General features: G+C 44.9%; 8 protein-coding genes and 1 long non-coding RNA gene across 18 annotated transcripts; 3 read left to right on the top strand and 6 right to left on the bottom strand.

Annotated features, from left to right (window-relative positions):
- Positions 1 to 18,712: 18,712 nt before the first annotated feature.
- LOC119174741 (uncharacterized) lies at positions 18,713 to 39,126 on the bottom strand. Of its 3 annotated transcripts, none has more exons than XM_037425776.2 (4): positions 38,859 to 39,126; positions 36,883 to 37,030; positions 23,705 to 23,838; positions 18,713 to 20,489 (listed from the first exon to the last, which is right to left on the bottom strand). In XM_037425776.2, the coding sequence occupies exons 1-4, from the start codon at positions 38,917 to 38,919 to the stop codon at positions 20,200 to 20,202; spliced, it is 633 nt and encodes a 210-aa protein (XP_037281673.2). In that variant the 5' UTR covers positions 38,920 to 39,126; the 3' UTR covers positions 18,713 to 20,199. The 3 variants fall into 3 exon arrangements, with proteins under 3 accessions (XP_037281673.2, XP_037281672.2, XP_037281674.2); XM_037425775.2 differs by having other exon boundaries at positions 18,713 to 20,492; positions 38,859 to 39,125; XM_037425777.2 differs by lacking the exon at positions 38,859 to 39,126 and adding an exon at positions 38,439 to 38,772 and having other exon boundaries at positions 18,713 to 20,492.
- Positions 39,127 to 52,172: 13,046 nt separating this feature from the next.
- Positions 52,173 to 74,597, bottom strand: LOC119174742 (uncharacterized). 2 transcript variants are annotated; one of them, XM_037425780.2, is made up of 5 exons: positions 74,435 to 74,596; positions 65,511 to 65,636; positions 62,374 to 62,476; positions 60,387 to 60,585; positions 52,173 to 59,040 (listed from the first exon to the last, which is right to left on the bottom strand). In XM_037425780.2, the coding sequence occupies exons 1-5, from the start codon at positions 74,535 to 74,537 to the stop codon at positions 58,948 to 58,950; spliced, it is 624 nt and encodes a 207-aa protein (XP_037281677.2). In that variant the 5' UTR covers positions 74,538 to 74,596; the 3' UTR covers positions 52,173 to 58,947. The 2 variants fall into 2 exon arrangements, with proteins under 2 accessions (XP_037281677.2, XP_037281678.2); XM_037425781.2 differs by lacking the exon at positions 65,511 to 65,636 and having other exon boundaries at positions 74,435 to 74,597.
- Positions 57,019 to 58,809, top strand: LOC142817719 (uncharacterized). The gene has a single exon (XM_075895173.1). The coding sequence runs from the start codon at positions 57,185 to 57,187 to the stop codon at positions 58,760 to 58,762; it is 1,578 nt and encodes a 525-aa protein (XP_075751288.1). The 5' UTR covers positions 57,019 to 57,184; the 3' UTR covers positions 58,763 to 58,809.
- A 9,918-nt stretch (positions 74,598 to 84,515) lies between the features above and the next one.
- On the bottom strand, positions 84,516 to 99,594 carry Mcm10 (minichromosome maintenance 10 homolog). The gene is made up of 17 exons (XM_075895171.1): positions 99,423 to 99,594; positions 98,822 to 99,346; positions 98,670 to 98,757; positions 97,227 to 97,389; positions 95,852 to 96,013; positions 95,413 to 95,543; positions 94,545 to 94,625; positions 93,375 to 93,464; positions 92,089 to 92,274; positions 91,372 to 91,451; positions 90,851 to 91,065; positions 89,834 to 89,960; positions 89,233 to 89,366; positions 88,556 to 88,669; positions 86,388 to 86,536; positions 85,406 to 85,448; positions 84,516 to 85,010 (listed from the first exon to the last, which is right to left on the bottom strand). Exons 1-17 carry the CDS (start codon positions 99,427 to 99,429, stop codon positions 84,936 to 84,938), a joined length of 2,370 nt encoding a protein of 789 aa, XP_075751286.1. The 5' UTR covers positions 99,430 to 99,594; the 3' UTR covers positions 84,516 to 84,935.
- Positions 99,595 to 99,753: 159 nt separating this feature from the next.
- On the top strand, positions 99,754 to 129,346 carry Upf2 (UPF2 regulator of nonsense mediated mRNA decay). 4 transcript variants are annotated; one of them, XM_075895166.1, is made up of 39 exons: positions 99,754 to 100,112; positions 100,450 to 100,618; positions 100,716 to 100,825; positions 101,203 to 101,235; positions 101,305 to 101,389; positions 102,202 to 102,278; positions 102,338 to 102,418; positions 102,814 to 102,843; positions 103,253 to 103,372; positions 103,744 to 103,791; positions 104,787 to 104,999; positions 105,540 to 105,764; positions 106,977 to 107,016; positions 107,110 to 107,174; positions 107,259 to 107,345; positions 107,509 to 107,593; positions 109,595 to 109,717; positions 110,317 to 110,429; positions 110,887 to 110,972; positions 111,502 to 111,610; positions 112,158 to 112,215; positions 112,290 to 112,345; positions 112,577 to 112,693; positions 112,842 to 112,943; positions 113,349 to 113,432; positions 114,078 to 114,209; positions 114,986 to 115,045; positions 115,747 to 115,885; positions 116,346 to 116,497; positions 117,307 to 117,490; positions 118,351 to 118,446; positions 118,580 to 118,689; positions 119,268 to 119,435; positions 119,928 to 120,012; positions 121,296 to 121,381; positions 121,848 to 121,910; positions 123,078 to 123,156; positions 124,031 to 124,142; positions 129,057 to 129,346. In XM_075895166.1, the coding sequence occupies exons 1-39, from the start codon at positions 100,062 to 100,064 to the stop codon at positions 129,064 to 129,066; spliced, it is 3,843 nt and encodes a 1,280-aa protein (XP_075751281.1). In that variant the 5' UTR covers positions 99,754 to 100,061; the 3' UTR covers positions 129,067 to 129,346. The 4 variants fall into 4 exon arrangements, with proteins under 4 accessions (XP_075751281.1, XP_075751282.1, XP_075751280.1 ...); XM_075895167.1 differs by having other exon boundaries at positions 114,066 to 114,209; positions 116,361 to 116,497; XM_075895165.1 differs by having other exon boundaries at positions 114,066 to 114,209.
- Positions 109,619 to 134,877, bottom strand: LOC142817718 (uncharacterized). The gene is made up of 3 exons (XR_012895322.1): positions 134,357 to 134,877; positions 116,326 to 116,520; positions 109,619 to 109,739 (listed from the first exon to the last, which is right to left on the bottom strand). It is a non-coding gene; the product is annotated as an uncharacterized LOC142817718 (long non-coding RNA).
- Positions 134,878 to 135,198: 321 nt separating this feature from the next.
- On the bottom strand, positions 135,199 to 164,979 carry LOC119174745 (uncharacterized). Of its 3 annotated transcripts, none has more exons than XM_075895170.1 (14): positions 164,831 to 164,979; positions 164,505 to 164,573; positions 163,588 to 163,692; positions 161,888 to 162,109; positions 161,117 to 161,512; positions 159,566 to 159,648; positions 158,622 to 158,880; positions 158,057 to 158,113; positions 157,807 to 157,963; positions 152,378 to 152,522; positions 150,589 to 150,713; positions 146,304 to 147,180; positions 141,652 to 141,814; positions 135,199 to 140,846 (listed from the first exon to the last, which is right to left on the bottom strand). In XM_075895170.1, the coding sequence occupies exons 1-14, from the start codon at positions 164,913 to 164,915 to the stop codon at positions 140,584 to 140,586; spliced, it is 3,006 nt and encodes a 1,001-aa protein (XP_075751285.1). In that variant the 5' UTR covers positions 164,916 to 164,979; the 3' UTR covers positions 135,199 to 140,583. The 3 variants fall into 3 exon arrangements, with proteins under 3 accessions (XP_075751285.1, XP_075751284.1, XP_037281682.2); XM_075895169.1 differs by having other exon boundaries at positions 164,505 to 164,576; positions 164,831 to 164,970; XM_037425785.2 differs by lacking the exon at positions 158,057 to 158,113 and having other exon boundaries at positions 164,505 to 164,576; positions 164,831 to 164,970.
- A 351-nt stretch (positions 164,980 to 165,330) lies between these two features.
- LOC119174746 (uncharacterized) lies at positions 165,331 to 201,166 on the top strand. Of its 2 annotated transcripts, none has more exons than XM_075895164.1 (16): positions 165,331 to 165,437; positions 165,793 to 165,998; positions 166,594 to 166,675; positions 169,187 to 169,365; positions 170,290 to 170,384; positions 171,519 to 171,683; positions 172,329 to 172,392; positions 173,318 to 173,453; positions 174,088 to 174,196; positions 178,857 to 179,006; positions 179,327 to 179,600; positions 181,605 to 182,013; positions 192,199 to 192,528; positions 194,327 to 194,864; positions 199,220 to 199,306; positions 199,960 to 201,166. In XM_075895164.1, exons 2-16 carry the CDS (start codon positions 165,854 to 165,856, stop codon positions 200,014 to 200,016), a joined length of 2,820 nt encoding a protein of 939 aa, XP_075751279.1. In that variant the 5' UTR covers positions 165,331 to 165,437; positions 165,793 to 165,853; the 3' UTR covers positions 200,017 to 201,166. The 2 variants fall into 2 exon arrangements, with proteins under 2 accessions (XP_075751279.1, XP_075751278.1); XM_075895163.1 differs by having other exon boundaries at positions 165,429 to 165,565.
- Positions 201,167 to 208,466: 7,300 nt separating this feature from the next.
- On the bottom strand, positions 208,467 to 267,842 carry LOC119174747 (uncharacterized). The gene is made up of 7 exons (XM_037425788.2): positions 267,545 to 267,842; positions 231,768 to 231,815; positions 219,257 to 219,425; positions 216,327 to 216,451; positions 211,326 to 211,592; positions 210,563 to 210,677; positions 208,467 to 209,055 (listed from the first exon to the last, which is right to left on the bottom strand). The coding sequence occupies exons 2-7, from the start codon at positions 231,799 to 231,801 to the stop codon at positions 208,911 to 208,913; spliced, it is 855 nt and encodes a 284-aa protein (XP_037281685.2). The 5' UTR covers positions 231,802 to 231,815; positions 267,545 to 267,842; the 3' UTR covers positions 208,467 to 208,910.
- Positions 267,843 to 288,358: the final 20,516 nt, after the last annotated feature.

The raw sequence follows: 288,358 nt of genomic DNA, 5'->3' as shown, positions 1-288,358 counted from the left end.
TGTTGGGGAAGCCGTCAGTGGCGTGCAGTCGTGAGGACAATTTCGCGCCTGCCAGCTCAGCCTCAATTCTTCTCGACGGGGCATTTGATAATGTTCTCTGTTGAGTTATCAATTGATTGTTCTCGGGTCCATGCATACCCGTTGTTTGCAAACCCTTTCTTTTTTCGCACAATAACGAGAGGGCTCACCCAGTCCGTTGGCTCGCTGACTTTCTGAATGATGTGCTTTTGCTCCATGCGCGTCAACTCCACCCGAAATGGCTGCTGCAACGCCTAGGGAACCTTTCACGCCGGCTGGATGGTGGAGACAGCGTCGTCTTGCGACACTATTTTGCACTCGCGGTTCATCCGGCCAGTTCCCTGTAAAAGCGGTGGAAATTCGTTAAAAGCTTTGTTAACCGTGCATGCTGCTACGGTGCCGACTTCTCCATGGAATAGCTCGAGGCGTTTGCTTGCATTTAATCTTAAGATGGCCTGCTAATCCTTCTTTACCACAAAGAAGTTTGCGCCGTAGCAGCCTGCACTGTTAACGACACCAGTTCTGACACCATGTGCCTGTCATGGCGACTGACTGAGTGAAGGACGCAAGCTTGTGCCGAGAAAAAGAACCCCGCATCACTTTATTGCATCACATCTAAAGCTATACTGGGCGATAAGGTTAGTGTGGAAAGGAAGGGAAGCAAGATAGTAGAAGACAAAAAAGCTGGCACGTTTGTGCTCAAAAGAAAAAATAAGGGCGAGCACAAGCATGATACGTATATAAGCTGAGCGTATTACCCGCTGGGCTAAACTGGTGCCGTCTACGATAGTGCTACGGATAGCGCTACGGGACAAAAATAGTGGGCACTATTGTGGTCCCGGAACACCCTTCTTTTTTAAATCTGTGCGACAGGCGTAGCATCTTATGTGAGCGTCCATAAAAAACCGTGCTTTGAGCCTTTTTGTTTTCTAGAGCCAACGACTCGACAGTTGATTTGCATCTGTGAAGACTACTAGGGATTTTTCATGCTCCTTATACCATTCCGTACTTTTTTGAAATCACCTAAACCATGTTGCCCATTGACTTATTTGGCTAGAAACTGCTTTGCCCCCGACTGTAAGTTCTGAAGGGTGTTTGATACAAAAAAGGCAGCTTCGCCTGAGTGGTTCGTTAATAAACGCTTATAGACAACCTCCCACACAGAATGGTTGGAAAAGGAGCTTTGAACCGTGCAGGAATAAATGTAGACGTGAATAACCCACGGTCATATTTTCATCGAAACAATTAGCCTAACACCCCGCTCACTATTAAGGGAACAGCGAGCAATGGTAATTCACGGCCACAGTCACGATACCCAGTAAACCAGTTCACACCCTTAAAGAAGTTTTGTCACGTCCGTAACTCACACCTAATGGCCAGCATCCCCTCTCCGGAGATGCTGGCCATTATAGCAACATCCAAGAAGTGAAAAAACAGCGGTAAGCGTCATCAGAAAATATAGAAACATCATCATTGTTACATCGTACAAAATGAACATCACAGCTAATGACAGCATAAGCGGAGACGATGATGATGGCCTAAACGAATAACTCACACCCACTCTGGGGGACTGGCAATTACTCAACAAGTTCGCATTGATGGGGTTTATAACAATACTTTCTTGATGACCGGTCTCTTATGCAGCTCTTATGCGAAATACAACGTACCAGAACAGGTATTTTTTTTACGTTGTTTATGGCTCCTTGGCATAGACACGTGGTAGACATGTAACATCTACATGCAGCTCGTAAGCCAAGGCACCGCCAGATCTGTACGAACTCCGAGCGAGTGTTATGTTTTTGAATGCTCCTGTAGAAAAAGGAAAAAAAACATAAATGGTGTATGGTTGTTCTGGAAACTATATGCGACACCTCATTGTTAGCCCTCTCAAAAATAGGCAAAACCCGTATTCGTACGAATTTTATTATGCAATTTGTTGAACCCATCCAGCCAGATATCAATTTGTTGGTTTTCCTTCCTGATTAGTCTTAATATCACAGTCTTTATCATAAACATCTGACCTTCAACGTGTTCGTTGAAGCACTACGCCAATTTGAATAGCTGCCTTTAAACCAAGAATTCGAAGGCTTTTATTCCAGGTGAATAAATTAGTATTGGTTTTTTTTTTTACTTTCAAGTGAACTGATTGTATACGCATGTAGGGCTACACATGTCTAGAAAAGACAACTGAAAAAAACGTGGTTGATTCATCTGTCATATGGATCAATATAACACAAAAGTGAAACGTATCTTCATAGAAGTAATGGTTAGTGTGTGTAGTGGTTCTATTGGCGTTTCGCAGCTATAGCACCGTTTAACGTGGACACAGCCACATTGACGCCGAGTGGCACATCTCCATAGTAACGAAAATACGTCAGCAGAGCCGCGGTGGACCCCGGCATAAAGCACTTTCGTGTTAAAAAAAAAAAAAACTGGCATACCTGGAGCGTTAGAAACTTAAAGGGACACTAAAGTCAACTATTAAGTCAACGTTGATTGTTGAAATGGCGGTCCAGAAACCTCGTAGTGTTACTTTTGTGCCAAGGAAGGGCCTGTTTTGAAATAAAATCACGTTTTAGTGCTCCGCATCAGATTATCGCACTTCGAATTACCCGCCTCAAGAAGCGGACCGACCGGACCGACTTACGTCGCTGTTGCCGTGCACAATGTTGCCCGGCTGTGCTGCGCTAGTAGCAGCAGACCGAAAGCAGCGGGAGCCACAGCAGCAACAACGGCTACTGATCAATTTCCCGCCATTGGCTTCAAGATTGCAGACGTTTTTGTTTCGACTGCGCCCCGCTAGATGACACCACCTGTCCTGTATAACCACGCTAAAATAGAATTTATGAACCACTCGCGACATTCCCTATAGTAACATCCAGCGGTTCTTTTTTCCATGAATCAAACAGCAACGAACAAGCAGCATTTTATTGCGTCTCTTGATGCACGGAAGGTTCTTCATTTAGGGCAGTTAGATCGATTACATTAATTATATGCGGTCCGTCTGATGTCATCGGGATCATTTTGAAAATGTCCAATAGCGGCGCTTGTGTTCTTGTGCATTTACCCTAATTTATCGGTAAGCAGGGCACTGTTGCTGATAATATTGTCATTTTAGATGTCATACATTGAGCTTTCACTCTGACGTAAATTGTTATTTGACTTGAGTGTCCCTTTAACCAGTGTTGCAGTGTTGGTCAAACGAGTGTTGCAACCTGTTGAGCCACAGAAGTCCGGTTTTTTGGTCAAAACAATATAGTGCGAGGAATTTGCAGTAGCAGTGTCGTGAAGGATGTGCCGATTTCTTTTGACCACAACTTCGGTCTTTTGCGCCGCACAGCGAAGGAGGACACCACTGCACTACTCTTTGGCGACTGTTTGATCCTGTGGTGCGCAGACTACTGGTGTACCACAGCACGAGAGTCAAAGAAAGCAGTCAGCATCACTTTGAAATCGCTGCGCACTCGGCGGGTCTTCTTTGATTTTGCTGATGAAAAATGCCTCCACTGTGAGTACTGAGATTTGGTTTCCAGGTGGTACCCGTACATCCAAGACTCGTCACCGATGATTATGGCGTTCATGAAGCCGGGGTCCCTGTTTATGGAATCCAGCACGTCTTGCGAGACTTCACGAAGTTGCCTTTGCTGCGCCGTGAGCAGCTTCGGCACGAATTTCACCACCACTCACTTCGTGGCCAAATCCTTGGTCATAGTGAAGTATGCAAAAAAGTGCTGATGCCCGCCTCTTCCGCTATTTCTCGATTGTCACACGACAGTCACGCGTCGCCACAGCGTTCACTTTGGTAATGACTTGGTCACTTCCGCATGTTGATTGCCGACGGTAGCATGGCTAGCACTCCACCGATGAGCGTCCGTCTTAAAACCAGTTGTACCACTCCTTAATATGTGTGCTGCTCATATCATCGTCACCGAAAGCCGCTCGAATCTTTTGAATGCTTTCCACTTGGCTGTCGCCCAGTTTCTGGCAAAATTTGATGTAGTAACGTGGTAGCGCTGCGCCAGTTGCTCCGTCATTTTCCTTGTAATAAAAAAACTAGTAACCACACTGTGCACTACCTCACTCATACGCTGCGTTCCAGCGACTGACGCTGTCGAACTGGGAAATGAAGTCGCGCATGCGCACAAACGTTCAAGGTAGTGATGCAAGCACGCTTGTTTTTTTAATCCAACAAGTTTTCACAAAAAGAAAAAAATGTCGGATACTTTTTTTTTTCAACAGACCTTGTATTGGCAGCGTTTATTGAAGATTGCAAGTGTATAGGATCGCAACACAATACATTCACGAGACTTGCCCCCCCCCCCCCTTTTTTATGTGACTTGGAGGCGGCCGCCCCTTACCCCCGTATTCACAAACGCTCCTCGACTCGACTTTTACCCTTCACTTGACAGAGTTGAGCACTGCGCCACAGCTCGGCTCAAAATGACGCTGCGCTGCGCAAGAATCGCAGCAGATTATCGCTGATATGGAGTGACTTACCGTGCCTAGAGGGGCGTTCTAGAATACGGGGCTAACCCCCGTATTCTAGAGCCTCCCTTCACTCAACGCTTCGCCTTCGCTTAAGAAAGCCTGTGGGAGCGCCATCTCTAGGCACCGCAGGTCACTGCATATCAGCGATAATCTGCTGCGATTCTTGCGCAGCGCAGCGTCATTTTGAGCCGAGCTGTGGCGCAGAGCTCAACTCTGTCAAGTGAAGGGTGGAAGTCGAGTGGAGGAGCGTTTGTGAATACGGGGGTTAGTCATCTAAGGGGTGCGTGTGAGTTGGGGGGGGGGGGGGCAATGTCAGCCATATATACTAAATGCAATAACATAATATGGCGGGGGATGGCAAAGTCAGCCCCCTACATTGACATCATAGGGAGAAATATCGCGTGCAGCGGCTCTGGAAGACATCATAATTGTCGGAGCAACGACGCTATCCCAAATTAAAGTGTTCAGCGAGTGAGTACGTTATCGCTAGACTTCCTAGGTTTATTCCGAGTTTTTGTGGGCAGTTTCATCGGTGGCCGTGATAAACAGGCGCGTTGAAGTGTGCCTGAGACGAACGAGATAAGCTCCTAGCGTCGCGGCAATGACTGAGATCCCCAGATTAGTCGATTGCTGGGAACTACACGTCAAGTGCCTCATGAATGTTTCATTGTCATATACGGATAGAAGTGCAGATATAACACGCCAGTGTTCATTACTGGAGACTGTCAATAGCTTGGTGCCAAATGCTGATCGTTTTTCATGACTGTCATAACTGAAAGTATATTATACCACTGCTTTCGGTGTTTTTGTTTTGTTTTCTATGGATGAAGCAGAACATTAGAAGCGAAAGTCGTTACCGTAGCCCGATCGCGCGAAGAGATAGTTGGAGGTGCTTTTTCATGGACCGCGCAGAAAACCATAGGAATGACGTATTTACCGGCAATACAGATCGCAGAACTCTGCCATCGGTTCTGTCTGAGCGTAAAATTTGGACCAGGCAGAAAAGTATCTTATTGCTTCAATGAAAGCCACATTATATTAGAATCGATATGTTGGAATATATAGGAAAGGACTCGGGCATCTCAGTTGTCTTTTTAGTGGTGTGTAACTGAACTACCTGGTCGATGAAACAAAAAAAAATAATTATAAAGCACACAAAGCAAACCGTGTAGGGCAGAAAATACGCGAGGAAAAATGCAGCTCGATCACGGAGGTACAAACACGATTTTCTCTAGCTTACGTCACTGCCGCTCAATTAATGCACCCATAAGCTTCTTTCCAAATCTTATCGAAGTAAAAGCTTCCAAAAGCGCATTGAATCAAAATGCTGGAGTCTGTCCCTCAGCCAAACGGCACCTAAATTCCCATTGACAGCGACGCCTCATCATGTGCACGCTTCCACAGAGGCCAGGGGGGTGGGGGGTGGATTTCACTGGGGAGGTGGGGGGGTACCCACGACAAGTGAGTTCGTCCAGGGGGACAGGAAGGCGGGTAAATAATGCGTTTTCTTTCGGCTATGTTTGTCCTTGGGGGAGCACGGGGGGGGGGGGCGATGGAAATTATGGAGGTAGGAAGGCTCCAGCACCCCCGTACTGCCGTTAGTGCCGCCCCAGCGCTGAGGCGAGGAGTAGAAGGAAGGGAGCTTTGGCGGGCGCATAAAGTATTCCTTGAGGGGAGAGGGCACCGTCAATATGTCCACGCAAGTTCTAGTTTGCCTTCAAACGTCGTTTCGGTATAAATCTGATTGATTGATATGCTGGGTTTACCGTCCCAAAACCACCATATGATTACGAGAGACGTCGTAGTGGAGGGCTCCGAATATTTTGACCACCTGGGGCTCTTTAACGTGCACCCAAATCTGAGCACACGGGCCTACAACATTTCCGCCTCCATCTAAAATACAGCCGCCGCAGCCGGGATTCGATCCCGCGACCTGCGGGTCAGCAGCCAAGTACCTTAACCCCAAGACCACCGCGGCGGGGCTCGGTATAAATCTTTGTAATAAAAAAAGGAAAAACGTTACCATACCTTGGTTCATGCTCAGAAGCTGCCGTACCGTCTGGGCTAAACTCCTAGACCACTGGCAAGCCAGAGCTGCTTCATGTCGTCACCGCTATCACCGCATGCCAGGCTAGGCATTGAAAATTTCGTTCCACGTAGCATGATGCGATATACAAGAGTGCGCAGAACGTAGTGATGCAGAACGATCGGTGATAGTATCGACAGGTGAGTCACTTCGAATTATCGATAGTTCTATATATCATCATATATATCCTGTGCCCTGCATATATGTCATATATATCATCTGTTTCTTTTTCAAATAAATGTTAGTTGCGAGCCAGGGCTCGTCTGTGTTCTTTTCTTCCATCCTCGTCCCGTGTGCACTATTCAGCCAAGATGTATCAATAGTTGAGTCTCCATCAAACGCCCCGCCACGGTGGCCTAGTGGACTCGGCTGCTTACCCGCAGGTCGCGGGATTGAATCCCGGCGGTGGCGGCTTCATTTCCGATGGAGGCGGAAATGTTGTAGGCCCGTGTACCCAGATTTGGGTGCACGTAAAGAACCCCAGGCGGTTGAAATTTCCGGAGCCCTCCTCTACGGCGTCTCTCATAATCATATGGTGGCTTTGGGACGTTAAACCCCGCAAATCAATCAATCGAGTCTCTATCGAAGTATCAGTGGTATATATAAGAGCTATCGGCATTACCACCCATAATGCAAAATCAGCTGCAAGAACTCTTGCAGCGTAAACGTGGTTCCCCGAGAGCGTGGTATACGGTGGAGCAGGCTTTTAAAAGGCAAGAAAGTTGACACTGCGTGTATTCCTTCAGGAGAATGATTGGTTGATACACGATTTAAGCAGAACTATTCAGCTGTAGCGGAAAGGAAGCCGTTACATGTGGCGGCACTGCACGGATTCAAATTTATTGCATTTTGTTATCTCAAAACAACAATAGCAAGGTCTTTGTTAATTGCAATGCGAAAGTAGTCCCTTTTGAAATTGAGCTATTCATGGACCCATTCCGGCATCTTTATTGAGGAAATAATTTATTCATTAAGCTCATAAATTAACTGCACATGGCTGATAGTGTGCTATCACAAAGATTTGACAATATTCCCAGCCAACAGCATAACTATTCACAGCACGATCAATAGCATTATGTGTGATAACACTACCAACGGCACTATTACCAATACTATCGATACTAAAACTATCGAGAGTGACACTATCGAGATCAAGTCATGAAATACCTATCAATAGTCCATTCACCGATAGTTTGCACCACTGAAGTTGGCAGGTCTGCTGTCACGGGCCTGTCGTACAGGTACTACAAGGTTCACTCGCGTATTACTTTCGCGCCTCTTGAGTCTTCCCTATAATGGCAACAAAAAAAAACTGACGAAACTATAGCGTCAGTACGCACCTTCATCATTTCACAGCAGATCAGGCGCAGTAATGTCCAGCAGCGAAGACTCCGGAAATAAAGAATGTCCGAGCAGTTCAGTATGAGATATAAAGAGTTTCTCTTTAAAATACACCAGAACCAGAGTCCTTCAGTACATTTACTGGTCATAAAAGCTGCGCCGTAACTGTATGGGAGAGCTTTGTGCGCTGAGAGCGGATGCCGCCGATCGGCGCAGCCGGAAGTATAAGGTTCCTCGATGCGCGCGCATCGAGGAACCCTAGCCGGGGGTAGAGTTACTGTATAAGCTACATTGAGGTTGCTACCTGGGTTGAATATACACACAGTAACTCTAACCGGCAGTAGAGTTACTGTATAAGCTACATTTAGGTTGCTACCTGGGTTGAATATACACACAGCAACTCTAGCCGGCAGTAGAGTTACTGTATAAGCTACATTTAGGTTGCTGCCTGGGTTGAATATACATACAGTAACTCTAGCCGGGGGTAGAGTTACTGTATAAGCTACATTGAGGTTGCTACCTGGGTTGAATATACACACAGTAACTCTAACCGGCACTAGAGTTACTGTATAAGCTACATTTAGGTTGCTACCTGGGTTGAATATACACACAGTAACTCTAGCCGGGGTAGAGTTACTGTATAAGCTACATTTAGGTTGCTACCTGGGTTGAATATACACACAGCAACTCTAGCCGGGGGTAGAGTTACTGTATAAGCTACATTTAGGTTGCTACCTGGGTTGAATATACATACAGTAACTCTAGCCGGGGGTAGAGTTACTGTATAAGCTACATTGAGGTTGCTACCTGGGTTGAATATACACACAGTAACTCTCACCGGCAGTAGAGTTACTGTATAAGCTACATTTAGGTTGCTACCTGGGTTGAATATACACACAGTAACTCTAGCCGGGGTAGAGTTACTGTATAAGCTACATTTAGGTTGCTACCTGGGTTGAATATACACACAGCAACTCTAGCCGGGGGTAGAGTTACTGTATAAGCTACATTGAGGTTGCTACCTGGGTTGAATATACACACAGCAACTCTAGCCGGGGGTAGAGTTACTGTATAAGCTACATTGAGGTTGCTACCTGGGTTGAATATACACACAGTAACTCTAACCGGCAGTAGAGTTACTGTATAAGCTACATTTAGGTTGCTACCTGGGTTGAATATACACACAGCAACTCTAGCCGGCAGTAGAGTTACTGTATAAGCTACATTGAGGTTGCTACCTGGGTTGAATATACACACAGTAACTCTAACCGGCAGTAGAGTTACTGTATAAGCTACATTTAGGTTGCTACCTGGGTTGAATATACACACAGTAACTCTAGCCGGGGTAGAGTTACTGTATAAGCTACATTTAGGTTGCTACCTGGGTTGAATATACACACAGCAACTCTAGCCGGGGGTAGAGTTACTGTATAAGCTACATTTAGGTTGCTACCTGGGTTGAATATACATACAGTAACTCTAGCCGGGGGTAGAGTTACTGTATAAGCTACATTGAGGTTGCTACCTGGGTTGAATATACACACAGTAACTCTCACCGGCAGTAGAGTTACTGTATAAGCTACATTTAGGTTGCTACCTGGGTTGAATATACACACAGTAACTCTAGCCGGGGTAGAGTTACTGTATAAGCTACATTTAGGTTGCTACCTGGGTTGAATATACACACAGCAACTCTAGCCGGGGGTAGAGTTACTGTATAAGCTACATTGAGGTTGCTACCTGGGTTGAATATACACACAGCAACTCTAGCCGGGGGTAGAGTTACTGTATAAGCTACATTGAGGTTGCTACCTGGGTTGAATATACACACAGCAACTCTAGCTGGGGGTAGAGTTACTGTATAAGCTACATTGAGGTTGCTACCTGGGTTGAATATACACACAGCAACTCTAGCCGGGGGTAGAGTTACTGTATAAGCTACATTGAGGTTGCTACCTGGGTTGAATATAGACACAGTAACTCTAGCCGGCAGTAGAGTTACTGTATAAGCTACATTTAGGTTGCTACCTGGGTTGAATATACATACAGTAACTCTAGCCGGGGGTAGAGTTACTGTATAAGCTACATTGAGGTTGCTACCTGGGTTGAATATACACACAGTAACTCTAACCGGCAGTAGAGTTACTGTATAAGCTACATTTAGGTTGCTACCTGGGTTGAATATACACACAGTAACTCTAGTCGGGGTAGAGTTACTGTATAAGCTACATTTAGGTTGCTACCTGGGTTGAATATACACACAGCAACTCTAGCCGGGGGTAGAGTTACTGTATAAGCTACATTGAGGTTGCTACCTAGGTTGAATATACACACAGCAACTCTAGCCGGGGGTAGAGTTACTGTATAAGCTACATTTAGGTTGCTAACTGGGTTGAATATACACACAGTAACTCTAGCTGGGGTAGAGTTACTGTATAAGCTACATTGAGGTTGCTACCTGGGTTGAATATACACACAGCAACTCTAGCCGGGGGTAGAGTTACTGTATAAGCTACATTGAGGTTGCTACCTGGGTTGAATATACACACAGCAACTCTAGCCGGGGGTAGAGTTACTGTATAAGCTACATTGAGGTTGCTACCTGGGTTGAATATACACACAGCAACTCTAGCCGGGGGTAGAGTTACTGTATAAGCTACATTGAGGTTGCTACCTGGGTTGAATATAGACACAGTAACTCTAGCCGGCAGTAGAGTTACTGTATAAGCTACATTTAGGTTGCTACCTGGGTTGAATATACACACAGTAACTCTAACCGGCAGTAGAGTTACTGTATAAGCTACATTTAGGTTGCTACCTGGGTTGAATATACACACAGCAACTCTAGCCGGCAGTAGAGTTACTGTATAAGCTACATTTAGGTTGCTACCTGGGTTGAATATACACACAGCAACTCTAGCCGGGGGTAGAGTTACTGTATAAGCTACATTGAGGTTGCTACCTGGGTTGAATATACACACAGCAACTCTAGCCGGGGGTAGAGTTACTGTATAGGCTACATTGAGGTTGCTACCTGGGTTGAATATACACACAGCAACTCTAGCCGGGGGTAGAGTTACTGTATAAGCTACATTGAGGTTGCTACCAGGGTTGAATATACACACAGCAACTCTAGCCGGGGGTAGAGTTACTGTATAAGCTACATTGAGGTTGCTACCTGGGTTGAATATACACACAGCAACTCTAGCCGGGGGTAGAGTTACTGTATAAGCTACATTGAGGTTGCTACCTGGGTCGAATATACACACAGTAACTCTAGCCGGGGGTAGAGTTACTGTATAAGCTACATTGAGGTAGCTACCTGGGTTGAATATACACACAGTAACTCTAGCCGGGGGTAGAGTTACTGTATAAGCTACATTGAGGTTGCTACCTGGGTTGAATATACACACAGTAACTCTAGCCGGGGTAGAGTTACTGTATAAGCTACATTGAGGTTGCTACCTGGGTTGAATATACCCACAGTGACTCTAGCCGGGGGTAGAGTTACTGTATAAGCTACATTGACGTTGCTACCTAGGTTGAATATACACACAGTAACTCTAGCCGGGGGTAGGTAGCCTACATGAAACGGACGGTTATGTAGACTCCCGCCGGGGGCATCGGGCCGACACCCCGATCAAGCAGATGGCGGCCGCAGATGCACAGCGTGTCGTTACGCGCTTTTCATGGTATGTCTGGTTCTGTGCATGTTGTGCCTGAAGATCATAAACGATGCCGTTTACATGGGTTTCGACCCGGTTGCAAAGGAAATGACGAAAAAGTGTCTATAGTATGATCTAGCTGCCTAGACAACTAACGGCTGGAAAAGTGGAAGCGCGCTAGCAATAAACTCGCGGTTTCGCATTTGATCCCCGGCAAGAGCGTGTGTGCGAAAAGCGCTTCAATGAAAGTGGGACCTTTCGCGTGAACCATAGGCTTATTGGAGGGGTTGTTGTGAAGACGCCGCACGATGTTCCAAAACTTCTGTGAGACGCTGTGCCGAGAATTCCGCACAACCTCCCGACGTATTTGTCTAGTACAAAAACGCCCAGAGCTCACCCGCCTACCAATCGTCGCTGTAAACCGTCTGCTGAACTACAGACTGTTGAGGATGCATCGACACAGTGCATGAGCCCCTTTGACACAGCTGACACATTGGTAATAACGCTGTTAATGAAGGTGAGCATACTGCCACCTCTTCCTCATTGCATACCATAATACAGAAAATCGATTAGTGAAATGCTCACCGTTGTGTTGAAATGCCCAAAAGTGTAGATGTCACATTACAAACAAACGGGGCTACATGCAGCTCCTCCCAGCTTGAAAAATTCAAAGCGCACATCCATTGCTTGGAAGAGACTTGAGCGATACCAATTGAAGCTTGCTATAGGGTGACGGCGCAAGAAAGGATGCACCCAAAAACTGTAAAATAGTTTCGCAAGCTGTAAAAGCGTGAGAAGTTAATTTTGATATAAATGTGTCATCAGCACGAGAAGATATTTTTTTGCGTCACATGTCGACGCCGCCGGTGCGGCATGCAGTCGGTCAATTTTCACGCTTGAGGAGGCATGCAAGACTTTTGATTGATTGATTTGTGGGCTTTAACGTCCCAGAATCACGATATGATTATGAGAGACGCCGTAGAGGAGGGCTCCGGAAATTTCGACTACCTGGGGTTCGGTTCTTTAGCGTGCACCCAAATGTGAGCACACGGGCCTACAACATTTCCGCCTCCATCGAAAAGGCAGCCGGGATTCGATCCCGCGACCTGCGGGTCAGCAGTTGAGTACCTCAGCCACTAGACCACCGCAGCGGGGCCATGCAAGACTTTTGCCTTAACAGTACAAACAATAAAGAAGCACGGAGAAAACATAGCATGAGTAAGCTACACAGCAGAGTAAAGGACTGGGAAACAACATTGCGTGACCAACCAAGCTTTAAACGCGCTCTAACACCTTAGTGATAAATAAATGCAAAACAAGACACGAAAACCACGCAAAAGACGTATGAAGTATTCAGACCACTCATTCATTCAAACTGGCTGTAGGTTCGATAAATACGCGGCTATCTTGAGTTATCATATCTTCGTTTAGAAACACCGAATGTATACGCAGCATGGAAGATTGGATATGCGCTGTCAATAGTTGCAACCACTACACTTCCGCGACGCATTAAGATCTACCAGAGTCATTGAAGAACTCTGGATTGTCCATAAAGTTTTACTAGATGCTTCAGGGAAAAATATAAGCAGCTTCTTTAGCGGAAGCATATTTTATAGTGGAAGCAGCATGGGTTGGTTGCCACCGTATTTATAGCTTCAAGGCCTCATTCGACGCTAAATTTGCCTGCATTAGAGCTTCATTCTGAAGCTCAGGTAACATCATTCTGAAGACGTAATCAATCTTCACGAGTATATTTAATCACGTTTCACGGTTCCGGCACGTGCCGTACAATTATTGCAGTGCCGGGGCCGCTCTACTATTGTTCGATGACCCCGCGCCGGCGCAGGTACCCCTAGCGGTTGCTCCTGTCCCTGTGTCAAGCTTTCGCCGAAGCGGAACTCTGCCAAAACATCTTAGCTGCGTTCACCATACGAGTGATGCTCTCTGGTCAACGGATCGTTCTGTGTGGAAGGCTTGATCAAGAAAAAGGAAATGTCTAAGAAACTGGGTCACGAAAATTAAAGATGTATCAGAACCCCTTACCAACTTTGGCCCTAGAAGTACGTTATCTGATGATCATGCCCGCATGAATCCCGTGTTTAAACTTCAGATTATATATATTCTATGTCGGATTTCATTTTCTTAAAATTAACCTACCAGGGGAGCACTTTCTGCGGTATATCATACATAAATTATTTGTTCCCCACGCGATGTGTCGGAAAGAATGCCTACATGGTGCACATGCTGTTAGTTTACGCATTCAGCGTTTCTATCTACTAATCTAATGTCACTCAGCATTAAAGGAACTTAGCGCTAAAGAGAAACACAATTTTTCTCATATTAGTGCACTACTTTTTTCACAATATCAATAACACCAAGCCTGCTGCGAGAAAATTCGGATGGCAAGAGCAGCTTGAAAGTATCCCGCACCAATCACTGCTCAATTCCTAACCACTAAAAATGAAGTGATGTTATCTGCGGGACAAAAATTTCGACAGGTAAATTCAAAATGATAATGAAAAAAAAATCCTTATTTTTGTATCATTTTCGGCTCATAAGTTTGCTAGGAAAAAAAATAAACGGACACCAGAAAAAAACGATATTTCGGCGTATTAGTACATGTGAAGTAAATTTTCACAGCGCCGAAAACACCGCTCTTACCGCGGGACGACGATTTAAGCGAAAAAACGCGCGTAGAGACACCATTTAGAGATTCCTGCAAAAAACAGTGTGACGTCATAGATCTCGAGGACGTCTACTCGACCCTACGTAGCTTCCGTTCATTAAAAATGAAGTACATTGTAATATGTGGGTACCGTAGACCAAATATACGAAGTTCCGGAAAATTTCATTCAGGCCATGTCGCAAAGGTACAAAACATATATTTTGTGGTGTAACGCATTGAGATAGTGGTGCGAGCCTAATAATGAAACTTCAACATTGGTTTTCTCTGCTAATAATGAACTTATGATAGTGAAAAGTGTGACATCGAAATTCTCAAAGTACAGTTTATCAATCTAAACCATGTCAGTTTCCTGATATTGTTCCTTTGATAAGCCTAGATTAAAGTGACACTATTTAGATTGACGAAATATTCTGAAAACACGTCGTTGATCTTACCGCCATAAGTTCAATATTAAAGGAGGAAATCAAAGTTCATAAATTTCGTGCCATTCATAAATTACGTGCCGTATCTACGTGCACGACGTCACAATTTTCAAAGTGTACTTGTCACATTTTACGGACAATGGCTCAACTAAGTTCAAAGATCTTCAAAGATATGCGAGAAATCCGGCACTTTCAAGGCCTTGAAAACAATCTTTTCAAATCCAAAAGTTTTCTAAAACTTCAAAAACTCGCATGAACCCTGTTTAATGTGCACTGGCATCACATAGCCTTTACGATATCGCTCCACTCGCAATGCGAGCATGGCGGCCCAGACTGAAGCCACGACTTTCTGTTCAGGAACCGAGCCCAGTAACCACTATGCCACCATGGCGGACCAAGTTTAACAGTGTTATGATGGCACATGAGCCCCAATGTAGAAGAAGGTAGCAAATTTGTTTATACATTTTATTCGAGCAAAAAACCATCAACAATTTGACAAATTGACATTATGAACACAATATTTTTTTGAAAAAGTGGAACATACCATGCAGTCACTAAACTGACACTGGTAGGTGTGAACATGGCTGATTAAAATTCTAAACCTGGTCTAGTAGTTTGTGTATAATAAATGGCACACGTATCATTTGTTCATGTGACCTTTTACCTCTCCTGCTTCTGTAACCCGGATGAGAAAACTGAAACCAGATGATTGAGCTGCAGCGTTCAAAAACCGTAAGAAAAAAAGTGTTCACATAACATGATTATAAAGCAGACTTAAAAGAAATGAAAACAGTTTCCTGCAATAGTCAGAAGTGAATGACTAGCAAAGAGCACTGAAGACCTAGTAGGGGAACCAAATAGGTGGGCATTGCGACATATGATGCACAAAAGCATTTAAAAAAGATAAATGCCTATGACAAAGAATTCCATGACTTCCCAGGTTTATTTTGCCCCATAATAAATCACCACTTTCATGTTTATATCTATTCCATAGTGCTATGTAATGAACCACTGACCAATTTGGGGTCTGGGTTAGCTCTTGCCACTCCCCTAAAACTTATTGCATACTATATTGACAACTCCTGGTGTCGTAGGGCAAGTCAAATCTTACAGTGCACGAAATTCCCTGCAGTGCTGGTATTCTGCATTTGTTTAACCAGTATGCCCAACTAAAAATTGGGGAGCAAATCCCAGAACAGAAACATTGCGCATCTTCCAATGTGCGACAATCTGGCCTAGGAAGGAAGCGTCGGATGGTGTATTAACCAATTGCAACAAAAGAACAAAGTTTACTTGCTCTTAGCACAGATCACATCGTAAACATTGACACTCAGCATAAAAGGTAAGTACATCGTAGTACAAAATGAAAGTTCATTGACCTTTGGTGACCTAGCCTCGGAGTATCCTAAATGGCTTGTAAGGAAAAAAAAGAAAAGCCTAAGCTTTTACGTGAGCAAAAAGTAAAACACAAAAGAAGCAGCATGTGTGTTCTATATCAAGTACCGAAAATTCTTCACATTACTAGCACTGCACAAAGGCCCCAAAATAAACGGATCCCATACTTGCGTGCTCTAAGGCCAACGTGACACTGAAGAATTCATGACACCGAAGATTTAAAATGTTTTTCTTGACACTACTACGCAGAAATACGTGCTAACGTAATTGGATGAAAAAAAAAAAAAAACACGACACACAAAGCGGTCATTGCTGCGCATTTGACAACACTAAGACAAGACAAATACGCGACCACTGTATGTTGGCACATATTTTTGCTTCACTTTCTGACATGCCTTAGACTGGCAAGCATCTCAGGTTCTAAAAGTGACAATGAGTACGCACTTAGCCAATTAGCTCGCGATGGAATATGGCCCAAGATACTGCACGATTCGACAACACAAAGTTCCAACACATAAATAGAACAAGTACGAGTATCAAACAACAGAAAATTAGGATTAATACATATACCCAGCCTATAAATGTAGATTAACACCTTTTTAGGAAATCATACACAAGAACCAGATATTTTCGTGTTGTTGCTTCTAATTTGGCACATGCTGTCGTTATCCTCAACACAAGTGCTATTATTACTTTCATGATAAAAGAAAGCGAATTATCACACAAAGTTAACAAATAACCCGCACAGCAACATCAGACATGGTAAAATAAAGAGAATAGCACCATTGTGATATAGGCCTAACTAACAGTCACTTAGGCTTGTGAGAACATAACATAGGAAATCGCACAAAGTACAAACATTTACCACAGTGTTCAGGCATTTGCGAAGAGACATGGTAGGTGCACATTTTAGAGTTTGAAAATGTGTGAACAGATCAGTTATGCCCACAGTATAACTGCATATTTGCAAGTTACAGCTGAAGGACATGCACTTTCTTCAAGGTGTAAAGAAATGGCTCATTTCATTGCATAAACCTGCAATAGTACCTCACAACTAAACTTTCATTGAAAATGGAGCGTTATCACACACTTCACAATTACTTGCTGTACTTGCGTTTGATTGCTCACTGTTAACTTGTGCTATCCAACAGACATGTTGCTACAGCTTCACAAAAACGAGTCAAGAGTTCGTGCCTGGCCTCTCAGTGCTCTCTCTGTCTGTGCAAAAAAAAGTCGCAGTTCTTTTTAATATATATCCGCCATGTCAAATTTACCATATGTTTCCTCTCATCAAGTTCTTAGAGGCAATTTGTTCTTGGGTCAAAGGCAGCTGGCAGCTACAGACAATGTCATGCAATTTCAGTCCCAGTCCTCACTCACTGTATGTTAAGCCTCTGAATTGACAATCACAAACAGAACCTCACTAATGTGAAAGGTTTGTACATAGCCAACACACACTTCACACAGGGTTCAGGAGTGCAGACAGGAACTCTCAGAAGGCGTGTGAATAAGTAGCAACAAAGGTTCACCAGCAAGTCTAACATAAGAACAGCATTCCATCTCCGTCCTGGCTCATTGCATGATGTCACTATTACGAAATGGTTCGCTGCTGCGGTTGCATCACTCTACGTTGTCGACAAAGTTCAACCTGTCCTACAGAGTATTTTACAATGCTCTGGCACAGAAACAAATCACGGAGGTGCAGCCACAGGTATAGAACAGCACAGCACAGAATTCCCACAAAGATTGCATGGTCTGCACTACGTCTAAAGTGCACAGCTCGCGGCTATCTCCAGTGCAGCATTTCGTTGTACGAGGCCATTGTGACTCAGAGACATGAAAGACACTATAAAGTGATGCAGTAGATGCAGGTGGAAGTGCTTAGTCTGTGCTCCCTCAAGATCCCTCTTTTAACGAGACTATGACGCTATTAACGAGACTATGAGATAATACAATAAAGAAACAAAGGTTTAAAATAAATGAAGAAATTTACGGCAATCCTCAACGCCACACACCAATTTCCACTAAGTACTCTGGGTTGCAAATACCGCTGTATTAAGAGTTTCTTTTCAACGGACCTAAAGTGGACAAATGCAGTTCACCGGTGAAAGAATCCATATTGCCTTGAGCTTATGTAGAGAAGAGAGGACAGAACAAAAAAGAAAATACTTATATACAAGTATTTTCTTTTTTGTTCTGTCCTTTCTTCTCTACATAAGCTCAAGGCAATATGGATTCTTTCACCGGTGAACTGCATTTGTCCACTTTAGGTCCATTGAAAAGAAACTCTTAATACAGCGGTATTTGCAACCCAGGTACAGGTGTTGAACATAAACACACAAAAAAGTGTGACACCAGCTACAGCGCTACATACTGTTTGGCAATGAGGTAAGTTTCGCTAAAAGCCTGTGGGAGTTAGTGGAGCACAGGCACTTGTCTGCCCTGCATTATACCAAGACACTTTTTGAACTGCGTACAAATTTGGGTCACAGTTACGGGATGGTACTACAACCTGCTGGTCCCCATTTTCAGGCTGCATGTTCTCTTGTGCTACCAAATTTGTTGTACACATTCACATGCAGCAGGAACACATTCTGCAATGGAAATCCTGGCGATCCGCGCTTTTCAAACAATACATTTACCCGTTTTTACAGTCAAGTCTTTCCAACCTAAGTACAAGAGATTAACACACCCCCAACTAAGGACACAGGCTTGCTAGAGTATTGTGATGAAAGTTTGGCAGCAAACATCTGGAATGCTGAAGGAGCTTCCGCTAAGCAAGAATACTAGTCATCTTCAATACCTTGATGTAACTGAAGTTTGATAGATCGACTTTGTCAAACCACAGGTGCATATCTCGAAAAGTATGGTTGCGAACTCAGTCCAGATACGAGGCCTTGTAAAGTCTAGCCGTCATCTAATAAAGCACTGACAGAAACATCCCCACCTCATCAAAACGGCGTCAGACATGCTACAACTTCATAAACGCTTCTCTACATCTGCTGCTTCCAAGTTTGCAAGAATAAATTGTTGTTTCACCTCCTTGCCTTGTTTCACTGCTCACTGCTGTATTCAAAGTTAGGCAATGAAGAAGGTAAAAAGAAATAATGACTTACTTGACTGTTACAAAGCATAATTAGAAAAAAAACTTAAATATGCGATATGCTGCGGCATGCCTGATGGCCGGCATACTCACTTGAGCTCGCCGAATTCTCAATGAGAATTTCACTGCAGTGTACGTACAAGCAGCAAAGGGAGCTCCATAATGCCACTAGGTTCAAGAAAAGCACTCTATTGAGTCACGGTTCTCAGCCTTCGTTGAAAACATCACAAAATGCCTCAATAATAAAAATATGAATGAAGCTTCACCCCATGGTTTCCATGTGCACACGTTTCCGATGGATCGACTAAAACAAATTTAAAGACTGCGCCATGTTTATCACAGCATCGGCCGAATAACTAAGCAGCACAAAAGTCTGTTAAGACGTCTCGACGTGCTTTTTCCGCACAGCCTGTAGACACTTGCAACTTTGTCCACAGTGTCGTCAGAGATACCTGGCACAGTTACACACGAACAGTTGTATGACATCATCCTGTAGAAAGTACTGCATTTTCAATGCCTTAATTCCATGACAAAGGCGTCCCTGGATATTGTTTCCATGAACACCTGAAAGTGAACGCATGCACATTCACAGAACAAATGATTAAGTTCACGTGCCCCACAAATACAAGTTATAAACTGCAAAAGCTGCTCCCACAATTCTCGCCGGTTTTTTCCCTACATCTCCACGTGCATCAGGACACAGTTACAAAGTACGGTTACAAAGTATGGCAACTTCCGTGTAACTCCCACCACAACTTGTTCAGATACAATCAAACTACCGACACTCGGCAAGCACTGTAATGAAGAAGAAACCATCCGCTTGCACACTTCTGTGTAAACCAAGACCACATGACAAGTGCACAACAATGTCAAAACATATCCCTAAACGTTGTCGCGCTTAACGCAGACCACTTTCCCCAGAACCACCTTTCGACACCAGTCTGTGGCTCGGGGTGTTGCACATCACGCCGCATTGCACATCCACTCTCAGACACTCACTTTGCCGGGTAGCTAGGGTTGTACGGAGGTTGCTGCATCGGTGGTGGCTGCTGCACGGGCATCACATTGTCTGTGTACGGGGGTGGATTTCCGTACGGCGACGCGTAGTACCCAAAATTCGGAGTAGGCATGGTGGGTCCCATGGGTGCCGGCTGCACCGGATAGCCCGCAGGTGGCTGTTGAGGATACGGCTGCTGAGGGTAAGGTTGTTGAACATATGGGGTCACTGTAGGAGGCACCATAGGCTGCGCTGCTGTGGCTGCCGCACCTCCCGTCTGGCCGCCGCCTACTAGACAGAAACAGTACGAAAAAATGTCTAAAAAAACTCGCAAAAGCCACATCCACTGTAGCTCTGTTGGCCAGCATTCCAATTGTATATCAGTGTCTGGACGAGTGATCAAAGACGACTTGTACTTAAGGTGCCAAGGCGTTTGAGCCCTTGAAAAATTTAATAACATTCGGGCTGGAGTGCCCCAAAACCACGATACGATTATGAGGGATGCTGTAGTGAAGGGCTCCTGAAATATTGAACACCTTGTGTTCTTTAACATGCACTGATATCGCACAGTATGCGGGCCTCTAGCATGTCTCCTCGACTGAAACGAGACTACCGTTGCTGGGATCGAACCCCCGACGTAAGGGTCTGCAGCCGAGAGCTGTAACATCTAAAGCCTCATAGCGAACCAGGCATTTGACCAAGTGGGGAAGTATTGTACACAAACATCTGGATGAGCTGGTGCAAGCGAAGTTGACAAAATGGAGCCCCTGACGGCTCAGCATTGACACAGACACCCTATTTGGCAGTTAAACAGAAATTTTGAACATGCAACCAAGATTCTACCATAGCTTCCATGCAATACAAAATGCTAAGAAAAACTGCTGGTTTGTTTCACTGGGCCATATATTGAAGACAGCTCATTACTTTGACCAGCTGTGCAACGGGTGCTTCCTGTGCCACCTCCTGAATGGTAATTCAGCAGTGACATTCAAGTTGTCATTCTGCACCAGCCTTTCACACTGGCTTCTTCTACAGCATTTTTTTTCAGCCTCCATGACACTATTTCCAGGGGATTGTAATTAGTACATAAACCTTTCAGGGTCACCACCATGCAATGCAAAGAAATCCCTAGTGTTGAAAAACATTTATGCTGTGACATTTATACAGTGAGAGGATGCAATTTCCAAATGTGAACAGCTGTAGAACCTCAACTTGGGTGTGCTACTGCTTTCTGAGAGTTCTTTCTCTGGATTGTGCTGCCATTTTTCAGTGTGACGGATACATGTCCAATGCAGTGATGTGCACGTGGCTGAGATGGAGTGGTGAACGAAAATGAAGTCCATAGACCTGCACCAGAAAGGCTAACGCGTGACCAGATTGAACTGCCCAGCCTGGTCAAATGGAGCAGCCCATCTACTCTCAGCACATAAGCATGGGAGAGCTAACAGTGAGCACGGTATCCCACTGTGCCAGTCAGACACCTTCAAACTGACCAGTCCCTGTGCTAGGCAAGTATGTTGGCTGTGACCACTTGTTCCAGCCAATCCTGTTGCGCGCGTGTGCTACTGAATGTGCTGTGCTTATCTCCCTTCCCTCTCTATCTTTCATCTCCCACATCCCCCTCCCATGCGCAGGGTAGCAAACCAGCTGCCTATAGGCTGGTTAACCTCCCTGCCGTTCTTTTCCTCCTATTTTCCTTCTTTCCTCTTCGCACCGGTATGGCCCTGTACCCGGCAACGTACTGAAGACAGCCCTTTTCTTTGGCCAGCTGTGCAACATGAACTTTCAGTGCCACCCCCCTGAGTGGTCCACTCGATTATGTTACAATATGTACAATGCAGTGGTTTTGAAGCCACAAGTACGAGCCATAATCATACCTCCGTCAGTCATTGACTTGTGTGGTATTAAATCAGTGTAAAAGCGTACCCACTCCACACACTTTATTTACTTTATTTGTGTGTACGGCATATGTACCCATTATCACAACTGGTTGTCATCGTCACAATCAACTACAGTTTTCTGTTATTGTAGTGACTAGACTGCTCACTGAATTGGCATTCCAGAAGTACAGTATCGTGGAGTGGCCAAAGGCATTTACTCACGGAATCAACCTGTTCTATCAATGTGTAATTCATTTGCAAAGTAGTGCACCTTTGACAAACAATGTTTACCGGACACGTTCATTTGACCCTAAGACAATGGGACGAGAAGCTTCAAAAAAAGGAATGTCAAGAAGGAATCGCACATCTGTTGCAAGTGACCCAAGCTGACCATCACTGGGCAGACTGATTGCCTAATCATTAACTGAACCATGGTGCATCAAGTGGGACCACTGCCACTTCTTTTGGCAACTGTCCGTACTTTTAAAGGACTCCTGACAGCGGAAGATTTGTTTGCGGCTTTTTTACAGGGATTTGTAGCTTTGCGTATGGTTATGCCGAAATAGAATCGTAAATGCTTTAACGCATCGTATAATTTATGCTAGCATCGCTAATTCGAAACAATTTTACGTAAGTTCGAAATGCCCTCCTAAATACCATAAAAAACTAGCACCCCACGGTGGGGCAGTGCCCGAGACTACGTGCGCTCAAGCTTCAGTGACTCTGACCACGCTGTTTTCAAATAGGGGACCCGCATGTGCTGAAGATTGAAATGAAGTGGCTTCTTTGAGCAAGTCCCCCCTCAGAAAAACGATAAGCACTCCTGAAGTAAGCAGCCAAAACTGTTTTGACCGCAGCCCTAAAACAGAGCGCGAGGGGTGACGAACAATTGTCCTTGCCGGGTGCCAGTCGGAGTATTGTGCGTGTCCCGAAAATGTTTTCAGATGCCAACAATGCTTGCTTGACTTTTGCAACGTCACTTCGGGGCCCGATGTCTAGGTAAAACCACAGAAAATGTTGACTGCACCTGAATACTCGGACGAGCATGCACCCTTAATATAAAACCAAATTAAGATATCTTATAGGTAATGCTCATTACTAATAAATAATTAAATATCTTATAGGCAACACTCATCACTAATAATCAGTCAGACGTGCCCCCCGCATGCAGGACTCTCAAACAACAGAAGCATTTCAAGTTTCCAAACTTGGTATCAGGGGTCCTTTAACCGTTTCTTCATCATCTCCAAATAAGCAATCATTGTGTACCTGCTGTGCCTGCTGTTTTGATACGTATTCAGCGAAGAAAGGAAAGCAGACCCATTCTTCTCCCCGAGATGTTCATTCTTTGTCCCTCGTTTGTACTGCACTTCGTGTTTACCCAATTATTTCAGAAGACTTCCATAATTAACTATGGTTGTTAACCAATGAATGAAATATTTTCATGAACAGAACCTATTTATCATAGGAATTGACAAAAGCACCAATAAAACCTTAGTGTACACTCGAATTCGTAAATAAAAGAAGCAAATGACCTAGCAGGTTTGCAGGTGAAATACAAATGGCATGCTATCAGGATATGAGTCTTTCAGTGCTCCCTTTTGCATTGGTCCAAGAACTTACCAAGGACTTGGCCTCTTCGTTGTCTCCGCTTGGCCAGGAGACAGCAGCTACAGCAGAAGCACAAAACAATGACGACCACCACCAAGGCTACAATGATCACTATGATCACGCCAATGATCACTCCCACAGACTTGCTGTAAAAAAAAAAAGAAGAGTGTGGTTAGTGCCTCAGCAGATAATTGCAGAATTGTATGATAAGAAGCCACTGCATGCAACAAAGTTGTAAGGAGTGTATTGCACAAATATGCAGAGTGACAACAGCCAAGCACATACGAATACAGATATGGACGAAGCGTGCCACGACCTTCTAGTGTTTTAGTTGAATTCCATACTCATTATGCCAAAAGAAGACACAAAAGTATTTGTAATCCAACATATAGTTGATCTGACAGCAAAAGAATTCTCTATATAATGTTTGTTTGGGTTTTATGTCTCAAGACTACAGTATGATACATAAGAATGTCATAGAGAAGTGCTCAAAAATTTTTTAAGATCTGTTGTTCTATAACGTGCCCCTAAATACAAGTACACAGCTTCTAGAATTTTTCTTTCATTGACATGCAGCCACCACCCATGATATTCAATCCCACGGACCTTTGTGTCCATGGCCAGCAAAAGGATTCTCAGCCATTCACTTTTGCAAGCGACCAGCACCCTCAACATTGCTCGAGTTGACAACTACTTGGCAGTAGTACTACCTGCAGTGCCATGAAGATGCACACAGACAAAACTTTCGTGTTTTGCGTTTTACTGTTTCCAAAGGTTGATGCAAGAGATGCTAGCAAAAATTGCTAGCAATGGCACACGTCCGAGTGAAAGGGAAGACAATTCCTGGCCATTATCACTGCAGCACTTGCTTAAGATATTTTTAATGCTATAATGCAGCCTTTACAAAAAGTGACCACTCCAAGACCCCACCAGCACATGTTGACAATGATGATGTGTGGCGTTTTACAACATAAGGGCCATTTGATGGCCAAAGAGCGCCAGGTCATGGGAAGAGAGATGTGGGCAATGATTATGGTAGACGGCTGTATAAGAGCCTTAAACCTACTTGAACTAAGGTGGGCAAAACATACAAGATTACAAACACGTAAGTGACTTGAAGTGTGTGTAGTGAGAATCAATGGTGAGAAGTGAAAATAAAGATATGGCGGAGCTAGATGACATTAGCACATGAGTCTCGTCAAAGCCCCTGAATCCAAGGGCTGCAAGGCAAGTGCATTGTTTGATGTAGCCAACACAACAGCGACCTCTCTTTAGAGATCATGCTACGGAATGCCTGGGTACATTACATGAAAATCATGCAGACCTATTAAAAATGCTAACAATGATTGATGTTTGAAAAGCAGATCCCTACCGATGAACTTTTATAGGTGAAATGGTATTCGCTGTCAGTAGGATAATGCACACCTGTATGCGCAGGAAAGTGCTGTTAAACATGCCTAGTCCTTAGATTAAAATGCGAAGAATGGTTAGCGCTTCATCAAATCTCTCCCACAAAGGTGGATGATCACCGGTACGAGTGTGTACTGGGTGTGTGTCCTGTTCTTAAGACTTGCGTAAGTGTTACTTCTGTGCGACGTGACTTCGATACTGCCAGCTAATGTCAAAGTTGCAGCTTGATAATGTGCAGTTTGTTTTGCATTTGCCTATCCCATGTGCTCTGCCAATGAGCCCTGAGCTTTTGTTTAAGGAAATGTTTTAAGTGCAGGGTTCATGTATTGGCAGAGGAATCGTTGGCAGACGCAGTTACCTGGTCTGCTAAGACGTTTCCTTGTATCTCACGACGCCCTGGCACCCAGCACACAAAGACATGTTTTTTGGGTGTGCAGAGCGTGCATAGGGGGGAGTACAGCGAGACAAGGATAAGGTTCTTCTGTCTTTTGAGTGTTTCGAGAGCTTTCACTACGTTCCGAGAATTTTTGTATTACTGAATTTTGTAATTTAGATGTTTACCGGCCACAAGTACTGCATAAGCTTCTGCTGTGAAAACGCTGATGTTTAAATGCAGAGTACTGACATATGAACAAGATGGACCGACTGCAGCATAGGAGACAGAAGTCATCGAGTTTTTGAGGCATTAGTAAAGAATTCTGGACATCAGTCCGCATCCCACAGCACCTGCGTCAGTAAATAAAGACAAACCTCAAAGACTACATTAAACACTGCATTTATGTTGCATGTGCCTCCTACTCACCACCCACAAAGGTGTTCTTTGTGGGTGGTGAGTACACACATTTCAACTCATATATGACAGTTCAACTCATATATGACAAGGTTTTCTAGGGAGGCTGCTTCCCCCTTCGCCTTCATCCTCTCTGCACTCACTCTTAAATTGCACGATAGACAACTGAGCGTGCTTCTGGTTAACCTCCCTGCCTGTCTACACATTCTCTCTTAAATATAGCAAGAGCTAAAAGAACAAAACAGACAATAGGCCATTCACTTATCACAGTGGGAATATGCAACAAAAGTGAGAAAGGCAGGAGTTACCACTAGCAAAAAACAAATATATATGGAACAGCAGGAAAGGTAAGGGAGGGAGGTGGAACTTAGCATGAGCCAATCATCCTCAACTGAATGAGCATATCCACTTTTGGCATGCATTATGATGGTCTATCTGTAACTGAATGAAATTCACACATCTTAAATCCAAGGCAGTTGATACTCTATATTAACAGAGAAGGTGGTGATACACTTAACCTTTATTACAACAAAGTTGCATCTTACACAAAGATAAGTTTATACCCAAAATTCGTTATAAAGGTGTCTTCTTAACACTATATTACAAAACTACTTTTCATTTACTTTGTTATAACCAATATTCCTTGGTATCCGGTTCGTTATATCAAGGTCTGAGTGTATTGCTATGGGATGAGCTGGGCTGGGATATAAGCCGGGCATGTGGAAGAGGAAGTTGAGGTTGTCTGGTGTGGCCAGAGGACTCCCATCTTTGCCTCACGTCGCTGGACTCCATTTTCATACCGTAAATGAACACTGTCAACTTTATACATCTCAACCATAACAGAATGAATTGTACATTTTTCGATAATTAACCTTAATCAGTGTGTAATTAAGTATGTACAATGTAAAGTCAGCCCGCTATGCCTTTTTATAAAACAATCAACTCTCAGGATTGAAATAAATGGGCAAGTCTTCATTGGTTTAATCTCTTCAGACAAATAAAAAAATTTAAGTGTTTCCGGGAATAGGGCATGTCGAACGGCTTGTCAAACATGATAATGTCTTCAGCAAAGCAACCCCCCATTGGCAATACGCTGCACAACGATGTTAAACAAGCCATATCTTTCTACTCAGGAAATGTACACAAATGTGTTGAAGTAACACCAGTGCATGCGTGACAAGCCCCTACAGCCGATTCGTACTACTGTGAAACTGCCACGGCAAAGGATGCAAGAATAATTCAGCATTTTGCACCCATCGCAAAATTACCAGGTGAATACGTCTTCCACACTTAAAGGTGGCTATATTCTATGAGAGAACTATGTGGGAAGGTAGGACAAGATTAGAAAAAAAAGAACAGACATAAACGTGTAACTGTGCAGTAAATCTCCAGCTGAATTTCGCTGCTTCGTTGTCGCTTTTTCTTGCCGATGTTTCAAGCTTACCATGCAATCCCGGACAAGCGCCTACCTACCTGAGTAAGCATAACCTTCTCCTTTTGGAAACATTGAAATATGCAAAAGGGAAGCCCCGCCTTCCCCATCATTTTTTTTTTTTTTTCAACCTGTTCTCTACACAGATCCTGAAGCAACAATTACCGGAAACCAAAGCTCTGAGAGTCTTTAGATATGTGCATGAATTATTAGTACATTACCAGCATGGTGCTTCGGGACTGCGTTCGGAGTTGTCACGAATTGTCAGATCATTTTAAGAACGTCTTCCCTCCCCGCCTCCCCCTGCAGTCACAACACACGAGTTTTCACCCAAGGATTCCCTCTGGTTCAGTGAAAACAGCAAATGCAGCTGTATTTGATAAAGCATTTCATTCGAAGCACAGGTGTGCACTGTGCGCCAAGAGGCTCCTTCACCGCTATTCTGAATTTTGGTCCACGACAGTGAGGCTCCACCTCCAAATCTTGTCCGTTTATTTCTCACCGCAGACTGGAGGACTTCCTTTGGCTTTTATAATAAGCCTAATTTCAGTGAACCGTATTATTATTAGAGGAAAGTAAAACAGAACGTGACGGGGGAACGCATTGAAAGAGCTTAAAATGTTTTAGTTCAGCTCTGACATAAAGGTTCAAGAGTTCTAACTGTACCACAAAACTTTGGCCACATAACCAGCAATTTACAATGATAAATGAGAAAAGACAGGTTACACTGTATGGGCAAATTACACTTTTGCAAATAATAATAATAATAATAATAATAATAATAATAATAATAATAATAATAATAATAATAATAATAATAATAAAAATAATACAGCAATGAAAGAAAACCACTTTTCAGCAGAAGCAAGTGTAGCCAGCCAAAAATATGCAGCAAAAAGATCAACGGAACACAGTCAGTGACATCATCTTAAAGCTCCTGCACTAGATTTGCCATGATGCAATTGGTTTTAGTGTTTGTTGAAACCTAGTTAATAACCCATGCATTAACAAATATGGAGCACAATGCAACCTAAAAAAGATGCCAAAGAAAAGCCCGAAGTCGGCATGTTCTGAGAATTTTTCACTCCATCCCAATATCACAAGTACACTTTCGCTGAGCTTGTTCTCAGTGCTGTCATCTTATTTTGTGGTGCAGTTTTATAATAACGAGTGCATACCAATTCGATAAAATAGGAAAATTCTGTCCAATTATTCTATTAATCAACTCCTTTGTATAAGAGTCAAAGAATTAAAAAAATACTTTTTTGATATGTTTATTCAATTATTTTCACCATTTCAAAGCATGCTTTTGCCTAAGCAAACGTGATACTTGTGCCACACATGCACAAGAAATTACATTCTGTAGTTAAGGCATTAAGTTTCTGAATGACATTTTCTTTCAGTCCGGCAGCCACACGTCTAAATTTCATAGTACTTTACCTGATCATGTCAATAACAATGTCCTTTGAAATGTGCAATTTCGGTGTAATAATAAAATATGACCATGCATTTCAACAACTCTACTCTGCAGTTACGAATAATAAAAAAGTAAGCATGTTGTGGTGCCATTAGCTTGAGTTTGTTCCCGCCTTTTACAATAATGCGAACGACCACACAACTTCGGCCATTGTAAATTGAATCTGAAGCCTAGAATTGCACATGGTGCCTCTCATGAAAAAGCTGCTGGAATTCTAAAGTGAATTTCGCAATAGTATAACTAAAAAATAACATTCTATGTGTTAACGGCTTTGCATTAAATATTTTTGACCCCATAGATCCTACTTCAGATGGTTTATGAGAACTGCAACAAGCAAGCTTTGGCATTAAGAGTACGCATTTCTCAGTAGAATGGGTTCTAGCAAAAGCATTAGGCGGCAAATGGCATTAAGGCAGCATCAGGCGACAAATGGCATTAAGGCAAATGCCACTTGATTTTCCCATGTGGCACCGCGCAAATGGCATGCATTCTTAAGGCGTAAGGAAGTTAATTTTCTGCGCCCATGTGGCATGGTTATAAACATGACAGATCTTGGCGACAATGTTGCACCGACAATCACTGTTATCGCGAGGCTACTAGAGCAGGTGGGGGTACACCAAATAAAACGCACACATAGCAGCAAGCAATGGCAGTAACAGCAAACACAACAGAAAAGCTTTCATACGACTGCAGCTGGCAAGTCACAAGCCATAGGCTGGCAAGTCACAGCCACAAGCCACAGAGCACCAATGAGCACAACAAAACGGATGGTGGTTATAACCTGATAATCCGTTTGGGGGAGTGAACAGTGTTAAATAACTTGTTTCGGTGTTTGTTTTTGTAGCCTTCCTTGTAACTTGAGCCCCGGAGTGCATCGCAAAGAGAAAAAGAGTAGAGATAACAAAGGAGTTTCAAGTTTCTAAAAAGGGCAACGAAACTCCAGAACAGTAAAATAAAAAGAAAGAGGCAATATATATATTAGGCTAACATGGTTTGTACCTACTGGTACCATTACAATGATTACAAATAGAGAAGACAGAGAAAGCAAAGAGTAATAAAAGACGGAAATTGGTGCTACTGCCAAGTAGATTCAGACTAAAAGCATGCAATTGGGAAAAAATTTGCGACAGGGCGAATGAAGCGGGCGATAAACTAGAAACCGACAGTGTAGCTTGGCAGAGCATTATCCACGAATTTCCACCCTTGAAATGTGTTTATGCATGTCACTGTGAAGTAGCTCAGACGTGTGCACTAATTTTATCACTGCTTCCAACACAATGTGGGTGAGCAGATTTAAAGATGCATACAGCAGGAAAATGTGGAGTGATACTTAAACTATTATATGCTAAATGATCAGGTTCCTTTAAACAATAGTTTGGTGCACCAAGTAACATGTTTGTCGGGCAAAGAAAACTTCTGTCAAAAATAAGGTGTTCATAAGTGTTGGTAAAAGGGGGTATGATATCGCAATAAGATCAAAAGTTAGTTTTAACTGCAAGCTGTTCCATTCAATATTTGCAAGAAAGAGCAATCCTTCACAATTCTGCCTTTCACTATCTTTTAAATATTTTCTTCTCCTAACAGGACGATCTCATATTGAAGACTGATGTTTTACTTCGTTCATGTCTCTTAACATAATGAGACAGTATATATTTCATTCCATAGTAGTAATCCTAAGCCTCCTTCCTTGCCAACATGATCAATAACTGTACAGCTAGCAGGAACTACTGAATGTATTTAGGCTAACACACCTCCAGGAGCTTGTGTTAGTCTAATTGTGGAACTCGTATAATCGAAATAGCACTCTCGACACCACAAGAAATGTGCAATTAAGTACAAGCAGAAGTCCCAGAAGTATGGGCCATGTGAATTTGGTTTCATGTACTGAATTCCTTTCTCGAGTGGTTGGTTATATATAGGATAGACAGGACGGTCCATTAACACTGGAGTGAAGGAACAATGCTTCCTTGAAAAATGCGGCTAAATGTAATCCAGTCATGTTTATTTATTTATTTATTTACAGTACCTTACAGAGCCCTCGAGGGGCATTATGTAAGGGGGGCGGTACAGATAATATGTTAGAAAAAATTATATACATAATATCTACACATACATAGGCAAATAATGAATATATAAGCGCTTTTCATAGACTTTTCTAAGGCTTTTGATCGTGTTCCCCATAACCGGCTAATGTTAAAAATACGTCACCTCAGCCTCGACCAGAAAACGACTGCATGGATACAAGAATTTCTAAACAACAGGTCTCAGTCAGTTAAACTTAACAACTACATATCTCATCCTACCCGAGTAACATCTCGTGTGCCACAAGGCAGTGTGCTGGGTCCTCTTCTCTTTTTAGTATACATTAATGACATTGCATCTAACATAAGTTCATCAATTCGTCTTTTCGCGGACGATTGCGTTGTTTATAGGAAAATAACTTGCACAGATGACGTTGCAGAACTACAAAAGGATCTTACCAGGTTAGAGGAATGGTGCAGCAAATGGCAAATGGAAATTAATGTCGAAAAAACCAAGCACTTAATGTTTACTAATATCACTTCTGCATGCTATAGCTCTTATAAAATAAACAATTCGATAATAGAAAAAGTCACGTCATTTAAGTATCTGGGCGTAATACTCACTTCAGATCTAAGCTGGACTGCTCACATAGAGTATACTACTAATAAGGCTCTCAAGAAACTCGGCCTCCTTAAACGTCGCTTGCATTTCACTAATAAGGACACAAGACTGCGCGCTTTCAATTCATTGATTCGGCCATCCCTAGAATACGCTTCAATCATATGGCATCCTCACCAAATCGGTCTTACTAACATGCTCGAAATGGTACAGAATAAAGCTGCTCGGTTCATCTCATCATCCTACTCGCGTTACATAAGTGTTTCTTTACTAAAATCGGACCTTGGCCTCACCACACTTGCCATGCGCAGGCGACTTACTCGACTATCGTTCTTTCACTCACTTTATCACAGCAACTCATCCTTCGCCCAGTCTCATATCTTTCCAGCCCCTCATACTTCATGCCGCCTTGATCATGCGCACAAGGTGGCCCCCATTTTCGCTAGGACCAAGAAGTTTCAAAATTCGCCATTATCATTATGCATAATCGAGTGGAATTCTCTTCCACCTAACATCGCCGAAATAACAGATCCTTCCATATTTAACTCCATGCTTCAGGGCTATTTGCATAGTGAAAAACATGGCTGACCTGTGTCTGATTGCCCTCGTTTCGTCTGCTGTTTTTGCTCCCGATACTTATTCAGTGTTCTTCGATGTAATTTCTTAAGTGTTTTCATTATTATTGTACTAATGAATATGTACTCGATTAATGTTGGTGAACGTACTTGACTTGATGCTGTGATTCGATTTACACGCTGTTTCCTTTTTATTGTTACTTTTTGGTATTCTGTTTTCCGTTCATGTTGCTTGAAATGTATGTATTCACTTAAATCCCCCCCTATGTAATGCCCAATTGGGCCTTTAGGGTATTGAAATAAATAAATAATAGAAAATGCAATTCAACTTATGAACATGTAAGCAAAATACATACTAGAAAAGTGAGTTACAGTATGTGAAGGTGAAATACAAAAAAAAAAACATCTATGACAGTAACTACAACCTAGCAATAGTGCAAAAACATCGGCAACAGTCCTATAAACACTGGTGATTACCAAGATGCGATAGAGCAGTTTTTGGTTCATAAGTATTTTTTAAGAGTATGATAGAGCTTTGTGTGGTCTTGTTCTGACGCAAGATCATCTGGCAAATCATTCCACAAACGAATAGCTCGTAGAAGAGCCGACTGGTTGAAAGCGTTAGTACTGCCGTACATGCGTGATAAGCTAAAGGTGTTATGTAGTCTGCTCGAAGTTCGATGTGCTAGATTAGGGTGAACAGATGGCATCATGCTGGTGTGGATGAGTTTGTGAAATAGAGATAAAAGTGAGATGTCGCGGCGAATTTTCAGTGGCTCGAGTGCAAGGCTATGCTTAATCTGTGTTACGCTGGACGGGTAGCTGTGATTACGCGCTATGAATCGACTAGCTCTGTTCTGTATACATTCTAACTTATCTATGAGGTATTGTTGATATGGTGACCAAATGGAGGATGCGAACTCCAGTTGAGGACGAATTAGAGCAAGATAAGCCAGTTTGCGCACATCGGAGGGAGCACTGTATAGATTTCGGCACAGAAAACCTAATGATCTTGATGTGTTGGCACAGATAGAAGTGATATGTGTGGACCACGAAAGTGTAGAAGTTAAGTTTATGCCTAGGTATTTGTAATGATCAGGGCGTTCTACAATGCCATTATCAATTATATATTGGCTATTAAAGTTATCACGTTTGCAACTAAAGGTGATTAGTCTGCATTTGGAAACATTAAGTGTCATATGCCATGTTTTGCACCACTCAATTATATGCTCGAGGTCTTTTTGAAGAGTTAGATGATCGCTATTGTTGCGGATGGGACGATAGATAATGCTGTCATCGGCAAATATACGCATACATGAGGATAAGTTGTCAGGCAGGTCGTTAATGTAGATGAGGAAAAGTAAGGGACCAAGAACACTGTCCTGTTGTATACCAGAGGAAACGTAACAGAGTGATGAAGAGTGATTGTTGGCGATAGTGAATTGTTGGCGGTTAGTTAGAAAGTTTCTGAGCCATGTTAGCGTGAGTGAATCAAGTTTTAGTGATGACAGTTTTAATATCAAGCGACAATGAGCAACACGATCGAATGCCTTTGCAAAATCAAGAAATAAACGATCTGTCTGCAGATTACTATTCATGTTAGAATGTAGGTCGGTGGTGAACTCAAAGAGTTGAGTCTCGCAAGAACGACCCTTTGGGAACCCGTGCTGGTTTGAGAAAAAGAAATTGTTAGATTCTAGATGCGCATAAATGTTAGAAGCTATGATATGCTCAAGCATCTTGCAACATATGCACGTCAAGGAAATGGGGCGATAATTTCCGGGTGAACTTTTACTACCATTTTTATGAACTGGCACTACCTTCACTATCTTCCAGTCAGAAGGCAACATTCCTGTAGCGAGCGACTGCCGAAAAATGTGAAACAAGATATTGCCAGACATATAAACAGTGTTCTTTAATATTTTTGAATTGATATCGTCAATACCAGAAGATGATGACATGTTCATATTTTCAATAATGTTAACTATTCCTTCAATTGTGATATCTATAGGTGACATGAATGAGTAATCGCGTTATACAATTTCTGGAAGATGAGTATGCTCGCTAGTAAACACGAATGAAAAGGATGAATTAAAGACATGAGAACAATCAGTGTCGGCAAAAGGAGTGTTATTTGCATCTTGTAATGAAATGAAGTTATCGTCCCGATCAGGACTTATTACTTTCCAGAATTTCGCAGTTGTAATTTCGTGGCAATATTTGTTTAGGCATTCCTCGTATCTATCCCAAGACGTGTGTGAACGCGAATTTTTCGCAGACCGATAAAGCCGCTTCTTTTTGTTTCTAAGTCTGCGCAAATACTTGGTGAACCATGGATTAGTTTTATCATTCGTAATCGTTATCAACGGCACGTGTTTTTCTATTAGCGCTGAAATCGCATTCTTGAAAAGAACCCAGTTTTCCTCAACTGAGCGACTGTAAAAGGAAGGCAGCAGCACATTGTCAAGGAAATACTCAAGTTTCCTGTTAATGGCATCATAATCGGCTTTATTATAATCTCTAATTTTCTTTGATTCGGTTCCTGCAAAAGGTGGCAAGATAGAAAGATCAACTTGCAGCAGTTTGTGGTCACTAAAGCCATTCAAATAGTTTATGTGGTCTATAGTTTCAGGTGCAGTTGTAAGAACGAGGTCAAGTGTATTTGAACCGCGAGTTGAGTGAGTGACAACCTGAGCCAAATGAAAGTCTAAAGTTAAGTTAATGAAATCAATTGAGTACTTGCAAGAAGATGACAGCTGCTCCCAGTCAATAAATGGTAGATTGAAATCAACGAATAAATAAACAATGCGAGCCTCACAGATTTTGATGGCAGAATTAATGCTGCTGCGCAACTCTTCTAAGAAAGAATGATGACAATCGGGAGGACAATAACAGCTGCCGAGCAACATCCTTGTGGAATGAATTGTGCAAACTACCCATATAATTTCAATCTTATAATGGGAAGCGACGACCTAAGACGTGATGGTTTTTCTAACAGCTATAAGAACACCACCACCCCTTCTGTCTGGACGATCGCTTCGATAGACGTTGTATCTGTTAGCATGCGTAAAAATCTCATTGTCATTGATGTCAGCGTTAAGCCATGTCTCAGTGAAGACAAGAATATCAGAAAGGCTATCATCGATATAAGATGACACTATTTCACGTTTGGATAAGATGCTTCTAATATTAGTGAATGATACTGTTAGTGATAGAGGAGTGCAAGGCTTATGCAGCTCCGGCTTCCTAAACGTTTGTACGTTTCCTTCTAGCTATCTGCTTGAGCGTATAACTGACTTAGAGACGGCGTCATAGACGTAAGTAACGTTTTTGATGCGCAGCTTGTCCAGTACAAGCCTAAATGGCTTATTTTGAGTTCTGGCAAATTCTATTAGCTTTCTGCGTGTCTGTCGCGTTGCCAATGAAAAATCTTCGCGTATTGAAAACGTAGTGCCCTTCAGATTTCGGACATGCGACAAGATTTGGTTCTTATCTTTAAAAAAGGTAAGTTTGGCAATGATTGGTCGACACTTTTCTTTATCATGTTTACCCAATCTATGAACCCTTTCAAACTGAGCACCAGTGAGTGCAAGCTGCAATTTTTCAGAACAAAACCTAATAATTTTCTGTTCAGAAGCTGCCCAATCCTCATTAGCATTGTCTTCCAAACCGAAAAAGAGTAGGTTGGATCGACGCATCTTATTTTCCGCTTCATCACATCGTGAAGACATTGATGTAAGCTGATCCGTGAATACTCGCAGTGTGTCTGCAGGTGTAGCCTTAGAACTCATACCTGCTGAAGACTTTGCCTCTTCAAGAGATACCACTTTTGTACTTAGGCGCTTAATCTCATGTACAGTTGACTTCAGCTTTTCAGACATATCGCAAAGAGCTGGTTCTGTACTGTCCTTAGCCGCAATTCCGGTGGCATGAACCTTTTCTAACGCATCGACTTTTAGCCTTTGTTGCTTCATTTCGTCGAGGACTGTGTTATGTTGTGTTACCAAAGCAGCGTATTCATCTTTGAGTTCCCGTACAGTTTCCAGTGCCTGGGCGAATGCGTCAGCCTCCGCCTTCGACATAGGCCCTGGATTTACCTCAATGTCACCCGCAAGCAACAACAAAAGGTCGGACCAAGTACAACATGCAAAAGACAGACAAAATGACAACCGTTTCACTAGATCACTACACTCTGGCGGGCACGACACCGCGAGAAGACATATAATCAAGCTCTCTCAATATCACTCTGAGTTATCTTGGCCCTAACCTCTTTATAACAACCTGCTCGTAAAACTGGTTACACAACACTCCTGCAACTCTCTAAAGCTTAGCAAACGTTATAAGGAAAGCATAGGGGAGATTATTTGTCATTTCAAATTTTCAATTTAAGCACAGCAATTTTAAGATGAGGGAAACTTGTCACTAGTGGGAACAGAGCTCACAAACTTCAAGAGTATCATGCGAAGGTTTGCTGGCCGGTTGCCCGTTTCGAAAGTGTTCATGCAATACACGATGCCATCAGGAAAAAGTAATGTTCTGCACTTGCGACCACGGACAAGAGTGGCACTGGCAAACACTCCAAGACATACAAGAGTATGAGAGGAAGTAGACGACTAACAGACCATACCACAATACACTGGCAGTGCACCACACACATAATGCAGCGACTACAGATTCTTTTATTGCAAATGGCGAGTTGTTCTTTCAACCACATTCATTTCTAGTGACTATGGCCGAGTTTTCTAAAATCAAAAACACGCCTCTATCCCTTTCCTTGGCATCATATTTTTGCATCTATGAATAACAGGGCCATCGAGTTCAGAAAAGAAGAATGGTATGTCTGGTCATGGCCATGAGGATACTTACATGGCATCCGAGTAGTTGCTCAGATCACAGCAGTATCGGAACTTCTTGGTGCCACAACAATATTGCGCAACTGGTCGGTCCACGGGACCCGGGCAAGTGAAGTATTGGGTCCTGCCGAATGTTTCTTTGGTACATGTTGTTGCAAGAGCTAGAACCAATAGAAAGGTAAATGAGTGTGTGAGAATGTCAAAGCACCTTTCTCCTACTGATAACTATTGCTTGAAAAATTCACTTGAATGCCAAGAAATCAGGCTTAACGAAAACTTACTATCTGATGCTAGTGGGTCAATCTTTGAAATGCTTTCACTACACCTCTAAAGAATGCAGCATCTACTTTTAATACACAGAGCACGACCAAAATAATGCTTGCAAGACTTATAGATAGCATGAACCAAGTAAGCATTCACTTGTGTTTCAGCTGACTAGGCACTTCAAAGCAGTGATAAGGGTTAGGTTCTGTGTGTTTCTGGTATAGTATTTGTGCACAAAGATATGTGTGCTTGAGAAGTGGCAGATGTTTAGGCTACAAAAAAGGAATCAATTGTGTTTGGTGGCCTTCTGTTACCTTATCTTGTAAACAGACAGTCCTGATAACTCGGGGCTAACGGTGGCTAAAGGAGGGAGGATACAGGACAAGCGCTAGGTCTAGGACAAACACTGTGTCCTCTTTTTTTTATGTGTCGTCTTTATGCGCTGCATTTTGAACCATGAAGCTAAGCCAACTCACCCTGGAGACACGGCTTTTGACATCCTTACCAGTGTTGTCTTTTGGCAATAAGCATGTGCATATGCTTGCTCCCTAGCTTATGAAACAAAATCCTTCATCCAGGTGCAAGTACAGCGCAAGTACAGCGTGGATCTTTTCTTCTCTTTCTAGGTCACATTTTTTGTGCTGTTCAAGTACCATGCATTTCAGCCAACTCGCCCTGCTCGTCCTCCTAGATTTTGAACAGATATGCAATGATTGGGTGCTGTCTATATTCGAATAGGAAGCAATGTCAAGCAGCTGTAGAAACGCCACTTATTGAATTCCCGGTTTCACTACGGTCTTTCCGCTCATTCTATACGCCCCAGTGCAGAGCACGCATATTACATTTCTAAGTGAACAATGTGCTTCTATCCGTGTACACATGTCTCCGGATACAATGTCGCGCGAAAATTCTAACGATCCGGTTCAAGTGTTTCTGATCAATCCAATATGCGACTGCTCCTCACCACAAAATGCTACGAAGATCTACAACTGTTGCTCGCTCCTACGGAGATAAACATTGGAAATTCAGGTTTACAGCGGCATTTTTATAGTCGAGTCAAACATGAATGACGTTGTCATCTGTAAGAATCTGCGACATAACACCCACATAAACATTCAGAAAAGTAACGTTAACACCGTGGAGCCCCACACACAGTTCAATGTGGAGAAGGCTGAACAGTTTTGGAGGGTGTGCATAGCGACGACCACGCAAACAAACCCCTTCACTGACATTACGACAACCGGAAACAGCCTGCATGATTCATTCCTTCTTGGTATCGACTTTCGCGCAGACAAATACACGTACCGCGATTGATCAACTTTGGGTAGCGTTGCCGAGATGCTACGTCGGACATTTCACACGTTGCCTGAGCTTTCCGATAACACCGTAAAACACTGCAAGGCCTAACGCCAATTCTACGAGGCTCCGATTACGAGCGAGGCGTCTTGAAGGCCGGTTCAACTACGGAAATCTCCAGCGGATCGCACCTTCATTCTGGCTCACTAGGAAACAAATTCGGTCGAGAAAGGTAAGACGGATCAATGGACATTGACCCTCCTCGAAAAACTGCTGCGGGCGTGTATGCTTCAAGCCGCGCATACGTTCAATGCGCGCGAGCGGAGACATTCTCGATTGTTAGTTCTCTAATGGGCACCTCAATGAGCCACGCACGATGGCACAACGTCGAAAACACTTCCAAGACAATGGGGGAAAAGGTCTACGTACCGTAGTCGACGAATGTCGTCAAGAAAACAATGGCCAGGCTCAGAAGAACGTAGACGTTCATTGTCCTGCCCGCGTCTGTGCGAACAGGCACAGGCTTTGAGGAGGCGGATTACACGCCTCGTAAGCAAATGCGCAAACTCGAAAGCGCGCGTAAATGCACACAAGGAACGGACCGCAACAACGCTACTGCTGGCGGAACTTCGCAGCCAGCTTGATCACGGATCTCTCGCGACTCGCGAGTGTTCGCGTTGCAAATGAAAGGGCAAGAGGAATCGCTGACGTCACGTTTCGTCATGGGAAGCGCGTCACACCGGCCGCACGTTTGCGGGCCTGCGTGGAGTCATAGGGGTTCAGCCAGTCTAGGTGGTGTTGGTTCAGCGCGTTCTGCGTTTTGAGCGATTCTCAGTTAAAAAACGCACGCACTACGGAATGTATCTTTTGAAGTTCTATTCTATGCCAGTACTGTACCACCAGAGCCACTCTTGACCATAACCTATGGGAATGCAGAAATTCTGGGGTCGCGGCCTCCAATGAAGACCTTCGGGTGGGCCTGGACAAGCAACTTTGGGCGATCCAGCAGGCCAAGGAAGCTGCCGGGAGACACGGTCTCTCCGTTGGCTCCTAGGTGGGAGCCCAGCAGTGGGAGCCCAGCAATCGGCCGGAAATTAATAAAGTTTACCTCTCTCTCTGAAGTCCAGTTCTCACGTGTGCTGTCGTTTCTTTATTTCTTTACGCTGAGTCGGCCTAATTGGTAGAGTGAAGTGACGTGGTAGAATTGTTTGTACCCGTTAACATAATAACAAGAATAACATAAAATATTGTCGACGCATTGTCTCTTCACAAAGCAATCAACGATTCGGAATGTACTGGCAACTGCGCGATATAATGATAGCAGCCCATAGCTATCAACTGCGCTGATGTTCTTGCAACTGCGTGATATGAGCGGCAGCCAAGTGCTGCTTGTGTATACACACGTATCATTGCTTCCGAAGCAATACTTTTCTCGCCTCGTTGTCTTGCAAACCAGAGCTCCGATTACTGGGTCTGGGAACACAAGCAAAGCCAGAAGAAAGGGAAAGGGAGATTGTTGCGGTTCGCGTGTGGCACATGCATCCATACAAGCACAGCCCCGACGATACATGTCGAACGTAGAAAATTCGCCAGCCCGCCACGCCACTGCACCAGGGAAACACCCTCAGCAATATGTTCGAATACTGTAGTTTGCCCATTCTTTTTCATGTCTGGTTGAAATAAAACGGGGGCGGGGGGGGAGGGGGGGGGGAGATTGATAGATAAGACATATATAAGTGCTTATAAAAGGCGGTACGTTATTTTAACTCTATTAAGAGAAATATTTATACTAAGGTATAATACTTGCAATTTTATATTTTCCGATGATTCCATATCATTAGTGGACATAAGCAACGTGGTTGACTGACCTAGATATTGTAATCCATACATTGAGCATGATTACAGCTAGGGCTATCAGGTTGGCGCCAGTATTCCTCTACATGGTATAAAGTGATCACCTCGATTTGAAGAGAAAAAGAAGGGGGGGGGGGGGTATGCATGCAGGGATCCCATGCGTTGTGTTCAGACTATTTGGAAGACTGCATAATTGACTTAGTGGTACAGCATGATTAAGAATGCACAAGAGCGGACAGAAGAGCACATGCATGGCTGTTGTATCCAAGGCTTCATTACACACACACACACACGTATATATATATATATATATATATATATATATATATATATATATATATATATATATATATATATATATATATATATCACACACACACACGTATATATATATATATATATATATATATATATATACGTGTGTGTGTGTGTGTGTGTGTGAGGGAAATAAGTGTATACTTAAGGGCTCGTTTTTCGTCTTTTACACAATATTAATGAGATCTAACAGACAATAATACCAAGGAAGGTATAGGGGAAGTTATTAGGCCAATTGCGCCCCGCCGCGGTGGTCTAGTGGCTAAGGTACTCGGCTGCTGACCCGCAGGTCGTGGGTTCAAATCCCGGCTGCGGCGGCTGCATTTCCGATGGAGGCGGAAATGTTGTAGGCCCGTGTGCTCAGATTTGGGTGCTCGTTAAAGAACCCCAGGTGGTCAAAATTTCCGGAGCCCTCCACTACGGCATCTCTCATAATCATATGGTGGTTTTGGGACGTTAAACCCCACATATCAATCAGTTAGGCCAATTGTATTGTAAATGAGAAGAAAGAAAAGTGGGTGAAAAGATAACTTGCCGTGGGCAGGATCATATATATATATATATATATATATATATATATATATATATATATATATATATATATAGTTTCAGCAAGGAAGTAACGTTGGCCCCGGTAGAATAAGGGAAAATAGAGTACGACGCACGTTGGTTTTGCACGGTACATTCTGACCGACGTTTCGGCTGGTGGACCAGCCTTTGTCAAAGTAACCCCCTACTTTGACAAAGGCTGGTCCACCAGCCGGAACGTCGGTCAGAATATACCGTGCAAAACCAACGTGCGTCGTACTCTACTTTCCCTATATATATATATATATATATATATATATATATATATATATATATATATATATATAACCAAGCTTTGAAGAAACGATGCGAAAAAATCGGTTTGCAAAAAAATCCAATATGGCAGTTTCAAAATTTTTATCTGTTAATTTATTGGCATTTATCCGCTTAATACAGATGCCCGCGGAACATACAAAAATTTCCGCGTCATCACATGCCCACTTGCGTGCCATGGTTGCAATGCACCGTACCGCGTACGAACGATATGCTTCCATCGCGGCGGTTCGGGGCAGCGGTTATCGTTTTTGTTGCCGCTTGCAAAACGTGCGTCCCCGCACAGCCACCACCACCGCCGCCGCGCTGCCGAGGTGACCCACCCAGATAAACAGTGCGGTGATTTTCGCGCAGCCTCGTTTGAGAGCGCGCTGCAACGGGGCACTTGCTGAAAGTATTGTGACTACAAGTCTAGAAGAAACATCTATTTTCATTATTTATATTCGGTAAAACACCCCTATCCATCAGAACCTTGAAGAAGCGGGGGGAAGGGGCTAGGGCTTGGACACCCTTTTTCACCCCGGCACGTGGCTTGCTCCTGTAACTGAATTGGAATATCTCATCATTTCAATGTAAAATTAGCTTGTCTTGGCGATGCGCTTACGGTAGGGAGACGATGGACAGGAGGAGGAGGAGGAAAGAACTTTATTCAGAGTACGGTGAGTAGATGGGGTGGGCGATTGGCCCCGCCTATGTTACGGCCAGGAGTCCTTGAATCCTGGCGGCTTCCTCGGCCCGCTGGACGGCCCACATTTGGTCTTCGAGGACGGAACTGAGCATTACGGCTTCCCAGCGCGCGCGAAGGCTGTCAGCAGAGGCCGCATACTTGTTATGAGTACTAATCCCTATACATCCCCATAACATATGCTCCAGAGTGGCTCTGGAGCCGCAACGCTTGCACCTGTCCGTTTTGTATATATCAGGATATATAATGTGCGATAGTGCAGGATTCGGATATGTCCTAGTTTGTAACTGCCGCCATTCGACAGGCTGTCTTTTTGTTAATTTCGGGTGAGGGGGCGGGAATATGCCCCTCTGTAATCTATAATGTTTTGTAATTTCATTGTATCTGGTCATTCTGTCTTCCCTCTCCCACTCGTCTGCCACACCGTAATCACGATGGACAGATTACAAATAAAGTTGTGCGAAACTTCTGTCTTGAGATGACATTCAAGTACTGTCACCAACTGGCCCAGCTTTCAGTCCTACTGAAAGACAATCAGAATAATATACGTATGCGAGGTGAGGTGTTGATTTTTACCGCTGTATAGTGTGGAATTGGAAAAGGCTGTTACTTGATGTATTCGCTCTATAGTAGATTGCGAATTCTTCAGTGCTATGTCTTGTTAATCGCGCCGTGATACGAGCATAATTAATATGTTAGTTCTCTGTCTGCATTCAATTGCTTCCAGGTTTTGTACATATGTTCAACAAATAGCATAAAAGAAAAAAAAAAGACGCAAACCAGGCAGTCGAGTGGTTATGACGCTGACCTCCGGCCGGGTCGTGGATGTGCAGGTTCGAATCTCCCCTCACCGGCAATATTTTTGCACCAAGAGTTTCTGTTGTTTTCTTTGTATCTTACTTATATTTCTCTGTACTATAGTTCTCTCACGCATCACAGTTGCTGCATACTCAGAACGCCGGTCTAATCGACGCACGTTTTCTGGGAGCGAAGAGGAAGAAGATGAACAAGACGCAGGGAGCACGTGCCGGTGCATGATGCATGATACAATAGGAGAACAACAACAACAACTGAAAAACATCGAGCATAATAGTACCGTTTAAAAAATAAAATAGCCGTTCCTCTCGGACGTGGTCGGTCTCTGCTTGGCGCTCTTCCCTGCGCGCCTGGCGGATGCCTTGCTCCACAGTAACGCGGCAAGCAAGCGGTACATTTCTTTACACCACCCGCTGTCTCCCATCCGCCCTGTTGTCTATACATGATGTGCCGCTTATGTGCACCATTCAGTGCCTTCGAACGTCTACGGAAGTAGCACCATTCCCGCTGCCGTTCCTTCGTAAACGTAACGAGTTACTGTTACAGTTCCGGTGGCGTTCCACGTTCCACGATAGCACGGTAGTGTTCTTCCATTGATCCCAAAAAGAGCTATAGTTACTGAAACATCGTTCCTTGGAACGGCGTTCTGTACAGCACTGGCGTAAATCGAGTGTCTCAAAATAACGCACGTGGCACTATCAACAGCTGGGGCTTCACCACCGCCCCTTTTGTGGGTGAGCCCCATCAGCAAGAGGACATCATCATCATAACGTATACCCTATTACAATAGCGAGTGAAGAAAGCAAAAGAAGCAAAATGGAGGCCTGGTCGTCACCCCCTCCGTACCAGGCCCCCTGGACGACTCACGTGCGTCAGCCAGCTGGTACCAGCATCTCGCAGGTGTTGCAAACTCTGCAGCAGAACCGGGCGCAGAAGGACCTGAGGGCACTCATCTGCTTCCTGCTCGTCCTGCTCACGGTCGGCTCGGCGGTCGCGCTCGCGCTCACACGAATGGTCCTCGAATACTCGACGTCGCGGTCGCCCCGACAGCCCTCTTCGTCGACGATGAAGACCCGTCACCACCGCCAGCAGCAGGTGCTCGCCGACGTCGTGACTCGAGCGCCGACCGAAGCTGCAGACTCCGGCGACACTGTCGATGGGGCGTCGACGAAGACGCACCTTGGAGCCCTTGACGTAGCGAACGCGACCAACGTGATCGATACCACATCGGGTGGGACGGATCTCAAGTGACCTATGGCGTCAGTCCAACGATACCACATCACGCGACGCGATTACCACCTGCTAGTGGCTGTAAACTGCTCGTGTGTACATCTGTGCTCAATGAACAATTCACCTATGTTCGGCGGAAAATATGCTTAGAGATGCTCTGTGTGTTTCCGCTGCGCCCCGACTTCAGGCACTCCCATGCGCTGTTTTGACAGATCCTGCTCGCCATGTGTCGTGGCAGTTACCGCAAAGCGAAGCATCAATCGTGTTGTCTTTACAATAAATGTAATAAATTGCAGAGCACATCTAAATTCTTTCAGCGTGTTACTGTCATTGGAGTAAACAAGGGAGGGTGGAAGGTAAGCTCCCTTAGAAAAATTTTAATGCATATCTGTTTGACTGCATTTGAAGCTTTTTCACTGCATCTTCTGCAACAAAATTTCGTAACGAAAAAATAAATCGAAGGCAAAGCACTTACGCCGCCCCCAGTATAATGTATGGGAGGGGTGGCTGCGAGTCTGCGGATTCTAGAAGGAAGAGGAGGACGACAATCGTGGGTGCGCTCATGACACGCGGCAGTGGCTGGCTGAAGCTGAAGGTTCATGATCATCATCATCATCAGTCGCTGGCAGTACTGGCAGCGGGCAGTTTCGCCATGCTGGGGCTTAAACCAGGTTCCTGGTCTGGCCCCGCGTCTTCTCTGCGGGGTTCTGGGCCGAGCAGCCTTAAAACCCCCTACAAGTATAAGGGGAAAAAAGGAGTATGACGCACGTTCGTTTAGTGCCGTATATCTCTTAAGGTTGTGGCCACGGTTGCGGCATGAATGACGTCAACGGCTATAGTTCACGAGCCTGACTTTTTGGAAATAATTTTGGTGCAGCTCCGCGTTAGTGGTGCGATGACTAAGGAAATGGCGGAGATTGAGACCTTCACCTCTTCCTCAGCCTCACTGCTTTTCCCAACCCCTTGCTATGCTTACTATTTCTCATGTGTGCGATATGTTGCCACATGCTGTTGACAAAAACGGCCAGCCAAGAGCTGCCCAGTAGTCACGTGACCCGTATACCTTCTTTCTTTACCGCCGTACTTGCGGCACGATGTAGCAATAAAGTGTTTGCTACTCTTCTTTGACGGAACTTTGACGTAACACTATTCATGCATGGCTATTCATGTTTTACTTTTCCTCCTCCTCACCATAACTTCATTTCCTATACTATAGACCTTTTTACTCAAGGCTCCCTGGGCACCGCCATAGTCCTCTCTGGACTGTTCTTAGTGTACGTGACCCTCCAAAAAATGCACTGCCGAAGTTGTGACGTCGGCTATTGTACTCTCGTGCAACAGCCTAAAAGGAGGAAATCTTCCTATCCGTAAAAAAAAAGGCCGTATACCATGCATATTTATGCTATGATCTACCCTCTTACCTCCTCCTCACTTCATTTCCCACGTTCCTCGAGCAATACTGTGTTATACAAGGTTAAATGTTGTGCTGTACCTCTCCACGAGTCCATGGTATACTGGTGTGCTAAAAAAAAGACAGGAACACGTCAAGAACGAACTGGGACGTGTGCAAACTTTCAACTGACTGCAACACCAACGTATGCGGTATTCCAATTGAGGTTGCACGGTGGGCTTGTTGGTTATCCATAGTACCCTGTGTCTATACGCACTCTGGACAGGAGAGAGAAGAAGACACAAGTAGCGCCATGTTTGTGTTATGGGGATCTTCTTCTCTGTACCGTCCTGGACGTACTATATACACCGCATAGTATGTCGTACAATTTTTTTCCTTCCTCACACATATATATGGTATTGTTATAAAACACCGTGTTTCTTGTTCGCCAACCCTTGTTGTCACGTTTAGGTTGTGTGTTGTGTGTCTCTTTCTGGGGGGCGCTGCGAGCGCTCGATGGTGACGGACGCACTCCACATCGCCTCCGTAGATTTTCTGCTATTTCTGCGGACATCCACCTTGGTACCCCTGAAACTTGGATTTATCGTCACCGCCAAGTTCTCCGCTTCGCCTAGACAACACCTTCGTCCAGGTGGGTCCAGTTTTGACAACTTGAGGGACGTCCTTCACTCCCGGCTACAACGCCGCCTCGCTAAGGGCTCTCAGCCCGGCGATGGCGGCCGCTAACGTGGTTACGGGCTATGATCCTACCTCAAGCCAAATGCTGTCCATGGAGATTTCATCCTCCGAAAACACTATGCCATCAGAAGATGAATACCTCGACGACATGGTGAAACTGTGGCAACGCAAGCAAGTGAAATCGAAGTCTGCGTCTCAACAACAACGAGACGCCACGGCGGGCCACCATTCCCCAGCCTTGCAAGGAACGCCGGCGCGCCATCCCTCCGGCGGTGTGCCTACCTCTGCTCCGTCCTCGCAGCCAGCGAAGCAACGCAAGTGGCGTCCGCGTCAAACTCCTCGCCTCTCTCGCGACGACTACATCGTAGTGCTGAAACCTCGCGTTCCCTGCGAGCTACGCACATTTGTCCCGGCCGATCGCGCGGGCGACGCCATCCGCAGCTACCTCGGCGACCGGACTACCACGCAAATTCAAGTGTGGCCAATCTGGGAACAGAACATCTTGGTCTGTAGCACCACCATTTTGCCTATGGCACAGCGACTCTTCGGGGACTTCCAGCTGCAAGTGGGGGATCAGCAGCTGCCCGTTAGAGGCCACGCCAAGGCACCAGGGGATACATGCAAGGGCGTCATCAATGTAAACCCTGCTGAAAGCCCGGAAAAGATAAAGTCTGAACTGTATTGGCCTCAAGGTACTATCCTTGCGGTCCGCAAACTCGGAGATTCCGCGGCGGCGGTGGTGACTTTCGAGGGCACGAAGTTACCCCGCTTCCTCTTCTACCACTGCGTGGCGACGTATATCCGCGCCTATAAGAAAACGGTCCCTGTATGCACCAAGTGCGGTACCATCGGTCATCGACCACCTCAGTGCCCTCACGCCGCTCCAACCCAGTGTGCCAAATGTGGAACCCCCGCACCTGCAGGTCTCAATGCCCACGACTGCCACCCCAAGTGCCTCCTCTGCCACGGCGCCCATGAGACTGGGACCAGTGGCTGCACGGCAAAATACCGAAAATATCGGAAACGCAAGCAGCCCTCAACATCTCCTCGAGGGACCACCTCATGTTCGTCACAGCCAGACAGCAGCACAAACCTGCATCATTCGGCTCCACCACTCCACGCCGACTCTCAAGCATTCCCACCGCTCGAAGCACCAGCGGCGGTACCTCAGGTGAGCAGTTGGGCAGGGAAAGCTGCTTCTAAGCCTCTCTCATCCCCTTCTGTCGATCCTCCTTCTCCCGAACTTGCGGCCCTTCGCCAGCAAGTTGCGGCACTTCAAAAGCAAAATTCTCTTTTAACTAAACAACTCGAACTCTTAAATAAGCGACTTCAACCCCAACAACAGTGTACTGCAAGGCCATCCGGTATTGCCTCATCTGTCCAGGCGGCTACGCCAGCTATGTCCAAGCTTAGTCCTCGCGCTAAGTCCACTCCCATTAAACCGCCGGTTCAAGCAGCCATGTGTACTCCAGCACTCGGAACCGGTGCTACATCTACTCCAGAAGCTCTTGAGGCTCCTGGGGCACCTCAGGTTCTCTTGCCCGCTAACGAAACTCTCCCTAGCGAAGAGCACACCCCGCGCGTAGAGGAACGCCTCACGCGCGTCGAAGCTTCGATTAATCACCTCCTCACCAGCTTCTCGGTCCAACGCATAGTAGTAGAGGTTACCCAGGCTATTCAAGCCTGGGCAATCACCCAGTTTCAACCCAAGGCATCGCGTTCCCGCTCCTGCTCGGTGAGCAGTGAGGGTACAGCTCCACGGCGTCGTCGTAAGGTGGCTACCACCACCCCGCCGTCGGACAATCCGGCCTCCGTGCCCCTCCCTGCCTCTGAGGATTCCGAGCGGGACATGGAGGACCAAATATAAAACCTAGGACAGTCACGATGGCTACCAATCGTACGTCCCGTTCAAACATTGCGTCTAAATTCGAGATCATACAGTGGAACCCTGGAGGCTTCGGGAACAGGCGAAAGCGTTCACATCTTTCCCTTTTCCTCAGCTCACTTGGCTCTCAGCCGGCCGTCTTGGCGCTCCAAGAATCTGGCCCTGCTCCATCCCTTTCTGGATACTGCTCCTATGTAGGCGGCACCACCACATGCCTCCTCGTGCATAAAGCTTACACGGCGATACAGATCGACCTCGATCTGGATCTTCCTTACGACTACTGCATGATATCAGTGCTGTCTCAGCGGAGGGGCCAACCATCAATACATATCTTAAACGTGTACTGTCCCCCTCGCCTTGCGAGGGCTTCGTTTGCGCATCTCTTCCATCGGGCACTGCGTATAGCGGCCCGACAACCACTGGTGATTGTCGGGGACTTTAATGCCCCCAGCCCTCACTGGGGTTACCACTACGAGAAGGCCCGGGGCAGAGAGCTCAAGGAGCTCATTTCCTCGCTGAGCCTGACGCTTCTTACCGATCCGGCACAACCCACACGTTCCGGCAACTCGGTCACGCGAGACACATGCCCCGACCTCTCCCTCACCCGTCACATCCGCGATGCTACATGGGAAAATTTAGGCGAAAACCTAGGCAGCGATCACTTTTTACTCCGCATTTCGTTCACACCGCGGCAGAAAATGCGCCAACACTGGGGCCAAGCCCGTCTCACCGATTGGACTCAGTTCAGAATGCAACCATTCCCCGCCGGCCTCTCCTCGACCGAATATGCAGCGTGGGCATCATACGCTCTTCATATGAAACAAGCGAACACTCGCACCCTTGCAACCTCTAATTTGACTCCTGCAATCGATCCACACCTCCTACATCTTTGGCACGCTCGCCGCGGGCTCATAAGGCGCTGGAAACGCAACAAACTTAATCGGAAACTTCGCGCTCGCATTGAGGCGCTCACTGCAGAGGCGGCCGCATACTCCGCACAACTTTCCGATGCTAACTGGGCAGACACCTGTTCGAAGGCTGCAAAACAGATGAGCTCTAAGAGTGCGTGGCGACTCTTTAGAAGCCTTCTCGATCCCTCCACCACCAGGGGAGAAACGCAACGCCAGCTCCACCGTGTTCTGCATGCATTTCAGGGCACTACGGATGAACTCGCGCGAGAACTTTGTGACCGCTACATCTGCCGCACAATTGATCCCGCAGGCCCAGCATATACGTATTCCGGCGCCCCTAACACCGACCTCGACGCCCCATACACGCTTTCTGATTTACGATTTGCACTCACGAAAATGCGACGGGGCACGGCCCCTGGACGCGACGGAATCACAGTATCGCTCCTGGCAAATCTTCCCGACCAAGCACACCTCTCGCTACTCCAGCTTATAAATTCGATATGGGACGGCTCTCCGCTTCCAACGTAATGGACCACATCGGTCGTGACATTCATTCCCAAATCGGCAAAGTCCGTTAGTATTGAGGCACTGAGACCCATCTCACTTACGTCTTGCGCAGGCAAACTCATGGAAACCATGGTTCGCGAACGCCTTTCAGCCTACTTGGAGGCCAGGAGCACCTTTGCCGACACGATGTTTGGCTTTCGCCCGCATCTGTCGGCGCAGGACGTCCTGCTCCAGCTTCAACACGATATCATAGAGCCGACTACTATGCGCCATAACGATAAAGCCGTGCTCGCTCTCGATCTCCGCGGGGCGTTCGACAACGTCAAACACAGCACTATACTCACTAACCTGTCTACCACAAACTGCGGGCAGAAGACTTTCAACTACATTCGCGCCTTTCTATCACATCGCACCGCCTTCATTCGCCTTAATTCTACCGAACACGGCCCGTACTTATTAGGCACGCGGGGTACACCTCAAGGGGCAGTTCTGTCTCCTCTGCTTTTTAACCTGGCGATGATGAACCTCCCCTCTCTTCTAAGCGAGGTCGAGGGAATATAACACGCATTATATGCGGACGATATCACAATCTGGACCAACACCGGCTCCTTAGCGCAAATCGAAGAACGCCTGCAAAAGGCTGCCCTTCTGGTGGACACCTACGCAGGTTCATGCGGCCTGGAGTGCTCTCCAGCTAAATCGGCTCTTCTTTCAGTCTCTCCGCTACCGCCGCCTCAAATTTTTCTTCCGTCCGGGCCCGTCCCGTCAGTGCAAAATATTCGGGTTCTTGGCCTTCACCTCACATCGTCCTTGGATCCAAAGGGCACAATAGCAGGCCTCAGACGCACTAGCGAACAGGTGAGCCGCATGATACGGCGAGTTTCTAACAAGCGCGGCGGCCTCCGCGGGTCTCAGTCCCTCCGATTGGCCCACGCGTTTGTCACCAGTCGCGTCCTCTACGCCTTGCCTTACCTTCGCCTGCGTCGTCGACACGAGCACCAGCTGGACGTCCTTCTTCGTTCAGTATACAAACGCGCTCTGGACCTACCTATTGCAACTTCCAACAGCCGATTCACGGCTCTGGGGGTACACAACACCTTTGCAGAGATGCGCGAAGCTCATCGCGTTAACCAAATCAATCGACTGTCGCAGACGCCTTCAGGGCGCCGTCTTCTACACAGACTTGGCCTTAACCCGATATCTGACCAAGACCCTCTGCAGCCGGTACCAGAGCTCTGGCGTCAAAAGCTATGGGTGGAACCTCTACCCCGTAATATGAACCCTGACCTCCATCCTGGCCGTAGACTAGCACGCGCCGCGGCCCTTCATACGCGACACTCCGATCGTCCTGGTGTTTTCTACGTGGACGTCTCGGGTCCCTCCTCCTCGGGTCACTTCACGGCTGCCGTGATTACAGAGGGCAAACACGTAGATGGCCTCTCCTTTCGAGCAGACACAGTAACGCACGCTGAAGAGGTTGCCATAGCTTTGGCCGCCTCTCACCCTGCCTCACGCACTATCCTGACGGACTCGCGCTCGGCCTGTTCTCAGTACCTTCAGGGTTCCATTGCTCCGCTGGCGGCTAGCCTACTACAGGCAGCCTCTTGGCGCTTTAACCCTCATCCCATTCGTATAGTGTGGACCCCAGGCCACTCGGGCCTGCCCGGCAACGAGGCGGCAAATGCCGCTGCCCGCGCTTCTCCTATCCGGGCCGTTGCCCCTCCATGTCCCGAGACGGAATCTGGCAATACCAACCTGACGCGCTTTCGCGAAATTTTGGCTTATTACCGGGCTTCGCGCCGCCTCTACCCGGACCCCGCACGCGGTTTGGAGAAAGCGGACGAACGACTGCTACGCCGCCTGCAGACGAACACCTTTATAAGTCCGGCGGTCGCCAGGCACTTTTTGCCGGAAATCAATGGCACCTGCTCGACCTGTCATGTGCTCGCCGACACATATCACGTCGTAGCATCGTGCCCAGTTAATCCCGTCCCTTTCTCATCCCCTTTTCCTATCCCAACTAGAGAGGCTTGGAGGAGCACCTGCTCGGCTGCTCTACCTTGGCTGCACAACGCTCCTTGGTGGAGCGCGCACGGGCAGCTTCCAGCTCCACTGGCGTCCCGGAATAGGGTCTTGCCACTCTAGCACGCCGATGGGCCACGTCGGCACTCTCTAGTAAACTTTTTCTGAAATAAATGTTTTTTACCACCACCACTTTCTACCTCGGTGTGTGTCTTTGACAATACAATCTTTCACAGCATTCAACAGAATGAATTAGCACAGCTGTAAACACGCTTACCCCCGTATTCAGAAACGCTCCTCGACTTGAATTTGACTTGCCACCGCCTTTAATGCCACACAAACGCGTTTCGAACGCGTTGTCTTTAGGTGCCAAGGCAGCACAAACGCCTTTGAAACGCGCTGCTTTGAGGCGGTGGAAAGACAAGTAAAAGAGCGTTTCTGAATGCGGGCATTGTAGCGTTGCATGATTCGTAGTCATGCTAAAATTCGTGGTCAGTGAAGGGATCTCGCTAAACGTGAAAAACCGTTTCTCAAGTACGTTCCGTCAAGAAAGTCTAACACGCCACACTTGTTCATCTATTTATTCTCGTTGCTTGGACGCACGTGTCACTCATTTGCCAGGATCGAGTCATTCGGATTCTCCGTTCGGCGACGATACGGCATGAGATTGCTGTACCCACGTGCTGCTTCTGGACTGATGTCCCAATAGGAGGTGAGAGCCCACACGATATACGCCACAAGGACGAGGCCGACGAAGCTGAGCCAGAGAGCGGAACCAATGATGACGCGCCGTTTGTGTCGTTCCTGCTCTTGCTGCCTGTTTCTGAGCGCGAGGGGCGACGGAGCGTTGAGTGGCGACGTACCATCGTTAGGAGCTGGCTGCTGAACCGCAGCCGCGACGGTGGCTCTGCCGATACCGTGACCGACGTTAGAATGCGTCGGCTCATTGGCACTTTCCCACCGAACCGTCTTCGCGACGTCCTGTTCGATAGCCATTTTGCCTATGGAGGGTTTGGCGGGTCGTTGTTGCCTCAGTGACTGACTTGTTTCACACGAGGGAGCCACAACGCTAATAAATATAGTCAATGCCAAGTCAAGCTCGTTGTGTCGCCTAAATCATCTTGGCTCATACCCACAAGGAGGATTTGCCACACTGTACTTTTTAACTCCATTGCTCCATTGGTAAGTGTAACCTTAAGAGACAAGAAGAGAGCAGAGTGGATTAGGGAACAAACGAGGGTTAAGGATATCATAGTTGAAATAAAGAAGAGGAAATGGACATGGGCCGGGCATGTAGCGCGTAGACAGGATAACCGCTGGTCATTAAGGGTAACTAACTGGATTCCCAGACAAGGCAAGCGGGTTAGGGGGAGACAGGAGGTTAGGTGGGCAGATGAGATTAAGAAGTTTGCGGGTGTAAATTGGCAGCAGCAAGCACAGGACTGGGTTAACTGGTGGAACATGGGAGAGACCTTTATCATGCAGTGGACGTAGTCGGGCTGATGATGATGATGAATTTATAACTCAAATTAAAATACAATGCTTGTTAAAAGAGAGAGAAATCGTATAGCAAGACGTATAATAACGTATACAAAAACAAAAAAAGACGCCAGGCCTACACGGAAGGCGCAGCACAATCACAGCGAAATCCTAGAAGAGAGGGCTTTCAGCGCTTTTTTCTAAACACTCATTGTGTAACTCTTGTAAGCACAATTGTTGGGTACCCACTACGGCATTAATAACAAAACTTTTAGTGTAGTAAGGCGGCATTCGATATGCTACATTTCGTCATTCTCCTGAGAAGCGTGATATCCGCTTAACTATTGCGAGGAATTGTGTGCCAATTTTTTTATCCAGTGGCTGACAAAGATGAGGAATCATGCCAGAAGTGGGTATGTGCCACAGTTAATAGGTGATCAAGAACAAGCTTTTGTAGCGGGTTGGAGCACTAGACGACCCACTCGTTACACTATTCACAGTGTGTGACGCCTGGTTGTTCGTTTGCGGTTCTAACTTACGCTTTGCTACTCATAACAACGCGATTCCTTTCCCAACATCGAGCCTGCCTAGGGAAAGTTTGCCAACGAGTCCCAAGTACAATAATAAAGAAAAAGACAGCGTAGCTCAGTGGTAGAATACTGGGCTGGCACCCAGTGGATCTGGGTTTGAGCCCCACTGTGTCGTTGGTACTATAGCATGGCGATAGTTATAGCGCGAGAACAAAACGACGACACAGAGACAAAGACAAGAGGGACACAGAGACAAGAGGGACACAGGACAAGAGGGACACAGGACAAGAGGGGTCTTTCGTGTCCCTCTTGTCTCTGTGTCGTCGTTTTGTTCTCGCGCTATAACTATCGTCATGCCGTACCAACTAGCCCAAGCTGCCACACTTCTAAGTTGGTACTAGGTTTTTTATGCTAATTTCGCGCGATGTGGTTACGGACACCGGCGGCGGCGGCGGCGGTGGTGGACAACTATACGGTCCTGCATGCGCGAGACTCGAGTTGTGATCTCATAACAGCTTTTGCTGTAAGAAAGTGAAAAGGGCAAGACGATTAGAAAAGTCAGAGTTGAAATATATAAACAAGAACAAGGGGGCCGGAAATGGGGTACGTGCCATTGGATTTGAAGGACAAACAAACAAATTGTATTAATCTGGCGGTCAGCAACGTATCCTTCGGATCGCCTGAATGAATATATGGCACTGCAGCCCGTACCCAACTGACTGGCTCCAAGCGGTAAAAGGGTAGATGTATTAAATGCTAATCCCAACATACCAACCGCCTTTCGAGAATCATTTGGCGGCGTGAGGCAAAACGGCGGCGTGAGAAGGAAGGGACCTATTGTTTTCGGTTCATTGCAAGCTGCACATAATCAGAATCCAGATTTCTGAAGATAATAATTTAACCGGAAAACTCTACAGCGAAAGCTTGTGAGGGTCACCTCAGGTTGACGGGAAAGACATCTTGTGGTGTTCCATGTGAACTGTATAAGTGCCGGTGCTCCTCAAATTGTAAGAGCGTTGTTTCGTTGTTTTTTTAAGGCTAACAGGCGTTTGATTCGTTATGCAGTATTAAGAGAAAACTGTGGAGCTGCTAGTAATACTGGGCCATTTAGAGACGTCGAAGTGAGTGAGTCAGCCACTTCAGTTAGTACAACTCCTTAAGTCAATGTCAAAGCTTGGTTGGTTGGTTGGATCCTCAACACCTTGGCGCAACCCACCTAGGGGGATAGGCCATGAATGAGACGGTGCCTAATGTCAATGCCTAATATCAATGTCATGCCTAATGTCACAGCATGAAAGAACTTTACGCTTACCTTCTTCTTCATCCACCTCACACGGCATGCTTATTGATAAATATGTATCTTGGGGTATGCACCTTTTTTTTATTAGAACACCACAGACATTCCTTCAGTAACCGTCCAACGGTTTCATCAGGCGAGTTTATTGCTTCACAAATCAGCCACCAGATTTATTTTTCCGCAAAGCTCGAGTGGAGTTACGGTAATCAGTCGTATACGTTGTAACTAAAGTCCCTGTATATTTAAAAATCTAGGGACTTTAACTGTAACTGCTCTTTTCTCTCGCCCCGACGAGTGCCCTGGAAGCTAAGCAGAAAGGGATGGCAAGAGGCAACGAATTCACGTCAGGTACGCGGCATGACCTTGAGCACTTTTTTTTTTTTCGAACGTGAGGTTTGCGGTGTGATCGGGAGCGCGCGCAAGGGCACGTGACGGCCTCTCACGGCGGCCACAGTAATTATGAAGCTCACGATGCTCAAATGAGTCAATGACCGTCAATTTGGCTACATGGCGCGGTCATTTGGGCATGTCGCACCATTAGTAGAAAGAAGACGAAGCTATTTCAACCTTACTTTCGACCTTGAAAATAGCTGTAAGTTCGAGGCCACTTGCTGCGCTGTCTTCTGTGTTCTTAGAAGTCTCGACTACGAATCAGCACCGTTTTTTTACCATGCTGAAAAAGTGTTTCAGGGTGACTTCAACGAGCAAAAACAACTTCTCTACCAATTCATTCCTCGTCCCCATATCTCCCTTTCTGAGCAATGTAGGAAACTGATCAAAGCTAAAGTTCACCTCCTCTCCAATCCTCCATTCTCTCTTTCTTAATTAGCAACGAGCACATAGAGTGCTGGTTCCGTCCGGTTATTTGCCTTTGTCCCTGTGTTTGCGCCGTTTTAACACGATAGCGTTAAAGAGCTCGTTTCGCAGAAATTCCGGCGTTTTTGTATAAGTTTCTGCGTCATTGGTTGCGAGCGAAAAATCATTTTTGCGTGACCGAAAAATCGAGAAAGTTGCAAGTAAAATGATAATAAATTCGGGGCAGTAAACCCGAAACGTTTGCATGGCACGCGGATACCACACAGCTACGCCTCTGCTTTAGAATACAGTGAAAATAACTTCATCCGCTTGGAAATGCAGCGAAAGTAACTTCCATTCTTTACCAACACACGCGTGTTGTATATATGCATACTTCACAATACAACATGCAATATTACTGTAATAATGCGTGGTACCAGCGTACATTGCCATAGGGCGTCAGAACACAGGATTATCATAGTGACTGCATAGTTGAAAGCCGAAAAGATTTCATACACTAAGTGTTTGAAGTACGCACTAGGAACAGAATATTGGTATCCCGTTCAACTCTTCAAGGAGACTCCTAAGGGTTCAACAATTTTATACTCTCCATGGTGAACGATATTTCACTGATGATGGTGATGCTCCTGGAATGACTGGCTTCTTATCCTCCAGGCGGGTTGGCAAAGCGTCCGGCGGATAAATTTTTCGAAGGGCTGGAGGTTGATGGGACTTATGAAGATTTATTTTTAATAATTACCAACTTTAGTTTTATCATGTTGCGTAACGTTTCAAAGATCTAAAAATCACCATGCCATATGAAGGCATAATCTAAATATTATTAGCGGTTGATGTATTGAATAAATTGATTTGACTCGCATATGAATTTTCGAACTGCGTATATGCGTATATTTCCGTCCGAGTGCCTCAGTAGAGAAGTCCGGAATAATAATAGTAAAGGCCAATGCTGAGCCTCGGATTTAAAAGTACCTGTTATTATTCATCTATTAACCGTGGCAAAAACAATGCTTGTTTATTTGTTAATTTGTTTCATGATTTATGGCTCCTGACCCCACGGGAACACACCTTCTGGGGGGGGGGGGGGGGGGGGCTGGCCAAGAAAGTTTGTATCGACGTCTTCTTCATTACTATGTGAGTGAGGGTGCGCGCGCGGATCGAGTTTATAAGGACGCGCAAAATGTTCGGAAACTTTGTCGTCGTCATACATAAACTCAAAAGTCGCGCGGTTAAAAGCTCATCGGATCGTCTTCTTTTTCAGCCGTTGCGCGAGTTTCTCTGCCGAACGAGCGTCGAGCGTTCTGATTGGCGGGACCCGGAGGCGAGCACGAGACGCCCGTGCAGCGTGCCAGCGCAGAGCGAGCCAGCGCGTGGCACGAGCAGGGCGAGATTCGGCACCGGTCCCGTCAGATCTTGCCAGTCTAGCCTAGCGGTGACACGTCAACTCGTCGGTCCTGGACCATGGCACTGTTAGGCCTAGTGCTGGTTGGCTTGACCCTCTCCTTGGCTGTTCGGGCCGATCTTCATGAGGACCACTTTCGGCTCGGGGACACCGGTAGCCTACGGCCAGCGCCTTACGACGCTGATCGGCAGCGGGCCCTGCTCGAAGGTCCTTTTCACCGGGCGCCCGTTCAGCAGTTAAGCCTCGCGAGTCCTAACAACGGATCCGGAGCCGCGTTCGATGTTGGCAAGGCCCCCGCCCAACAGAGCCCTGTGGCCTCTCCCAACGCCCCGGTGGCCGCTGCAGCTCCCGCTGCAAACGGCAGCGCAGCCGCAGCTGCCCCTGCTCATAAATCTTTTTTTGAACGCAGCCCCGTGAACCCGGTCTTCGGCCTGGAACAGCAGCCCGACTCGGATGAGGGTTCAAAGCAGCTGCTGGAGCAGGACGTCGGTAAGCTGCAGCGCCGTAAGTTCCGCATGCGCCGCCACAAGGGATTCAAGGTTGGAGCACGCAAGGTACGCAAACTTCTCGAGGACGAGATGGGCCCTGCCGGAGTTGCTCAGGAAGGCTATGTCCAGCAAAGATCCGATCAGGCTGCTCCCGCTAGCCGACTCGAAGCCCTGGCCGGTCTGAAGGTCGAGTACGCGCGGGCTTTCATCGCGGCCGAAGAGCCCGAGGCTGACTCTGGTCCTATGGAACTTCTCTGCACGGTAGGCTACAAGGAGTACGCCAGCATCTCCTGGACCGTCAACGGCCGTCCCCTCGAGAACTTCATCGACCGCTCTACCATGTCCACCGTGAAGAATGACGTTCCCGTGAAGATCTCAAAAATCACCATCACCCAGCTTGAGAGGCTTCCATCCGACAATGGCAAGTTCATTTTCGAGTGCACGGCTCTAGTTGACGCGCAGGTCACCAAGGCAACCATTGCCCTTGGTTCCATCATCGAGGACACATGCACTAGCAACGCTCAGTGCGAGCCACGCGGAGCATCGTGCAGCGAGGGACGCTGCCTCTGCAAGCCTTCCCAGCCCGTCAGCCTCAAGTCCAAGCACCTGACCTGCCGCGCTGCGGCCGGCCTTGGATGGCCCTGCGACTACTCCGAACAATGCGTCTTCGCCCAGCCGAACGCCGTTTGCAATGACCGCCTTGTCTGCGACTGCGCCCTTGGTTTCACCCGGTCCCTGGACGGCAAGACCTGCGACAAGCTGACCACCACTGGAAAAGTCATCGGACAACCCTGCAAGTCCAACACCGAATGCCACGCAGCGGGAGCCGCTTGCCTGAAAGACGTCTGCGCCTGTGCCAACAACACCGTCGAGCGCGGCGGCATGTGCCTACCCGAGGAGCACCTGAAGCAGGCTGGAGTCCAGAGCCCGAATTTCCTGGCTGCCGAAGACGGCATCAAGACCGTTCACAACGACACCCGCGTCACCGTGGCCGCGGCCATGTTCAACGAGGTGACAGACAAGAAAGAGTCCACCATGGCACCCGCTCTGGGCGTGCCCGTCCGTAGCTCGGCTGGAGGCCTGGCTTCACCTGCTGTCCTCGCGGCGGCCCTCTCCTTGGCCGCTCTTCTTTTTGTCCGCCGCCGCTGAGTCTGCGCGCGCTTCAGTGCAGCAAATAAAAAAAAAGTTGCACTTGACCCAGCTTGGTCTACAGTCTCTTGATTTTCTGGCTCGAGCCGTTGGTCGCACGTCTATTGTTGCGTTCCAACGAGTCGCGCCACCTGAGATTAATTTGCCTCCGTGGCAGGACGCCACCGTAAAGTCTTTCGGTAGGCTTAAATAGACGCTCGGCAGGCTGCATTCCGCGCGTGAAAGCGTTGCTGATGTTGCGTAACTTCTTCGTAGGAAGGCGGCAAGGTGACTGCAACCTGCATGAAGAATATCCACAGATTCAGTTTATTCAGCCATCACTCGTCTAGCAGTCGCTACACTTATACAGCTGGCTGGTCTTAATGAGTATTATTTGTTTGTAATAAGCCTAGCTCAAGGCGTTCACGAAGCTCGCAGCACGATACGATTGGCAAACCCGTGCCACGCGCATGCCCATGTTCACGTGCATATGCGCGTCCATGGGAAGCAGATGCGCCTGTGCCTCGTGTGAAGCGTGCGTAACGGACCGCTAAACGTGCTGCTCGCTGCAGGCGCTGGTGTTAGCAGGGTGTCATATGGAGCCGAAGATAAGGCGAAAAAAAAGAAGAAGAAAAAAGAAGAAACACGAATAAGAAAATCTATAAGTTACTATGTTTTCTTGGCCAATCCCCCAGAGTGGGTGTGAGTCATGGTATTCCGGCTACAAACTAACATTAATAAAATAAATTAAAAAATTGCACTATACCAAAAGAGTGGCTACTTGGGCTGGTTGGTATTACATTTCAAAAGAGGATGCTTCACTGAGTATATTGCACTAAAAAGTACATTTCTTTTACAACACTAACAAATTGCCATGAAAATTTTGAGTGCAAGGAAAGAGAAAGAAAAAAAAAACAGCGCATACAAAACAGAGTATTTGTCCGAAGTGCCTTTTTGATTCGTGAGTAGCGCTAGCTTTCTTGCTTGCCTGACTCTTGTGTTCTCGCTCTAGCCCACGGCCATGAAACCGGCAGTTGATATAAAGGGTTTAGCGCCATATTGTTTAAGTGATGTTAGCACGTTGGCTGTACTTGAAAAATGGTAATTCGTTTTTGCTTGGTCGCCTAATGAAAATTGACCCATACCAAGACCCATCTGGCGAGATAACAAAAACAAATTGTCATTTCTACATGATTATCTCTTAAAATCTGTTTTTTTGTTCACCTTCTGTCGTGGCTCACGCCGCTTTCTTTTTTTCCCTTTTTTATTATAGAGGCCAGATCTTCACTTATAAATAGGCTACACTGCATTTTCATTTCTGATTTCATTTCTGATTTCATTTCTGATGTTTATTTTCTTTCTACTGCACAATTATTGACTTATTTGGTCCTTTTAACGTGTGCAATAGGCGCCGCGTAGGGGGGGGGGGTAGATCAGCCTTTCCAGCAGGTTTTTAAATTTGTGTATACATACGCAAGACAAGCAAAACCAACACACAGACGCACATACAGTGGCGCATGTACGCGCATGTACACGCACGCACATACACATGCTCATAAAGGTGTCAGTTGGTTTTAACATGGTTCGAAACTTAACCCGGTCTTGAAAGTAGACCTCGCGCCTATGCTGATTGTAAAATACGTGCCTGATTGTCAGATAAAGGCACCGCATGCCACGAACTAGGCGCCGGGTCTTCCAGCTTGGAGCGGAAACAGGAACTGTTGACGGCGACTTCGTAGGCAGGTGGCTTGTCGCCCTGGTACGTGTCCGACCACAGAGAGAACGCGACGCTAGATGCCGAGCTGTGGTCCTCTACTTCTCGGTTTCGCCGCTCGTCGAGCTTCCTGCGAGTGCGCAAAGACGGAAAAGCGAATATCGGGGCCTGTTCACACTGGCGGATAATTCCGCCGAATCACCGAGCGTTAAGCAGCAGCATGAGTGAAGGAACAATAGAAACGTCGCTTTTTAGAGCTACATCTCTACAGCTCCCGCTGCAAATCCGGAAAACGATCTTGTGCGTGCGTTTAAACTCAGAGCTCAACCAACGTCACTTTGCTACTTTTATAGCAACAAACATGCAAGGCGTTGTTTCGTTACCCTCTCCCGCGCACGTCTCTCCATCTGTCGGCAAGAGCTGCGAGCCTGTGCGCAACCTCAACTCCTGTCGCATGACTCCTCCTCAAGAGAAACACCATGCCGCTGCTTTCCGCCAGAAGGCACTGATGCGCGGAACACCGCCGCGGAATGCTTTGCGTGTTGAAAAAAAAAGCAAAAGAAAAGCAAGCGGCTGGCTGTTTTTGTATCGGAGCGCCTGGACAAAACAAAATGTCGTGGTTGAATGTGGATAAACCAAGCTGGTCGAGACTCGAGCGGTAGCAGCACGCCTGACCACACGTAGTCACGTACCTGTTGCAACGCGTAAGAGCGGGGCGGGGCTTTCTAACATGACCTCGCGCCCTCTCTCCAATCAGGAGTGGGCGCGACGCCACTTCAGACCTTTAGATGTTCAAGGGCCCCTAAACCACCCAGCGGTCGAATTTTAGTTGTGGTGAGGAAGTTGGGCTCGAGTTTACAACGAACACGTAGGCGTGAGAACTTTTCGAAACGGTGCCGTAATAGCGGAGCTACACGCGTTTGATGATCGAAACGCGACGATTGCTTCTTTCCCTCTTTCCTACGCTACCATCTTCCAAAACCGATTGGCCCCTCCTCGCTGAATCAGCAGAGTGCCCCTCCTGATCTCGCGTGGCATACGTCACCGCTGACGTGCTGTTTGAAACGGCGTCTACTTCCAGTGGCCGCGATCCGTCACTCCGACGCCCCAGCTCGCCGTCAACTGAGTTCTGTGCGTCATCTGGGTGCACTGATCGTTGACTAACCGCTGTTGCTGTCGTGCGGCCCGTGCCCCTACGCTAGCGACTTGGCGGTTGCGTTACGGGCCGCACGTGTCGATTCGCAAGCGGCAAAACGACCAAGAACAGCAAGGTGGCCGCGAACAGCTGTTTGCTGAGTGTCGGGAATGGCGGGGACCAGAAAAGAGAAGCTATTGTTTTTTTTTTTTTTCGAAATTGTGGCACGCCCGCTACCTGTAGCGCTGTGGCGTGTGGCATCGTTGATCGCGACGACATTCTGCACGTGATGCGCTTGCTTACTTGAAATGTTTGGGAAAATATCGAAGGGGGTATAGGGGCCCTTTCAGGCCTTTGGGTGCTGCTACCGCTCGCATCGACCAGCTTGGTTTAACCACGTTGAACCATGACATTTTGTTTTGTCCAGGCCCACCAATACGGAAACGGCCAGCCGCTTTCAGTTTTTTTTTAATTTTTTTTTAAATCCAAAGGCCGCGTGCGCGGCTTGGGGATAATTGGTGACACGCAGTTAGTGTGAGCAAGCGAGCGAACGACAAATGGGTGCTTGAAGAAGTGACTGCGTATGAATAAACAGTGGGTGCGCATGGAGGGTTGATCGAGGCATCGGTAAGGGCCGCGCATATTTCGCAGTGAATTTTTACGCGAACGATTTCGCATAATTGTGGCTGCACTGTTCTTGGTTAACCTATAACCGAACTTGATCTAACCTAAATACGGCTCAAGTGGAAGCGTATGATGCTCTTGGCATACAGGTAAACCCACCGTTTCCAGTAGAGGAAGCACAGGGACATGGAAAAGATGAGTATGGACAGCAGGCAGCCGATGCTCATCAGGTACATCTTTGGGAAGCCCCTGAGGCGAGGCTCTGCAAAGTTGCAGGTGCCCATTTAGGCTACGAGCAATTACACGAACCTGGCCGTCGTTCATTGATGAAAAAAAAAACATTTTTTTCTCACTTGACCTTATAAGCAGAAATTTTGAATGCGTAAAAAGAAATTGAAGATTACGAGGGCTTAAGGTTTCTTTCTATTTCTTTTCTTGGCGGCGCACCAGGCGCACCCATTACAACTGATTAGAAAAATGAAGTCAGCGTCTCCGGTGGTTTGTCGCATCCTCTGATCTCAGTTTTTTTATTTGTTGCTTTACCCTTTCTCAGTTTCTTTTTTTTTTTTTGCCTTTCTTCTAGGCTCGAGCTATGAATGTTAACCACTATACATTTTTTTACGCGCTTCTATGTACGGCCATGAAACATACAAAACATGTCTAGGAAAAGGTATACGTTGCAACAGAAAAACAAATTTCCGCGTTTAGACGCACAACAAATACGTAAAAAAGGTTTTCAGAAGGATAAAATACGTCATTTACACTACGTCCTGTATTTTCAGAAAGGTGACATATGACTGGCGCAAGGAAATGTTTCTGGCAGACCAATTTTGCCATGGCCAGAGCACATGCACCAGTGACAAAGCCAGCGGAGTAGTTTGGGGGATTCAAGCCCCTTTCCCAACCCCGCGATATGTTTACATATTTTGTGCGCATATGCTAGCACACATACGCATGAACATACATCGTAAAGGTGGGTCGGAATCTTCACTCCCCACGATGGATGAATGTATGGATTGATAGAACACTTTATTGAGTTCCTGAATGATAACAAGCCCGTTTCATAGGGGGAGCGTCATGAGCGCACCAGCGCCATAGCTACTGTGAGCACATCTCGCTACTTTCATGCTGTATATGAGTTCAAGACAACGTTTAGGGCAATGACGAGTAGATTCACATGATAGATTTTGTCACTTATACACGCTTGAAAGCAGGGCCGTAGCCAGGAATTTCTTTCGTGGAAGGGGGAGGGGGGGACTTGTTGAAGGACTTGAAAAACACCTATCTTTATTATTTTTCCCCGGTAAAACACATAACCCCACCTGTAATCCCCCCCCCCCCCTACTGGTTACCGGGAGGCTTGTAAGAGTGTATCGTTTGCTCCACTGTCACTTTTAGTGTTTTTGTTATTACACGAAAGTGTTTTATGCCAGGGTTCACCAAGACTTCAGTGACGTATTTCCGTCACGTGTATTACGTTGTAAAATTAACGCTATACTAATATGAAAAAAAAAACATTTAAGAAGTTCCTCCGCTGGACCTCCGACTCTTTGGGAATTGACGAGAAATGCCCGCCTGGTGCTCTACGCACTGAGCTATAGAAGCAATTGCAGAAAGTCGTACGAACGCGAGTTTATATCTTTCACGCATTCTCTCTCTCTCTCTCTCTCTCTCTCTCTCTCTATCTCTCTCTCTATGCTCTCTGTTGGTGAAGCGGGGTGGTGCCAACGTCTGCGAGTACTCTGGAGAAGTAATATGGCATGACGTATTTAAAGCATGACGTTATGGTCAAAGCCATGGATATAAAGGTCTTGGTTAAAGCTTCTCGATAGCAGGGAAAGCCCTGACCAAGCGAGCACCGGAGAGTTGCCGACGCACTGTACGTTCTTTGCATTTCGCTTCGTGTTGGCGCACGACGGCTCGTTGTTGAGGTCGTGCAGCTTCCACAGATATGCCCCAAGATGTTTCACCGCGACTACTTCCGAGTGTGTTAGCACCGGATTATTGGTGGAGGGAAACCAGCAGGACGTGGAACGCCGGCACGATGAGGAACGCCGACGCGCGTTCACGTCCAACTCCTCCTAGATTGTCGCGTCTCAAGCTACGAACCTGTGTGCCTCGCGTTGCTAAAGCGCTGGAGTACGTTTCAGAAGCGCACATCGTGCTGTTTCTCTCCATAACCACGGCCGCTGGATAACAAAATTGTTTTTATCCAGCGGCCGTGCCATAACTTACGATCTTTGAAGAGGCGCAAGTGCTAGTAGCCGTGTTTAGAGTGTGCTTGTTGATGTCATCTTTGTGTGCTATTAACGATACGCTGTGTTCACGTGTATGTTATAAACTTCAGTTACCACAACGGCTGAATCATGATCATGGGTGGCAGTCGTCACCCATGGATACGTACCAGGCGTCAACGTGGCTGTGTCCACGTCTACAACAGCGCTATAGCTGCGAAACGCAATAGAAATTGTACAAGCTCTCATATGTGACTACACAATAAGCACTCAAATGGGTCTTCCTAGAACTATACTTCTAGGAAGACCCGTTTCACTTTGGCGTCATACCGGTTCCTGTGATGGATGAATCAGCTATGTATTTAAGGGTGAAGTTCCGTATGGTCTCGGGCAATTGCTCGTAACTCCGGCATACCCTGTAGCGTATTCCTTATCTTACAATAGATGGCGCTGTCCCATAGAGACAGACAGACAGACAGACAGACAGACAGACAGACAGACAGACAGACAGACAGACAGACAGACAGACAGACAGACAGACAGACAGACAGACAGACAGACACGCTTCGCCCCACTCATCATCATTCACTCCGTTCACGGATATGCTGTGTTTTTTTCTAACTATCCCCTCTAAACTTCCTCATTTGAAGGTCTAAGTGGGCGTGTTAGGGTGTAAGTACATGTTTAAAAAAACGCAGCTGCTCCTAACCTTCTCAAGCACGGCTTTCAAGGACGGCCCAAAGCATGACGGATACATCATGCTTTGGAGCACCCATACTCGAGTATTGAAACTAATATAGGTGACTACAGGCAAGTATGCAGACGACACCATGAGACAGAAGGAAGAACTCCCATCTTCTTCTGAATTAGCCCCTTCATACGAAACAATCTTTATCGTGGTTTCTGTTTCACATGCGCATTTAGAATTTAAAGCCCGATCCAATTCGCTCAGCTCCAACTAGTTAGCAAAGGGTGACGTCCTTTTCGCTCTATGTGTATGCGCGTGCGTGAAGCGAACTTTTGATTTGCACTGACTATAGTAAAAATTGCACTTTCTCCCACCTGGAATGCATCTGTCCCCGTATAGAACAAATCCGATCTTGCAGGCGCATATATCGGCCAGACATCCCGAGTTCTCTGTCAAGCAGTTGGAGTCGGTAAGGCACCACTGGCCGAGTTGAGAGTCACCTGTCATGTCGAGACCGAAGCACCACAGAGCTTTACTCACAATCACATTTTGCGCTGATAAAATGAACGCAGCGTTGGCAGCACATTCAAGCATTACACAATTCCTTATGAAGACGAGCAACTTAGGAACTAATCGAGAAAAAAACTTTAAGCGGGAATTCCAGACATAGCTGACTCTTGTAACGTAGTGCAAACCGTCTGAACTATATAGTCATGACAAGACCGTTTTTTTGTTTGTTTTTTTGCAGCCGTGATGACGTGCATTGCCAGAGGTCACATTATCACAAACTTAGAAGTTTCTATTAAGCAGTTTACAACCTCACTCAAGTGCACTCAAACGTCAACGCAACGAATCGGATATAACAAAATATAGATTATAACGAAGTAAATAAAAAGTCTTGCAATATATAGTGTTTGGATTAACCTTTGTAACACATTTTCGTGTGTAACGAACTTATTCTCTTGTAAGATGCAACTTTGTTATAATAAGGTTTAAGTGTATTCACGAAAATACACTTGTTACAAATAAGCTGCACAGATCGTTCGCGCCATTCTCAAACGATGTTTGCGGCTTCATAAAATGCGTTGATGGGCGAGTTACTGCATGTCTAAACATAAAATTCAAGCACAAAAAAAGAAACTTACAAGGCACAGGAAACAAGTAGACAGAATAGAACGCTCACTACTGACTAGTGACCGTCCTATCCTGTCTACTTGTTTCCTGTGCCTAGTCGTTTTTTTTTTTTTTGCGCTCGACTTTTATGTTTGCAGCTTCCTTACAATCAGTTCCTCCGTAAAGCATACTTTAACATCGTTTAAAAACGTCGTTAGGCAAGTAAATAGAAATATGTAATGTATAGTTAGACGATAAACAACCACTGAGTGAACAACTATGGAGCTGTAAATTAATGCGCCAGCTAAAGTGATATAATCACTTCCACTTTATTTCAAACAGCGTACTCCTTGAAAATATGTTCGCAAATGATTATATACGTTACTTTGACGGGAATTCTTTTGTGTGGATGTGATCACATTAACAGGAAATGGCGTTCTTTTTTCTTTTTGTCTATATATAAGCCCTTTCTTGGCTCGTGAAAACGTTTTGTTGTACATATATGGTGTAGTCTTCGTTTTGTTCCATGTATCCATCTTTTTTTAATTTGTTAACTATATTTACAACACCTTTCAAACTAGTATTACAAGTCTTCTGTAAGGTCATTCTTCACGAAGGCCTGTCCGCTCAACCAAACATTTCCAGCGATCTCGACAGCTTAAGCCAACAGACAATAAGCCCCAAGGACGGCATTAGGATGTTCTATTTTGCTGAAATAAGGAGGAGGAGGAAGCAACAAAAGGGAGAAGGCAGGGAGGTTAACCAGAAAGACATCCGGTTGGCTAAAAAAAGAAAGACATGGCTAAAGACATTGTACTATATACACACTAAACGAAAATGTGTGTATATATATATATATATATATATATATATATATATATATATATATATATATATATATATATATATATATATATATATATATATAGTTAATGCCACCGCGCGAGTGGAGTGATGACGCTGCGTTAACGCGATGGCGCCGGTAGCGTATCTTGGAGGTAAGCGAGGTTATCTGGACGCCTGTGAAGGGGTTATCCGACTCTTTGGAATTAGGCAGCGTGCGTGGATGGACGTCCACGCACGATGCCAATCGTCCCCACGGGGGGAGGCCCATGGGAACGATTCCACGGCTCGTTTCCCGCGGGACCCTCGCGTTGAGTCGAACGTCGGCGACGCCACATCCATGGTACATTGAATGTGTTATGCTGTTTTGTGTGCATTATGTTCGTTTTTGTATCTGGATTGTGTACCTAGTTATTTACCGTATTGATATTTATGTATTAGACTCGGCTGGTGAGCTCACCGTGTGCAAAAACAGTTAATGGATATGCACGTGTGGCCGTTTGCCCGACGGCGTGACTGTGTCCACGTGCTCCGAGAGTGTGGCGATTTCGAGACCCGATACATTGAAAAGCATGATCGATTTTTCTTGTAGACGTAAATGACCCCTTCGCAATACCAACAACAACACTTTTGCAGCGAGAACAGGTTTGGTAGACCAGAAAACACACACAGAAAAGAAAAAAAATACACGCGGCATCAAAGTTTCCGCATTATCTTGCCATGACGTCATAAATTTTTATGACATCCGATAGGACCTGATACTTGTTCATGGGTTAAAAAGAATGTTTAAGGGATCCAGAGACTTGAACACCGCAAATTCCAGAAAAGTTCACAGATTAGATGTGTCGAGAGAGAGAGAAAATTTAATGCGGAAAGGCAGGGAGGTTAACCAGAAAACACATCCGGTTTGCTACCCTGCACTGGGGAAGGGGTAAGGGGAGACAAAAAAAAAGGGGGAAAGGGAGGAAGAGAAGCACAAACACACACACACACACTCGCACACAGTAGTGTCACAATCGTTCAACGAGGCGGGTCGCTCGCAGAAACTTCATCAGCGCCTTCGTTGCTTTCTGGCGTGAAGCTCGATCTTTCCGACATTCCAAGATTGACTGCTCAGAAAATGGCTGGTCGTCGAGGCGAGCAAACACTGCTGAGAGGGACTGTCGCTGAGAGCTGTACTGGGGGCACTGACATAAAATATGTTCAATTGTTTCGTCATTGTCGCAATGGTCGCATGTAGCGCTGTCTCTCATTCCGATGCGGCAGGCAAAAGCGTTCGTGAAAGACACCCCAAGCCACATACGGCAGAGAAGGGTCGTCTCGGATCGGGGTAGGCCAGATGGAATAGTAAGTCGTAGGCATGGGTCCAGGCGGTGAAGACGGGTGTGGAGAAAACCGGGCGTATTCCGCATAGACCTTGCAACATCCTGCGCAAGCGTATTAATCTTTGCTGCTGCGTCGCTTCTTGATAGTGGAATAGGTTCCATCACTCCATTTTCGTGAGCATTCTTAGCTGCATTGTCGGCATGTTCGTTACCGATGATGCCGCAATGGCCTGGTAACCACTGAAAAGATATGTCATGTCCTTCGTCTATTAGGTGATGGTACAGTTGTCGTATTTCGAGCGCCAATTGGTCTTGAGGTCCACGACGTAGAGCATTGTGTAGACATTGGAGAGCTGGTTTCGAATCAGTAAAAATGCTCCATTTTTGTGGTGTCTCTTGGTCAATCCTGCGGAGTGCGCTGCGGAGTGCCGCGAGCTCCACGGCTGTCGATGTCGTCTTGTGTGACGTTCTGAACTGGATGGTTTCGGCTCTTGCTGGGAAGATCACAGCTCCTGCAGATCCTCCAACAGTTGTCGAGCCATCCGTGTAAAGTTTGACATGATCTTTGTATTCTTCGTGTAGCATGAGTAGAATCATCTGCTTTAAAGCTGGCGCCGAGAGCTCCGCCTTCTTGCGAATCCCCGGCACTGTCAAGCGCAGTTTTGGTCGGTCCAAGCACCAAGGAGGTGTTAGTATCCGTTCCGGAGGCGTGTAGACTGTTGGAAGGCACTCACGGAAAGTCAATACTCTCTTACAGAAGGAGGCACTCGGTCGATCTTCTGGAAGCGAAGCTAGGTGGTGGGCAGGGGCGCGAGCAAGGTGTCTAATATGAGCTCTAAGCACCTCCAAAGTAATGTGCACTGTGGCCGGATGATCTTTGGCGATTGCGATGGTTTCCGCTGTTGATGTACAGCGTGGTAATCCAAGACAAACTCTGAGTGCCTGGCCCTGGGCGTTTTCTATTGTGCGTATACTGCTTTTGCAAGCGTTCGTCAGAACCGGCAAGCTATACCGCAGGTACCCCAGAAACAGCGTTTTGTACAAATGCAACATCGCGTGCACTGATGTGCCCCACGTTTTGCCTCCGAGGAACTTGAAAAGTTGTGCGATGGCCGTTAGGCGCTTCTTTAGAGTGGCCATATGGGGACTCCAGCAGAGATTTCGATCGATCGTGACCCCCAAAAACCTGTGGGTCCTGGCGTAGCAGACACTGTGTCCATCGATGACGATGGGATATGACGTCATTGCCTTCCGCGTGAACGCGACCAGCGCCGATTTCTCAGGAGAAATCTCGAGGCCTTGTTCTCTAAGGTACGCCGATATTGAATTCGCTGCTTTCTGGAGTCTCGCACGTACCTGAGGACGTGTTACACCTGATGTCCAGGCACAAATATCATCTGCATAGAGAGATATCTGCACGGAATCTGGTATGCGTTCAACGAGACCGATCAGAACCAGGTTGAACAGTGTGGGGCTCAATACACCACCTTGAGGAACACCACGGTGTGTATAATGTTCAGAAGTCGGCCCATCATCAGTTTGCATAAACAATGATCTCATATGTAGGTAGCATTGGATCCAGCGGTACACTCGCCCACCCAAACCAACTGACTCGAGGGCGTCAAGTATGGCTTCGTGAGAAACATTGTCATATGCTCCTTTGACATCTAAAAATAGTGCGACAGATAACCGTCTGCTCATTTTCTGGTGTTGTACGTATGTCACCAGGTCAATGACATTGTCAATGGAGCTCCGAAGATGACGAAAACCGGCCATGGCGTCTGGATATATTCTATGGCGTTCTAGGAACCACTCGAGTCTGGCAAGGATCATTCGCTCCATCAGCTTCCCTACGCAATTAGCCAGCGCTATTGGGCGGTATGATGTCAGCTCTAGAGGCGATTTTCCAGGTTTGAGAAGTGCAACCAACCGGCTTGTTTTCCACTCTCTGGGGACCGTTCCATCTCTCCAAGACTCATTGAATACTTCCAGCAAAGCACTTCGTGCTCGATTACCGAGATTGCATAATAGGCGGTATGATATGCCATCCGGCCCAGGCGATGACGATCGATTGCATGAAGCAAGAGCCACATTCAGTTCTTCCATTGAAAAAGGCAGGTCCAGGTGCGGGTCCAGTGAATGTGGCGTGTAATCAGCAGTAAGGGCTTCTGTGCAATTTGGCGGGCCCGCAATCTTCCTACAAAAGTCTTCTGCTACCTCGATATCCCTTCTATTTTGGAAAAGGGCCAAGGCTTTAAACGGAAAACGTTGTTGGGGAAATATGCGTAGGCCTCGCACGGTTCGCCATATTTGAGAAAGCGGTTTGCGAGGGTCTAGACTCGCGCAAAATTTCGCCCACCGTTGAAACTCCAGTTTGTCTATACGACGCTGGATCTTCTTTTGCATGCGCCTGGCCATCCGTAGATCTTGAATGGATTTTGTGCGTCGATATCTACGCTCCGCACGCCGACGAATCGCACGGAGTCGCTCTAACTCCATATCCGTTTCTGAGGGCCTTGAAGAATATGCCAGCGTGCGCATCGCACTCTGCGCTGCTTGTTTGATCGCTTGCTCAATGCCAGAGGTTAAGCCTTTTTCACAAGCGTGTTCAATGTTGGTTGTGAATGCTGAAAGATCGATCCTCCGTACGGTTTTCGGCGGGTGGTCGCTAGCAAAGCCTTCGATGGTGAGATAACTGGGGATGTGATCGCTACCATGTGTCTCGATGTCTAAAAACCACTTAACGCTTGTGGCGAAGCGACGTGACACGAACGTCAAGTCTAAACAGCTGCTGTACGTTAATCCTCGCAGAAATGTAGGGCTCCCATCATTAAGTAGAGACAGTTCATGAGTCGATACAAATGAAGCCAGCCTCCGGCCCGTGGTATTGACTTTTGAACTTCCCCAGATTGGGTGGTGGGCGTTGAAGTCCCCTATAATTATCCACGGATCCGGGACGCTCGAAAGAATGTCATCCAGTCTTTGGCAATCAAAACGGGCTGAGGGAGATAAGTAGACACCTATTAATGTGAAGGTGAGGGTTTTCTGCTTCACAGTCAGGCAAATATATTGGTTCTCATCATGAGGCGACACAGGTTGAATGATGTAGGTAAGCTCCCGACGAATATACACAATGACCTTGCTGCTTTCGTTTCGGGTTTTGGACGGGATTGATTCGTAGCCGGATAGCCTGATCGGGTTTGATAATTTCGGTTCACATATTACGATGATTGGGAAACGGTTAGCAAACACGTACTGACGAAAATCGGAAATCCGTGATCTAAGTCCTCTTGCGTTCCACTGGATGACTGATGCTTCTCTGACGTCTTTGCGGAACGATTGTTGATCTCCTGCCATGACTCTACGCGAGGGAGGCGAGGACTGGGCTCAGCGCGTCCAACACCTGTAACCCGCTTGGAGCGGTTGGAGTTCCCAGGCTTCTTAGTATGTCTGCCATGACAGCGACGAGGGATCGTAACATCGGGATGATCTGTCGATCGACCCTTGACACATCCTCAACGGAAGTAGACTCGGTGGAAGGTGTAGGGCGGCGAGGCCTCGCAGGAGGCTCCTTTGCCGGCTGCGTACGCGGAAGCGTAGGCCACTCATCCGCAGCTGTGAGCTTCTCCACTTCATTTCGCTTCGTGCTTACTACTTCACTCGTGCTCGGAGGAAATGGGTTATGCGCAACACTCTGTCCTACACGCCTCCGTCGGCGACTACGTCGCCGCCGTACCCTTTCAGCAGCCTCTCTGTGGGTTGAATTGTCCCTAACCATTTGTTTGATAATGGCGATTTCCTTCTTAATCCGAGGGCATTCCTTGGATGCAGCATCATGCGGACCATCACAGTTTCTGCACTTCAGACTTGTTGCCCGACATGCGTCTGCAGTGTGCGGCTCAGCGCATCGGGGGCATACTGTGGTGTTTGTACATACACTCTTGATGTGACCAATTTTCATGCAGTTATGGCACTGGAGTGGTTTAGGGACAAATGGTCGAACAGGATGTCGGAAGTGTCCCACTTTGACATGCGACGGAATGGAATCTCCTTTGAACATTATCTTTACACATCGGGTGTTTCCGAGGCGAAGTACATTCGCGATGAGAACTCCTTCGTTCGCTGGTTTTATGAGAGTTGGGAGGTCCGAATTTGCTATGGCCAAATCAATGTCGTAGATTACTCCCGCCGTGCAGGCACCGTCCATTGGAATAACCGGTCGAACTTTGATGCCTCCCAAATCTGATATTCTGCGAAGCTTGTCTATGGCGCTGGCAGTCATTGTGTCCACAGCTAGAATATTCTTCCGCGTGTTCACCCGGATATCCTTAATGTCGTTTGGTGCTACCCCCTCAAAGTACATAGAGAGAGCTTGCCTGTTTACTGCTCGAAGGCTGATGGTGGAGTCCTCGGGCATGAAGAGGATGGTGTGCGGCCAGCATTCTCCTTTTGACTGAGACGTTAATGTCCCTGCTGGTGAAGACGACTTGATACTTCTTCTTTTGGCCTTCCTGCTTCTCACGGTCTCGAAGTCGTCATCCGACGAGTCGTCGCCAGTGGCCGAGTACAGTTCCGTGTCCTCGCTGGTGCTCGAACAGGTGCTTCGTTTCCGCGACGAGCTTGCCAAAGGTGGTCTATGGTCGGACAGAGCCGCAGAAGGCTCCATGTCCACAGCCATGATGCAGTGACTATCACCGTTGGCCTCACTGGTTCTGGGCCAGGCGCGCTGATTTACCGAGGAGCTCGCCATAGCAGACCTCTGGCTGGGCGGACCAGTGGATGACTCCGCGTCCGTCGCCTTGGGGCAGGGAGCAGCGTCTCCCGTAAAAAGCGAAAAACTTGATAACAATGCTCGGAGCCGAAAGCAGAAGCGTTCTATGAAGAGACCAGATGTGTCGAAAATAACGAAAGAAGAAGTACACTGAAATCCGTTTCGTCACAATAACGGGTTTTAAGGTTATGGGGCCAGATTAGACATAAACTGCGGGACTCCCTTTGAAAATGCATCTGTGATTACGAAAATTACCAAAAAAAGACCTTAAAGTATTATATACGAAAACTGATATAGTTTTTCCGATCAGTGTACATTTAAAAAACAAAAAAAGGGGGTTGAGGGGGAAGTATAAAAAGTGGTCGCAGATGGGATAAATAAACAAATAACACATATTATTCTTAAATAACTTCATATCCACACGCGGCTGTAGCTGCCGTTCAGCACGAGGAAAGCTCGACAACAGCCCAGTAATAATATCTGGAGTTTTGCGTCCCAAAATGACGATATTATTATGAGAGACGCCGTAGTGGAGGGCTCCGGAAATTTGGACCGTCTGGAGTTTCTTAACGTGCGCTGGCATCTACAGTACACGGGCCTCTGCCATTACTCTACACGCAACCCTCCAACAAAATAGCCAGGCTAACGCAGGTGGTTCGCAAAGAAACCCACGGAAGTTCACCTGGTCAGGTAACCTGATGATGAAGCTGCGGCCACTGATCAAGTAAACGTGAAAAAAACACGAGACGTTTCGGAATCCGTACGTGTTCCTTGATCACACTGTGGAGTGATTACTGTTTAGCGAATTCATACGAAACTTTCACAGTGGTTTCGTAGTATTGTGAAAAACATCTTAGTCGAAAACAAGAAGAAGAACTGGCCATGCGCAGAACACGCAGCGCGAAGGCTATAGATAACTGCTGGTCATTAAGAGTTACATACTGGACTCCAAGAGAAGGCATGCACGCGAGGGGGAGATAGGGTGGGCCTGTAAAAAGTTTGCGAGTATAACTTGACTACAGAAATCACAGGACCGGGATGATTGGTGGAACACGGGAGAGCCTTTTTACTCTGCAATCAATTTGATGATGATCAAGGAAGACTTGCGGGTGCCGAAACGTCTGTCGTGTCCCCCCCCCCCCCTCTTTAGCTTAATTCAGTGGCCGCAACTTCTTCATCCAGATGCAAGCTTATTTGAATTCCTTTGCTTATTAACAGTATGCACAAACGTTCACCATATACGTACCTTTCTGAAGGAGGTCGTCCATCGTGAGCGCGTCGATGATCGCTGAAATCTTCGGCAGGAGCGCGTTCGAGTGCGTGGCGATCCGCAAGATGGTCCCGCGCATAGTTATCCTTTCGCCACTCGGACAGTCCGGTGGGATCAAGTGCAAGGCAGAGATGAAAAAAAAAAAAAAAAGCGGGAAGGGCGTTTGCCCCTCTCTCCCGCCGGACCGTCCCGCTATCACAGTGTGCGAACGAACTTTATTGCGGCCCAATAATCAGTGCGCGTTGTCTTGCAGAGATACGCCCGGTTTATAGTTGAGCTGTTGACCGCTGTATGGCTTACACGGCTACAGAGGCACAATATCATCGCATCGAAGGACGTGCTTCAGGCGCACGTGAGCGCGCTCGGCTGCCCCCGTCCGTTATTTGTGAACCGCCACAATCGTGGCGAGGCTTCCGGAGCGGAAGTGCATTATATTTCGCGTATTTACGGCACCTTACCTAGGCGGGGGAAAACGTGAGTGCCGTAAATACTCGCGTACGACGCGCTGGTGTACACACACACGTGGATGCACGCTATACGGTATCTCGGACCCGCGCGCGGTAGCAGTTCATACATGCGATAGGGAAAGTGCGGTGCAGTCGTCTTTATATTGCGACCCTTCTGCTGAACTGCGCGTGCAGCACGTGACCGAGTGAGCTATAAAGCTGCGCGGCTAGACGCAGCTGGAATCACTGGACGCTGTTTATATGCCTGTTTGTACGAGTCGGGCTTGTTTCCTGAGACCACACGTGTACACGGCACCTAATGAATGACAATACGAATGTACCTCTCTTCCAGACAGTTTGCCAGGGAGCTATCGCCATATTTAACAGACCCCCTACTTTCTTGAAATTACGGCCACGCTCTACCGTTCCGAAAAAAAAAAGTTTAGCCGTTTATGAAATACGGCACAGCACAAATAAACTTCAATACCACCGCGATTACGCGGGACTTTGGCAATGCTTCCAACTTCATGGCAATGTCTTCAAAGCGAATTTTTCTCAGACATAATGAACGTATGAACAACGGATTCTTCGGGATCTTTTTTTTCTTTTTTTTTACTGCTGAACTTAAAATCATCCCGTAAGTTTGCTGCTGGTCCGCTGCGTTGTATCAATGGCTATCGTATATGCTCTGCTGCGGACCTGTAAGTCGCGGGTTCGATAAACGTAAATTGCTAGAGACTCGCGTACAAGTGCGACGTACGTCAGTGCACGCTATAGAGAACACCATATGGTCAAAATTTCCGGTGCCCTCCACTACGGCGTCTCTCATAATCATATCGTGGTTTTGGGAAGTAAAACCCCCCCGATATCATTATCAAGTTGGCTACTGACCTATTTTACCCCACTCGTAGGTCACTGGTTTTGCAGCTTTAGCAGAAAAAAAAAGAAGAAAAAAGAGTTTATCGGGCGACTCGGCTTTCGTAGTGAATACGCTGCTTGTACAGCAAAAAAAAAAAAAAACGTTATCAATACTATATTCGAGAGCACAGGAACAGTCATCACGTTGCAAGCTTTTGCAATAGCCACTAGGTAAGCACATTCGGGTACGAGTCGCACCTTTATATTCATTGGGTCGTACGCCCTTGTTACCAAGGGTCTCGCACTTCGAATAGCTGAGCACTACTACGTCCGCGTTGTATCGACAAGGTTCACGCGCGCATCCCAGCCGACTCTTCAGTTGTACGACACGCACTTGATAGCATAAAGTGTGACCGCCGTATTATAGAACGTCCCTTCACTCAACGCTTCAGCTTGACTTGAAAAAGTCGATGGGAGCGCCATCTCTTGGCAGACAAAGCCACTGCATATTAGCTGTAATCTGTAGCGTTTCTTTGAGAAGCGCAGCGTCAATTTCAATCGAGCAGTGGCGCAGTACTCAACTCGATCAAGTGAAGGATGAAATTCGAGTCGAGGAGCGCTTGTGAATACGGGGGTGAGATTCCCCAAGTTCACCGAGTTAAAAACCACGCGGTGTCGCGATATAAATTCGTTTCTCCAGCCGAGTTTCCCGCGAAGCTTTTTACCGTTATCCTCAACATGTTGCTTTTCGTGACAACTATCGCATTTTACGGTCCACGGCCCGCAAACTACGCGGAAGTTTTGAATATTGCGGAGTTTTACGTGCCGAAAAATGACGACTGCGTAAACAACCGAGGGAGGGACGCGCACGTCGTGCAAGTGTCCTCCTCGATTGATGACTATATTTCTTTTTTTTTTTTTTTGAGCGACATAAACACGGACGTGAAGCAACAAACACCACGGGCACAACAACTGGGTCGTCTCGTCTGTACGTATTTATGTTGCGCAAAAAAAAAAAAACAGCCACGAATCAGTACCGACACGCCAAACTTTCAGTACTCTTGTCCTGCTCGATTTATTGATTGATATGTGGGGTTTAACGTCCCAAAACTACCGTATGATTATGAGAGACGCCGTAGTGGAGGGCTCCGGAAATTTCGACCGCCTGGGGTTCTTTAACGTGCACCCAAATCTGAGCACACGGGCCTACAACATTTCCGCCTCCATCGTAAATGCAGCCGCCGCGGCCGGGATTCGATCCCGCGACCTGCGGGTCAGCAGCCGAGTACCTTAGCCACTAGACCACCGCGGCGGGGCAGCCTTGTCCTCTTGGATTTTACAAATTACTTGACAGTTAAATAGAGCCCATTCAACTTCGTTGTAACCCTTGTTAATGCTGTGTACATGTAAAACTGCTTGCACTACAGCTTTACAAGACTGAATTGAAATTTCAACGGTTGTTACAACGGTTTTCAATAGAAGACTCAATAGCACCATGCCGTTACGCAAACTGGGGAGCCATGTTTGTTTTCAATTTTAGTTTAGTGCACGATTTCAATTTTTCCTTACTATAAATGTTAAGGCACCTTTGCACTAAAGGTACCAACCTTGAAAGAAGTGCGGCGATGGGCGGCCTTTCTTGTCTCCTTATTATTTTTCTCATTGGCTTTTTTTTTTGTCTCATTTATTTCTGCTTTCTTCATCCAGAGAATTCTCAGGTTCTTTCTAGGCCATACTTTACTCTCTCCCCTCACTTCCCTTTCCCTCCCCTTTGCTGTAGTATTACATGCAAGGGCATGCTGTGCTCTGACAGCATTCCTGGACAGTCGAGTGATCACGACACTCGCCTTCGCATTAAAGGGCCTCTAAACCAAGCAGAGTTGAAAAGCGAGACAGTAGTCTCTTTGTCACCTTCACTACTCTTTCTATAAGCGCTGTCTCATCCTTACCACTTCTTCAAAAACACGTGAAATGTCAGAAGTAAGCCGAGACTCAGCTCTTTTCGACTACGCACTGCTACCCCCTTCCCCCCCCCCCCCCGGCACAGTCGCATTACACGCTGAAAACAAAGTCAAATGAGTTCATTGCGCGCAATAGACATGCGAGACGCGGCGGACCGGGCGTGCGACTGCGGGGCAAAGTAGCCTAGGAGACAATTCACAGCAGATATATTGACCAATCGAGAGTGCACTTCGGCCTGACGTCACGCGAACGAACGGCTGGCGTTACGAATTGTGACGCAAAGGCGGAAAGACGCTCGTTCTGAGCGTTTGCGGAGGTGGCTTAGGGGCCGTTTAAGAGTTCGCATCCCACTTTGCCAAAAATTTTCTTACTCTCTCTCTCTGTACGCGTTCTCTCGCTCATCATGGTTATTGCATCCTACGCCGGACAAACCAGTGCACGTGTTCGGGGAGCGAAGCAGGTGTAAGGCAGAGGAGAACGAAGAGAGCGCGGACCGGTGCAGAATCACGGTAGTTTCCTGTCGACAAGAAAAAAACTAACAGCTCATTTGAAATAAAAACTGTACCTATAAAAACAAAAAGGTCGCCATGGCAACATTTGAATCTCCCTTTGATTTCTTTCTGGATTCGCGCCACTGTGACACGAATACGAAACACGCCGTAGTGGCCAGAGAACCAGATCTATTTTGACCATCTAAAGTTCTTTATAACGCGTGCCCGGGCGTTTCTTAGTGTTTTTTTTTATTTTCATATCCTCCCTCCTCCCCCGTCGAAATGCGACTACCACAAACCGCAGCGTAATAAGCACTGAAGTGTTTATTACGCTGCGTTAACAATGCGACGCTATGAACGAAAAAGCGTCTGTTTCCTACGCGTCGCTAAAAAAATCAGGGGCTTCAACTAAAACAACCCGGTGCTGCCACCTACCAGTGGCTCTGCGTTCTAAAGAAACTTTCGTTTCTTCACATTACTGCCAGATGGCGCCATATCTCATGCAGTGGCTCCAAACAGAAGACTATCATCTTTTGACGTCATTTGCAGCAAAGCACTGAGATACACGGCCATTTTTTTTTTACAGAGATCGCATACCGAACTGAAAGGCTGCCGGTGCGCAGGAATACTTCGATGAGATATGAAACGAATGTTGCACGTGACGACTACGAATTCCTGCTGTAGAGCTTGGACATGAAGGCACGTGCATAAATAATGATAATAAAAATTCAGACAGCATATCGCACAATGAGTGCAAAGCCTGAATGAAGTGCGGAGTTGGGCAGCCTTGATACGATTTGATTCCTCTATAGTATGGCACATAACCGCTCTGGGGGATTGGCCAAGAAAGCAGTGTAATGTTTTATAAGCACTACAGCAATGCTTATAAAGTTATAGTAAAAGTAATAAAAGCAACATAAAAATTATCTCTTTAATTTCGTCTTTCTTTCCTTCCATTTATTTCTTATACTTTTAGTTTTTTTCTATTTCTGTTTATTTCTCTATCTATTTTTCAGTGTCCAGTACATGGGCACGTACGACCTGGATTGTAGCACTGATGTGTTATTTGGGCAGCTAATTTTTAGAATCAATTCCTATGTTGTAGAGTAACATGAAATGGACCCATGCATAACTAGCTGCCGATAAAAAGCTTGCTCACTTCAGTGTATTCGTTGTTGAAAAAATATATATAATTTCAGGCCGTGAGGAGTATGTAAATCAACCAAATTCCGCTATAACGAAACTGACGGGGACGGGTGGAAAAGTTCGTTGTAGGAAAATTTCATATATAGACCACACAATTTGGTAAGCTCTGATGATTATGAGTAGTCCTTTGTTTGGTCCCAGCAAGCACATGCATTGAACTCCCGCTTACTCAGCTGTGCTTGGGCCGAACAATGAGTGAACGTATTTTACCGAGTATAACACGACCAAAACGTACAGAAAATTTGGAGCTGAAGTCGGGGTGCGGGTTATAGAACAATTTTGGTGGGCAAGTTGGCTTCACGGCATTGCAAAGAAGACGGCCATGCTACGCAGATTGTTTTTTTGTTCCTCCCACGGTTAGCGGTCGGGGGCGCCGGTTTCATGCAGGGGTGGGCGATACAGAAGAAAATACGATACTCAGACGACCCTCAGGGCGTGCCGAGTGCACAGCGCCGCGAACGATCCTTCCAAAGCTTCGATAGAGGCCAACTGATAACTGCAACAGAAACTGACGAAGCTCCGCACTGCCGTGGCCATAAGTGAACGACTGATTGATTGATTTGCGGGGGTTTGACGTCCCGAAACCGCCATATGATCACGAGAGACGCCGTATAGTGGGGGGCTCCGGAAATTCAGACCACCTGGGGTTCTTTAACGTGCGCCCAAATCTGAGCACACGGGCCTACAACATTTCCACCTCCATCAGAAATGCAGCCGCCGCAGCCGGGATTCGACCCGGCGACCTGCGGGTCAGCAGCCGAGTAGCTTAGCCACTAGACCACCGCGGCGGGGCATAAGTGAACGACAGAGCAGCCGTGACGCTTCGTGTCGTTTCATGACTTTATTGCTTTTAATCTACGGCTGCGTTAGCTGCGCACCTTTGGATCGTATTCGCTATCGATGAACAAGATAGCGACCGCAGTTTTCTGCGCAGCGGTTGCGGCAAACAACAGTTCCGTTTTAATCGCGACGGCAAGACATATTGGATTGAATCGGTGCGCGTTGACTGCGCGCCTACCTTCGAGGTCTCCCACGATCGCGTTCGGCAAGACCGCGCTCGGCAAGGTCGCTCTGGCCGACTGGGCTCGCCCTACGTCATCTCCTGCCGCCGACGACCTTCCACCTCCGACGACAGTGCAGCTCTGACTTACTGGACTTGTTCTACGCCATCCACCGACGCCGAAAGGAGCTCTCGCAGGTGCGCCCCGTCCTCGGACTCCAGTGACCGTGCTCCATCTTTCCTATCTCTTCTATCCCCTCGGTTTGTCCTCGCTCGCTGTGGCTTACCACCACACGTCTCTTCTTCTCTTCTCCTTTTTCGGCTTTCCCACATCTTTACTCCTATCCTTTTTATCCCTCCTCACCCCCATCCCTCGTGAGCTACTGTGGCGGTGTCGCTCATTGAAGCAGACAATAACGGGGCTCGCTTTTCTCTTCTTTTCTCTTTTTAATAGCCACTCCGCAGCGGCTGCGGCAGAATACGGTGACGCTGCAGGGACTAGGTGCGCCCCCGCGACGCGTGGTTGTTATTCACGATCGCACGGCTAGTGATGACGATCGGTAATTTCGTCGCGAAGTCAGAAACGTACGACGGGGGTTCTTGAAGTCGATCGCGGCCCGCACGTGCAGCAAGCCCACCAGCAGCGTCACGGTGGATGGGCGAGCTGTCCCTGAGAATGGCGATAAATTTAGCGGGATGTGCGGATGGATGGATGGATATGGCTGTACCCTTTAGATCGAGCGGTGGCTAGCGCCACCAAGCCGTAATACTTAATGAACCAAAAAACTAGATTTATTTTTTTTTCTTTAAAAAGTGAGTTTGAGGATTCGTACTTTGCAGTGAAGGGTTTAATTTTCACTCGTGCCTTGACTTCAGCCACCAATCAGATAACCTCCTTCTAGTTAATTCTACCCGCTTAAAATCTATTTTCCCCTCCCTGTCCCTGAACGCCAGTGCTTTGAAGAACTCTGCGCCACCATCTTGAACTATAGGGTGAATCCCTTTACAGAACATTATCAAGTGCTCGGCAGTTTTTTCTTCCTCTCCGGAGACTCGCACTGCATACCGTGTCTACCCCTTCGTATTTGGCCCGATATGTCTTGGTTCGCAATACTCCCGTCCTGGACTCAAACAGTAGAGACCTACCCCGAGTATTATCATAGAGCCTTTCCTTGGCAATGGCCTGCTTAAAAGTTCGATAGATCTCTAGTGCGGACTTCTTAATCATGCCAATTCTCCACATATGGGTCTCAGCTTCCTTCACCTTCTTCTTAACCGATAATTCTTTTTGGTTTGGCCCCCTGCTGTTTTGGTGGCAGAAAGCTTGTCTCCGATGAAGGCACGGTTGTTGCGATGCGGCCGTGCACTCAGGATGTCACGAGCCACCGTCGAGAAAGGGCCCATTTGGTAGCGGAATTTCGCGGCTATACTAGGCAAGTTCTTTTCTCTTATGGGGTAGCACTCGCAACAACTTCGTTAAAGCGGATATACCCAGGAAAAGTATTCGCTGTCACGAGACTTTTTTTACATTGTTTTCTAAGGGTGGCTGACGGGGAATTGAAAGTTGTTCGTTGTGGCGAAAATTTCGATGTAGTCTTCATTATAGCGGAATTGAAAAGGTTAACTTAAAAACTTCTATTGGTAAATTACCCTTCGTGATTACGAAAACACCACGCCTGCTACGAGGAGACGGTTCAAAATCGAGAAAATGTAAAAAAGAAAAGAAAATGGGGGTAACGCCCCCCCCCCCCCCCCCGCCCTTGATGTTGCTGCACCAGTCATCATGACGTCACACATTTTGATGGCGTCCACTATGTTCTACGTAGTTGCGAATCTGTGAAAATGAAGTACGACGTTTTAGGAAATTTCGTTCAGGCAATGTCGCCGAAATGCGAAAAAAGAAGCGTCCCCCATCGAAGATTTAGGCAGGAAACTTAAAAGTGAAACTCTTGACATAGATTTTTCTCATTTGTTATTAAACTATAGATGTTGAAGTTAACTACACTGTAGTTTTCCTAATATAATTATCAGTTTAAGTTAATTTATTGCTTTACTTTGGCGTCCCTTTTAGTCAACACTGGCCTCCACACACGTTTTGACCGGTACGTAATACGGTTCGAAAGGAATGGGACCACCGACCGCTCTGCAAACCAATGCTATTTTCTTTTTTTACTTCGCGCGTACGGCGCTAATAAGTGTGTCAAAATGTCATTTACGTTTCCTTCATGTCTTGTGCGAAACTAGAATGGTTAGATTGCGCAATCTTGCTCGCAAACGGATCGCGCAACATCTAACGGAAGGCTTCCCGCACTTTGAACGGGGCGCTATCGCGTCAGGGGTCTTATCACGCGGCCTATCGGTTTTGGATACGAGTCGTGACCGAGCTTATTGTAGGCACAGCTAGACCTGATCACGTAGCTCTGACTGCCCGAAGACAACTACTAGAACAATGCGGTTGAACACATACGGACAAGGGACGGTAGATATAGCGCGAGAACAGAAGGACGACAAAGGACTTGTCGTTCTGTTCTCGCGCTGTTTGCCGTCATGTCATACCAACCAGCCCAAACCACCACACTTCTAACGGACAGGGAAGTTACAAAATAAAATTTGTTTTCCGCTATCTCTCTCTTATCTTCGCGGTACACCTTGAGCATTCTCGGGTTGACGTAATAAATGTTAGGCCTGTTAGCGCCGATTCACATGAACAATACGTGGCGTTTTACGTCCTAAAACCACGTACGGTACGATTACGAGGAATGCCGTCGTGAAGGGCTCCGGAGATTTCGGCCACCCGACGTTCTTTAAACGTGCACCGACATAGTCCAGTACGCGGGCCTCTATCGACTGCCTAGGCCGGAATCGAACCCGCAACCTTCGGGTCAGCAGCCGAGCATTGTAACCGCTGCACCACCACGGCGGACATCGATTAAAATTGGATGAGCGACTGGTCGAAAATGCACTACCTGCATTATCGCTACTCCTACCTTGTTTTTGAGGACGTGGTTGATACATAATCTATTTTAGTATACTAGAGTTTCGCTCTAGTATTTATTTATCAAGTGTTGTTTCCCACTTCTGATATGTAACATGCCCCTCCCCTCTGTAATGTGAAAACCCTGAGGGTAAAATAAGTGAATAAATAAATCTGGTTACGATCACGTGTGCTGCCACAAGAAAATTGGGACGGTCACTTTTATGCTCTCTACAATGTAGCAAATCGCACTTGGCCCTAAAGTTATTAATAATAAATTTCACCCAGTTGAGTTCAGTTAGTGAAGTAACCTGGCGCATTAAACAAGTATACCAAAGTACACCACATGACTAAACCATACGCTGATTTCGTTTAGTCACCTTGTCTATTTTTCAACCCTTGGCCTCTTACAAGAAACACCCTGTATAACGTAAAATCTCCGCAAGTGCCCCACCCTCTCCTCTCCCACCATTTTATCAGTTCAATTCACTATTTTGAAAACAGTGAATACATGTATTCGTGATGAGGCATTTCTCATGGTCGTACGTTTCTTTTCATTCACAGTGGCTCGTCTTCGATCATCTCAAATGTACGGGAAGTGTAAGTGAGTATTACAAACATAGCCTGAAGGTAGATAAATGTAGCGTGAAATGAACGTGAGCATTTTAAACCGAAACGTTGCATTCACACTTTGTGCTTAAAATGTTGCTAATTTTCTTTAGTGTGCAACAACTTGTGCAACACATTGTCGGTATCAGCATGACGGGACTGCTTCATCTTGTGTGTAACGGCCTACTTAAATTAAAAGCAGACTTCGACTGTATCACTTAGCTGTTACGTACCTGCGACACAAATGCTGCAGCAAGTAGAATAAAATAAAGAAAAGTTTTTCGAGGTCACCATGTGAGCTAGAGGTCTATTCTTCAAAGGAAATGCAGACCTACTTTCTTTCACATGAGCCATGTTCAACTCATTTGAGCTTGTGAACTTGATCAAAAAACACAGTTATTAGATGAACATACACAGTACACGATGTCGAGTGAAGGCTTATGTCATCTGTTAATTCGTTAATAATGAATGACATAATGCCCATATACACAGAGAGTAATTGCACATAATGTTTATGTATATACAATGTTTATTAATTCTATTATGTTGTACAAGCTGTACAAGGTAAATGGGTAAAACGACTTGGTAAAACTTGCGAAGAAGTCATGCAACCTAAAATTTATATGAGCTATTCCATCAGTCAACACTATTATGATCTGCAGCCTGTCATTAATGCATGAAGTAGCACACAAGATTTCATGATGAGCAGTATATCATACAACAGTGCACGATCATTCTCGAAGACATTCTACGATAGACGTTGTAAAGGACAGGATACAATGGCCGCGAAAACGAAATGTACAAGACATTGTACGACAGACGTTGTAAAGGACGTGATACAATGGCCGCGGAAACAAGATGGCATGTGATGGCGTGAACAAAACTACCGTGTGGATGGCAAAAGAACTTATAATAGAAAAAGTCAACGTGATCACTTGTTCAGGAACTTGATCTCCTCCCCTCGAATCAATAATTTTTCGCTGTCGAGCATGGGGCCAGGCTTTGGCTGAAAAAAAAAAAAAAAAACAAACAAAAAAACAAGTCAGTTGTACACAACTAAATACCTATCATAATTTACCAGCAACGTGTGAAGCTTGCGTAGAGAACAAAAAAATAAAGGTTGTACCAAACAAAGGTGCCAGAGAGAAAACAGTGCACAACATCGCATTGCATAACTATAGATAGTACCAACAAAAACTGTGTTATGCGTTAAACACAGTATAAGTCTTTTTGTAATGCTGCAGCACTCAACAGGAAAACTTCAGTGAGCACGCAATGTTTTCGAATACATTGAAAGACCACGTGCGAATTCTATACGATCACACAATTCATGCTAATTGAGCATTACAATTTTTGAGCAAAGGCACTCCACTGAATAAAGAGAAAAACATGGCACCATACCTTTCCCATGGATGTTCGTTCATAATTGGAGCCATTGCATTTTCTGGAAGAAGGTCAAACAGATGTGATGTTAACATACTCGTAAACACTGTGCTCTCAATATAGGCTGGGGTAGTATGTATACTTAATGCACACGCAGTTTTTGCTAAAATTCTGTTCATCTAAACTTTTCACGAAATAAGATCGGAGTAATAATGTTTCAACATCTTGTTGATGAAATACATCTTGAGCAGCACTGGTTCAATCTGAATACTAGCGAAAAAACTTTTATGCTACTGACCAGAAATCATTGACCAGAAAACATCAGTAGAACAGATGTTTTGAAAAGAGGATTTGTATTTCTTTGGCAATTACAAAGCAATTACATTACACATATGTACCTCTTCACAAAATTCACCCGAAAACCGCAAAGAAGCCACATAATCAGGGTTGGCAGGACGCTTCTGTGTTTACTAAAAATGTGGGCAGCTATAAACGTAAGCGCTATCTGCAATTATACTATCAGAATGGGCAATATTGTTGTACGCAACTTTTATTCACTCAAGACAGCCATTAAAAATGAAGCATTTTACATTTTACCAGTAGGAACGTGCAAATAGCACTCACAAGGGCTAAACTTGATACACTTAAGCAAATGATGAAAGTATTGGTATATTAAATCAATCTATAAACTAATTGGTAAAGCACAATTAATTTGCTGAAAAAATGTATGTCTTTGCATGGACTGTTGACAGCGAGTGCCATTTGCTCTTTTCATGAACCGCACAAAAAGCTGCAGCAACTAAAGTCCTGAAAAAGGTACCACCGCGACCAGCGCTTCCACAGCATGACTTATTCATACTGCTTTGTTGCAGACATGTTCACTCCCAAGTGCCATTTCTTGTTTTAATGATGATCGATCACTTTAAAGTCTTTGTCCTCATGAAAACGTCCCACAGCTGCATGAAGTTATCGTAGATGATTTGAGCACGAGAGTACTTACCTGCAGCTGTGGCCTGGAACTCTGGCAAAGGTGACTGTGCGATGACTGCAGTCCTTGCAGCGGAAGAAACGCTTCATGGCCTTGTGGTGTTTCAGGACGTGGTTTTCCTTCTTGCACAAGTCGGATGCCTGCTGAGCGGTGTAGTTGCACTGCATGATGACAAAGAGAAAAGCAATTATATGCACAGTCTCAGCATATAGTTTTTCAGACTCCCTAAGGACTGCAAGGTTGTTCAAAAAATTGGGCAATTCCTAAAAAACGGATTAACGCCTTTTTTGCTACGCTTATTAAACAGTCAAATCACCACTGCCATATTTGAAATAGCCCTCAAGTCTTGCTAGTACAGTTCTCAGGCATTTTAATGCTCCACAGAGGCTTTTGGGAAACTGTTCGATACCTGCCGGAAGCCCCTCTCAACTATGTGCTAACTGGGAATAACAGATCTGTGTCTCGCAATAATGCACAGCTAGATGCCAAAAAGAAAAGTGTCTGTATGTACATTGCAGGAATGCTGTAGCGATTAAAACTGAATACTAATAGGCATATCTCGCACTTCAAAAGCCATTAAGCCTTCTAGCACTTTGTTCCATAACTCTTCCTGACAAATTTCTCTTGGCGCTTTTTGCATCAGTGCTGGAGGGCCAGATGCCATTAGGATTCATCATAAAACCTTTGGTGTTATCATAACTCTAAACACATCAGCTCAGTGTTCCCAATGCCAACTGACGGCATGAAATGTATTCACCACCACGTGGCTTGATTATCACGCTTGAATTTGTGACTACTTTACGAAGATGTTCTAGATTGCAAAGATATTCCACATTCCGGCCATTCTCATATCTTATCTCTCTATAAAAAACGAACACTTCACTTAAACTGGATGGAAATGCGAGACGGTGATGCTAGACACAAGCACACGTTGCATTATATAATGTGGATGAAGATTGTACTGATATGCAAAGAAATTTAGTGGCAAGTACTACAAATAATACGCCAGTATGAATTTGCTGTTGTAAAGATCACCAATAAAAGTGGCTTGCATACCAGTAGGTTAATGCACTTGGTCATAGAGCTGCTTTTTTTTATTTGATATCGATGAGCAGTCTGAGGTATAAAAGAGACCTGGATAGTTTACACTTGATGAAATGGACACAGTTTCTTAACAATTGTTGTCACTTATTTCTTGCAAGAAGAAGGAATGCATCTACATTTCACAAATGCTAATTTCTGATTAAAGGCCCGACTAGGAGAAGACCAGTGTGAAAATTAAAGCATAATGCAAATGATTGCAGGGATGAAGCAGCCCAGTCAAAGAAGGAAATTATGACACACTAATTATAGAACAATGAGACATGTGTAGGCTTGTGCGAATATTCGAATGCTTTGAAATATTCAAACGAATATGGCAGTATTCGAATTCCCTTCGAATCGAATTCATTGCAAATTTCGAATTATTCGAAACGAACGAATAGAGGCATATTAATCAGTTTGTGACACCCTATAAAGGTGGTTTCACTGCAGTGAAGTACTGCTAAGCCGTGAAAACACGTATCAAGGGGAAACCTGCATTGCCATAAAGTTTTACTTCAAAGTTAACTGAGGATATTACGCTTACATAGAATTATTTTTTAGGTTATGAGCTTGGTATACCGACTTATATACTCCAAGTATAGCAAATTTTAAAAAGTAATATACTTTACAGGCTGTCACTTGCTTTCTACTGAAAGTCAGATGGTGCTACTATTCAAAGCTATTTTCGCTTTTTTTGATGCAAAAAAAAAAGGCATTTGCACAGGCCTTGTTTCAACTTTAAGAAATATTCTGCAAGTTAGTTAATTCATGACAAAAATGCCTATTTTTCTTTGATATGTGGCACATATAGTATTCAAATTTGATTCTAAATTATTTGACTAAAATCACTATTCGGTTCGAATTCACTTTGAACCTGACTATTCGCACAAGCCTTCATATGTGGCAGACAACAAGCTTACCAATGATGGCATGACAAATGTAGTGAGAGCGACAAGGGAATTACAAGCCCGTGGCCAACACCGTAGTGTAGTGTTTGATCACCAACAGCTACAAAAAAACAGCATTACGGAGATCCTTATAACATTAGTTATTCGTAGCTGAAAACGAAGGGATCGGAGAAGTTTACATTGACGCACCTTTCTGCAGGACACCACATTGCACTGTATTTCTGTGACAGACAGCATCTTCTCTTCAAGCTGCTCCTTCTTCTCGAGTACACTGAAGTACTGCTCCTCTTGTTCCTGCTCAATCTGAAAACATATCATGGCAAAAGTTGCGTTTAGGTGAACAACACAGTGGATTTCCTAACAGTCACAGGAGAGCCTTATAGTGTCAGTCGTAAGAGGCTTGCATATAGTAATGAAACTGTGCTGTGCCCAAAAGAACAGCCCTGCCCATGCCTGGAAAGTTTGACAACTTCTTGAACATGGGAACATTTTGTCCCATTCCAATGTCCCCGTGACCGCTTTCGTAAGAAATTTGCCAATGAGACGTCAAATTGTTATACAGTCCTTTTACCATGAATATATGCATATGCATGTGCATGACTAGCAAAATTTTCAGCTGATGCTACTGCGTGATGTTTCCATTCAACAAGGAGCTACAGGAGGAAACAGTAACTGCCTTCTGCGTAAAACTCAATATGATCTGAAAAGCTCCAGACAGAATGAAACCATAAGAATTGTCCAAGCCTACGTCCCATGTCTCGTTCAAATCAGCACGGATCCCACAAAGTAGCTGTAAATTTTAATGCTAAGTGCTACTTATTGAAATTAGACACCCTTCAATAGGCACCGGCATGAGATAGTCTTACGTCATCCACTTGGTGAGCGTGAGATGACTTCTGACGAAGCAGCTTCTTCATTTCTTCTTTCGTCAATGCTGGCCCCAGACGGCTTCTTTTGGCTGCTGGCATTTCTACAGACTCATCACCTCGGGCGTCCTTGCCTGAAAAGGTGTTGGAACAGATGAGCTATCAGGTGAGCTGCCCATAAAGCTATGCTAGACATTCAGGTGACTGGCTTGGCCTAGTGGTGACAGACTGTCACCACTGCTTGACATCCAGCGAAATGTCGACTGCTATCCCCAATGACTTACCAACAAACTGCCTTCTTGAGCAACTGATATACATTTATTAATGCAAGAACAAGCACCAATTTGATCATTATGAAATAGGGCAATCATATTCCTGCATAATGAAAGGCTACTAAACTAGAAATACCATCATAATTGCAACTCACGCGACAACAGCAACAACCACTTCACGGGATGTGAATTACGCACAAAAACACGGAGCAAGGCATGGCTTCACTGTAACAGTAACCCAAAGTTCCTGCTACAAATGAATGATTGCCATGTTGTAGTAGAAATCGTGATTGATCTCATTCTGTCTGCAAAATGAAAGCTGTACTTACTCGATGTGGCGGGTTCTTCAAGCCTCCTTTGTATCTTAGCTTGCACTTCAGAGGATGTGGTGTCCTTCTTCACCGCATTAGGGTCTTGTCGCACAAGAGGAGCACTAAGCTTCTTTGCTGCCCTCAGCTGAAAAGACAATGAAAGAAAGCCAAGTTCTGGTTCAAGGTACTGCATCTGTGTCAATACTTGACTCGCACAGTGCGAGTCATGCACTCAAATTCCTGAATACACCAATTGGTGACGTAAAAGAGATTCGCATATTGAATACTACAGTACTAAGAATTTTTCTTTTTGTAAAGTATAGACATGAGGTATGGCAAATATTTGTTTCATACATCTGATGCAGTACAGTAGGAGGCAAATATATTTTTTCTTGGCAATCACAAACATTCTTGTGTGAACATTTTGCAGATGAAACATTTTCTTGCAGCTTGCTAATATTGGAAAAAGCAGCAATTCTTGAACACGGTAGACATGTTTTATGCATACAAAAATTGATGGATGGGCTGTAGTGATTACCACCAGCATGGGCAAGCCCTCTGCAAGAGGCCTACTTCATGAATAGCTCCTCCGTGCATTTGTGACTATATACCTTATTCGTATGCATGCGATCATTCTATGTACTGTCATCACCTCACACATGGAGCAAAGCGATAAACCAGGCTAACATTTCAGGGTAGGCGATTTTAAATTTCTATCCAGTATCTCCCCTGCCTTGACAAAATTATGTATACATATATACCTATATATATAGTCAAGTAAATCCTCCGTGAGCGGTCACAACGTGGTTTATTTCGACGTTTCGGCCTAGAGTCTGGCCTTCATCAGGATATATATATATATATATATATATATATATATATATATATATATATAGGCTCTGTTCTTTATTTTATAGTTTTAACTCGCATTGACAGGGCAACAGAGATGGTAAGCATTCATTTTCAGTGGTTTAAACTTTAATCAGCATTTGAAGGGACAATGGACTAATACACTACAAGTCCGCAGTAACTCACCTTAGCGATTTCAGAAGGAGTCAATGCAGTTAGCCTCGGCAATGGCATTGAAACAGAGCCAATCGGGCTGCTAGCACTCAAACCCTTCGCTTGTAACGTTGAAGCAGTTCTCTTTGAGTCACGAGATGCACCTACGGGTGACTTCATGCTGCCATTGTGCATCTTGAGAAGGTCCTTTGCCGTGATAGACACCATCTCCTTTTTTGAGGACGCTGCTGCATGTTAGACAAATGATAGGAGTGGCTCAGTTCAGAGGCTTAGTACTAAACATGTCCTACATGCTCTTACATTACCACTATACTTACGCCACTTACAGTACTGAAAGTGTGGCACGTAAAAACTGTTAATAAGGAAGATAGAAAGCTAAACACACCGGAATGCAGGAGTTGCGTATTAATATAATAAACATAGTAAAAAAACTCCAAATGTTTATTTTCACAGTGCTCGCATAGTAAACTCGAAAATACTATAGGCTATGGTGACATGCAATACTAAATGTGGCAAAGAAAAAAAAAAATCACCAGATGTCGAGTTTGTCTCGTGCACCACATGGCGAAGGAAGTTACGAGAGCCAGCGCTGGGAGTGCACAGTGCCTTTCCCCTGAAATGAGACCAACCGAAAAATTCTTATGCAGCCACAAGAGAAATTAAATTACTCCTGCGCAATAAAAGTATGTCAGGTGCAGCAAAGAAAATTTTATTTTCACCCTGAAATGTCAGGACCATACCAGAAAGCTTTAACTCTGCATGTACAGTGGTTGCTCAATATCAGTTGCAACATAGTGGACAAGGCTTAAGAGCACCCAAGCCTACACTACAACACTGGCAAAAGTGAAATCTGTTTAGCAAATAGCGGCAGTTAAACGATGTTTACATCACTGAAGTTGATACCCAGAGTTGGTGGAACTTTGACCAAGGGCAGCATGTGAGCAGAATGCCGATTGCACAGCCAAGAAAGCATCTTAAAGGATCTCTGACAGTTACTAACGTTACATGATGTTGCTTTAGGTACAATGGCCACCGTTGACTCCTGTTAAAAAAGTTGTATTCAAAGCAAGTTCTCTGAGATAATCAAGGAGTTCTCCTGTGGCCTGAAGAATACCGTTGATTCAACCATCTCGTGCACAGAGACGATTTCATTCACTCTAACTAGGGGTAAAAACCCACATCAAGCAAAACAAACAAGAAAAAAATGCAAGTACGCAAAAAAACAAAGATAATTAAGTCGGCACACTTACAGAAAGTCTGACTTGGATGCAACTGTGTTGATGGCCTGGTTCTCCGACGAGGAGAGGTGCCTCAACTTGATGGCTTCTGCTGCGGCATGCCGCGACGACTTCTCGAGCTCCTCCGCTTGTTTGGCAACCTTGAGATTGCTTAGGATGAGTTTGTCTTTCGTTCGAAGCGTCTTTGTTGCCTCTCGCCTGTAAGATGCCACCAAGACGCACTCTATGCAGCAGTCCTCCAAGAAACAATGTTGCACAAACATGAAACATGTAGTTTTAAAGCTTCCATGTATGAGAGCGGAGATCACAAGAGCAAGAGATGTGAAATAAACGTGAGAAGCAGTGTAACCAGGCAGACAGCGTGCTTCTATCAAGAATAATTGGTGATGTGGCCTGCATAAAAAAATAGTTCAAAACAATTTAAAATATTTCCGCCAAAGAATCCCTAAAATTCAACTCATTTGCAATAAAGGCATACTTTGAGTATTGCTGTCCAATGCATTTTATGAAAGGTAAAAAGAAAGTTTTCTGTAATCACATCAAGGAAATCTCCTATAAATTAGAAGTTACTAAATCGATTACAAGACCACCTCATGCTAATCAGTGAGGTAATGTTGAAATAGTAAATTTTATGCATGTGGTGAGCCACCGCATGAAAACATTTTTTTTGTGCGTACATGTTTATATGCCATAATCCTGTTTCAAACCAACTTTGAATAGCAACAACTGAAGCTTCTGATCCCTAGCTGTTTTGTGTCAATTCTGGTTGATTTTAACATCTAAGAGATCTGGCTTTTTAAAAACTAAAATGTAGCTTGTTTGTAAACAAGCGCCGAGTGCTTAGACCTCAAGGAGAGTACCTTGTGCCGCGGAACATTTATTGAAAATGCTTAATTGCGAAGACTTCTGATGCACTGAGTTCATGTCCAATATACAGGGGTCCAACTGAAGTTTCAAGCAAAGGCAAAAACTGAATTCTTTGGTGAGATGCAACGAGAACAAAGCTAACATTATTCAGCATTAAATGGCATGCATATTCCAAGACTCCATGTATGTCTCTGACATGAATACGAGAGAGGTTTATTCATTAAACAAGTGGATAAACAAAAATACAAGTCCACAATTACATAAGTAGACAGCTTCCATAACTCCTGCTAACTCAGCACACTTAAACTGTCAAACTTTTGTGATGGGGTTTTGAGAACACAGTTATTGTATCTCTGGAACACACATGCAGTGATGAATTCTGCAACAACAAATATGGGTGAAAATCTCCGCATTTGCCTCGACAAACTTACGTGGGATTCATGAACATTTGGCCTCCGTAGATGACCTGGCTGTTCTTGAGGACTTTCTGCTTCAGTCCGCTTGGTGCAACTCCAGAATACCTAAGAAACAGATTGGACATAGCAGTCCCTTTTATAGGTGGCTCGCAAGAATGCTACAACCGGTTTGGAGACATAAGGTAACAAATACGTCTCATATGCGATGGACCAATTGATTACATTTAATGAGAACTATAGCTGATCACGAAGCCTCTCAAAAGGCATACATTGCAGTGAGCCTTAATAAATTGAGATAGTGCACACAACCGACACCTATGAACAGAGATATAATTACAAGTTAACTCCCTGATCTACATTTTGCAGCCAAAAAAATAAAGCACTCACGCAAGTTTTTGCAGGTAAAGCTGCAAATGGCTTCTGTTTTGTTTTGTAAACTGCACAAAGTCTGTGCTGTGTCTTATTGAACGTAATCAAAATAACCTAACATCGGTGCAGTATGCTTCACTGTACTAAGATACCCTAATGATCGTTATGCTATGACATTCACTGAATAGTAGGACCAATTTGTGCATTCGAATGTTTTAAACAGATGTTACAATAAGTGAAAACAAAGCTTTTTTGAATACACTTGTTATGCAACAGAGCTATAAACTTTCCGAGCCGGCTCAGAAGGAACCATAAAAAAAAAATATGCATGTTGTTAAAGAGATGGAACAGTGATGTAACACATAAAACAGATGGTCTATAAGTGGTCTTTTAATGTAAAGAGTGCAGATGCCAAAAAAAAAAAAGAACACACTTTAGGATAGAGGAGAAATTGGCAGTGTGGTGAGGTCAGGAAATTTGCACTCAGAAAATGAAGTTGTCAGAAAGAGCATTGGACACAACTTGGAGCAGCCTTTGTCCTGCAGGGCACACAAGTTGGGCTGACAATCATGACACCTATGTCAATACTGAAAAAGTTTTGCGTTTTGACCCGAGGCCAAAATTTTGTTTCACAATAACCAGAAGCACGCTCTTACTACGACATTGGGAAAATTTCCGATGTATATTGTGAGCTTGTATGTGTTGCCCATGAGGGCTAATCTCTATCAGCGAAAGAATTATCAAGCGATCTTGTGAAAACACAGACGAGAACAGAAAAAAGAATATGAGCGTACAAGGATAAAGTTGAACACTTACGATGCCTGGAGGTCAGTTCGCTTGGAACTCATCTTACGGTACTCAGCTCTGATGTGGTACACGCAGTATGGGCAAGTTGACCTGGTGAAAAAAATTTTGTCCATAATGAGGTCATACGAAAATTGACAGAAACTACGCTCGGATACAAAGTTGCTTGCAATTAGCACCCATGCAGAAACTGCACATAACTAGGAATTTCTTATTAGAAAGGAACAAAACACAAACACTTCCGTGACACTAGTCTACTAATCTGTGCTCTTCATTTGAAGTACTGTGGGTGTGATAGGCATAGCATGAACTATAATCAGCCAATGCAACATATATGCTCCTATTTTTTGGCTAACGAGCTTCTCAGGTTATTATCCAATGCAATCATTCCAAGATTTACTAAACTGTGATGCATACCCCAGCACGTCATGAAACTGATATGTGTCATTAAGGTATTAAGGGATAACTGATAAAAAGCATTTTAGGGTGTATGCAACTTCACACATCATTTGTATAACAAATGTTTTTTACGTAGTAGGTGAATGCTGGAAAAGGATGTTACATAGAGAGTACAGTGTGCCTATGATCTCAAGAAACATGATAACACTAGGCAAATCTGGTGCATGATATTGTATATCAAAGAACTGAGGGCCACTGATGCCCACGTGGTTTATCCAAGAAAGCTTCCATACAAGGTCATATTGCTTCACGTTTAGAATCAAGGGACCATTCGTTATAAAGATTTATAACTGAGGCTCATGGCCTATCATTATTCCCTATAATGCTTACCATTGTTTACATTACCCAAGCTCATAAGCAACACCCCAATCCCCTTCCCCACCACATATACTAACTATACCAAGTGAAAATTAATACATACAGGTTGACTACATTTGTGCAGGGTTGATTATCTCTGGTTTTGCCTTTGCATGTTCCAAAATCCTTGGATGTTCCCATCAGCATCACTTTGCCAGGGTGGTCTATACTGAGGCACACTTCTTTTCGACTGCTCTGCGGAATGGATATGAACAAACTGAAGCATTTGTAATGCAAAAGGACGAATGTGCAGGTCACAATCAAGCAGGTTGCCAACTATAAGCGCATAGCAGCATCTTGATAAGTTGTTAATCAATGTCTAGCAATCCAAAAGAATCTACAACCACAGACATCCTGACCTTATTAATTCAGTTCATACACTCCGTCCACGCATGCACTGAATTTAGCCATCGTAGAGAAGTGGAGAAAAGTTATATTTTTTCTTTTGTGTCATTCAAAAGTTTCGTGCAGTTGCATAAGAAAAACTGGGAACAGCTACTTACAAAACTATCCTTATTTGGCATGACTGATGGGTTTAGAAAACCAACTACAGAGCCAATTGATGTCTTCCAGTGTTTCTCATGCACATCGCCAAAGAGGAAAATGCACACAAGGTTTTCACAGTCTTGCAGATCCGTCAACTTCCATATGGAGAATGGCTTTCCCTGCAAGAACAAACCAATTTTGTCACAAAGCATGCAAGACTAAAGTATTTAGCATGGTGAAAGAAAACAGTGTTATCCCGTAGGCAACTTGCACTAGACATGCCAGAATATAAATATTAAATTGATTTGTGGGGTTTAACGTCCCAAAACCACCATTTTGATTATGAGAGACGCCGTAGTGGAGGGCTCCGAAAACTTTAATATATAAATATTAAACACTTTCACTAGTATTATATGGACACGTGTATCTGAACCTAATTACATCCTCTGCTCTTAACTGGATAATGCAGATTTATTTTCTCCAGAATAGGTCTGGCGAGAGAAACAGTTTTGCCTATATTTATTGAGTAGTTAGTTTTATGTTAATACAATGGCTAGATATTAAACAAATTTAAGGACCACGTAGATGACGGATACAAAGCCACAGACCATTCAGGCTAAGAAACCAATACAACATGAGACCTATCCAAAAATATAATGGTATATATTCTAGATGTTTGGCAAGGTATAATCTCATGCGATAAGTTCTGATAAGGAGATGAGCGTGCCATAGTGTCATCACAGACATGCTGAAATATTACGGAGCCCAAACCGAATGGTGGCATCAAAACATACATATAAATAGAACAAATTTGGGATGATGAGTTTTCTATCACGTGAAATAAGCGATAGATGAGCTACACGTTTACAAACAAGGGCGTGAGCACTGTTAGATATTAACAACGGCATGCAAACACAAAATGGGAGACTTGAAAGATGACAGATGCTTCACTTTGCTCGAGTCTTGTTTATGTTGCTGTTATGATTTAATATGTTTTATCAACTCAACAAAAGAATGACTCTCCTAAGCATGATGACACATAGAAGAGTCTACAAGAGCAGCTGGCAATTTGTTCCCAGCACTGAATGGTAGTCTTTGCAGAAAACTGGTTTGAAATTTGACCCCATATCTTAAGTTTATGCACAAAACAGAGTACGGCATGCCCCCAGTGTCCCACACGCTTCAGTGTGGTTCTTGCATATTAGTTTTGTACCCACTAACTCAGTACTAAAGTATTGTGGCCATGTTTATTAAACATTGCCTTGCATCATACCTTTCTGATGTCATTCTCATCAACTTGCCTATGAATTCACAGTAGCACGTTGACAAATTAAACTGAAATGAACTAGCGGCAACAATAAAGGCACATATGCGAGAGTGAGTTACACTGACATTTTTGGATGTCTTTGGTGGTGATTTGTTGACTAGCACACCCATTGTAACCCAGTCGACCTCTATCTTTTTCTGTTGAACAAAACTGGGCACCATGGACATCTTGACCATTTTTCTTCCAGTCATCCGAGCTTCCATGACCGTCGATTCCACCAGAGGTCGTCTGAAAGTGCAACCGTGGTCTCAGCATACATGGCTCAGCAAATAAAACTTGCTTCAGTCCAGACAATTCGACTGAGTTGTCAGATAATATTCAACTATTGTGATGCCTATTTTCAAAGAGAGCTGTAGGGTTGCGTACATAAGCAAAAAATATTTAACATAACGTGGCATTATAGAAGGCATTATAGCAATAAAATTTCAGCTCATTATATAGCTTTGTACAGTCTTAAATCTTCAGGTAGCACATGTAAAATGCTGGAGATTCTGGGAGGGGGGGCTAGCTTGTAAGACAGTTTAAAAAGTGCTGCAATCGTCCTGTATTCTTCTAGTCTGGTGTCCTGTTTCTAGCGCTGTTGAAGTATTTAAAATGTAAAATGTTTCAGTGTAGAGGTGCTAGGATAATTAAACAGACTGGAATATTTAATACACATGTACATTTCAATTTTCTTGTTTCTCAATAAGCCTAATTGCATTTCACTCTCAGGTTGAATGTATAATAATACTAATATTTAACGTTTCAAAAGCACGATATGATTATGAGACACCATAGTGGATGGCTCCAAAAATTTAGACTGTTTTGGTATTCATTAACTGCATTGGCATTGCATAGTACGCGGGCCTCTAGCATTTCGCCTTCACTGAAATGCGCCCGCCCTGGCTGAAATTGAACCCGCGACCTGGTCAGCAGTGGAGCATCATAAACACTGTTCCACTATGACGGACCAGCTTGAATGCGATCATGACATTTTACATGCAATACTTTTTTCGCAAAGGCACTAGACAACACTGACGCATTTTGTCTTTCTGTGCTGTGCGATGAATAAATTAGATTTATAAGAGTATAAGTTCTACACAATACGTGATATGTTACGTTCAGGATTCTTTTTCCTGGTTTCTGTTTGTATATCTTTAATGTATTGCATTGCACTTATTGTATCCCTATTTCATTTCACCTTTCAACCCATTTTTACCTGTCAGCAACACATGCTCTTTCTGCCGGTTCTGGAGCGGTTCGATTTTGGAATAAATCCTAATGCGGGTCTCGCTCTCAGTACTTATACTTCTGGGACCCTCGTCTGCATCGAAAAATGCAAATAAAAGTGTTGCAAGATATGGTTGTATACGGTTGGTTTCGAAGAAACAGGTTGGAGATAGTAGATAAACCATTCGGTGTAAACCGACAGTTCCCAAAGACCATCTCATCACTAAACATCCACCGGTGTTATAAGCTATTGGCTTAGACATCAGTTAATGGAGGTGTTCGCTTAGATATGAACTCACATGATACGTATGCCAGAGTAGGGGTCTCTCACTCCGTTTCCATCAAGGCCATCTGTGAGAAGCGTGCCTTTGCGCTTATTGTCTTTCCCTAGAAATACAAGAATACGAGATGTGGTACAATACAGCTTTATAAATAAACACCGCTGTCTTACACGTGTCAGCAGGTGGCCGTGACGAAAAGCCGGACAATTTTCGTTCTTCGAGGTTTCTCTTGATGCTTTTGCCCATTTTGCTCAGCCCTACCTCGGTCGGGTAACGTTTCTCGTCATCCGACGAGTCGGTGTCGCCGGAATGTACGACACTCTTCTCCAAAGAAGTTTCCCCGTTCCTACCATTATCTTTAGCCGCGCCGAATATATCTTCCTCCACGAGTTTCAGTGGCTTTCGCGTGGGTAATGAGCTGCTTCCGCTACCACTGGGCTTGCTCACAGAATCGTCTTTTGGTTTGGAAGGCTGAGACGATTTCTGGGCTTCGAGCTGCCGACGAAGCATCTCCATCTTTTCTTGCATTTCTCGTAGTTGCTTTTCGATGGCCGCAGTAGAGGATGGTCCATCTTCGCCTTTTCGAGCGGAAGTATCCTGGTCGCTTATCGTCTTTGAGGGACCTTGATCTTCGCCCGCTTCCATAAGCTCTTGTCCGAGAAGTTCATCGAGGGCGTCGATGTCCAACTCGGCATCTGTTGAATCGGAGACAGGATCAGTCAGAGAGTCACAAAAACGCTCGTAAACTCGAGTACTGCTGAATTCACTCACCATCCATTGCGCAGGTAGCTTGCAGTCTACTCAAGTCAAGAGACAAAGCCTGTCATTTACGTTTGCCGCGTTCTCAAAGCCACCTAAGCAACTACGAAACACACCTCCGTCTTTGCGCGCCTTTTTTGCGGATCGTCACGAGCGTCCCCTGTGAGAAAGCGAAAGTTGGTTGTAGTTAAAAGACACTGAAGCATGTCGCTAAATTCAAACATTATGTTACATTAATGTTTATAGTAGCCTGACGGACGTGTAGCTTACAACAAATTATACTCAAGCCTTATCACAGCACAGTTTTTTTTATTATTAGATGTTCAGAACGCACGCCAGGTGGCTTGGTTTCGAAAACATGGTTGTGTGTTGATGTGCGAGCATGATCGTTTCAGAGTGCGATAAAGTGTTCCCCCACGAACTGTGGCCAAATGCGACTTGAAACGTCCGCACAAATACCGGTGTAAAACACCTCGGAATGTGATCTACCGTCGACACATGGTGTAGACCTTAACGCACGCTTATCGTAGGGTTTAGTGAGAACGCGCGCATCGTTTAATTGTGTGCGTCGACGTTCTCCCTCCACGTAGGAGTTTTTGCACGACAAGCGGTAACAACATCCCACGCCGCGACATTTACTTCGCCTTCGGCATGGTCTTCTGCAGCAAACCGAGAGCAGCGCACAGCGGCCGCATCAATTGCGTGAGCACCACATCTTGTAGGATCGTGTTAGCATCTTGTGGCTGAGTTGGCGGAGCAGTGTAAACAGTGCGATCGGTGTGACCTCGTGGCTGTGCGCCTTAACTGATTGTTTTGCACGTTCGGCGCTGCTAACGGATAAACCAACATCCGCTAATGGTGAGTTTAATGTACACGCACTTCCAACAACGTTTTCTTGCTTCCAAGAAAAAGAGGATGCAGTTTTGTTTCTTTTTTCGGCTAGGCTGACCGCAGCGAGGACGATAAAGAAGAAACTCGCCATTTGTACCTGAGCACGCCTCACCTACTTTTTTTTTTCTATTTTTACGCTGGTTTACAGGACTCGGAGAAGAAAACGGAAGTCAAAGGCAAGAGCTGGCGCAGAGAACGGGAGGAGAGAGGTCGGCGAGTGCAAGCCAGGACTTTGCAAGCTGAGAAGAGTGACCAGAAATGTGCTGTTCCGTGCAGTAATAACGTTCCGCCCGGTGACGGCGGCGATTCTAAACGAGGTAGTGTAGACCGCATCGTAGGTTTGCAGGCGCATTGCCGCGTTTGTCTTGCTAGCCCACACGGCCTAACGTGCACATGTTTTGTCTCTGCTCCCAGAAAATGACATCATCTCTGCCAATGACAACTCCGCTGACAAGGTGTCGAAACGGGCCGACAGTCTGCCCCCAGAGGAGCCATCGGAAGAAGTGGCACTCAGTACAGTGGAAGTAAGGATAACGTTTGTTGTGAGACCCGGTTAAATAGTCAGTACAGGCACTTTTCAACAATTTCTTTTTTCTTCTTGTGATTCGATGAATGGGCATCTAAATGGTTGCATATTTGTTTGCGTGTGTATTGGTCTTGCTGTAACACAACTCTAATCAATGAAACACAGCGTTTTGACCTTTATCAGCTATATATCACATCTAATCGTGCAGTGCTGTCTGAGATGTTTTGTCTTAGTGGTTTCCTGCCATCAGAACAAACCACTGTGAAACGGAAGGTCTTGCTGGCTGACATTAAAAGTGTTTTACCACTGCAGGAAAATATGTTCATCTTTCTATATCAATTCTCTGTGCTTTCACCTTCATATCTTGAATTGCAGGACAATGCTGCCACCGTAGAAGAAAGTGAAAAGGTAAGTGAAGTGCATCTGATGTAATCTTTGAGCGGTTTGTGAAAACTTGTCCTTACATGTTACTTCCAGGCTATCCTTGATGCGTATGTGATGGAAATTCAAGAGAGACTCAACTTCAAATCAGAACTCCGGAGCAAGAACTTGGCAGCATCCGGTAAGGGTGTCTGTTTATAACTGAAGCCCCAGTTGTTTTCATCTGGCTTAGTATGACAAAACTTGGAGCAGGACTGGAAATTTGAAGTAGATGCAAGTTTGTGCAGAAAGTATGGCTAGTTGTTCTGTGGCACGAAGTAAAAGCATGAAATTCATGTTGGTGCAAGCCATTTACATTAGAAATAGTGATATCTACATCAGTACAGTGGCAATCACACTGTTAATTGAAGAATTTAGTTCTAGTTTCTGCGTCTTATGTGTATGCCTGTGAGTTGTGAGGGCATACACATTGACCGTACCTGTTGGTCGTCATGGGGGTTATGATGCGTTTTCTGAAATTTTTAATCAATTTCTTACATCATTTTTAGCCTTATTGCATTTTTTCCCTTTTCCTATCCCTACTAGTTTGCACTAAGTGCCATAAATTTTTTAATAAAAAGCAGATACGAAACCTACATCATAAATGTTTTGGTTGTGCAAATACTCAATATTTGACACTCTTGCCACGATAACCAAAATTTTGTACCCTTCTATAGACAAATTTTTCTTGTTCACCACTAATTAATAGCTGAATTGTCCATCATTCATACAGTGAAATTGCATCTTTCATGGCAGCCCAGCTGCTCTGGTGTTGTACTGCTTAGCTCGAAGTCGCGCGTTTGACATTTCTGGTGACCGTGATGGATATCTAAAAAGAAGTATGTGAAAGCACTCGCGTACCATTGTTTGGGGTCACATTAAAGAGCTTTTTGTATGAAATATGGCGCTAGGTTAGGCTTTATGGCTGATAGAATTGGTCTCTTGAAATCGTAGGCAATCGTCCAGAGGAGGCATTCTTCAGCAGGCTAGACTCCAATCTTCGGAAAAACACTGCGTTTGTAAAGAAACTGGTAAGCACTGTTGGTCTGACTTGCTTGAAACTGGTGCTTACGAGGTATCTTTCATGCAGAAAACTATCTCGGAAGCTCAGAGAGACTCTCTCCTGAAGGACATGGCTGGCCTGAATCTGACCAAGTACATCAGTGAAGTGGTATGGCACACCGGCGATGATTTTGTGCACTCTGAAATCAGTTTATACCCTGTAAAGGTTACCTCTGTCACACCCAATAATCGCTGTTTCCTGCATCACTTTTCTTGCTTTAATACCATGCTCCCTTACATTTAGGTCATGATTGGTGTAGATACAATCAGCGTGACTTAGCGATATTGGCAGGAAAGCAGCAAGCACAATGTTTTTAAGAAATGAAATGCAAGCAAGCCAGATGGTTGTGGCAAAAACACTTGCCAGAGTCTATACAACAATATACTTCTTCAAGGGTGCATGATAAAAATACTCCTGAAAGGGTGCAACTATGTTTAGAGTGCTGTTGAGCAACTGACTTGGCAGTGAGATGCGATGCATTACTTGTCGTATGTTTCTTTCAGGCGGCTGCCATAGTGGAGGCCAAACTGAAGGTAGGTTCAAAGCTAAGCGGTACTTGTGTCATTGCCTGCTACACTAATGTCCAATTTGTAGCTGGTGTAACGTGACTCTCATGATGAAAAGTTCGGTTGCTGGCATTAAGATTTTGCGCAGTGGTAATATTTTGCTGTGGTTCCCTTTAAATGAAAGCCACATTTGGATTCAGTAATGGTTAATATAGTTAGCTGATAACAAAAGTTTTCTGTGGTCATACCATTCAAGAAGCATATATTTCTCATTGGAAACTATCAACTTTAGCTATTTTTATGTTTAGCTTATTCATCATTACTTCTGAATTTTCTACAGAAGAATGCTGTACCGCACAGTTGTAGGTTTTTATGGAACACAAAGAATTTTTTTTACTGCTGTTGTATGACTCTCTCCTATATTTTCTTTTTTCAGATGTCCGACATACAAACAGCCATAATTGTGTGCTCATCTCTGCACCAGCGATATGCAGAGTTTTCGACACAGCTGCTCGAGAACTGGCTCAAGGCACTCCCTCTAAAGAAGGATGACAAGGTTGGTGCTAGAATAGCCTGCAGCAAGCTTGTACTCTACCCAAGTTTTTTTGCATCTTGAACACACCTGCTCTCATTAATATCTTACCTCACAAATCCTTTCGTCGGTATGTATCTTACAACTATACTCGTGTATATAAATGCAGTACTTACAGGTGGGGGCTCGCTTCTCATACCTTGTTGTACCATTGCAGTGCCACAACTGCACAGATACTGTGGAAAGTAGGTGTAAAGTGGGTGCACAGCGTAACTGCATTCAGAGTAGTTCAGTCAAAGCTGTTATTATTCGGGACGCAGTGTTTGTTTGGGCTCTATTGTAGCTATGAAATGTTATACCGTGTGTGTTTACTTACCACATGTTATCTGTTTCAGGCTACCAATCTGAGTAAGATCAGAGTGGACTTGAGATTCTTTGCTGAGGTCAGTTTCTCTTTCTTCCCTCCCCCTCCCCCATTTTTTTCGTGATTTTCATTCTTATGCATTCACTTGAGTGCGTCAACTTTATAGGCTGCCACGGTTACTTGGTATGTTGCTTATCGGCTGATACGAAAAACGCACGTTCAAGTCGCTATGTGATGTTAAACCCCATGAACCAACTATCAACTGTGTAAACTTTATTTGGTGAACTGAACAATGAGCTGAGACATTACTCGTGCATAAAATGGCTGAAATTACTGAATTCGAAATTCATTGCATGATTTAATTTCATGACCCATATGCTTAATCACATGAGACACTTCCAATCATGATTAAGCTTCATCTGGATGGAACTTTCTTTACTTTAATTGATTCTCCTCTGCGGCTTTCCCAGAGAAGCCAATCACAACAAAACTCGACCCTCATTGTGCTCAGTTATGACCATATTACAGCTATATAAGTGAATGGTATCTATAAATTAGCTTATATGAATACAGGCTTTTCTTTGGACTAACGTAGCACACAGATTTTGCCTACATGTTCTGGTTGCTTTTATTATTTCAAATCCACGCTTTTCAATGGAGCTGTTCTTTTTCACTACCTGAAAATGGTTTAAAGAAATCTATGCACTTGTACTCTCCCATTACATGCCTGTATGTCATCGGTGAAATGGGATACAGTAGGTTTTTTGTGGCTGACTCTCATGCACTTCAAGATTTGGTCATGTTTAAGCTGATGATCATGTTTACGGTTATGGATTTTTTTATGCAGTTTATATGGATTGTTTACGTAGATGTTTGTGGAAATTCACGAGATCCGCTGATATAGTGTCGTTGGCTGTCCGTACAAGTCACATAACAATTGCACTATATTACCTGTTATTATGTGTTTCTTCTTGACCCTTAATGTGTCAGCTTAGAAAACACATAAGCCGCACTGGTTGTTGCTGAAAGAATGATTGTGTTGATGTGATGGTCTCTTTTCTCTTACACTTGCAGCTGCTTGCCTGCGGAGTGTTTACCCAAAAGGAAGGCCTTCCTGTGCTAAGAAACTTGCTGACATTTCTAACAAGTAGCGACCGTGAGGAGCACAATAATTTAAACATACTGATCAGCTTCTGCAAGCACTGTGGTGAGGACTTCGCTGGATTGGTTCCTCGCAGGATTCGCATCCTTGCTCAGAAGTACATTCGGGACGTCCCAGTGAGCGACGTAAGTGCCTGATAATGTTTTTCTTTGTTGTTCCGTAAAGTTGTGTTCCTGACAGAGCCTCTGGGACGGTTAGTCTCTCTGCACATGTTGATATAGTTGAGCTTAGTAATAGCTTCTGCCGTGCAATTATTCTCTAGTGTTTTACTTGAAACATGTGACACTTTTGGAAACCATTATGCTCCTACTGTGTAGCATAGTATACTCAGTAACTGAAATACGCACCAACACTGCTTTTTAAGATGGTATTGGCAATGTACTTTCAGCAATATTGTACTTTCCGCATAAAAATGAAGGGTAGTTCAGAGTGTTGTAGGTGTGGCTTCTATTTGTTGCATGCTGTCTTTCATTAAACAATAATTTCCCTTTCCGTGTTATCAAAGATACGCAGTTAATTTTTATTGAACTTTCCTTGACTTCATTTTTCTATTAGCTTCATGTGGCATTTTTCTTATTGTATAATTTGATAGTATAATTTGCGTTTGCACATCAGTGTGCTATATCAAATGCATGTGCTGTTACATGGGATGCTTTCGATTGCAGCTTTTGACGCCAGACAAGCAGAAGAGCCTTCTGAGCATCTTACGCGAGTACTACCGGTCACTGTGCCGACACCTGCTGCGTGACCACCAGAATCTTCGGGGCATCGAGGCGCACAATCGGCGTGTGCTCCAAACCAAAGGGGAGCTTAGCGGAGAGCAGAAGGAGAAGTGCGAAGCTGCTCACGTGGCCTTCCAAAAGCTGCTCTCCGGAACTCAGCAGTTCGCAGTATGTCAACACTCTCTGCTCATTCCCATTGTGTGTGCTTCTGGCAAATGATGTGCGAATTTGTTTGGCACAGCCACTCTGCCCTTAGGCTACTGAGCCCGGGCAACGTACGTCTTAAAATAAAAAAAAAAAACACAGAGAGAGAGAGTTTGATGAAATACCGACTCTGACTAAGCCATTGCCTCAACTCTGATATCACAGAGATTGCCCAGAAAACCCCTTTATAACTCTCACATTTAGATGGTGGTGGTGTTCGTAGAAAACCTTGCGCTAGCAAAGGTATAGAAATATAGCCCTCAAAGGTGCACTGGTGAAATGTGTGTTCGTATGCACACTTTTCCAATAATTAAAGCTCTCTCGATCATGGGCTTATCAGCAGTCAGGCATTTCTGATATCGCAATCTGATCTTTTATCGACGTGACATGTTGCTATATTTCAATGCTGCCTGGATATGAACACGCGACTGTCAATGCCTGTGGCAGGTGAAGTGTCGCGCTCTAAGCACAGGGATGAAGGTCCAATTCTCAGCAATGGAGCGGAAGGAGAAAGTTAAAAGGTTTCTACCACATGGCATTGTGCTATGTGATAGAAAGAAAAGTAGTACATCAGACATGCACATGCCAAGATTCGCTTGCCCCATTTATCCAATAGGAAAGAGGTCCTCGATTTTTCAGTGCTTGTTAATAGTAAACATGTTAAGATGCAGTGTCAGGCCTATTTAACTCGTGAATAAAGCAAGTTTCTATCTTTTGGGGTATTGCTACATTTCCTATTGAAAAGTACTGATATTTTTTTGCCCTTCTGGCATTATATCATCATACAAATCACTAGTTTCAATGAAGGGATGGATATTTATGCTTTATGCTCACTGACGGTGTTAGGACAATAGTTTCTGCAATAACGCTGACATTTAGTTAAAATGTGCATTCTTACATAAGAATTTTGCCGCTTTTCTCAAAGGAAACTTCAAAATGTGTACATGTTTATTTTTATGAGGGACTGAAGTAATGCATTATTTGTTGTCGTGGCTTATGTGTATGCTTTCATGTTACAATTCTTCCCGATTTGAAAATGGTTTCACTATAGCTTGCATCTCGGTTTTACAGTGTGCTTGAACACTATTTATCCCAATTCTACTACCCTTCTTTTAGTTCGGGTGGACAAAACGTTTTTTGTACATTTGCTTTACATGATGCAAAAATCAATTTCAGGATGTTTTAGACGAAGATGTTCCAAACTTGCCACTCGAAGGTAAGCCGTCACGTGTTTGCTAAGCAGCAAGAAAAAAAAGTAACAAAGGTTGATTCTGGCTTTGCTTATTTACTTTCTTTGTTTTTGTCCTAGAAATTTCTACAATGGAGACCGACGCCGCAACTCTCGACGTCCACAATAGGTTCAAGGGTGGAGAGGTGAGGGCCACTGGAGTGGCGTTCTCGCATCCGAGTGCCATAGCTCTTGAATAATATTTACAGTAAGTCAATGTTGTTTTGCAGCTGGACGGAAGCAGCTCGTTGTGGGAAGACGAAGAGTCTCGCAGCTTTTACGAGAATCTCCCCGATCTCAAGGCCTTCATACCTGGTGTACGCATTTTTCTACAATAGCTTCATGTCTCAAAACAATGGCGCTGTGCATTGTACTCGTTGGAGATATATCTACATCCCACTGAACGAGCTTGACAAACATTGTTGTCTTTTGATGTTGTTGACTTGATTTCATTCTTTCTATAATTGTTATTCACCTCAGATCTTGTTCAAGGACAGTGCACAGGCTGCGACCACTAGCACGGTTACGACAGTGGAGGAGCCTACTGATCTCTCTTTGGAAGAAGGTAAGCAAATGCATTCAGAATTGTGTTTGTTGCAGATGACGCTGGAGTGTGAGCATACTGGACTTCTCAAACGCATAAAATATAAGAGAATATCTCTTGTCTTACCTCCGCCAACTTCATTAGCGTAGTTCCTTTGCATACCTTCGCACTGTGTGATGTTAACGATAACTTTAGGGGGTAGTCGTGGCGTCTTGCAATGTTGAATAAAAGTTGCGCATACCTTACATCCAGCTTGTCAGAGAGACGTCGCAAGTTCTGCATTGTATAAAAGTTAAGGGGGCAGAGTTTTCTCGCTCGCAAACTATAACTCGTTCTTGGGCTACTTCACTGATACTTCGTGGAGCTGTATGTAGTAGAGAAAAATAGAACAGACATAAAACGGCTGTGTGTGCTTTCCATCTGTCGTCATCCTGCTGCCCTGATTTCAGAATTTTGTTCAAGTGCATACATTGACGAGAAGGATCAACCAGTTTATGACTGCAAATACTGTGCCTGTTGGATGTACTGAACCTGATGTAGGGCCTTATACTAACGACCCTGTTTCATACCTGCCAAGTCTCCCGGATTTTACGGAAGACTCCCATATTTCAACCAGTTCTTACGTTCGTACGGTTGTCAGGAAATTCTCCCGGAAATCGATATTTTTGCTCGTGATACGACTGCATTGACAAAAGTGCAGCCCAATCTGATCCAGGCTTTTCGCGGACCGATTGCATTTTATTGTAAATGAATTTAAGAGGCCTTCATCTAAATGTACACAAGAATCTCAATGATGCGAAGCCGGCAGCTACTAATTCTTGTAATTCCCCAGACAACTTTCTTTTTGTCCACCGGGCCGAAATTCGGTTGTTCCAAACACTTTTCCTCATCGCAGCGGGTTGTATGAACTGTAATGCCGAAATCGTCGAAGGAAGGCCGAGAGCAGCATGCCTGAAGCTTCAAATGGACGCACGTGACGAGCGCACGCACTGTCAGAACTGTGGTTATCATTTGCCACCACTGCTTTCGATGAAACCGCGGTTGCTCTTGACACAATCATGTACGGCGAGGATGTAACTGACAGAACTCCGAAAGTGCACGCTCGTCCAATACTAGACCAGTCCAAGAGACATTGCTTTCCGCAAACTCTTTAAATAAAACCTTGGCAGATGCGATCATCGGTAGCAACAAACAACAAACAACTTGGTTTTGAAAGCAGGCGCGCAGCCAGCGCATGCGGTTTAAAAATGGAACTGCTGTTTTCCGTGACCGCTGCACGCGTTCCCACGTTCGCGGCGATGCGATCATCAATTGCGACTACAAGTCGAGGGCACACAGCTGTTGCAGCGGTAGATTAAAGGCAATAAAGACGTGAAACAGGCTAGAACTGTTTTGGCATTCTGTAGAATCTAGGAACGCTCTTGTCGATCGGCATACTCTACCTATACTTCAGCATTCAGTTTTGTGTTGGCCTGAAGCAAAGCTTCGAACTGTGCTTTCCCGGCAGCTGGTTGCGCCATCCTGCCCATTCACATGTGTCCCAGAGAGACATCTGCGCGTGCTTTTGACTAAAATAGATTTGCTAGTTGTATTGATGACGCAAAATTTTGGTGGATGCAATTATTTTGCACCCCTTTTGAGACTCGCACCTTCTACTGCAGTTGGAAAGCCCCATTTTCATGTGTTAGGCCACTTCAAGCCATTGTAAGACCGCAACGCCGATGTTGATTGACCCCTCCACCCAACTGCTTTTCTTTTTGTTTTCTTTTGGTACAAAAGGGGGGGGGGGGAGCAAACAATTCATTTCGACCCCCCTCTCGTGTTGCCGTTGCGGAAATCTCCCGTATTCTAAGTCGTTGAACTTGGCAGGTACGCTGTTTAACAGTCTCATGCATTTGGAAAAATTGTGTTTGCCTGAATCAACGCAGAAAACTTATGCTGAACTACATAATGTGTGCACAGTCAAGAGCATTCAGACATGTGAGCCATGGGTGGGCCCTTTATTCTTTTTGTTTTCTTCAGATTTGCAAAAATTGGAAATGGAGTGTGCCCTCGAAATCGAAGAAGAAAAGGAGAATGCCCACCTGGATAACGATAAAATAGAAGAGAAGGACTTGACCGAGACGTTGCTGCAGGAAATCGAAGGTTGGTTCTCCCAGGAACAGTTCTGCGAAGTACAGTCTGTGCTGAAGTGATTCGGTAGAGCCTTGCCTAAGAATGAAACATCTGGAGCAGAATTTTTCTCATCATAGCAGCTTTAGCAGTGCTGTACAGATCAGGAATTGGCTTTAAAACTGCATGAGTGCCTTCTTATTGTTCCACTTTTATCCGTTCAAGTGTGGAACTATTGCTTGTGTCATTAAAGAGGCCATTAGAAACAATACTTGAGCTGCAAAAAACGAAGCTTCTGGATAATGCGAATACAGTTCAACGTCTTTATAAGACACTGATGTAATAGACAACAATATATTACTCTCTAGTATGCATACATAGAAATAGAAGTTGCGCAGAAAATGAGGATTTGGTACTGTTCTCGTAAAAGGCACCTTATATGCACCAGAAAGCAATAACTGCTCCCTGGTGCATGTCTCTTGTGTAAAAATGTTCAACTGTAGAAGGGAGCTACCCTGCCTATCCTTAGGTTTGAAACACAAGCCATCTCCTTTTACGTGCAAGCAAGGCTTGAGTTATTGACGTCCATCTGTACAAAAAGTAAAGTTGTTTCAATCAATCAATCTGTGCAGCGCCCGATGAAGAGCCAACAGCTGGTTCTGGGCCGGGCACTGCCAACAAGCTTCTCTTGGATGGTTTCCTAAACTCGTTACTTCATTGCGTTAGCCGGGAAATGGTCGATCAGGTGAGCATAGTTGCCTACATCTGCCGAGCGCTCGCTGGGCACCTACATGTAACGGGGTGGTGAGTGCAGGAGTGAGCAGTGTCCCATATTATTCAAGAGGCATGGATAGGGGAAGGGGGGGTCGGCGTTACCACTGCCCCTCTCCGAACCTCACTCACTGCCTTTGGTGCCCTTCACGAAATAAACGAAACTAGCAAATACCTTAGTTTCGTAAACTGTATAATTTTTCTCCAGTGAAATCAATAGCATCTTATTTACACTAATGCAATCGTAACGCTCTTCGTAGGCAGTGCAGTGAAGCGCTCTTCTAAGCTGGCACCTCAACACAGTCGTATACTCAGTCAGCATTCTTGGTGCTCTTAATTGCCACTTCAAGTGAGATTTGTGAGCTTCTGTATGAGCACACAGTGTCATCAAGCTGTCTATACTATAATCTAACGACTTTTTATTTTTTCAGGCTGCAGAACAGTTCTGCATGAGCCTCAACACCAAACCCAATCGTAACAAGCTGATCAAAGCCCTCTTCCTTGTTCCTAGGACAAGGTGCGCTTGAGGTTCCTTTACTTTTTTTCTTTTAATCACCCACTTGCCTTGCATGTATCATTGAACACTTCTCCACCCATACGTGCACAATAGCTGAGAATTCGACACAAGCTCTTCTAATAGGTCATGTGTTTTGAATGAAAGTAAAAAAAAAGGTTAGCTGAAATTTCAGAAACGATAAGTTTTTTCTTTTTCACAATTCAGCATTGTTCTTTGGTTAATTCTGCAGTGCATGATGTAACAATCGGACATAAACTTGAAACATTCTCCCATCTGGCATGTTAATTCAGTCGAAAAAAACATTACACAGTGCTCGTGTGTGTAGTTTGATGATTCCTAAAATGGTTTCCCCGGTTTTTGTTGTACTGATCGTTGTGACTGCAATTGTTTCATCTTTGCAACCAATGGCACATCACGAACTTGACATGTCACATTTGCAACTCTTTTTACATATCTAGAGCACAACATAGTAATGAAGGACAGGATCAATGATGAAATTAACCCTTTTTGCTTTCTGGCTTCGATATAGGCTGGACCTGTTGCCCTTTTATGCTCGATTTGTGGCCATCCTTGCCCCATGCATGCCAGATGTGGCCACCGACCTTGTCGGCATGCTCAAACAGGACTTCAAGTTCCATGTGAGTACCATATTGCACGAAAGTTGTTTCATTAGCTGCTTTTCCAAGTGTGAAATAAAATTTTGTTATCACCCATGTTGTTCTATGATGCGTTGAATACTTTTTTGTGCAAGCCCTATGTATCTGTTACGAACCATGGGTGTAGGAAAAAGCCTTTGTCAGGTGTTTCAAATGCCTTTTGCTTCGGCCCATTTTCTTGCATATGTGTGCAGGAAGGAAATAGATGCTACGAATGCTACTTTACTTTTTGTGTCGTCGAATGTAAATTGGACACATTGAAGACCTCAGTTTAAAGAAAAACTGTGGAAACTAGCTTGGTGGTGCCCAAACCGTACGAGTAAAGAGAGATTCAGTGATTTATATGGATAGAACAGATATTTGTGAATGTTTTTTTATATGATAGTACCATGCATAGTGCTTACTGATGTGGTTCAGTTGTTTATTTTCATGCTGAATGTTTGCCGTATGATTAAGTAACTTACTTTCATAATGCTAACTGTTAGATTTAATTAATTTTTCTCTTGCTATGTGCATTCTTGTATCTCAGCTGAAAAAGAAGGACCAAATCAATATTGAGTCTAAAGTGAAGACCATGAGATTTATAGGTAAGAACAATTATATATGCTGTTGCCCTGCTTGCAGCAAAGTTTGTGGTGTTAAATTTTTTTCTTCTTTGTAGGAGAGCTCGTGAAGTTCAATATATTCCCCAAGTCAGACGCTCTCTACTGTTTAAAGGTAAGTTGGGCGAAACAGCTATTGTGAAAAAGAAAGTTTTCAGAATTAATTGCCTGTTGTTTAGCTTGTAAAAACGAGACATATTGATCAGGATTTAAAATAAAGTTAAGTGAAATGCTTAAATTTTTGTGTAATATGCAGCATCTTAGAATGTGACAGCCGTACTGGACGCAGTGCTACGTTGGTTCAACATCTGAACTAATCGGATAACTTGCACTTTCATTCATTCAGAATCTCCTGCTGGATTTCAGTCACCATTACATAGAGATGGCTTGCAACCTCCTCGAAACGTGTGGTCGTTTTTTGTTCCGGTCGCCTGAGTCGCATCAGAGGACGAAAGTTTACTTGGTGAGCGTCTTTTCCCTCATGTTTTCGTAAACTTCCTGATTTCACTGAACCAAACGCGAGTGAACACTGAGCGCCATTTTTGAGAGTAGCCAAATGTCGAAGGTTCTCGGCAATAGTGATGTGTGCTTTTTTTTTGTTTTTCGTCCAGGAACAAATGATGCGGAAGAAGGCTGTTCAGGCATTGGACAGCCGATACACCACCATGATCGAGAATGCCTTTTATTACTGTAATCCCCCTGAAGCACCCATGGTAAGCACACATATTTTCTATGATTGCAATTTTTAACTAGGCATTTTAAATAGGTGAATGAGAATGTCGCTCTTCTCCACATATTTGGCAGGCTTTTGTAATTTCATTGTGGTACTATTGAGTCCTTTGATTCGTCTTATCAGTCGTACGTTATTGGTTGTATAGTAGTGCGAGAATGATATGGCGAAATGGCTCGCGCTGTTTGGGCTAGCTCAGTTTCCTTTTTGCGGCACTGTAACAGACTATCAGAGAAGATATCTAGGGCTGCTGACATCAGTGTTGACATGCAGATATTTGTGAAAATGCAATGGGCTTTGATCTCCTCAGGGCCTATTAATCCTAAATGGATAAAAACAACATTCTGCAATTCCTGTTCTCGCTTTAATAATTTTTTTTTCCTGGCAGTCTATCCGTGCTGTGCGCCCACCACTTCACGAGTATATTCGCAAGCTTCTCTACAAGGACCTCACCAAGAGCAACACTGAAAAGGTGCGACTGTCATTTGCCAAGTAGGCCCGTGTTCAAGAAGCGGAAGTCGCAATTTGTTGGTAGTGGCGATTGCATTTTGTGAGGTTACAGCTCTGGTATATAGCGTATAAGGTTTCCAAAATGTTCAAAAACATAATCACCAATGAATATTATTTTAACATAAGCCTGCTGTCATATTACTTTAGAGATGAGTGGGATTCCGTACGCTTATAAAAATAAAATAAAAAGAAAGCCTGGTATTCAAAGGTATACCACTTTTACGTGGGCACCTTTGGTCCCAATCGGGGATGATCTGGATCAGATTTCTTAAACATAATAAATAGTAGTCGCTGTTACGTGGCCTAACTAAACCAGATATATTTAGGTGCAAATATTGATCACCTAGATACTGGGAGCATCTTATCCGTATTGACCCTTGTGATGAAAAGTTCCTTTGTGACACTGGTATTAGCTGCTGGGATACTCATTTCAAATAAAAGGTTCTCCATGGGCACGTTAGATTTTGACGTTTAAGCTCCTAAGAACATGTTAGTGGTTAAGCTTTACTGCCATGGCTTGCATTAGCGGCTTGCATGTGCAAGTCTTAGTTCTCTTCTGTTTTGTCGCGAGAGTTGTTCTGCTGTGTTAATGCAGATCCTCCGTCAGATGCGCAAGCTGGATTGGGAAGACCCCGAGGTGTGCGCCTATGCCACCAAGTGTCTGGTTGCCATTTGGAACGTCAAGTACTACAACATTCGGTGTATGGCCAACCTCCTGGCAGGCCTGGTTGCATATCACGTAACGTTCTTCATCCTTCCTACCGTTTTCCTTATCAGACTCGATTCGTTTATCATTTTCGTCCTCCTCAGCCTTGCTAGTTGGTTGTACTTGATCTCGAGAACAGCAGCACGTAATTTCAATAAAACATGGACAAATAAAGATCCAACGCAAGCGATGAGTCTCTCCCTGTGATCTCAATTTGCCCTGTCGTGTGCAAGCTGATGCCATTTTATGCCTGCAAATTTCTTAGCTTCATGACCCCACCTAACTCTCTGCTGTCCTCTGTTGGGTTTCCCATCCCTTAGTAGCGATACCTTTGCTCTAAACATCAGCTCCATGTTTTTCTCTTAATAACAATCTTCACCCTGACTTTTCATTCTTTTTTTTTTCTTACATCAGAATAACCATATTCTGGTGTTTTTTTTTCTTTTGCTCACGAATATTTTTGTATGAACAGGTCCATGAAAAATCTTGTGGCCTATCGGGAATTCTTCGAAGAGGAATTTCAGACAGGCCATGCTTTTTTTAAAAAAGCCTTTAGCTGTATGAAATTGCTGTAATTCTAGTTCATGGCCTGTTTGTAGCATTTATAGTGACCATTCAAAAACATTATTTTACGTAAATTCTTCATATCTATGAGAGCATGCAATAAAATGTCAGCAGAGTCGTCGAAGCACAAGACCTGCAATATTTCCAGTACCTACATAATTGTCGTAGAGTCGATGCCAAGTATAACTCGATTAGCGCCTGCCTTTTTAAAAAATGCACAGCTAGTGCAATGCTTATATTTACAGGAAATTGTTGGCCCTCAGGTTGTGGATGGTATTCTGGAAGACATCAGGCTTGGAATGGAGGTGAGGAAAAGCAGGGAAAAAAATTTAGTAGAACTGGTATGTGACCCACTGTGTCCGATGCAACACAGAACAGCCACAACCACTACATTTCGCAAATAAGCTTTTACGTAAAAATGCTGATGTAAATGTTTTTGTTGCCATTTCACATTGGTTGAAGCACAGTAGACTCTAAGTAAACGGAAATCTGTCAAATGAAGCTGCTGCTTTAATAGATAAACTGCCTCTGGTATGATTTGTTTTGGTTCGTGCATTCTACACTCCTGCTCATCTATCAGCAAACAGAACTCCTGTTAATCGGAAAACATTTTCCTTGTTTCTTCACGTTCCGTGTAACGAGAGTCTACTGTAGTTCTATGAGTAATAGCTTTATCTTTAAAACAGACTTGTACCATTGTTCTTTTCCATTACAACAGTACGTCGCTGGTGGGCAGCTCGAGAATTAGTTAATTTCAACTGTTGGCTGCTTACAGAACTGGCTTGCTTTGATTCTAGTGCAATCATTTTGTACTTCTTTTATAACTTGAAATTAACTATGTGTCGACTAAGGTTGCACGGCGGGCTTGTTGGTTCACCTCGAACAACCTCGAATAACTATGTGTAATACAAAAAAAAAAATTTCTGTTGTGCTGTATTGCAGGCATCATGCGGTCTTTGTGCACCGTTTTATCGTTTGCCTATGTGTTGTCTCCGTTTCTTACCAGGTCAATCACCCAAAGTACAATCAGCGGAGAGTGAGCGTGGTGCACTACCTCGGCGAGCTTTACAACTACCGCATGGTCGAGTCGTCTGTCATCTTCAAAGTTCTCTATTCTTTCATCACTTTTGGTGTCAGCCTCAACGGTGAGTACCTGCATGTTTGCAAAGCTTGTGTGGTTGGGGTGGAATTTCTTCAACTCGGGTGTCACAAATGACCATCTTGCCATTCAGGATTCATTGCTTGCGTTTCAAGTGTAAAAACTGCAATGGAGCATTTTTAAAATAAAATGTTCACACTATCTGGAACTTGGGTTTGCATAAGGTTGAACACCCTCAGAACTGGTGGCCGGAAAGCTCCTGAATTTCTGCCGGGTTAAATTTCTTTGTTTGTTTTTGTTTGGGTTATAAGTGCCTGATTTGTGCTATCGCGAAGACAAACATTCATTTTAGTAAATGGCGGAGTGAAATCAAACTCAAGTCAAGGAATCAATGGCGAATATGTGTGCCACGTCTGTAGTTACCCGTTACACTACAGCCAGTAATCCACTGGCTGTAGTGTGTTCTTGCACAGTCTAACTTGTTACCTTTTGCTGTCATTGAAAAGCGACATCCTCTTCAGGGTCTCCAAGTGCCTTGGATCCACCGGACAGCCTGTTCCGTATACGACTGGTCTGCATCTTGCTTGAGACTTGCGGACAGTACTTCAACACAGGGTCTTCCAAGAAGAAACTTGATTGCTTCCTGGTCTTCTTCCAGGTAATGTGGTCGTTTCTGGGGACCTGAGCGTTGTGTGATAAATAAGTGGAGCTAGAAAATTAGTGCATTTTAGTGCTGATAATCCACCTATCGTTGCATCCATTGCTATGAGTTCATGCACTGCCGAAAGAATGTGCGTGTTAATGTGGTCATGTGTGCGAATGAGGTGTGTGACAACAATACGACTTGTCGAATTTGCGAGATTGTGATGCGACCGTGAACACTGGAGCATTCTTTTAATACGTCACTACTGAAACACAGAAACAGCAAACTTGTTGTAGTCTTGCGAACATTACGTGACCATAGTGGCCAACCTGTCAGCGTGGCAAAGTTTGGGCCCGGTGAAAGCGAGGGATGGTCTTGGTGAAGTATGGGGATCCGTTTGTAGTTGCTTTCCAGCGTGAAAATGTTTCCAGCGAGACCTCTGGAATTTTTAAATTAAATCAATGTCGCCTGATGGTTGGTAAAAGCTACGTGGGATTTCAGAATACAGATTTGATAGGTATGTGTGTGAACACGATGAGTGTTTCTCTGTTTTCAATTAACTTTACTGCCATTTTTTGATGTCGAAAGAAAGGTACGACATCAAAGTGAGGCTTGTTCTTATCACATTTTTCCGATGCTTGGTGACTGTACCCGAGACATGTACAACAGTTGATTTCGCCATAGTCGTTTAGCATGGTTGAAATACAGCATTGGATGCCCTTTGAAGCAGTAGAGAGCTGATAAACAGTGTGCAGAGAGTTGTGTAGACATCAGGCAAAGGGCCCGTCTGATTATCCTTTGTCTTTTGACTGGTTGTTTCGCAGCAATATTACTGGCAGAAGAAGTCATCCGACACGTACGGGGAGGAAAACCTCTTTCCCGTCACCGTAGACTACCTCGTCAAGGACACACTGCTTCCACTTAGACCGAAGATGAAACTGTACGAGAGCGTCGAGGAGGCTACGGCTGCTGTTGAGGAGCTCATGTCCGAGCTAAAACCCAAACTTTGTGAGTGGAAAAAAAAAAATGAAATGTATTTCTTTGCCAGAACGTCAAGCTTGTGCTGTCCGTATTCTCGCTTGTATCTGTAATGGACCTGTCTGCGTGAACTGAGGCAATTAGCCTACCAGGTTTCATTACAGTCTAAATGTAGCACAAAAAAGACACGGACAAGAAAGGGTACACCGCAAGCGCTTACTCACAACTGAAAGCTTTAATGCTTGAATCGAAAATATACTCGAAATCCCGCTCAACGAAATCCCACGCATGTGGGATTTTGTTGATGGATCAGTACCGACTCGCTTGCCTCTCCGTTTTGCTTCCACCATGTTTATTTGTACACTGCCAGCACCCTACATTACTTGAATACCGCGAGCAGTGGTTGTTGTGAGTAATGTTGACATGCACCTCGTGTCAGACACGAGTATGCTTTTTGCGACTGCCGAGTCCGGCACATCCACAGCCACTCCTGGACTGGGGTTTCATTGTGCTCGACACCTTACAGCCAGAGCTATTCTTGAAGAAAAGCAAAAATTTCTTATATTACTATTTCTTTTGTGCATCTGTGGTGTTGGCACGCTGCAATCAGCTAAAGAAATGCATTTCAAACAGTATATTTTATCGTAATGAAAAATTAAGTAGAGGAAAAAGTTATCTTCACTGCTTGGCTTCCGGTCAGCGTTCAATTGACTAGATGGAGGACTTGGCTCAAGTTGCACTCATAAGAGAAATTTGGATACTCTGCCGTGGATGACCTTCGTTAGGCCACAGGGCAAATGTGCGGTGTGTGAGGACATGCCGAGCTTGTGTACGAAAGGTGAAAGGTTTTGGTGTGACTCAACTGTTTTGTTCTTCATTTGTCTTTGCAGCTGAATACCTGTCTGCCCCTGCCGCTGGTGGTGAAGATGGGGATGGTAACAAAGCCAAAGACTTGGAAAACCTCAGCCCGATTCAAGAAGTGGAAGGTTGGTTGTGCATCTTATCATCTTTCTGCATATCTATATGTTGGGCCAAGGGCACATGCCTACTACATGGAGCTGCCGTTTAGAGGTACGCCAATGTGCAACGCTTACTGCGCACAATTTTTTGTTTCTCCAGAGGAACCTGATGATGAGAATCACAGCGGTGAATGCAGTGACCAAGATGGAGATGTGGAAGGTGATGGTGACACAGATGTCTACAGTGGAAGCCAGAGCCAGCCACTTGAAGTAAGCTGTGTTTTTGTTAACTTTATATTAGCCTCTTAACTAGTAACAGTGCTTAAAAAATATATACAATGTTTAAGAATTGCTCTAGTTAACATGCAACATTCGTTGAGGTTTGCGGGTATTGTGAAAGTTTTATTTTTCTTTAAATCCCATTTTTTTGTGGTCTCAATGTACATAGATTTCTTTTAATGAGGCATCAACTTGTTGCTTTATTGTTATTTGACTTGGCATGTCATATCTATGATTTCTTGCATTCTCCATTTTTGTCACTCATGTTTTCTTTCACTGTTTTTCAATTGGCAGCAATATAGAAATGGAAAAGACTAGATACAAGTCAATTGAGAATTCCTATTTTTCGCTACTTTATAGAAATAACATTTGCTGTGTACCAAGAAGTGCGCTTCTGTGTGTTCAGTAATGTACCTTGTAGACCATGTCAAGTTTTCGTGCACCCTAGCAGGATTTGGTTTTATTTTTTTCACTGGTGGCTACTAATCTTCGCAATGGCCATATTAGATTATCACTTGGTGTGACAAGTCGGTGAACGCCGTTTGCTGACGTATTTTTTGCTGTTTAAGGATGAAGTTGGGTCAAGCAGCGAGGATGAAGCCGGCAACTTAGAGGAGGACCCTGGGAGCTCTCAGCAGGACGTTACGTTGGTTGGCCAAAGGCCACGGCGCGCCCCGTGCCCGGAGGACGATGACTTTATGGCGGCCTTTGACAAAATGCTGTCGGAAAGCATACTTGTGAGTCTCATGACATCTCTTCATTTCCTTTTGTTTTTTTGCAAGTCTTGAAACCTTGAGTGCACTTGAGCTCTGTCCCATGCTTCTAAGGACTTCAGATAAAGCAGTGGCTGCAGCTTGTTCTCTTGGACATAAAGCGACAAACCCTTATTGATGCCTGGTTTGTGTGTGTGCTAACCTGCAGAATCACAATGCATCTCGAGACAGCATTCTAGCTTTACTTTTTTATGTCAGACACTTCATTCTAGCCATTTTGGAGTAAATGGGCTTCTTTACTGTGTGAGTGCTAGTGTTCGTTTTATAGGAGGTGCAGGCTATGTGTCACAGGCAATGCATTGCCGTACTGCGTGTTTCATGTGTTGTAAGATATTTTAGCTGCTCACTGTATGGATCCTAACTTTAAACTTGCTTTTTTGCTTGCATCCTGACTTCCTTCGTTGTACATGAACAAACTTCTGTGAAAGTAATGAGCACAATGTACCTGTATTTCAGCATCGTAGCCAGGACTCCGTGAAGCCACAAGCTGATATTGTCATCCCCATGAGCCTAAAGGGCACAGGCCAACAGAAAAAAACATGCAAGTCCCTTTGCTCATTTCAATTTTGTTTTAAGGTGATGAAACAACTCGAACTAAGACTAGTTTGCTTCACCGTTGCCTCCTTTATTAAAATGCCTGACGAATGGCTTGTGCTCCCAGCAGATTCGGCCTGCCTTCAGTTTTGAGCAAGCGTTGTGTGGCGACGCTCGTGACCGACACTATCATCATGGTGTTTTTTACTTGTGGCCCATAGGGGCGCGTCAGTCGAGAGTTATTCGAGATCTGCAACTTTACACGACCATTTTGGAGGCTATGCAAAATGTCGAGTTGTTGCACCGTACGCCACAGGTGGCGCTAGTGACCGGCACTAATTGAAAAAAAAAACAAAGGAGGGAAAAGGTGTGGCAGCTGGTTTCTTTTTCATGTGGCAGGCAGGCATCTAGTCTAAGAGGCAATGGCTTTACTAAGGGCAAACAGCATGTACAGTTGCACACACCGATGTGATGCTTGCCAAATAATCACACGAAATAACAAAAGTACATTCAGACCCATAGGTCGGCAAACTCGCTGATGAGTTGACTCACTCAGGCTTGGATCAAGCTGCGAGTCTAAGTGATTAATGTTTTGGCGAGTCCGGCTGAGACAAATTTTAGGGAGTGAGAGTCTGAGCGAGTCTGCTTGAGGAAAATTTTGGGCGAGAGTGAGTCCGAGAGGCAAAGTATATTTCATGTCTGAGTGAACTCCACATTTTCGTGCCGACCTATGCTCAAACCTCATTATAACATAGTGACATCTGCCACAAGAATACTTCGTTATATCCAAAAATTTGTTATAAACGCTGCATATTCATATATTCTTGATACTGTATTTGAACAGTAGTGATTTTGAGTGGGTGAACTCCCAAACTCTGGTGGCATGCTACAAATGCGACATTCGGTGCTTGCGTCACAGTCAAAACGAATGCTAAGGGGCGAAGTTCCCACTTCTCTTCGAGATAGAAAGAAAGCAGCTACACAAACTGCTTGAAATTATATTTTAAAATGTACCCTATTGATTTGGCATTGCCATTGCAACAGTAAGCATAACAAACTAAAACATTCTACTAATAGCTATAGAGAAGCACTGGGGGCTGCATTAGGAATTTATTAATGGACTTGGTTTTGTGTGCATCAAAGGCATATATAGCACGGTCATGTGAAACTGGCCATATATAGCAGGGCCATGCATGCTATATATGGGATATATGGTATGTTTGAAGTGTTGCTTAGTACTTACAGTGTCGAGCTTTTCTTATGTAATTTTTAAAAATCTGGTCATTGCAGATAGCAACCTTCTGGAGAAGAAAGGAGAGGAAGACAAGAACACCATGAACTTTATCCTGATGACCCGCAAAGGAAACAAGCCCCAGGTTTGAGATGGAATATCTGTGTTCTCATTCATCAGGCTGAAGCTGTTAGCTCGTGCTATGCTACTGTCTCTGGTCAGTTAACTCGCCATTGTCTGCGAGACGATGAACTGTTCTTGCGTAAAAATTAAGCGTTTTATCCTGAACTCACCCCCGTTTCCTGTGTGACTTACCAAAAGTTGCCTGTGAAAAGTCCGTTGTTTTAAACATTGATTTGACCGTACGGAAGAAAGTAAAGGACTTCAAGACATGTCGTCTTCAGGGATTCTAGGCTATTAGTAAAGGTTGTTGTAACCATATTTAAATATTTAACTTGGTGTCTGCTCATTAGAGAAAAGCAGAATGTGCACCTGGTCTCAGACAAAACTGTTAAATGTTCATTGTAATTAACATGCATGGATAATTGCTTGTGAAAATTAATATGTACAATATTAAAGCCGTGGGTGTGGTATTTTCTGGGTTTATTCAGTTCAAGAGCCTGGAGGTTCCTGTGTCTTCAGAGCTTGCACAGAATCTGAAGGACAGGGAGGAGGTAAGTGACCTTACCAAGCAATCTCGCTCCAGTCAAGGAACTGTGATATCTTTACAATTGTAAACCTTGACGTTTCATCTTCTGCCACAGCATCTAGTACTACGCAAATGCTCTTGTTAGTGTAACCGGTTGTTTTGAGATTTCAAAGTGTTGTTTCGCGAAGATTTAAGCATTTTGCCACAAGCTAGCCCCTCGAAGCTCCATGAACTGTGGACTTAAAAGCACTGTGTTTTCTAGCGCGATAGTGTTGGAGAGCCACTTCCTGTTGGAAAGATTTTGTTGTAAGCGAAATATCGTTTGTGAGTGAAAATTTGACATAGAGACAAATGAATAAATAATAAAAAAATTGGGTTCAAAGTGGGACTTGAAACCAGGCGTTCTGCATGGCAAGCAGATGTTCTACCATAACAAAGCCATGCCATTGCTTTGAACTTATTGTGGGGGAAAAAAAAAAGACAAGCCTATATGAATGTAGTGTGTTGCAAGGACTCTCCTCAAAGCATATATACATACAGTTAAACCCCTTTTCAAGTGACACGCACAGAATAGCAGTTCTTGTCTTTTATATGAGGTGTCCTTTATAAGCAGGGTACCATGTATGTATTTTTTCTTATCAACCCTTTATTTTATTGTTGGCCCACTGGTGTCTCTTGCACCAAATTGTCTCCTACATCAGTGTCAGTTATAAAGGGTTTTGACTGTAATATTGCTCGGCTGAGGCGTATAATCGCAGCAGGCATGATAACATGAGAACTGCGCACAACGAGTGGGCGCTCTAATGGCCCATCTGTTGCACAGCGCTTGGGCACGGTTAATCATCACCAACAGCAGCATCAAGGAAGTATGCATAGGGGGGTACTTCGCCAGTTCAAAAAAAAAAGAATTATGGTGTTGGGGGCACTTCCTAACCTTACATGCAGTAGGCATTCGAGGATGGTTTGAAACGGCCAGTTTTACACGCCCCGACATTATTTTCTTTGCGATGCGGTTAAGGTGCCCATCGAGAAACAAAGCCAGGCTAATGAATGAGAAGGCAAATGGGGGGGGGGGGCAATTATGCTATCCTGTTCTACTTTTGAAGGTGAAGCTCAAGTGTTTTTCTAAGATTTCATTATCTCTTATTGTCTCGGAAGCCATTTTCACATGTTTCGGCTTTTTTTATTTTAGGCTGAAAGAGCAGAGAAAGAACAAGTGAAGATGCTCACCTTAAACATTAACGAAAGGCAAGAGGAAGAAGATTACCAAGGTGAGTGTGAGAAAAAAGTACGGTAATGGTTTTGCTAGAACTTTTGCTTCTGGAATTGTTCCTAAACCTTAAGGCCAGTAGACGAATGTGAGGTCGTGGGTTCAATTTTTGCCCATGGTGGTTCACATTCTGCTTGTGTACTGTGCTTTAAGCGCACCTCGGATGGTCAAAGTTGACCTGGAGATCTAGTTCCTTGTAACCCATTGCAGATGTGAGACATTGCCTCCACTGTTTCCCAGTGTGCAGCTAGCTAGCGGTGCTGCACACTGCGTAAGCTGCGCACCAAACATCGCTGGTTACGGGCTACAGTGAACACTAATTTGGCCGTTATAGGCATTTTATATAACTGCTGCATACACGAGGAATATTAGCAGGGTCAAATGTAATGAGGCGCTTTTGCATTCAAACTGAAGCCGTGAGACGACAAAAGTTGGCTGTACCTGTTAAAAATATGTCGCCTTGGTGAATACTCTAAGCATGCTTCATAGCATCAGCTAGAAAGCTTTTTAGCACGACTGTTTTGAAAATTAGAATTTAGTTAGATACAGTTGCGCGATGCACTGGCCCGCATGAAAAAGAGAGGCTTTATTTTTCTGCGTGGAGTTCACGTATGTTACCTAGTTTTAAACAACACATGCCCTCAGCGACGTCAGAAGTGACTGGAATAGCACTCGCTTGGACAAGGACTGAACGAGAGGAATAGCACAAGTGCTAATTACCAACAAATGCTAACATTATGTACGAGCAAGCCCAAGCTGCTCTTTTTCATGCGAAAAGTGAGCTTTTATGTTGTGTGTTGAGATGGTTCCTGCAAAGGTGTTGCGCATTTGACACAGGGAGGTCTCATTTCGTTTCGTGTTTTCCTTTTGTCCAGAAATGCTTGCAGCACAGCAGAGACCAGTGGTGTTAAACCTGAATCGCGACCGAAGACACAAGTATCAACATCCCAAAGGAGCTCCTGACGCAGACCTAATCTTCGGAAACAAGTATGCTGCGCTGTTTAAACTCACAAATTCGTAGTCCTTGTAATGTCTTCTTGTCGGTGCTAGATGTGTTAACAGCACCGCGCTAGTCTATGTGCCATTGTTTATCAAAACCGTATGTGAGTGACGAAAGTTTTTATGCTGTGTGATTGCCTATACACAGTAAAACCTCTATAATTTGAGCTCCGCTATGTGTCCGTCTCATCTAATTGGAATAATTGCTGCGGTTCACACTCTTTAATGCAAACTTGACTGGATGATTTGAAGCAGTGGCCAGCGCCAGCCTGGTTAATTCAAAGTTTTTGGCTGCCATGTGGCGGTTTCCTAGTCTGAGTTCACTGCACACCCAAGGACACAACAGTCCTGCGGAGCCACAGTGCAGTAGCATATGGCGATATGTTGATGATTAATAGCTGAAGCACGCCAGCCTCATTGCCAAAAGTGCCAAAATTGTAATTTCGTTATTATTTCTTTTTTGAAATCTACAGTTTTATTGTATGCACCACACGCTGCTGAAATGAGTCTCTGATTAAATGAAGGTGTGCTTCACTGCAACACAGTAGTCACATGAGGGCAGCATGTCACGTGCTCCTCAAAGTGTGAGTGTGTGTAGATCGCCCATATGCCCATTATTTCTCAAAAAAGGGAAAACATTACTAGTGAAACGGGGTTTATTGACGTAAGTAGCACTTGCACAGCAGGTCTATTGATGTGGAAAGCGGGTGGTAGCAACCGACCCCAGGAATCGCAGCGCTCGGGGCAACAGTTCGCGCTCCGCTCCTTTCGCTAAAGGCGTGACCCACTGCGGCACATAATCTTCTTCCTCTCTACACTAGTAAAATCCGTTGTGACGAAATTGGCAGTGTATAAATGAACCTCTGGCAGCATTAGCTTTAGTAACTTTCAGCAGCAAAATTGAAATTGTGTATGGCAGAAGAACATGACCCTTGGAGCCGCAAATTGCCAGACACTGCAAGTCAACATCTAGGATTACTTTCACCAGTTGAGGTTCACTGTATCTCATTTATTTGTATGTTCTGTTAATTAAGAAACTCTCTTGATTAAAAGCATTTCTGGCCTCAGTGTCTTTAAATAAAAGGTTTTACTGTGTGTATGAACAGAGCATTAATGCGATCACTGTTTTTCTTCAGTAAACATTTATAGTAAACAATGTCTTAACGTGCCTAGCTACCAACTGCAAAGTGTTGCATATGCCCCCCTTTGGACATATTGGTTTGCAGGTCACCACACCCTTCTGATAGACGTAAGACACATTTTATTTTTCTCAACTCTTCTCTTTGTTACCATTGTTTAAAGGGAAGCTGAAGAGATTTTAGAATTTTATAAAAGTTTATAGTTACAAGGACTGACATTATGGTCAACAATGTCTCAATTTTTTTCCACGATTGCTGCAGCAGGAGCTTTAAAATATATCAAAAACAAGTCAAGTTTGTTTTGTTTCGCTCATGCGAGCATGCTGTAAGTTTGGGCGTGGAAATCTACGTCATCTTTGTGTTTTTTTTTCAGCAGAGCCGTGCTGCACTCTAGCAGATGGTTCCTGCCACTCACTGATACGGACTGCAAAGGCGCCGCTGATGTAATGAAGGTTTATGTAAGCATAACGAAGCTGAAAGTCCTGCAGCTGCATTACAATGCCTGGAATAATCACAGTCGAGCACTAGCCAGCAAGCACCTCCCGCATCTTAACTGTTGTCTCAGCGACTACTAACTCATGGTGGGCCGTTGCCAGAGCTAATCGATGAGGCCATGCTGTTGCGAATAGTACTGAGGATGACGTCATGGCTCGGAACCCCGAAAAGCCCTGCGGCCATAGCCTGTTTTTTTTTTTGCTGAAAAACTCAAATCTTGATCTAATGAACACGGATAAAACAAAATATTGGTTATAACGAAGTAAATGAAAATTAGTCTTGCAATACAGTGTTAGGAATAACCTTTATAACGAATTTTTGGACATAACACATTTTGTAAGATTCAACTTTGTTGTAATGAGGTTTGAGCGTATTTGCATTCGCGTTTGAAAACTCCCACATCGATTTACGGCTTCACCAGGGATCAAACTGTCCTTACAATCTTTAAAGTAATTTAATGAGAAAAAGTGGTTCAGCTTCCCATCAAAGTTCTTGAAATCCCCAAGTGCCTAACTGGGGATAGTAGTCGTCTTTCGACAGACTTAATTGTGCACTCTTCTTGGAGAGAGCACATTTATAGGCTTGTGCGAATAGGTAATCTTGGATTCGAAGTGAATAGTCATTGAACTCGAGTAGTATATATCACATTTTAGAATAACAAAATGAGCATACTTGTTATAATGCAACTAACAAGGCCTTGCACACAATTGCCTTTCTTTTTGGTTAAAAAGAAATGAAAATAATGTTGAATAGTAGCAGGATTTGGCTTTTGGTAGAATGTATACGATAACCTGTAAAACATGTTATGTTCATAAAATTTACTAAACTTAGAGCATATAACCTGGTATAAAAAGCCCTTACTCTTAAAACTTCATGAATCTATGTGAGAGGATATGTGCTTCGCAGCAGTGGGGATATTTTTTGGATAGGAGTTTTCACAGTTTAGTACCCCTGCACTGCAGTTAAACATTTTAACATAAATCTTTATAGGTGCTTTCACGGCTTAGCACCCCTCAGATGCAGTGAAACCACCTTTACAGGGAGTTACATGCAGATATACATTTATTTGTTCATCTCGAATACTTTGAAATTTGCAACAACGTAAATTTAAACCAAAGCCAATTCGAGTACAGTAAGATTTGTTTGAATACTAGAAGCATTTGCATATTCGCACAAGCCTACACTTTTAGCAGACAATGCAAGTTGCTGGGTTGCACATTAAGACCTACGTGGTGACTGAAAGAGCTGGTGCATAGATTGTTGTGCTCCAAATGTTGCAGCAGTATTGATGTTTATAATCTGTGCCTGTCATATATGTAGATATTATATTCTTGAAGCCCATGATTAAGTGCACCTCGGATGGTCAAAGTTAACCTGGAGATCTTGATAGTGTAGTTCCCTGTAACCCATTGCAGATGTGAGACATCGCCTCCACTGTTTCCCAGCTTAAATTTATTAGTGTGCAAAAAGATAATGCAAGATATTTTTAAGGTGCCTGAAATACTTCTATTAATAGTAATTCTTTTTTTTTTCTAATACCTTTCTATTAACAGTAATTCTCTTTGTTTTCAGCTTCGAACTCCACTTAGTCTTCCTGGAACCTAGTAGTTATAATGCTTGGGTACAACCATAAAGAGACAATAGATAATCAAGCCAAGAAATGCATTGGGGCCATTATTTGTAGATTTTAAATTGAATAATTATGGGACAAAGCAAAATGAATGTAGCCGAGAAGCAGGTTGCCACGAGTGATATACAAACCCACAATCTTCATATACAAGTGATGCTTCACCAATTGTGCTAGGGGGTGGCCATTCCCCTGTCTCCTATTTTGAGTTCCGTAATTACTCGAATATAACGCGCACCTTTTTTCCGGTTAAGCGAGTTCATAAACCGCATGCACGTTAAAATCGAGTGAGAAAAAAAAAATGAATACGGTCGGCCATTTCTGCCTATGTGTTTCCCATGTGCGGCACTTCGTACGTGTGCTGAGGAGTTCGTCATCTTGTAGTGCATTAGCATCGACGGCATGGAAGGGCCAACTCCAAAAACTCGACGAGTGCACCACGATGCCGCTTTTAAAAGAAAAGTCATCGCATGTGCTGAAACAGTCGGAAATCGGGCCGCATCGGGGTCGTTCGGAGTTCACGATTTGTGCGTGTGGGACTGGCGGAAACAAAAGCAGAAGATTGTCAAAGATTCATGCAAAGGCTTCAGTGGACCACAGCAGGGCCGGTTTCCGCAAATTGAAGAGCTGCTCGCCGAGTATGTGCTTGAGCAGCAAGCGGCACCGCGGCCCGTGACAACAGAACTGCTTTAGGTGCAGGCTATGCAGTTAGCTTTAGAAAAGGAGCTAACGCGGAGCCAGTTCAAAGCGAGCAGGTGCTGGCTAACTAACTTTATGAAGAGGAAAGGCTTTTTTCTCCGAAAGCGAACGGGCATGCGCCAAAACTTGCCGGAGGAGTACGAAGAAAAGCTTTACAGTTTTCAGAGGTTCGTCCTGAACTGGCGGCACAACAACGGCTACCTGCTTGGGCAAATCTGGAATGCTGATCAGACGCCTCTTTACTTCGACATGCCTGGCACCACAACCGTCGAGAAGAAGGGGGCGAAGCAAGTTCGCATGCTGACATCGGGCCATGGTAAAACAAGAGTGACGGCAATGCTCCGTTGCACGTCAGATAGGCACAAGCTTCCCCCGTACCTCATATTTAAACGGAAGATGCTCCCGAAAAGAGTCATTTTCCCGAGTAGTGTGATCGTGCAGGCCAACGAGGAAAATGGGTGCGGGTTGCAATCGATGTCTTACTTCTTTTTTTTCGTCATGAAAACTGAGTGCACGTTACAATCGAGGGCGCGGTAGAATCGAGTAAATACAGTACTTATATAGTATGCATAACCTTGGAAATGTTCATTATATCTCGGCTTCATGCAGTTCTGTTTAATTAAAATATGCCCTCCTACAAATGCTTTTTTAAATTCATAATACATAACTATGACACTTTCAAGCTATCGGCAGATACGAATTTAGGTATGCTGGGGAGGCCCCGCAAGAATGACCAAAGTGTGGCAGTCGATTGCTTTCTCAACTAAATGAGATAACCTCGCCCACACTCTCCAGTGGGGAAGCAAGCTACTGGAAGACATAAAAATGTAGAGCATGTGTTCGTAAATGTACCCTTGTGTTTGTCCACATTTGAGTTAGAATGCCTTCTGATGTATTCAACTACAGAGCGTGTTATCTTTCTATCTTTGACATATCACACAGGAAGCGCTGAGTGAACATAAGGAGACAGACGATCACTGTTCTTCCTCGTCGTCCAAGCCATGGAGGCAACGGAGCAGGAATGCATTGCCACGCCTTCCTGCCGTTCTGAGCTGCTGAATGAACAGCCGACATCCAGCTGATGCCGAGAGGCGGCGGCCATAATCGTGCTGAATGGAATGTCGTCTGCACAGCGGGGGGTGCTACCGGCACGTACTATGTTGCCAGTGTACATAGTTCCTTCCACCCACTCTCTCTCAATAAAAAACTCTCACAAGGCACCATGAAGTAAAGCTGTGAAAGTGTCTTGTCTGCGAGGTTCCCCACGTAGTTCCTTCCATTCACTCTCTTTCAGTAAAAGACTCTCGCAAGGCACCATGAAGTAAAGCTGTGAAAGTGTCTTGTCTACGACGTTCCCCACATAGTTCCTTTTACCCACTCTCTCTCAACAAAAAACTCTCGCAAGGCACCATGAAGTAAAGCCGTGAAAGTGTTTTGTCTACGAGGTTCCCCACCTAGTTCCTTCCACCCACTCTGCTGTTTACTGGGCCCAAAGAGTTTCTGGTGCTAATGTCTAGGTAGCTGCAATGCATAGTGCTTTAGCCATAATAAAGGGAATGATGGATAGTACATAGATTTGTCTACACTTCGTCCTTTCGGCTCCATTTGGTTCTGCGCCAGCAGCCGCTTCGTCTCAAAACAAAGTTCAGCAAATGTTCAGCAGTTCCACTTCAGCACTTTAACCTCCTAGGCTTTCAAACTGAAATTGAGCCACGAAGTTCGCAATTCATTTTTTTATCCAAAACGAACACCGAAACACAGCAATAAACAAAGCTAAAAGTGCATTTAAAGCTGTAAGCATGAAGATTAGGGAAATCTGTGCACTACCCATCATTCCAAAGCTGGCTAGCCAGTCACAGTGCCATAGTTCTCTCTAGTAAATATTGTAGGAATATCTATGGCTGGTTTGATTGGTGAATGTGTACAGAGCGGAGGTTTCCAGCACAGCTGCCAGCTACTGCTGAGCTAACAGGCAAATGATCATTTCAAAAGAAGCCCTAAGAAAATATGTAACTACATGGGATGGTAAAAGAATAGCCTTATTTGGTACAGCTTAAATATGTGTAACTACTAACAAATAAAAGCACATACTTTTTAATGTAGTCTCTACGGTTGTGTCCACTCTGTTGGATGCATGCTTACTAGTGCATTAATAATCTTACTAGACTTCTAATGTATGCTTGACTTCTAACTACTAACAAATAAAAGCACATACTTTTTAATGTAGTCTCTACGGTTGTGTCCACTCTGTTGGATGCATGCTTACTAGTGCATTAATAATCTTACTAGACTTCTAATGTATGCTTGACTTCAAAGCTCAACTAGATAATTTTCGTGAAGGTGCTGTTACACAATGTGACAAGTACTAAACTATATTTGTAGGAAGTTGTGAATACAACCAAAAAATTTGACAAGCGACTGGAAAAAACAAGCCCAAATTCGCCTATTGAGGAGCTGGCAACTCCAATTTTCCACAGGTGAGAACATGAGCATGCATGGTTTGTGTTTTTATATGAAATTGATAGCTTTCACATCATATATAAAGAAAATCTGCAGCACAACCTCCCCACAGAGGTGGTTGCTGTGATAGCTACTCTTAAAAAACACCTGCCTCTTGGCCTTTGGTGTCAAAGGCATTGAAGAAGCATTCGTGCTATTTTACGATCGCTCACTTGTAGATACCACAGTCATTTGTAATTCAATTCACAACCATGCATCACATCGCAGATCACTGTCATAATTTTAGTATATACACACCTTTTACGCTTCTATATATAGCGCATAATTTTAGGCTTTCATACAGCTGTAATACACCCTGTCATTGCTTACATCGCGTAAAAGACATGGCACTCTTTGGCCATCCATCGCCCTAGCACCACAATACTGCACTAATAGTCACCAACAAAAGAAAATTAAAGGACACCCCTACTTGCCCTAGTCCTCGTAACCCATTGAGCTCTGTTCGGCACAATATTGTTATATTTGGTGGGGAGTTAATGGCTTTTATTTAGAGCTGTGCGAATAGCAAACTTTTGGATGCGAAGTGAATTCGAATAGTAATTAGTTTTGAGTGCATATAAAATCACATATTTCAAATAGTCTTTGAATATTTAGTTATTATCTAGTGCTTTGAAGTGAAATTACCGAAAAAAGGATGCAGAGGATCTCTAAGCACCAGATAGTGCTTAGAGATACTTACGCTAGGATACTTACGCCGCAACTTTTCTCGCGCTCCGCTGTCCCTCAAAATTCTATTATACCGATCACTAATTCGCCCAAAGCTTGACTACGCGTCCGCTATATGGGATCCCGTGCAGCAAAATTTAATTAACGCGTTAGAATCTGTTCAGAACCGCTCAGTTCGGTTCATTTGTTCTAATTATTCCCGTACTGCTAGCATATCAGAAATGAAATCTAACCTTGACCTACCCAATTTAACTGTCCGGAGGAAACTGGCGCGACTGCATTTTTTTCATAAGATATTTTTTCACAATCCATCAATGAAGCGAGACCTCATTTCACAACCGTCATACCACTCATCGCGCATTGATCATCAGCATAAGGTTGCCATTTCGTTTTGCCGCACCAAATTATTTTCAGCAGCCTTCTTACCGAAAACAGCCGCCGATTGGAACCACCTTCCCTCTTCCGTTGTATCAATAACAGACCCTTTGTTATTCAAGACTGCAATTTCTCAGCAATGCTTGTAACTATACGCAGTTTCCATTATCTATCTTTGTCTTGTATGTGCCTGAATTCTTATACATATTTAGTTGACTTATGTTGCCTTCCTGATTTGCGCATCTGATACTTGTTTCTTTATTTTGTCTTTTTTTCTTGTGTGTTATATATGTTGTACCCACCCCCTCTGTAATGCCCTACGGGCCCTGAGGGTATTCTAATAAATAAATAAATAAATAGTACCATTCTTACCAGACAGGAACATGGAAGTGTCTCTTAGCTAGGTTGGTGAAGTGCTGGAAGGACGGTGTTCCCTAGTTCTTTTTAAAGCAAGAATGAGGCAATGCAGAGACAATTATTTGCATGATTAGGTACTACCAAGGTGGTGTCACAACACTTTTCGCGTGAAAGGAAAGGGTGCTACTTCCTCCACAACTCCAATTTCTTGGGAGGCCCAGCTGATTTGGCGGAAAAGGCGTGCTCCTTTCAAGTTTAGAGTAGCTAATTGACCCTGTATATGCTAATGTATAAGTACATCTGAAATTTCGATGCTTTCTGAAGACCTCCCATCTGGTTTTTGCGGACCTTCTTGTCCAAAATGGCATTAATTAAAGCCGCACCTCTGCTGCTTGGGTTTGAACCAGTGCTTTCGTGCGAATTAATCTGTTTGTGGTCGCCTAAAGCTTTGCTGCTACAACAGCGTGCGATAAGGTGAAGCATTTTAAAAATATGAAGGGGTTATTGTAACAGCACAGTGCTTCTCTGTGTTGCAACACAACCACAACCGAGTTTAAAAGGCAGCTTCCCCGCAATGAGAAAATATCATGGGGTGAAACACATTTATGTAATTTTTGTCTGGTAGTTCCAACAGCGGAATTCCAGTGTGAATCAAATAGCGAACACTATTCGAAAAACAAACATGATTGATCCCTCTATCATAGGAATCAGTATAACACGAAAGTAAAACGTGGATGCACCCATGTTGACGCTTCGTGGTACATTTCCATCATGACTAGCATTCACGATAAATGATTAAACAAACCATTGTGATAGCTGCAGTAGTAAGTGGTTAGTGCACGAAATGAAGTGTTCTGATTTTCGTCATAAAAAGTGTGTCTGGTTGGAAGCAGATTTCCGGAATGTCACCATCCGGTGGCCTGTTTAAAAGAGTTAGTCGCACGACCAAATAGAAACGCAACGAGTATTGGCCTGTTTAAAAGAGTTAGTCGCAGGACCAAATAGAAATGCAACGCGCATTTTGTGTCCTGTGTAGCCCGGCTGCGATTTTCTTGGGCAAAGTGCAAATGTGGAACGAGCGTGGAACATGGTATTTCAGTTCGCAGAGGAGTTTTTGTAATGGATAGATGCTATGAACGAGGCTGATGCTTGAGGTGCATGTGGCAAGATTTCCACCTTGCATTGTGCTGAGGCATTCATAAATTTGCACTTTCCTTTTGGAAACCTGCCAAATTGCATAGACTCGTATCAACGACGCATTGTAGGAGCTAATCGCAGCAGCCACGGTCATAATTAATTACTTTACCGCTGACCAAAATGCTGTGACAGGAAATACGAGATATACAAAACGTGTTTGTATAGCAATTGCAGTCTGGAGTCTGGTTGCGGTGCAGTGAATAGCGCACTCAGCATCTGTTGCTGCCGACCGAAAGGTCGATGGTTCAATACCCATTGACGCACATTTTTCCTTCGACATCTGATCATGTACATTTTTTTGACGTCATTTCTGTCACGAAAATGCATGACACTGACGTTTTAGTGGAGCCCAGCATAAAACTTTAAGGTCAATATTCGAAAGTTTGAATATTTACACAACCCTATATTTATTCCACGCTACCCAATGGTATTTTTTGACTGATTGTATAGTGGTATTGGCATACAGAACAGAAACAGAAAAAGAATAGTTTCCTGGCAAACTCAAACTATTGCATAGTGAAATTGGCAAATGCAAGAACAGAAATAGAATGGCACAGCTTTTTAGCGAATGTATCGCCCAATTGTCAAGCGGCATACTGGCACATAGAGAACAGAATGGAATATATGGAACAGAAACAGAATTGGATGGTTTTCAGGTGAATGTTTTTGTCTATTGCCAAGTGGTACAGGCAGATACGAAACAGAACAGAATAATTTTTTGGCAAATGTTTAGAACTACTGCCTAGTGGTATTGACCCATGTGGAACACTAACAGAATGGAATACTTTTCTGGCAAATGTTTTGACCAAGTGCCTAGGTGTGATGGCACATGTGGAACAGAAACAAATGCCGAGTGGTATTAGCAGATACGGGGCAGAAACAGGATGGGAGTTTTCTGGTGACTGTCACAGCGAGCACGATTACAAACAGTATTCCTCTGCATGCAGCAAGAAACCAGGCAAATCTTGCAAGCAAGTTGCTTTAAAATTCCAACTCTTGAAGGTGAAAATTCTGACAGATTTCAAGCACTGTGGGAATGTTTTATGTGGAGCATGCCTAAGCAGAACTTTTTTGGCTTGGAGAAGTTTTTGATAAACTGACTAGTAGTGTACATATTGTGAGCTTACCAGGCAAACCAACTGTACTGGCACCGGGGCAGCTTGGGGTCCAATGTAATGTTGGCACTCACATTACAGCCTAGACATCACTGTTATCGGAATGAAGAGTCGTCGGTGTATTCCTGAAGGAACAAGCAACACTACACTGTAGCTGGCCAAGTTGCAGGAGTACATAAAAAGTGTTTATATTAGAGTGGCATAAAGCAAATTGCCAACACTGTAACAATGATTTGAGATCAGACAAGCACCAGCACTGTAACTGGTGCTAGGCAACTGGCTACATAACTGCTTATGTATTAATATGTATTCATTGTGGCATGTCTGTGGGGATAAGATAATCAGCCGTAACAAACGGTAGGTATGTCTCCTGTTTGACCTATGCAATGTGCTAGACTTACAATTCATTGTAGCCAGGTTAGACTGTGAATCATGTGCCACACACCCATACACCGCGGCCTGTTGTATGCGAGAAAGGGTTTCATGACATAACGACCAGGTATGTCAGATTATTTACACTGACCTGTCAATCATGTCCTTCACACTCATGTCGTCCTATGCCAATTTTGGTACATATATAGCTAAGGAGACAACTACGACAGCACTCAAATATAGGTGACAAGATAGGAGTGCTTTTGATTCACATAGAAATGCTTCGCACTTAAGAATGCGTATCACCCTTGTTTGAATATTCAAATGTGTCTGAATATTAACCTCTAACTGCACTTACAGCCATGGCAAAATATTTAGAATTCAGATGAGAAGCATACTCGACATGCTTCTCTGTGAAGTGTGCCAATCCAAACAAGATGGCAGGGAGGAATTCTAAGAAAAAATTTAACAGAAGACGTTACTTGGAGGGCATATATATAGATAAATAGCTTTTTATTTATATGTACAGCATATACAAAAGGCCTTGTGTGTCAGTGTTACCAAAGTGTTGTATGTTACACACCAAACTTCAAAACAATGCTCATGGCAGGAACAGCAAATGAGAAATACCCAGAAACCTCTTTTTTTTTAGACATGACAGAGAACTTGATCGATGTTCGTTGTTTGAAATAAATGACAAAAAAGTACACTGCGATAATTGATGGGGAGGATTCTTTTTTCAGAAACACAGCCAGGGAAGGCCGACAGCTGCGGCTTGTCTTGCTCTAAATGCAATGGGACAATTTTTTACACATGTACAACACACACACACACACACATGCATACACATTGTCAACTTTCTCTCACAGACCTACTATGATGCCGCCTTTTTGAGAAGCAGCAAAAAACAATCTTAGTTCACTAGGGAGGGCAACACCCTCCCGGAACTTAGACAGACTTCTGGAGACTACTGTTTTTAATATGATGACTAGAAAAATGCTGCATCATCATAGACGGCGTGAGAGGGGTAGAGAAAAAAAAAGGCAATTATTCACCTGCTTCGTGCGCACGGCAGTCTGTGTATCACGACCTTTCTGAAAACTTGCATAAAAACGTCGAGCAGCCCTAATAAATACAGTTATATATATATTTTTCACAAGCTTTGTATCAAAAGCAGAGCCGTTCCTCCTCTGTGGTACAAAATTATGCATCGTTCAGAAATATTCCGAGAAAGCTTCGCCTTTCCCGCACGTCAGAGACATGCGCTCACCATTCCGTCAATGCAAGCTTTCTCTCTCTCTCTCCCTTGTTCAGCACACATGTATCACAGTAAAAAACAACAAAAAACGAGACCTCTTCTCCATACACACGCAATCACAGCATGGGCACAAAAAATGCGCATCGGCATGTTCATAGCAGATGACAGTCGCATATTTAAGACACAGGCAGAGAAAGAAGGCTTTCTCCCAGATTCACTGTCAACCCTTTGCAAGTAGCTCACAACTTAAACAACAGCCAAAGCCAAGCCATGCCATTCTATGTTCCCAATGTCTATGAAAGCTACCACGCAGAATGACAGAAAAAAAAAATCGCAGCTGGCCCTTGTTGATCATAGCAAGGTAATGCACATTTGGCATTCTTCATAACAAACTGCTCTCTCTTCTCTACATAATGAGGAAAAACTTTGGAATGTTAACATCTCAAACAAAAACATACAAGTTCTACTGGCAAGACGATGCATAATGGGTGATGAATTGATGTACTTGTAATGGCAGAAGAGGAGAGGTATTTTGTCTGTGTATTTCCCAATGCAGATACCGTGCAGCTCTGCCAGCTCCTTGCAAATTTGTTTGTCTAAATTTATGTCAACTGGTAGGTTTGTATCTTTGTCTAACGAGAATATGACAATTGCAACTTTTGTTTCTTCAACTCCTCAATTTGCCCTCAATACTGTTTCTTGAGACAATTTGTTCTCGAATCCACAGGTTTGGCACCGTGCAGAACTGCCGCATTCAGACTACAGTTGCATCTGTCACAAGTGTCGTAGCACGTAACGGCTGTATTGTCCGTTTGCGTCGCTAGCGATCGCGTATATTCACATTGATCTTTTCGGTGCAATACACTCAAACCTCTTGATAACAAACCCGGATAAAAAGAAATATTGGTTATAATAAAGTAAATGAAAAATAGCTGAACAATAAGTATAGTGTTGGGAATGAATTTTTATAATAAATTTTTAGATACGAATTTATTTTCGTTTAAGATGCAATTTTATTATAACGAGGCTTGAGTGTACGGTTTTTTACAATGCGCCAATCACCCCTCTGAATGTGTGTTGCGTCCTCGCAACAATTTCCGGAGCCTAGCAAGCTTCACGTTTTTGGCCATGGTTGGGCTATAGGGGAAATGTGCTGTGCGCTCTCATTTACACATGTCACGTCTGCTCTCTAATTAGGCAAACCAACTGCACAGATACACCACTGCATGGCTTTCAAGACGCACATGTAGACGCCAAATCTGGGGACCCGGAAGCCCTGCAAACGGAAAGTGATAACCGAAACTGCTTTGCCCATCGGTTGTATATAACGGTCTCATCAGTAGTTGCAAGTCGCAGGCCCGCTATCATTTATGTCCCAAACATTATATAATTTACGCTGAACACAACATCTAAACAAGCTCATTATGTTGCTTGCATTTACGTTTGCGATCCTTATCAAGGATCCGTACATAGTGCAAGTAGTCTAAACATAACTTTACAGACGAGGCCAGATAAACTATGCTGGGATGGCACATGTAATTACCTCTGTCATGAGTACGCGAGGTTATTAGAGAGGCTTCCCCGGGGCAGGTGTGGTAGATCTCAAGTTTCCACTCCACAAATCGTAAAGTATGAAGAAATGTCAACAGAGGGATGTTTAGCTCGACCCTCTTGCGTATTGCAATGCCCGATTGCTTGTTTTAGGTACCTATATGAAACATTTCCCCTTCGACGCAGTACCCACGCAATGCAGGTCTTCCAATTTCATGTGTTGCAATAACACCACTGTTATCCATAGCCGAAAATGCTTTTAGGACATGTGCTCACTTTCATCTGTAACCATGCTAAAACATTACGGCTAAGACTAAAATAAAGACTTCAGACACAGTGAAACAATGTGCAAGACCACACTGAAGCTGCCCTGAAAATATGTTTCACGAGGCCACCAATCAGATTTGTGTACTGAACCAGGTACCAATGATGATTACCAACTGAAAGATAGCTACTAGAAATACTACAGCTATAAATCCCTCCACATGACCTATTATGCAGATTCACACTGTATGCTTTCTGAAAGAAAAAAAAAATCCTGAAAGTGCCTTACAGCTTTTTAACAAGTTACGCACAATAAAGCAAAGCTTTCTATTTCTGGCATTATTTGCACCTGCAAAGCAAGCAAGGTTACAAAATAAACCTTGTACACGGGTCTTTGGCGACGTGACCTGTCAAACAACAACAAACTTTTATGAACAACCTCGCAAGTTCAAAAACTGTCAACACTCCCGCTCCCAGCAGCAATGTTCCTTTGAGAATCCTAGGGAAAGAAGATGTAGCGATCTGCCTAATGGGACATGCATTAGCACTGCTTGTTAGTCTGTAAGGCAGAATTTACAATATGCAATGCATGAATAACATCTATACATCTCAAAAATTGTACGGTAACCTTTACAAGAGGTAGAAATACGTTAATGTGCTTGGAGCCAATGATTCCTTCCACACATTGTGAAGACGTAGAGGGGCTGCAATCTAACGCGGAAGCATGAATGATTGACCTTGAACATCTGTACTCCAAGCAGAGCATATGGCAGAAAATAAATTTTAACGTTAGGAGTGTGGCAGAAAAGGTCTGAAAATTAACAAAATGAGCAAACAGTTGTTGACAGCACTTTCTAAGCACTGTTGATTTCCTGCACAAAAACGGACTAGCCAATTATACGTCTTGGGCCATTGAGCTAAGTTTCTATGTACATATATACAATCAACAAGTGGTCTCTCGAAGTGTATTTGTGTTAGCTTTGCTACTCCCCCTCCCCTCATTTTCGAAAATGTACACATAATGCAAGCTGAATTAAGTGCATGCCGCCGGGTTGGTTGCAAACAGCGGGCTTTGATCATTAGCTGTGGATGTGGCAAATTGGTATTCACGGCTAGGCGAGCACGACGCAAAGTCATTAGTCGACGAACTGTCATTGGTGCGGACATGGCTCGTCACTACCAGTAGGCATGAAGGAAGTCCTGTTATTAAACAAGAATGACAGAATCTGCATAAACAGAAACATCAGCGTATAGACCACTTACAAACATTAGCACTGCATCCTCCATCCTTGAATCAGTTATTTGCTGTACGCAATACAGTAATGTACTTATCCACTAGGCGAATAAACAGGTCATGTTAAATGTTTACAAGTGCACTTGAATAAAGTAAGCCAAATTCACGCTCGCCGCTCTATTTCCTGGGATTTCCCAGTACAAGTACTCAAAGGAGCTGCTCATAGACACATGAATCTACTATGAGTGAGCCGAAAAGCAAGCCAACACAGTGCTCTAAAATCAGATGAAAAAACCTACGTTTGTTAAAGCACGCAAACTCCTAGCAGCAGGCGCATAACTTTTACTAAGAATACTTGTTTGTTCCAAGTCAGGTACGACAGAATAGTGGTGATGAACGCTGCTGGTCTCTTCCATAAAGCACAATATCAGAGAAAAAAAAAAAACCTTTCATGGAAATTGCCACACATTCTAAAAAACCATGTCCCAAAATTACACTCAAGGCACTAGTGCTCAGACCCTCACAATTATCATTTCATATTTAGGCTCCTGGATAGTTTTCGATTGACTGATCCGTACTATTCATTTCTATCACTTCAATTTGATTTTGTTCTTAAACGCAGACCAGAATTTCCACCCACACATGGCAACAGTAACAAATTGCATTATATGCATGAAACAATGGTTTAAGAATGCACACTTTAACATGAAATAACCAGGAGGCTCAACAAAAAAGAACAAAAAAAAGTCATTTTAGCAATGCAATCTAGCTTTGCTTAAGCTAAATAAGGAGGAGCCTTACAATTTATTAAGTGTGGCCTACAAGTTCAACAGAACAAAAAGCTTGTAAAGTGAAGAAAATTCACAACATGGCAACAGTGTACTCGTGCAACTTTTCTCTGGATTTACTTTGTTGCAAACACACAATAAACGAGCGAGAAAGGTGTAGCTGATGAAATTTAAATGTCAGGAGAGGCCTTTGAATAGGCTCGTACATTTGAAAACAAGTGATATCCCACAAGATGATCGCAACAAAAACAGCAAGATGCACATAACTCATTAACAAGTGGAGCGTTTCTACCTGCTACAATTGGCCACGCCATTAAAAAAAACAACTCCGAAGGACTTGATTTAATTTTTCCTCACACACAATTTAGCACATTTCCCTCAATTTGGTCATAGCAAGGCAAACGAAGATGTGAACACCACAACATGCCGTTTTTGCAGAGCACAGACAACATACTTTTTTTCTTCCCCCATCACCCTTGGAATTACCACATGATGAAGGGCCGGGGTACAGTGCCAACTGAATGGAGGTTGTCAATTGCTGCATGGTGTCAGACGCAGATCTGGAGGTCCACAAGATGCGCAGTACCACTGAGTTGTTGCTGGCCGGCACTCTGCTTCAGGCCTTCGCCATGAGCTGTTACCGCGGGAAGTGTGTCGCCATCCGCAAGCTCGCTCCCGATCGTGCGCACTCTCGCGCAGAGTCGTGTTGTCCACCTATTCACACAAGCACACGAGAAAACTGAATGCACTGATGATGCAGTTGGGCAATATTTCACGTTGGCAGTGATCCACCAGGCACCTTTAGATGTGGCTGCTGTGGCCTGTGACGCCGCTCGTCGTTCGGGAGCAACAGGGGAAGCTTCAGGGCGGTTGGCACCAGCTGAGCTTGCACCTGCCCAGCTAGAACCTGCTGGTAAAGCTGCTGTTTCGCCATGGAGGCTGGCAGTGATGTGGCTGTCGAACCGGTCATGACACTGGACGCTGTGTCGGGCAGCACGGCGCGACCAGGGTGCGACCTTGAACCATTCCGTGCCCCTGTGGCCATGTGAAACACCTTAGTCACCTCTATCTCTGCTGAACTGTTCAACGCAAAATGTCTCGTTAGAGGAGGGAGGAAACGCTAGGCCTGTGCAGAACATGCAGCACAGTCCCAGCGAAAGCTGGAAGAGAGATCTTTCTAGAACTTGTAGTAAACTCTAGAACACTTGCAAGGTACCCACTATTTTTTTTATTATTATTTACAAATACTGCAGGCCCTTTTCGGGCCCAAGCAGGAGGTGGGAACATCATTAAGCATAAACAATACTTACAATAGTAATTACAACTGTCGCTAACATAAGTGGTAAAATATACATAAATTACAATCAAGCAAAAAAAATTTATTATTAATAAATATATTTGCTTCACGATTTCAAACACACAATATTATAAAAGTGATAAAACATGCACGCACAACAATTCAACACATGAGGTAAATTGCACACCATGCATAAAAAAGGTGAACACGACCATCAACTGCCAACATGGCTGTTTGGTATAAACACAACTTTACATGCCAAACAAGGGGTTATTTAAAAACTGAACAAGTGACTCTGTGGTACTAGCATTAACTGCTACTTCAGGTAATTTATTCAATAGTGATATCGCATGTGGAAAAATGGAATGTTGACATATTTTAGGATTACGAAACGGCTGCTTGACTGTTAAGTTGTGGTTTGTTCGACCAGACAGTATGGGGCGTTCAGTTAAGTAGCTTTCATGCGGTATTTTGTAGTGACCGTGGTACAGATGATATAAAAATTTCATGGCCCCTCACCAATGCAAATGGTTAACAGCATACCTTTTGCAACCAATTGAGCCTGGTGAAAAGTGGTGCCGTCTAGAACTCCCTGCACCGAATGATTGGGCACAGAGAACAGCTTGCTCTGCCCAAGTACTGTGGGCATGCCATTGGGAAGCTGGCTAGCTGTGGGCACAGGCACTTGTGGTGCGGCCAACAGTTCCTGCCAAAAGGGAACAGAATGCATTATGGAGCGAGAAGCAATCGAATGTGACAAGTAGACCGTGCACCAAAGGACATGTTCAGAGCAGTAACTGAAGCACAAGAGAGGACGAACGCATGTCGATGTAGATCCTAAAAGTGTTGGTGTATACCCACACTATGTTTTCCGTGACATTTTTGTAATATTTTTGACTGTGTGGTGGTCCTTTCTTTCACACTGTTATGTCTTCAAAGGCGCACTGTCAGAATTTTAAGCTCAAGGTGTGTCTGTGGATCGACTGCTCAACATCCATAAGTATTTTTGGCTAAATCTCGTGGCCGTCACCTCGAAGTTATTTTATTTCAAGGGAAAACAGCGCACAGAAGCTCGACAGGGCATTCAGCACCCTGCTACTAAAACATCACTATAACACGTTTGGCATGGCCCAAACCATCCTGAGTGATGATGCACTACATAGTAGTCATGATGCTGATGATGAAGTGTTGTATTATTGCGCCAAAGGCACTAACAACTGAACATGTTCGCACTTCCAGTGGCTGTCATCACTCCTCAAGCCTGGTCGTCATGCCTCTCCAAATGATCTGTCATGTGCTCGTCATTCAGCATGTCAGTGAACCATTTAAAGCTACAGTCGTGTTGTTCGAGGTGCGGAAAAAGTGGAATGTGTGGGTCGCTTCACTATACGTACGGTGCACACAAAGATGACCAAAAGTTATCGAAATGGTGTAGGGCACCGATTAATATTATATTGCTAACAAGCAACACGTGGGTAGCATTATATTAGAGAATTTTAAGTTCATCCATAGACTTCTCTACGTCGGCATATTATCGGATTACTGTGGCTGTAAATGTGAGAGGCCAGATAGGTGGGGCTATCTGGCAGCGCAAGGAAAAACCTGGCAAGCACAGAATTATTGTAGAAACCTAAGTCATTCTGCTTTTATGTTGATGTGCATGTGGTATTCAAGATTTGCATAAAACCTTTTGCATATACTGGAATGCCATGCACGTTAACATTCTATAATATAGCTAACTGAGACATACTACCAGCGGGCACAGTCGAGTGTGCGTGCCAAGAAACCTCCTCATAGTTGCTTGGAAAAGCGTCCATTTCTAAATCGCGGTTCTGCAAAGGTTCGAAGTGAAAATGATTCGCAGCAACTCCCAGCTCCAGAATGCTGTATTTATCACTGGTCAACAATTTCGACGGCGATGCTGACGAAAACACGACTTGACATGTGCACGTAGCAGATTAAATGTTGGCTCAACCTCATGCCACTTTTTTTTTTGTGCTCATGTAATCACCTGGGGCACTGCCTGGAGGGGATAGAAAGAAAGCACGGCCAGCGCTATTAATTAACAGGCTTGCCACCTTTTTTAGAGGCAAAGCACCATAGGGTCTAGGCTTGTCATTTGTTTTGGCACAACACATGCAAGGTACCCACTATACGCAATGACAATGATGATGAAGAGTAAGCGCCTTCCAGATCACAAAGTCTTTCTGCCATCGTTGAAAATGATTGTGAATCTACTCTTGCCCACGAAAGGCAAAGTGGCAACAGCAACAATAAGCTGCTATTCCGGAGGTGGCAGCACAGCAAGCTACGGCTCAACGCAGACAGCAAGCTACCCCAGAGGCTTGAGCTCGGGAAGCAGTAGCAAAACAGCAATGCTGACAACAAGCTGCAACCCTGACAACAAGTCCTCATTTTTGGCACCAAGAGAAAAAAAAATAAAACAAAGAAAAAGAAAAAGCGCAAGCACGAACACCGGCGTTGCGGTCTTATAATGGCTTGGAGGGGCCGAACACACGAGTGTAGGGTTTCCCACCAAGGTGAGTCTCCAAGGGGGAGTGCAAATGCTCCCGAAATTTTGTGTAATCAAAACAACTAGCTAGCAAATAAATTGATTTCCGTCAAAACAACTTTAATATGTCTTCACATGCGAACGGACAGGACGGCACAGCTGGCTGCTGCGAAAGCGCTGGTCAAAGCTTTAGCTTTGCTCGCTACTACATTCTTTCGACATGAACACCATAACGCTTCTAGCCTTTTTTACGCCTTTATTGCCCTTAATCTACCACTGCGTCAACCACGTACACTCAGAGCTCGTGGATTGCTATTGCATCACCGCGATCGTGGTTTTGTGCGCGGCGGTCGCGGCAAACAGTAGTTTTGTTTTCAATCCACATGCATTCAAAACTAAGTCCTTTTGTGCTATCTATGATCGCAACTACCACGGTTTCGTCCACAGAGTTTGGGGAAAGCAGAGTTGCTTTGACTGGTCGAGCGTTGGCCACGCGCATGCTTTTGGAGTTCCGTCAGTAACGTCATCGCTACACATGATCGTATTGAACGACTGCAATTTCGTACATAGCAGTTGTGGCAATGACAACCACACGCACTGTAGAAGACAGTGCGCGCGCTGGTCGCACCTGTAGTTCAGAAGCTTTGAGCATGCTGCTCTTGATCGGCCTCCATTAGACTGTTTTGGTGCCAAAGCTCATAGAATAACGCCGTTTTTGAGGCTGAGAATTGAAGCATGCGATGCATAGTGATTACAACTACTTAAAACTCCAAATGTTAAAGAAAAATTTAACGTCCAAAGACATACGTTGACAATGAAACGAATGCGAAAAGGAGGGCGGGGGGTCTAACAAAAAAAAGCACTATCGCAGAAATTTGCCGACTACTTCTCAGGCCGCCTCGATTATGAGCATTACACAGAAACTATGTCAAATCGCGTCTGGAATTGCACGCACTGAAAGACATCAATCGTTTGATTTCACCATTCGAGCACTACAAGTGCAGTGACCACGAAGACCACGTTGATTCCGTACCAAACTGCAACTTAGCACGCGATCGCTACCAAAATGCAACCAACGTAGATTAGGCCTAGCTTGCTGTTCGGTTGTCGTGGGAAGCTTGTCCAGAAACAGAGATAGGGAGAACAATGTGCGTGATACGAAGTATGAAATCGTGGCCAGGAGATCAATAATGACGAAGACCTACCAAGTTTACGTAACAGAGCTTTGGCAGAAAAGGCAAAAGCTTGCGTCATAAAGCCGTAAAAGGTTTTAAATTTACAAACGAAGTAGCAAAGGCGATATCAGTAGCAAGCTCAATAACGAGGATTTTCCAGACAGGAAACTTAAGCGCAGTTGATAAGGACAAGATCACAAGTGCCATGTTGAGTCGCCCGCGGTTGGAGCCACGCTAGCAACACTAGTACACTGTAGTCACGTGAACTCCGGTGCAAATCTGTCGCCGAGGCAACAGCCCACCTCTTTACTCGACAAGCCCACACCGCATGCCGTGTTTTTTTTTTTCTTCTCTTTTTCTTCCCTCCACCATTTGTTCCTTCACTCGGTGTCCCGCCCTCCTTCGTAATGACTTCGTCGCTCGCTCCCCAGCGCGCCTCCTTTCACTCGCACGCTCACTAACCCGTTTCTGAATTATAAGCGTGCAACACTGTATATTTAATGGCGCAACACCAAGCATGACAGCTCCACTGTAAAGCACATCCTGTTGAAAGCATACACTGGTAGAACAGCTCAGCCAAATCTTGCAGTCATATGCAGCGAAGAGGATTTGTGAAGTTGCTATTTTCTCAGGTGCCTTTTTTTCATACAGAGGGCCTGTGCTCACTTTCTTCGGAACTGCCAGCGCCTACTATTTGACATCAAACAGATAGCATTCTATTGGACAAATGCCAACATGAATCAAGGGCAGCACTTGGATCAGACGTGCTTCTTGCCATGGGTTGTCACCATGTGCCAATGAACATGTGGCGATGTTTTATCATGCACCTCAAGGTGATATTGAGCGCTAATGTAACTTTTTTCCAGTGCAATTCTTCCTGTGTAGCTTCCAGCAGACTCATTGTGACAATATTGAAAAGGCTCATCAATCGCATGACAAATCTTTTGACTACGCTTATTCTCGACAAATTCAAGAAGCTTTTTGCAGAAATTGATTTGCAGGTCCATAAGTGAACGATACTGATGGAATTATCGTATAATGCCAAGGAAACCCCCCCTCCCTCTTTACGGTGAATGATAATCCAACCAAATTTGGGAGAGGAGGGTGCTTGCTTTGTCCCAAACCACAAATGATATGGTGGCACAAGAACCACTAAATAAAAAAGTGCCCATACATGTTTCATGTTTCTTATTAAATGCTTTATTTATAAAAAATTTCACAAAATTAGATACACATTCAGTGTACTTATTATTGTGGTTCTGTTTACAAAAATTATTATTATTGTGATTCTTTTACATGCTCATCTTGAAAAAACAGTGGCCGTAGGGGAGGAGGGGGCTTTCTCAGTCATTGGCTCTTACTTTAGATTCCCCCCCCCCCTCCAAAATGGTGGAGGGTGTGAGCACATGGTTGGTATTTTACAGAACTTGAAAAAGAACTTGATGACCCCTCTAAAAGAATGCATATGCTCTCATTCCATACACATGCTCACGTAAGTGTGCACTTACCGGCAAGACCAAGCCTTGGGAGATGGAAGGCTGGTGGTGGTTGTTCATCACAGGTGTCGATGAGGTGCGTCCAGATGCAGGAGGGTTTAGTTTGCGTGCCTTCAGCAGGGTAGGCCCAGCAGCTGGCTTTGCAGCTTTGTCATCAACAGGGCGACACTGTAGCAATGTTGTGGCCACCGCCGGTTTGCTAATTTTAACCGAGTGAAGCAAGCCACCGCTGCTGACCTGCCCGTTGAGCACATCCGCAGTGGTCACCAGCATGGCTGTACCTCCGTCCTTGGAAGCCACACCCTGCCCCGACACTTGAAGTCTCGACAGTGCACCCAAATGGGTCCGAAACGGAAAGGTCACAGACGTGCCCGACAACGGCACTTGCACAGCGGAAGCCACTGATGACACCGGCGTGCTGGTTGCAATCGATGAGACTGTGGCCAGCGACGAGGCCAGCGACGGTGTTGATGAGGTCACCACAGTCGCGACTGTGGAGGAGACTGGCTTCTTTTTGCGAGGAGCACTGGACAGAAGCACATTGCCACCACTACTGCCACCACCATTGCTCCCCGCACTCCTGGACGGAGCTGCTTGCTTTGACGGGTGGGTGGCTTTTGACACTGGGTGGGCAGCGGCAATGGCTGTCGACATTGCCTGAGTGCTCAAGGTGCCCCCACTCGTGCCAGTTGGATGTGAACTGCTTCGAACAGCAGTGGCCAGAGTATGTGGCACTGAAGTCTGTGATGTGGCCACTGCAACCGGAGCTTCCACCACTGCCACACTGCCAATGCTGTGCTGATTGGCGGAGCGCAAGTGTTCATCTTTTGAAGAGACATAACCGGAACCAGCAGCGTTTGGAAGCCGAGAGTCAACCACGCACAGTCTCCTGCGAAGAGCAGACAAGCCATGTCTTGATTACTGCTGCTTAGCTTGTAAATGGATCTGTTTCTGCATTTGGTATTCTGCAGGGGTATAGCCAGAGGGCAGCACATGGTACCCCCCCCCCCTCCCTCCCTAAATGAATCCTGGCTATACCCCTGGAGTATGGGATACTGCTTTTATAGCACCTTTGTGCTAGAAAAGCAGTATCCTCTCTCTCTTTGAGATCCCATGGACTGCAGCACTTCAGGATTCTCTTTACCATGCAGCGTTCACAGAATGCAAATAAAGAAAGTTAACTCCCTGTGCAGACCGTCTTCACTCAGCTCATGCATTTCCACTAGAAACTTTCAATTTCAAGATGCCCGACAGTACAGTCCGACGGCTTTGTAAGAGACACCGATATTACACACACTTGGGGCATAAGACACAGTGTCCCTGCACTGAAATAGGGATTGATAAGAAAATGCAGATGTGGTACACCGCTTATTGGAGACAGCTTATACAGTCGAGCTCACATATAACGGCCCCGAACTTAAAACAAACTTTCGCTTAAAACGAACAATATCCGCGTGGCCGTGAAAATATACATTGGTTCAAAGGCATAAAATCGCACTTACAACGAACGTCTCCAAGCGCCGATGATCGGTTACAGCGAACGAAGTCAGCGGTCTGCCGACTTCCCAGGAAACCAATTTCGATCACCGATCAGGTATCGGCGAGGTGCCCATACATTTTTATTGTTAAACGCTGACCCTGCCTCCGCGCCTCTCTAGTTGCCGCTCTCCTTGACCGCTTTTTGTTACGCACCCCTCCGTCCTTTGTCCCCCTGCTACTCCGAGCACCCCGCATCGACAGACGAGGCCAGTGTTTTCACACTGCCACCGATCTTTCAAAGACCGGTCGGCCATCTACCCTATTTTGATCGCTGGTACTGTCGTTGGCGTCACCGGCCTGAAGTGACCAGACAATTTGCCAACATCGTCGGCCACCGACTGTATCCGATAGTCTGCGTCTAGTGCTCGCGCGTACGCTAGCCCACCGACTGATAATTTGAGATTCGTTTCGTGTTTAGGACTTGTTCTCGCTCACTTTGCACCCGGCTCAGCATGCCTTCCGCGCGCGTGCGGAAGTGCGAAAACGGCTGTTAATTTGCGCGGAACAAATCGCGAACTGTGGAAGTTCGTGAGGCCACGCAAACCCGCCGGCGCAACGAAACGATTTTTCGACTACAGCCGCCGATTCTTCGAACACCACCACGCACACCGATTCATGCGGTCATGCACTCCTTCCAAGTTTTTCTACGTGCGAGTTTCCCGGACCTTTCAAGCAAGCTACCCAACCTGCCTCCTTCCCGTGTGTTTTGGTTTTCAAGGTCGCCCTCCCGCCGCATCCTCCCCTCTCTTTATCGCAACTCCTTGCCTTTCTCGCAAGTCTGCTCACCTCTCTTGATAACAACCCTTTCACCCGTCCTCACCGCTCTGCGACGCCCGCCCCGCTGGCTCGAATTAGTTTCGTTTTCTGACTTTCCGGAAACGGGCCCAGAGCTGTTCCACGTGCTCTGGCATGTGTGTCGCATGTGTGCGTTTCGCTTGTTCTTGGTGTGCGTGTGTGGTCATGATGGCCGCAGGACTAGCACGGTTTTTCGTGCCGCTCAACAAAACGTCGAAAGTGTGACCGCTTGGCTTGAGCACAATCAGCGCGTTAGGTGCCGCGTTGCGGAGCGCTTGCTCATAGCTGTTGACCACCTGGCAGCCAACTTGCAGCTTCGGGCGTCCCGGTATTCAGCTGTGGAGATGGTGAATATTTCGTGGGCAGTGGTGACGGCTACATGCGCGCGAAGCTGGTTTTGCAAGGCCGACTTTGTCGACGTCGGGCCCAATACGGAGCCCGAACAGGATCACTGGGGAGGCGATTTGTGGCAGTGCGTCGTTGACTCCGACCTGGGACAGCGGGTGGGACATCTGTTGCGATGGTTTAATTACGGCCAATGATGATGCCGACACTGCGGAACCGTGCACGGATTAGGGCAGAGTGAATGAAGCACGTGGCAAGAGCGATTTGGAGGAATCAGATTGCGAGAACGATGAAACTTAGGAGCCCGTGCCTCATGCAGCTTATGCTATGGGCCTCAGCGAACGAGCACCCTGCTGTTTTAAATGAACACGAGACCGCCCTTATCGCTTCTATTCTTCGAAACACGAGCGTCACGGACTTTTTGGTGCAAAAAAAGTTTGTTTTCACTCTCAACTTTTTTTTAAAAGCCGTGTTTCATTTACTACGAACTTCGGGATATAGCGAACGGATGCCGCGTCACGCTCAGGTTCGTTATAAGCGGGCTTGACTGTATAGAAGACAAGAAGTGCTTCCCAGTGCATGCCTTTTATACAGGGGTACAACTGCATAAGATTGCAAATTGTAAGCACAATAGATTACACAGCCCTGTGAAACTGTCTGCGGGGTGAAATGGACACTGGTCAAGTAAGGAACCAGTAGCCTTGGAAATCGCAGATGCCGAGGCATTCAATTTCGCACACTGGTCTGGATTCCAAACTCCTACGTCATGGTGTTTGGAACTGGTTTTTGTAGTGTGCTTAGCTAATCACAGTCACCCACCACCTCTTATGGTTCAGAAAAGCTGAAAACAATGACTCCAAAGAGGCACATCACTCCAAGTACAGAAACGAAATGTGCATGAAATGTACACAGAAAGGAAGAAGCCACAGCATCGTAGATACACGAGACTGGTACTTTAAAACATAAGAAACAAAGAAAAAATTTCACTGCAAATGCAGCTATACCCTGATAAAACGACGATCAAGGTAATGGCGTCCTCAATAAAGCAAAATTTTTTATAACTTCATATGCATAGAACTTCATTTCCTTAATCTGGCACCAAGCCCTAGATGTGCATTGAAATTACCACTTTCTAACTTTGCCAAAAACACACGCAGAACCTCAAACAAACACATCAAATGCACACAGAGGCTGCAGGACACATGAGCGCAAGCTTGTTGCATGAGCAGAGCCAAAATTACTGACAGAACATAACATCCGCACATGCCTGCTGTAGTATGCAACAATTTCTTTGTACGCTTTCCTGGAGCTATCACCACAGCTGTGAAGCAATCAAAAGCAAACATTTGCAAGTGTAATGGCTGAGTAAGCCTTCTTTGTGCTTGACCTGTTTCTGGCTACAGAGTATGTGGCTGGGAAAATATTGGTTGGCTACAAGTGCTCTTTTAACACACGTCTCGCAACTTCTATCGTTTGAAAGATATCCAGCAGCTGGAAAGCACACCGTGCAATTGTAGTTAGGTGACGTATCGAACATTGGTGCCCTAAAATTGTATTAAAATGAAAATGTACCGACGACGCTCTACTCTACTGTGCACACAACAGTGGCATTCCATACTTCAGGGGTGGTGGTTGCGTGCCATCTGTGCCCAGTGCCGAGGCCAGAGCTGAACGGGTCGCGTCCCACCGCCGGTCCAGTAGAAACAAGCCGTTGCCCATTTGCCTCAGGCCAAAGGTACACACCTGTAAAGGTAGCAAATTTTCAATTTCAAAATGTCGGATAATGTAAAACGACCAAGTGTAAGCAAGGTTACACAGTCCTGGAAAAATGTCTGTGGGGTGAAATGGACACTGGTCAAGTACGAAACCAGTAGCCTTGGAAATCAACAGATGCTGAGGCATTCAATTTTGCACACTGGTCTGCATTCCAAACTACTGCATGATGGCGTTTGGAACTGGTTTTTGTAGTGTGCTTGGCCTATCACAGCCACCATCTATTTTGGTTGAAGAAACCTGAAAATACAGCGGTCAACCAACTAACTAGCACAACAAAAAGTGTCGTAGCTTTTGCAATAGCGTAAGCATGAAGTCCTGTCGAACGAAATTCTGCGTACTGCAGTCGAACCCCGCTACAACGAAACTGACAGGGCTCAGAAAAAATTTCGTTGTAGTGAAAACAAAAAAATATACCTGATCTGAGCTACCAAAACAGAAATGTTTATTCTCAAAATTAAAAAAATGTCCGCGTCACGACGCGATTCTCACCCATGCATAGCCAAGCCATAGTGAAAAGCACGCTGAAACAACAGCTACAACCGCTTTCGTGAACGAACCAAACAGTTGCATTAACACGTTAACACCAGCAGCTGCCCACCGTCAAAAGTATCTAACAACGCCGAAATGGCGGCAGGGTATCGTGGAGAGGGGACTTTTGCATTATTTTATGCCATTCTTATCATCCATCACTCGCGGCTAGCTGATTTTGTTGATAATGCCGACGAACAGCCGCTCTGATTAGTTACCACACTGGCCAAGCGCGAACATAATGATAAGCATCAGAATCAGAAAAGGCATCGTGCCGCGGTTGCACTAAGCAGCTGCGAGAAGGAAACCATGAACTGAGCGACTGAGCTTCCGCCATAAATCGTCTGCGGCTCAAAAGCAAGACAGTGGCAAAACAAAAACAGGGCAGTCTCTGTCATCGCTATCGAGCAATGGCGGCGCCCATGCTTGCTGAACAGCGGCGGTTTCCGGTGGTGCCAACGCGTGTTTTAGACTTCGTTGACGCGTTTTCAGGCTCTGAAAATGCATTGAAATGTTGAAGATAGGGTTTACTGCTTAGCAATAAGTAGCTGAGCCTGGAATTGCATCGTAAAATTTCGTTGAAGCGGGACGATCAAAGAAAAAGTGGCATTGACTCCTATGGACTGCTGACAGGGAATCGTGAATATTTCATTGTAGCAGAAATTTCGTTGAAGCGATGTTGGTTGTAGCGGAGTTTGACTGTATTACAGAATATTGTGCGCTCTGTAACAGTAAAATTGGCATTAAGTTATTAATACTTATGTCACTGAAGTAATTAAAAACAACGTGCATGGCTAGCAGTAGTTCAGTCTTAACAGCTTCAAATAAATAAATATATGTTTATAATGAATTTTTAGATATAACGAAGCATTGTCCTGGCAGGTGCGACTTTGTTAAAATGAGGTTTGAGTGTACTCCTCACGGCTTCTACCCTTACTGCCCTGTCCATGACATGGATGACAGCGCTAACTGTGGTGCCATTTCTCAGCCTTACGGTTGTCACCTTTGCCACACACAATATCTTTTCCTAACGCTGCTCTACTTTGTGCAAACCTACACGCATACATCACCAATAAAGCGGTAACTGTGTAAGCGCAACTTACGGCTGCTGGCCTAGGGTGGTGCGAGACGTAAGGATCATTGCTGTGGTCTGGCCTTTGACGCGTCGTGCTTCCCGAACTTGTAGAGCTGTTACCAGTCGATGGCTGGCTAGTTGCCTGTGCAGCAGGCGTTGTGTCCATTGGTGTACTGAGGCAGAAAGAAAAACACCGCAAAACGGAGGAGTTGATGGTTGTTGGGCAGCGGCTGACAAATCTGCCTAGAAAACAGGTCACAATTACCTATCTTGACAATCTGTCTGAGAATACAGATCAGTCCACTTGAGGAGAAAAAAAAAAGAAAAAAAAAGAAAAAAAAAAGCACTCGCAAGCTTTCAAGCGGAACCTATGCAAACCCAAAAATTGACATGGGACGTGCAAGAACGGCCACATCGGTGATTTTTGTTCTAATTAACCATTGAACTTTGAACCTGAATGTGGTGTTCAGCATGGTTGTGTTCAAGGTTATGGTACAATAACTCAACTTGTAGAATTCTCACATGACATTTCGCACGCTCTAGACTGTGGTTACCAAATCGATGCAATTTTCATTGACTTTTCAAAGACATTTGACGCTGTTACACATTCTAAGCTTCTGCATAAACTTCACCCTATTCTTAACAATTACTCAATGGCTACTGGACTGCTAGTTTTCTAAACAACAACAGTTCCCAGTATGTTTCTTTGAGTTCCTCAAACTCATCTGTTGTGAATGTGTCATCAGGAGTCCTCCAGGGCTCAGTCCTAAGACCACTTTCGTTCTTACCAGACATAAATAACTTGCTCAGTTATGTATCTGCCAAACCCGCCTTAACAATGACGACTGTGTACTGTATAATGTAATTATACCAACGATGACCACATTTTACTTGATTCTTTTGCACAATTTTGCAGATGGTCTACACACGGCAAATGAACATACACTTAGTTAAAACAGTCACTTTTTCCTTCTGTAAGCACACTTCTGTTTCTCTGTTCGATTACTCTTTCAATGGCTCCACTGAAACGTGTGTCCGATTATAAGTACCTAGGCCTCACCTTCACAGCCAACATGCCTTGGTCTAAAGATATCGACTACAACCTGCAATAAAGCTTTAAAGAAACTGGGCTTTCTAAATCTTACATTAAAAGATGATCCACATGAAACAAAATTGCTCATGTATAAATCGCCCACCCGTCCCATTCTTGAATATGCCGGCCCTGTATTGAACCCTCATAAAGTACCAGATGTCAACACGCTGCAGTATGTTCAAAAGAAAGCCCCCCGTTTCATTTTCTGATGTTATGACTAAAATTTTTCACCCTCTTCTCGGCTTGCTATATTATGTCCATAAACTCTGTCCGAGCGTCGCAATCTCAAATGCCGAAAGTTGCTGCATATTCTTCTTAAAGGGACACTAATATCAAGTATTCAGCCGATGTTGATTACTGAAATAGCGGTCCAGAAACCTCGTAGTGCAACTTTTGTGCCAAGATAGTGCTTATTTTGAAATAAATTCACGTTTTAGTAGTCCGCATCACATTACCACACTTAAAATTACCCGCCTCAAGTGGAACCCTTTACGTCACTATTGCCCTACACAACCTTGGCTGGCTTCACTGCGCGGTCGCCGACACTAGTAGCAGCCGAACGAAAGCAGCGGGAGCCACAGCAGCAACAACGGTCATTGAACATTTCCTGCTATGGCCTCCCAGATGACAGGCGTACTTAGTTCAACTGAGATGGCATGACCTGTTCAGTTTAACCAGACGAAAATTGAACTTTTGAACCACTCTCGCCATTCCTCATTGTAATGTCCAGTGTTTTTTTTTTTTCATGAATCGAAAAGAAACGAACAAGCTGCATTTCATTATGTCTCTTGATGCATGGAAGCTTCTTTACTTAGTGCAGCTAGTTTGATTACTAGTGATTAATTGTAGGCGGTAAGTCTGATGTGATCGGGATCATTTAACGAATGCTACACTTGCGGCGCATGTGTTCTTGTGCACTTACACTAATTTCTCGGTAAGTAGGATACTACTGTTGGTAATATTGTCATTTCATTTTAGACGCTTAAACGCATTGACCTTGTACTCCAACATAAATTTTTATTCTACTTTAGTGTCCCTTCAATACCCCACACTACACATTAACGAATACTTGTCTCCCGAAAAACTGAAACCCACACCATTCCATCTATGTACTACCGTAATTACTCGAATTTAACGTGCACCTTTTCTTCGATTAAGCGAGTTCATAAATCGCACGTGCGTTAGAATCGAGTACGAAAAAAAAAATGTATACGGTCATTCTAATGCCATCGGCATTTCAAAAATGGCCGCCCCCTACGTGCGTCGGCATGGCGCGTCGGCCATTTCTGCCCATGTGTTTCCCATGAGCGGCACTTCGTACGTGTGCTGAGGAGTTTGTCATCTTGTAGTGCATTAGCATCGACGGCATGAAAGGGCCGACTTTAAACACTCCCACTTTTAAAAGAAAAGTCATCGCGTGTGCCGAAACGGACGGAAATCGGGCCGCATTGCGGTTGTTCGGAGTTCCCGAAACGTGCGTGCGGAACTGGCGGAAGCAAAAGCAGAAGATTGTCGACAGCAAAGATTCACGCAAAAGCTTCAGTGGACCACAGCAGGGTCGGTATTCGCAAATTGAGGAGCTGCTCGGCGAATATGTGATTGAGCAGTGAGCGGTACAGCGGCCCGTGATGACAGAACTGCTCCAAGTGCAGGCTATGCAGTTAGCCTTAGAAAAAGGGCTAATGCGGAGCCAGTTTAAAGCGAACAGGTGCTGGCTAACTAACTTCATGAAGAGGAAAGGCTTTTCCCTCCGAAGGCGAACGGGCATATGTGAAAAGTTGCCGAGGAGCACAAAGAAAAGCTTCACAGTTTTCAGAGGTTCGTCCTAAACTTGCGGCACAACAACGGCTACCTGCTTGGGCAAATCGGGAATGCCGATCAGACGCCTCTTTACTTCGACATGCCTGGCACCACAACCGTCGAGAAGAAGGGGCGAAGCAAGTTCGCATGCTGACATCGGGCCACGGTAAAACTAGAGTGACGACAATGCTCTGTAGCACGTCAGATAGGCACAAGCTTCCCCCGTACCTCATATTTAAACGGAAGACGCTCCCGAAAGGAGTCGTTTTCCAGAGTGCTGTGATCGTGCGGGCCAACGAGAAAAATGGGTGCGCATTGCAATTCATGTCTTACTTTTTTTTTTTTTTTTTGTCGTGGAAACCGGGTGCGCGTTACAATCGAGGGCGCGGTAGAATCGAGTAAATACGGTAACCTATTTGAATTCAGCTTTTTTTCTGCACACTATAGAAAAATGTTATGTTTTGCCTTGGTCAACCAGATCAGTGGATGATTTCTCAAATGAATGTCTTAAATCATGCTTTGTTTAATTAAGAGTGTTATTCTTGTTTTCTTCTTTTTCTCTTTGTTTATTTTTTTTTCTCTTGCTGTGATGCATTGCCTTTCCCTTTGTGTGCTGATGTTGAAAAACCTATTCCTGCAATAGCCCAGATTGGGGTGCAGTATGTGAAAATAAATGAATAAAAACCTGAACCTCAGATGTCCTGCAATTTTAAGCTTCTCAGGTTATTATAAATTTGTCCTGGTTAACTTAAAATAAGTGTGGTGCCTACCTCTTTGTACAGCAGGTGACCTGAACAGGCAGCTAACAGATCGCAGCGTGAGGGCGAAATGACCAACAGTTTGAAGCACGAGACACTGCACAGTAAAAGCTCATTAATTTGACCCTAATTAATTTGGAAAAATAGGATAATTTTAATGTGTTCCCTGTCAGCACATGCATTATTAAAAACTGCCTATAACGAACTCCTCAATATTATGAAGTTTTTCTATTCCCCACTGGTACTCCATAGACAGACATGTATTTGCGCCTTCTATGTAACGAAGTAACAGCAGGAGACAACGTTGATAACGAATTTTCGCGATGGACAATCTGAGAATTTTGCCCTGGATTTCGCCCTTTTGGCATCAGCATGCATCTTCTGTGGTTGCCCTGCTGCTGACGAAGTGCATGGCGTGTGCAGATGTGCACAAGGCAAGCCTGCGCCTTTCGAACTGGTGTTTCCACCGTTCTTGCCGCCGCAGGCGCATGCGCAGATGTGTCCTCCCCTTCCCACGGAAACAAAAACTACTTTTGTGTTGGCTGTGCCACGCTTTTAGTTAGCGTCACTTATGTGGGGCCAGGCTGCATTTCGAGAGCGCTTTACCCGTTAGTTTCACGCGGTGTCATTCGCGCTTAGTTTTCGACAGTGTGCACGGTTTCGCTGCCCGTGCATAGAGTGGCCCCCGACGACATACAGGTTTGCTCTTTTTTTTTTATGCGGACAACCATGTCGCCATTAGCGAGGAGATGTCATTTGAGGAGCTGATAGAAACTTTCCGAGACCATGGTGAGAACGACTGATCTTCGGAGGTCGACTCATCACGCCACAGCACCAGTTCAAAGGACCGTAGCCTTTGCAATTAGCCGATTAGCTCTGGCTACATGACGGCGCGTTGGATGTAATATGAGTGCGATAGCAACCAACTGTAATTAATGTTACGCAAAATAAGGCTGGCAGCCAACTCTTTCGCTCCAACATCATGGAACTCCTACAAAACACTCATGAAAGTATGAAAGTAAATACGGCCACTCCAAGTAGACGCTTTCTTTTCACACAGTCTCCATGTTGAAAGCGCACTGATGCTTGCCGCGATAGCACGCACACCAGCGATCAGGACCACGCCCTGAAAATCAAACTTCACGGTTGCTACTCGAGCAACCCCCCCCCCCCCCATTTTTTTCATGCTTGCTCAAAACGAATGGTTTCCTTTGAACAATTCCTTTGAAAGGTTTCCTTTGAGCATTCGACGGCAGTTCTAACACGCGGGGTGGATGTTATCGTATGCACCCTCCAGGCGATAGAGATCAGCCGGCTAGTTTGATCTATGCTTCAGCAGCGGTCGCGTGCTTTTATCCACTTGTAAAAGTTACGATGTGCGGAGGCCTGTTATCAATTTGGACTCGTTACGGAACATGGCGGCGATGACAAAAACCAGTCGAGTGTCCATATCATTGCTACTGTAACAATACCGCAGTTCATTACCACAAAATAAGTGTTTTGGGTGAGCTCTGCCTACAGTTCCCCTTTTGTTTAATCTGTGAATTGATTTTTTGAATTTTCGTAATGAACCTGCATATAATAAAACCCTCTTCATAACGAATTTTTCCTAGAATATGTCAATTCAGTTATATCCAGGTTTTCCTGTAGTGGAGTATACGAAGGGGGGGAAGAGAAGCAAAGGTGAAGAGTGATGTGAGGGTGAGGAGCAGGGAACACCACCAGCCTTACTGCTTTCTCAGTCTTTGCACCACAAGTTCAAACTGCCCAAATTTATTTTCCCCACTTTTCAAAATCTGAACACACCTTTTTGAGTTCTGGTCCTGCTTGGCAGAGGCTCCAGCTGAGGAGGCGGCTGTACCAGATGATCCCTTGGACAACACACTCTGCTTGGAACCGCCACCGCTCGGAGCTCGTGCAACCAAATGCACCGATCCCCCGGACGTCCTATTGCCAGGAAGGGCTGCATGAGGGAACAAAAATTTGTCCAAACATTACCTGTCATAGTGCATAAATAATTAAATTACTGTAGTACTGCAATTTCATTAATGCTTACGTGGATATGCCAGAAGAATGCAGACATTTTGCAAAAAGGCGAAGCTCCCAGGTGCACCTTGAAAGTGTAATGTTCACACGTTTCGCTCAGAATAACGCGCACCATGGGGCAGAAAACTCCACACTGCCCCTTATTTTCATCTTCTAGAGACAGGACAGCACAATAACTGAACTGGGAATGCAATTGAAAGAAATTAATTTCGGGTTTTACATTTCAAAACCATAATTTTAATACAAGAGACCCTGTACTAAAGGGCTCTAGAAATTTCAATCACCTGGGGTTGTTTAACGTGTACCTAAGTGTATGTACACGGCCTTTTCATGTCGCTTCCATCGAAATGAGGCGCGATAAAACTTCATGGACACTATGAACAGATTGTTGGAACACACTAATTAGTCTACCTCCTGCTTTGAGTAGTGCAGCATTTTTTACTCTGTGTGAGCAAGTGTTCTTCGAGCCAATTCTGTTTGAAAATCCTGGTGCCAGAAACACGTGTTGGTGAGGTAACTGGAGTCGTTTGCAGTACTCCAGCTGGTGTACTTGTGAAAAGCATCCAACAACTCACCTTCACTGGGGCACCCGTGTTTTCCAGCAGATGATGCTGCCACGTTAGTGGATGGGCCACCAGTGTGATGAGATGACAGTGGTGATGGTGCAGGTGATGAAGTGACTCCATCTGTCACCGAACTGGCTGACGACGATGGCGGATGTGCCGATTTGCTGGCATTGAGAGCCGCTTCCTTTGTGGCTCGGTGCTCGGACAAGAGCTCATCGAAGTTCTTTCGGCGCCCAGCAACCGCTCGGCGCAGTGTCAAGGAGTGAGTCTGTAAGCAAATAGGTGAACAATTAGATGTGGTCTTGTTGTAAAAGACTACAATGACAAAGCCCTACGTGGTTTGACAACTGCAAACAGGCTGAACATTAAGTATCTGGCTCGGTGACAAATGAACAGAAGGCGCCCATGATGTGGCTCTAAACACCTCCTGTATTTTTTTTTGTTTTGAACATTTTGTAGTAAACACGCACACCGAGTTCACAATGCTGTAATGACCGAAAATGCCAAATGCGTATGAGCCACAGGAGCTTCACAATATAGAAAACAGATTCTGTGCTCCTCTCCCAACAATTCAGTTTGCCATGCGTTGCTTCTGACATTAGCACTGACTAGAACACCTTTGTCCGCAGCAGATGGGGATAGTACTCTACGAGGAGGAGCGATGAACTGACAAAGCGGGGTGAAGGATAGAGCAAAACGAGTGATCATCAAACCCGTGTAACTCCATTACTACACAGAGCTACCCCTCTTAGTAGGTACACCCATGTCACTGTCTTTGCTTTAGCCACTCAGTTTTTCCAATTTTGATGTTTTCGTGGCTTTCTTTGAATGTACCCACTATTACGGCATCATCAAAAAAAAATTCACACGGTTACACGCTCATTCTAGACTTGTACCCAACTAAAACACCACGACTAAGTTCTGACCTCTAGGTGGTTTCGACGAGCACTTACTTTGCAAGTGAGGGAGCGGGTGCACGGCTTCCCGCTGTCTCCAATAAGGACACCGCAGTGCTTGTTTGGGTCGTACTCACGATCTGAAGATTAATAAATACAAAATACTGAAGACAGGCTATGTAACAACAGCTTTCATGCTTGACACAAACCGAAACATTTAGCGTGCCTATGCTTAGTGAACTACATTTCAGAGACACACACACACACACACACAGGAATTTATAAAAATTGATAACTACCTCTTATGTATCAGCAGAAATAATCCCAATGCATGCTCAACTACATGAAGGTTTCCCAACTATAGAGTTACAGGAAGGTCGAGGTTACAAAAATTTCTTTTTAAGTCCTATCTACCACAGCAACTCGATGCAATTCGGTCAATCGTGCACAGCAACCTAATAAATTAGCAAATAAATACATAAATATGAAGTGAATACTGTAGAAATTGTTCAATGAGGATTTCTCTTATGGTAAAAGAAATGTCTAATTTCTGCGGTTAACAAGAACATCATTGAAACACCATCTGGTACAGAACTATCCTGTTACAGTATCGCTAGCCACTATACAGGCCGAATGTCCATATAAAAGAATGCTTCGACTCGGGAGCCCAATATGGCCAGTGCTCAAGATACACGGACTCATTCACACCTATCTACGGTCAGGTAAAAAAAAAAAATGCTTTTAATTCATGTACAATTCAATAAGGCTTTTAGAACGTCAGCTCCGATTATCCGGTCTGCATGCCCAAATGCTGTGCTATCAGTAAAAAATGAAATGCAAATCTGCAACCTGTGCTTCAAGGCTTTGTTTCATACATAAGGTGTAGCAGTGCGGAGGCTAAGTAAGAAGCTCAGCCAGCAAAATGTGCAAGTTCGTGTGGTTAGTACTAGGCTTTCGTCATCATAAGAGCCTGTGCGAGCAGAGTCGCGACGGCCTGCAAATGAAATGCCAAGAACCGAAAACAAAGAGGAACTTTTTGATCCAGAAGATCGTATTCGGAACTGTAAGTTGAGCTTTCTCAATCTTTTAAAGCACCAAGAAACTTCATTTATTACAGAGCCAAAACACGAGAAAAAAAATGCATTGTGGTTGGTAAAACAAAACTCTTTCTTGGTGGGAATGCAACTATCACAACAAAGCTTGCTAGCCTCCAAAGCTTTGCCCCTCAAGTAGTGCCAAAACCTCAACACGATTGAGGCACGCCATATCAAAGGGCTCCAGAAATTTCAACCATCTGGCGTTCTTTGACGTGCGCCAAGATCAAACTAGCACACGAGCCTCTATTATTTCGCCTCCATCGAAATATACTAGCAGCAGCTAGTATAAAACCCACAATCTTTGCGTCAACGGACAGGCACAGTAACCACTGCACCACCAAGGAAGATGTTGCACTTGATATATGAAATGGAGTGCAGACTTGTAAAAACTTCCTTTGCGACTCAAAGGCTGCACTTTTCAGAAGGGACGAAGCTCAGACAGTTAAGCGAGAACATTAACAAGAGTTTCCAATATCCCTCGACACCACCCTCGATTGGCTACGTCCCGCACCTTTACACGGCAGCAGCTTCCTCTCCCGTTGAATCTTCTTCCCGTGAGAAGAACCAGTGCCGGCTGTGGAGGCTCCACCGGAGGCCACCTTCCTGACAGAGGTGGGCGCCGTGGTGGGGGTCGTCGCAACTGCCAGTGCCGGAGCGCCGCCGGCGCTCGTGCCCGGCATCACGTGATTGGCCTGCCCTGGGCCTGGTCCGGATAGCAGCCCTTGCCCTCCGGGGGTTAGAGGTGGTGGCTGCTGGGGAGAGGGCAGCTCCTTTTCTCGACCGGGCGAGCTGTTGCGAGCGGCCGTCCCGTCAGGCTGCCGTGGAAGTGGCATACGCTCCACTCGAACTACAGGGGCCAGCGTGTGGTGGTTGCGTTTTAGTCGTTCCGCAGAGCCGCTGTGCTTCCCTACGTAGGTTTTGAACATTATAAGTAACTGAAATACCGGTCCAACAGTTTTAAAGCATTTCTTAAAGTACAAAGTGTAGTTGGATCACCAACTGAGACTACATATTAATTTTGAAGGGAAGATAATTCCTTGATGTTGTGCACCATTGTCCTCGAAACTTTTATACACCAGTTGCACATGAAAGCACGTAAGTTATATCTGCAGCTGCTCCATGGATTGCAAGGTCTTCATTCGTCTCAACTACATTGTCTCGGTGCTGGTGTTAGCTTCAAACTCAACGAAATGCTGCCACTAACAATGATGAAGTTCCCCAGCATAACTAAAAAAACTTCACTTGGTTTATGCAACCGAAAAATGCTTAAAATTCCACACACCTGACAGTGAGGATCCAGTCGGAGCCTTTGCCGTCGATGACGGGCGCCCAGCTTGCCCGCCCGAGTGTCGTGGTGCGGAAGACGATGACGTCGAGGATGAAGATGATGACGAAGAAGAGGAGCTGTGCCCCGAAGACTTTCCTCCACCAGAAGGGTGGAGCACGGAGGGGTCGGCAGTGTGGTCACCCCTAGCAAAGTTGCCAATGCTCCCATGCCGCTGCTCTGAAGGAGCACAAAGGCACAAGGCGGCGTCAGGCAGAACTCCCAATGTTTGATAAATAAGGAAAGTAGCGCGACTCATGCAAGAGGGGAATGAAACTTCAAGCACATAAAATTTCCAGCCCAATTGAGCGCAACTCCTATGCTGTCAAAATAAGTGCACCTAATGTCAAAGCAACAACTTCTTAAGATCTGTCTGGGTAAAGCATTCTGGACTTGGGGAAAAAAGTTTTGAAAGTCCATGCAGTCAGACTAAACAAAAAAGACTGCATCAAAGTAAATGTAAATAGCTTTCTAAGGTTGTTTTTGAGTGCGTTTAGTTTATATGTACGTATATACTCTCACTCTCCTCAGTACACTTATAACCACTACTTACCATTACAAAAAAAAAAAAAAACTTAATAAATACATGGTGTTTTCTGTGAATAAACACCTTACTCATTAGCTCACTAGAAGGAACCTGCACGAGTTAATAAAAAATTAATGGAGCCTTACTGAAAGAATGAATCCTAGCTGATTGATAATTTGATGCTAACTGGAATGTGCCTGTGCACATGACGAAATAGCAAATCAATTAAGAAATTCGATGTAGGAGATAGCACGAAAATACCTTACACCAAACTACTTGCTCGCCTTTCGAATCTTTGCTGTCGCAGCGATTCGGCGCATGTTGCGTGCATCTGGACCAGCTGGTGTGCAAGCATTGCGCAACACAATGAAAGCGGCTGCATAACTGGCGACATTAAACCAATAAGCAAAAAAAAAAAAAAAAATACACGTGCGTTCCAAAATGTCCCATTAGCAGCTTGGAGAGAACCTTACGATTCCGAGCAAAGCACTAAAATTTTAGATTAACTAATAGCGGAGGATTGTTCCATCCGTTTCCTAGCATGAAAAATGTCAAGAGCAGTATTTCACATTAGGTGACAAAACGCACAGACAGAATAACGCTTTGCTGAAGCGCCCAGTCAGCCACCGCAGTTTTTAGCAGAAATATGCAGACCGTTGCTGTAATGATACCAAACACAGTCATATCGCATGCTAGGCTCTTGTGCTGTAATTCAAGCATAAACTGAAGCTCACGGCTAACGTTAGGTAGAAGCTGCTGCCAAAAGCAGAGCCGATAGTCACATGCTCCGCTGCTCTAGACAAGTGTATCTCTATCCAAAGACGTCACAAAGCAACCACCAGGTTCTGCTTGTTACACTCAATTTCGACTAACTTTCCTAAAATGCATTATGGTTTCAGCATGCCATCAATTAAAGGATAATGACGAGCACTCATCTAAACAGTTCCATGCCATCCAAAAATAATAATAACAAACACTATTAACAAATAAGCACTCTCTTAACAGAAAAATATTCAACCTTACTTAAATATTTAACTGTTTTAAACAGTCAATGCTAAATACGATCACGTGTTCTTATATTCCATGCATAGCAATTTCGTTTTGACAAGAAAAAAAAGGGGGGAGCACATACCCAAGTGATTTCGCAGAGCCTGTGGTTTTGTGACTTGGTTACATATTTCGCACACAACTAAATAGAAATCATCCCACGCCGGACAAAATCCAAAAAGTTCCATATCTGAAACAGAATGCGCCGCAAACGCCCATTTTTTCGCTCGTCACGTCACCGAACGGGTAAGAGCAAAATAAAGAAAACAATTCAAGCACATCCAAGCACGAAACGTTACGGTGGTTTCAGAACACACGCAGAAACGTTTAAACGGAGAAAAGAAAAAGATGGAAGCGCCACATGAGTGCACCACAATATCTAAGGGTGCGACAGAAGCTGGCTTTGAACGTAACTACGAGCGCGGCACATTGGTGATGAACTTTTTTTTTTTTTTCGTAACGCGACTTCGCGTGAATGAGTCGCGACAGAGGCGCAAGGAATCCGCGAGTTTCTCCGTGGGCAACGGAGGCTAAAAAGTATCCGTTATCCGCTGCCCTCCCCAAATTTTGCGCTTCCTGAACGGAGCCGAAGCGAGACACGGCTCTGGGCACGGAGCCGTCTCTACGGAGCACACAGCTTGTTGGCTACTTGAAGGTCACAGTTTGTCGGGGGGGCCAGGTCCCGAATTCGTGCACAATGCGGCGCAGACAACGGCTTTTCTCGAAACGTGCAATCGGTTCGAGTCGTCAGCCGGCAGGCAGTACGATCCGACTGGAAAGCGAGTTACGGGGGAGGGCTTGTTTTCATCGGGAACCACCACGAGAGACACGAAACGGCGCACCAAAACACGAGCGCTCGGCAAGTGTTCGGTTCGCGCGCGCTCACACCGTTCGAAAGTGCACCGAACGCTTCGACAGTCACGCTTATTAACCACACATGTCAGAGTAAAGACAGAGAAAAAGTTGAAAAGGAACGAGAATACGTGGACGAGGTTTCCTTACCCTCTTTTCTTAATTTCATGGCATCGCTCTCTCTTTTCGCCGTCTCTGCCTCCGTATCGGCTTCTTCGTCTGCTGAAAAGCAGGATATCCCGTAAGTGCTCGTCTCAGGGCGTCACGTTTGAAAGCGATCTCCAAAGAGAAGATGAGACACGCTAAAATAAGAAGTACGTATGTAACTGTGTCAGCGGTGCTTGTTCTTATTCGTTTAGTCTTAGCTTGTGTCAGGGGAGCCTCTCTGCCGCTGTCCGCGGCCACAGGAATTCAGCCATCACTTGTCACACACGTCACCAATGGAAGCGGAAGCAAGAAAGAGCCGTTCTACTCACTCTCTGGACTCCTGAAGCCGATAGTTTCGGCCCAAGAATTCCATGACTGTCCTTCAGTAGCCGACACACTATTAGGTGCCGCCATTTTGGGAAGATCTGGTATTTTTTTGCTCGTTTCTTGTTGCCGCTGAAGAAAACAGATGAAAACGTAGTATACTGACGTCACAGCCCAGCCAGACGTTTATTGGTTGCCATGTATCGCCACCTCTCGTTGTCTTGATAAAACGCGAGCTGCGTTGCATTTGATGACTGTAAAAACTGATTTTTTACATAATGTATTTCACTAATTTCAACAAACTTATATAAGTGAGCTTTGCTACGTATTTGCAGAGTCAGAGTAACAACATAACTAACATATGTGTGTGACAACGTTTAGTTTCGGTTCCGTTTCTTTTGTACACTTTATGTTTTAATTTATTCCTTAGTATTGAAACAACAGAAAAGAAACACTCAGCTTTCTTTATATTTTAAATTTTGCTGCTTTTATTATTTTTGGTGCTGAGCTTGCTCACTATTGCATAAGTACGTCTTTGAGCCACAAACAAAACTAGCGTCCTGTTGCGGAGTCTCACGCATCGTTTCAATTTCCTGGGCGCGCGAGCACTACGTATGTTTAATGAATTTGTTGTTTGTGTTGTTGCTGCGTCGTCGGCTTCGTAGTAAGCGTGATGTTATGCGTTACGAGCGAAACAGCGCTCAAAGGAACGCCGTGTTCTTTCTGGCTCGTCCTTGACTGTGGGTATACATGCGTGTTCTTATTTCCTCGCCACGCGCCGTGCTCTCGCTAAAGGACAGCGCGGGTGGGATTGTTTAGTCGGCCAGTGGAACCGTTGTCATGGTGTTGACCCTGTTCAAACTTTTTTGACAGCTAGCGCTGCCCCGCTGCTATCACGAATCGTTATGCTTCGCCTCCTTCGCTTGACTGGTGCCTCTGCGATGTTCTCGTGTAATTTCACTGCTAGGTTTCGACGCCGTAGCGACGCCTTTTCGTCGTGAGTTTACGAGTTGGCGTCCGGGGGCAGCATGATTCCGGGTAGTGATGCCCGCGATCAGTTCCAGTCATCCGAGCCGACGCACTGGGTTTCCACGGCGCCCACGGGCTCGGAAGATGTAATCACGCTCACCAAAGCACAGTTACAAAAGCTGCTCAGAGCACTGGAAGCACAAGGTGGGAACCTTTGTAACATCATTGCCTACTTTTTCTTTCTTGTAGCGTGGTGGCCCCTTCGTTTAGTTTAGCGCCGCAAAGCTAAATTGCGCAACGGGCACGTCAGCTTCAATTTCATTCGGTGTGCTATCCGGTGTGCTTGCCTGCCTCTTTCGTTTTTGTTAATCTTGTCTGGCCTCCTTGACTGTACTACTTTTTCTAAAGAGCAAAATTGTAGTTTCGGCGAAAAAAAGCGGTGCTGATGAAAACGAAGTCCGAAAGTGCATTTGGGAACATTGGGTGTGCGCCACAGGCAATAGGTGAACAAGAACAAGCGCAACCATTTGTACTGTCACCATCATGAAATAATTTTAAGATGCAGAAATAAAAATTAATATAATAGAGGAATGTCCTTCTTTCTCATTTGGTTTCTGTGAGGTACCCCCTAAATTTTAGAGGATGTATTCAGATGAATGCACGCTGTTTTCTCTCAGTGCCTAAATTCCAGTAATCTCTTAAAAGAGTTTATAACACTCGAGCACAGTTGTTAATGTTCACATTTATAAAAACAGTGCTGTAAAGTGGGATCGCCATAAACATGTTTTGTACATTTCAGAGCCCTCTGAAACGATAGCAACTGCCTCAGTGCCAACGATCACCAACGGCCTTAGTAAACTGCCCATCTCAGGAGATGACTGGTGAGGTCTCCGTTTTTCCATGGTTACATATAGTATGACTTGATCTTGTTCAGCCATACTTCACAAACTTTGAACTATTTAAGACGTCATATACAGCATAATATAAGGGGTCATAAAGAACCACTGACAGCGAAGTTTTTGCTTGTGCCTTTTTTACTTAAGTTGTGACTTTGTGTCCGGTAATCCTGAAACTAAATCTTAAATGAAATGCTCTAACATATTATATTACTAATTCTAGCATTGTGATTTGCTACCAATTTTGCGTCGCTTTGAAATACCCACCTAAATCTATGAGAAACTAGTGCCCTACAGTGGAGAAGTGCCTAAAATCACATACACTCGAGCTTTGTTGATATCAAAAGTGCAGTTTTCAAATCAGGGCCTCGCGTGTGGTGAAGATTGAAACCATGTGGGTGGTTCAGTATGGAGTTGAGCCTGTTGAGTGTGTGTCCCCCCAGGAAAAATAAAAGGCATTCTTGGCCTAAGCAGCCAGAACCACCTTGAGTGCAACCCAACAACAGAGCGAGAGAGGTGAGGAACAATAGCCTTTGCCGGGTGCAATTTATGGTATTGTTTACACCCCAGAGATCTGTGATGTTGACAATACTTGCTTTACTTGTGAAACATCACATGGGGCCCCAAACTATGTCTTACCAGAGGCGAAGTTGCGAGATGCGGCCTACTCAAAAGAGAACTTGCTGTTACTTTAAAACAAAATTAAAATATCTTAAACCTAATACGTTCACCAGTAATAATTGGTCAGAAGTGCCCGTGTATGCAGGAAAATTGAACGACTCAAACATCTCGAGGTTTCAATTTTGCAGTTGGGGGGTTCTCTAAAGGAGTGCATCAGAACAAGGGCTTCTTCCTCTAATAATTGAATACATCGATGGACCCCATTCCGGCTGTGTGAGGGCTCAGGTTTGATTACCAACTGTGGCATAGAAGCAGAATTTAAAATATGTTCAAGTACTTAGATTTACATATGATGTGAAGAACGTGAATTTGTCAGCATTAGGAGCACATCCCTCTCTGGAGTCTCTTCAGGATGTTGCATTCTGCAATTTTATCCGATTTTGAAATGCCATGTCTGATTAAAAGATGTCTATTACATTGTGCAGTGAGGGATACAGTCAGAATTTTGAAAGCTGGTGTGATACTGCTGTTTCCTTCAGCACGAAGTAACGCTTTGTTGCTTGACTGTGCTTTTTATTGTAGCATGTTCACTAGCAAACTTTTGAACAAGATCAAATTCTTCCTTTGAGTGGCCTTCATCAAATGATGTTCTGATGAACTCATTCATCATGGAAGTTTAGCATCTAAGGCCTTTTGCTGCTAAGCTTGAGGATATGGGTTTAATTTTTGGTCCCTGGGACCATACCTTGATGTGACTGAAATGCAGGAACACTAGTGTACCATGAATTTTAGTAACACCAGGAGCACAAAATTGGTAATCTCTCGACTATGGCGTAGCTAATAATCATGTCGTACAGCATGTGAACACCTTGTCTTGAAGGGGCCCTATAACACTTTTTGGGAATGATCAGAAAACGCTGCCGATCCGTAGTTAAGGCTCCCAAGAACACGCATGCCAATTATTATAGCACAGCACGCGGGCTAGAATTTACAATAAATTCTCAGTAAGCTAAATATCGCTTTCTCTTCTCTCAACAAATGATGCTGCAAGCTCGAAATCACTTAAGTTCCAGGCCTAGTATCGGCCATTAGCTGACTTGAGCATGGCACCCTCAGTTGTTACTGGGGTCGTCGCAGGAGGTTGTGGCTTGTCCATATGTGTGTGCTCTTGCACTGAAAAGCCACGTATTTGAATTAAAAAAAAAAGACAGAGAAAAGGTGCTCAAGGTTACGAGGCTCGTGTGACGCATTTTCTTACCCTGCGTCATCCTTCCCTGCTTAGCTTCTGGCACTTTCGTCTGGACGAGAGAAAAGAGAATGCAATTGCAGCGCACAACAAATCTTTGTAACTCCGCTCGTACTGAACAATTTTTGAAAATTTTTGCGGTGGTGAACTCGTGAGGTTATAAGTTCCTTCAGTAAATCCATTCCATGGCTACTCAGCAAAGTGTTGCAGTGCCCTTTTAAAGAAAAAGACAACTACTTGTAATATAATTATTGGAGGTTTTGTTTATGTATTTTCAGTGACTCAGGGTTCCCAACATGGTCTCGCCACGGTGGTCTAGTAGCTAAGGTACTCGGCCGCTGAGCCGCAGGTCGCGGGGTCGAATCCCGGCTGCGGGGGCTGCATTTTCGATGGAGGCGGAAATGTTGTAGGCCCGTGTGCTCAGATTTGGGAGCACGTTAAAGAACGCCAGGTGGTCGAAATTTCCGGGGCCCTTCACTACGGCGTCTCTCATAATCATATGGTTGTTTTGGGACGTTAAACCCCACATATTAATCAATCTGGGTTCTCAACATGCTTGGGCATTTTCCTGTTTTGAAAAAGGAACCCTGCCATGATTCTGGGTTACCATCATCAGTTATTTCTTGCAGCTTGCCAAACTGGGTGAAGCGTAACAGTAGAGATCCTCGTGGCACTCAGCACTCCAATGAGTCGTCTCTCGCTGGCTTTTCTCAGCGACTTTCAAACTCACATCCTGAGCTTGGAACAGCATCAAGCCGTCCTTTCTCCAAGCTGGCTCAGAAGCAGCGACAGTGGGAGAAGGAGAGAGGTTGGTGAAACATTTGCATTTATTCACTTGGAATTCGAAACTGTTTTTGTAGGGCACCTTCAAATAGTTTTGACGATTTTTTACGAACCCATCAAGTCCGTTGTGCGAGTCCTTTGCATTATTAGCAGACAGATTGGAGAAGACTGTGTAAAGGGTGTAATGCTCATCATTACACTGCCCCAGACGGTGCTACGAATTGTAGCACACACTGTTTCCCAGCCATGCCAGTCTTGAGAGGCAGCACTGTTTTTGAACGTCTCTCATGTGGCTAATCAGATTTACTCTTCAACGTTTGTACTATTTGTAGAGGCCCTGTTTGTGGTGTCACCTGGTGACACGCTGGTGGAATATTTCAAAAGGCAAAGTTTAGCCACAATCGCTCGGTGAAGAAATTTAAGAACATGAGCATGTCATAAAGAAGGGGAAACTTTAACTGCCCGTGACTCTCTTGTTACAAGGTGCTTCGTAAATTTATGTAGAATAACAATTATAAATGAACTTCAGCTGGTGAACAAGTTTCTCAGAACTTATTGATTTCATAGTAAATACGCAAATACAACTACAAAAAATAAAGTAAAAATTTCTCTTCTTTACATATTCAGCTGAAACTTTTGCCTCATGCATCAGTGGGGCATCACGAATTACTGTGTATTTTACTCTGGTTGCAATGGCAAAGCCAGTGGGCTGGTTTGGAAGGTTCAAACCGCACCCTTCCCTAGAGTTTGTATGTTTATATAACACAACACATGCAAGCACACATACATAAAGGGGGAGGTCAGAACCACCCCCATGAGAAAAAAACGCCAAGCCTGCACTTTTATAATCACTCTTTGGGTAGCTGCTACAAGTACGCTTGCTGGGTACTCACTACGCTATATATAATCATAATTTTATATATTAACCACTATTTTCAATCTTGCTTAGCTGAAATGCAGGAGTGGCATCCTTGGGGGCGTCCAGGTGGGGGCGCACCGCGCTGCCAACCTGTAGCAGCTGTGCCACCACGCACTGATGCCCAGGTGAGTGATTGAAAGGGAATGCAGCTTTAAAATATTGCTTCTTTAAATTCCTAGTTCGTCGAATTTTAAATCTCGCACGCTCACTCAAATCCTTTGATTGCTGCATACAAAAAAGCATTTCAGGTAGTTGATTTTCTTTTTGTTCAGTGTATAACGAATAGAATGACTTTCGCGCCTTACTAACCACTTGAAAAAGTGATATGACAGGGACTACTCTATAGTAGTTATAGGAAGTGCAGTAGTGTCATAAATTTGTCATAACGTTAAGTGCAGATGATGGAACAGACCATCATTGTGTGTCATTAGGCTGTGTTGCTGAGCACTCGAATACTCCCGGATTTCGCTTGTTGGTTTCAGACAGAAAACTGACTTTTCAGTGAAACCCATGAAATGTCTGAGTGAGTCTAATAGAAGGCTTACGGGAATCTAACGTACATTTTCAGTGTACCACATGTCGATGTGAACAGTTTTGCCTGCTGACTGAAGTCGGTTTCAGATGCAGCCCATGTTGGTCAGATCCAATTGTCACGATCAGCTTTATTACCTAAATTTCGATACATAAATTCAAGTACGTATCAAGAGCAAGGTAGCCTGAAAAGTATGTTTATCTGACGAGTCGGTTATAAATCACTGTTAGGCATGCAGAAAAAAATTGAACCATCTCCCGCTAAAGGGAACCATGCGCAGAAGCAAAGTAGCGGGGACTAACGCTTACACTAGCAGCGGAGTTGACGCTGGCGCTCATCAAACGAAAGCGCTAAGTAAAGGTGCCCTTGACTGAATTTTGAATGCGCGATCCAGTGCCTGTATATAAGGGGTGACCAGTGAACGATTGTGCAGAGTGAGCAGTCGGTTTATTTACTAGCAGATGGCCTTACGAGGCAAGAAAGGAAGAAGGGGACAGACAGTTTTGCGGGTGTCACACGCCGCGAACGGCGACAGGCTAGGGAGATAGTGACGTCAACGTGCACACACTGCGAGAGAAGTCGTGACATACTTGGCCCCGCCCCAACAGCTGCGGCCAGGGGAGCGCGATGCAGACGGAGGGACCGCGTTACACAGGCTAGTCAAAGAGCTGCTTCGCATCTAAAAGAAGGGAACACAGCTCCTGCTTTAACGCCTGATTGTTTGCAGGTTCTGAGAGTGCAAGCGACCACTGCCGCGTCTTCCACGGGGCCCTATCCTTCGCGAGCACCATCTCCACCAACTCTGCCGCACTTGCCGCCAAATGGAGGAGGGGTGAGCCCTACGTTTGTTCGCAGGGTGCCCCCTTACCTTAGGAGTCAACTGCCATTCGGGGTAGGTTTGCGTGGACCACACATTCTTAACAGCTCTCACTTTTACGAACAAGTTAGCAAACATTGGCAGACCATGAAAATGTTTATTTTGATCTCCGTTACGAGAGTGCAGTATTAAAAAATACGGGAATAATTAACACACATGGATGTATGAAGGCTTTGAACAGCTGGCTGTACTTCCTGTATTCTCATACTATAAGTGCTATGGTAGTGGAGCAAATATTTGTGTACAATAAACGCAGGTAGTATAAATATCTCGAGACTGCATCAGCCAGGCAGCCTTGTTATGCCTTTATGGCAATGCTGCCTACACATTGACAGAGTTAGAGATACAAATAGTAATAGATTCTGATTCAAAAGGGATCTGCTATGGCAAACCAGTTTTTATGCAGTAGTTTAAAATGTCCACTTAAGCAACAACTGCATGGAGTCTTCAAAGTGTGTTGAAACCTAGATTAGTTTACACTTTGTTAAAAGGAGAAAATTAGGTTGAAAGCTGCTGCTTTGGCAGCTTGTGTGGTGTTCACGTGTATGCAGTGCCCCTTTTTGGTAGGGCACACATAATGAGAGATAATGTAATACGTGATAATTGTATGCAGTAAGCCATTTATGTATAATAGCTCAATTCTTGATATGTTTTTTCCAGCCCACTTACGATGTGCAGGAGGATGAAAAGGACGAAGTGAAGAAGCAATGGATCCAAGAGCTTGGTTAGTGATGAAATTCATTCTGGCACTTAGGTTGATTGTTTTATTCTTTGATTGACATCTGAGCTCTACCTAGTGCTTTTAGCGCATTGGGTGTAGACTTCTGCAGAACAGATCGTCTTTTGTGGCTCACTGTAACTACAGTGCCTCCACTTACACACCACACTCGCTTTCACCAAGTAGTGCCAACCTTTGTGTGTACGGCAGTTGCAGAATTCGTTGCTCACACCAGCCACGGTTCTGGAAATTTCACCTTTGCACTAACCTATTTCTGAATTTCTCCTTTCGCTTATAATTAACGCTTGCCCTTCTTTAATGCTTGGCCTTGCTTCCATTGAGATGATGTATTTTCCTCTTGATGATGGAAACTAAAGGGGATGAGAGTGGTTTTAGCTACAACATGCGACGGTAGGCAACATGGCACTTGCCACACTATGTATTGTTAACACATGTGGATCATTCATTCTGAAAGAGCTAGTTACAGTTCTCCATGGTGTGAGTTACTTCTTTTTTTCTCTCTTTTTCTCTCGTGTACACTCACACACACATTAACACATTCAAATGTAGTAGACTCTGATTAAACAGAACTCATAAGAACCAGGAAAGTATGTTCGAGGTCCACTTACTGTGAGCTGAACAGAGGTTCGAAATTCGAATTCGAAACCAATGATATCAGAGGCAAGTGTTCCACTCAAGTTGAAATTTTGTTTTAACTCCATCAACTTACTGTACGTATCTTGAGAAACTGAAATCGAGGATTGGTCACTCTGACTTCCATGCGTGAGCACTATAGCTAATACTCTATTGTTTGTGTGTGTATAGAACTTTGTAAACACAAATATACTAAATGCAATTCCTAATGTGACATATTTCCTCCTTCCTAGTGTTTATTGAAGTTTCAATGATACTGTTTGTCTGTTCGCATCAGAACACCAGCGGGCAGAGAACCACCGTCGAGGCGTGGAGAACCGGCACGCATCCCTGAGCAATGGCTCCTGCTGGGCCGACAGCGAGTCTCTGGGGTCCGAAAAGTTGGTCAGGCCGGGGGAGGATTGCTCAGAGAGGTGAGGATGAACTCTAGGTGTTCTTTGGTAACTACGGGTTTTACGGTATGGCTTAATATTAACGAAAATGTGTTTTTTGTATTAACTTTTCCATAACTATGGACAGTATTTACATCTTTAAGAAAAATTGATGGCTAGCAAAGCAATCTATAATAAAAAGTTATTTTAGCCATAACCAGGAAAAGACGAGGTCTAGAAATTCAATGAGATATTGCATTTCTACTTGTTGTATTTCTAGTCTTTTGTTTCTTAATGTTTGTATTTTTAAAGTACTTTCTACTAACTTGCTCAATCCAGGACCCTTTCAAGGTCTATAGTAATGTGTTGGAGAGTTATCATTTAAAGAGAGATAAGTTGTGAATTATATATAGTTCGAGTTGTAATCAGTGCTGGTGTGCTAAGTAACCCTTCAACGCTTAAAAAAATAGCAGCCAGAAAACAGCAATTGAAGGTAACGCCTAGGTACAACCTTTTCTTTTTTTTTCTCACCAGTTTCCGGAAAACCAGAAGGTGGCATTCATCAGAGGATTTTTTTTTGTGATGAACAATGCTTTAAGTGCCGCCAGTACTTTGCACACTTGTTTTATTTCATCTTTTGTTTCGACGAATTAGTATGATTTCTTTTTTTCTACAGTGTGTGGTCAGTTACACGAGGCCAAGGTTTCAGGCCAGGTACAGATGCCAAGATGTCAACGAGTGATGAAAAGAGGATCAGGGCACTGGAATACCAGCGAGCTATTCAGGTCATTCAACGATTCTGTACTTTTGCTCAGAAGTAGTGAACAATGTTCTTTTGCCTGTTTTGATAACTTATCGACAAAACCCTCAGTAATGAAATTGCTGAAGTAGAGATTTTCGCTCGTTCTTGAGAGCATTTCATTGTAAAAAAAAAATTGATAAATACACACACCAGGTAATGTGTGCAATGAAATCAAAATTTATTTAAGGAAGTCGCTGATCTTGCTTTGTTTCACGTTGCTTTTTAAGGGCATGATGGCTCGAGTCTCACAGCTTAATTAGCTTTGCATAGCTTCGTCGTCATCATATGAGCTGAAGAAAGTAAAATAATTTTGAAAGCACTAAGAAGTTCACGTGAGCTCTCCTTTCTTGCATATTGTTGTTTTCCCTACTTTCATTGTCACACACTTATTGTTTGTGCACACTTCCTAAGATAACATCGTCAATGAACTCTTCATGAACGATCAGGACAGGAACCGTCATGTGCCGACGTAATTACTAACAGGGAGATGTAAGAGGTCTCCAAATGAAAGCCCATGCTCTCGGATCAAACTGAAACGGTTGACACAATCAAACACACACATTTATTTAACTACTTTAACTAACCACAATGATGATATCGTCAAACAAATCAAAATACATCAAGAGTTGTCAACACGCTAAAACAAAATTACACAATATTACAATACACTCGATCAGTATAACAACAAACACAAAGTAATGCGAAGGCGGCGGCGCCAATGTTCGACTTATTGCTAGGGACCCACGTGGTACGGCCCATGGTCGCCGCACCCTGCAGGGCCTTGTCGGGAAACAACCATCAGCGCCAGCTGCCACATGCCAAAGAGACTCGCCAATCCTTTCTGTTTGCCCACCTACCGTAATTACTCGAATCTAACGCGCACCTTTTTTCCGGTTAAGCGAGTTCATAAATCGCATGCGCGTTATAATCGAGTACAAAAAAAAATTTATACGGTCATTCTATTGCCATCGGCATTTCCAAAATGGCCACCCCCTACGTGCGTCAGCATGGCGCGTCGGCCATTTCTGCCTATGTGTTTCTCATGTGCAGCACTTCGTACGTGTGCTGAGGAGTTCGTCATCTTGTAGTGCATTAGCATCGACGGCATGGAAGGGCAGACTCCAAAAACTCGAGTGCACCACGATGCCGCTTTTAAAAGAAAAGTCGTCGCGTGTGCAGAAACGGATGGAAATCGGGCCGCATCGCGGTCGTTCGGAGTTCCCGAAACGTGCGTGCGGGACTGGCGGAAACAAAAGCAGTAGATTGTCGACAGGAAAGCTTCACGCAAAGTGTGGCAGCTTCGGCTAGTTGGTATGGCATGACGATAGTTATAGCGCGAGAACAAAACGACGACACGGAGACAAGAGGCCTTTCGTGTCCTTCTTGTCTCGGTGTCGTCGTTTCGTTCTCGCGCTATAACTATCCTCGCGCAAAGGTTTCAGTGGACCACAGCAGAGTCGGTTTCCGCAAATTGAAGAACTGCTCGGCGAGTATGTGCTTGAGCAGCGAGCGGCACAGCGGCCCGTGACGACAGAACTGCTCCAAGTGCGGGCTATGCGATTAGCCTTAGAAAAAGGTCTAACGCGGAGCCAGTTTAAAGCGAGCAGGTGCTGGCTAACTAACTTTATCAAGAGAAAAAGCTTTTCCCTCCGAAGGTGTATGGGCATATGCGAAAAGTTTTGCGGAGTACGATGAAAAGCTTCACAGTTTTCAGAGGTTCGTCCTAAACTTGCGGCACAACAACAGCTACCTGCTTGGGCAAATCGGGAATGCCGATCAGACACCTCTTTACTTCGACATGCCTGGCACCACAACCGTCGAGAAGAAGTGGGCGAAGGAAGTTCGCGTGCTGACATCGGTGCACGGTAAAACTACAGTGATGGCAATGCTCTGTTACACGTCAGATGGGCACAAGCTTCCCCCGTAACTCATATTTAAATGGAAGACGCTTCCAAAAGGAGTTGTTTTTTCGAGTGGTGTGATCGTGCGGGCCAGCGAGAAAAATGGGTGCGCGTTGCAATTGATGTCCTACTTTTTCTTTTTTCGTCGTGGAAATCGGGTGCGCGTTACAATCGAGGGTGCGGTAGAATTGAGTAAATATGCTAACTTCGCCGCAAGTCGTCGCTGCTGGTGCTACCGGGCTAACCATGATGACGGTGGTGGTGGTGTTCGTTATGAAGGCTCTCGAGCACAACGCCACCTACCGCTTAGCGGTTGTGAGCACTAAATGTGGCCTATCCGTGAAACACATGTGCACCACAAGGCGTAAACGACCTTACAGCCGTTAGCAAGAGCTGTTCTCATTGAAAAAAGAGCAGCTTGTTTCTATCATCATCATCATCCAACAGAATGTGAACAGCAATGGTTGCACTGATGCTTGTTGATGGAAATATGTGTGCTTGACTTGTTAAATTAACGGTGCTGCGATTTGCTCGCAAGTTTAAAAAAATGTTTTGGATCACTAACTGATACTTTCATCCTTGCGGGAATGCTTTTTTAAAGATCTGCTGCGAGAATTTGGTTCTTGAGGGTCTTTGTTATTGGGAGGTGCAACTGTATTACTTATTGTTGATTATCCATTATTTCACCTATTGCTATTAGCTTTTGTGATGAACAAGGAAGGTAATAAGGAAGGTAATGAAAACGGTGAGACTAGGCCACTGACTCACTTTATATTTACCTCATTTTTGGTGGCCTTGGACTGTTTGAAGAACATTATGGCGGTGTGTTACAACAAACACGCCGGTGCACTCGCAAGCGCTGCACGACCAGCCAGAGCAATGCAAAATGTAATGAAAACCACTATTTTGTAACCTGTATGCAAAGAGGGATGGGCAGCTGCTGAAACCTGGCAAAAAAAAAAAAAATCTATATTTGTAGGCTTGTGCGAATAGTGAATTTTAGGTTTGAAACAAATAGTAATTTCTGCTGAATAATTTTGAATTGATTTTTAATATCACATATTATAAAAAAAAAAGGGCATAGTTGTCATACCCAACTAACCTGCACAACATTTCTTAAAGGGCCACTCACTAGGCCCCATACCGAATTTTAGTTAGACAGTGGAAGTTGTTGTGTGTCCGATGAGGAACGTTTTGCCACAAAAATTTTTCGAATTGGTTCATTATGAGCGGAGAAAACGGGTTTTCTGAAGCGGCGCGAAACGAGGGTGAGAAGAGGCGAGCTCGAAACCCTTGCCGCTCCTCTGTGTAGGCTTCGCAAGGCAAATCTCTTCCCCACCCTCTCCGGCATCCGACCAAGAAGTGACGTGTGCATGACGTGCCCGAACAAGCCCAGCCCCCATGCACGCGAGCGGCGTTGCTTTGTTGACCAGCGTTATTTTGTGGTCTTCTACCTGTTTTTGCGGGATTGTTTGGAAACGCTGGCTTAGACGCGGTAGAGTCGATGAGCACAATGAGTGTGCGAACGCATAGGAGCGTTCCACGGTGGTCGTCTGCTCAATGCGCCGACAGCGGGGACCCGAACGCATGCGAAACGCTGGCACATTAGCCCCGCATCTCGTAGCATTTCACGGGAAAAAATGTAAGAAAAACGGGCACAATTTTTTATTGTATTTATTTATTTATTTCAAGTTTTATTCATATCTTAAAGCAACAAATACATAAACTACGCATGTTGTGCTTAATAATTTTTGCCGTGTCATGTGGTATACTGTTGACAACGTCAGAGCAGAGTCGTCTACGTAGAGGACCGTCACTGCATTGACGTGTACGTAGGGCCATTCCTATGCCCACGTCATGCCCTCATTCTCTGCAGAGGGGAGGGGGAGCAGCTTTCATCTTGGAATTTGACCCATTTCCGCGGCGCGTAGCGTTGCAAATTTTGGCAGACGTGATCATGAACGCCTGCAAACCATTTAAATAGTAGCAGGATTTGACTTACGGTAGAATGCAAGTGATAACTTGTAAAATACGTTAAATTTTAAAATTTATGATATTTAGAGCAAATAAGGTGATACAGCAAGGTTTGAAACTTTTATAAATGGCGAATCATCATGAGGGTGATCTGTTCTTTAAACCTTGAAGTGGGGCTTTGCAGCAATACGAATTTCCTTTGTTTAGGTGTTTTCATGGCTTAGGACCCTTTTGCCGTAGTGAAATCACCTTTTACAGGGGGTTACGCGCGAATACACCATTATTTGTTTCTTTCGAAAGCTTCAAAATTTTCCATCATTTCAATTAGAATCAAAGCAAATTTAAATACAGTAATATTAGTTCTAAGCATTCCAATATTTGCACCAGTCTAAATATATGTTAGTATTTGTTAGGAAAAAATGCACTTTCCTGGCTTCTGCACAGTGCAATGTTCGATACACCTAGTATCTGATGCTTTGCAGTGCAGCAGTTCAATGCATGTTTGCACTAGCCCGTAATTTTGCTTGGGAATTTCTAGGGGATTTCTGAACTGTTGATATAGTTACTATATCGATTCATTCGAGTTTGATATCTTTGGGATCTAATGTAGCAACAATGACGCGACATGCACATCAGTTTCGGGCTTCTTCACTGTATGAGCTACTAGATGAGTAGTCGATACTGTTGAGTAGTCACTGGCTGTTATTGCGAAATCTTGTATTTGAGCATGTTTCGTTGACACGTGCCTTTGTTGCTTCTCACTGGCAGGCCCAAATGCAAGAGAAGCAGGAGCGGTTGCGTGCCGAGCGAGAGGCCAGGATTCGGGAGGAGCGGGAGCAAGAACGTCGCCTGGAGGAAGAACGACGAAAGCTGGAGCTTGAGTACCAAGAGGAGCAACGTAAACTGAGAGAGAAAAAGGTGGGCCCCGATACCTTCAACTGACACAGCAATAAATCAACAACAAAAGTTAATGTTGACGTTTAAATTTGGGCATGTGTACCAGATGGTGAATTTTTACGGATCATGCATTACTTTTTGTGGTGCTTTACAAAATGCAGTACCATGAAGTTCTACTTTATATCTGGTATTCAGTACTTATGAAAATGTGTCAGTTACACCCCACATGTGCCGTCAGACTTACTTCTTCATTCAAATACTTTCACATCTGAGAATGCAGTCTTTGATTGTTGCACTTCTGGATGATACCGTTACATTATTTCTTTCTCTCACCTTCACAGGAACGTGAAGAGAAGGCACGTCTTCTGCTGATAACCAAAATGCAGCAGGCTGCGGAGGAGGCAGAAGCTCTACGAAAAGCCAGGCGAAGCCAGAGGTTTCACCACTTGTCGCAGCCAGATCAAGGGGCGCAGCAACTTGGCAACTTTGACTCTGGTGGCTCAGTTGATGCGGACTTTTCCACGTCTCTGGAGAGGATATCATCATCCATGGCTGGAATATCAAACATCGCCAGTGAAGAACAGACCGATCTGTCAACACAGCAGAATTTCTCGTGTAAGTTGACTCACCGAGTTGATGTTGACATTTAAATTTGTGCATGTGTGCTTGCACGCTCAGTACGCTATGTGTACGCAAGTAAATTGTATTGTCAGAAAAGTGGGAGTGTGGGACTTTCCTGAAGAAAAGGAGGAGAGGGTAGCCTTGAGAAAGATGACTTGGGATCATTGAGCAAAAATACTCGAGGAGAAGAAACTCCCTGGCCGCGGCAGCACGCGAGGACGACGCGATAGCGTTGGGGAGGGATGCAATTTAAGTCGACGCTGGACAGATGACGCTTTCGGCATGTTGCCATCTTTTACATGCACTTCTATGGAGAGGACACATAAAAATCGTGATAGCGCCTCGTCGGTTGTAAAATTTTGGAGATTTTGTCTGGGACATTAGTCGGTAAACGCTACAGATATTTTGGCTGCAGTTACTAATTGATACTGTCAGAATTATAGGCCATACAGCACTCAAAATAAACAGCTAAATGGTCTCTGAGCAGACGACGTCAGCTGCATGCACATGCATCCACTCCTCACTCGCATGTTGTGCGTGTGCTTGTGTAGGTGGCCTTGGAAAGGAAAAATTCCCAACAAGCAGCCGCGAATCCCTTCGCAATCTTGGCTTCCTCGCGTTGCACCGGCAGCGCTGAATTGGCCAACTCCTCGGTGTCAACACGCACTTTTCACACCGCAGTGAAGATGAGTGCTTTGAACCTTTCGACAAGTAGTTCTTGGGGATGTGGCGGAAGTGTGTTGTGCTGAACTGCAGCAGCGGGTAGGCATAGTGTTAGGATAAGGTAATTTTCTTCAAAGCTTTTAGTGAGGTTGGAAGAGTTGGCTTGCGCTATATTAAGAAAAGACTGAGAGCTGATGCGTTGTGACTGTGTTTGCGAGAAGCACTTGTCAAACAGGTAATAGACAAGCGGCGCTATTTGGGTGAGCATGGTGGCAAAGTTACCTTGGAGAAAGGGAAAGTGCGAGTGTTGTTACTAGAAGCCGTGCCTTCAATCTTCCCGCGCTGTCTCAACTACTTTCAACTGTACACACACACGCGTGCACGTGCACACGCACACACATACGCATGTGAAAAATGAAGTGGACCTTGCGTAAAGTGCAGAAAGCATGCAACAACAGATACTTTGGTGACTCAAGATGAACATGCCTGGTCCTTTTATTTCCATCTTGATTTTGCGGTCACAAACAGCGTTGATTCCTCACTCACAATCAACAATCCCAATGCCAACATTTTTGCAAAACGAGCGCATTAACGCTTTCGCATTAAAATTTGGAGCTGGCAAGGACACACAAAAACAGACCACTAGGATGTGAAGCACAAATGGCGAATCAGCTCGGAGTGGCCTTGAACGAGTGTGTGGCGAGAACGGCGTGCATGTTTTTTCTTCTCCACTCGCTCAGTTTCATGAAAGAGGGTGCGTCAGTGCTGTGCCCGATTTCTTGACTTTTGACTTTTTGAGAACGCCCTAGCGTGCGCAGTTTTGCCTCCTGAAGAATCGTTGCTCTGTGCTTGAGACTGATATTTATTGTCTTGCTGAAAAAAGGGGAGTAGCAATGGGAGCCTATAGATTGCGCAGCTCTAATGATTGTGATGCTTTTATGTGTTTTCTTTGTTTTTTATTTGTTTGTTTGTTTGTTTGAGCACAGTGAGGAAAATCATATGACAAATGAAACCATCTTGAATAAAGGGGAATTGTTTAAGGGACTCATTTTTAACACTGAGGCTGTTGTAGCTTGCCATAGCTCATGTGGTGTCACCAGAAAAGCATCATCATGAACTGTCACATGCTCTCTTCATTCTCCTCTTTTTCATCGTCGTCTTCATCTTCTTTGTGAAATTGTTCTGAATTAACAATGGTAGCATTAATTACACTTTGTGTTAGAGCATTACCAGGCGCAAAGCTACTACAGAGTACTGTAAAAAGTCGCAAAGAAAGCTTTCACTGTAACTTTGGTATGTGCAGTTGTGGAGGTTTTACATTGACCTATCTCACAGCTGCGCAGATGTCATCCCAGGCTGTGCTCTCAGTGCCTCAGCTGCAAACTTCCGTGCCAGCAACGATGGCTCCCTCAGCCGCAGTGCGTCCTCTGCGAGGCGATCATAGCATTGCAGCGGGTAACAAAGTTCAACGAGAAATGTGCAGCCAGACGGACGGCAGTCTCTCCTCCATTTGCTCCAGCCGCTGTTCCCTGCTCTCGTCTGCGGGAGCGGTGGAACTGAGCCCCTACATCAAAAACAGGGTCCTGACGCCGACGAAAGTGCGCATTGCCCAGCACGCCCTGCGATTCCAGCAGCAGCGCTGTCGCGAGTTCGGCACCCAGACGGACATATCGCTGCCCTGTGGATGGAACCACAGCATCCTCTGTGACAACACAACACAGCTGGCTCAGGAGTTTGAGACCAGGTGGGGGCATCTTTACTGTAATGTCTGTGTATTTGTTTTTGTTTTTTCATAGCAACTAACATAGATCATTCAAAGTGTTAGTGACACATTCTATCTGTCAGCACTGGATTTACAGCTGGAAGTTCTTTCAGTTCACCGTGTTCTTTCTAACATTGTTCAACTTGGTTGATAGGGAAATGCTCTGTCCTACCAACATGTTAGAGATGCAGAGCAGCTGTTTTGTACACTTTCTGTGATAGAATGAAACAAGAAGTCTCGAGTAGACAAGAGGGAGTTAAAAGACAACAGGTGAGTCAAAAGAATTCAGAAATGCCTTGAATGCAATACAGAACTATACAGCTGAACATCAGTATTGGTAGGCATTGTTCTTTATTTTCAAAGCTTAAAATTGAAAAGCACAATTATCTATTAGTGTTACTGTCTTGATTTGGCACTAGGTGTCATTGCAATTGCATAAGAAGTTTGGTCGGGGAGGCTGTGTGGCTGGTTGCGATTTTCGCAAACTATGGACGAAATGGATGTAAGCCATACACAAAGCCGGCTAGTTCAATTCTCCTGTCATAACACTTGCATTTTGATCCAATCCAAGTAGTCCCAAAATTGTTATACAGTCGAGCCCGCTTATAGTGAACCTGAGCGTGACACTGCATTCGTTCGCTGTATCCTGAAGTTCGTAGTAAATGAAACACACCTATAAGAAAAAGTTGCCAGCGAAAAAGCAATTTTTTTACACAGAAAAGCCCGCGATGCACGTGTTCTGAAGAGCAGAAGCGATAAGGGTGGCCTCGAGTTTATTGAAGGGGAGACGCGGGTCTTAGAATGGTGAAAAATGGCCAAAAAGTCGATTTTGAGAAAATGCGATATTTGAAATTTTTATACCTATAAGCACGTCTCCTCAAATTGTGAACGCTCAATTCGATCAGTAAATGGATTAAAATTGATTATGAAGTCGCCACGGGAGCCGCAAAACAACCCACGACAGGTCAAATTCGTTCAAACATCCCGCGCGCGCCGCTGGCGAGGCAGTCGGCCGATCGCCGCCATCTTGGGCTTGTTTTGAAGCTGATTCCTTTGTGTGCATTTTGCCACCCTTCAAAATGGCGTCGCTTAAACAGAACGGCTGCCCTCGCCCCTTTTCCGGAGCCCCCTTCCGGGCCGCTGATTGGCCGGAGCGCGCGCGCACCAGGCGAGCCCCCTGTTTCTCGCTTCCCATTGGCTGATGCGGCCAAAGTTGCCCGCGTTTTTTTTTTGTATATTGTTCGTCGGCCGCCGGTTCCCGTTCACGCACGTTGTTCGTCTGCTTCCCGCACGTACCTGCTTGTGCTACGCGACCGACACACCGACTTTCCGTCTTTTGCCGGCATGATTGGAGACGCTCGTCTAAAGAAGAAGACACGCCAAGCGTACGGCAAGAAACGGAGGCGCCCGTGGAACGCCTGTCAGAAGAAAGCAGCTGACAACCTGCAGCCGATTTCGCCCGATGCCGCCGAAGCGGCGCATTCCGACGACGGCGCGCAGCCGCGGCTGCTTGTGTCCGAAGCGGTGCACTCTCCTGTGCCTTGTAGCAGCACCTCATCGGATTGTGTCGTCGTCGGATCTTCATCTTGAACTTCCAGCAGCATCCTAGACCGCATCGACACGGCGTTTTATTCGGCAGACGAGTTTGCTGAGTGCGCGAGAAATGCAGCGAGCTTGAAGGCATCACTCGCATCGCAGTGCGCGACGGAACGTAAGTTCGAGTTACTAGATATTGATCTGGAGGATGGTGGCAAAGAAAACGAGACAGAATTTGTTATTGTTGATCTGGCGGCAATATGCTCTTTATTTGGACTTGTCGCGTGCCCAGAATGTGGTGAAAGAAGCGTCCCTATTTCAAAGGCCAAGAAAGAGTACGGGCTGTGTTCGAAGCTCATAGTCACGTGCGGCAGTTGTGACTTTTGCGAAGAGCGTTTTTCGTCCCCACGTATAGCCGACGCCGACCGATGCCAAGATAACCGAGGAGACTGAAGTCAAAACAAGGCCGTTTGAAGTTAATATGCGTGCAATGAAGGCCATCAACAGTATCGGCAAGGGGGCAACGGCTCTGTCGGACTTCTTCGCCGGGATGAATATTTTGCATCGAGGGCTTGACCACAAGAGTTACCAAAGCCACATGAATATAATGAAAGAAGCTTGCTGTGCGATTGCTGCCGAATGCGAAGCGGCGAGCGTTGCTCGCGTCAAGGAGCTCTATGCGGAGTTCGGCAACGCGCCCGGAAACGTTGACGTCATTTATGACGGCACCTGGCTTATGCGTGGACATAGCTCGCATATATGTGTTGGCTGCATTGTTGAGATGTATAGTGGCCTCGTGATAGACCATATCGTGCTATTGAACTTTTGCCTGGCTTGTACCACAGGACCCAAGGAAGGAGAAGCGGGACATTCTGCCTGGCTCATTCAGCATGCCCCTCTGTGCCAGAAGAATGTTGATTGTAACGCTGGCCAGATGGAAGTGGAGGCAGCACTACGCTTCTTTGAGCGGTCACTTGAAAAGCACCAGCTACCAGCTTCGTTATACAACAATGCTGTCGGACGGCAACAGCAGGACATTCCATGCACTCACAGAAAAAGAGGTGTACGGCTTCATAAAGGTGGCCAAAAAGGACTGCATAAATCATGTACACAAGCGTATAGGAGCTGTCTTACGCACCCTTGTAGAGAAAAAAAAAGCTCAAGGTGGCTCACTTGGTGGAAAGGGCAGACTAACACAACAAAAGATAAAGAAGGTCACCTCATACTATGGCTAAGCATTGAGAAGCCACAGGAACGATGTTCCAGGTATGCAGAAGGCTGTTCTAGCAACTTTGAACCACATGTCTTCAACTGACGAGGCACTAAAGCATGACCTTTGCCCTGAAGGCCCTGAATCCTGGTGCAAATTTCAGAGAGCTCTTGCGAAAAATGAGAAGCCGCCACCACACAAGAACAGCCTGCCTGATTTCGTAACTGAGGCATTGGAGCCTGTGTTTAGGCGGCTGAGCGACAATGCCCTCTTGGAAAGGTGCAGCGATGGGATCACCCAGAATCCAAGTGAGAGCCTGCATGCTATGATTTGGCAGTAGGCCCCCAAAACTCAGCATGCATCCTTGCGGAGCATTGAAAGGGCAGTTGCCGAAGCCATCAGCCACTTCAACCAAGGCACAACCAAGAGCAACGTGGAAATTGCCGAGAAGCTGGGCTACAGCGCTGGCAATAACTTGGTGCGTCGCAGCCTTGGACAAGAGCAGGCTGCAAAAATCGCGAAGAGAGCATCTCGACAGCAGTTCAATAAAGGAAAGACTTTCAAAGCGTCACAAGCCAGCAGGGGACTCTGCTTACAGCCCTGGTCTGCTGTAAACAGTCATGATGGCAAATAGTGAGAATTTTTGCAAAAATAAATATTCTTGGTTTTAGACCTAACATTGTGTAAATCTATTGTCTATCCAAGGACAACATTATTACATGATTTTTTTGTGTTCCTTTCACTTGCAAGGCACTAGAACGACCACAAAGTAAAAAAATAATAATTCTCATGCTGAGTCAATAACTATTTTATAGTTCTAGAACAAGCTGTGAGCAGTATTCTGGGTGGGTACAGGGAAATTTAGCATGGCCATTTATCCTATAATATAGAGGCACAGAATTATGTGATTAATATTGCTGTAGCTTTACTTTATCAAAAGTTGAAGTTGCTAGAAACTTCAAACGCGTTTTTCTCATTTCGATGTTTTTGCACTTTGCACTTGGCCTTACGGGGGTTTTTTCTGTGTTAAACTTGAGTGAATGCGACAAAGTTGGTATCATTTTATTCGTCTTGACATTATCTAGGGGTGATGCTATTTCTATTTTTCTAGCATCACTTCAAAAATTATCATTGAAGATTTTAGTGAGAGAAATTTATTGTAATATAATGACCATAAGTGTTCGTCCATTTTTTTGCTTATAAAATGCCTTCAAATGCATAAAAATAGCATCACGCCCTACAGCAAGTCCCCAGCATTGGCATTATGCATTCACTTTTTGGATTTAGCAAGAATAAATTGCCAAGAAGTCCCGTAAGAAGTCCGCAATTAATTAAGATTCAGACCTTCATATTTTATAAACCACTTGAAATATTAAGAAACAAGTTAGAGATTTGAAATCAGCATGAAAAACTAGCTTTGGTAGTGAAGTTTGGTTAATATTGAGCAAAAAATTAAAAAAAAATTTAGAACACACACCTTTTAAAGCAGCAGCGCGCTTTTTGCCGAGGCCCGTAGCGTATACAAGCTACCTGAGGCTAATAATGTAGCCAATTGCTTCAAGCACGCTTGTGGGCACTAGCTCCAAAGTTCGTCATCGTCATCCGATTCCTCTAAATTGCTCTTGCCGTGCACTTAATTCACAGTGCCCTCATCCGTGCACGGTTACACAGCCTTGGCATCATTATCAGTCACAACGAAATCATCGCAGCAGATGTCCTTCTGCTCTGCCATGTCGGAGTCGACGACGCGCTACCACAAATCGCCGCTGGAGTGGTTCTTTTGGGAAGCTTCAGGCTCGGCATTGGGCCCGACATCAACAAAGTTGGCCTCCCTAAAACAGTTTCGCACGCATGTAGCCGTTACCACCGCCCACAAAGCCTTCACCATCTCCACAGCTGAAGACCAGGACGCCTGAAGCGGAAAGTTAACTGCGTGGTCAACAGCTATGAGCGAGCACTCAACAACACGGCAGTGGATTACGCCCAAGCCAAGTGGTCACACTTTCGACGTTTTGTTGAGCGGCAGGAAAAAGCATAGAAGGCTTCCCGTCCGCCATTCTGACCGCACACACACACCAACAGCAAGCAAGACGCACACACATGACACTCTAGCCAAAATGCGTGGAACTGTTCTGGGCCCGTTTCTAGTGAGAAAGTGGAACTTCTGAATTCGAGCCAACGTGACTGGCGTAGCGGAACGGTGCGGACAGGTGAAGGAGTTGTGATAAACAGAGGAGAGCAGACTTGCGAGAGAAGGGCAAGAAGCTGCGACAGAGTGAAAACAGGAAAGGATACGGCGGGGAGGCAACCTTGAAAATCAAAACACGTGGAAAAAAGGCAGGCCGGATAGCATGCTTGAAAGGTCCACGAAAAGCGCACCTCACGCATAGAAAAACTTAAGAGAGTGGCCTGCGTGGGGAGAGGTTAAAGAATAGTGTTTTGGTGCCGGCGGGTTCGCGCAGCCTCGCTGACTTCGATAATTCGCGATTCATTCCAGCAAACGACCGTTTTTAGGCTTCCACACGCTTGCAGAGGGCACTCTGAGCTGAGCGCGAAGTGAGCGAGAACAGTTCCTAAACACAGAACGAATCATGAATTATTATAGTTGGCGGGGTAGCGTACGCGCATTCGCTAGAACTATATGACACCAATCCAAACAATACGTGGAAGATAGGGTACAGTAGGTGACCGACTATGTTGGCAAATAGTCTGGTCATACCAGCCTGGCGACGCCAATGACTAAACCAGCGATCAAAAACTGAGGGGAGACTAGTTGGCCCACCGGTTTTCGAAAAATCGGTGGTAGTGTGAAAACATGGGCCTGCTCAGAGTAGCTGGGGTAGAAAGGGCGGAAGGGTGCGTAACAAAAACAAAAAACACGGTCGGGAAGAGCGCCAACTAGAGGGGTGCAGTCGCAGGGTCGGAATTTAACTATAACAATTTATGGGCACCTTACAGATGGCTTATTGGTGGTTAAAAGTGTTTTTCTGGAAAGTTATCAGAGCCCCAGCTTCACCCCCTGTAACAGATCGGCAGCGCTCAGAGACGTTCGTTGTAATTGCGATTTTGTGCCATTGAAATAATGTATATTTTCTCGGTCACGGGGCTATCGGTCACGGGGCCGTTATATGTGGGCTCGACTGTAACTCCATTCTATCGAACGGAACAGTGCTTCCGTCTGATTTGGGCCTGTTCTTTGCCAAAATAATTGGCAACATTTATTTCCAGTTGCTATTCCCACGTCTGACTGTCTGTCAGGTGGGACTTGAGCCATCCCATGCGGGTCCCTCTCGTGATGTTTCATTCAGTTCTATTACAGAACACTTACAGAGTAGCTCCCCTGTTACGCAAGAATGACTCCGTAAAATCGGTACTAGAATGTCATGTCTCAATAACTGCCCCTATCGTACAAATTAGCCGTCGGCCTCAACAGCGGAATGCTGCTAGGGCTGCACTTTTGCAGCTCTCTTTCAACTGTTGATCGGTTTTTTATTTTAGTTTTTTCATCACCATCGCCAAACATAAGGCCCAGAAGTGTAGTTGCCAAATACACTTCGAAGTGTGCTCGTAGTGTACTTGGCCTCTTTGTGCATATAAGTTGGAAGGAACAGGATGGGTAGCACTGGCAGTGGGGAAAAAAGAGTGGGGAGGAGGAAGATGTCATTTAAAAAAGATAATAATAATTAGTGGGGTTCATCGTCTCGAAACCTTTTAGCGAAAAGAAATATTAGCATATCTATGCAGTTGACTTTTATAGGCTTGTACAAATAGTAAATTTCAGGTTCGAAGCGAATTCAAAGCGAATAGTAATTTTTGCCGAATAATTTCAAATCGAATTCTAATAGAACATATGATTTACAACAAAATCGCTATATTTATCATGACCTAACTAACCTGCACAATATTTTTAAAAATTGAAATAAGGCTTCTACGCAAGTGCTTTCTTTTTTTTTCCCCCTTTCAAAGGGAATCGAAACAACGTTGATAAGTAGCTGGATTTGGCTTTCAGTAGGACGCAAGTGATAACCTGTAGAATACTTAACATTATTCATTACAGTTAGAGTGTATAAGTCAGCAAAACAAGCTTCTAAGCTTAGAAAAATGATCAATAGGTTTCAGGATCATATGTTCATTCAAAGGGTTTCTCAACAGCTTTTCGTGTAGCCATGTAATGGATTCACCAAAGCTTGTTGCCTCATGAATTACCCACCGCCAAAATTTTTAGAATCTGTCCAGCATGAGTGGAGTTTTGCGATTTTCCACGTGGTGCGATTGCATTCTCTTTTCTTGTGCCGATGAAAGCACTTGAAGCAAAGCCGGGAGAGATGGCATGGGGAAAAAAAATACGTGACATGCGCGTCGTGACTTCGAGCATTCTTTTTTCTTTTTATTTTAATACGCGGTTTTTCGGTGTGATTGCGCATGTGCGCTTGGACAAGTCGCGTCCACCCGCGGTGCCCCAGTAACGACCGAGCGCCCCATTCTCAAATCAGCCAATGGCTGGTACAATGGCTGGGACGAGCGATTTTTGACATTGTGGTGTCATTTCCCGAGAGAAGAGAGCAGTTTTTATCTGATTTTGAGAATTTATTATGAATCCTAGGTCGGGGGCATGCTGCACTATAATATTTAGCTCATGTGTTCTCGGTAGCCTTGACTACCGATCGGCAGCGTTTGCTGACCATGCTCAAAAAGTGTTGCAGGGCCCCTTTATATTTGAAGTGAGGCTTTGCAGCAGAGCAACATTTTCTTGCATAGGTACTTCACGGCGTAGCACTTCTATACTGCAGAAAAACCGCTCTCACAGGCAGCTACGTGAGGATTAATATAGATCTATTCGACTAAGGTTGCACGGCGGGCTTGTTGTGTTCGCGCCGTGTATGTGTTCTGTGTTTTCTTCTCTGTCCTGTCCTGGATGCGCTATACCTCGAACAACATGAATAACCAACAAGCCTAGCGCCGTGTATGTGTTCTGTGTTTTCTTCTCTATCCCGTCCTGGATGCGCTATACCTCGAACAACATAGATCTATTCATTCCAATCGAATACTTCGAAATATTCGATAATTTAAGTTTGAATCGAAGTGAATTCGAATACTCTACTATTCGCTCGAATATTCTAAACATTAGGATATTCGCACAAGCCCAGACGAAGTTACTAATTCACTGTTTCACTCAAGAATTGCCCTGTTGCGGCACTCAGTCTGCTATTGCGCTCAAGGATGACTGGTTTGATTCTCGTGGCAGCTAGAATTTATATTTGAAGTCTTGCCCAATTATACTTCTTGTGTGTTAGTGCTCTTGGTGCCAAATATAGCGCTGAAGAGAGGAACGTATTTTGAAACATGTAAGCTTTAGGCATGTGTGAATAGAAAAATTTAGGTTCAGAGCAATGAGTGATGTGGTTCAAATAATTTCAAACCAAATTTAATTAGTATATATTACATATTATAAAAAAAGTGAGCATATTTGTCATGACTCAACTAACCTGCACTATATATATATATATATATATATTTTAATTGAAACAAGGCATGAGCAAATGTCATTCTTTTTGGTTCAAGGGAAGTAGAAGCAACTTGAATAGTAGCAGAATTTTACTTTCAGTAGAGTGAGAGTGATAATATGTAAAATAAGCAATATCTTAAAGTTTATTATCATTAGAGCATATAAGCCAATATAACATTATAAGCTTATAAACTTAATAAAAAAAGTAAAACTCGATGTGCAGGTAATGGGCGGTGTGGATTTTTCCTTTAAAGGTGTATTCATCGTATAGTGTTTTTTTGTTGCAGTGAAAACACATTTACAGGGACTTTGTATGCATACTTGTATGAACTTATTCGTTCACTTTGAATACCTTGAAATTTCTAATAATATAAATTCAAATAGAAGCGAATTTGAATATATTATTGTTTGAACATTTACACAAGCCTAGTGGGCATACTTAAAGTTTTGTTGGTTCACTCGTTTTTAGGTGTGTGGTACCATGAAGTTTTCTAAATATCCACTAGAGGGTACTCTGGCGCTAGTGTCTATGGAAGCTGCAACGCATAGCGCTTCAACGAGCATGGGAATTGTGGGTGTGACATGAATTTGCCTAGTCTTTGTGCTTTACGTTCGTTTTGGCCTCGCGTGGTTTGAAGCTGCTTTGTGACGGAACAGTCGGCAAATGTTTGGTAGTTACACTTCACCACCTTAATCTTCTAGGGTTACCACTTCAAATATTGTCATGAAGTGAAAAACAGTTTGTTCTTTCCTTCAAAACAAAACCAAAACAGAGCAATAAACGAAGCCAAAAGTGCATTTCGCCGCCCCCAAGCACGAAGAGTAGGCAAATCTGCGTCATGCCGATAATTCACATGGTTGCTGAATGATCGCAGTGCCAGTGCCCCCTGTAGTCAATTTTAGGAAACTATGTGTGGTACTGCTGGATAAAGCAATGCCCCAGCTATCATAATGTCCCCTTGGGGTCTCTCTTTCTGGCTACTCAAGAAACATGGTAATATAGCTCTTATGATTATGTCAACCATTGTGAGCACTACTAATTTGCAAACTCACCCCAAATATCTCGCTAACTGCTTCAGATCATCTGTTATGGCTATATTAGGGTACATGTATTGTTGTGGTAAAATGAAATATATTGGTCACACAGCACCTATAGCAATATGCTAAATTTCTGTACATGGAGGTAAAGTGATATCGTTGTTTCTAAATCAGCTGTCTAACTCTTCTTTGGAAGTTGTATATTGAAACATGCACCCTCCTTCAATAAGAATTTTCTTATGACAGTGAACACTTGTATACGTCATACTTTATATTGGTCATATTTGTTTCCTGTTCATGCCTAATCCTTGCTGAGATGTGGCGCTGTTGGTTTCATTCACAAACTGGGGTTGAAGTGAAAGCTAAGCTATTCTGGCAGTGGTCTCTAGCATATACTGGAAGTTACATTAAAATATTTAAAGTTATACTTAAAGCTGTGTGTGCCTTGTCATCCCCACTTAATAAGGAAATGATTGCATTGCTCGCCTGTTATGATTGTCACTGAAAGCAATCCTAAAAATTTTTTAGACCAGTTAGTGACACCCATGCTCAACTTATGCCTAACATCTTCACAAATTATGCTGTTTGAATAACCTTATTTATGTTTGATTACTGATCAGTTTACAGTGTTGTGACACTGGAGTTTGTGTACACACTGTGCAATTTCATGTAATAACAAACTTATGTAATGAAACCAATCCTTTTTAATTTTGTACCAAACTTGCATGTTGTACCAAACACTGCAGGAATAGAGGGTCATACTTAATGGGCACAATAAATGATGAGGGATGACTTCACCAGCTCATTTCTCACCAGCTAACTGCTAATTCAAGCATTGTCATTCCAAGCTTTCTTTCTTCTACACTTTCCTGTCTAGGAGCTGTCTTAGGGAGTTTCCGCCTTACACGACCGGCGTTCGGAGACTCCAGCACACCCTGCCAATGAAAGGAGTTCATAGAAAGCCTGCCGGCTGTATGCCATCGGAGAACGTTCGTGAGCCAGCTACCATGCAGAGAGCTCCCGTGACTGTGAATAAAAGCAGGGTATCGAGTGTGCTTCCCGCTGCTATTGCCCGAAGCAGTGCCCAGAAGCTGCAGGAGCTGCAAAGGCAGCACTTAGAGCAGCGGTCCGGAGTGCGACGCCTGCGCGCGGTGTCCCAATTTTCATCGCAGGTCGTCGGTAGGGGTGGCATCACTGAGAGGAACAGGTAAGTGAATAAGTGAACAGTGTAGTGCTCCTAAAAGGTGTACACGGGACGTTAAGCTTCAGCTCTTGTACTTTGTGTTTGGAATGACAGAAATTCCTCTGTGTTTTTGGAATGACAGAATACCTCAGCCCCTAAACTTACTCCATACCCGTAAAAATGTTCTCCGGCGGGATGTCCGTGCTCTCATTCCACCGTGTGTCTGCTCTCTCCCCCCTCACCTTACTAGGGTGGAGGAAGTTGTGCTTAGGAGGCTTCGGGCAGGAGTGGCCCTTAAACCGGCCGTTATATCGTCATGGAACTGGTCACATTTACGAGTTGCTGATACGTGTCCGTATCGTCCCACTCCTGCGTTGCAAGCAGATACATACCACCTTTTATGGACATGTAAGGTGTTGCAGCCAGAACGCTCCCATCACCTCCTTCAAGCCGGCCTTCGCTACAGCGACACAGCCAGTTACAACTGCTGTATACATGAAAACAGATTCCAATAGACACTACTTCACTTCATACACAACACCGGCCTAACAGCACACATTTAACAAAAATATTATGCCTTAAAGGCAAGTCTTTGTCGCAATAAAAAAAAAGAAATATATATATCTACAGTTATGAGTTGTTTGATACCGCAGCCACGGTGGGTCTTCCATCTCTTTTCCTCCATCTTTTTTTTTTTGTTGTTGTTGTGAAATTATACTCAAATAATGTATTACAAGCTTGCCCAAAATGCTGCCCCTTATATAACTTGTATAGCAGAGAATAAAGCTTATGGTATGAGGGAATCAACTAGCCTCTGTTTCCTGTTACTGTCTTCTTATGATGGCATGAGAAATCATCACCTCGATTTCAAAGCGTCTGTGCAGGACTTTTATTGCTGCTTTGCTGTTGTCCAGCATTCAAAGCACCTGGTTTGCGTGAAAGCCAGTTTGTGTGTCCTAAATGTGAAACAGTGTTTAAGTGTGGCCTCATGCTGTCTACTTACTTTCCATCTGGTAGCTTGCTGATCAATCTATATTCATTTGTTTAAAGCTGTATGACAGTTCGAAATTCTTCTTGCAGAGACTGCCCATCATAACTGCTGTTACATGTAATACAACAAACAAATGCAATTGCACTAAAAGCAGTTCAGCGATTGAAAAACAGCATGCAGTAGTATTGACTACTACTGTGCACGAATGTAGAGGAAGTTCATTTAAACCTAAATTTGTAAGATGATCTGGCTATAAAGTTCTGACAGAAAATACGCAAAAAAAAAACATAATTGTATAAGTATGCCTATCTTTGTAGTGCCAATCGCAGATAAACATTTATTGTTAAAGTAAATTATTAAAAATGCCAAAATGGAGAAATAGAAAAAATTTCACTGGGCATTAGGCTGGCCTATAACCTTAATTTCTCCACTCAAATGTATTGTAGTACATAGGTACACGGCTGAATTTCAATTGCTTTTTATTCTCTGATAAGGTTTATTTCATGGAACCTTCTTTGTTTGAATGAAGTTTGGAAAGAAAAATGAAAAGAGCACTGAACTGTTTTATTTTCTTTAGTTCAAACAAAGATATATCTATACAAAGTACTACACGCATGAACATGCAACAGACAATAATCTGCTCTTTTATCTTTTGATATGATAATTAAAATAACTTTTTTTTTTGGAGGGGGGGGGTCATACTGGTACAGGCAAGCCAGTGGTTGCGTTTGGAGATGTATTTACTCAGTCGCTGGTAGCAGTGCTACATACTATTTCATTCTTTGCTGCAGTTAACGATGTGTTTGTGTCTTTGTTGGCTTTATTCACCAGAGACAGAGATCCAGTCAGAGTTGCTGGTCAGGCGCCTCTGCATTTTGAAGAAGAAGCCTTACAGAACAGCACGCAGAGCGAAGAGGAAGACAGCACAATTCACGACAGCACGATTCACGACAGCATCTCACGTCCGGCCCAAAGTCCTCCAGTCCCAGCACTCCGTGATAAGATTCTGCTGCCATCACCACAGCGCTCTGAGAAAACCAATGTCTCAAACTCGTCGAACGTTTCCTCGGAAGTTCCGGCGGTCACTCCCAGTAAAGCTTCAGCCACCCAGGGAAAAGTTCCGGAAACACCTCCGGCCTCGCGCAAGCGCTGGCGGAGACAGGAGGTGTACGTGCCGCAGCAGCCGTTTGGGGCAACACGGTCACCGAAACTGAGCTCTACGCCGAACCGCAGCAGACTGAGAAACACTCCCACCCGGGACTTCCAACTCCAAGGAATTGTGGAGCGACAGAGATCTGTAAGTGTCAGCGGTGCGAGACGCAACCAGTCGCCGTCACCAGACCGACGAGCTCAGCGCTCTTCTTCTCAGGTAAGGCTCTTCGTGAGATCTGTGCATAGCGTATGGCTAAATCCAAAGAGGTTTTAAAAGAATTAAGTCTTATGAGTGAGGCCGTACCCAAATCAAGGTGTTGGCTGCAGAATGTAGGGGCAGAATGAAATGTGGGCACTCGGCAAAAGAAAGGAAAGGTTTTTTTCCCGTGGCCATCGAGTTTTATGTGGCAAATATTTCCGCGAAGGTACTGCTCAATGCTTGTCAATGTGTTACTGGTTTCTACTGTAAACCTCAAAGTCATGGCAAATTTTATTGGAGATTAAGTTATCAATACTTATGTCACTATGTTAATTTTCTCAGGAACAGCGAATCTATAAAGAGCATGCTTTTCAGATAAAGTGCTGCTAAGGTGCTGACAGCTTCTACTCCAATTTTTTTTTTTTTAAAACCTTCTTGGCTAATTCTCAATATATAACAAGAAGTCACATTGGACACAAAAACAACTTCACTATTTCTAATATTTGTGATAATTGTGACATTTTTTATAGTGAAAAACCAGTGAGGCAAGCTATTGTTTGTTTAATTATAACCAATAAAATATTCATGACTGTTGTGTTTAGGTTTGAATTAAATGTACGGGCAAGTTACGGCAATCTGGACATGTGCTTCATTTCCTGCGATGACCATCTCTCTGCAGCAGAGGCTGAGTGGCTAACAAAAATGATCAGGCAGATTTAGATATAAGTATTAATTAGATATTAATTAAGAAGGCAGGAGAGGCTCTGGCCCTGGCCGTATAGTCAAATTATGGCAACTGATTGCCTCTGCGACTAAATAGTCCTGCTTATAATTTCGACCACAGACTCTGTTTTCACAGCCTCCCACTCTCCCACTCATAATGTCAGTCTACAGTGTGTGCCCATATGTGCAAGCTCATATTCATCTAGTATTCATCCTCTTTGAGTAGGAAATGGACGTTCTTTCTAAGTTTGTGCCGAATCGTGGAAGTGTTGACGTATTGCCTGATAAACCTTAACCTTGGTTCACAAGTACCCCTGCACTGAAGGCTTGCATGTCGTTTCCTTCTGGTTGGACACAAAACTTTCTCTACACTGTTTTACCTGCACTGCAACTGTTTTGAGAGTGCCCTGGATTTTCATTATCTTGTTGAGATTGCCGCCTAATGCGGGGTTGAGTGTTTCGGGCGGTAATTCAAGTAGCTTGATACTGCAACGTGCAAAACTGGCTTCACGCAGTACAAGGTCGTGTGTGGCGGTGCATTCTTTACAGGGAAAAAAAGTTGAGAGGTGTAGTTGACATTGTGTAAATGACAAAATATTCGGGTTGATTTTGGATTGTAAAAATGTTGCGAAGCTTCAATTGTCAGTTTAATGTAATAAGCGACGTCTAAAAATAGTTTCCACAACGTCCCCAGGCGTTTGAGCTGTTTGTAGTGCAGGTAAAGCCTTGTTTTCAACATTGGTTGCCATCACCTCGAGAGAGATGTCGCTGGGGGGGGGGCGCGAGTCGGACACTAGTTTAATTTTATTGGGCTTATTATTTAGTCATAGTTTACAAAGCACGCCAAAGAACATCAGGCTTGGATAACGAGATGGTCACCAGGCTTATAGTCCTCATTTTTTAGCCATGTTGACACTTTATTTGTTTTTCGTGTTTTTTTTGCTGTCGTTTATGGTAGGAGACAAGTGATTCACCAAATTTGAATGTTTAATGTTTTTTTATTCGACGGTTATTTTCTATAGTGACCGTGCAGGGTGCAGAAAAATTAAATTTGCATAAAAATTTAGAACTGCTTTTTCTTTTTTCGAATCGCTGATGCTACTTGTGAAAGTAAAAGCATTGGGACATCACTGCTAGTTACCATGAGCTTCGGCAAGTATTCTTTGCTATGTTGACACTTGAAATTTTAGGGAACATTTTCAAAAGGTGGAATTAGGTGGAAAGTCTTATATGTTGAATTATTTAGTCCAGTATGAAGCAACTTTGCATTTATTTCTTGGAGAAAAACACTCTGCCTTCCAGCTTAATTTCTTTGTGCTTGAGTGGCATCGCATGCTCTTATTGATCTTTGGTTATTACACCTAATATAAATGATCAAAAAGGTAATGCTGTTCTGAGCCTGTGAAGTGTACTCGACATTGTGAACAGTTACTTCACCAATTGGTAATTTAGCTGTGTAACGATGCACAGAGAAAGAGTTTTTCCAATACATTCCGAAACTTTGTCAAGATTGTGCGAGCTAAAATACCTTTAAGGCCGGATGTTTCTATGTCACAATGTTGAATGATTTGCTTCAACAGTGCATTGTGTACATAGCAAATCTAGACTTGCAAAGCAAGACTCTCTTACATTTAAACGGCATTATAGACTCTGTGTTATATGCAGGATGAGTGCAGAAGGGTGGGGCAAACAAAGAGCCGGTGATGCACGGGGAAGATATAGCATTTCTATTTTTTTTCTGAAAGAGGCAAGTCCATGTTTAATGAAACTGAGAAAAACACAGCTGTTTGGCACTGACCACATGGTCAGGCCCGCTCTTGTAACTTTTTTCCAGTGTACTTCTTTCACTGAAATACTGCGGACCTATATTGTAGCTATTACCCACTATTTTTGCTATTTAGGATTAAATATTTCATTTGGCTCTTTAGATTGAAATACTTCTGGGCTTGTATTGGTTATGCAACAGTAGTTCATGTGGTGGTAAATAAATGATATGGTAGTATTTTTCGACGAAATAAATACTGCATTGTGCTTTTGTTGGTGCCGTCTTTCGTTTCGTTGGTATAATGGTGATGACTAGAGAGAGAAATAGAGAGGAAAGGCAAGTAGGGAGGTAGGGAAGAATGGGTGGGCCTTCCTGGAAACAGGCGCATCGCCCTGGTCTGTCGGCAGCATTTTTTTGTTCTTGGCATTTTCTGAAGGCCTCCGAAAAAATGCTTCAGCTCTTTATCTTCATAGCTGTCCTAAGGGCTGCTACTTTTTCTTCCAGGCATAGGTCGATGCTCAATAACTTTGGTCCCGTTGTTTTCCATTTCAAGTATACCATCTCAGAGCAAAGGAAAGATATGGTACTGTATCACAAAACTCGGAAAGAAACACTGACAGACTGGCAGGAGTAGGAAAATTGGAATCTGACTCTTTCAATTCTACCTTTCCTCTGCAATATTACATTCTTTGTTAAGTGTCAAGTCAACCAAGAGTTGTGGAGTCAAAGCCCAATTACGAAGCAACTAGGTCACAAATGAAAGAGAATGGAGGCGGCATTGTTCGTTGTTGTTTTGGTCAGGTTTGTTATTGCAGTGTTGGTTTTATGGATTTGGCTTAATTTTATTCAAACTCTTGCAGGATTTGGCTCATTTTCGATTGGAAAATGCTTTTTTTCAAGTGTGTGTTATAATCGGAAATTGGCCTTTTACTACAAATATTTTAAATGAGAATGGTAGTTAAAGGGACACTAAAGGCAACTATTAAGTCGACGTTTATTGTTGAAATAACGGTCCAGAAACCTCGTAGTGTTACTTTTGTGCCAAGGAAGGGCCTGTTTTGAAATAAAATTGTTTTAGTGGTCCGCATTGGGTTAGTGCACTTCAAATTACTCGCCTAAGAAGCAAACTGACTCGTGTCACTGTTGCCGTGCACAATGCTGCCCGCCTTTACCGCTTTATTAGCAGCAGACCGAAAGCAGTGAAAGCCACAGCAGCAACAGCCATTGATCAATTTCCCGCCATTGGCTCCGAGATCGCAGACGTTTTTGGTTCAACTGCGCTCCACTGGATGGCACCACCTGTCTCGTGTAACTACGCAAAAATTGAACTTTTGAACCACTCACTCCATTCCCCATAGTAACATCTGGTGGTTCTTTTTTTCCATGAATCAAACAGAAACAAACAAGCAGCATTTTATTGCATCTCTTGATGCAAAGAAGGTTCTTTATTCAGTGCAGCTAGATTGATTACTAGTGATTAATTGTAGGCGGTTCGTCTGATGTCATCAAAATAATTTTCAGAATGTCCTACTTTGGTGCATGTGTTCTTGTGCATTTACCTTAATTTCTTGGTAAGTAGGGCACTGTTGTTAATAATATTGTCGTTTTAGATGTTGTCATACGTTGAGATTTCACTGACGTAAAATTTTATTTGACTTAAGTATCCCTCTAAGGGTGCCTCATGTTTCTATGAAACTTAGTCAGTTTCGGTTTCTGGATTTGGCTGTTTTATGAAAGAACATCATATCAGATACGGAACATTAGATATGGACAAGGCTCAGTGCCACGTGTAATCTACTGTTTTTTTTTATGTTGTTTCTGTGCTATACTTGTAGAAGATGCATAATAACTTAAATCCATATCTTTGCAATTCTTAACATTGCAGGATCCATTAGTTCATCCTGAATTGGTGACCAGCTGCCCAACACGGCGACAGGACAAGATCCTGCAGCAGCTATTTACACTCAGACAGGTAAGCCTTGTAATGATTTCCCATTGGCTGCACTAAACGTAGACACCTTGCAATCTATTATTGTTTTCTTATCCAATTCTTGTGTTCAGGGACCTGAACCAGGATCAAGGAGAATATAAAGTATCTTGTACTCGGTGCATTACTAAAGGTTTCTTGCTAGAACAACAAACAAAATGTTTTGTCTCTCTTTACTGCTGTTTTTACTCTAATTCCTTATGTTTAGGGTTCGCACATCAAGTCGTCTTATGGTGACTATCAACATTAGTTTGATCATAATGCAATTAGCATTCAGGTAATGTAGTGGCAGGTTGTATTACTAAAAACATCGTCATTTACAATATATATAGGACATATGGACTAGGTGGTGCCACCACAAGTTTCAGAGTCTAAATGTTAAGTGCTACGAAGAAGGGTATTGAATGTGGCTTTTCAAAGACGTCTAGGTTTCTTCCCCTCTCTCTTACAGTGTTGCTGGATATTTGACTGTGTCAAATATACTGATACCCAGTGTTGCTGGATATCAGTAAATTTGACTTTGGACAAACTGAAATTACATTTTGCATTCAAGGGAATTAATATTACTAAATTAATTTGTCTTGTTTACTGTGAGTATGAGATACAAGCTACTACTTCACCTTTGCTGTCATTCTCAGGGACTGCTTATCAAGCAACGGGAGATGGAAAGCCACTTGGTAAAAGTGAATCAATGATCGGTCCCGGGATGCTCATCGGCCTTCATCTTCGTAGCAGTGTTGTTGTAGGTTTGCATTCGTTGTAGCAGCATGCTTTTCGTTCTGACTTGCTTTTTCATGGGTGCAAGCATGCATTGCAGCCTAGTACAAACTTTTGATGTTCTGCTGTGAAAGCGTGTAGACGATAGCGCTTTTAACAGAAATGGGTACCACTGCCTTAACCTTACCTGATATGGTTCTACTGCTTTTATCGTAGGACTGTCCTATTAACCCTGAGCAAAGTGTAGCCACTGCATTGTCGATGTCAAAGAATGTCCTTTTACTGCCATCATGTGAAGAACTAGCTTTCATTATGTCGCATTGTTTTTCTCTACATGACCCTTCGTGTAGTGCTTGTTACATTGCATGTCTATTGCTACTTCACTCTCGTTTTAGATAAGGTGGCCTCCTTGTGTTCAGTGTTTTTGGGGCTCTCATTGTTTATCACCTCCTAGTTATTGTACAAGTTGGGTATTTATCGACCTTTAATCACGTGTAAAGTTTTTTTGTTACGTGAAACATTTATGTCCTTGTACATATGCATCTTTGCAAGCAGGCATACCTTCGACATCGCAGTTTTACATTGATTGCTAGCGTGAATCCTTAGCCTAAAGCCTCATGGTCTGTCTAACATGAAGTGACATAATATATAATAGTGTTCTTTCATCAAAAAAATGCCTTGTTCTGATCCCTAAAACATTGTACCTATGTCACACTTTTTATAATTTGAAGTGATACATCCAATGCCTTCACGTCTTAAGTTTTCTTTTTATGCCAAAGACAACCATATAATCTTTATAATTAGCTTAGTTTCTCACTTAATTGTGGGATTTGTATATTTGTGTTAATCACGTTAACCAGGGCACATAGCACCTGTGTGTTAATAGTAGTTAATAATAGAAAATTAGTAGCTATTTCATGTCAAGCAGAGGACCTGTGCCTGTTAATTTCGCATCTGATAAATTGACCCAGGTTAAGTGTGCCATCTATCTTTTTTGTGTGCACGCTTTATATGCCTACCTCTCCTTATAAAAATTTGTGTGAATGTGTTTTGTAGTAGGATTGCGGCATATGATACGATAGCTTGGGAATGCCAACATTCTGTAAATAAAAGGCATGGACTAATTTATATTGTGTCGTTATTGTCTGTCAGCCTGTGAATATTGTCGCGACTCATGGGGTCGGGACGTCGGTGAAGAGAGAAGATTGTAGGTACAAGATGAAAGTGTTTATTTGGCTGAGCTTGTGGCCTGTAAACTGAACATCAGATTACAGCGATACCCACTGGCACTGATAAGGGCAATCAGAGCTCTCGGCCGTCGATAAAATGACAAGCTGTGAAGCGTGTCAGCATTTATACACATGTCGTAGAATACTATAACATTATCGCTAGTGGCAACGGAGGCTCCAGGATAATCTGTAATGTTCGCAAAGTGGGGTTAATCTTAAATAAACAATCTACTACAGTCCCGAAGCTTCTCAAACATTGCAGGCGCGGTTTGTGCTGAGAATTACTGACAGTGTAACGGGGCAGTAACAAAACCAGAGGTGCAACAGCTTGCCCAATGTTGCCAATTCTATACAATTCCCGATTTCTGCACCAATACTGTGAAATTTGCTGAAATTGTCCCACGCTGTGCCAAAATTCCCAGCCAGACCCAGAAATGTTTTCAAATGCGCTAATTTCAGTGAGAAATGCAGGCAACGTCGGCTGCCATCAGTCAAAGCAGGCAGACCAGAACTAAAGTGCCTAGAATATACTTAAAAAGGAAAACATTTCTTGCCAGCGCGGTTGGAATTTCAGTTTGCGCTTACTAGCTGAGGGAAAGCTGTAGTTAGCGCCTCGTTCTCTTGTCGTCATTAGCATACGTCGTCTTGTCTCGTTGACTTCAACTCCTGGTGTCTTGGCCCGTTAAACACGTCAAGACCATTGTCATTGTCAGGAATCGCGGCTTCCGTGCATCCATCGTGCTCCAATCGGGTTTTCAGGAGTTCTTTCGGCACATGAGTCGTATTCAGGCACTGCAGAACTACGGCTAGGAACCATTTTGTCGGCTTCTGTAGCTCTTTCGCCAGTTGTCGTTGTGCACTGAAAGTGGCATCGCCTTTGGAAAAGTAATCACCAAGTGTTACTTTATGAAGTTTATGGGGTTTATACGGTCATTGAGTCTCATAGCAGGGCATTGATTGACACAGAACACGAACTGCCCAGCAATACATGTAGACAGCATATTTCAAGTGGGTGACTTCTCATTGTGGGAAGCGATGCGCTAATCGAAGTTAGGGCAGTCACACTGAATGCAAGAAATGAGAACTTCAGCGACGATACATGTCAGCTGGTGAAATTCTGCTTTAAACACAAGTGCTTGTTTTTCCCCTGGCGGAAAGATTCCGGTATAAATTTCCCTTGCTTCCCTTCAGGCGCCGGTAAGGTCACGCTCGACCAGTATCTCACTCTGCGCGTGAAACGTCTCGCGTTTGTGATGGCTCCCCTAAGGAAGGCTGGTAGTTTCTACTTCGTTGTGATCCCATACCAAAAACATGAATTAACACGAAGGAATTGATGTCAGCAGTAAAATTTCAGCGACTCTCATCAGAATGCCCGAAACAGACAACCGACAGGCATGGATGGTGCAAAGTACGCAGTGCCAGTAAACTCTTCTTGCATGCGCTGGCAATTCTCGTCGGAGTTCATGCATTAAGAGAAATCGATTATGGTGCACTATGCTCTGAACAAGACTGGATGGAGTTCATTCTTTCATCACTAGTGAACCGATCACTCGAGACTTTGTGTGGTATGAGGCTGCTCCTGTTTGCACTGGCGTAAGTGCTCTAAACATACACGTACTATATAATTAGAACATTGTATACATGGCATATATCTATGTTGCGTGGTGAAATATTCTGTACAGTTCTGAATCAGTTGACGTAAGAGGAAACGACGTCTGCCCGCTGGCAAACAATGGAAAACGCCATGCCACAACACTATCGTTTCTGAGAGCAGAGGGACAAAAGCTACGAGAAAAAAAAAAGGAAACATGTTTTTGCGCATATTTGTTTTGTAGCGCATATTCGCAGCGAACAAGCTATTTCTATATGAGGAGGCATATTCTGGTTCCAGGTGCATTTTCTATTGAGCCCAAGTAAACATATCTAAATGTTCAAATGAATGCACTTACCTAACAATAGTTCGGATACTTTAGAGCTCTACAATTAAATCATGTAGTAATTTAGCTGCTGGTGTTTGTCATACATGGGCGTAAAAACTTTTGCAGCACTTGTTCAGATTCTCTTCATTTACTTTTGAGCTAAAATGTTGTTTTTTTTTTCTTAGACGGCCGAAATTTCCTCTATAGCTTTATCCCGTTATACTTGTGATACAAGTCGGGGTACCTCCATGTACTCTTTTTTTTTTTTGGCCCACAATAGAATAAATCTGTAGCTGTACCTTTCTGGAAGATGGCAAGCTTCTAAACTGCTTATCTGTCAGCATGTCGGTGCATGGATAAGTGACACCTTTGCCGTGCATGTTCTATACCCAGAACTGCAGCGCCAGGCATGAGCAGTGGCGTAGCAACGCTTTCGCAAGGAGGGGGGGGGGGGGGGGCAAACCTACCTCACTCGTCTGCCGGGATATATATATATATATATATATATAGAAAAAAGTCTTGTGAGTCGGGCTTTGAGGTTATCTGCAGGAGGTTTCGCAAAGTCGGTACAGGTGTCGGTTGTTCAGGGTGTGCTTAAAAGATGCCACTTGGACAGTCGCTCTCGGGAAGCTGCCATCCTACAGGCCGGAAGTAAGAACAGAATGGCGGTAGTGCCTTATCTGCACAAAACTTCTCATCTGAAGAAAATAGCTAGTCGAGCGGACATCAAAGTATATATAGTGTTCTCAGCACCACAAAAGCTTTGCAGGGTAAGTCGCTTGATGGTCCCGCACCGCAGGCCAGCTGTTGGGTGCTCCAAGAACCATCGCGAACAGTTTCTTGATTGTTTACGAGGGGTGGTTTACGGGCTTCCGCTGATATGCGGTAATATATGTTTAGGCCAGACGGGTAGACGCCTTAACGATCGTCTTCGCGAACACAAGCCTAATGTTAAAAACAAGTATAATTATGGCCATTAGTCAGTACATTGCATGAAATGCGGCTGCACTCCTATGCACGAATCCTGCAGTGTACTGGCGAGCCATAAAGATAAAGACGTCCGAGAGATAATTGAAATCAATGCTATCTTACACATGTGTCGCAAAGGTGACACATGTGTAAGTGCACCGTCAGTTGACCTTTTAGATCAAAAAAGGGCTTTTCTGCTTGGCTAGTGGATAGACTGGTGGCGCCACTGTGCACGGATATATACGTTGGCGTTTCCTGAAAATAAAAAATGTTGAATTTAGCGCACTGTGTTGTCCTCTCTCTGATGTCCCTGTCTCTTAACGCTCAATACGTCGTCAAGTTCCGTTTACAAACACGCCCCAAAAATGGCATTGCTACGTTCCTGAAGCGTCAATTTAAAATGTAGCGATGGCTATCCAAATTTATAAACATTACATATGCACTACGATCGAGCCGTTGCGTCGGGTTAATATCAACTGTAAAGCTTAAGGCACTGAATGTGATCGACAGTTTATATCAACCAAGGAGCGGCGCCAATAGACATAGATAATTTTAATTCAAGAGTGTTAAGAAAAATAGGCGCATTTCCACGAAGTGAATGACCTTGAGTGGGCAAGGCTATGTGTCCTAATGCCATGACACGGTGTAATAATTGTATCTTAAACCATTGTTCATAATGTCCACGTTGAAGTCTGAAGTCACCGAGAAGGGCGGGCAGATCGACGGACCGACAGATGGATTGACGGATGGACAGACGGATGACGCCAGTCATCGTGTATTGTGCTGTCGTATAATAAAGCCGGTTGTTTACACATACGCTTTTGTTTTGCATGTTGCCAGTTCCTGTTTGGGTGTTGTGGGGCGTGATGGACACCACCTATAGGCTGTCCCTACAGAGCTTCGTATCGCTGGCTTCGACAGCGTTGACCCATCGAACGCATAGTATAAGTATCATAATCCCAGGAGGAATCAAACCTCGGCATTCTGCGTGGCAGGGACATATATAGGGACATATATAGGGATATATATATATATATATATATATATATATATATATATATATATATATATATATATATATATATATATATATATATATATATATATATATATATATATATATATATATATATATATATATATATATATATATATATATATATATATATATATATATATATATATATACGTGCTCCTATTATACAGCTGTCACGTCGGGCTAACAGCAATTGTAGGGAAGTGCCATTCATTTAAGCGCATTCATCAAGTAGTTCTTAGCAAGAGGTCCTTGCTTCTGAGATATAATTGCGCCGCTCTGAAGCCACGCCCGCTGTCATGGTACGATCCTCAAATCAACCTGGTCTTGTGATTTCTGCTGCTACGTTATACCTGCGAACGTTTTAATCTCATCGGCCCACCTAACTTTGTCTTTCATTCGTGCATTTGCCTTCTCTGGGAATCTAGTCAGTTACCCTCAATGACCAGCGGTTATCCTGTCTAGGCGCTACATGCCCGGCCCATATGTCCATTTCCTCTTCTTGATTCCGACAATGATATCCTTAACCCCCGTTCGTTCCCTAATCTACCCTGCTCTCTTATTGTCTCTTAAAATTACACCTACTATTTTTCTTTCCATTGCTCGCGTCGTCATCCTCAGTTTAAGCTGAGCCCTCCATGTAAGCTTCCAGGTTTCTGCTCCGTAGGTAAGTACCGGCAAGATGCATCTGTTATATGCCTTCCTCTTGAGGGTTAGTAACAGATCACCAGTCATGATTTGAGAATGCTTGCCGAATGTGGTCCACCCCATCCTTATTCATCTGGTCTTTTCTCTCATGTTTTTCTCCGCGGTTACTACCTGTTCTAAGTATACATATTCCTTTACAATTTCCAGCGTCTCAACCCCTATCGCAAAGCGCTCTTTTTTTGCCTACACTGTTGCACATTACGGTATAGTTTTGTGCATCTTAATTTTCGGACCTACTTTTCTGCTTTCCGTGTCCAGTTCTGTAATCATGAGCTGTAATTCATCCACTGAGTTACTCATCAAGGCAATGCCATCAGCAAATCACAGGTTACTATAACATACTCTCAACTTTTACCCATAACTCTTCCCAATGTAGGGTCCTGAAAACCTCCTGTAAACACGCGGTAAATAGCATTGGAGAGAGATTGCCTCCCTTTCTTTATTGAGATTCTGTCGCTTTATTTATGTGGAACGCGACCGAGTCCCAATGAAGAAGGGCGTAAGGCAGCCAGACACGAATTACATTTTACGATGCATACCATTACTTAATGCGTTTAGAGAAAATGATTGTAAACAGTGGTGCAGAGAGATGCAACAACACATGAAATTTTAGTTGTCACAGAAGTCTTTTAATCATGCAGGATTTAGGTGAACGGGCGTATTTAAACAAATGTTGAGACCACATTAGTTTTATATGGTTGCAGGTGTCTCCATATTTTGTGATTGGACATGCTGCACGTGTATTTGCGAATTCTTCTTTGCTGCAGTTATCAGAACAGAATTCACACTGTTTGAAGCGTGTGCGTTTAGGGAGCATTGTTCTTAGGGCTAACCTTCAATCTGAGTACTCGTCCCTTACGTACTCAGATTGCTTGGAGAACTAACAGATCATGATTTTGGTAAAAGACTGATTGGCTGTAATGAACCATGGTTGAGATAATATCAAATACAATAGCCTCGGTATCTTTAGCTTACAATGAGCGCAAAAGAATCATAGCAATACGTCAATGGGAATAATATGAGTTGATTGCTTAATTATCACTTAAAAGGCCACTCACCAGGCTTCCAACATACAAAAAAGAGTGCAATATTCTTTCCTGATATTTCTCGTCCTTCTCGGCGCACTACTGTGACGCAGAAGTAGTTACCGTGACGTCTACAGCGTACATGCTCTCGATTCGCTGATATACGTGAAATATCACACGTGATTTGTCTCCTGCACTGCTTTTCCATGCAGCCGCCCATCCGTTCTTCTTTGTTTCGCATCAATATTGTGTACAATCAACTGATCAAGCTTCATTTTTTTGTTTACAACTGCGCAAGCGGCGATAACAGCGTGCCGCCGAGAAGCGCGAAATCCTAGTAGGCTCGAGCGCCTATTTCTGACATTGTTCACGTGCATTAAATAACTAAAGGGTGAGGAGGATGCATAGTGTGTTTGAAGGAGAGAATAAAGTCACCCCTTCGTCTTTAAACGCGAGGTGGCGAGTAGCCCTTCAAAGCCTTGTTTCATAAGTACTTGTTCACTTTACACAATATCTTAGCTGCAGCTTTCAAAAAAGCAAAAAGTAAAGCTTGCATACTTAAAACTTGACTTGATGTTTGGTGGTCTCCTAATATTTACTGGTTCTGCAGCATGTACACTTAGTCAAAATCTAACGCATTTATGTTTCCGGAAGTCCTGTTGTGTGGCCATATTAAAGAAAAATTACTGTTATTTAAACACATTCCTGAGTGTAATGTTACGTTTAATCATGTGTTTACCAACTAATAAATTAATAATTGTACCTTGTAAGTTCACATTGTTGCACTGTGCCATAGCCATAGATGTGCGGCCTTGTCGCTGATGTAAAGACAAATTGAATATCGGGGATACTCATTTTTGCAGTTTTGACAGCTGTACCACTGCCCGTTACCTTCAGAAGAGGGGTTGTTCATGCAGATGTTCTGGTATTGCATCTTTTTTCGTGTAAGTGTGCACCCGTAGCAATTTTTTGCGGACACCCGCATTTCATTTTTTTTATTTTACAGTTATATTCAGTGATGCTGTAATACTTAGGAAGCATGATTTCCAAATGGTCACAACGTCCGTTGACAAAGACACTCTTTAATGTGATATATGGCCTATGATTTCTTTCTGATATGCTGCATATGCGAGTTCACCGTATAAAACGATAACTATGGCGAGCATTCGTATAGCATTAGCTCTTTCGGTCTGACCGGAAAGCTCGCTTCATAAATTGTGCACAATGGCATGTCACAAGAATAACGTGAAATATTTAAAATTTAAATAATTTTTCCGGCAACTCGGTATAACGCATGATGAAGCTGTCATTTAGAACAAACTTTACAAACACTTCTGTAACAGTTATATCTGTGCGTGGCTCTCGTCTCCAGAAATGAGTGGCAGTGGCGCACAGTTCATTCCGTTTCTTGGGATGACGTCATCATTGTTGAAACTGAGTCTTTCTACTCTCGTCGCGCGACACGTTCCTTCGTTTGTCCACGTAACCAGATGACGCACAAATTGTTCCGTTGTTGGTCACAGCCAGCTGGATAAGTGAACGAACTACACTCAAGTGGCACGTACGTTGTGTCTCCGTCACTTTCTGTCAGCACTATTCAGGTAAACCCAGGGGTGCTATTCTGGATGTTGCCAAATTTCTACATGTCAGTTTGTTTCCTTTGGTTAGGTATGTTTGGCCCAGAGAGCTGTTGTGGGCCTTTCGATTGGCCTAAAATGCCGTCATTACGAAATTTAGCAGTGTACAGAATAGCACCACAAAGTGGCTACCCCGAGAAGGTTGTAGCCTCATTTGGGGCTACCACTACGAGGTTCTGGAATTTCACTGCAGATGGCGTCACATTCGCCTGCACCCTCAAGGTTTGCAGTCGCCTTCGGCTTCATACTCTGGCGGCAGGTTTTAAACTGCTGCCGTCCTAGCGTGACGTGATGTCCGCGATTCCCGGATTTTTTGTTGGTCCGCACCAAGTTCTAGTCCGCGTTAGAGTCAGAACTTGGTGCACCAGTATGCGGGATCGTGGTAGTCTGCGCCCTGCGGTTGCTGCATCTGCTGCGTCCGCGGCAACGGCTGGAATCGGCGTGCTGGCCTTTGCTGCGACAGGCGCAACGTGCCGAAACTCTGTTGGCTGCAGCTGCGAAAATGAAAAAAAATATGTGTAAATACATTAAGCCACTCTCACGCCATGAAAACTGCCGTGCAGAAAGCTGTGATTATAATATGGCGACGGCATTTGGTAAAAAAAATCATTATCATCGTAATTTTTTTTCCGCCTCCTCTTGGTAACGCCACCAGCGTGACGCCTACTACTACTAGTACTGCTACTACTACGACCACGCGGGGGCAGACGGTATACTTACGCAGAAATGCTGTAAGAACCGATGATGAAAGGATATTTGATCAGCTGTTAAATTGGCAGTGAAAATAATAATAATCATTGGGGTTCTGGACTAGAATATGATCCTCATATGATCCTTAACCGTTTCTGCAAAATCGGCCCAATATTGATCCACACAATGTTCGCTCATGTGGCACAACTGCTACTTAAAAGTGAGACTTTAAATTCTAGGTCGTGCTTTTGATGCAAAGCTGAAGAGACACAATACGCGCGAACATAAGTGCAGCACATGTGTTGCATTTTCCATGCATTCCTTTAGTAGGAAGCGTTCTCACATGACGCATCAGAATGTGTTGAATGATTCTCAAATCTTCGTTGAAGTGACCCTTCACTTCGTTTCGCCCCGCCGTGGTGGCTTAGTGGCTAAGATACCCGGCTGCTGACCCGCAGGTCGCGGGATAGGATCCCGGCTGTGGCGGCTGCATTTCCGATGGAGGCGAAAATGCTGTAGGCCCGTGTTCTCAGATTTGTGTGCACGTTAAAAAAAACCGCAGCTGGTCGCAATTTTCAGAGCCCTTCACTACGCTGTCTCTCATAATCATATGGTGCGTTTGGGACGTTAAACACCTCACACCAATCAATTACTGCATGTATTTATTTATTTATTCTATCATTGCGCAATGCTCAATTCTAATTGTTTTCTATCTCGATGCCAGTCCCTGGAGACCTTCATTCACGGGCTTAGCGGCACATTTTTAGCGCACTACTTTAGTTACTGCTCGCATTAACGACGGGCATGAAATGATATCCAGGCAACAACGTAATCTGGCAACACGAAATGCGGCAAAGTGACTTCCATAAAACATAAGATTGTCATATCAGAAACGGCTGAACGCCCATATGCCCACAAAAAACGCATGACCGGCGCAGCTTGGCGCGCCGCATTCATGTACGCTCGCTGGCTCCAGGTTTTTCGCGTATGACCTCGCCGAAACCTGTGAGTTGTAAAAGATTGATTGATTGACATGTGGGGTTTCACGTCCCAAAACCACCATGTGATTATGAGAGACGCCGTAGTGGATGGCTCCAGAAATTTCGACCACCTGGGGTCCTTTAACGTGCACCCAATGTGAGCACACGTGCCTACGACATTTCCGCCTCCGTCGGAAATGCAGCCGCCTCAGCCGGGATTCGAACCCGCGACCTGCTGGTCAGCAGCCGAGTACCTAAGCCACTAAACCACTGCGGCAGGGTGTGAGTTGTAAAAGCTTCGCTTATGAAGATTATAGGGTAGCGTTCTTACTTTGATGCGTCCGAGGGCATGGTCCGCACGAGCAGCGTCGAATGTGGGCTCTCCACTTGGTACGGAGGCGGTGGCTCCATGTGTGGCATCGGGCCATTGTAGTGAAGCCCGCCTGCTGTGGTAAGCAATAAAGAAATAAATAGAAATTGGGGGTAAACGTTAGGCAGATATCCACCGAGTCGGGAACAACCAAGTTTAAAGGTGAGGAAAGCTCTACTCAAACTGTGATGGGAAAATTCTCTACGTTTCGAAACCAGCGCTGGCTGTTTCTTCAGCGATGAGAAGGACCAAGGTGAGCATGCATGCAGTGTCCCATTCTCACCTCTGAAAAGCTGGTCAGTCTCCGAAAGGTCAGAAAATTGAAAATAAATTTCAGTTGGAGCTATTGCTCACTTTGAACTAAACTAAAAGAAGATTTTGTATTCAGATAGGTTGAGACCAGGGGGGAGGGGGGGGGGGCGTCGTCACATTTCTTCCATATTTCGGCCTGCCCCCCATTCGACTTCCTCGCCCTCTGCCATGTGCAAACATTGTCAAAACGTAACGCACGTTCTACATGATTCATCGCGTGATGATGACATCATGTGACAGTATGTTACTTCTTGATGCCATAGTGATGTGATTATGAATCACAAATGACGTCATTAAATGTGATGTGTGATCACGTGATCACATTTTGAACCGTTAGTGCTGAAGCCACCTGCGCCGACTGTCGATTATCGTGTTTCGTGGGGCATGTAAGGCTTAAATACTTTGCACTTACCGGGGCACGGTGTGAGGAGTCCGCTGAAGCTCGAGATATCGCGAGGAGGTGGTGGAGGCGGCTCCATTTCGTTGAACGGCTCCGAGATGGCGCCACGATCGGACGGTGCGTGCTGATGGCAGTTGCCCGGGGCAACGGGCCCACCACCGCCACATCCAGCGACGCCGCCCGAAGGCACGGTGCCAGGGGTTGTTGCGCCACTGTCGTGACCCGAAAATGAGTAGGTGTTCGCACTGGAGCTGCCGCAGTGCATCCTGTAGATGGGGCCTGAAACGGAAACCCCAAAGAGGAGACAATGGAGCTTTGTTTTTAAATTTGTGTACTTAGAAAACAGCTGCCTATGGAGATATAATGTAGAGTGCGAAGATGTTTTGGTACGTTTTAGAGTGCTGCAAACGTTACGTACACTACACTAGTTGCTTATTGGGAGTAAGGTGCGCTGTAAACGTATCAGTTTGACAAATCACTTATTATCTAGAACCGCAGGTCGCGGGATCAAATCCCGGCTGCGGCGGCTGCATTTCCGATGGAGGCGGAAATGTTGTGGGCCCGTGTGCTCAGATTTGGGTGCACTTTAAAAAACCGCAGGTGGTCGAAATTTCCGGAGTCTTCCACTACCGCGTCTCTCATAATAATATCGTGGTTTTGGGACGTTAAGCATTTAAAATCAATCAAATTATTATCTAGAAGCTATAACACTATCATGTCGATAAGCACTGAAAGTAAAGACCTGATTCTCTTTTTTTCCTTGAATTTCGGAACGTTGATCACGCGTTACAGCAGTAAAGGGTCACGGATTTATTTCATTGTCAACTTGTCCTGCTGCAAATGATTTCAACTCGTCACGTTATACGTCTACATGGCTCCTTTAGAGCAGAATGCTGTTTATTTTTACTGCAAAAAAAACTACATTTTAATAGAAGCTATTACTATCCATTAGAACACAGCGAGCTAATGCGGGATCTTGAGCGCGGCGTAGCCACGCGTGGTTTTATTTTTGTGCCTTGTACTAACACATTCGAAATACTAATACATAATTCACTAATACATGAGAAATAATTTTATTAGTGTCTACACGAAGGGCTTCTCATGCTCTGGAATCTTCTGAAAGTAAAATAACTGGTGCGCGGCGTAATATTTCCGGCGAACGTCACAGGTGAGTTGTGTATGGCCAAGTTATGGCAAACGGTGTCCGTGGACAAAAGACCCAAGAAAAGCGACAATTTTCGGTGAGCCAATTAACTGGACTGATTCGGCGTTCTCAAGCGAAAAATGGACGTGGCGCAAACGTAGTCGTAAAGGCGTGTAAATTAACCGGAATCGTAGAATGAAATGAACAATTTTGCCTCAATGACAAAGCCACTAGCTAAAAAAAAAACAAAAAAAACGAACGTCCTGCATTTCGTTTTGTTCTTTGTAAATGACGGCATTTCTTCTGTATACTACAGAGTTTTATTTTTACATGACGGTTCATCAAATAATATGCGTAAATCATAAGAAAAGCACCGGGATCTCAGAGTGTATGTATGCCTACTCGTTCAATATAGTCGGACATGATATGAATTCACTATAGCAATATTGAATATGCCAGGCCCTCCATAATCACAGCGTCCACTGGCTTCCATCTCAACTCAAGCGCTCTCGACGATCTCGTTATGACCATCAGCGTTAGTTGTGAGATCAATCGTAGCTCATTACTTTCGCCCCTGAAGGCATCCGCAGCGGAGCACGGCAAGGGTACTTCACGGCAAGGTTAGTAAAGGTGCGGTGAAGACATAAAAAAAAAAGGAGTGTGAGGGCTGAATAGTGATGTAATGCTAGCTAGAAGCATGCGGTCGCTAGGATAGAAGAGCACGGTCCTAGAAGGAAAAAAAAAACAAAGATGATCTTGATTGATCGTCATTTATTCAATTTTTACGCTAAAAGCAGGTTTTATGTTTTTGTATATAAATAAGGAGCACACGGGCCCTCTCGGCTTAAGAACCTTAATGACACTTTGATGTGGATCTGAGCTCTTAAACTGCCCTTGAAACTTCGGCTAGAGTTGTTCGTTCGGAATGAACCACTCTCTATTCTCGTTTGAGGCTATAATTATAAACAAACAAAGAAGTTTGTGACTATGTATAAGTGCAGCGTCAACGCTAGCCTGAATGTAATCAGCATTGGCGTATGGAATGAATGGGTGGGGCGCACCCCTAGCTCCCCCCCCCCCTCGTAAGCAAGGACCGCATGGCTGACGAGAATGCATGCCTTTTTGTGTTATGAATGTTGCGCATTTGCGGTTGATGGCGGTGAGCCTCTTCTCGAGCACTTGAAAGGCCGTTTTTAAGTGAGTGGGGCTCTAATATATTCGGTGGAGAGTGTAAGCACCGAAAAATTCGAGCTTCTGGAACCGCGCCGATGAAAATGGACAAAAACGAGGAAATGAGGATTATGAATGGCAATGAACCAGAATGCGCGATAAGTGTTTCTACCTCTGTTTCTTCGTCTCTGTGAAGCAGGCTAGAGCTAATATCGTAACGTATCAATATTTTTCTCCCTTTTTTATTTTTTGCTGTAACGTAAGTGACTGTCGCGAACGTAAAACTTGCATGAAGGACTCGTGACACATAAATGGCGGTCTGTCATTTCGGGAGATCATTAACACTAGCTGCGCAGCTAGCTAATTGCACACGGCTTAAGTAAGCAATAATTATGAGCTACTTGTCGCACATAATTATCGTTTTTTTTAACTCTATGTAAGTCGAGCCCGTCGTTCAAGTTGTTTACGATGAAAAAAAAAACAGAAAAGGGAATTGAAAATCAGCGACTTCAAATTCTGCTACAGGATACCTAGTTCGCGATCTCTGGACTACATGTGAAATTACCACAAGTCCATCACGTAGCGAAAGAGAAAGAGAGGGAGAAAGAAAGAAATGTTGTTTTGCTCCGAAGACAAGGCAATGAGTGTGATAGCAACCAAACGAAATATCATACGAATAAATTATTGCGCCTTACTCATTTAGGATACGCGACCACTACAGCGAGTGAAGTGTACTTCGTGCTATCTATGACTTGAATGCAGACTTTGAGACGAAAAGACAACGTGTACAAAACTGTGATATATTTGCTGATTCACTATGAGAATTAGCGCGTCCTTTGGAGACCATGTCCTGTAAATTGAAGCTCGTATTCTCTTGCGGAGACAGGCAGTCCCTCTTCAGAATCCTATGTTCATTCCACATTTTCTCCCTTCACTCGATGAGGGACGAGTGAGACGTTTACTGTCTATTTGGGCACCGGTAGACGGCAACACTTCAGTGGTTAATTCGCGCATAAACAGATGACGTGCGGGTTGATGTGATTTGTTTCGAGTTTATGCGGAACATCACGATGGCGCCGATGGCATCGGTAAGAACTCGCCAGGAGGGTCCATATATTCGCTATCGCAATAAAAAGAAACAAAGAGATGCTCGTGACGTAGTTGTGACGTCATCCCTTGACTTTGGAATGGAGGACAAAGTGAGGAAGGATCTTGCGAACGCTAATCCAGGCAGAAGGACGAGCACTCAAGTTGGCAGCGAAGCTCACCTTATTTCCCCAAAGCTACCCCACACTTCACGACGATAGTTATAGCGCGAGAACAAAACGACGACACAGAGACAAGAAGGGGTCATCGTTTTGTTCTCGCGCTATAACTATCGTCATGCCATACAAACTAGCCCAAGCTGCCACACTTCTAACCCACACTTCAGTTTACCCTGGTCTTTCTAACAATATTCTAAACTATAAAAAAATGTGGGGGTAAAACGCGGTGCTTGCGCATTGACAACCAGACCGATTCCACACCTTCCTGGGAATTCACCACCACCAAATCTAACAAGACAACAAAGTTACGGCGCAGCATTACACCAGCTACAGTTCACGAACGCTCTATAATCAAAGCGTCATGCGCTAATACCCGCAAATATGTACACATGCTGCCATCCTAAAAGACGGTGGGAGGACATCATTCTGAGTACTACGCATAATTTTGTCAGTGATCACCAGCGTTATCTATATACGGAAGCCAATCCTCTTGTGATGGAACTTCAAGCCATCCATGACGCAGTCCAGGATGCCAACTCTAAACAGACTACAATTAAGCAAATTGACATATTCCCTGATTCCTTGAAAAGCCATCCAGGAGCTCAAGAAAGATCACAAGACGATGCAAATCTGTGAGGCAATTCATAAAATGAACCACAAAACAGCTACTTGCGTCAAGGTACATTGGATTCAAGGCCATGTTGCGAACCCGCACAATATTGCTACTGACCAGCAGGCACACTGCCCTCCAAATATAGACATTCCAGCTATTCTCCTTCCGCCTCAACTCCTAAACACACACCATGGCCGTAAAAATGTTCTCCGGTAAGGTACACGTGCTCTGATCCCACTGTGTGTCGGCTGTCTCCCCCATCACCTTACTAGAGCGGAAGAAGACGTGCGTAGGAGGCTTCGGGCCGGGTTGACCCTTACACCGGCTGTTCTGTCATCATGAAACTGGTCGCTATTGCCCGTTGATTGTACGTGTCCGTATTGTACCACTTCAGTGACGCAAGCAGATGCATTCCACCTTATATGTACATGCCAAGGGTTACAGTCGGAACGCTCCCGTCATCTCCTGCAAGCCAGCCTTCGCTACAGCTACACCACAAGTTATGACCGCTGGATAGATGATAACAAACTCCACAATACACTACTTCATTTCATACACAACACCAGCCTAACGGCGCACATCTAATACACATACACGCACAAATAATTACACCTCAAAGAGAAGTCTATGTAGCAAAAAAAGAAAAAGATAACGTCCACTAGACGTTTCCAAACTCCCAGAATTTATTTGAAATTTGTGGTAAAACTTGCTGAGTGTATTTCAATACGACGTATTAAACAAATAAGGCTACTGTATAACAATACAAGATACGTAAAGCTAGTCGGTGACGCAACTCATTATGTGGTAGCCCGTCAACGTACCTCCGTTGATGGTCTGGTGCCTATTTTTGTGTGCAATCCGGCGGCGACATAGCAGACAAGCGCCCAGGGCTAGTAAGGCCACCACCAGCAGCGTGCCCAGGGCCACTCCAATAAGAAGTGTCTGGCTGCGAACGAAACAAACATCGTACTCGATTTTAGAAACTTAAGAGCACTGATATCAAGGCGGAGGAGAAGAGAGAGAAGTAATGCCAAGGGTGAGCCAATTGGTCTAGAAACAAACAAATGTGATTATCAGTAGTTCGCTGCCATGTACAAAAATGGTAAAAATAGTTAAATATCGCAAGTGCGCAAATATGCTAATTTGTTTACTTACTCATGTTACCTTGCCCCGCCGTGGTGGTCTAGTGGCTAAGGTACTCGGCTGCTGACCCGCAGGTCGCGGGTTCAAATCCCGGCTGCGGCGGCTGCATTTCCGATGGAAGCGGAAATGTTGTAGGCCCGTGTGCTCAGATTTAGGTGCACGTTAAAGAACCCCAGGTGGTCGAAATTTCCGGAGCCCTCCACTACGGCGTCTCTCATAATCACATAGTGGTTTTGGGACGTTAAACCCCACATATCAATCAATTACTCATGTTACCTTGCAGGCCATAGGAGAGCATTGAGTAAAGAGTTACAGAAGAATCTCAATAGATAAAGCGTATAAGAAAACTTCATCAGCTCTGGCGACAATGCGAACCAATTGCCAACGGATGGTTTGAGAGTATGCATGTGCAGAATAAAAAGCAATGCCTTGGGCGTAATAGTGCTGTAGCAAAACAAAAGGCAAGAGCGCTCCCGTTTGCACGCTATTACGCCAGAGAATATGCGTGCAGCACCAACCACCCCGAACCGGTACCCTACGAAACAATCGATCTTATAAAGGGTATGCATTGACGTCATCTAGACCACTATAGCGTCGTATTGCCTGCGTATGATGGGCACGTTATCTCGATCAGCTTGTCTTCGATATATACGCCCATTCACTATTGTTCGTAGTAGTCCTGTAACACTGCACGCTGTGGAAAGAGCAGTAATACAGAATCGAAAGAAAGGGGGGAGGGGGCACCGTTCCTTAAGCGTTGGAGGAGAGCCACTTTAAGGGGCGTAGGAGAGTGGGGGCGGGGGGAAATCATTTGTTACTGTCTCATGACAGCGCAAAAAAACAAACACGAAAAGCAATAACAAGTACATGACACAAGCGCTGTGTAACATCTAAACGTTTATTGAAAAAAAAAAAAAAAACGTGACATACACATGTAGCCCAATAGGCTACATTACTTTTGTGCCCCGCCGCGGTGGTCTAGTGGCTAAGGTACTCGGCTGCTGACCCGCAGGTCGCGGGTTCAAATCTCGGCTGCGGCGGCTGCATTTCCGATGGAGGCGGAAATGTAGGCCCGTGTGCTCAGATTTGAGCGCACGTTAAAGAACCCCAGGTGGTCGAAATTTCCGGAGCCCTCCACTACGGCGTCTCTCATAATCATATGGTGGTTTTGGGACGTTAAACCCGTCATATCAATCAATCAATTACATTACTTTTGTGAAATAAGCAATGAATCGGCTAAGAAACCAGACCGAACGCTGTTCATGGTTTCAACTTCTTTTCTCTTGGAGTTCTCGCCTGCACGGCATTAAGTTTCCTAAATATACACTAGAGGAAACTCTGGCACTTGTGTCTATGAGAGCTGCGACGCACCGCACTTTAGCGAGCATGGTAATGTTGGGTAGTACACGGATTTGTCTAATCCTCGTACTTCCGGCTCCGTGTGCGATCGTGTGGCTTGCAGCTGTTTTCTCACGAAACGAAAATCCGCACACGTTCAGTGGTTGCGCTTCACCACCTTATTCTTTTAGGCCTATCATTTCAAATCGGGTTGCGAAGTTCAAAAAGGGTTCATTCTTTCCTTCGAAACAAAACCGAAACACAGCAATAAAAGAAGCCACAAGTACTATTCGCCGCCCACAAGTGCAAAGACTAGGCGAATCCATGTTCTACCCATGCTTCCCATGATCGCTGAACTGTCGCAACACCAGAGTTCCCTCTAGTTAATTTTAGGAAACTCTATGCCGCACGGGTTTATTGGTACTTCCACTCTTTCAACTTCATTTGTTACAGTTATTTTCGTTTCGCGTTTGCCACTACACCAGAGTATCGTATGTCCAATCAGGTGAGACATATATCGATTATTAAAAAAAAATCTACGTGCGCTTCTTCTATCGGAGCAACGGGAGCGAGCTAAGCTTGACGTACGTGGGGCGTGCTTGTCGCATAAAATTCCTCATTAGAAGATGCAGAAATATTCATCCCCGATCTCTCTATTACGCACCTATGTGCGGGCCGATTGTTTGAAACCGCTGCTTAGACTCTCTCGAAGAAGCAGAATAACCTACACCTTTCCAGTTGTAAGTAACGTTTGACTTGGCAGCATAGGTCGGGGAAGAATGCGGAGCTCACCCAATACTGACTCACGAAATGTGTTTTGAGCTTAGAGCTCACCAGGAATCAGACTGGTCAAACTTTCCCTGAGCTGATTGTTCAGCGAACTGGGAGCGCGGGGCTAAACACAGACGCAAAGTGCCCATGCTGTGTGCCTCCTCTTTGCTTTGTGCCTGTGTTTACACCCGCGCTCCCAGTTCGCTGAACAATCATGAATTACCAACTAGCCAACCTTTGCGTCCTATTCCCCGAGCTGGACTCACCCGGGCGCACACTCACGAAAATTTTCTTCTACCGGACTCACTCGGACTCAAACTCGCCGAAAGATTTCTCACCCGGACTCACTCAGACTCAAGGCTCGATCCGAGTCTGAGGGAGTCCGAGTAAGTCGACCCACGAGTGAGTTCACCGACCAATGCTTGGCGGTGACTTTAGTACTCGCTTTGGCATTCGCTCTTGCATGACGCCTAAAAGAGAAGCACTGTGGCGCACGTACTCGTGAGTCGGTGCCGGTGGCTCGTCCTCCTTCTTGCGACAGCAGTACGGCTCCGTGGATGTCCCGCAGCAGTAGACGGTCTCGCCGCTGCTCTGCGCCGGGCACGGGAACCCGTTGTTCCACTTGCCGAACTTGTCCGTGTAGCCGTAGCAGTACTCGGCGCTTAGCACTGCGCACGCAAGGACGACAACCATCATTCGACAACAAAGAACCACCGCCATATTTCACAAGCCCGATCATGCTAGTTCACTGCGGTCAGCAGGACCTCTACAAGTGCAAGGCACAGGAATTAACAAAAAAAATATATGGACACTGTAAATTTCACAGTTGGTTCGGAGAACGTTCATGTCTACTGAGAGGTGATCGGTTAAAATGAAACGCGATACGTGCGTCTCCCTTCGACACCGACGTGACTGGCGTCCGTTGGCGCACCCCAACGGTTTGTCTGTCCGCTCGTCTGTGTCTGTCCGTCTGACCGTCAACTATGCGAACCATGAACTATACAAAAATCACTAACACCACCTAGTGATATTTCCAAGGACATATACACACAACGCCATCTGTTGACCGATTCATAAACTAGAGGTGGCTGCATACTACTACTACTACTACTACTACTACTACTACTACTACTACTACTACTACTACTACTACTACTACTACTACTACTACTACTACTACTATTACTACTATTACTACTACTACTACTACTACTCATACTACAGAGGAGGGAATGACCCAAAGCCTGAGGAGCTTCGCCCCTAAAAGGCATCATAAGAATTTTAATGTTCACCTTTCGCACCACAAAAAAACGCTCTCTCCACTTTACCTTCGAACGAAAGCTTACTCGTCATATCTTTTAATCTCTTCGGATAAGTATCGGGCCATTATCACTCTTATATGTAATGCTGGACGTGCAACTCGCTGTGGTCGCCGGCATGCTTTGGATAAACAGCGCCACATCCCGATACGAGCATCGTGACCAAAAATGCGAGCTGTGCTCATAGGCGTGAGCAGTGATTTCTCTAAAGGGGGAGGGAGGGTAATTCATTGTGGCACCTCCTTCGTTATTATGTCTGTTTGTGGGGCTTACCTTACGCCCCCCTGCCCCCGAGTCACAGCACCACCTCCCTATTACAACAATGCATGCTGCTGACTTTGCGCCTCCCCCATTTTAAATGACTAGAGGGAGGGGCTGCTGACCCCTGCCCCCGACCCCCCATGCATACCATGCCTATAGTTGTGCTAACAAACCCCACTCGCGCCTACCACGTGAAAAAACAGAGACGCCCAGTTGTAGCCACCTGACGTATCACACGCCTGACGTACCACACGATTTAAGGAACTCAATCATATGGCTCACCGTGCAAATGTATGCTGTTGTATTTCTGAATGCTCTGCGACGCTGCAACTTCTTCAACGGAGACGTGTCTGACGAGTAACCCTCATGTTTTGCTTCCGAGCACTTCCGGTCTTACGAATATTTGGAAATAAGAAATGTTATAAAAATAAAGCTGGTAGCACAAAACCTGTTTCCGCTTCAAGTTATTAGATACGTTTGATATTGGATCATTCGTTTGCTAAAGTTAAGGGGCGCTTTGCTGTCGCGATAACTAATGAAAATGAATTGAATGAGTTCGTTGAAAAAGCAGCCATCTTTCGCGCAAGCAGTTTCAATTGTAGTGACACCTGGCGGAGAAGATCTCAGCTACGCGCTGGTTTCTACGTGTCTTCAGAGATCAGCTTCGGCAGTGCGACGAAACACAAAGTTAACCAAAAGAGCAATTCGATCGCCGAGGTGCGTGTGACACTGTCAGACACCTAAGTCGGAAATGTGGGTCTCTTCTGAGCTTTTATTACTATTAGGCAACAATGACATAACAGTAACGACAGCTAATGAGTCGCCTGGTACGCCGAATAATTACCAACATCGAACCGCTACCCATACGCATGCATACGACAGCAAAACTTTCTTAAATCTGCTTTGCACCAGAAAAATGACCGACAAAAGGTTGCCCTAATTTGCTTTAGGTAGTATGCAGAATAGCGTACCCACTAATTTAAAATCAAAGACTAATTTTTTTTCTTTAGAGAGAAAGTTTGCTAAGCTCTCTACTAAGGTAAACCTTGTGAAATACGACACCTGCGTTAATGAACGTTTTAAATTACGACTGTATCATTTCGTCTTTATGTTAAGCTATTACTGCTAGTTTATATTAAGTGATGGGTATATTAATGAACCAGTACTATAGTCTCTACGTCTAAGGGCTGAATCCGGAGAAGTATCTCAAAGCCTTTACAATACTATCAACAGTCTGTTATTGATTGAAATTACGACAACAGTAAAAAAAAATGGTAGAGAGGCTGTTAATAAGTTTCTAAACTCGTTATACAGATGGCTTCAATATATAATGATAAGAGAACGGCTATTATGTCTACACGTTAAAGAAATCCCTTTTCCAGGGCTTATGACTGTGCGATCGTTTTCGTAGTGTACTGCAATACGTGAATCCAGCTTTGATGTGTTCTAACTGTACAAGATACTAAGTCTACGTCATTGCTGCTATACACCTGAGGCTTCGTGAAACATGCCTCACTAAAAATTGGGGCAGCAACGCCGTAGTGGTGCGAAGACTGAGGAAACAGCGGAGCTGGTCACCTTGCCCTCTTCCACTCCTCGCTTTACTATACTATAATATACATTGCTATGCTTGCTCTCTCATTTTCTTGTCTCTTTCTATGTTTATTCTCTATCCGTCTCCATATTTCCATTTTAAAGACGATAGTCTTTCTTGGGGACCTTCGACGGAAAAAATTTGGGTCTGTCTGTCTGTCTGTACATTTCTCTGTACGCCCTTAACAATACCCCAAACCAGCACCAAACGGTACCCTAAACGGCCGACCCCATCCGCAACGCCCACCAATATTGCTCAAGGTTGAGCGTTCATACTTGTGCGATTGTCAATAAAAAAGCAATTATTACTCATATCTGAGGCACAGAACAACACGTCAATATTCTATATGTGGGCCTTTTTACGAGAAAATGCATACATGAGTAATTTTAAGGACCGTAGCATTTATCACGCTGCGCTGACAATGCAACGCTTGCACGAAAAGGCAAGTGTTTCCAACGCTTTGCTAAGACGACAAGGTCGACCTACCCGTCGCCTTGCGTTCTACACCTTATCGCCTCCGAGACGTGCGCACACGCCGCGCGCTCCGTTTTCTAAGATAACTCCCAGATAGCGCTCATGTATCGCGTGTGACGTGACTTGATGGGCTCGTTCGCCTTCGCTGCACGTTCGAGGCACACTAAAGCAGCGCCCCCAGAATACTATTCACCGATTTTATTGCGCATAACATCAAATAAACGTTTTGTTCACCCTCTCCAGACGCAATATTATCGTATTTCGACGACATTTGCAGTGTAACATGCAGATACGGGGCCAATGTTTTTCTTTCTCATTTCTTTCAATCTACCTCTCTGCACTCATCACCTCACCTTCTATTTTTTTGTTTCTTGCATTTCTTTCTCTTTGAACGCATTCTCACGTCCATCAGAGTTATCGCATCTGACGCCATACTAATTCGCGCACGTGTTCAGGGAGTGGAGCTGAAGATTAGGAAAAGGACGAACAGATCGCGCGGCTGTTCATGATGACGATGGTTTTGAAGTAGTTTCACAGTATAACGAAAAGTGTCGGCTACCTTGCAACGCCCGCTTTCCCGAACACTGCACGCATTTATCGGAAACGATTGCACGGTGCACGAGGCTTTTCATACCACCTAGGCAGCGAATAAAGATGCATCAGCCGCATTCCCGTGGCCCTCCCGCGTCCTCCGTTACACTCTCGGCCAATCCGGTCGCACCTTGATGTCTGTTCCAAGCTCGTAATGCCAACTTTATTTGTTTCTTTCCTCGTTTCAGACGCGAGCGGGCCTCTCTCTTATCCGCCAACCAGAGGGCGCGCGCCAGCTGCGTGTCGTCGGTTTTGCGCCCGTTGTCTTTCGTTTCTTCTCTCCCAGTGTGCTGTGGCCGGCGGAAGGATCCTTAACGTCGTTATTATCCTGTCCTGAGGCTTCCCGTGGCTCTTGTCAGTGCGTTCGGGCTCGCCGCTTCTTTTCTCCGGCGCCTCTGTCTCCCTTCCTTTTGTTTCTTTTACTTCCCGCGGCCATACTTTCGTCCTCCCTGTCTCTCCCGCGCGACCCATAGCTGCTTTCTTCATTCGCAACGAAGCCTCTTCTGGTGCTGTCGCCACTGCCGGGGCGCTGCTGGCAGTCCGGCAGGGCGTTTTCGCGAGCCCTCTTTTCGTCGCGTTTACTACTACTTCTTCTCTTATAGGCTCCCGTCGGGGCTCTAGAAACCCCCCGACTTTATTTCCATCTTTCTCGCCTCCTCTCTCTCTCTCTACGCTGTCTGCTGGAGTTACGCTGAAGCATATCAGGCTACGCCACCGCGAAGGCTTGGCAGCTGTTGGCGCTTTCCCTCGCAAGGTAATTTCGTTCCCACTCCGTCATTAGTGCTCTCTCTCTCTCTCTCTCTCTCTCTCTTATATATCTGCGTTCTGTCTCCCGGAAGAAATGAAAGGAGTAAAGGCTTGCGTGGAGTGTTCGTGTGTTTGCCTCGACGGAGGGCATGCGGGTGTTGGTGGGTGGGCGTGTGGCGACATCTGGAGGTGATGAGTCCTTATGGCCCTTCTCTTACGGCGTGCTTGGATTCGACGTCGCCACTCCCTGGCGCCCTCGAATGGGTTACCCGGTCGCGTCCTCTCTCTAAATGAACAGATGAAAAAAAAAATGAAAACAACACAGTATACCGCCGGTGATTCGGTTCATGCGCAATGCGACTGGAGCGTAGATGCAGCTTTAGTTTCGCGGTAACGTCGCGAAGGGCGCTGAAGAAAGACGAAGGGACGAGGAGAAGTTACGAAACGGCACACTGTTTATTCTGAGAAACTTTCTTTCGCCAGTATTGCACCAACTGCGGGGGTCACTTTGCAGTGCGCTTCTCTAGGAGAATCTGCGAATGAAAGGCCGGTGCTTGCCGTATTGGCGATGAAGAGGATATCCATTCAGCGCATCCGCTATTGATATACTGTATATACGTTAGAAAGAAACGTTGCCGCAGGGCCGGAATGTGATGGCTCCCCTTCAGAGGACGATCTTTCGGTGCAACTTTCGGAGTGTGCCATAAATGAGTTCTAGGCGCAGGAACAACTGCCGTAACTTCGTAGAGACTTCTGACAGTCATCACTCTTGAAAAACAATGCCCAGAACTTTGTAAAAGCTTTGGAAGTGTTGTTATATGAAAAAAAAGCAGCTTTGCAACCTAGTGATTTCGTCCACGTACTCACTCAGGTGATGGTTAGATAGATTATCTAACATCCAAAGTGTAATTATAACCACGTGTACTAGCCTTTTCTTCATACGTGTGTTTTTATAAAAATAAACTTCAGTTAATCTGCACTTGTCTGTGCTCTCTTCTTGCCTTTTTTTTTGCGCAAAATGCCATCCACAATGACTTTATTTATCCATTATTAATAAAGAATTTTATCATAATACCACTCCGGTTTTATTTGACTACCATTTGGCATTATTAATAAATTACATGGATACATACGATATCTCTGGCTTGAATTTTGGAGCCTTTTGAAATTTACCCAGCGGCAACCTTGCCCACCACCTGCATTTCACTTCTACCAGGGTCACCGGGAAACACACATTTCTATTCTGGACGGTTGCGCAGACCACTCGCGTCTGTACTTATGAACGTCCACTTCATGGCCATCAAAGTCAGATTCGTGACGGCAGCTCCCGCGCAATCTGTGACACGCCGGTAGGAGGAGGGACTGGAGTTCCGAGGATGAAGCCGCGTCTTGGTATAGGGGCCCGAGATCGCGGCCGAGAAACCGCCGGGCCGCTGAGACTTGCGCAAATATTTGGACAGCCCCCGCGATCCCAGGCAACGTCGGCTCTCGTGGACCGGAAAAAAAAAAACCGTATTTACAGACGATCGCGCGTGCCTACTCTGCGTTTCGGGCGAGACGAGTGCGACAGTTTGGAAACAACCCCGGAGAGAGTGGACGGGGTGGGTCCTTACATTGAAGGGGGAGCACTTTAGAAAAGCCTGGAATAGCCTCCGGGGCACTGCATTGACGGAAATTGTGAGGGCTGAAAGCCCGGCCCCAAGCAAGAGTATACGCACACGTCTGTTTATAGCACGATATATACGCTCCCGTTTAGAGCAAACCAGTTCTTTTTTTTTATATGTATTCCGGTATGTTTCCTCCGGGTCGTCATTGGTCCGCGAAATGGCTCGAGCCGGACAAGTTATAGCGCTTATGGAACTGGCTAGCTGCAGGGTTTGTGACTCGACCGCGCGCGAGAGAGCTTGAAAAAGGGACATGCCTCTAACAGTAAGTGACATGTCGTGTGGCTGCGGCGCACGGCCGTTTTTATTTGTTTAGCTTTTGTTTTTTTTTGTTATCGTCTTTTCTTTAGTTTCATATAGCTTTACGTACCCTTTTTGAGTGCGATGGGTCGCCCGAGAAAGTGGTAAATTTGGAGTTCGGAAGATGTGTGCTGGGAACGGAGGTCGAGGCGTGTGCTTTGCGAGCGAAATGCTTGAGACAACATGGGAAACTGACGGGCAAAACAAACTGCAGTGCGCCGTCTAAGTAACAGTCGAGGCTGTCGGCGTCTCCTGCACTTCCGGGATACGTATTCACCACAGCGAAGGAGCACAATGCTCGGGAGTAGGAAAATGTCGAGGTCTGTCACTGAGTGCGCGTGACTTATAATCAAGAAGCAATGTTAGCGCACGCCAACTCGTATAGTGCACCTGCGCTATAGTTTCCTTTCAGGCTGCGTCCAAATATGTAGCTACGGATGATATCCACAGCAACACGAGTCGCTTGCCATGTTAAGGTGCTATGAATAGCCCCGCCGCGGTGGTCTAGTGGCTAAGGTACTCGGCTGCTCACCCGCAGGTTACGGGATCGAATCCTGGCTGCGGCGGCTGCATTTCCGATGGAGGCGGAAATGCTTTAGGCCCGTGCGCTCAGATTTGGGTGCACGTTAAAGAACCCCAGGTGGTCGAAATTTCCGGAGCCCTCCACTACGGCGTCTCTCATAATAATATGGTGGTTTTGGGACGTTAAACCTCACATATCAATCATCATTATATATGCTGATCGAAACCTTTAGTCATTGAGACCAAATGCAAGAAAGAAAAAAAAAAACTCAACACACAAATGAAAAACATCAGAGCGAAAATATTTTCACCAACATGGTCTAGTCTTCTAAGAAGTGAACGGCGCAAAAGAAAAGTATGAAATTCAAAAACCAAAGCAGGTTACGGGGCATCATAGTGACGTCACAGATTTTGGTGGGCTGTGAGGTCATCACGTGATGGTTATTTTTAAAAATTGCTTCGTGTTGACGCCGCTGACAGTCGTTTTTAGCGTTTCGTGACGCTTATAAGGCTTTCGCTTCAATACGAATTGGTCACGTTATTTTAATACAGTTTGTTTCTCCATTACACTGTATGGTAAACAATACGTCCTTTTGTCGCAATGCGGAATTCAGTTTTTCTAAAGAATGCCGACAAAAAAAGGTAAATAAAAGATAGACTGTGAAAGAAGCGACATTATTTGAGAAGCACGACTCAGTAGCCGCGCGAGTAAGCTTGGTCAAAGTGCGACGAAGAAAAAAAAAATGTTTTAAAAGTACATGCGTGGTTTTGCTATCGACTTGCATGGTTCCCTGATGTTCTCGCACGATTCGGTGATTCTGCTCACTTACTGAAGCACTCAACAAGAGTGGCACGTGATTTTTATATCAGTTGGGACGAAAGCAGCAGCAGCCGGTGCATTTTAGTCCGAGAGACGGTCGAGAGCGGAGGCAGGAGCTGTTTTTGAAGTGGCGAGCTACACCACCGAAATCATGAATTCTTCATGGCGCACTATGTGTATGTATGAATTACGCGCACCTTTCGCGAGGAGTGAGGCATTTCTCAGTTTCGGTGGCACATCGGTCCCCCGGGTTGGCTGAAGTGCTGTAGCAACCTCCCGCGCATTGTCCACGAGCGAGATAACGTCGTTCTGAAAGCTTTCTAAACTATGCTTTCTAAACTAAAAGCTTTCTAAACTTTCTAAACTAAAGTTTTCTAAAGCTTTCTAGACTAAAGTATATTTGGTTGCCGACTGCGGCTCACTCTTGAACTGATACACTCTTAAAAAAAAAAAAAGTCAGTGCCACTTACTAACTTTGAGGTAGTAAATTGTTGTCACAACATTCACTACCTAAGTAGTTACTGCAGGTGGTAGACCGCAGATATTTACTACCTCTGGTTGCTTCTAAGGTAGTAAACGTCTGTGGTCTACTACCTGCAGTTACTACTTAGGTAGTGAATGTTGTGACAACAATTTACTACCTCAAAGTTGATAAGTAGCACTGCCTTTTTTTTAAAGAATGTATACACTTCACTTTCGGCGTAAGGTATTCGCCAGTCGTCTATTCTGATGCTTCTCTCGGAGCGTATTACTGCACCATAACCAGCTGGAAACAGTGTCTAGTGGCTGAGGTACTCGGCTGCTAACCCGCAGGATCGAATCCCGGCTGCGGCGGCTGCATTTCTGATGGAGGCGGAAATGCTGTAGGCCTGTGTTCTTATGTTTGGTTGCACGTTAAACAACACCAGGTGGTCGAAATTTCCGGAGCCCTTCACTACGGCGTCTCTCATAATCATATCGTGATTTTGGGACGTTAAACCCCACATATCAACCAATCAGCTGGAAACAGTGAAACGGATCTCATTCACAGCTAACACAAGCCTAAAGGCGCACCGCGAACGCGCATAATTAACGACAATGCAATGTACTGCGCAGGGTATCCGCTGTAAGACAGGGCTGAGTGCACCGGGCACATGCAATGCTCACTGATGATTACAACAGGACAAACTTTGGCTAAGTTACGCACATACTTTCTTTCCCGCCACATTCAGATATAATCATATCAGCGTCGTTTCTATTCGAGTACGTGGATCGGAGTGAACGTTATCTTCAGAGACGAAATTCGTCGCGAGATCACGTGGTTATTTCGAGAAATGGTGCATAACAGTCATGCTTAAAAAAAATTGACGTGTTTGTACATGTCTCGGTACTTGTCTTTTATCACCTGTACTACACAGCAACAACTTTCGGTTATATACGCCCAGTGCACAGTACTAATTACCGATTCACTTACGAGACAACTTCAGATACTTTTCGTTTTCAGTTCTCATTTTCCTATGAATGTCATATCGTCATGAAAGATTGATGTTCGTTACGGTCGCGAACGAGGATGACGAGTTAGAAACCATCTATTAAAGCCGAAGCTCGCGTAGCGGCATCGTTGCATCGTATTCATGGAGCACCGCCATCTGTACAGCGTGAGACGAACCTGTCACTCGCGTGCAAACAGCGCGAAAGACGTGGTTTTGTATAATAAGCACGGCGAAAGCATTCGCTACAAATTGAACTGTTCCTCCAAAAAGAAGGGAGCCTTCCCACGAGACAAACACTCGCCTGCAGCCACACTCTCACCCGATTCCTCTCAGGACACGGATGTTCTGCTTTTCTCTCCAAGGCCTGCTTCCTTGCTACACACGCGAGGGCGCTCTAGATATTCCTTCCTACCGGTTGAACGATCCATAAATAATTTAAACCTTCCCGCGAGCCGGCTGCCTCGGAAGAAACGCTTTCCTTTCGTGCGGTGCCAAATGTGTCGGCACACGACACAAAAGAGCCACCGACGCTTCGAATAGCGAGTTTTCCCGACGCGAAGGTAGGGGAGGGTTTAATCACAGTGTGTGTGCGTGTGTGCACGCCTGCCTAACCCAGAGCCGCGGGAGCTGAGGCCTGCAGGAGTTATTCATGAGCGCCATGGGAGAAGAGCGAGGGGCGTCCAATGGAGCGCGATCGATGGTCCGACCGCGCTCTCTCCTGTGTATGTTCTGCGCACGCTCTTCCCAAGCGCCGGCCAGAAGAGCGACGCAAAGAGAAGCCACGCCGGCTCCGAGATGGTGGGGGCTCACCTTCGTGAATATTTGAACGACGTCAGTGCGGCCACCACGGCTCGCGATAGAAAGTCCTTCTAGCCTCCTCACCCAACTTCGTATCCAACCGTTCCATTCCAAGTGCGGGTTAGAGCCACTGAACTTGCTTGCCTTTGAACCTGGGGATTGCGGCCGAAACGTGCACGCACGCTGTGTAGCTCTGCTCACGTGTAATATTTTACTCAGTAAAGTAGCTTACGAAAGAGTGTCTATAGGATTGTACGTCCCTTTCGCGCTAGTGTTTAGGGAGAAATACCATAAAGTAGGGCCTGCACTGTATTCACGTCTCATGGAGCGGCTCTAACACTTTTGTGCATGTTGCTTCGTTCGAAGAAGCTCCACTACACAGAAAGAGAAGTTTCGGTGCTCGAAACAAAGCCAATAGCCCCTTTTCTTTTGACAATCTATGCACTAACTCTGAGCTCGTTTCGTGATATTTAGTGCTTTACATTGGCTCACTTGAGCATCGTGTCGCAACAACGTGCTGGTGCAGCTGACCGTGACTCATTGGTTGAGTATAATCGTGAGACCGCGTAACGATGGAAGAATCTTGTTCGCGACAGTTTCGAAAATTGGACGCGGGCGATCAGGTGCCTGTTGCGTGTTGCCCAACCATCTTCTGTATTGGTAGCCTTTAGCTTCTTGTATCTCGTTAGACTAAGTTCAATCTGGTCTGATCAGGTTTACTAGGTTCTGACTGGCTGGTCTTCTTCCACTGATACCAATCAGGGCGTCGATTCTCTGCGCGACTTTTTGTGAAGCAGCCTTTGTATTTCGCAAGCGCTGGCTTTGTCGCAATGAAAAGAGCATCGAAGTCACACCGTTGGAAAAAAAAATTAGGAACACTAAAAGTCAGTGTCGAAGTAGTTGGCTTTTTCTGGGTCGTTGGGTGCTTGCAGAATTTTCAAAGATGCATATAATGGTTGCACAACATTCGCGCATGTGTGGGGTGGTAGAGAGGGTCAAATGTCTTTTTTTCTTGCCCTCGCCAAAAAAAGAAATATTGCACGTGTGTCCGTAAAGCTCAAGCACATATGTAAAAACGCGCACACGAACATATGCATGGTTGAACCCCCATACCCCTTCTATTCCACAAACACTTGTAGGAACGCCAGTGGTAACTAACACAGTGAAGCCTTCAACCACCACCACCCGCTACGTGGTACTGTTTATAAATGTGCCCCAATTTTTTTTCAATATTTTCTTGAATGCGTCAAACTTTCGTGTTTGATGTTTCACATCAGAGCTGTTATGGTGTATGTTTACCATCTGTCGTAGATAAAAAGATTATCATCACCACCAGCAACCACCATGCGCTAACTAAGCGCCCAGGCATTCTGTACATATGGTTAACAAGAGAAGCTGAAACGTGCCCGCCAGCCTTGCATGACTTAGTGCGAGCAGGAGATAATATATCGATATCTGAAGCCACATGTGTCGGCCCTCGTTTACTGGCATATTTCGACACTCTCTGGCTTCTTATTTCATCTTTATTTTCTTATCCTACTATTGAAGCAGCAGGCTATAGATAAAGTTGACTAATCCAGACCAATCCACACATAGGTGTGCGCAAGAAGAAGCAGGGTAACCCCCCCCCCCCCCCCACTCCACTCTTTCACCCCTTTTCTCAAAGTCGTCAGAGAAATGCGCCTAGTCTTATCCAATCTGTTACCCAGGCGTCCCCGTCTCAAAATTCTTTAACACGCCAGTTTATGGCCGCACGGGCATTTGACGATAACGAGCAAGGAGGAACACGGATGTTGCACTCTGGAGGTTATTTACTTTCTATTTTTACTCCCAGAAAGCGGGTTGCCAGTGACAGGCTGCTGTGGGAAGCACGCCATTGCATCAATTTTATTTTTGCATCTACCACACTCGAACAGCCGTGGAGGGTGAGGGTTCATTGAGATTTGGCCCCTCCCATCTGTACGAAAACCATGCGCATGCTTAAGTCTTCGTGCGTATTCATAAATATTTCTCTGTCTGTGTTTATCAGGTAGTAAAATCTTTAGTTTGTCGCAAGCTGGGTGGTGATACAAGATTTCGAGCAGTTTTTGTTCTGAATCTTGCGCAAATCTAAGCAAGAAAGATGTGTACCTATCTTTGTCGTAGTCTTTGTTGACATTGCTAAATTTTCTTGACAGCTTAAATGTGCAGCCTGTTCCATCAGTCCAGTAAAGGCTATTGAATTTCAACATACAAAAACGAGGTGATAGCAGCGTAGAACGCTGTAATATATAATAATGTTTACCCGAACAAAAGCACTTTTTTAACTGTTGATATTACAAGACGTAAATCAGTCCACAAAAATGTTTTAGAGAATCCATTTGTAAAAGCATATATCCTCAGGCGCGCAATAGAATCTAGTGACGCAGTGTTCAGGCACAAATGCACGGCAGATAATAATAGGCTCACCTTCATGTCCCTCTTTACGTACGGGAACCTCCATTGCTCCGACCGCACCTGAAAGTTAAGAAGACGTTTATTCTTAGTTCACATGTTTTTACGAGTTTCTGTTAGACGCGAATGAGATGTCATAAAGTGCGAAGGAAATCAGAGACCCAAGTCGTCGTCCATTCATGAACCTCACATGACGCGATAACGGTCACAGTAAAGTGCTCCATACGGGCCACAGAAAAGCTACAGCAATGCTCGAAACCGGGTTGAAATGAATGAACAAGGCCCAAATAAATTAGCTAAGAGATATCACCGTGAATTAATCGTATTGATTAACTTAATATCACTAAAACATTTCGAAAACATGGGCTTGACTCCTACGGGTTGTAAGAGAGGGTGCCACCACCTCGCCGGGCGAGCGACCGCTCCTGTCATCGCACCTGCTCTCATTGCACCTGCTCTCATTGCACCTGCTCTCATTGCACCTGCTCCCATTGCACCTGCGCTCATTGCGCCTTATCTCATTGGATCGCTGAGGCGCTAACTGACTACGTCCGATGAGAAAAACAAAAACTCGCTGCAGATAACGCGTATCTCGACTGCCGTAACAAGCAGGAAGTAGCACACATGTTGCTCGCGCCGAGTTTTCGAATCTCCATGTCATGATTCTGCTCGTGCCAGTGAAACTATACATGCTCATCTCAAACATCGACGTCATCGACGCTTTGAAAAACGGAGCAGCGGGCGGAGCTCTCCGTGCTACGCACTTCTTAAGGTCACAATGTATAATAGAGTTGCTGTCCATTTTCGTTTTTTTTAGACATTTTTGCGCTTCTCCATAGTATCACGAAAATGTCAACAAACAATAGAAAACGAAACGCAGATTCCTTCCAGCGCTGTGAAGACGGAAGATTGGCCCAGCGAAGATGTGGTCGAACAACAAGCAGCTGCCGCGCCTTTGCACACCCACTCATGCTTCTGCACGCACTGGCACTCCTTCGACTCCCGCTCTTCTTCTTCCTCGGAGGGAACTGCACGCGTTCGCGTCATCATGACGGTTTTCGAAGAGCGACTGCCGAATACAGTGCTAGCGCGATCTCTACGTCACAAGACAAAAATGGCGCAACGATTGGTGGAAAGTGTTCCCGCCGAGTATCGCGACACTTGTGAAAGAGGCATCAGTGGTATAGCGAGGTGCTTCTGCAATAGGGTATATTATGTGTAAACCAATATATATATTCGCCATCGAAAATTATTGCACCACGTATCATTCTGCCCGCAAACGCGATCAGCCAGGCCCTACCCTTATTAAGGCTCACTGTTAACTCAAACTTACAAAAAAAAAAAGGTTTTCGTGCATAACGTGGTTTTCCTCTGGCTCCAGGATCGAAGGCACTTCACTGGGTTTTGCACCACCTCCGGAATCAGTCCACATTTGAGCAAACTACGATCTCACGTGACAATGTCATCGCGTGATGTTACGTCTATGAAACGTCATGACGGCATCATAGGGACGTGAAAAATTTTGAGGATCTGTGACGCCATGAAGACGTCGTAAAATTTATCAGGGGATGACGTGATGTGATGACGCCATCCCTTGAGAACTTCTTACCCCACTCACGTTGACGCCACCGACGGGAGACGCTGGACTGCTGCTGCTGAAAAACATTTATTTACAGATGTTATTTACAGGGAGGGTGGGAACGGTCCTTAAGGGGCCGCCCCGTACAAACATTAGGTGAGCTCCCTCTTACGGGAGCCCATTGGCGTTGGCCGTGGCCCGGGCACGCTCGACCAGGGCCCGTTGGGCCGTCAAGTCAGAACAGCCGAGCAGGGCTGCCTCCAGTCCTCCCGCGAAGTGTTGGGTAGTGGGGTAAGGTTTGGGGTTTTTTGGCATGCCCACACCATGTGGAAAATGTCAGAGGAATTTCGCTCACAATGCGGGCCCTTCCCCGTGCAAGCGGGGTCAAAGTGTTTTATGATTGCCGGGCACAATAGAGTTTTAGTATAAAGGCGAAGGAGGATTCGCTCCTCCGCCTTCGTGAGGCCCTTACAGGGTTTCGAATAGACGTTATGGCCGGATTGATAAAATTGTGTGACCTCCTTAAAGGTGTAGGCGGGATTGGGTTCGAGTTCCGGATCGGTAGGGGACGAGGATGGTGCCCGGAGAGTGAGCGCGCGGGCGGCGGCATCGGCCGTCTCATTACCATCGAGGCCCGTGTGAGCCGGACGGAGCCCATATGATCGTTCAGTGCGCGGGGGCACCTAGGTAGCTGCTGTTCTGCAAAAATTTATAAGCACGGTATGGAATGTATTCCTGTTCAATATTGCGGCAGGCACCCCTTGAGTTGGTGATGATGACCCTCGAGTCCTGATCTGTGGCGGCTAGTGCGATGGCGATCTCCTCCGCGTGCGTAATGTTATGTGCACGGAATGTGAGTCCGTTTACAACGGTGTTTTGGTGGACGACCGCAGCCGTGTACCAACCACCGTGGTGCGGGCCGGAGGCGTCCACGTAGAATACTCCGAATTTGTGGCCGTAGTGTCGAGCCAAGGCTTCCGCCCGCGCGAGGCGTCGGCCACTGTAGTCGTCTCGGGTCATGTTAGCCGGAAGAGGGCGCACGTGCAAGGAGTATCGCCAAACTTCTGGAATCCGTACGCGCTCTTCCGTGTGTATTGAATGATTGATGTGTAGCCGGGCAAGGAGGCGGCGACCCGACGGTGTTTTAGAGAGTCTAGTATATTGGTTTGTCAAGTGCGCCTCTCTCAGCTCTTTGAAGGTGTTGACCATTCCCAAGCCCAAAAGGCGCTGGTTAGAGGTACTGACAGGAAGGTCGAGGGCGCGCTTGTAGATTTTGCGGAGAATGACTTCGAGTGCATTCTCGTCGGATTTGCGTAGGTGGAGGTATGGAGCCGAGTACAGGACTCGGCTGGTTACGAATGCATGCGCCAGCCGCAAGGCATCTTTGCATCGTAACCCCCCCCGCGCTTGTTGGAAACCCGGTGAACCATCCGGCCCACCTGGTCCCCTACCTTACGCAATTTGGCCAATGTTGTGTCTGCTCTGCGATTTTTGTGTATAAAAAGCTCTAGCACTCTAATCTCATCGCGTTCGGGTATGGGTCCGCTGTGAAGGGAGAGGTCGGTTTTTGTGGTGCACTTTGGTGATGGGCGTATGTGCACGAATTCCGATTTGGACGGGGAGCACTGAAGGCCGCAGCGACGGGCATAGTCATCCACGATGTCCGCCGCTTGCTGCAGGCTTGCCTCCATGTCTCCTGCCGAGCCGTGTGACGCCCATATGGTGATGTCGTCGGCGTACAGCGCATGCTGTATGCCTTCGACTTTCGCCAGCTGAGCGGGGAGTCTCATCATTGCCACATTGAATAGGAGGGGCGAGAGGACCGCTCCCTGCGGAGTCCCTCTCGTGCCTAATCGGTAAGGGCCGTGTTCAATGTCCTGAATCCGAATGTATGATTGTCGGTCATTGAGGAATTGTTTAATATAGTTGAAAGTGTTTTGGCCGCAATCCACCTGTGAGAGATGTGTTAGAATAATTTCGTGGGTCACGTTATCAAAGGCCCCCTTCAGATCCAAAGCGAGCACAACTTTGTCATTCAGGGGATACTCGACTGGATCGAGGATCTCATGGTCGAGCTGAAGCAAAACATCTTGCGCGGACCGGTGTGAGCGGAACCCGAACATGGTGTCTGCAAATGCATTTTTGGTCTCCAGGAACGCGGACAACCTGTCGCGCACCATCGTCTCCATTAATTTTCCCACACAAGAAGTAAGGGAGATGGGGCGGAGGTTGTCCGCGTTAATGGGTTTGCCCGCTTTGGGTATGAAGGTGACCAGGGCGGTCTTCCACTCAATTGGTAGGCTTGTTTTCCCGATCCAAATGGAATTGATCTAGGCAAGGAGCATGGTGTAGGCGAGTCAGGAAGATTGGCAAGTAATTTCACGGTGATTTTATCCCTTCCCGGCGCCGTTCCTCGCCTCATTTTTGCTAGGGCTGCCTTCAGGTCGTGTAACTGGAACAGTTGATCCAGCTCCGCGTTCTCGGTACCTGCATACGAGTACGCCGGCCCTCGGGAGTTCTGCTGTGTGCATAGATATTGGTCTCGGAGTTTACATGCCCATTTGGCTGTGTCTCCGTCGAAGCTGTGAAATGCTCGTTGCAGATGCTTTTGTGTCTCTGTTCGAGTTTGGGTCGGATCAATCAAGGCGCGGAAGAGGCGCCAGGTACTCCGGCTGGACATTTGTCGAGCGGCCGTGTTGCAACGGTCCATTCAGTTAGAGTCAGCGAGCTGGGCCGCGTACTCTGCTGCTCGCTGGGTGAGCTCAGCGATGCGAATTTTGAGCTTTTGGTTGTGTTCTTGCCGGCGCCATCGGCGGACGAGGCTGCGCCGGGCCTCTCAGAGGTGAAGGAGATGGTTATCCACCGCCGGAGTGGCCTCGGAGAGTTTAATTTGTGTTTCTGTGGAGCGTAATGAGAAAACCAGTTGCTGGGACCAAGCATGGTATCCTTGCTCCTCAATGGGTGTCGAATTGGCGTATATTTGCCGAAACTTCGTGTAATAGGGTAATTTTGCCTCTCCGTAGGGTCTTGCCAAAGGATAGGTGCGAATGGTAGTGTTGAGTATGCAGTGGTCGCTGCCGAGGGTCTCTTCCGTGTTGACCCAATCCGCATACTGAATGTTTTTTGTGAGGGTAAGGTCCGGACATGTGTCCCGGGTCACGGAGTTACCCACGCGAGTTGGGTAGGCAGGGTCGGTGTGAAGAGTTAGGCCCAGCGTGGACATAAGTTCCGCTAATTTACGTCCACGTTTCTCTTCACGTGCATACCCCCAGAGTGTGCTGGGGGCATTAAAATCACCCACGATCACCACAGGGTCCCTGCCTACAGCCTTTAAGGCGCGGCTAAAAAAATCTGCGAATGTAATGTTGCTTAGTTTCGGTGAGCAATAAATGTTTAGCACGTGCAGTGGCGGGTCCTGTTTACGCAGCGGAAGGAGTGTCACCATCACGTACGAGAAAGCTGGCTTAAGGTCGAGATCAACTAGGTTGGCCGTATAATTTTTGTGCACGCAGATGCAAGATAAAGGGTCCTGCTGAAACGTAGTATAGTTTGTGAGTGTGGCAGCACTCCCTGGCTCCTGGAGGGCTACCACAGCAGGAAGGTTTTGAAATGCTGCGAGGAAAAGCCGGAGGTTGGCGCGCTTAGTGTGAGCCTTAAAGCCCCGACAATTCCACTGGGATTGATTTGGATGGGAGTGGCCGTATTGGATAGACGCTGGACGCCGGTCAACTTGTGCGCTTTGTGAAGCATCTAAGGCGTTCGCTTTAAAAAACATCCTGTTCATGATTTCTTGGCCCCGGACACAAAGTAACGCCAATATCCGTCGAGTCGAAATATATATAGCCGCGCGATATATAGGCTGCCGTTAATTAACTCGTCTCGAGTGACGTGTCTTGTAAATGTAGCATTAACTTGAAGGACACGCTTGCCTTGCGTGGGATTCATCACATTCGTTCAAGCGTGGAACTTCAAAAGCCAATATTTTGCGTATTGCTCTCACGTGCAACGAAACTAAAGAAGCATCTGTCCCGTATACTTCGCAACGTATGAAAAAAAAATAAAGAAAGAAGGAAATGCCCCTTCAAGTTTTATGAAAAAATGGTGCGAAAACGGGACAGTTAACACATGCGACAACTGCCCATGTAAAAACCCTTGAGGTTCTCGAAGATTGCTTTCTTGCGATAAGAATATTTATGCGAAAAAACCCGCTTCGAGGAAGCTCTAATTAAAACAGACAGAGGCCTATCTGCGTGTGTGTTTCATGTGCATGTGCATACTAACTAACTAACTAACTAACTAACTAACTAACTAACTAACTAACTAACTAACTAACTAACTAACTAACTAACTAACTAACTAACTAACTAACTAACTAACCCCGCCGCGGCTAAGGTACTCGGCTGCTGACCCGCAGGGCTCGGGTTCGAATCCCGGCTGCGGCGGCTGCATTTCCGATGGAGGCGGAAATGTTGTAGGCCCGTGTGCTCAGATTCGGGTGCACGTTAAAGAACCCCAGGTGGTCAAAATTTCCGGAGCCCTCCACTACGGCGTCTCTCATAATCATATAGTGGCTTTGGGACGTTAAACCCCACATATCAATCAATCAATCAATCAATCAATCAATCAACTTACTAACTTACTAATTAAATAACTAAATAACTTGATAACTTAATAACTAAATAACTTGCTAACTAACTAACTTGTTAACTAACTAATTAGCCAATTACTCATTGAATACCATTTTATAATTAATATTTATCGATTATAACTGGCTACATATTAACTGATAAGCTAACCAGTTGAATAATTAACTTACTAACTGATACATCGATTGATCGATATGTGGGATTTAACGTCCGAAAACGAACTAACTACGAACGTACTATCCGTGTGAAATGAAACCGGAAAGGCGGCTAGCCTTCGCGAGTTACGACCACGGACCGACGCTCGCATCCGGTTCGGCGTCTCTGCTCATATATATGCAAGCTTGCCCACGGTGATAAGTGGACGGCGCGCACTATACCATCGCGAAGGCTTGCCGATGTTCGGGTCTCATTTGACGTAGATAGTACACGCACATGCACAATACGCTCTGTGGCTGAAATATCCAGCGTTTGAAACTAGATTGGCTATAGTCTCTACGTATTTCTTCGTTTTCCGTCTTTTTGTTCCAAACTGTGTAGAGACGAAGTCGTCTTGCCATCCCGCTTGGAAATGAACGTAAGCCGCGGAGTGAGGGTGTGAGAGAAGTTGAAGGAAAAGAAGGCGGTGAACTTTAATTAGGGCGGGCACCGTCCGAGATTAAGAGGAGACGGCGAAGGCGCAGTGAGCGGGCCTCTAGCTCGTTGCGCTGGCTGGCAGCGGAGATCGATTTTTCCATTAGAATGACACGCGCCAGGCTCTGTACGGTTGAGGAGGAGCCCGTGTGTGCGCGGTCAGTGTCCGTGCGACCGGACTTCGCGCAATTCGCGAGATTTGAAAACACGGACCCGTATCTCGATTACACCGAAGACAATCACGAGATAAAGAGTTTGCTTTCTTGAGGCCTCAGAATCTGCGATTGAGGTTTCACATTTATATTAGCTTTCTTCTTTGCTTTCACGCATGACCGTCTCGCAGCTTTTATCCGAGGGAGCTAATCTGTTTCATTTATTACCAACCTGCTGTGGCTGGTGGCTATTCTTTTGCGCTTGCTACATTTTGCACGTGAAACAGGGCTAACGCAATAGGTAGCGCAGAAAAAATGAAGCACACGCACCATCACTACCTCTTCTCTCGTGCCCCGTTTCCTTGCGCTTCTGTATAAAACTGCTGTGTTTAGAAAAAAAGTGGTTAACGATTGTGAGTACTACGTACTCGACTATGGGAGCTAACTTGTGCAGTCGATCTAGTATTTACATTATATTTAGGATGCCGATCTCACTGACGAAAAGCGATGGGAGGGTCTTCTAAGCGCAACAAGGGTAACTGGAGCGTATCGCACTAATTAACCGCTTCAGCTCTCAGGTAACAATTTGCATGTGAACCAAAATTCAATATGTGACAATCTGATGAGCAAGCAGTTAATTAAACTTGTTTGCTCAGCGAAAAAGACAAATAAACTGTTCATATCATGCTTTTTTTTTTTTGCACAGAACAGTGCAGTTCTTAGTCCGGTACATTTCCCTGGTGAGTTTCACAAAATCGCTAGGGAAATGCACCAAACTTTACCATTTTTGCACTTCGTGTCAGGTGTACCACCTTGGATCGCTTTCTGCAGCCCCCGCTGATATCCGCATGCTTGAACGTACTCGGTGCTTGTGGCGGCGATTCCACCTCGTAACGAATTCTCAGCTTTATATACCCCGACAGCTGTCACGGACGGCTCGATTAAAGCGATGTTGCGTCTCTTCTTTCGGTACATAACGGACCTTTCGTGACAGCTTCCTCGGCATGGTATTTTTTTTTTTACTTCGCGTGATGAGAAACTAAAGGGCTTACTTTTCTATTTTTACGATGTAAGAATTTACTCTTATCTTTCGCAACTTCACCACTCCCACAGAGACAGCGGCGGGGGTTTTTTTTTTCTTAACAGAAAGACAAGAAAAGGTACAATATAGTTACAAAAAAAAAAAGTTACGAATAGGAACGCGGACGAACTTGTTCTTGTTTCTCGCCAAGGCTGTGGGAACGAAGAACACGAAGTCGAAGCCAAGCCAAGCGTGCGGCAAGCCAGCGCACAGCTGACCGTGAAACGCCTTCCGCGCAAGCTGTTACGTCTTCAGTCACTTCTTTAAAAACATGACATGTGCGGAACATGTGTTCCCGTGAAGTGCTGCGGCGGCTCTCTTTTGCTGCCGCCTGAGACAGCTCACGCTTCGCGGCCTTTTAAGTGATCTCTTTCCCTCTATATTCGTTCGCGTTTGGGACGCGCTTTCAGCGGAGATGGCGTTGCGCGTTTCGGAGGACGTGCGCGATGTGTATGTGTGAGGTTGGCGAGTATATAGACTCCGAAACTCGGGACACGCACCGGTAAACAGCCGTTGACAGATTTATAAAGATACAGACAACCGCTCGTAACTCGAATTTAGATAACCCAACTGATATATTGTATATCGTGTTGGCTAAAACATGCCCCGTTTTTCTTATCAGACGCGGGTTTATCTTCTCATTTCTTCAGTAAGGTAACATCAACGGGCCTCACACGGCAATGTTGCGAAGCTGTACATGATGATGACCACGTGACCTTAAACTGGTGCACGCCGATCACGGTCTCTGTATGTGATAAACACAGCACAACTTTTATTGTCATCACAACTTTCCCGCATCGATGTGACACTGTTATGCCGCCTTTGGTTGGGTGTCGCATTCCCAAAGGTGTACTCCTTTCGCATTGGTATGGCAGGCACCTCTACATGCGACTCCTGCGGAGCTGAAGAGACCAAGGAACACGTCCTGTGCAGCTGCGCTTGCTACGACACACAGCGATGCCAGCTCCGGATGGTTTTGAATCCACTTGACTCTAGACCATTCTGTAAAGATTCTGGGACTTCGGGCATCTGCCTCAGTTGCGCAGAAGGCGACTAAAGCACTCCTACTTTACTTAAAGACGACAAACCTGAACGACCGCCTGTAGACTGTGTGTACTCCCCCGAGTGTGCTCGTGATTGTGTGTACATTCTTATCTCCCTGCAACCTCTTTTCTCCCATTCATCCCTTTCCCAGTGCAGGGTAGTGAACCGGATGTGCGTCTGGTTAACCTACCTGCCTTTCCCTGCATCTTTATCTCTATCTTATTGTCATCTTTCCTGACATATAAAATGTGCCGGTACACTACGTCTGTATTGAGCACAGCAGTCGCACTGCCTTTGCTTGACGTCTGATCCAATGCTCATAAACGGAAGTACGTGGTCTTGGCGATGGTCTCAAAACAAAATTCAGTAGTACGTAAGAAACTAAAAATTCCTTAAACGGTGGTTTCAAAATTGAATCCTGCAGTGTTTAGAACAAATGTTCGACGATTCATGGTGTACGTCGTGCACTGCTACGAGAGAGCAATAAGCTGTTCCAGTTTCAAGACACAAAAGTGTGCTTAGAAAATGTGCTTAACGATTTCGAGTACTTCGTACTCAACTACGCGAGGGTCGTGAGCAATCCCGTGGGTACTACAGTGTTTACAAAAAGTTGTTAACGATTTAGGGTACGAAGCACTCGACAATGCGAAAGCATAAAGCCGTCCCGTATGTCGCCCCGCCCTCAATGAGGGCGTGGCGACAAAACTTCTACTTCTGAACGAATCAGGCAATGCGTGTTTAGAAAAAGTGGTTAACCATTCAGAGTAGTACTACCAGCTCTATAATAGGTGAGCATAAAGCCGTCCCGGGATGTGTGTTTAGAATAAGTGGTTAACGATCTTGAGTACTTGTTACTTTGCTATGGGAGAGCATAGAGCCGTCCCGTGGGCCTCACAGGAGGGGGGGGGGGGGTTTGAAAAAAGTGGGTAACGATTTAGGGTACAGGGTACTCTACTATGCGAGAGCTTAGCGCCGTCCCCGAAAACAGTGGAGTTGAGCCAAAGAAACGGCATAAAATCACGCATACGTTGCGTTGGAATGGAAATTCTATAGTGCACTAAAGATACCGTTGTGTCAAAAGTACATAACGGGCATGATGTTCGTTTTTCACGCAAATGGTTCTATCTTTGAACCACAATTGTTCACGTCATTCGGTTGCATCGCCGAAATCATACAACTTTTTGTTTAACTTCACGCCGTGTCTATTCTGTCGGCGGAAAAAGCTAGATTAGTCGAGTTAATCGGTGTGCGGAAAGTTGAATCCTTAAGCGTATTTTGCACGCCACCACAATACAACAGCCTAAGAAAAGAAAAATGGCAGCATATCCACGGAGTGAATGGTGGAGAGTGGGGCGAAGCATCCGTCCGTCCGTTCGTTCTTGTTTCCGTCCGTCCATGCGTGCGTCTGTGTGGCCGCCCGTGCGTCCATCCGCCCATCCGTTCGTGCGTCCGTCTCTGCTTTCATCCATGCATACACTCCTGCGTCCATCCATGCGTCCATCCATGCGTCCATCCATGCGTCCATCCGTCCATGCAGCCATCCGTGCGTCTGTCCATGCATCTGTCTGTGTGTCCGTTCGTCCACCTATTCAACACTCCAAGTACCGCCATCTCGCATCTTTTCATCATATATTCCTTATACAGAAGCATTACCATCCAGCAGACATTCCAAGGACTGGACGAGAGGAGGCACACGCACACTTTCTTACGTATTGCGCTTCGTGTCTACATCCCACCTTTAACCACCTCGAGTTCATGGTACATACTAGTTCACTGTATTCATGGCACTGCGGCCCAACGCTCGCTAAACCTTTGTAAAACCCAGGTTACGCCCAGCGAGTATAACGTAGCAACCCTTTCTTGTCAGACAGTGCTCAATGTACATGCCAATGGCTGCTAAATGGGAATGAGAGACAGGAGAATTCGGCTTTTAGTTAACGCGCACGCTGCTAATTTTTTATTATTAAACAACGCACAGAAGAAATCTCCCACCGGCGCCACCTTGGAGGTCAAAATGTAAGACAGGTTACACACTACTACTATGACTACGTGGGACAAATAGGTGCCGCTATAAGGATCTTCGCCCCTAGTACATGTTTTTTCAACGTCATCTCATATCCATGTTCATGTAAATGACGTCTGTCTTGTCATCATCGTTAGAGTATGTCTAAGACGGAAATGTTCTGTTGAGTGTTATTGACGTTTGTGGCAATAAATTTTTTCTAAACAATAAATGGTATGCTCCGCCAACAGTGATAACCGTGCAACCCAGGCAGAATTTTCATAACTTCCCCACTAAATGCAATCGGCGCTTGTTTACGTGTCGTCAGGACCTTTTGTGTATTTCAGGCGTACGTTTTGGCCGTGGTGGCACGTGTTAGTTTCGATAGTTTTCTGTCAGAAATGTTATTTCTTGAAAAATTTCATCGAGAATCCCGACTTCACACTCAACCAAACAACATTTTAATAAGTAACGACGAACTTTTATTTCATGTTATGCATAGTGTTTGTATTATCAGCGAAAAAATTGACAGATCTCACGTACGATGGGAGTCGATGATATGCGAAGCGTGAGTGGGGAAGGTTGATGTGCCACTTTCAAATCACCACAACGTTAAAAGGTGGCGGTAAATTATGCCGTACACGACTTAAGTGTCATGATTATCATGGTTGGATGCGTCGTTTACCTTCGTCATCTATTCACGTCACGTGATGCCAAATTTAATATATGTGGAGCTAGCAAGACGGCCGTGAGTACGCTATGAGTGTGGTATGTTGTCATGTTTTTACATGACACGCGTCGCATAATTATCATGTTTGCGCCAGTCATGTACATTCGTCATCCATTGGCGTCACGTAACACCAAATTTGGTATACGTGGAGCTAGCGAAACGGCCTCGAGTGCATCATGAAGGGCCAAATATACTCCAATGTAGCGTTGTCGCGCGCACACGCTGGGCACAGCGACGCTACGTTAGCAAAACGCGAGCACTCTAAATCTGACGCCAAGCGCGATCGGCGTGACCAGCGTCCGGCATCGCGGCCCGACGGCAACCGGCGCGAAATGCGACATGCTGCATTTGGCACCAATGCGTTACCCAGACAGCACTGCATCCGCCTCTTTTCGAGACGGAGGCCCCGCCGCGGTGGTCTAGTGGCTAAGGTACTCGGCTGCTGACCCGCAGGGCGCGGGTTCGAATCCCGGCTGCGGCGGCTGCATTTCCGATGGAGGCGGAAATGTTGTAATCCCGTGTACTCAGATTTGGGTGCACGTTAAAGAACCCCAGGTGGTCTAAATTTCCGGAGCCCTCCACTACGGCGTCTCTCATAATCATATAGTGGTTTTGGGACGTTAAACCCCACATATCAATCAATCAATTTTCGAGACGGAGGGACGCCGGACGCGCTGAAACGCGCATGCGTCAAAGCAACGCAGCGCGGCGCGTGCCTGCGAGTATATGGCAGGATCGGCGCCTGGCGTGGCAACGCCGGCGTGATGCGACAAAATGAACGCCGGTGAGCACGCGCATCACGTCACGTCGAAATGTATTGGTGCCTTGACTGTGGCATGTAGTAATGTTCTCACATGAGCCCCGCCGCGGTGGTCTAGTGGCTAAGGTACTCGGCTCCTGACCCGCAGGTCGCGCGATCGAATCCCGGCTCTGGCGGCTGCGTTTCCGATGGAGGCGGAAATGCTGTTGGCCCGTGTGCTCAGATTTGGGTGCACGTTAAAGAACCCCAGGTGGTCTAAATTCTCGGAGCCCTCCACTACGGCGTCTCTCATAATCATATGGCGGTTTCGGGACGTTAAACCCACATATATATCAATATTATGTTCTCACATGACACGCATCTCATGATTATTATGTTTGCATCAATCACATACCTTCGTGACCGGTTGGCGTCACGTAGTACCAAATTTGGCATATGTAAAGCTAGCAAAACGGCCGTGAGCACATCATTAGTGTGGAATGTATACAAATAGTCATGTTGGTACATGACACGCATGTCGTGGTTATCATGTTTGGATGTGTCATTTATGTATGTCATCTGTTCACGTCGCGTAATACCGAGTTTGGTACATGTGAAGCTATCGAAAAGGCTGCGAGCGCATCATAAGCGTAGCATGTAGTCATGCTGTTACATGACACGCATCTCATGATAATCATGTTTGCACCAGTCACATACATTCGTCATCCATTGACGTCACGTAATACCGAATTCGGCATATGTGAAGCTAGCGAAACAGCCGCGAGTGCATCATGTAGTCATGTTACATGCCACGCATCTCATGTTTATTATGTTTTCACCAGTCTCATACCTTTGTCATCCATTCACGTCCCGTAATACCAAATTTCGTATAGGTTTCGCTAGCGAAGCGGCCACCAGCGCATCATGAGCATGGCATGTAGTCATGTTACATGACACGCGTCTCATGATCATCATGTTTGGAACAGTCAGACACCTTCATCATTCATTCACGTACCGTAATACCAAATTCAGTATATGTGACGCAAGCGAAATGGCGAAGAGCGCATTATGAGCGTGGGATGTAGTCATGTTGTTACACGACACGCATGGCATGATTTTCTTGTTAGGGTCTGTCGCTTGTGCTTGCTATGCAATTATGTCATACCACACCAATTTCGCAACATGTCATGTGAACAAAACCACAGCAAGGGCAGCAAGACCATGAAATGTAAATCATGACATTCATGACATACATGTAATAATTTTCTTGTCATGACTTATCAAATATCCTCGTTATATAGTCATGTTATGCCATACCAAGTTTGGTATCATTACCATTATCCAAACGGCCAGGAGAGCTAAAAGTCGTAGGCGGATAGATAGATAGATAGATAGATAGATAGATAGATAGATAGATAGACAGATAGATAGATAGATAGATAGATAGATAGATAGATAGATAGATAGATAGATAGATAGATAGATAGATAGATAAATACGCTCAAAGTTGCCGAAGTTTGCTAAGAAATGCTTGCACAGGTGAATGAAAGACACGCTGCCGTGCTATTTATTCTAAGGGTATAGCCGACTTGGGCAATACAGCTGCGCGGCAAAACTTCAGGGTAAAGATTACGAGAAGACATTTTGGGAACCGCTTGGTTTTCTTGATGGCGATCAATGATCCGGCACGAGAACCGAAAAGCCACGGTATGTTGTTTTAGATGCAAAGCAGCTTATGGCAGGTGCTGTGTTCATCCCTCGCTCCCAGTTGTGTTCCACATTCTGATCAGAGACTTGATGGTACTCATGCTTGTTTAAGCTTCTCAAGGATTGCTCTTGTTTCAATGAAATTCAGCTGTTCTTCGAGCGTTTTTCCTTCATATACTTGTGTTCTTTTCATCGGCTTACAGCTCCGTTTTCTTCTGAGCAGAAAGATCTATTGAAGATACAACGTTGCAAAGCTGTAAATTGTTGGAAATTAACTTTATTAGGTCCTTCGGTATGCGCTTTAACACGCTGCGGGTAGGTACTACGTCGAAATATCTCTGCTGCCTCGCGGGCCTGTTGAACTGCTTTAATATATAGCTCATTTATTTTTAAAGACGATAGTCTTTATTAGGATACTTCGAAGCAAAAATATTGGTCTGTCTGTTGGTCGACTTGTCTGTTTGTCACCAACAATGCCCAAAATTCAATCACATCCGCAGCGCCCATCAATATTGATCTGGTTTCGGCGTTCATACTTGTGAATATTGTCGATTAAAATGGAAATAGTGTGTGTATATGATGCACAAGCTTCAGACGTGAATATCTCTGGCGTGTTTTTTTACACTATAAAAGGAATACATACGTTATTCTCTCTGCGAGACGTAACGTTTTAACAAGGAACGACTAACTTTTAATTTACAATATGCGTAGTACATGCATCACCAACACAAATGTCCTTATGGTTAAAACACAAATTGCCAATCATTGCTCAATCACACAGATGAATGAAAGGCATGCTACACTACTGGGGGCGGAGTGTGTATTTATTCTTAGGTTGTAACCAACTATAAAGTGGATACTGGCGTTGCGATCATTCAGCGACCATGGGGAATTATGGATGTGACATGGATTTGCCTAGTCTTCCAACTTAAGGGTGGCGAATCGCACTTGTGGCTTCGTCTACTGCTGTGTTTTGGTTTTGTTTCGAAGGGAAGAACAAACCAATTTCCACTTCGTGACCCGATTCGAATTGGTGAGCCTAAAAAATTCAAGTGGTGAAGCGTAACTGGAAAACTATTGCTGATTGTTGTTTCGTGACAAAGCAGCTTCAAGCCAGGCGAAGCCAGAACGAACGTAAAGTACGAAGACTAAATAAATACATGTCATATCCATGATTCCCTTGCTCGCTGAAGCACCATGCGTTGCAGGTCCCATAGACACTAGCGTCACAGTTCCCTCTAGTGCGTAGTTAGGAAACTCTATGGTGGCACCTACCCCACCTACCCGTCGCCTTGCATTCTACAAATTATGGCCTCCGAAATTGCGCGCACACGCCGCGCGCCTGCTATATCAGAGGCCATCCTTTCGTTTTCCGAGATTACTGCCAGATGGCGCTAATGTTTCACGCAATGCTTCCAGACTTTTCTTGTTGACGATGATTAAAACTTCATTTTGGTTTAGAGAAGATGCAGGGAAGGCCACGCGCCACCCGGCTAATCCCACGTAGGGACCGCCAAGCCGACCTTGGCGGCCCGTTCATGGCCACTCTGGACGGCCAGGGTTTGATCGTTCAGTATCAAATCCAGAATGCCATTCACCAATGAACATCAAATAAACATAAAATAAACGTTTTATGCACTCCTTCCAGACGCAAGACTATCTGTCGTCTTTTGACGACATTTGCAGTGAAACATGCAGATACAGTGCCAATTTTTTTTTTCGGTAACCATTTGCCCCCAGCAATACGTGGGGATCAGGCCCACACCCTCGGGATCAACAGCGCAGCGTCCATATATCGGCTAAGCTATATGGGGGTCATCCGCGACTTGTCGACAAAGTTTGTTTGAGGGCGCGATCTTCACAACCAGGGTCTTTCCATTGGCCAACAAACGAGGACGTCAAACAGTGCGAGGTGCGACGGGGGAAGAAGGGGTGTTGTGTTGTTTAGGCTCCCTCAAATGGAAACGATGTCAACAATCGCACCATTTGTGTTACTGGGTGCGCGAAAAGAATGCCAAAGTAAAGAGAGGTGTGAAAAGGGGGTGATGGGAGGACAGTTTGTTTGCGCCAAACGAGGCGAGTTGAGCAAATCCAATCAGAGGGGAGCTCGCCGGACCAATCGAAGTATTCCCGCCTTCTTTTGCCATGTGTTTCAGGGCCGATGCCTTCGGCGTGTAGTGCGTATACGGTATAACGTTTTAGCCCACGCGCTGCCTCTCGGGAGTCCAAAGTGGCCCCGGCGCCCTTATGAGCGCGAAGGAGAAGCCGCCGCCGTGGCCAACCGCGCGGTCGATGGCGACGGTGTAGCATTCGAAGCACGAACGCGAGTTCTTTCCCGGAGCCGAACGCGCTCGCGCAGGGTGCTCTGCGTGATTGCGGCCAGCGTGTGGATGGTGGCATGGAGGACCTTGGTCACGCAGCGCGAGTGGAATTTATAATGCGGGTACCCTGCGCATTAATCTGTATCCTGCTGAAGGATATAACTATATGCTATAGATAGATAGATAGATAGACAGATAGATAGATAGATAGATAGATAAGTATACAGATAGATAGATAGATAGATAGATAGATAGATAGATAGATAGATAGATAAGTATATAGATACATAGATAAGTATATAGATAAATAGATAGATAAGTATACAGATAGATAGATAAGTATATAGCTAAATAGATAGATAGATAGATAGATAGATAAGTATATAGATAGATAGATAAGTATATAGACAGATAGATAGATAGATAGATAGATAGATAGATGGATGGATGGATGGATGAATGGATGGATGGATGTATGGATGGATGGATAGATAGATAGATAGATAGATGGATAGATAGATGGATAGATAGATGGATAGATAGATGGATAGATAGATAAATGGATAGATGGATAGATGGATAGATGGATGGATAGATGGATAGATGGATGGATAGATGGATAGATGGATAGATGGATGGATAGATGGATAGATGGATGGATAGATGGATAGATAGATAGATAGATAGATAGATGGATGGATGGATAGATAGATGGATAGATAGATGGATAGATAGATGGATAGATAGATGGATGGATAGATGGATAGATAGATAGATGGATGGATAGATAGATGGATGGATAGATAGATGGATAGATAGATAGATGGATAGATAGATAGATGGATAGATAGATGGATAGATAGATAGATAGATAGATAGATAGATAGATAGATAGATAGATAGATAGATAGATAGATAGATAGATAGATAGATAGATAGACGGATGGATGGATGGATAGATAGATAGATAGATGGACGGATGGATGGATGGATGGATAGATGAATAGATGGCTAGATAGAAAATTGAGAGCATTTTTTTCTATCTGGAAAATGGGGGCAAAGGAAGGTCGGCGTGTGCGTGTCTGACCAAACGGACTTTTTTCTTTGTTTTTATAACATTGCGCAATGCTCCCTTCTAACCCATTTTCTTCCTCCCATGCCGAGTATTGGACGTTCACGCAAGTGCTGAGCGGCGCATCACTCCCGTCGCTACAGGCAGCAATGACGGTTGGGAGTGAGAGTATGAAATGCAGTGATGAAATGTGGCTACGTTAAATGACAGCTAAATGTATATATATAGAATGCCAGATCAGAAATGACTCTTCACTGACCACTACGCCGAGCCAGCATCACTTGTTGGAAAATGACACATAGAAGTACGCATGCGATCGGCGCACTTCCGAGGGCCTCGTTCGTGTAAGACCCCAGCACTTAAGCACACTCGTCAGTGCCAGGTTTCTCGCAAACTATGCCACCGCGGGCACAGAATGGATTGTTATACTATTGTATCACGATATCGCATTAAGTTCTTGTGTACATGTATGCCAACATTGTCATGTATATTAGAGCAAATGTCCTCACTGTAACGTATTGATGTTGGTCGTCATACATAGATGTGCCGAAGTGTATGTGCGCTGTTACTGGAATCGTATGAGGCCTTTATGTTCTGTACATACTGTAAATAATTTTTTTCTAAACATGATGGCTTCACTGACCGTGCGAACAAAGGTCGTACCAGCCACGGGACGGTACTCCTGTCCAAGGAACGGCTTTAGGCTCTCCCATAGTAGAGCACCAGGTACTCTAAATCGTAAACCACTTTTTCTAAACACACAGAAATCCGTGACTAAGAGCAGCTTCGCTTAAAATAAAGACCGAACGAATGAATGAAGCAGTTTTCTTATTTTCGAATTTGTGTGGAGAATTGTTAGAGACTGCTGTATGGTCCCGCCCCTATACACAGGCGTGAGCATGCAGGGTTCCTCTTCAGGGTGGTGCAAAAATTCGTCGCAGCAACCCCCCCCCCCCCCCCTATTATGTCAATGTATGATGCTGATCTTGCGCCGCCCTGTCTCGAGTCACAGCGCCCCCCTCGCTAATACGTCAATGTATGCGGCTGGCTTTGCGCCCCCCCTCCCTCTTTCTAGGCGACCGAGGAAGAGGAGGGGGGCTCCCTACCCCCCACGCGTGCACGCCCAAGGTCCCGCCAGCGTTCAGATGTATGTTTGGCCACCTTTGGACTACGTGTGCTCCTTTTAGGGCGATATGGCTGTTGGCATGGTGTGCAAAAGAAATGGCAACTAGATATACTGCATATAGCTCTAAAGATAGCCTCTCGGGCTAGCCATATAGGGCTGCGGCAACTAGTGATACAAATTGAGTAATACTTTCTGCTGAGCGAGTTGTTCCGCTATTGCAAGGGAAAATGTTTGCAAGAAAACCAGACAAGACGTGTTTTTTTATTTCAAAGAAAAATTGCATTTGTCCGAGTTTTGTATTTTTGTCTGTTTGATGAAGTCATTTTCACTTGCAAGTACTTATACAGACACACACGGACATGTTTTTTTATTTTAAAGAAAAATTGCATATGTCCGAGTTTTCTGTGTTTTTGTCTGTTTGATGAAGTCATTTTCACTTGCAGGTACTTAAACAGACACACACTTGATTAACAACAAAGAATAGAGTTTTAACATACGAGTGCACGTAAACCGATCACAGCAGGCGCTACGCTAACCCTACCAAACTACATTTTCTTTCTCAGTGAAGAAAAAAAAAATGCCTTAGAAATGTAAAGGGATCTGAAAGTGTAAAGGTGGGATAGACAGGTACGTTGCACATGTTATACTATGAGGACAAAAAAAATTTAAGAACAACATGAAAATTTGGTGAAAAGTAAGAGGAATTATAAAGTCTGTATATACAGCTTGTATCGTTGATCTTGTAATAAAATCTTGTGTGGTGTCGCTAACCTTCACGTCCGCACAAGGCTTTCAAAGAAAGCAAGCCTGGAACATGCATGCGTACGCATTCCAAGCAGGTGGCGCACTTAGTCCTTTTTAATCCTCTTAATCCCCTTTCACGCGACACGAGTTAACCGATGGACATCACGAATTTTTTCATTGAAAATATTTAGACATACGTGCGATAGTTCAAACAATCATAATGTAGGCTAAACCTGCCTGGATAAGATCCGGTCACTCATAAATAAGCTCGGAAACTGTGACACAAACAATATAAAAAAGCAATACGCAAGAGAGAGAGAGAGAGACGAGAAAAAAGGAAGGCAGGGGGGTTTAAAACAGATTCTAAGATCCGGTATGCTACCCTGCACTGGGGTTGGGGAATAGGAGATTGAAGGAGACAGAGAAAGATGAAAATAAATAAGAACAAGAAACACAGACACACACGCACGCACAAAATCGATTCACTCAGAGTTGTTCACACGGGCCAGTAGTTCGCAGGAAGCCCAGTATATCCCTTGCACGGATTTCTTCTGTGTAATGTACTTTCCTCTGACCGCGGCTGGTCATCTAACTTGTTGAGTGTACTAGAAAGATATTGTGTTCATATTTTATGCTTCTGGCAATCGCACAGGACGTGTCGAATCGTCTCTTCATCTCCGCAGTGTACGCAGGCGGTGGTGGCGGCGGTGCGCGTACACATCATTAAACGCGACAGCCAACCATAGTCTGCTCAGAACAGTAGCGCCATGCCGTCGGAGTCTCGTAAGCCGTAAGATTAACGTAGACAATACGCAAATTTCGTTTGAAGCGTGTAACGCTGATGTGTCAATAATAGTTGAGGTTTTACGTCCTAAAACCACCAGGCCCCGCTGCAGTGGTATAGTGGCTAAGGTACTCGGCTGCTGATCCGCAAGTCGCGGGATCGAATCCAGGCTTCGGCGGCTGCATTTCCGATGGAGGCGTAAATGTTGTAGGCCCGTGTGTTCAGATATGGCTGCACGTTAAAGAACCCCAGGTGGTTGAAACTGCCGGAGCCCTCCACTACGGTGTCTCTCATAATCGTATGGTGGTTTTGGGACGTTAAACCCAAATCAATCAACGGCCTAAAACCGCGATATCATTGGGAGGCACGTCGAGTGGCCGGCTCCGGAAATTTAGACCACGTGGGAGTTTTTGACGCAGGTGCATTTTAATCTAAACACATGAGCCTCCAGCCTCTCGTCGCCATCGAAATGCACCCGCCTCGGCCGGGATTCATTTCCGGGACTTTCGTGTGAGAAATCGAACACCACAGCTACGAGACCACCGCGGATGACGTCACGCGGACGCACTTAAAAAGAAAGCCAAAGTGACATAGCTTTTTGTTGTTCTCAGAGAAAGTCATCGTTCGGCGGGATCAGCGTTTTCGCTGATCCCGATTAAAAAAAAGTTGCGCACTCCTACATTTAAGAGCCAGGAGGCTGTTGTTGCTGACGCTGCAGGTGCTATATATATATATATATATATATATATTGTAATGACGAAAACCGAAACTGGAACTCTCTCTGGCACAGACTCGCATGCTAGGAAGGAAGAGACGAAAGACGACGAAGAGGAAGCAGAATAAGAACAGCCGGCCTGCAGCAAAGGCGTTGTGTCTTATTTCTCGTCGTTACAATGGCGCAGTCGACGAAGAAAACGGCTTACGTCTCGGTTTCGTCATCCAGAACGCCCGCCGACGTGCAGCCGCGGTAAGCGTCGCTTGAGGACGGCGTCAAGCCCTCCTCGGCAGCTGTTTACTGACACCACCGTTCGGGGACGGCGTCAAGGCCTCCTCGCCGTCACGCTTCTTCGCTGATGGGACCCGCAAGGCGTCCGTCGCGGCCAGCATCGATCCCAGCACCGACGGATGGCGTCCAGGCCTCCGTTGTGGTTCCGGGAAACTTGTCCTGGGACGCGACACGTCGCGGCAACCATGCGCACGGGCCCCTCTCACCTAGGGATGGCGTACATGCCTCCTCCATACCTGGCAACCTGTCGGCGCTTCAAGCACCCACCGTGTACGGCGTCGAGGCCTACCCGGCGGCGCAAGACCGCTTCATCTACGCCACAGTACCAGGTCACAACTCATCACACGGGTTCCGCTTGCCTGGGAACGTCGTTGACGCTTCCAGCGCCCTGGAACCCATGTCCACGAATCCGACCACAGCTGGATTTCCAAGGGACGCCGTCCACGCGTCCTTGGTCAAGAATTGTACCACCTCGAATACCGCAGTCACTGTATCCTCCGCAGAGGCGGGCCTTGGCTCTTCGTGCGGATCACACGACAGCGCAGCGGAGCTGCAGCATACCATCGCGCAACTCCGTGTCACGACCAACGCCCTCATAGCGTCGAGTTCCAAGCTATGTCCTGCCATCTTGCCAACATTGTGCGCACTCAATGCCATGTTGGCTGCGGCCGCCGCACAAAACTTCGAGGTAAGCTCGCCCGAGAACCGTCGCAATCTCCGGCGTTCTCTCGCGGAGGTATCGGAGCAAGTGAACTGCTTGGCGGGGGCACATTTCGGAGTTCTGCCCGCCGTCCCGCCATCGCCGATTTCCTTCGCGCTACCGGAATTTCGCGGCTTCCAGGACGACGCCGAGGAATGGGTGGCAACCGTCAACGCTCTCGGAACGACTGAAGAGCAGAAGTGGGACATGGCCATAGATCGCCTGCGGGATGCTGCCGCAGCATGGCACAGGTACGAAGGCGTCAGGCAGCAGTCCTGGGCAGAATGGAGTGCAGCCCTGATTGCCGCTTTCGGACGGATTTCCTGTGACTCCAGCAAGTCCAGCTCGATCTTTCCCGAGGCCGAGGATGGAGCCCAGGCAGCGCCCCGCCTCGAGGCTGCAATCGTTCGTTGCAGCTCGTCAACGGAATGCTGCCAGGAGTTCCCTGCTGCTGACCCTGACCGAAGTGGCTGGAATCCTACACTACAGGTCCCGGACTCTGCATCGGTATTCGACCTGAAAATACCGCCACCAGACCTTCGTCCGGAGATACGGCCCTCGCGCTCGTCGTCTGAGGACATCGAGGCACTCAATCCTATTGTATTAGACACAACTGAACCCTACCAGACCACGATCATGCTCAGCCACGCAGACACTCGGCTACCAAGGAACGTTTCCTTCGAGAAAGCCCAGATACCTAGCTACGCTGAGGCCACTGCCATCGAGAACTTGCCGAGGACCAGCCCTCCTGCTGTTTCCTCCCAGCATACGATGTTTGCACATGACAGTTCGCCAGAAGCCACCGGCTCGACTACGTCTGGGAGTTCTGCTGTGGTATTTATGCCCAACCATGAGCTGCGTCCCATCTCATTTCAAGAAATGGCCCAAACGTCATCATGGCTGCCTCGCAGGGCATCCCGCTGCAGTTCAGTCCACCAGCGACGGTGGGACAAACACCAGCGTTTCCAGGTTACTCTGCGACCTTGCCGGAACAGTCAGGGCCGTCCACCTGAACTGCATTCTACGAGTTGTCAGGAAACGTTGCATCATGGACGAGTTCGACCACGGCGACAAAGTCAAGCCCACCCACCAAAAACTTTACCGCCAGCTCCGCGCGCGCACAGGACCCAGTCTCCATCACGACACGGTGAACGACCCAGACGACATAGCCAGTGTCGGCCGCCGGAGCCAATTTCGACAAACTTCCAGCGTGGTCGAGACCGACCACGACGATGTAGCCAACCTCGCCCACCTGAAGCACTGTCAACTGCTGCAGCTAGCCTTACCTACCAGAACATTGTCGTTTGGCCCAACGACAATGCTAGCAGTCATGGCCGAGTGTAATGACGAAAACCGAAACTGGAACTCTCTCTGGCACAGACTCGCATGCTAGGAAGGAAGAGACGAAAGACGACGAAGAGGAAGCAGAATAAGAACAGCCGGCCTGCAGCAAAGGCGTTGTGTCTTATTTCTCGTCGTTACAATATATATATATATATATATATATATATATATATATATATATATATATATATATATATATATATATATATATATATTTTATTGTGCCATTTCTTTCTGTTCGATCGATGCACGGCTAGCCGACGTATGGGAAGGCTCCGATACGTTTCCCGGCTTTTTGCGAGGCTCCGAGGAAGCAGGGATTATTATAGTCGCGACTCCACCGCCCCGCACAGAAATGTAAAAAAAAAACAAAAAACGACAGTCTCTCCTGTACCTAGCTTTAAACTCAAGCGCCCACTCAGCAAGCAATTTCCTCTGCCGTTCTTTTTCTTTTTCTTTAACTCTGCGACGCCTCGGGAAGCGGGAGGTCTGCTCCGCTTGAATGCAAATGGAACAACGCTGGCAACATCCTTCCTGTCTTCGCGCGAATTTTCGGGGGGGCGTTTGCGTTATAAAAGCCGAGCTGGCAACACTGTGGCTCAAGGTGTGTATCACTTGCGACCAACGTCGCTTGTGACAGCCGTTGAATGACTTTGTTTTAGCCCGCAACTTCGCAATGAAACCCTCTTCTTACCTGCCTCTTCTCATTTTGACCCTCTCTCCCTTCACTCTCTCTTCCGCTTCATTGCGAGTCTATGAGCAACATCACTTGTCACTTCTGTGTGTTCTTTTTTCTTCTTTTATATCCACGCTTCGTTGAGCGCTATAGACCATGCGCAAATGCGTGCGCGTGGGTTTGCTTACACAGACCGCTTTGTGTCACGCTATAAATTCAGTCTGTTTACGCCTCGCCTTTCATGTAGGCAATATACGGGTGATGTGCTCCGTGACCGGGCCAGTAGCAAGGCGGGTGCACTCGAGGGCAGCCTCTCTCACACCCTCACCCACGCCATTTCGGTGGAGGGCTGGTAGTGTTTTTACTAAACAAGAAATAAACAGTGAGAATGCGTACGTGCTCACGTTGGAGCCCTTAGGTACGGTCGGCGAAAGCTTTGCAGGACTAGCAATCAAACTTCGTTAGCAGCCAAATAATTATTTTGATCGAATCGTCGTCAAGACCTCCAGCTTATGTCCCTACTAGGTCCTCTCTCTCTCTCTGTCTCTCCACACACACACATACACACACACACACACACACACACACACACACACACACACACACACACACACACACACACACACACACACACACACACACACACACACACACACACACACACACACACACACACACACACACACACACACACACACATACACACACACACACACGCACACACACACACACACACACGCGCGCGCGCGCACACATACATACATACATACATACATACATACATACATACATACATACATACATACATACATACATACATACATACATACATACATACATACATACATACATACATACATATATAATATGACCTCGCCTCGCCGCCGTGGTCTAGTGGCTAAGGGTACTCGGCTGCTGACCCGCATGTCGCGGGTTTGAATCCCGGCTGCGCGGCTGCATTTCTGATGGAGGCGGAAATGTTGAAGGCCTGTGTGCTGAGATTTAGGTGCGTGTTCAAGAAGCCCAGGCGGTCGAAATTTCCGGAGCCCTGCACTACGGCATCTCTCATAATCATATGGTGGTTTTGGGACGTTAAACCCCACATATCAATCAATCATATGACCTCCCCCCTCAACTTTTGGAACGTCAAACCACAACAGTTGTTATTATCATTTAGGAGGCGGAATCAACTTTGTTTACAAAGATGGCGTGGTCTTCTTTGGGCAGGGTCTCTGCAGGACTTTGGGAAAGGACTTCTGTGGGCAGAGACCTTTTCGGTTAAAGCACCTTTAGCTAGCTGCATTTAATTATTGGAGTCTTAATGAGCTCCTCTCAAGTTAACCACGAGCTAGCTGGGAGAAGGGTTGAGGGGGAGAGGGATACCTTCAGAGCCCCACAATATGTGATTTGAATTGGCCCATTATCATGTGTTACAATTTTTACTAGCCGATTCCCCCTGAAAGAGAGGAGAACATTGTCGGTACATTGGCTGACGCGTATTCAGTAGTGGTGCTGCGCAAAAGTCAACGGCGTTCACATAGGTGCTCTCTGTCTCTCATCTTTATACTTCCCTTTGCCATTCACTCAACGTAGGGTGGCAAACTAGGCATGTGCTTGCTTAACCTCTATGCTTTCTTCCCTTATTTTTCCTTCCTTCCTTGGTTTCTTCAGGGACACAAGTCCGGCGAAACTACTTTAGTTCATTGAAGTATGTTTTCGAACTGTGTGTTACCAAAGAAGAAAGAGAAGAAAATTGTCATATCATCATTCAAACAACCCTTGTTTATACACGTAAATGATGTTGTCAGGATACCACGCAGAATTCGGGTGCTCGCATTTCGCTCATTAAAAAAAAAAACGGAAGACTGTATATCAAATGTTGAGTTTTTTTTTCTCTTCCTTCCCAGTGCTCCAATAACTGATTATGAAGCTTATCGCCCTAATGTGAAAACTTTAGCGCCATTCCACTTAATCTAGATGCCACTTACGCTAAACTTTCCGCCTTCCCATTAACTGCACGTAGGCTGCACTATGAACGAAGTGCAGCACGTAGGCTGCACTTCGTTTCTGTTCACGTTTTTTTTTTTTGTAGAGTGAGCTTATAAGCCTTTTCTGGGGTTTCACGCGAGCCGTTAACTTCGAACGAATCGGTTAACGGTGCCGACGCGCGGCTCCATTAACGCGGGCCGCGCTAACTGATTGGCGATGAAGAATGATCGCGAGCGTGGCGGTGTGACGTCGAAGACGCTAAGAACGCTAGAAACGAGATGCGCATACTTGCATCTATACGAGCCATAACAAAAAACAAATAGTTCAGCAAAAGACAAACAATGGAAACACGCGTAGGCTACGTAAGAGGAAGAAATAGTGCTACTTATGTGAAAAAAGGAACGCCTGGAAGCGACAATCCCGGGAAGACGAATGACTGCGTAGCGAAAAGTGGTTTCGATCAATAACTGCGATGGGCAGGAAGCGGCCGACAGTGGAACCTTTTTGATGGTCTCCTAAAGGGGTGGCGCGTCAGACCTCGCATTCGGGGCAACAACACTAGTGACTTGGAAACCCTTTGAGTGCTCAAGGCCTCCTGAAAGTGGGCTGTATATAGGAGACCTCTCCCGGAAGCACCCATGCTGATTCAGCCTTATTTACTTCATTACTTTCTCGCTCTTTGGCGCACTGTTCTCCCGTAAAACACAATGCAACACGCCTATAGAAGCCTATACTGAAATACTTCAGTAGTTTTTATGGAGCAAGACGCGAGCGTTTTCAAATGGTCTCACTTGACATGTATTTGTCACCGTTCTTTTTGCCCTCACCGGTACTAGATACTAATAAACGTAAACAGGCCTCCGGTATATTTCATACAATGTCTCGCTCTCTTTAGAAACCCTTTCTCTACACTTCATATGCCGGTGTCACAGGGACACTTTCGGTCACGATCGGAGCTGATCCCGATTATCCTCAATCCGGATGAGCTAGTGCCACACGGTCACTCTTAATCGCAATTAGGCCCGATCGGCATAAAGATGATCGCGATAAGCGCGTCGCCGTTTCACTTTCAGATGTCTATTGTCCACGCCAATCTCGATATGGATTAGTTTGAACCATGTGGCTAAGACCTCTGCTGATCACGATAAAGAAATCCCATCCGGATTTGTCCTGATTGTGATCGAAAGTGCGCGTGTGACACCTGTATTATCCACGTTCTCGTTCACCTGTTATTTGAGATATTTCTTTCTTCGGGAGGACCGACAAGCCAAAGCCCGAGTAGGCCCTTCATACCAAACAGACGTTTGCAATGCCCTCGGGGACTTTGATCAAACTCGACGCACCATGCGCAAATTAGGCTTAGCCGCGGTCCCAGCTCGGCTCTACACTTTACAGAATCGCGCAGGAAGAAGCCAGGTCCTATCAAAGGCCACCCCCAAGTTTTCGGTGAAGCGTGCGCCTTCCTATGGCAGCTCGACGACATCGGACTTGCGAGTCCGTGTATAAGGTTGGCTGGTCTCGGCTCTTGATGGAGTGGCCCAGCGGCGCTGTGCATCGATCTGTTGACGAGGCCTGGCGACCGTGCGAGGCCTAGCGCAGCCTCTTGCATCGAATAACAAGCGAGCCGTCAACGACAAAGCAAGGCCCTTTCGCCTGGCCTTTTATGCACCCTCCTCCTGACCCGCTCCAGACTATACAGAGAGAAGGGCACGTGCATCTGGGACGCCTTCCTCTTTATCTTATTGGATGGGTCATGAATATTCAAGAGGAGCGTTGAACACGATGCTTACAGCTAGCAAGGGAATGGCTACCAGATCACTCACTTGTCGTGTTTGATTGTGTTCTCTTCTCTCTCTCTCTCTCTCCCCTCACTTTGATCTTCTATGTTCTCACATTGTATGGAATGCGCGAAAGCCCCAGTGCACACGAAATTCAACTTTATTTTTTTCGTTTGATCACTTCGCACAAGAACTTTCGAATTAGATGCCACTTTGTCCTAATTTCATTAGTTTTTCATGCGACTTACCTTAAACATCGCCACTCTTACAGAGCTGTGCATACACTGTGGCAACACTGACGAAGCCGGCTGTAATTCTAGGATTGTTAACGTGTCGAAAACTTGCTCCCGTGTTCCTCTGTTCAGCTGGCATGAAAAATTACTTTACTACCACGTTGTAAGGAGTAGACGGCACTGCTTATATAAGCATCTTCTTTTCTTCCAAGTCAATCGGAAATAAATGTGTTGCGTGCGGTGCAGATGCCGGGCAAAAGAAATCCAACCATAACTTGCAAGATTGCTCTTCCGTTTTTACTAAAATGTAATCGTAGGTCATCACAGACCTCAAATACCCGTAAATAAGATTGGCATTCATCTGCGGTGTTTCACGGTGCGACATACTCTAAAGATGCGAACTACACATGATTACCTCTTCAGCTGCGCAAATGTATTCACATCATAATGAGCTGAAGACAACATACTTGGTTTGGCCAGATTGATTAATATGTGGGGTTTAACGTCACAAAACCATCATATGATTACGAGAAACGCCATAGTGGAGGGCTCCGGAAATTTCGACCACCTGGGGTTCTTTAACGTGCACCCAAATCTGAGCACACGGGCCTACAACCTTTCCGCCTCCCTCGGAAATGCAGCCACCGCAGCCGGAATTTGATCCCGTGACCTGCGTGTCAGCAGCCAAGTACCTTAGCCACAAGACCACCGCGGCGGGGCAACTGGTTTTGCCAGAGTTATGTATCTTATTGTCCTGTGTTTCAGGTCCATCCGGCGTGGTGAGAGTTTATGTGACACAACCTATGCCTTTGAATCTGTACACTAGTCACGTTAACATAGAATAAAAAAAAAAAACCTTGGATATGGCGGTGAACGTAAACGTAACCCTCTATAGAGATGAGTAATGTCATTATTTAGTACTTATAATTATTTAAAAAAGATCATTGAACTCGTTGCATAAAAGTTCATTGGCTGTCCATCATAGAAATTGCCAGATTTTGCGATGAGTGTGATGCGTTGCTCTGTGCCAGTGGCTGATCGTGTTTGTTTTACACTATAAGAAAATCGCAAAACCACATTCGTGTCAACGTATGGCCGCGTGGACGGTATCGAGAAAGAGAGAGAAAGATGAAGACAGTGAGGTTAGCCAAAGGACGCCTCCTGTTTGCTCATTCTGGTAAAGCCAATAAAACAGTATGTCAGAGGGACACAACGGAGGAAAATATCTTTTCGCGTGTTTGTAAAGTACAATTTCACAAACACGAACACAACCGCTACCACGATGTCATGCTTGGTAAGCCAGAAAACGCGCGAGAACAAAACGAAGGTGTAGACGCCAGATCTCCGCGGCAAACAACGTGACGTCATAGATGTTGAAGGCGTCTACTAGGTCGTACGTCACTTCCGATCAATAAAAGTGTAGTAAATTGTCATCTGCGGGTTCAATAGAGCTAGCATACGAAGTTTCAGAAAATTTCAACGCGTCAATGTTGTGGAGATAGGAATTTCGATCATTTCGACGTCGTGCGTGGAGCTGTCAGCACGAAATTTAAAAACGATACATCACACTTGATTTTTTTTCCGTTAATAAAGAACTTAAGATAGTGAAACTTATGGTATTAGAGTTATAAGGGTGCAATTTAGCAATCTAAACAGAGTCATTGTTTCTCCTTAGTGTCCCTTCAAAGACAGTAAGGCTGTATGCCGGTGGAGAGAGCCTACAGTTAGAGACGGGTGTTCAGAAAAGATGAAAATCCTTGAACGAAGTAAGTGGTTCGATAAGAGGCTATGTCTATCTTCAAGGCGGTAACTGTGGTCTCGAAGAAGAGAAGACCAAATGTCGAAACACTCGTTGACAGTATGGCCTTATTGGGATAACCGAAAGAGTCACAGTCATACAGTGCCTTGTGTTTTGTTCCTCGTATGTCTCAGCTGCCCGCGCTGCACTCGTCTTGCCATGGCTTACCGAAGCACTCGAGCCTCTACCCTTGTCAGCTGCCTAACGGGGTTATCCCATCCTCAGGATCTGCGCAAAAGTTTGGTTTGTTTGTTCCTCCACTTACGAAGATATTGAACTGGAGAACTGCACAAACGCACATAGATCCCAATAATTGTAAGCGTTTATAACTAATTTCCGCAAACAGCTTCGCCGTCTTTGACTTGTGATTCGCTCAAACTACCGCATATTTACGAATGTATTTGTTCTCTTCATATTTTTTTTCTGATTTCACATGTGCGAAGCGCTAAATTCCAAGTGCTCTCCTCTAAGATGAAATAGTTCACAACCTAAGAGCGGACGTATTTTGTTAAAAAAACTCGCCTTTGAATATTAAGTACTCAGCGCAATGTGTACACATTAAACAGGCCAAATACCGAAAGCACGCTTCGATGATTGCTTTGTTTGTTAGTTTTTAGCATATTGCGTATACCTTATTGTGGGCGAAAGTAGATAGGTCTTCATTACGTAATGCCAACGCACTTTCTTAATTCATTAATGCGATCAGGTAAGACGCGGGTGTGAGCTAAAGAAAGGTGTGCATGAAATTAAGGTGCACTAAATACACCGCAGAAATCTAAGGAATGTATAGGAAAGAAATCTGAATGAGCACCTATAACATTTATCGAAAAATTCAGGCAGTTAGCCGGTAGCCTAATGATCGCGCGTATAGGATGACATATTTCTTAGAGCAAAAAAAAAAAAAAGCAAGAAACCAGGCTTACTATAGTCTCCTTTTACGTTCGCGGGCTTCCATTAGTCTCAGCAGACCCTTATCACGTTCGTTCCTGCAATCCATGATTGGTCAAGTTCAATAGTTTTTTTGTTTGTTTCTTTTTTTTTGTTCCGGTTTCTCGCGTTGGCAGGCAAACACGGCCCGATGTGCCCTCTGTTCGGAATGAGATCCCCAAACACCATTAGGAGTGAGTAATGTTACGGACTTCAGTGCTGTATTTAAACGGTGGTTTCCTAACGAACGCAGAGTTTTATACTGCTCTTCTGTTGTTATTACCAAGTTTCCATCGCACATTTGCTCCACTAATGACGGCGTCGATTTATAATTCGAACGAACACGGCAGTGCAAACGCTGCTTACTGGTTTTGCTGCGCTGCATGTGCGTGCCCATATGGCTGCTTAACACGTGGTCTTCGGTTGCAATACCCACGTTGACAGTTTTCATCACCATAAAACGTGCACGATATACCAGTGCGCGCTGATTAGAAAATCCATTACGCCGTCGTGAGGTTGGCTGGCTGTTTTGCGGGAAGGCTATAGCTTAACAAATAGAGCAAGAGTGAACGTGAGAAGCGTGACCTTTTACTACGTCAAACTGCTTAGTCATCGCCGCTTAATAAGTTTAGCGAAATAATAACGGTGATAAATAAGAGAAAAAACATGGATGGGTGTACCATGTGAAGGATGAGTCTTGTTTCAGGTTTGAGGTGGCCGAATTAGGACGATGGAGGCGAAAATGCTGTCATCTCTAAATGCTAAATCTATGGGCTCAGATTTGGGTGCACGTTAAAGAACCCCAGGTGGTCGCAATTTCCGGAGCCTTCCACTAAGACGTCTCTTATAATCGTAAGGTGGATTTGGGACGTTAAACCTGACATATCGATCTATCGATCGAATTCGGTGCATTACTTCGAGGAAATATGCCGGGCTGTCTCTATCAGTAAGCAATTGGCGTTTTGAAGGACGAACTATGACATCAAATGATTGTGAGAATACATTTGGGTTAAGACGCTGTTTTTTTTTTCGCTGTTTGTTCAGGCGCTTACACGCACGCGCGCACACACACACGCAGGCGCACTTTCAGATTTTATTCATTCTAACTTCGTAATATAATTTCATCGAGTGCCAACTGACAAGACTTCAGGTGGTCGAAATTTCCGGAGCCCTCCACTACGGCGTCTCTAATAATCATATGGTGGTTTTGTGACGTTAAACCCCACATATCAATCAATCAATCAACTGACGAGACGTGGCAGTTGGCCATCTATGCTTGTAATTACACGTGCATCTGTTGTCATTTTCGCGCTGAACAAATTAGCACTAAACTATACACCAGTCAACACGTACGCTTACGTCACTGCGGCTGAACTTACATTAGGGCTTGAAGACTTTAGATTTTCTGAACGCTAACACAGGATGCTTCCAGGATACAAAAGCGTATCGACAGTGCGATAATACTTGCAGTTGCAGCATCTCCTTGAACGTTTCTCGAAAGAAAAATCGGCAGATCCCACGTATATCTTGGGAATCGACGTTATATATATATATATATATATATATATATATATATATATATATATATATATATATATATATATATATATATATATATATATATATATATATACGTGAAACATGCTGAGAGAAAGTGACCGTGTAATATCTTTTATTGTGACTGTATATTGTAATTTTTTAGTTGCAGCACGTGCTTGAACCTTTCTAAAAAAAAACTCAAAACAGGGAGCGGAGCTTTGCTGAACCAAACGCACCTTTCACATACGGTAAGACACTCTACGAAAATCAGATCTGAGCTGTGATGCTCTAACAGAGGACGCACTTTTCGATAAAACATACTCTGCCTATTTGTCGTAACGCTGACTCCAGCGATGTCTTTTGTTAGACCACTGCCGTTAATGTAACGTCACGGGAGGTTAACCTCAGTGAAACTTTCTATTGTGTATATCATATGTCGAAACCACCTATTGTATTGTCGCAGCTTATCGCGCGACAAAGATGAAATAAGTGGTTTCTTCATAGAGATAATGCCTCTCCATGATGTTCAACCCTGAGCGTCTGTCCGTGCTCTAGTTCAGGTTTAGGCTGAGTGATGATGAATCTTATTGTTTTTATTTAGGGGCGAATCTCTTTAAAGCGGCACCCGTTCGTCTTTCGTAGTAGTCGTAGTCGTAGTGTGTAAATAGTCTCACGTCTTGACCTGCAAAGTGGTGCCGGTGGGAGATTTCTCGTGTGCGTTGTGGATCAATAAGAAGTTCACAGCGTGCGTGTTAACTAAAAGCCGAATTCTCCTGTTTCTCATTCCACATTAGCAGCCATTGACATGTACATTGAGCTCCATCTGACAAGAATGGGTTACTACGTTATATTTGCTGGGCGTAACCTCCTTGGGTTTAGAAAGGTTTAGCGAGCGTTGAGCCGCAGTGCCATGAATACAGTGAACTAGTATATACCATGAACTCGAGGTGGTTAATAGTGGGAAGTAGACACGAAGCGCAAGCCGTAAGAAAGTGTGCCTGTGCCACCTCTCGTTTAGTCCTTAAAATGTCTGCCGGATGGCGGTGCTTCTATTTGGGGAATATATGATGAAAAGGTGCTAGATGGTGGTACTTGGAGTGTTGAATAGATGGACAAACGGACACACAAACAGATGCATGGACGGACGCACAGATGGCTGCACGGACGGATGGACGCAGGGGCGGATTCATGGACGAGCGCAGGCAAGGACGCACAGATGGACATGCGGACGCACGAACAGACGCACACATGGACGGGCGGATGGACGCATGGACAGTCACACAGACGTACGCATGGACGGACGGAAGCAAGAACAAATGGACGGACGGATGCTTCGCCCCACTCTCTATCATTCACTCCGTGGATACGCTGCCATTTTTTCTCATATAGAAGGTGATGATTGCATTGGTCAATTGACTTTGAGAATAATTGTTGCAGTTTTACTTTCCAAAACCATGATGTGATTTTGAGGGACGCCGTAGTGGAGGGCTACAGAAATTTCGACCGTCTGGTATTCCTTGACGCGCACTGACGTCATTCAGTACTCGGACCACGAGCGTTACGACTCCATCGTTAGTCGACTTTCCTATACCATCTATGGAGAATAACATTCAAATGAATTTCTTAAAATCTAAAATCTAAATGGCTCGCCTCAGCTTTGACTGTTCTTAGGTCTGTATTCAAAAACCATCCTCAACCTTACATAGTGTATTTATTTATCCAGTCTTCAATCGCTAGAAGTAGTGTCGCAGTCTGATATTAATTCATAAGTTGTTCACTAACCCTACCTACTATATTAGTTTTCATCTTAAATTTCAATATCACATTATTTTTCAGCTGACCTCAAGCTTGTCGACTAAGCCTAAATGCACTCCGAGACCTAGATCAGATTTTTACTAGCGGCCTGGCCAGAAGTGACTACCTTCTCCTTAGATTTTTGTGCCCTGATGAACAAGTCAGCTCTCCGGTCGAGGTTGAGTGATGAACACCTGCGACTGTTCATGAGGATCGTGTAACCACAAGATGTTAGTGCGGACGTTTCCTTCTTTGTCGCAGATAAGCGTATCAGGTGTAAAGCTAGCGTCTTTATAATTTTAGCAGTTCCCCTGAGCCTCGCTAGGAATTAAGTTTCGTGAATTTGCTACGGGGTGAGGCAGCTGCTGTGGCCACCAAGTGTTGAACCGTAACTGTTGAGCGAAAAAGTGGCGTCGAGATTTTAGGGAGCTTTCGCACACCTCTTGCGGGCTCCCATAGAGCTAACTTAGCGTACGATATTCGAAAACTCCCTATATGTTTTTCGAAACCCCGATGCCGAATTCTCTTCACAAATGACTCGTGTATGAAATATGGGAGATGTCTTCTTTTAAAATGGCGACGTTAGCTGACATTTGGTTCAGGCTCCAGCCGCTAGTTCCAACGTTCCTCGCTTTGCAGGCTCTTCTGGGAATAAATTTTGTGACCGTGTCCCGGAAGCTGATGTGAGTTTGGCACCGCTGGCCTAGATTTTCGTACATATTCGAGATAGAGTATTATTCGTGTTCCACTTCCCAGTACCACTTAGCACGTGTAAGGGGGGTGTACTTAATAGAGTATATAAATGTACTTCATGCCGATCATTCATCCTTCGATTCGTCTCTCTGGCATTTTACTTTTCATGTACAAATACCTCACAGGCTCCACGTACGAATATTGCGTGAGGCGTAGTAGACAATACTTTTTAGCAAGAATACAAAAAACAAAAAAGAAAAAGAAATGGGAAATGAAACAAGTATTCTACAATGGCAAAATGTGAAGAGATATGTAACACGGGTTGTAACATTGTAAAAATAAAATACTTATGTTGTAGTACGTATGTGTAATACATATTTTAGTGGAGCTAAATAATAATAATAATAATAATAATAATAATAATAATAATAATAATAATAATAATAATAAGATCCGGTGTTTTACGTTCAAAAACTGCGATATGATTATGAGAGACGTCGTAGTGGAGCGCTCCAGAAATCTCGACCATCTGGTATTCTTTAACGTGCACCGACTCGCACAGTTCACCGGCTTTTATTATTTTCCCTCCATAGAAATGCAACCACCGTGGCCGGGGTTAAATCCACGACCTGTGGGTCGTATTTTAGTGGTTCTACATGATATCCTAATATAACGTATAAAATAGTGTACTAACCATCTATTACTGTTCTTTTTTTGCGAAACATCTGGTCACTTGAAGTCTTGTCTATGCAGTATATTATAGAATGTTGAAGTTGCTGCCGCGGAGAAGGCACCACTGCTTGTCTATAAACGCTGGCTGCAATGAGACACCGTGTTTCAGTACTTTTCGTCGCTTCAAGCGTTCATTTTCCCCCGAACTTCTACATTGTACCACGATCACGTAGCACTGTTCCACTCCATAACGCTCGAAGAGACATAGAAAAAACAAGGCTCCTACCTAAGCGAAGTACAGTCGCTCTCTTCTTCAAGAATCACAGAGCTTGTCTCCGGTTGTTGCACCGCCAGTGGCATCCATTCACATCACCGGAGACGATTCGGAGTCGCGCAACATTCCCTTCGTGTCGTTATTCCATGTCCACAACTTGGCGCGCATTTAGCCTTTCGGTTTCGGAGATGAACGCCACATCGCGCACTGTGTGTTTCCTTAACGGCATGCGTGCGGAGTCGGGAGCGAGACGGCGAGCTTGGAAAATGCGCGCGCGTGGCTAGGGCTTCCGCTCCGGCGTTCCACCCGGGGCCGACTGTTCTCCGAGACTGCGGCTGCGGAGCCGGGGTACGATGGAGAGGAGAGAGGAAAGGAGTTTTCCTCCTCTCTCGTATGACTCTGGCTCGCCCGTTGGTGGAAAGAGGGAGGGCAAGAAAGAGGAGGAAAGAGAGGGAAGAATGTAGGGAGAAAAACGTCGGAGGAAAAGGGCGCGGCGCGTGTGTCCAAAAAGACTTTCGGTTGTTCTGTTGCTTGGGAGGCCCGCCGGCGGCGGGTATTCCATTCGGGTCGTGTGTGTCGTTTCACCGGACGTGAGCGATGAAGGCCCGAAAAAAGAAAAGAGAGTGAAAAGAAGACTTCGCGCGCTGGATCTGTGAACGGATCTGCTAAGACGGAGGTCGAGAGTTCGAGTCACGTCCCCCTTGGTGGTGCAGCGATAATGGTGCTCGGCGGCTGACCCGAAGGTCGGGGATTCGATCCCGGTCGCGGCCGTGACATTTGAATGAAGGCGAAGTGCTAGAGATCTGCGTGCACTGCGCCATGCCAGCGCGCGTTACAGAACACCACACGATCGGAAGTTCCGGAGGCCTCCAATGCCGCGTGCGTCACAATCATATCGGGGTGCTTGTACGTTTCTTCTTCTTCTTCTTCTTCTTCTTCTTCTTCTTCTTCTTCTTCTTCTTCTTCTTCTTCTTCTTCTTCTTCTTCTTCTTCTTCTTCTTCTTCTTCTTCTTCTTCTTCTTTTTCTTTTTCTTCTTTTTCTTCTTTTTCTTCTTTTTCTTCTTTTTCTTCTTCTTTACCTTTTCCTTTTCCTTTTTCTTCTTTCTCTTTTCCTTTTTTCTTTTTCTTCTTCAATTTGAATCACCTCCCTAGCTAGCTTCTTGATAGATCATGTGTTATGTTGCCGTTAATGGCTAAACGTCCTCTTCGCATAAAACCACCAGTGGGGTTCCTTGAGGATCGGTACTGGGCCCACTCCTCTTTTTAATTTAAGTTAATGATGTTGTTTTTCTGTCATTCGAAATTATTTTCTTTTGTATGCCGATAACAAAGATATTTAAGGAAATTCTTTCACCTATCGATTGTCGCTTGCTGCAATCTGATTTGTGTTCTTTTTTTTTTGACTGGTGCAGGAGCAGTAATCTCTACCTAAATATATTCAAAAGCCAAGGGTATGAGTTTCACTCAAAAAACATCTAGTTAACTATTTTTATGTTCTGTCGATTCTGTGTCGTTGTGTAAGGTATGTGAGATCAATGATATAGGTTTATTTTTGATAGCCCCTTACACTTTTCTTCTCACGACAAGCGTGTTGCTTTGCGGGGCCTTCGCACCCTATAGGCTGTGTTTGCAGAATGTCTAGAGAATTCCGTTCTCCTGTGCCCTTCCGAAAATTGTACACCGCGCTATGTCTTCCTCAACTTGAGTATGCATATGTGATCTGGAATGGCCTTCCTAATTCCAGCAGCAACGCCATTTAGCGAGTCCAGAAAAAAAAATCCTAAGCATTTACAACCATCGTTTTGTTAGAAATGACTCTGGATCTCGTTCTAATGCTGCTGGATTATGATCATTGCCATCACTTTGCTGCCGGCAAAATCAAGCTTATCTGTTAATTCTTTACAAGCTTGTGCATAGTATCATATCCTGCCCTGTACCGCTCTACTGTCCTAATATTCCCGTTAGTTCACCATGAGAGAATATACCTTTTCATGTAAACGTCTGCCTCTGGGAACATTCGACTATTGGCAGGATCGTCTTTACAATGTTTACTTTTTGGAGATCGATGTCTTTCACAGCTCCCAGTCGTTGTTCTGCCCCGAGCTTTGCACTATATTTACTTAGTCTCGTACACTGTTGACATTTTTTTTCTGCCTCCACATAGTTATATATGTGTAATTTTATAACATTTTTTACCCCTGATATTTTAATATGAATGTTTGCCTTTGTTTTTTTTTTCTTGCTTCACTTTCAAAGTAGACCATGCTACAAGGACAATGATTTTTGACGCGATAACCATCAGCACCTGTCTCGCAGATAGTCTTGTGTCGGTGTCATTGGCTGTGAGCACGAAATCTGAGTTATCCGAGGGCGAAAAACCGATATATACGCAAATAGTGAAAATGTTTGGTCCGGGTGAGATTCGAATGCAAGCCTTCTGCGCGGCAAGCATGTGTCTTATTACAGATCCACACCATTATGCGAAACTTTTTCCAAAAAAGGAAAAAAAAACACGTAATATTCGGGATAGTATCAGTGTGTCGCAACAGGTTTTAAAAGGTATATTCCACAGGTATATGCCAACACTGCAAGAAGGCGCGAGGCACTGAGACGCCTCATCTAGGACTGCGCGCCACCGCCGGGTAACCAAGAAGCAATGCCAACTAATATCAGCAGCCAAACCATTAGCCAAGAGCCAGGCATCCAAAGACACGTGGTCCAGCACGTGCTAGGCATCCTAGAACGCCAGCGGCCGAAAGCGGCGCTCCAACGGGTGTGACGCGAATAGGTTGCGGCTCCGGTACGAGCACGCTGGAGTCTTGCTTTAATTCCCCTACCTCTTCCCCCTTTATGTCGAATCAGTAAGAAAGTTGTTTCGCTCGCTCAAAACAAGTGAATTGATTGACGAATGGATAGCCTCCCCTCCCCACTCTTATTAAGAAGCGTGCTGCGTCACAGCTGCACGTGACATCTTACCGACGCGTAGTTGATACTTTGCAAATTTACAAAATGCAGAAATACGGCGTAGTGGGCACTTAGCAGTTGTACATTTATAGAAGACATTCTATAGAATAGTATGAAACGGTGAACATTACGAGCACAAACGCTATTTTTATTGCGGCCCGGTTGAAGGCAATGTGTACAGGCCCGAGCTATCGCGTTCTACTCTTGAAGGCGAAGCTGAAGCATCATCCGAGCTTTTCTTTTCGTACGCGTGTCTTTGTTGGAACTAGTTCTAATAATGCCGCAATAAACTATCAACAGTTCAAATCCCCATTACCTCTTACCACTAAGGAGCACACGTGTGGAACGCTCATTTCACTGTATAGGGCAGCTGCTATAGAGCCCAATTCCTGTCCACCGCAGGGTCCTCAGCGCGAAAAAGTGAAGTAAACGTAGTTTCATTAATTCATTCTGCAGGTAGGGCGCACTTGGTGGATTGAAGGCGAGCTTAATTAAGCTGGTTAGATCATAATTGTAAGAAGATTAATTAGGGGCTAACTTGCAGGAACGTGCATCTCCTGCTGGTTTATGTGCCGTGGGGAGAGATTATTAATTATTATCAACGTCCTGCCACAATTTATTATATATATATATATATATATATATATATATATATATATATATATATATATATATATATATATATATATATATATATATATATATATATATATATAGTTGTCTCTCCTCTCGCAAACATCTTTTTAAGGCGAGAGCGACGCGGCAGCAACCAAGTTTGAACGTCTACGTTAGTCCAACTCATCCTCTGACGAAGGTAGGGCCCCTCCCGAAACTGTTCGGAAATAAATATATTTAGCCTTGTTAACAAAACTTCCGTTGTGTTATATCCCATATAGATAGATAGATAGATAGATAGATAGATAGATAGATAGATAGATAGATAGATAGATAGATATATAGATAGATAGATAGATAGATAGATAGATAGATAGATAGATAGATAGATAGATAGATAGATAGATAGATAGATAGATAGATAGATAGATAGATAGATAGATAGATAGATAGGCTTCTCGTACAGCTCGCTATCTACAACATTATAAGCTAGGCAAAATATTTGAAAGAAATATAGCGGTGACGTTTAAAAAGACTACACTCACGTGGGGATAAAGCAGGCAAGAACACACACACAAGTAGCTCCAATGAACTGATCGGGTTATTTTGAAATGACAAATAAAAGGGAATATAATTGACTTAGTTTGTATATGTTATGCAGAATCTATTCTGTGAGGCTCTCATGTTAATGATCCGAAAAAGGGGTGCGCCGTCGGACGTCAGAGCTTTGAATAGCGCGATATCTTCTTTATTGCCCGTAATCCGAATTTGCTCGTGAGGCTGCGGTGCTTGAATTGTTGGAAAATATAATCTCGTATACAGAACAGACATGTGAGGGACCAATAAAAATGAACACTGGGGATAAGGAGTATTGGGGTTTTCTGTCTTCGAACCAGAGTCTGACGAAATTGAGATATGAAAAAAAAAACACCATTTCGGCTGCAAGCGAATATATTAATATTATTCTTTTACACATTACTGGCGATGGATGGTGTAGGAGTGTTATAGAGTTCTCTCCACAACAGAGCTTATACCTTCCTATATTGTGTAATCCTCGCCGAGTTTGCTCAAATTTAAGTGTCTGGCAAGACTCTATTCCGCACGTCTTACAATCCCCCGCCGTTATATGCCCGTGGAACAGGGATAAGTATAAGGCTTCGTCTCTCATGCCAGAGAAAAACCTTCGACTGAAAGTAAGAATTGAGCCATAAGTACATTTCTGAAATTTCGCTACATAAATACAGCGATCATCTTTTGTATACTGTTGCAAGGTGTTTGTTACAATATTTTTTGGAATGTCTTAAGAGCAAGGAAAAGCTATAGCTTGGTAAACGATGTTAGTGTGACCTGTTCAGCGCGTGAAATAACCTTGATATATGTGCTGTTCCTACCGGAGGTTAAATTCTACGTCACCGCACGTGTATGGATAGGATTGAGACTAGATATTGGACCTATTTGGATGGAGGGTATTTAAGGTATTATTTGCGAGAACTTTGTTGTAATACTACGTCCCGTAAATAAACAACTCCTTATGTAGGCTAATATTCTGCAAAGGCTCTTTAAGGTAATAAATACGAACGAATGAATGAATACCAAAGCTCTCATCTGATGTTTTCTTTTTATTCCTTTCAGTCTACTTATGAAGGCAATTCACGTGAAGGGTTCAGTCATTAGCACACCTGTACATTAATTCAGCTGCTTCATTTTATCTTCACCTTTATTCACTATTATTTCACTACGGTTTGATTCAGATCACTTCTTCACTTCCATTTGTAAATGTGCCGCGTAATCAATCAATCAATCAATCAATCAATCAATCAATCAATCAATCAATCAATCAATCAATCAATCAATCAATCAATCAATCAATCAATCAATCAAATACGTGTTTTGGAAAGTTTCGCATGGTAAATGTTGTTTAGCCCCGAAGAATTCTTGAATGAATGTGGGTGGTTACTTTATCACAATGCTTACAGCGGCGTCAACTCGGGACGTTTCCCGAAATCCTGCGAATATACCAGAGGTGATGGGCTCCACCCTGGCCATAGCGGTCGCATTTTGGTGGATGCGAAATGTTAAAGGCCCGTGTACTTAGCGATGCCAATGAAGGTTAAAAAACACCTGCAGATTACCAAAATTTTTGGAGCCCTCCATGGCGGCGCGCCCCATCATCATATCATGGTTTGTACTCGTAAAACAGCCAGATATTATTTAGACTACGTCTGCATAAACGCTCTTGGACTAACGTGATCAAATCGCTTCATTCATCTCGCAATATACATGACTTCTGCTTGCGTGTTTCACCGTTTGCGTGCTTATAACTACTGACTGCAGTGACGTGAAATATGGTTGCAAAGAGATGGGTGATGGAGAAAAATAAAGGGGGCGTGGAAGGGAAGGAACTGCGGCCTCGTTCCCATATGACTTACGCAGTGAAGCTTCGAGTAGCGAGCAACACGATACGCGGTGCCCGCAGTCGACGGCCCGAGAAGGCGGAGCGCGACTGCTTCAGAAGACGACTCGGAGTCTCCGCTCGGTCCGACGGGGGATGCCGTCCGGGGGCTCCCTACGGGGCCTGGACGACTTCAGTTTTGTGACTCGACCCTCGACCCTAGGGTGAAACGAGCCACACCAATCACGGGAGAAAGAGAGAGAGCTCGAAAGGAAGAAGATCCATTCGAACAGAGCAGACGCCCTACCCGGCTCGGACCTTTTTGAACACGCGACACGCGTTGTGTATACGTTTTTTTTTTGTGATCAGAAGAAACGCAAGAGCGTGGACGCATTTGGGGCCCGTAGTCATTGCGCTTTGGTCGTGCGCCGCGTGTGAGATATTTCCGAGAGGAAAGCCCCGAAACGACGATCTTTTATACGAAAGCCCTTCCAGATGCTCCTCCTCCGCGCTCCGTGTTGTCGACGAAGAACGTAAAACTCGATACCCTTGCGGTTGGGGCTGAGATTGGTAGCTTAGTTCGTGAGGCCGGCATGCTGAGGGTGCTTGTTCCTGCTTGTATATTGCTAACAGGAGCGGGTGTTGGAGCTTCGTGAAGTCTATTCTCCATACAGAAGGCCACCGTGCGTCCTGTTTTATTTCACTTTTCTTTTATTTACGAGAAAACTTGTTATACGGTCTTGTAACACCATAAAAAAAAAAAAACGATTTGCAGTGGACCTCGTCGATGACACCAAATTGTAGTATCAAATGCGATACTGCAAGTTCGCGACTCGGCAAACGATTATCCATGTAATAGTCTTCGTAGACTCTATGAACCCTTTATGCATCGACTGAAAGGCCATCTAAAATGCACTGTATGAAATACTTTGCGTATACTGCTGGGTGTACAATAAGTCGCGGCAGCTGTGATGGTTATACGCGATTTCAATGCGTATGTACGTTGGTTATTAGGCTGATTCACGAGTTTAACGAGCTGTTTGTAATTAACATTTTTGTTCGTTTTCGTTATATTACGCATATTGTTAACGATGATATTTCCCGCCCATGTTATACATGAGTGCATGAAAAACTATCTGTTCAAGCTTTATACGCGGAAATCTGTTTGACCACCGTGTCAGTGTTGTACTCTGCCAGGAGGTATTCTTTATACGTCCCAGATCGTGTGTGCCTGCTTCTACTTATCTCGTTTTTTAAAAATCATTTTTGGTTTTCTCGTTTTTGCGTGCTTTTTCAACCCTAAGACCATGATTAGGAGATAGCGGGGTCTAACTTTTTCCACTTTCTCACGTTTTTCATATATAAGAAAAAACTATCGTGCCTTGTTCAAGAAAACTGTGTTGCCTGCATTAGCGACTAGGGCGAATGTATACTTGCAATGAAACTGCGAGCGAGGTAAAACAAGCCTCTACAGGTGCAGTCTGGCTCGCTATAAAGTGGTCCCTTGGACCGTATATATGCTCTAGTACGATAGAGCAGTAAAACTATCGTGAAGCCAGCTTTACTTGCGCGTAATTCTGTTCTCTAGACAGACGTCTTACAAGTGCAAGGCCGAAGACGGCGAGTGTTCGAAAGGGAGCTTTTTTTCTTTTTCTTCAACGGGTTCGGCTCCCTCGTTCGTCTTTCGATCCCAAGCGAGTCGTTTTTTCGGCCACCCGTGACCCGAGAAGCTCGCTCCACTCCGGCGTCTGGGCCATCCCGACGACGTTATGGGCTCCCGGGTCTTTTTTACTGCGGTCCATCTCTGCAGATGTGCCGGGTTCAGCGTCATTAACGGCTTCTGTGTGCCCCGCCGCGGCATGTCGGCACCGAAGTGAGGCCGAAAAAGAGCGAAACAAATAACCGCAGAACATTAGAGATTAAAAAAAAAAGAAATGTAGGTTGGAGAGACGTGCTGATAACGGCTGCTCGGATGCTCAGCTCACGAACGATCTTCCCAGTATACGCGATTACTTCTTGGCATCTTGTTGTGTTTGTTTTTTTACGCTTATCGGTACCTTTTTTTCTCGGCTTACGAAAAATACCGATAACGTTGCTTTTTTGTTTGTTCTTTCCTGCCTGGTCTCGTATCTCTACTCAACACATTTATTTTTCTGCCTTTAGTCAAAAGCTCCTAATCACTTCACAGATACACAGTGCTTTGTCTTTCTACACGGCAAACGCTACGTTTATGGGTTCCCTGTGATCGCTCCTTTTTTTGAGCGTTCTTACACGTAAGTTTTGGCCATTAGCCCGCGGTACAACATTAAGTCTATGCTCGACAAAACAAAACCAGAACACAATGACCATTAGAGACTTCTGCACTTCGACATAATTATAGAAAATTTGAGTAGAAGATTTCTTCTACTGAAATATAGGGTGAGGTTTATTCGTTGTAAACAAAGTTATATGTGTGGCTTGATTTTGCAAATACTGTGCAGACAGGTCTTTAAACTCTCTCCTGGTCACGTGGTGTTGCTGTGGTGAGGCTTCGAGTGAGCGCAGTTGCGACGCCTCTCCGCAGAGGATCATGGGTCGTGACGTCACGCCTGCCATGCATGAGCTTCTGCTGCTCAAGGTCATTGCTACGCGATGATGACCTTCGAAGACAAGGAGCTGTAGAGCTTTCGCTCTAAAAAAAGTTGCGTTTAACTTTTACTAACGACAGCGTGTTCTAAAGCGAAATTGATGCCTGTGTTTATCGTATAAGATTGATTGATTATTCGCATATATCAGAGGACACGCAAAACAAATTTGAAAACATGAAGCACAAAAAGTACTTCAACAGGTTCTTTTTTTATTTTTAAAGGAACATGGTAGCGTTATAATTAAGATGGCCAAATGATATTGATAGGTTGATGTGTGGGGTTTAACGTCCCAAAACCACCATATGAATATGAGAGACGCCGTAGTGCAAGACTCCGGAAATTTCTACTGCCTGGGGTTCTTTGACGTGCACCCAAATCTTAGCACACGGGCCTACAGCGTTTTCGCCTCCATCGAAAATGCAGCCGCCGCAGCAGCCGGGACTCGATCGCGCGACCTGCGGGTCAAGATGGCCAAAACGAAACGGAGCTTTAATTTTAAAGTTGGATATGTAAAATATCGTTTATACAGTTTCATTAAAGAATAAACGTTGTTAAGGTATTTCCAATTTTAGCGTATCTTGGTGCTCTGCCGACGCGTAGAGCAATAGAATTAACATTCACAGATTATTTTTTCGTAATTTTATAACGAAATGTCAACTCTGCACTTTGCTCTGCAAAAGCTTCCCCCACCGTGTAGGATATGAAAATCGGGTCGATGACTCGCCAAATGTAAATTGACTGCCTGAAACCACATTTTCCTGAACGCTGTCATCGTTGCATGAAAATGAGGCAGGCCTCGCACTTTTAGACACCCTATAAATGTAAGACTCGCTCGCCGCGCTATAAATAGTGTATGCTGATCGACAGAAAGGGTGGCGTTCTTTTTTTTTTTCTACGCAGTCGCGTTCGCTCCGTGTCGTGCGGCTCACCGAGAGTAGTTCAATAAATCATAAATAAAACAATATAAACGTTCGACTTTCAGAATTGGCGGGTTTCTATATTTCAAATTTTTTAAACACTTCTCCTTGGTTTGCCAATGATGTCCCACATTCGAACTTCGTCGCCCAAATCGCGAGCTGTATAATGTATACTCTTTTCTTACGCTACTGTTTTCTCAATCCCGTAGCTCGATGATGCTTCCTTCCCTTTTTGTTTCCCTCATTTTTCTTCGATCGGCTTGCCGCGAAAATAAACCTTTCTCTGCCTTTGAGAAAGTGCCTGCCGTCTCAGCAGACAGACTCGATGACGCGGAGAAAGAAAGAAAGAAAGAAAGAAAGAAAGAAAGAAAGAAAGAAAGAAAGAAAGAAAGAAAGAAAGAAAGAAAGAAAGCGAGTCTCGTCCGAAAACGCGAGCGCGGGGCAGTCAGTCGAGTCCCCGTTTTCGACGGGAGTCGAAAAACGGTGTCGCCCAGCGAGGAATTGATCGACGCGACGTCTGAAGGCTTCATCGGTAAGCAAGGCTCCCCGCACACACACACACACACCACCATCCCCGCTAAAGGACATCAAAGCAACGACATCCACGAAACGGCAGAGACCGCGTACATAGACAGGCTGGTGTAGAGGGGTGAGGCTGTTTGCTGCGACGGAGGCCAGCCAGAAGAGGAGCGAAAAGCGGAGAGTTAGGCATAGCACCAGCAACGGGAGGATAAGTAACAGAAGCAAGCCGCAGAGCAAGGCAATAGGCGGTCGCGTCGCAGTCGACGGAGCGCGCCCCAGCAACGATTTGATTAGTTCACGTCTCAGTTCACTGTCCAAACTATCGCTCACGCTCCGATAAGCAGCCGGCTCGGCAGACTGCCGCTTGGGAGAGGAGGAAGGGAGAGGGTGAGAGAGCGCAATAGAAAAAGGTGAGGGGAAGAAAAGCGTTCCTTGGATGTCTAGATGGCGCTGGCTTGGCGCTCAGATAAAGGAGAGAGGGGAGATGAAGCTGGAGAAGCGAGAAAGCGCATCTCGAGATTATCTAACGGTGCCGGGAGTGTAAATAGAATTCACGAAGAAGAGAGCTGGCGGGTGAGCGAGAAACAAACAGCGAAGGGGGAGCTGTAGAATTCAATCAGTGAAGGCTCCTGTTTATTCTCGAGTTCGCGCGTTATGTAGGAAGATAAGGATGTCTTGGTGGTGGAGTAGTGTTTACTCGTGCGTGAAGGCGGCGTTTCGGGCCCTTGTTATGAAGGAGCATTGTTGGGACAAATTCGGGAGACGTGTGGTGGATGCAATGAGGAGTGGAAAGAAAATGCCATACACTGGAATGGAATGCCTAAATTGCCGTCTAGCGGTCGTCGTCGATTGGCTTCAAATAAAAGTCAAGAATGCATGGAAGGGAAACAATTATTGGTATCCCAATAAAGCACACTTTATTGCTGATGATTTACGTTTAAACAGTGCGTAAAAATAGGCAACTTTAAAAGAGCAGAGGCTGAGAAAAACACATCCTTTTTTATCAAAGTATTTTTTTTCCTCAAAAATATCTGTCTGGGACTGTCTAAGAAGCTTTTCAATACAGTATTCGAAAGTTTTTCAAGTGGGCCCATCATTATGGACGGCGTTTTGCACGTACAGTCAATATTACAAAATATTTTCCACCTATGGTGCGAAAGACACCGACTGCCATACGTGCACACAATAGAGGTTTGTATGATCTCCTATCTTCTTTCCTCTTTCTACCATCCTAGCCACTTTCCTATATCTTTTTCCTCCTTCCGATGGCGTAAACAAGCGTACGTCCTGCCCTCTAGGTGGCAGATTTCAGTCGGCCCTCTCCCCATTTCCTGTTGGTCAATAATAATAATAATAATAATAATAATAATAATAATAATAATAATAATAATAATAATAATAATAATAATAATAATAATAATAATAATAATAATAATAATAATAATAATAATAATAATAATAATAATCCCCGCAGTACGTCGTGAGAAAAGCAAGAGATGAACCCGGCAATTCACGTTCTTCAATCACGCCCCCCTCGCTCCTCCCAGAGACAGGAGAGTGAGAAAACGGAACAAGGAAATCTGGCCGGGGCGTGTGATTCATGTTGCAAAGAGTCGGACCATCGTCGCGCCTCTTCATACGAGCTGTCCGCAGATGTGTCCTGCGACACAACTGTACGCTGCCTTTCGTCTTGTCACGTGACAAGCAAGCCCTTGCGGGGAACGTGGCGTATAGGGACGACGTCGGCGTTACAAGAGCTCCGCGCTGTGCTGCGTCGCATGATCGCTGCTGGCTAAAAAGAAACGGATGCGCGCGCCAAGCGGGCGCGAAGACATTCGAGTCGCCGCAAGGATGCCGATTCATTCGTCATTCGGCTTGTGTGTGAATGGGAACGACACACACTTCAGCCTCGAGGCAGCAGACCTAACACTGTCACTCGAGTTCTTGTTACTCATTGATCACCCGTCTAGCTTGCACGCGCGCTTATGCAGAGGGCATGGTTTCTATGCAGATAGAGAGAGAAAGAATATAGGAAAAATATAGGCAGGTTAACTAAACTACATCTAGTTTGCCTCCCTACACATATGGGGAAGGAAATAAGGTACGATGTAAAGAAAAAGAGAGTAGAGAGACATTTCACACACACACACACACACACACACACACACACACACACACACACACACACACACACACACACACACACACACACACACAACACACACACACACACACACACAGTGCAGGGTTCCCACGTGGTCGCTCAGTGATATTGCCTTCAAGAACTGCAGGATGGCTCGGGTATCTTTGCGGTCTGATGTACTTGGAGACCATGCATGGTCCCAAAATCTTTTCTCTAGTAAAGAGACGATTATCGAGGTTTCCTAAAGGCACCCTGGAGAGTTCGGCGATGTTGATGCAAACGCTAGCATGCGCTATGACCTGGTGGTAGGGTTACAGAAATCGTGGAATTTTCGCGTGAATTACACAGTTGGAATGGGTGTGCGACCTGACACGTTGCCAGTTTAGGGCGCAGGCGTTCCTCAATGTGGCGCCTTTCAAGTAATGCAATCATCCGTCGTAAGATTCTCTTCCCGATTCTCACGTTATCGTAGGCGGGTGCGCAAAACCGCTTCCGCAAAATGTGCTGTTAACGCATTTGTTTCCCGTTAAAACATGACGAATAGTCACAACGAATGTTTAGTTTTTATTGGTCGTATCATGTAAGACACAAAGCGAGCCCTATCAAACCCACTTGAAACAGCTAATCCTGTCGGGGACGTGGAGTTGGTTGTAATGCGGTACACTGAGGTATCTTCCTCTTCATTGAATTCGCTCACCACACGGGCTTAATGTAGAGTTTTGTGGATCACTTGAAAATATTGCTGAATCCACCCAGCACGCAATCTCGGGATCTCGTTCGTACTGTGCAGAAAATTGACGGGGGCACTCAATTTCACGAAACATGACCAACGGCTCGCTTCGTGTGCAAGATTGCCGCTTTTCTTATTTGCGTCAATATCGACGTGACTGGGATTGGATCTACAGACATTTATTGTTAAGTATTCTTCTTTTTGAGATACAAACTTTGGTTTGTTGCTTTTTGGTGTCCATTTCATGTTCAATGTGCATTTTTGGACACTCGTGATGGCCATTTCGTATCATTTTTTATACTACTCATTTCAAGAGGTGGCTATAGCCATCCCGTCAGGCATCACCCAGGTTTCGTTCAGGCGTATCTCTCTCTCTCTCTCTCTCTCTCTCTCTCTCTTGCTCTTTATTTTTCAATATCACACATGCAAAGTGCAGATTATCTATTCGAGTGCCTTCATATTTCAGTAAAAACACGTGTTCACAGGAGTCGTGAGCAGGACAATATCATTGTCGACGTCTTCAGGGGCACTAATACTGATTTCGAAGCGCCGAGCGCTTATTGCGGAGGACGCGTAGGTTTGTTCCCCACTTTCGCCAAATTGCCTGTTTGTATACGTTATTTTTATATTTACCCGAATATTTCGATGCTGCAACTGAAGTTAACATTTCACTTTCCCCGCGCCTTCTTTTACTTCATCGTCCGTCGATCTGGGAATTCTAACCAATAACAATAAATAGGCACGGTTTGCTGTACCATGGACCTTATTTCTAACGCACAGCACAGCAACGACGTGTTATTGATAAACTAAACTGAGATAAAGGTACACGTTAATGCGCCATTAGTTAAATGAATTCACTGGCCTGATTAGACAGCGCCAACGACACCATGAACTCCAGGGCCGCACAGATGAATGGGCCCTTCGGGGGCGCTGGGGTTCCAAACGTGCAACCTCGGTTGATGGGTATCAAACGTTGGACCTGCATGCGTTATCCGGACGCGAGACATGAGATGATGGTAGGGCGATTCCTCGTAGTGAATCGCTGTTTAAAAAGCTGGCAGTTTCATCTTCGGGTCGAAGCACTGACTGCAAAAACGGGGTCTAATTTGTGTTTGAATGTCTTCGACGGTGTTCGCCGTATACATATATAGGTGGGGCATGGTACAACGCAGCACACAAGCCTACACCTGCTGGGCGCAAACAGAATCACCCTGTCAGCTTTCAGGCGCCTCACAACGCTGGCGCGATAAATAACTCCGATAATAGGGTTGCATACGTCGCGCCTCACTTGATTCACAACGTGAGACAGACGGGAAACCATCGGCGTCGGTCGTAAATTCTGTCGGTAAGTCGCTTTACGATTTTACACGGCTACTAAAAGAAAAAAAAAAAGATGGCCCCATAAAGCGGCTTGATATAGAGGAATACGAAAGTATACAATAATTCGAGTCGGAGCGTTCTCACTTTTTTTTTCGAGGTCGTTATAAGCGACACACGCCGTTCGTGCGACGCCTGATTAAACAACGACTTCCGGCCTCGTCAGTCATCCCGGCGCCTCCATGAAATTCCCGCACACTTTTTACCTCCTGTTGAACACAAACGCAGCGCGACAGAGAGAATGATGAAAAATGAAAGAGACTGAGAAAGAACGGAGAAGGAGAAAAGACAGAGAGAAGAAGGGCTGGAGAAGACGCCCACGCCTGCAAGAGTGGATGCTAGGTGGAGTCGACACTCGACGCACACTCATGCAGTTCACGGGGTTCAAACTCTCTCTCTTAGCCTCCCGGGTGCACCCCCCTCCCCCTCAGCGGGGCTGCCACAACGGCGGCAACGAACAGAAGACGTACTAAGGCTGTTTGGCGTCGTCTCCGCCGCTTACCCCCAACTTCTCTTTCGTTCGGAGGTCGCTCTGAAGTTCTTGCCACCCCCACAAACCTCAACTCCGACGTCACGTCCCCTACCGACTTCCCGCTCTTTCACGCAGCGCCACACGGAGGCGCTCACCCGCTGCACCATCTTCCAGCATCCTTCTTTCTACCCCGACGATGCAACGACGTCGTGCGGCTATTTCGGGAATATTTCGCGACGGGCGAGCAGACGGGACGTGTCGGGGCCTCGCTCATATTCGCGCGCTTTTCAATCGCAACGGATTCCCGCGCTTCTTGGCCGAGAAAGCGCGCGTTTCCTTTAATTTAACAGTACGCCGCCATTTTGAGCGTGGGGCTTCCAAAACACCATCAGCCTAGAGACCCGTTTCTGCCTTTTAGCTTATTCTCCAGTTCTTATTTATCTTTTTGTATGATTTCTGTTGGAATACTTTCGTGTCATTCAATGAAACATCGAGCCTTCTCTTGGGGTGCTCGCGAAGATGAGTTGAAGGCGGGCCGTTTAAAGCAGGAAGCGCTTTTTCGGAGAACAAGTTTTTTTTATGGGTGTCTCTAACGGCGCCGCGAGCGCGATTTTTGAACGGATATGGTGCGGCTTGTGGACGGGTTTATGCCCGTGGCCAGTGACAGCTTACATATATTCACATTAGCGGTATTTTCGTCACGAAACTTCCGCTGAGAAAACCACTCAAGTGCTAGGACTCGTGTTTACCGCAATGTTTGGGCTGTATGGGCCTAAAGTGCGGCCATTCTGCACAGTCTGCACACTGTAATCTTATCGCTCACTGCATGCTCACGGCAATACGCAATGGTTCCCGTGATAAACCTTCTTTAAAAGAACAAAAAAAAGCTACTGCTGACGAGAAATGTAATAAAACAGCGGAATGAGATGCGTTAAATTATTATACAAAATGTGGCTGTCATAATATTTTATTTGTTGTTGGGGTTTAACGTCCCAAAACTACCCTATCATCGTGAAAGACGCCGTAGTGCAGACAACAGTTGATCTTTACCCCGCTACTTTTGTACGAGTTACGCATAGGCACGGATTTAGGGCGAGGGTTAGTCGAAATGTTTCACCAGAGCCTTTCAAGGCATTTCTATAGTCACAAAACTCTGGACGTGGTTGAATGCAGGAACACGAGTTCTTGTTTCACCAAGTAACCATGCTTTTAATGAGTCGAAAACAACTATATGTACTTGCGAGACCATGGCCACACATTTACATTTAAACACAATTCGCCTACTTGCTCAATTATTTGAGTTCGCTAGCAGAGGAAATGTTTAACACTCGTGTGCCATTTGCTTTATTGCCATAGTAGATTACCCTTATATGTACTTATATCTCCCTTTTTCCCACCCCAAGTGTAGGGTAGCCAACCAAGCCAAGGTTGGTTAACCTCCCTGCCTTTCCTCTCTATTTATCTCCCTCTCTCTCTCCCTCTCAAATGTGAAATGCAGATTGCCGAAAAATGGGGGTGAAATTGAAATAGACAGCGACGCGCCAGCCAAGTATTGTTCTTTCTCTTTCATCCCCCTTTTTTTCACGTTATGGATATCGCGAGAGAAATAAGTACACAACAAACCCATAAGCAGCAAGGAACAAAAAGGAGAGAGAGCGAGGTTTATATACAGAAAGGCAGAAAGGTCGACCTGAGTATGCTTTAGCTGCTAACACCAGGGGAATGGAGTAAGGAGGAAGGGTAATAAAGGATGATGGCGAGTTGAGGTGGCGAGTATATACACAGTCCCGTCAAGTTAGTGCAGTGCTATTACCGCACATCCAATACAGTCTCTACTGTCATAACTATACCTAATGTGGTTTAGCGTCCCAAAACCACGATATGGTTATATGTTAATGTCGTCGCGATGGCTGAGTGCTTTAGCCATTAAACCACCATGTAGGGTGCTAAAGTTGTAAGGAGAGAGTTCGGAAAGGCATGCTTGCTAACCTGTCTAGAGAAAAAAGAAAACAAAAAATGGCAGCATATCCACGGAGTGAATGATGGAGAGTGGGGCGAAGCGTTCGTCCGTCCATTCGTTCTTGCTTCCGTCTGTCCATGCGTCCGTCTGTGTGACCGTCCATGCGTCCATCCGCCCGTCCGTGCGTGCGTCTGTTCATGCGTCCGTCGCTGCGTTCGTCCATGCATCCGCCCCAGCGTCCGTTCATGCGTCCATCCATGCATCTGTCTGTGTGTCCGTCCGTCCATCTATTCAACACTCCAAGTATCACCATCTCGCATCTTTTCATAATATATTCCCCACATAGAAACACCGCCATCCAGTGGTCATTCCGAGGACTAAACGAGAGGTGGCACAGGCACACTTTCTTACGGCTTGCGCTTCGGGTCTACTTCCCACCTTTAACGACCTCGAGTTCATGGTATATACTAGTTCACCGTATTCATGGCACTGCGGCCCAACGCTCGCTAAACCTTTCTAAAACCAAAGAGGTTACGCCCAGCGAGTATAACGTAGCAACCTTTTCCTGTCAGATAGTGCTCAATGTACATGCCAATGGCTGCTAATGGGAAATGAGAGACAGGGGAATTCAGCTTTTACTTTTTTACGGCTCGCGCTTCGTATCTACTTCCCACCTTTAGCCACCTCGAGTTCATGGTATATACTAGTTCATTGTATTCATGGCACTGCGGCTCAACCAAGGAAGATTAATTTTTTTTCTTTAATCCTCCTTGGGCTCAACGCTCGCTAAACCTTTCTAAAACTAAGGAGGTTACACCCAGCGAGTATAACGTAGCAACCCTTTCTTGTCAGATAGTGCTCAATGTACATGCCAAATGCTTCTAATGGGGATCGCAGCGTGCGCGTTAACTAAAAGTCAAATGCTCCTGTTTCTCATTCACTCTTAGCAGCCATTGGCATGTGCATTGAGCACTATCTTTTACTGTTCAACAACGCACAGAAGAAAACTTTCACCGGAACCACCTTGAAGGTCAAAATGTCATACTTGTTACACACTACAACGGCTACGAGGGACGAAAGGGGGCCGCTATAAAGAGTTTCACTCCTAAAATGAAATTGCTAGATTTTTTTATACTGGAGAAATTTATAGGAGAGTGTGAAAGCTTGAGGGGAGGCACTCACACACTCAGTCAAGCTCCTAACAGTGAAAATATCGCGATTGATTAGTAACCACCGGCACTAGTGTGTGGTCTTCAAGGATTTCAGCAATGCCTTCGTTGCCTTAAACGACAAGTTGTCGAGGCTCTCACGTCGTCGCCAACGCCCAGATGTGCACCACGACAGGCAACGTTTCGTTAGTGATGCGCCTTATTCTCCGACTTGCAAGGTTAGAAGCACGTGCATTCAAATTCCTGCGGCGTTGCAAGCACCTCGACTTCCGGCCTGAACGTACGCATGTCTCTCGGCATGAGAGCTCATTTCCGGCATTAACGTGGGTGCTAGGATGACACAAGAAGAACAAGTCGGAAGAAGAGTGACAGAAATCAAATGGCTGATCCCATTTCCTGCCCACATTCTCTCTTCGTAATCATAAGGGACAAAATAATGAACCGAGACACAGCAGGGCGGCTTGAGCACTGTCTGAGGAGATAGGGGGGGAAGGGGGCGGGATGATGAGAGACAATTGCGTAATTGGCACCGTTGAGACTTCCCGCTCCCTGACGCGGTTCCTGCGTTGGTACGTAATGACACGTCGAGAAAATAGCGTGCAGAACTACACGCGAATGGCAGTTGTCCGGAATCCGCTTTCGTTCCGCTCCTGTTGTCGTCTGGAAGCCAATGGCGGCCGTGTAGTATACAGGAACAGAAGTTCCACTCTCGGAGGATCTCCGTGACGTGTCATCTTTTGTGTAATCCGGTAGGTCACGCTTAATGAATCGCAACCGCGTCTAATGAAAAGCGAGCAACTGACTCACTAGGGACATTGTCTTCTTTTGCCCGTTCAGCCACCCCTTGGGGATTGAACAGAAGCCAAAGTAGGGCATCTCTTGCGTCTGGTTGCACCCAGGCCATCTAGTACAACTTACCCAAGACCTTACATCCCGTAATCGGTGCAGCTAGGACAAGAGAGACACTAATACATCGTTTCGTAAACTTTGCGTGCGTTTATCTGTTTCGTGATTTCATCCAGTTTGGGTTTACCTATTTAGCTTTAGGCTTTAACATGTTGTATTTGCAATGCACTGCAAGGTGCCTTCATTTTCAGAGACCAGTTTTTGCAAATATGCTGCCGTTTCCAGGGTGTTCTCGGTAATCAATATGCCAACATCATGAAAAGCTACTGTCTTTTTCCAAAGACGATCGGTTAAACAAGACATTTGTTAACACGTGACCGAAAAACACATGACTATAGCGGTTTTTGAATCAAATAAACTTAATTAGCTTGAAATGTCGGATTTTATTGTTCAGAAACACCACAATGCAGAAATAAGTATAGGGAGATGCTGGCTTTTGGGGGTTATTTACCTTACCCCATTGCACTGTATTGGGCTTTGGCCAATGCGAAAATGAAATTCGGATTTAGATTGGATTGAGTTGAATTGGACCCCTCAATCTCTGTGTAATCGGAAATTTTGAGATTCTCCCCTTATCAAAACAAAATAAATACGCTCAAAAATTCAATTCTTGCCCTCTTAAGGTTCACCACAGCACCTTATAGCTGCTAAGCCTCCACAACAGTGAGAGAGAGAAACGAGGGAGAGAGGCAAGGAGGTTAACCAAAGTAGGCTCGATTGGCCACTCTACATGGGGGGCTGTGGAAAAGAGGAATAATAGAAGAAGAAACTAGAGACAGAAAAAGAAATAACAGAACACACACAACGCAAACTCGCGCTGGCAGTTAACAGACACTCGCGACGATGCTGAAGTGTACTCTTCTTAATTAGACGCCTAATGTTATAGAGCAGAAGATAGCGAAGGAACTAGCTATTCACGTTGGTCTCCCGAGTTTCGCCGTGGAAGAAGCGAGCGTAAGACATTTCAATCAAGCAGTGGCTTTCAATCTCTTCATGGACTCTGCACGCGTAATGCTACACTCCTATTTAAGGCTCGTAAGCTCCTGCTGGACACGGTTTCGTCCTGCGGGAGAGGAAATATCTATGTTCGATACAAATGTCCTAGTTTCATACCAAAAATGCCTAGTGATAAAATTTGGTTCATTACAAGATGCAATAAACTTCGGCCAGTCAGAAACACAGTATGTGATCTGACAGGAAAATGGTTCATTGATATATTCAAGCATCGCATCCCAGTTTATTTATTGCACGTTTACGAAGATACGGCATTCAGAACGTATCGTGCCTTTGAGAGTGAAACAGTTTGTATACACACAGAAACATTGGGCCAGACGCGTAAATATTTCTTTTGTAAAACACACTTTGTCATTGGTAGACCACATTAAGTAATATAATACCTGGCATCAATATTGGGCGAAGTTTTCTCTTCAGAACAATTACAACCTAAAGGGTTTCTGTGTATTCGGGCAATTATTACACAGACGTTATTCTCCAGCTATTAGGCTCATACGATCTGCTACATTATTACACAAAAGCTAAAAAAAGCGCTTCTTTTGTGGTAATCATCAGTTGTACTAGACAAGCTGTTCCATCCTTAGTTCTAAACACGATCCAACAAGCTCCAATGAAGCTTTTCGCAGCCCATCAGCCTACGCATAATGTATGATGCTCTTTTTACAGCTTAACCTTATTTCTAAGCTTGAAACCAATGTCGTCGCGCGTCTGCGCAGCTCAACGACAACAGCTGAATTCCGAAACAACTTAGCGCTACGTCTCTCGCTGCTCTCTTCCTTTACTGTCCTTTTATCTATTACTTCACTTTACGTCCAGTATTTTTGACGAGGTCCCGCGGGGGCCTGCTTCAGCTCCAGTGGCGTGACATGGTTAAAACAGCGGAGCGAGCCCAGTGACCGACCACAGCAGCAGAGTGAATATTTCACGCGACGGCTCCGTCTTTCGCGAGAGGGCGTGGCCGCGCGCTCCTCTTTCACCCCGAAGCACCAAAGTGCGCGGGAGAAGCTCGCTGCCCAGT

The sequence above is a fragment of the Rhipicephalus microplus genome, chromosome 5, assembly GCF_043290135.1.
Source record: "Rhipicephalus microplus isolate Deutch F79 chromosome 5, USDA_Rmic, whole genome shotgun sequence".
In the NCBI taxonomy this organism is placed as follows: domain Eukaryota; kingdom Metazoa; phylum Arthropoda; class Arachnida; order Ixodida; family Ixodidae; genus Rhipicephalus; species Rhipicephalus microplus.
Note: the sequence above shows the minus strand (reverse complement) of the source record. Positions and strands in the feature narration are given on the sequence as shown.

Bases quoted from the DNA above. Each gene is read 5' to 3' on its own strand.
- LOC119174742 (XM_037425780.2), bottom strand. From the start codon at position 74,537: ATGCGCGGGACCATCTTGCGGATCGCCACGCACTCGAACGCGCTCCTG. The intron at 62,477-65,510 runs GTGGGAGAAAGT...GCAACTTTGCAG, and splicing joins CGGGGACAGATGCATTCCAG to AGCCTCGCCTCAGGGGCTTC. The intron at 60,586-62,373 runs GTGGGTTTACCT...GCGCACTCGCAG, and splicing joins TGCTTCCTCTACTGGAAACG to GAAGCTCGACGAGCGGCGAA.
- LOC119174741 (XM_037425775.2), bottom strand. From the start codon at position 38,919: ATGAACGTCTACGTTCTTCTGAGCCTGGCCATTGTTTTCTTGACGACA. The intron at 37,031-38,858 runs GTACGTAGACCT...TATTGGTTCTAG, and splicing joins GACGACATTCGTCGACTACG to CTCTTGCAACAACATGTACC. The intron at 20,493-23,704 runs GTAAGTTCTTGG...GTTTCTGTCTAG, and splicing joins ACGAAGAGGCCAAGTCCTTG to TAGGCGGCGGCCAGACGGGA.
- LOC119174745 (XM_075895169.1), bottom strand. From the start codon at position 164,915: ATGGCGGCACCTAATAGTGTGTCGGCTACTGAAGGACAGTCATGGAAT. The intron at 158,114-158,621 runs GTGAGTTGTTGG...TACACTTTCAAG, and splicing joins ACACGGGTGCCCCAGTGAAG to GTGCACCTGGGAGCTTCGCC. The intron at 150,714-152,377 runs GTAAGTTGCGCT...CTACCTTTACAG, and splicing joins ACCACCCTAGGCCAGCAGCC to GTGTGTACCTTTGGCCTGAG.
- LOC119174746 (XM_075895164.1), top strand. From the start codon at position 165,854: ATGATTCCGGGTAGTGATGCCCGCGATCAGTTCCAGTCATCCGAGCCG. The intron at 169,366-170,289 runs GTTGGTGAAACA...AATCTTGCTTAG, and splicing joins ACAGTGGGAGAAGGAGAGAG to CTGAAATGCAGGAGTGGCAT. The intron at 179,601-181,604 runs GTAAGTTGACTC...CCTATCTCACAG, and splicing joins AACACAGCAGAATTTCTCGT to CTGCGCAGATGTCATCCCAG.
- LOC119174747 (XM_037425788.2), bottom strand. From the start codon at position 231,801: ATGGAGGTTCCCGTACGTAAAGAGGGACATGAAG. The intron at 216,452-219,256 runs GTACGTGCGCCA...TTTCGTTCGCAG, and splicing joins CCACCGGCACCGACTCACGA to CCAGACACTTCTTATTGGAG. The intron at 210,678-211,325 runs GTAAGTGCAAAG...TGCTTACCACAG, and splicing joins ACTCCTCACACCGTGCCCCG to CAGGCGGGCTTCACTACAAT.
- Mcm10 (XM_075895171.1), bottom strand. The intron at 89,367-89,833 runs GTAAGTACAGCT...ACACCTTTTCAG, and splicing joins TGAAGAACCCGCCACATCGA to GCAAGGACGCCCGAGGTGAT. The intron at 85,449-86,387 runs GTAAGTACTCTC...ACCTTCTTCCAG, and splicing joins GTTCCAGGCCACAGCTGCAG to AAAATGCAATGGCTCCAATT.
- Upf2 (XM_075895165.1), top strand. From the start codon at position 100,062: ATGGTCTTCTGCAGCAAACCGAGAGCAGCGCACAGCGGCCGCATCAAT. The intron at 107,594-109,594 runs GTAAGCAAATGC...TGTTTTCTTCAG, and splicing joins TGATCTCTCTTTGGAAGAAG to ATTTGCAAAAATTGGAAATG. The intron at 109,718-110,316 runs GTTGGTTCTCCC...CAATCTGTGCAG, and splicing joins GTTGCTGCAGGAAATCGAAG to CGCCCGATGAAGAGCCAACA.
- LOC142817719 (XM_075895173.1), top strand. From the start codon at position 57,185: ATGGCACTGTTAGGCCTAGTGCTGGTTGGCTTGACCCTCTCCTTGGCT.